A 288,358-nucleotide genomic window follows, 5' to 3' on the forward strand; every position below is an offset into this window, starting at 1 on the left:
TGTAGCTCCTTTGGCTTTATTCATAGCTGACAAAGATGGCTTTCTTTGTTGTGGGGCCTCCTTTCCTTCTCTGCTGTTTTGGAATATGAACCCATGCAGTGCTACCAAACGCTCTAAGATGGTTTATCTTTGGTTTCACACCATAAAACAAATGGAATGGAGTGTCCTGAATCACAGAGTTATACAATCTGTTTTGTACATAACAGGCAGTAGATATTGCCTCTCCCCAATACTTAAAAGATAAATGTGAATCTTTAAGCATGCATTCCATCGCATTTTGCAAGGTGCTGCCCTTTCTTTCAGCAACACCATTTTGCTGAGGGGTATAAGGGTTAGAAATAATTTGTTCTATCCCCTTTTCCACTAGGAACCTTCTGAATTTGTGAGAAAGGTATTCTCCTCCTCTATCAGATTGGAGTGCAGATACAGGCCTAGGGAATTTTCCATTTGCCAATGTCACAAAACCTTTAAATTTCTCAAATGCCTCATCTTTATGTTTTAAGATGTAGATAAATGTGTATCTTGAGAAATCATCAATGATGGTCATTGCATACCTTGCTTGTCCAAGACTTGGAGCAAAAGGACCAATAATGTCAGAGTGTACAATTTCCAAAGGTCTAGTTGTAACTCTGTCACTGTGCTTACTCACAGGAGCTTTTAGTGTTTTGCATTCTTTGCAAACTACACAGTCTAAGTATTTATCACAGGGTTTTATCTTTAGGTCAGCACACAGCTGTGGCATTTGTGCTATATATTTGAAATTAGCATGACCAAATCTCCTGTGCATCAGGTGTACACATTGGTCATGATATGGTGTGTTGCCAACTGCAGCCTTGCAGCTTGGCTTCCTTGCATTTTGCGCAATGTACAAGGAGTCTTTTAACATACCAGTAGCACACAATTTCCCATTTTTTCATATCTCACAACCATTTTTCTTAAATGTTATGACATACCCTGTTGCAGCCAATTGTGCCACAGATAAAAGGTTTGATTGTAAATTTGGCACATACAACACACCTTTTACAGTTTCTCCCAAGCAGGATAAATACAAGTCACCTTGTCCCATAATTTTGGTCACAGACCCATCAGCCAAAGATACACTTTGTCTTTCAGTTTTAGACAGTGACACAAAAGAGCTTTTACAATTACATAAATGACAATTGGCCCCAGAATCTAACACCCATACATCAGAATTACCCTTCTCAGCAACCTGTGCAATTTGGGTTGTCTGAAGAGCCTTCTTCTGTGTTGCCCTTGTGTTCTTCTTCTCTGTCTTTCTACTCTTGGGTCTCAAGGCACAGTCTTTCTGCAAATGTCCAGCTGAACCACAAGTGAAGCATCGCTGGCTGGCTAGCGCTGTGGCCTCAGCTTCTGTTCCCTTCTTTTCCCTTGTTTTCTGGTACTGCAGCTTTCCAGAAGAGATGGTAGGGGATCTTTCCTCTCTCTTCTCCCATTCAGCAAGTAAGCGCTGTGTAATATACGATGGGGTGAGGTCTGCTTCAGGCATAGCCTCCAGGGTACAAATCAGCATGACCCATGTTTCATTCAGTGAGGACAGGAAGATATAGGATTTTGTGAGAGGTGTAAATTCCATTCCTCTCTCCTGCAACTCAACAAACAGCTGCTGAATATGATGCAGGTGCTCGGGAAGGCTATCTCCTTCTGCAAGGTAGGCTTTGTACAGCTTTTGTCAGGGTAACTTTACTCCCTGCTGTTGCCTTTACATACAAGTCTCTCAAAGCGTCCCAAAGTTGCTTTGCAGACTGCATACCTCGCACGTGGACTAGCTGATTGTCCTCAGCTCCCAGGATAATGGTGGCTCTAGCCTGCTCATCCTGTCTCAGCCATTCAGCACTGGGATTTTGGGGGGGTTGCTCACCAATTGGCAGCCAAAGATTCTCTCTGTGAAGATACATCTCCATCTTCAGGGCCCAATTCAAATAGTTGGTCTCTGATAGGCGCTCCAGAGGCATTGCTGAGGGCTGGGAGGTAGCCATGGCTTCTTCCTTCTTTTGCAAGTCACCTCAGCTGGCTTCTTTGTCCTGTAGACCGGCAGTTGCTGGAAAATCTCCAGGTGGCTCCAAGGAAAATCTTCATAGGTCTTTGCTACCTGCCTTTAAATTGTGCATGAGGTGTGGAGCTGATCTCTCTATTCTCTCTGGGTTTTACTGGGCTTCTTAGTGGGTTTACTGGGCTGGTTACTGGGCCCATAACCTGTTAGCAGATTGCTAGGAAAGCCTTTGGCCCAGGAGAAATCAGAAAAGTCACACACCAGGCATTTCTATAAAAATAATTTTATTTACAGAAAGCAAACATATTTACAGGCTCTCGGTGAGAGCTGCTTAACTCTCTACATGCCTACACAGAAGGGAAGCTGAAACTAAAAGAAGAAATTCTTTCAAAGGAAAAAAGAATTTCAGACTTCTCATGAGTGGGTTATGGTGTTCCTGCATTGACTTAATTCCAAGGTAATAATGTGTGTGTGAATGTCTTGCTTTTTATTGTACAGTTTTCACTCCAGCAGTCTGCAATTCCCTGGCCTCCCACATTCCATAATCCTAAGGAAAATCATCAAAAGTAAACTCCTCCTATTTGCTACAGCTTTTTTTTTTCTGAACAAATTCAGGGAATAGTCTAGGGCAGTGTTTCTCAACCTTGTCAATTTGAAGATGTGGATTTCAACTCTCAGAATTCTCCAGCCAGCAAGGGGAGGGAGGCTTCTTTTACATCTGGCTTTTTCAAATATGCTGGAGTACAAAGCTTAGGAGCCAATAGCTCATATAGTCCTCCTGAAGGATACTGACCCTGTTTTCCAGGAAATAAAAGAGAAAGGAAAAGCAAAGATATTTGGGAGTTGAGTGGCATCAAATTCGTATTCTCATCTGAGTCAAAGGTGAATTTGGAATGGCTGTATTACAATGTCTGCTCTGCTTTCAGGAAGGCTTTTACAGCCTTCTAAAGTTTTTCTATAAGCCCAAGATTGACTGACTGACTGACTGACTGACTGACTGACTGATATCTCACCATTCCTCCAGAAGTTCAAAATGGCATACAGTATTCTACCTTCTGGTTTGATTTCCTGTGAATGAGATTGGGCTGAGAAATATTGATTCATCTAAATTATTCAGGGAGTTTCCTTGGCTGAATATTGACATGAACTGGGATATCCCTAAGCCTAGTCCCTAAACATTCTGAGGTAATACTGAAGAAATGTTAAGCAACTTTTTTATGTGTGCAATGGATAGAATTAAGCACCTTTGAGTCTCACCACTGCTGTATGAGTTCTCTGTTTAAAGCTGCCTATGATCCTAGTAGTGGCATATAACCATTGTGACCAGTAGCCACAGATTCCCTTATCTTCTGTGGCACAATCTCTGTTTAAAGCGAAATGATATATGCTCATCTGTGGTAGTAAATTCCATGATTTAACAAGGGTGTGTTTTTTTTGTCTATTTTAACACATTCCTTATTCAGCCAATTCCCAACATGCCTTCTTAGCAAATTTCTTTTCTTCTTCATCAGGAAATAATGCCGATGAATCTATCTAGCACCAGGATCATAAAAATTAAGGTAAAAGGTAAAAACTGGAAACCACAGAGCTTCTATCATTGCCAGGTTCTGAGTATTTTGTTTTCTGATCCTGGCAGATTTCCAGACACACATGATAACAGTGGGAGACATTATATTATTGGCCATCAACTACATGTTATTTTAAAATAGTATGAGACTATGGGGAAGGTAATGGCAACCCACCTCAGTATTCTTGCCGTGAAAACTAAATGGATCAGTACAACCAGAGATATGTCGGTATACCATCGGAAGATGAGACCCCCAGGTCGGAAGATGGTCAAAATGCTACTGGGGAGGAACAGAGGATGAGCTCAACTAGCCCCAGACGTGATGACGCAGCTAGCTCAAAGCCGAAAGGACGGCTAGCGGCCGACGGTGCTGGTGGTGAACGGCGAATCCGATGTTCTAAGGATCAACACACCATCGGAACCTGGAATGTAAGATCTATGAGCCAGGGCAAATTGGATGTGGTTATTGGTGAGATGTCAAGATTAAAGGTAGGCATTTTGGGTGTCAGTGAACTGAAATGGACTGGAATGGGCCACTTCACATCAGATGACCACCAGATCTACTACTGTGGACAAGAGGACCACAGAAGAAATGGAGTAGCCTTCATAATTAATCATAAAGTGGCTAAAGCAGTGCTCGGATACAATCCCAAAAACGATAGAATGATCTCAATATGAAGGCCAAGCCATCTAACATCACAGTGATCCAAATATATGCCCCAGCCACAGATGCTGAAGAAGCTGAAGTAGAGCAGTTCTATGGGGATCTGCAGCACCTACTGGACAACACGCCTAAAAGAGACATCATTTTCATCACAGGAGACTGGAATGCTAAGGTGGGCAGTCAAATGACACCTGGAATTACAGGTAAGCATGGCCTGGGAGAACAAAACGAAGCAGGACATAGGCTGATAGAATTTTGCCAAGACAACTCACTCTGCATAACAAACACTCTCTTCCAACAACCTAAGAGACGGCTTTATACGTGGACTTCACCAGATGGACAACACCGAAATCAGATTGACTACATCCTTTGCAGCCAAAGGTGGCAGACATCTATACAGTCGGTAAAAACAAGACCTGGAGCTGACTGTGGTTCAGTTCACGAGCTTCTTATTGCACGATTTAGGATCAGATCAGCTAGATATGAGCTCACTAATATTCCTAAGGAATATGCAGTGGAGGTGAAGAATAGATTTAAAGGACTGGACTTAGTAGATAGGGTCCCGGAAAAACTATGGACAGAGGTTCGCAACATTGTTCAGGAGGCGGCAACAAAATACATCCCAAAGAAAGAGAAAACCAAGAAGGCAAAATGGCTGTCTGCTGAGACACTAGAAGTAGCCCAGGAAAGAAGGAAAGCAAAAGGCAACAGTGATAGGGGGAGATACGCCCAATTAAATGCAAAATTCCAAAGGTTAGCCAGAAGAGATAAGGAATTATTTTTAAACAAGCAATGCGTGGAGGTGGAAGAAGACAATAGAATAGGAAGGACAAGAGACCTCTTCCAGAAAATTAGAAATATTGGAGGTAAATTCCAGGCAAAAATGGGTATGATCAAAAACAAAGATGGCAAGGACCTAACAGAAGAAGAAGAGATCAAGAAAAGGTGGCAAGAATATACAGAAGAACTGTATAGGAAGGATAACAATATTGGGGATAGCTTTCACGGTGTGGTCAGTGAGCTAGAGCCAGACATCCTGAAGAGTGAGGTTGAATGGGCCTTAAGAAGCATTGCTAATAACAAGGCAGCAGGAGACGATGGCATCCCAGCTGAACTGTTCAAAATCTTGCAAGATGATGCTGTCAAGGTAATGCATGCTATATGCCAGCAAATTTGGAAAACACAAGAATGGCCATCAGATTGGAAAAAATCAACTTATATCTCCATACCAAAAAAGGGAAACACTAAAGAATGTTCAAACTATCAAACAGTGGCACTCATTTCACATGCCAGTAAGGTAATGCTCAAGATCCTGCAAGGTAGACTTCAGCAGTTCATGGAGCGAGAATTGCCAGATGTACAAGCTGGGTTTAGAAAAGGCAGAGGAACTAGAGACCAAATTGCCAATATCCGCTGGATAATGGAAAAAGCCAGGGCGTTTCAGAAAAACATCTCTTTCTGTTTTATTGCCTATTCTAAAGCCTTTGACTGTGTGGACCATAACAAATTGTGGCAAGTTCTTAGTGGTATGGGGATACCAAGTCATCTTGTATGCCTCCTGAAGAATCTGTATAACGACCAAGTAGCAACAGTAAGAACAGACCACAGAACAACGGACTGGTTTAAGATTGGGAAAGGAGTACGGCAGGGCTGTATACTCCCACCCTACCTATTCAACTTGTACGCAGAACACATCATGCGACATGCTGGGCTTGAGGAATCCAAGGCTGGAGTTAAAATCGCTGGAAGAAACATTAACAATCTCAGATATGCAGATGATACCACTTTGATGGCTGAAAGCGAAGAGGAACTGAGGAGCCTTATGATGAAGGTGAAAGAAGAAAGTGCAAAAGCTGGCTTGCAGCTAAACCTCAGAAAAACCAAGATTATGGCAACCAGCTTGATCGGTAACTAGCAAATAGAGGGAGAAAATGTAGAGGCAGTGAAAGACTTTGTATTTCTAGGTGCAAAGATGACTGCAGATGCTGACCACAGTCAGGAAATCAGAAGATGTTTAATCCTTGGGAGAAGAGCAATGACAAATCTTGATAAAATAGTTAAGAGCAGAGACATCACACTGACAACAAAGGTCTGCATACTTGAAGCAATGGTATTCCCCGTAGTAACATATGGCTGTGAGAGCTGGACCATAAGGAAGGCTGAGAGAAGGAAGATCGATGCTTTTGAACTGTGGTGTTGGAGGAATATTCTGAGAGTGCCTTGGACTGCAAGAAGATCAACCAGTCCATACTCCAGGAAATAAAGCCAGACTGCTCACTTGAAGGAATGATATTAAAGGCAAAACTGAAATACTTTGGCCACATAATGAGAAGACAGGACACCCTGGAGAAGATGCTGATGCTAGGGAGAGTGGAAGGCAAAAGGAAGAGGGGCTGACCAAGGGCAAGGTGGATGGATGATATTCTAGAGGTGATGGACCCGTCCCTGGGGGAGCTGGGAGTGTTGACGACCGACAGGTAGCTCTGGCGTGGGCTGGTCCATGAAGTCACGAAGAGTTAGAAGCGACTGAATGAATAAACAACAACAGCACCAAGCTGACCTTGGCTGATCTCAAAATTTTTTTTAAGCATATCAGTCAGTGTACCTCAAGAAAATCCCAGGATTGTAGACTTTACTGGGAAGTAAAAACAAAATGGCAAGAATAAACCAGGTCAATATAGTTCCTAAGAAAGCGATGGACAAATCCATGAAGTAACCAAGAGGTGAATTTAACTTGAGACATTACCTTGTATAGTGGTTATTTTTTGAAGTGCCTGTATAGATTTAATAGGGAAATGTGTACACAATGTTCCTCTTTTGCCTTATTTTTTTTGGGCACATGCCCTCTTTTTTCACAGTGTGTGTATGGCCATCCGATCTTTCACTCCTATCCAATCATCCAACAGGATTTCAGAAATATTGATTCACCGTTTTGTGTTGCTTAAAAAATAAGAACCCCCCCAAACATTGTCCCCCCAAAACCAGTGAACACTAGTAATAAATTATAGCTGCAATCCTGAAATTGCTAGGATGTGGAAGGATTAGCCAGATTCATTTTCTTTAATGTATTCAAGAGAAGGCTTGCTCACATGGCATCCTTTGTACAGCTTATTTAAATCAGCTCTTTCTTTTGTTTCAGGAAATTATTTCCCTTTGGAAATGCTTTGTGATGATCCCATTGATTTTATACATTGCCTTTGACAGAAAGAAGAAGAGCATGAAAACAAAGCTATCATGCAAGACTACATTCTTACTTTTCAAAAGGAATATATATATATATAAGTACATTCCCTTCCTTCTTTAAGTCCTTCTTCATCATTTCGTCCAACTGTAATAATTTTTTGGGTGGGTTGGTAATAAACTAACAGTGAGAGAGAAGAAAATATTTTCGTTCAGTTTTCAGACACATTCCTTCATAAACTATTGATTATTTAGGCTCAGTAGAACAGAATTCCTTCTATCAATTACTGTTGTTTTTTCCAATTGCATTAAAATTGCTTTGTTTCAGAACTCACCCAAATTTCAGTACATCTCTGCAAGACAGTTTTTTAAAAGTTGTTCCATGCTGTAGTCTTCAGATCACCATTATTTAATTATGAAAGTTTAACCATTAATATAGGGTTTTTTGTTGTTTTTTAAAAATACAAGGAACATCTATTTCAGCAGAACTGAACTTTGCCAAATTTTAAACATAATTTCCATACTTACGATGGGATCTTTTAAATTTTGAGAGCGGAAGCTGAAAAATGGAAGGCCATACAAAAATATAAGGTAATAATTGGAATTATTATCAAATAGTTATGTTCTCCCTTTATTCATCTACACCCAATACTCTGTTAAAGATATTAACAATTCCAAGTATAATTTTTTATTAAGAATTTTAATTTCAATAGTAAAAACTAATACAAACAACAGTGGTTTTCTGCAGGTTTGAGCACCGGGAGAGGACGAAATTAGCCATCTTGCTTGCAACCGTGGTGGAGAGTTTTAAAGGACACTAAGTTCACAAAGATCACTTTCTAATCACTTTTGGAAATTGCCTATTAACTATTCTAAAGACACCTTTAGACAGGTCTGAAAAGACTTCATCAGGTGAATTTATCTTCAACTCTAACCAAAAGAAAAAATAATTACAAGCTTAAGAACTTAAAGAATTTGAAATAAACAGCAAAAAGCTAAATAAGATTTTTATCTAAGAAAGTTATAAATGGATTAAGGGTCCAGATAAATTTGGAATATTGACTTTTACTAAGATTTTGGAATTAACTATAAAAAATTAACAACTTCTTGAGGTAAACATACTTATTTTGGTTATCCTGGCAACTGCAAGTCATAACAAAAGGTAAGTGATGATTTTAGAAACTTGACACTAGAGGAGACTAAAGATTTTAAGCAGAAGAAAACAAACCCCAAAGCCTGACGTCAGTTAATACTGGGACTTACAGAATGATACAACACTTTATAAATCAGAAATATTAAAGGAGATCTTTGAAGAATGGAGCCAGAAGTTAGTAACTACAATTTCGACACTCGGTAATAATGTCTGCTTTTATGGATAGACTATGTCTAAAATATGTTAATGAAGGAATGATAGATGTGGAACAAATTTCACCTAATAAGATAGAGAAAGTACAGAATATGGAACTCAAATGACAGGCCAAGAAGATAATTTGGAAAAGGATGCTTTCTGGATATACAAAAGAAACTGGCTGAAGTTTTAAAAATTAAAAAGGAAATACAAATGATAAACAATGAGAATGACCTGGATCCTGTTTTCTTACTGGATCAACAAAAGAGGCTTGTTAAAGCCTTGAAGAAGTCTGTGCAATGGGATAATGAAGAATTGAAGAGAAATCAAATCCTATGACGATATTTGAATGAATGTTAAGACTATTGAAAGTAAAAGGAAGGAATATAAAGTTGGTTTATTTGTTCAAGGTTAAAATAAGACAGTTTGTTGCAATATTCTGGCAACCCTTTATGGACTTCTTGCTGACACCAAGATTGAAAAGTTGATGTTTTATGGATTTGCTTATAGATAAGGAATGGGATATGGGATGAAGAGATACTTGTGATGAAGCTTGGAAGTTAATTCTTTCTATATTTCTTTTATTTTTCTTCTTTCTTTCTTTTTCTCTTTTCTTGTACTTTTTATTCTTTCTTTCCATTATCTTCTCTTTCTCTAAATTTAGTTTGTATTAGTTTTTACTATTGTAATTAAAATTCTTAATAAAAATTATTTTTGAGAGCAATTCCAGAAGTTAACCTGGAATTATCTAAAACATAATTATGGTATTTAGATGTGAGTTTCCTGTTCCTCCATGGCAGGGGTAGAAGATTAAACCATGGTTTGCCTGCAGCCCCCATATCCCAATTTTGAAAGTTCCAGAGCTGCCTTTGATTGTACTGCTAACGTTAAACTGTGCAATTTTCTACTGCTCTCTGGGAGAACAAACCATTATGCATAATGTTTTTGGATAGCTTAGCAGACTTGAGAGAGTCAGGACTCCCCATCTATGTGAAATTGTGATATTATTACCTTCCCCTGTGTTCTCTGTGTTTAACGGCTATTTGACTAAGAAAAGCAACTCCTGCTCATGAAATGGTTCCCATCCCTACTCCAAACCAAGCAGAATGTACTTAAAGTTTTGTATTTTTCCACCTCAGTTTCTTTATTCCATGACAGAAGAATAGTTCCTGGCTTATATAAACCAAAAATTGAGAAACTGTGATTCTATATGATGCATAATGTAGGATCATGTTTTTTACTTCTAGATTTAAGGTCTCACTCAATTCAGTTGTCTGCCTTGTAGATACTGTGTTGCTCTGAAAAGTCCTCAAGGTGATATGTTATGCATTGGCTGTGGTTACTGTCTTGCCTTGGCAGGCCTCATACTAATCATCTTAAGGACTCCCTTAGAGAGATATCATTGAAGGTGGACTGGAGTGTGAGGGGTGTGGATAATGCTGAAAGAAAGACATGGGAGATTCTATTCCTACCTCCGATAGTAGAGGCATATGTTCTATTAGTAAGTAGATGAAAGAGGGAATGGATGAGCACCACTGCCATGGCTTGGGGAATTAAGGAGTAACAGCTTTTTTAAACTCTTCTTAGTCCTGCCTATAAGATGATTTCCTAAAACGATTATGCTAAATAGCTAAATGGAACACTGGACTGATTTCTTTTGCCAGCTTCCTCAATTTGCCAATAAGGCCTATTACATGCATTTTAGTCAAGCTCCTGACTTTGCTTGATTAGTTTGACACTTCCAGCAGTTCTGCACCAACCTTCAAGGCTCAGGCTCACTTAATTAATGAGCTGGAGATGCTAGTTTTGTCAATTTGCTTTCAGCTGATGGCAACATGAAAGAATCTATTTGTGAATTCAGCATGATTCCTTTCATTCTTGGTGCAAATTTGAAACAGGTAAATTTGTGGCAGCAATTTAAGTTTATGTGTTTGTTTGCTAACTGATGTTGTAACAAAAGGAAGGGGAAGAAAGACAGAAAGAACTATTTCTTAGCATTCTTCATCTGTGTGGCCTTGTTTTTATTTTACAGTACTGTAGTGAACTAGGGATGGTAATCATTTACAAACTGTTAGGAAAATAAAGAGCTGGGGAAAAAACTATGCACAGGTCACATCAGCATTGGGTTTTCTCTATATCTTTCTGCCAGCACCACTTCCTGTAATGACTTGAGCATGACATCATGTCATGTTGCACCACACCATCCTTCTCCCAGGACATTTCAAAAAGTGGATTTAATGGAAAAGGTAGAAAGCTGAGTAACACTATGAGCAGCCTGGAGGTTTTTTTAATTAAGAATGAAGGGGAAATGGAAAAACTTCAGTTATGTTATAAAGCTGAGTAAGATAAATGGCAATATCTTCTCTTCTTGAACATCTTAATGACATTGGGACTTCTTCCCAAATGAATCAATAGCAGATAAGCCTGTTTTCTCACAAAGAGAATGTTTTCAGGAAATCAATATGGGAATTTTATTCCAAAAAGTCATCTTCAGCGAAATTATGCGTACTTCTAAGTCTAATCCTATTGCAATTGTCTTTGAAGGCCTCACTTAGCTATGTCTGTTCAGCAGGGTAGATGTCCTCTTGGAACCAGTGAAATCTGTCTTAAACAATGGACAATAAAGAGGAAACTTGTTTTATGTCCTCTCAGTATTTTCCCTACCAATCATATTTCCTGTGAAGTAAAATGTTAGGCAGCTGGAGAACTAGGCTTTATGCTGAAATATTCTTAGCTACCTAAAATGAAGGAATGGATCCACTGCCTGCTGATTGGTTCATGGAAGTGTTGGATGGAAGGAGAGAAATTTAGAAAAGGCTGTAACATGGGGATGGTGACCTGATGCATTGGAAGACGCATGTGTTCTGTCCACAAGTGGCTCTAACATATCCAGAGGAGAAACTGGGAGAATCATGGCTCAGATGGCCCAATGTGGGGAGAAGAAAACGAGGAGACTAAGGCTAAGTTGCAAGGAAAGAGGTGATTAGAAAGAGGTTGTTAGGAAGGCCTGACATGAGGAAAAGAAGAGAGACAGAGTAGTGGGATAGGAAAAAATGTGTCTATTGTATTGAAAGTTCTGTGCTAGTCTTTAAATGCCTTAACAGTTGCGATTATCAATTTCTTTGAAAGGGTTAAGCAGAACAGACTAAGCACTCAGAAATGAAATGAGATTTAACTGTGATGTTTTTGGTTTGAGTATCAGAATGATCATCAAAGCTTCACAGGTGTTTACTTTATGGTCCTCACAGCATCTTTCTAAAACCCAAATGTTCCTTTTAAATCTGAACATGAGAGAATGTTAAGGGTTATATTGGCTTCTTTGCCACCACCAAGCTTTATCCTGATCTGGAAAGGGAAAACAGGACTGGGTGAAATATAGGAAAAATATAGAACAGCGCAGTCACTTTTTTAACATTTTTAAAAGAAATTAAGTTTTATTGTATAATTTAAAATGAGTTGTAAACAGGTACCCTTAAGATTTAGCTTAAATTATTTAGAATATTTTTTATTAGCTTCTCACAGCAAAATGACTTCTAGTAACTCCTAGGTTATATGGCACCTGTAGGCCATCAATCCTTGCCCTCTCTGGCAATAAATATATGTTCCTAAACCTGTCTCTCTGACACTTGGGGAATTTCTTAGAGGAAGAGCCCTTCTCAGACCTGTCTTTCCTTCCTTCCATCCATCCATCCCTGTCCTCTCCATGCCTCCAGAATTTAAACTAGGAGGAAGTACCTATGCCAGCATTCTTTGAGTGACAGTTCTAATTCACATTCATCATAGTCTGAAATGGGTTTGCTCCAACTTTCATTTCATTTAATTTTTGTCTCCTTTTGTTTCATTGTTCCAGTCACAATGATGGGGGAAATTAATAGACAGTTAAATGAGAATGCACAACATAAAGCCCTGTGACAAGAAGGTGGGCCTCAGCAGCAGCTTTACTTTCCAGTTTATGGCTCCTAATGTAGGAACACAAATATTAATTTATTCAGTACCTAAATAATCTAGATGCATGTTTGTAACATACTGGAAATACTAATAGGATATATTAATAAGAGGTGACTGAGGCATAAAGAGCATGTCTAATGTTGATCCATTCTGCTTATTTTGCTTTCATCTGTGCTTTTGAATGGTGCACCATTCATGCAGCTAATAACATAATGTCCCCTAGCTGCTGGCCAGCAAGGATGGGATTCAAATGTGTAATCGCTCCTTCATTTTTATGTATTATTGCTCAATCACTCATTAAAACTTAATTTTGTCATCTTCTGGATTTCTTGTGGGAAAAAGTTTCTTTTTTCTCTTTTAGTAAAATAAATACAAAATAGAGAGATGTTCAAAAAATCAGATATAGGAGGGCAGCCATAGTTAATGGTAGAGAACATTTTTTACATCTTCAGGACAGTAGGATGATGCCCTCAAGGAGTCCATGATATTCCTCAAGGGTCTCTATGGATCTCAACATTTTAAAAAAAATGGCTGGATGATCCTTCTTAAATCTCACAAGAATTCAATATTCTATGAATGTGAGATTTCTGTGAACTTTAGAAAGAAACACTGAAATCCCATGAAATTTTAGGGAAGAATGTATGAGGGATTTCAATTTTCTTACCTGAGGCCATGTAAGGTCTTGGGAATGAGACAGCCAGAAGCTTATAAGATGTGACACCCAGTTTGAGATCCAGAGCCATCACACAAGAGTGTGAATCAAGCTATAGTACCAAAAGCATCTCTCATTCCTGTTGAATAAATGTGACTCTACAGGTCTTTTTTCAAATTGTGACTTATAGTTTTGCACTGTTGGGAGCTGCACCTGCACCTGGGTTTTACAAAAAATTATTTCAAGGAATATTTAAAGAGAAACAATATTATCAGATTTTTTTTATAAATCTGGTTCAGAGAGAATATCAGTTGCACTTTTTCTCATTGCTTTCTTTTTAGAAAAACCATTTAGAACGATTCATACTGAGCTCTTTTTGTAGTATTTCAGAGAAATCATGACTTCTGATGTTAAATTTAAATGCTTATATTATGTATCAAGATAGGATTTATGTTTTAAAACTGATATTGCTAATAGTCACAGTCCCAATCTCAAAGATGAATCTATGCCCATGGAAAGTTATTAAATTATATGTTGACCAAAGGTTTAGTTGATAGTGCTAGAACTTTAGTGGAGTACCCTTCTGCACTATTACTATAAGGTAAAGGTAAAGGTTTCCCTTGACGTAAAGTCCAGTCGTGTCCGACTCTAGGGGGCGGTGCTCATCTCCGTTTCTAAGCCTTGGAGCCGGCGTTGTCATAGACACTTCCGGGTCATGACTCACGGAACGCCGTTACCTTCCCGCCGAAGCGGTACCAATTAATCTACTCACATTTGCATGTTTTCGAACTGCTTGGTGTGCAGGAGCTGGGACTAGCAACGGGAACTCACCCCGTCGCGCGGTTTCGAACTGCCGACCTTTCGATCGACAGCTCAGCGGTTTAAACAGCATAGATTCCATTAAAAGCTTATTAGATTTGTTGTGAAAGTAAGGGGGATAAATTTTGCTCTGGTTGATAGATTAACCACCTTAGGTTTTCAGCTGATTCACCAACATAGTATTAACTGATGTTGTGATTTGTGGGTCTAAACAGGAAGACAGCACTGGGAAGATGTGAAAAACAATGAAGGATTTTATAAAGTAAAAAAATTGTAGGTGGCCTTTCTTTTCAACAGTTACTTGTAGCTTTTGATGATTAAATTGTAAGTTGATCTTTAAATATGTCTACTTATTCTTGTTTAATTGAGGTTTAGAACTAGGATTAAGCTTCCGGTATCAATATCTTAACTCATTTCACTCTTTGGTAATATATTACTTTAATCTGAACCCCTGGTTTTCAAACTTTCCATCTCAGAGTGTAACAACATCTTATCTGAGGAAGTGAAAAAGAAGCAGACCGTGAGAAGCCACAGTCTGTCTTCATTGTTGTGGGGAAGGTACTTTTCTGCCCTTTCACAAAAACACCAATTGCTTTGTGAAGAACAGCAGACGAACCATCTGCTCAGGGCACAGTATCATCTGGGCTCTTAAGCAGAGCATTTCTATTTTAGCCAGCCACTAAAAAGAACCATTAAACATTAAGAATTGATGCTGGATTCTTTTTCCTCCCTGTCCCTTTTTCCTTCTATGTTGTGCCTTTTTAGCTTGTCAACCAAAAAGCAGACTCTCTGGTTTTTAATACACTGCAAATTGCTCTAATAGTGCAGTTCAACATGGGCACTGATTACATCCATTGGCCCAAATCAGCTAAGGGGAAAAAAAGTTTTAGTAACTCCAGTGAGACCTGTTGCTGAATTAATTATGGAATTGTATCGAAGGCTACAAGTAGCAAACATCAGCATGATCTTTTAAGCATTAGAATATCATGTTTGCATCAAATCATATATTTTTATACCGTACTAGTAAGGTGGTGAAAATAAGGGAGTAAGTAAAATTCTCTTCTTAATAAAAGACAACTGCTGGCTATTTCTTTGACTTTCAGTTTGTACTATTATTTGTGACAAAATAGGATAGTGGAAGTTAGAAACTGAGGAAAATAATCAAGTAGAGTCTAGATACTTTTTTCCTCCCTTCATTTGGGTTCCTAAGTCATGCTTACAGTTAGAGAGGTAATTTTTAATTGAAAGTGAAGTATTACATTTCAACTGGCTGAAGGTATTTTGATTGACATTTTAGAAGTTGAATCTAAGCTATCAGATGTAAGTATACCGCTAACTTCCAGGTTACCACACAAAAGAATTACAAACATGCCTATACAGTGAATGGTGGAACTTTGGCAATAGTTTGTTTCTGACTTCTAAACTTGTAACCAAAAAAAGAAAAGCTGTGTGGGGGGGTGGGGTGGGGTGGGGTGGGGAGTTCAATATCTCTCAAAAGTCATAATGGTATGTGGGAATGACTTTGGGATACAGGAGGAAGAGCCGCAGACTAGACAACTGTCATACAAAAATACCCACAGAAGCAAAAAGGGCATGGGAAGCATCTCTGAAGGGATCCTTCCCTGTTTCCTGGAAAGCAGAAGAAAAGAAGGGGGAAAATCCTTTCAGACTTGCAAGATTCTGTTACTTTAACCTTACAGTAAAGTAGTGTTAGTACGCATGATCTGTGCTTCTTGTCTGGACTACCTCCAAAGGCTGACAGAATTAGAGGTAGGCATGTACCCTGCAATTGCTTTCTTCAGCCTCTGTTCCCAGACAAGTGCCAAAAATTGGTGGCACATTTTCTTACCATTTTGAGCTGGCAAATGCCCAAGACCCTAAAAGCAGCTGATATCGTTAAAAGTACAAATAAAATTCCTAAACCCAGATTCAAACCCAGATTAAAAATAGTTTTAGCTCTGCCTGTGCGTACTCCCCCACCCATTTTGCATGATTATCCTCCCCACTGCAGTCTGTTCCATGTTGTGCCACTCAAAGGTTTCCAAATATTTATATCTGTATCCAGTGCTATACACATTGCTGAAATGTGTCCCAGAGAGCTGAAGGTACAGTGTTATCCTCAGAAATTTTGAAGTAGGATCATTGCTTAACTGAAATTTCAGTTATTGTTGGAATTTCCTTCCTGAAAAAAACTTTCCCCCTCCCCCTCCCTCTATCATGTTTGCTGTTTGAGATAATTGGGGCCCTATTAGTGTGAACTTATATTGTAACTGCATAATGTCCCCTGTCAGTTATCTATTTTATATCATGAGTCATGGAAACAAGAAGCCATGAGCTTGAGATCAGTAGGTGGTCTCAGTGACAGCAAGTATAGCACTTTTTCGTAGCCTGTCTTTTAGATCTGTCTGATTTTGCTAATCAGGAAGATGTATCATCCAGCTCAGGTAGAAGATATTTGAATGTGCTTTGTGATTGTTGAAATTTCTTGAACTTGCTCACTGCAGGAAGATCTAAGAGGAAAGAACCCTTAGTCTTGGAAAACAAGTTATTTTCTAGCCTGTCTCTTCCAGTAACAATGGGGATGCTTGTCTTAATTGCCCAGAAGCTTTAGTGGTGCAAAACGCCAGTCCCTGAAAATCCGAACATCCAACTCCACATTGGAACTAGTTACTTTGGCTACTGACATGTTTCCAAACTTAACTCCTACTGGTAGTCTGAACTTAAAAGCTCTGAATACAGAGATGTGCAACTGTTTTCAGGCTGCAGATTGTACTAGGCCTTTGAATGGCATACCAGGAGACACATTCTCAAAAAGTGGTTGGAGCTAGGACTAACTTCAGGATGCACACTCTTCCCTTAATGGTTTGGACTATTAAGGATTTTCTTTCTCTCTACCATCTTATTTATTCAAAAAGATGGCTCATTTCCATTCAAACACCTAAGCCTGGCATGTAGTAGCTGCAGAATCTTTTGTAGCAGTAATCCTAGTTGGCCTAACCATTGCCTCTTCACTTCTGACTTTAGCATAGGTGTTGGAATGAGTCATTCTTCAAAGCTGCCTGAGATTAAGTCCATATGTCCCCAAATAATACATTTAATAACATGCCTGCCTTACTGATGAGATAACCTCTAAGTTGTGTCCTGTTTCTAATTTCAGTTCTTCTCAGTGGAAAAGAATGGCACTTAAAAATGGCTTTCAGGTCTATAAAATACACTTTGTATTTTCCATAAAATCTGGAAATTTCATACACACTTATTCCTTATTGGATGACTACAAGGCAAATGGATAGTTCTGAATGAGGATGATGGTTCGTTATTTCAGCATGTACCCTGCCTTTCTATCCTTATTACACTGAAAAGTAGCTCTAAAGAAAAAAGGAAGAGGGAAAAGAAATGGGTGGTGGTGGTGGGTTTTGTTACAAACCTTCCTAACATTTACTTTCTTGAACATGCTCTTGGTCGCAAAAGCCCATTTCCTAACTGGGCAGAAGAGATTTTTTTCCCTCCTATGTTCACTATGATGATTCCACAGACAATTTTCTTTTTTTTAAAATGGCCAGCAATTTTTGTTTGAAAGGCTAGAAAATGGATTTTTGGCTTCTTAGAAACACCACTGTTATTACTATAAATGAATAGCATAAATAAATTGCGTTCTTTTGTAAATGAAGAATGATGAAGCAGAGACAGACGCAATTGTCCAAATTTTATTGGAGGTGTGTGTGTTCTATAAATGTTGTTGACAAATAATAAATGGTGGACTGATGCCAGGCACTTTGTTGCTGAAAGTGAAAAGTGGGATGGTATTTCCTCCCCGCTCCGTGACTGTCAGTTGGAAACAAACCACATCTCCTCACAACACAGCATCTCTAGGTAATGGAGGGACCAGCCATGGTAATAGACATCTCATCTGTTACAGTTGGCCAAATGGGCATTTCTCCCTCCAGAAGCCACATCTGGATTCCTCAGAGTTCCCTCCTCATTTTTAATGTCTCTTTCTCATTCTTTTAATTAATGTAGATCATACATACTTTTTATGTCCTATAAAATGTGCGAAAAGCTGGAATCCATCCCCAAAAGTGCTGTTTTGATTTTCTGATAAATTACTACAGTGATGAAAATGTTAACCTCCCCAACAGCAAAAGTTACTGTATGGATCATAGATGAGTAACACTTCTCATCTATGTTGTAACAAACCAACATGCAAACGTGTGAGTTTACAAGAACACTTCATTCTGAATGATGGTTGAAAGGCCAAAAAATGACGTGGGGTGGAGTGGGGGTTAAAAATATGGCTGGTATTAAAGTCATGTCTGCAAGCTGGCTACTACAGTCTTACTATAGCCAATTCCCTTTCAATCTGAACTAGTTCTGATACATTATTGGAATGCATTTCTTACTTTGATCTTAGAAGAATATAAGTTTTATGTGGCAAGATCTGGTTAATCCTGGCTAGCTCTTGCTAACATCTTTTTTTAAAGACCTTCATAAAGTTTACCTCTTCAGGGCTTGGGAGGCAAAATGTTTGTCCTGGGGGTGGTGAGGTAGGGAAGCAAAAATGTTTGCACATTACACTGCACAATGTATTAAAGGAACCATGCCTCTGTCTCTGTACTTGATGTCACTAGCCCACTTTTTAAGCAATGGACAAACTTCACGTTGCCTGGAAAACTGGCCATCTTCACTGTATTTGTACTACTCTTTACTACATTAACAGCAGGTGCATAATTTCACTTCTTGCAAATACAGAAAGGTGAGCTCTCTTTTGCTTACTTCACATTATCAGGACTGAACTGATGACTGCCTTTGGGCGAAGGGCTGCTTTTAGCACAGTACTACTTCTGCTGCAGTGGGGGAAGCTGGCAGGGTAGGAGGGAAGATTTTAGGCATGGAAAGGTTGAGTGGAAGAGAGGAAGGAAAGTCCTTCTCTAGCTGATCTTTCAGGCTATAATCCTAAATACACTTAGGAAGCACTGCTCACTGAACATCACATCTCATCTCTTCTAATTGTTATTTGGATTATAGAATGTTAAAAAAATCTTTTTCAAACCCAGGAGACTCATGCAATCTGCTTTTACATCATTTAAACTTAAGTGCATTAAAATACAAAATTGTTCATTGTCCTGAACATTTTTAAAGATTTAAAATATTCATAAGCACAAAAAGGTAAAATAAAATATTAATAAGCAGAATTGCTTTGTAAGGTTCACCATAAACTGACTTTCGGGAGATCTGTCCCCCTTCCAGTTTCAATAGCTCTACAGATTTGTTCAGAGTCTAATAAAATTAATATACATATTTAATAACTGAAAAAAATATCTTTGTACTTTCATTGCTTGTTCATGTTTGCTCAATAGGAAATTCATAAATGCTGTCCCTTATGTGCAATGCACTACTTTTCTCTCTACTTCTTTTTCTTTCTGAACAAATTTCTTCAGTAAGACCTGTACAGAAACCATATATTCCCAGTGTCATTTCTTTTCGTTTGCAGAGCTGGCTACAGTCAGAACTGCTGTGCAGAGCACTGGGAATCAGCAGGAATTTGTACATACTCTTAATCTGCTGGATTTTTTGCCAGGGAAAGTTTGTGTTTGTATGCTAACAACATTGCCTTATAGATTGCTGAAAATGATCCCCTGCTAGGAGAACCTCTCGCCTGCTGCTCAATCTCTGCTTCAGTTGGTTATCTCAAAAACCTTGTGTGAAGGAAACTAGCTCCATGTTTCAACTTGATTCATCTTATTTGGCCAACTCCATAGCTCAAGCATAAACTTCACCCAAGCATTGCAAAGTTAATATGCCTTCCTTTCCCTACCTGCCAACTCTGAACTGATGGTTCTCTTGGGGACAGACAACATTCTTGTTGCCCACCCTTCACTGGCAGTAGCCATGTCTCATGATCACAGTGTTCCTAAGTACCTACATATAGCATGAAGTACTCCCTCTCACATTGGCCATCTCAGCAATAATCCACTAACTATCCTGTGTCGGGTATCAGCCACAGACACCCTGTGGGTAAGAGGGTGGATATAAGAGGGTGGATTCAGCCTCTTGAGGCTGAAAGGCCATTGGGGATATGGCACTGTGATATAAACCTATTTTGGGAAGTATGAGTCACCACTTCCCACCATGTCCTTGGAGTGATGACACCCGTAAAAGATGTGTGTGTTAAAATCAGAAATATGGTGGATGGAATATCACTATGCAGTTCCCAGCCTTTTTGCATGTGTGCCAACATTAGATGCATATTCAAAAGGGCAGGGCTTCCATTACAATGCTCTGTCAACCATTTTGCTGATTTTGATCCCATCTCTTGGACATTTCTCTGCTTATGCGTGAATCTGTCAAGAGCAACATCAGTTTGGTGCCAGAAAGTGTTGGCCAGGGAAGGGATTGAGCCCTTCACAGCACTGAAGAGATCACTGCAAATTTGGTATACAGAATGGGAGGTGTGGTGTGTAGACCACACTATCAGCTTGTGGTCTCTTGGATGTTCCTGTCTTCTAGCTCTAGAAGGATCCTGTAGTTTTTGTCCTTAGGTGCTAAAGTGGCTATCACTAGGTTCATGGCTAGCTGGAACACCCTAATCTTTCTCTTGACTGTAACTGTACAGATCATTGTGCATTAGTAAGCAGGTCTTTTCTGTCCTCTTCGGTGACGTTATCAGCATCCCCAGGTATACAGGGAGAGGTCTTACCCTGGAGGTGAGCTCCAGCAACAGCTTCCTTTTCCATGATCTTCTCTTTGGCTGAGATATAGGAACTTGCAGTGGATGAAAAGGAGGGGCCCTAACATGGTGTCCCTCCTCCTTCCCTGAGTAATCTTGTCTATCTCCCAAGTCCCTCCTTCTCTTAGAAATACAGGACCACTTTTCCTCTTCATTAATGAAGCTTTTGCATTTGCTATGGATTCTAGGCATTGAATGCATCCTGCAGCAGGGCTTCTTGTTCCATCCTCTTTTGAGATGCCCACTGCGTTGGTATATTGTTTTTCTGCTACAGAGATTAAGGTTACTGTGGTAACAAATGATTTTGGCTGGGTGAAGAGGTTGAATTTAATTGTCCTCTTTGCTTGTTACTTAGTTCCTTCTTTTTAGGCTTGCAGAGAGTATGCAGCTGAGAGAGATCTCTCCTCTCAGCACAAAGCCTGTAAATATGTTTTTGTGCTTTCTGTAAATAAATTTATTTTTATAGAAATGCCTGGTGTGTGACTTTTCTGATCTCTCCTGGGCTAAATGCTTTCCAGCACTCTGCCAACACACTGTTCCTTGCTTTTTTATAAAAATGGTGTGTGCTCATGGCGATTAGGAAAGGCATTGCTCCAGAAATGGGTGGCTCCCCTGCTGGGTGCTCTCCTTTTCCCTGTGCTTAGCCCTGACACAAGCACACTCCTAGGGATATTTTGGTTCTCAGGAGCTATAGCTGTTTTTTTTAGTTGTTTTTATTTCTTTACCTTTGGCAATATGTGGGAAAGTGTGATATTGTTTCGGGGACTTAGGCAAAAGAGATCTGTTGACAGTTTTCTCCCATTTGGCTTCGTTACTGGTGATAAATGTTTGCAGGAAGGGTGTCTGCAAGCGGCCTGACGGGTGAGTGATTTGGGTGGCCAATCATTAGTAAAGAAGCATGTTCAGCATCTAGCAGGACTTCTGCAGAATTCAAGATGGCAACTGGGATCTTCCAGCTGCTGTCTCTCTCCAACTCTTTTTTGGGGATGACTACAAATATAAAATGGGCTTGTTCGCTGAGTTAGAGTTTCCCACAGACTAACTAGATATAGTTGTTTACTCTGTGCATGTCATGGGAACTAAGCATGTCATGGGAACTGGGCCAATGAATGTTAAATAATTTTTCAAGTCTATCAGAAAGATTCCCCCTCCTAACCAACTTCGAGAGCCAAGAGGGAGGCATATTCTAGGCCTGTGCCTGTGCCTTCAAAGAGATGCTTCACTTTGATGAAGTCTTTTGGGGACATGGTTTCCCTTGCAAACCAGCACACCTCCATATTCTAAGAGTCTAGTACATGACTCTGCTGTCTTGCCCTAACTTATTTCTGAAGCTCCTTTAGCAATTCCACTAACTGGAAGAGGTTTCTGTGCATGACTAATAGTTTCAGTCTTCAACGAGAAGTACTGCAAGAGACTTCAGTTGTATGCAAAATACCATGTTGAAGGAAATGATGCTGCCATGTTGAAGGAAATGATGCTGCCTTCTCCCCTCAGTATGATCACCTTGAGCTCTTCTAGGGTATATTTTTTGTCAGCTGTCCCAGATTAGCTAGGACAGTCACAATTTGGGAGTAGCCCATATAACCCAAAGAACCTGCCCTGGGAAATCCTTGTTTTTAGTGAGGGAAGGAAACTCTGGAATGCAGGGAGAAACTATTGGGGAGCATAATGTGATGAATAGGTTTAGTATGCAGGAAGCTGTCCTGTTCAGACTATGAGACGGCCAGGCAGAATTACTATTACATTCTTTATTTACAATAACTGTTTAAAATAGTAAAAGTCCTTAGAATAGATCAGGCCATGCAGTTCAGTCAAGTCCACTCAGGTAGTACAGGATGGTCAGGCAAGGCTGCAGGTTCAGACTGTGGCAAAACAATGAGGCAGAACTCAGCTAATTCTCTTATTGAGGCTGCAAGACTCGGTGAAGCTAGAGTGTGTGACAAAGAGGAGGCTTGAGGCATGAGTCTCTGAATGGGTGCAAAGGTTAGACTAGGCTTGACCACAGAGGCTAGACAAGGCTGGACTGGAGCATCTAGACAAGGGTCTGGTCTGGAGACAAGGCTGGATTTGGCTGGAATGTTGAGGCAAAGCTCGGATATGGAGACAAGGCTGAGCTTGGCTAGAATGCCACAACGAGGCTTGAAGCTGGAAGTGAAACTGAAGTGTGCTGGAACAGTGAGACGAGGCTTGGAACTGGATGCAAGACTGCTCAGCTGGGACAGGGCCACAACTAGGGTCTGTGCCACCTGGGGCAAACATGATTCCGCACCCATTTTGGCACCCCCCCAGCACTCATTTTGGCACCCCCCCTGCAGCGCCTGGGGCACATGTCCCGCTTGCCCCACCCAGTTGTGGCCCTGGGCTGGGACGGCAAGAATAGGATCAACTGGAGTGGAGTGTGCAGGAAGCACGTCCACGTTGGCAGGAGGAGCTGGCTTTGATTCCACTCTGGCTACAGGCAAGGCTCCCACCTTCAGTAAGGATTCTTCCACAATTGCTGTGAGCTCAAAGGATCGGTTGTCCCCAGCAGCTTGCTCTTGGTGCACCTGCCTGTTTAAGTGATCCTTTCTGTGCTGTTTTTCCTTTGCAGCCAATCAAAGGATTTTCCTTTGCTTTTTGATTTGCTCGCTTCTCTGCTCTTCTCCCGTGAGTACTGATTGGAGGATTCAAACCTCGCTCTGAAGTTTATCCATTCAGCAGCTCTGATTTCTCCCACTCTGCTGAACCATCCCTGGTTTCTGTTTTTCCAATTTCTTCCTGATAAGTTTCGTTTTCCCCTTAAAAACCTTGATAAGTTTCATTTTCAGAGTCAGATTCAGACTCAAACCTCACAAAAGCAGCCACTAGAGAAGCCACCTCAATAGTATATGGAGAGATAATCTTCATGTGAAAGAGCGGGCACTAGCTGTCTAGATATGCTGCAGTCACATGGGACAATGATATCAGAGAAAAAGATGTGCATGCGGAAGATGTGGTATGATCTAGGGTTATGGTGGCCAGAGAAGGATCTTTAGGAGAGCCCAACTGTCATTGATGCCAGTGAGGGGTTTAATCATCACTCATTTTAATGTCAAAAATTGCTTAATAAACTGTTTTCTCATCTAGAACATCTTGATATTTTATTATCAAGAACTTCTTAAGTCAAGTGTATTTCTTACTAAAACAATGTTTTATTTTTAAAACCGCTTTAGTGTTCAGGTCAGGGACCAGGGTTGTCAAAACCTTATTGTTCCATACCGTGAAACATTTGGTCTGTCAGAGGGTTCAGAGAGGGAAACAGCCAGGAAACATCCATGCAGATGCATAAAAGTCACCCTCTCTACTGCGTTGGAAAAATAGAGCCTTGGGCCACCCAAAAGAAGTTCACAGAGTTCTGCTGATTTTAAAATCCAACCCTTTTCATTGAGCCCAAGTGGCATTTCTGACAAGGATTTTAATCATTGGTTCAGGCAAGTGTTTGGTTTTTGAGAAACATTCCCACAGTTCCAAAAATGGCTTCAGTCCCAATGATTAATGTCTTGTTTGGATGCATCCATTCCTTTGGGTTTGAGAGGCAGAATTCATGCTGGAGAAAGAGAAAGGAAAGGGGGGGAAAAATAGAAAGTGTATTGCACTATGTAAACCAGAATAAAAAGTATGTCCCTGTTCCTGATGCTGACAAGCCAGCCGGTGTGTGTTGCTTTTGTTCAGAGAAACACGTAAGAAAAGGCCTTTTCCCCACTGGAGCCAGACTAGGCTGACCATATTTCCTTGAGACAAAAATGGGACATTGGGATAGCAAAACGGGTCAGGGCTGGGCGACAGGCTGGATTGGCAGGCAGGAACTTCTCCGGTTTTCTCAGGCTGGGCATCTTTGGATTCCTTCATTTGCGAGAGGCAAGGCTGGGCTGGAGAGTCTAGTGAACGGTTGTCCCCAACAAGCTGTTCCTCCTCTGGCTGCGCTTTTACATTCTTTTCTTCCCGCTGTTTCAATCTGCTCGCCTTTGATCACCACCTATCAGTTGATCCTGTCTTTTTCTTTTTAGGTTTCTTGCCGGGTTGAGCTCTGCAGCTTTCTTCCTGCCATTTCTGCTGAGCTCCCCCTCCTTCCACTCAAAGTCAGACTGCATTCTGACAGGTTCGCGGGAACTTTCAAATTTCTAAGTAAAGTTTTTAAGAAAACGGGAAAAAATGGACATTTATATTAAAATGACGGGACAGTCTGAAAATGTTAAAAAAACGGGACTGTCCCATTCAAAATGGGATGTATGGTCAGCCTAAGCCAGAATAAAAACTGCTGAATGACTAGCATATTGAGTCAGGTGCTAGGGCTGGAAGCTGGTGGTGTTCCCTTTAAAAAATTTTTTTTTATTCTTTTCTGTTTTTAAATGTCACTTAAATTCTGATGCTCTCAAATTAATGATGATCATCATACTATTCCTGGAATTGGTCAATACACAACTAGGAGGCTTATTATTTCCCCTGAATGTGGGGGCTGTGTTATTAGGGCTGTTCAAACTGCTGGATAAAAGGTTCAGAAAGCAGCAGTATGATCCTTTATAAATATATAAATATGAGGGCTACAAATGTGGATCGGTTTAATTGATGGCACTGGTCTCCAATGACCAATTACTGGAGGCAAAATTGTAATCATGGAGTTGAAAGTGAACAAAATATTTGAAAAGTCATTTTGGGGGCAGGGGCTTTCTGAAATACACAGTTTTAGTGTCAATATTTTTTCTCAGCAGTGGTCTGATTGTCAAGGGCATAGCTTAGACCATGCTGGCTGGGAAATTCTGGGAGCTGAAGTCCACACATCTTAAAGTTCCCAAGGTTGAGAAACACTGGCTTAGACACATAGGCAGTTGTAGAGAAAAGGGGAGTTTAAATTCCTTAGAATTGCCTGCAAACTGGAGTGTAGGTTTTGAAGGAAAGAAAGAAGTATAAAAGAGGCCAGAGCAGGTAGGCAGAAGATTTTTTGGATGGGGGGGATGCTCTAAGTTTGGCAGGAGATGATGCTGGAGTAAGAGGTGACCAGATGGGACCTGGAGCAGAGGAGGCAGTGGGAGAGCTGGGAGCCAGACAATACACAGCCAGGGAGAAGAACCAGGAAGGTGCCTGAAGGACCTGAAACCAAAGGAGGAATCTGCAAAAAGTACTAGCAGAAAGGAAAATGAAGCCTGGTAGATGGTAGCAGAGCAAACTGCAAGTAGATTGGGTGCTGGGTAACTAGGCAAGTCTGTATTAAGGAGAGAGGTTGTTAGCATTCCTAAGTCTGTTTTGAAAAATAAGTAATTGTGGGAGGAGGAAGTACGTAGCACCTAAGTGTTTTGTATTGTAAAGGAGTAGAAGTTTAAGTCATTTAGTTAAATTCTCTTAGTATACTGTATATTTAGGCTTTATTAGTGTATGTATTTATAGTTGGTCGCTGTAGATAGGTACTGTGTGTATGTGTATATATGTATGTATATACAGTATGTATATGTACATAAACATTTAGTCATTACAATTCTTGCCCATACACTTTGCACTAAGCTTGTTTAGCAACAAACAGCACTGTATGTGCTTATTAGCTGCATGTCTGGCTTCATTCCTATCCATTCCCATCCTCTGACAAGCAGCCATTGCTTGATAGAGCATCTATCCATGAAGAAAAATAGTGTCACTCTTACAAGCCAGTCCCAGCCTACCTCTTGAGATATTGCACCAACGCTGGGGTTTTTTTGTAATGTGGAACATTTTTAAAAAAAATATGGAATGTTTAACTTTTTTTTTAATGTGGAGGAAGGAGAATTTTCTCTAGGAATTCTTTTAACTGAAGAGAGGATTTTAGTTCTTATGCAGTATTCTTGTAATTGTACAAGAGGACACAAGGATGTCAGTGGATATTCTGTTCTGATTTCCATGTTTCTGTTAAATCCTAAAGGAACACAATTCCACCCATGAGGCTTTTTTTAGTCACAGTGCTCCTCACCAGGGCTAAGAGGCTGGTGCTGTCTTTAAGAAATAGTTGGAGAATTCCTTCCTCTCTTGGAGAAATTGTGTACCCCATTCCTCTGCCTACATATCTGATGGAACATTTCAAAAGATTATTTGCATCCAGCTCTTCTTCTTCTCGTTGTTGTTAGTTGCCATCTAGTTGTTTACAACTCATGGCAACCCTATGTATAACAGAACGAAACGCTCTAGTAGGTCTGATATCTGAGATTACTGCATCCATGCACATAGAGCTTCTCCCTTAGAAAGATGGAAGCAGAAGACCAGAAGGGTGAAACTCATTGGCCACACAAAGCAGTAATTTGCTTTGTTGTTTATTCGTTTAGTCGCTTCCGACTCTTTGTGACTTCATGGACCAGCCCAAGCCAGAGCTTCCTGTCGGTCGTCAACACCCCCAGCTCCCCCAGGGATGAGTCCGTCACCTCTAGAATATAACCACATCCAGTTTGCCCTGGCTCATAGATCTTACATTCCAGGTTCCAATGGTGTGTTGATCCTTAGAACATCGGATTCGCCGTTCACCACCAGCATCGTTGGCTGCTAGCCATCCTTTTGGCTTTGAGCTAGCTGCGCCATCACGTCTGGAGCTAGTTGAGCTCATCCTCTGTTCCTCCCCAGTAGCATTTTGACCATCTTCCGACCTGGGGGTCTCATCTTCCGATGGTATACCGACATATCTCTGGTTGTACTGATCCATTTAGTTTTCACGGCAAGTATACTGGGGTGGGTTGCCATTACCTTCCCCAGGGATCGCATTTAGTCTGACCTCTCTGTCATGACCTTCCCGTCTTGGGTGGCCCTTCATGGTTTAGCTCATGGCATCATTGAGGTGCTCAAGCTCCAGCACCACGACAAGGTAACGATCCTTTGCTGAAGAGTAATTTGCTACCAATTACAATATTAATTATGATGATAGTAAGCTGAAACTATTTTTGTATTTTATACAATGAAATGAACAGCTGGGTCACTGAAAGTTGCTTAATCAGAGTGAGAACAGTCTTGTTGTGTCTTATGGCTCATGTTCAAAAGTCCAGTCTAATCTATGTCCAATTCCTAAGGTTATTTTCATTTAATTAAATGCTTGATATCTTGGGGTTTTTTTCCTCTGAGCTAAAAAAATAATTAAATCATGTATTTCTATACCACTTCCCACATCTTTCTGCATGGCCTAAAAAAAAAATATAGTTAGAAAATAAAGTCATCCTTGTGATTTCTAGGTCTTCCTGAGAGACTTGAGTAAAACCAAAGAAAACTAGTATTTATTTTCCAACAAACGGGTTTTTTTGAACTTGTTCCACAATTTTTAGAAGTGTTTCTATTTTAAATCAAAATTTCCATGTTCTCTGGAAATTTGTCAGTTATTTTGAAGAAGGCTCCATAGTAGCTTTGGAAGCTAGACAGACATTTGTATGGATTTCCTTTTTCCTATTAATCTGTTCCCAGTTACACGGGTCCTACCATTACTTATCAAAAGCCACTATGTAGGGATATTGTGTTGTGTGTGTGTGTGTATGTGTTTCTCTTCTGAACTTATAGTCCATGAAGAAAAAAAAATGTTTGTATTCCTTGGCAGAATTCTGTTGATGAGACTGGGTAATTATATAATAGCTTTAGAAACATTAATACTTCAGAAACAACTGACAGTATTGTTAATATCTTCCACATTCCTCAGTGATTTGGCCAATATCTTTTAAGTGGAAAATTTGTTTCAAATAACATGCAGATGTATCTCTACACCAGTTTTTCTTTCTCTAAATCAGTGATAGGATGCATTTGGGAATTGTAGATTCTGTCTTCTGTCACACACCCATAGACAACTTGCTCCCTTCTGTCAAAAGTGGGGGGAAAGTGCTTTAACATGGTCCTTTCTAAATGATCTCTTTCCTGAGAAGAAATGGAAAGACAGATTCTAGGGAGAATTCTGGAGGGGGTGGGGGAGAAAGTGAGATGAGGCTTTAACCAAGCCCTCCAATAACCCTGATTAAGATTGCCATCTATCATAAATTGGCTATGATTTAAAGTCAACCATTTTTCCCTTGCTGACCAGTTGGGCAATGGGAAAAGTGGGCATTTGAGGGCCACCTATATGCTTTGGGGCTACTTAGATGTGTTCTGCTTGTATTGGGATTTCTCTGTCATCAGGGCTATTTGATATGGCCAGGCTATAGTACTGAGACAGTATTGGTTGCACTTCTGGATGACCTTTGGAGAGATCAGGATAGGGGTAGTGTGTCATCCTGGCCCTTCTGGATCTCTTGGTGGCTTTTGATACCATCAACCATGGTATCTTGCTGGACCAGCTCTGGGAATTGGGAGTGGGAGTGTTTTGCAATGGTTCTCCTCCTTTCTCCATGGCCGGTACCAGTCAGTGTTGATGGGGGAGGAGAGGTCCAGCCATAGGCCACTGTTATGTGCGGTGGCTCGGGTCTCTCTCCCTTCCTATTTAATATCTATGTGAAACCACTGGGAGACGTTATCTGGAGGCATGAAGTTCAGTATTATCAGTATGCTGACAATATTTAATTATACATCTCTACCCCATGCAAGTGATGATGCTCAAGTGCTGGCTCAATGCCTAGAGGCTGTAAGAGCTTGGTTGGAGAGAAACTGGCTGTGACTCATACAGAGTGGTTGCAGATCTTTGGTCACCCAGGGTCAGAAGCGTTGACATCTCTGACTCTGGACAAGTGACACTCATCTGGGCAGATTTGGGGTGCAGTTTGGGGGGTCCTCCTGGACTCACAGCTCCTCCTGGAAAAGCAGATGGCAGCCTTTGCACAAATTCATCTTGTATGCCAATTGCACCCATTCCTGGACTGGGAGGACTTGCTCAAAGTCACTCATGCCTTAGTCACCTCCTGTTTGGATTACTGCAATGTGCTCTACATGGGGTCACCCTTTAATACCATCCGGAAGCTGCAACTGGTCCAGAATGCAGTGGCTTGTGCAGTTTTGAGTGCTCCATGGTTCACCTGAGTTATACCACTGCTGTGTGAGCTGCACTGGCTCCTATTTGCTTTATGGATACAATTAAAGGTGCTGGTTGTCAACTTTAAAGCCTTGACACACTTGCGGGACCACTTCTCCCTGAAGGTATCTGCCTGTCCTACTAGGTTAGATAGGCTGGGCATGCTCCAGGTCCCCTTCCTTAAATGTCACCTGATTGGACCTTGGAGGCACGCCTTCTCAGGGGCTGCCACAGTTCTTTGGAACAGCCTCCTACCTAAGATCTGAGGGATCCCTACCCTTTTAGCCTTCCAGAAGGCCATGAAGACCTGGCTCTTCCCCCAAGCATTGGGCTAGGGTTTGAGCTGGGTGGCTGTTTGGTTTGGAGCCTGAGAGGGAAGGGTGTTTTTGTTTTTAATCTCTGTTTTTATTGATTGCTGTGAGCTGCCTAGAATCATGTTATAAGATGGGTGGCCATGTAAGTTCAGTAAATAAATAAGCAAGCAAGCAAGCAAGCCAGATTCACTGATAATTATATAAGAAGAAAATTCAAAGTTGAGAGAGTTGATAAGCAGTAAAGAAAGGAGGGCGTCAGATTCTTTCATCCACCAGTCAAAAGCTAACAAAAGATTATACAAGTAGTCATCATCATCTTGCTCCGCCCCAGTTTCGTGGCAAAGAACACCTGTGCTAACATGACAAACAACTGGTTTAAAAAAAGAATGTTAATAATTTTGTGGATAAATTACTTTTGATAGAAGGAAAATTTCTTAAGGTAAAAGATGCTGATTTCTTAGTGCTGATCAGCTGCAATGCATTGAGTAGTTTCACCTCCACTAACGGGCCAGTCTGCCTGATTAGCCATTCCCACAGCATTGGCTTCTCCTCCTATTTAGTGTGAAACCAACCTTCTATCTGGAAGTTATTCAGTAATATACATTCTCAAGTAGTTAACATGCCATACATATCTGAAAGGTATTACAGCTATTACATCGACCCACCCCACCCAGTCATGCAGGGAGGGCATGTTACGGACCCCATCCGTAAAAGAATTCCATCTAGCAGGGTCTCGGAAGCGTGCCTTCTCTGCTGTGGCTCCCGCCCTTTGGAACATCCCCCAGAGGTCCGACAGGCCCCTTCACTCCTGGACTTCCGAAAAAGACTAAAGACCTGGTTTTGTCAGCAGGCTTGGAATGGGAGGGGGAATAGTTATACCTGGGGATGGCTAGCGCCCTAAGTGATTTTGAGGGGCTTGCTACACTCACGGACTGATTAAAATCTCTTGCCGCTTAGATTTTACTATATTCTTATTTTATTGTATTGTACTGAAATGGTTTTAAGTTTTAACTGCATTTTATTGTAAACCGTCCAGAGTCCCCCATGAGGAGGAGATGGGCGGTGAATAAATTTATTAAAAAATAAAAAAATAAATATATTGGTGGTAAGGGAGCTCATGGAACAAAGCTGTAATTAATCAGCACCTCAGGTGGGTTGAATCTTCATTTATTACCCTTGCTCCATCATCATCATCATAGGCGAATTTGACTGCTACTATTATAGTTTAGAAAATAATACACATCTGGACTTTTGTCTAAAAGAGGTTTTATTTTTTGAAGTTGGGTTGAATCCTGCTTTTTGGTTTTACAGGATTCTTTATGTTCTGCAAATTATATATATATATATATATATATATATATATACACACACACATACATACATACATACATACATACTTTTTTGCCATCTTCATCTTGATTTGTCTCTCAACCAATTGCCCTAAAAACTAGAAAGAATATTCAGTTGGGGAAGTTTCAAAACTGCACTGTATTTTTTTTCTTCAGGGTTATACTAGGACAATTTTTTTTTCCCTGCAGTCTCTCTCTTCCCAAATCCCCTTGCCTCCATGTTTTTTAGTTTTTTTTCTTAGGCTTTTTTTTAACAATTGCAGTGTGTCAGAAAGCTGAAATCATGAAAAGTCGTTTTTAGAGGAGGACTTGATGCCTGAAAAAAAAAATACACAGTGGGTCAAAATCTACTCAGCAACAGTGTATATTTTTAACTTTTGAACCAGAAATATCATATATCTACACCTAAAATCTATGCAAAATAATCCTAGAATCCAGGAATTCTTTGTAGAATGACAGAATCATACTTACATTCAAGAGTAGGAACAACAATAACAATAAAATCACCTATGAGTTGGTTCAAAGCTCTATATCTATCACTTGATCATTAAAGCATTCAAGAATTAGCCTTAATGAATGAATCATTAGAACTCCAGTATTATAGATAGTCCTCAAATAGACATTATTAAGCTCAAGAACAATGTGATGAATATAAACTTAGTCACATTTGAGCATCTCCACTTGATTTCAATGAGTCTATTCTAACTATGACTCATTCTAAATCTAATGCTGTACTTTTTAGAACTTAGATTACTTCAAATGAGTTAGAATAGAGTCAAGCCACTTCCTTTTATTTCTTAAAGAAGATCTATGGGTTTTAATCTTTGTCAATTGCTCTTGATTAGTAAGATGAGTAGGTTAGGTGGATTTTAGATATGAAAAGAGAATGCTGAATCAAGACTTGTTTGCTTAATTTTCTGCAATGCCTTAAAGCAGTGCTAAATCAGAAGCAATGTGGCTAATCTAAATATTGGGCCTTGGCAACTACCAAATCCAACTAAGTAAGCAGGACCAGAGCCCCAGCAACTGCTAGACAATGCTGATGTTAATCCTGCGTGAAACCAATAGCAACTTGTGTTTTTTTCTTGTAAGTATGAATTATAATTGGGATAAGGGAAACACACAATATAATATGTTCAGACTAAACATTTGATGGTAATTTGTGCATGAAATCTTTGACATATAATGAGTAACTTGAGATCTCACATTCTGTTGCTTAGTTTTATCACAACCAATATCTAATATAGCTGTCAGGTTTTGTTCTCTTTATCTCTGCTTTGGGGGCAACTATGGTTGAAAACAGGATTATAAGTAGTGGGGGAAATATATAATTATGGATTTCTTTTTAATTTCTCTTTGTTTTGATTGATTTTGGCTGTCTTGATAACTATATGTTAAAGATAATAAACAACCCATGACATCTTCATGAAAATCATTCTAGAGTCTGATTTCACATTCCTTGCATACTCAAAAGTCCACGGTGGGTGGGTGAGTTATGGGCATTCTCAGACATGATAATCCACTGGTAGTTACAGAGAAAACAATATCATAGACCAGTCCCTTGTATTTATTGTAATTTACCACCCCAAAGAGACGTGCACATAAGATGTATCCTGATCTTCTGAGATTTATTAGACCTGGAAGATGGCCAAGTAAGACCCATAACTGAGGCATGACAGTCCAGCACTATCTCATCAAATATACTTCTGTGCAATCCCACAAAGGAGAACAAACTTCCAGAACATGAATGACTTGGGAACAAGTGTTGGATCAAGTATCATCAGTTTGGCAAGCTGCAGAGTTATAAGTTTATTTTATTCTGACCAGGCACATGCACATGCTTACATGTATAAAGTCATCTTTGAAAGTCTGCGAAGCTACAGAAACCCACAACTGCAATCTAACCATGGATGTAAAAAAAATAAAAATGAATATGTATCTTCTGAGTTACTCATTCACTCACAGTACTTGCTGATTCCTGGGGAAGAAATGGTGGAATAAAAACAGCTCCTCGAAAAACAGAGCCAACAACCACAGCGGAATGAATATCTGGTGAGTGGACCGGCTCTTCGTAATTCTTCTCCAGACAAGGAAAGGACTTGAGATCACTCATAGTACGTGCCATTTTGGAGAGGCGGGGACAGGGAGCTGGCTATCAGGCTGCATATGGTTCAGGTGTGTTCACATTTTAGATCAGTGTTACTCCACTGATGGTAAGTCATTGAGTATATTATGGTCCCAGCAACATAAATGCTAATATCTAAAATGCATGAAGTGTAGGTACAAAATATATAACCTACTTGCAGATAATGGACAATAAACTTTTGCTGGGCTTTATTAGCACTTTGAATCTAGCTAGCTCACAAGAAGTATTGGGCTGCTTATCTGATAAAAAGCAAAAAATATAACAATCCTCTAAGTGTCCAGAAAGAGACAACACAAGAGGTAAAATCAAATTAGTACAGAAAATGCAATATAAGAAAATGCGGCCAATCCTTTCATGCATTTGTTAAAATGGGAGTATTAAATCTATCATTTAACAAAGCATTTGGCAGGGCATTGGAACTTGCCCTGGAAAACGCTTCTTGGCATTTGGATGACGATAAGTAATAGGCTGAGGCCTAGCTGGGATTCCAGGATCTGCAATGTTCAGATATTTTACCCAGCTCATTGGACATACTACATCCGAAATAAACTGCTTAAAACTCTCTTGCTCTGTTACAAAATATAGATAATAGATGCTCTGCTAAAAGACTATATGAGAATAGTTTCTCTAAAATGGCTTTCATTCTGTTTGCCTGATAACTATCAGAAATACTAGACAGTATAATCTAAAAGAATGTATATATAATTTATAATAAGAAATTAAGCATGGACAGTGGACTTTTTGTCATTCATGCATGAGATTGATCATTTGTTGGTAAATGATTAGAGCTTTATAAACATTCTTCACATATATATATACACACACACATACACACACACACAAAACACAACACAGATTAAGATAGGCTGTTCTGATATTAAAGAACTGTGAGGCTGCTCCCATGAGCTTGCTAGTCCAGTTAATCTGGGAGTTCTTCACTCTAGGAGACTCTTCAAAGCTTTCTTAGATGTGCCTATAGAGTGTTAAGTGGAAAGCTCCCAATTGCTGAAATGACTGCTGTCAGGACTCCTCCTGACCTGTCAGCCTTACCAGGTAGGCCAGACAGGAAATATGACCACATAAGCTAATTCTACTTATTGTAAAGCTACATTAAGATAATCTCGCAAGTCTGAAAGTACAATTCTCCTGCTGTCTCCTTTACAGCCAGAGAAACTAGGGAGGGTCCCTTCTCAGCCTCTTGCCCCATCCACTATACAGCTGTGGGCTATGCCACACCTATCTGACCTTTCCCTAGGCAGCATTTCTTCACTCCATCTCCTGAAGTCTTTGCCACATACCATTACATGACCAGAAACTGACTCAAGAGTTTTCAAAACCTTTTGCTGATAAGGAATGTGCTCTAGCCAAGGTGAAATTGGTTGATGCATATAAGGCCAACAGGTATAGTACTTAACCATTTTCTCAGTATGGTTTTATACCCTGAAAAACAAATAAAGAAGGTATTTGTCTCTTCTGAAAAAGAAATGGATGTGGCCAATAGCTAACCAGGAAAAGCTGATAGCAGCCAAGGAGAAAAACCCTACTGTCTTCTGGCCTTTGTTACCAACTCCACTCCAAAACCTGTTTCTGGGTCCAAGAGTTTGCTCATACTTGACAAAAGTGAGTCACTTCCATGAATTAATATAACAGCTAGTGGTAATTTCTGATCTACTCCCTTCTTGACCCACTCTCAGAGACTTGCAAAATGGTAATATGGAACTTGATTCCTGATGAACTTGTAAAATAAAATTCTGAATGGTGAGCATCCTTATTCACTATATGGACTATTTCTTACAGATGCCCATAAAGTGGGGTTCATCTATAAGAATTCCAGTCTTAATAAAGGTAGTAAGTCCAACCCAGCTAACTTCTAGCTGATAAGCTTATTCAGTATGATAAATACATTTATAATACATTTCTCAGTAGGATGATCCAAGAGAAGGTGCTAGCTGAAGAGCAAGCTGACTTCAGTCCTGATTGATTAATTTTTGACAATGCATCACATTAGTTCATTTGGCAGATGCATATTCTGATCACCTGCAAGGAACTCTTCATTGGACTGAAGGCAACTTCTGATTTGAACTTTGTAGAGAAATTATGAGGAAACTAGCAACCATATCTATATGTTGCATGATTATGATGGTATACAAAAACACCTATACTCATGTTAGGAGTATAGGAGTCTTTCTATGCCACTCCCTACTGTAAAGTGTGTTAATGGGATGTATCCTTCTCATCTGCTTTTACTTTTACATTAATTCCATAGTAGAGGATCTCACAAAATGTGTCAGCCCTTCAAGGTAGACCAGACTAGGAAACCAGTACCACATAGGTCAGTACTACTTTTATTGTAAAGCTGTAGTAATAGAATCTTGCAAGTCTGAATGTGCTTCCTCCTCCCTCACTTTATCTTCATGTGAACTAGGAGGAGCTTGTCTGAGATGTTTACTCACATTATATTCTTGCCCTGGGCTCAGGTCCCTTTTATCTGGCCATTGCCTTGGTAGTGGCTATTCCTCCTGTCCTTCAAGGCCATTCCCTCTTTCCTCCACATAATGTGAGTTTCACCCCTAGGTCATAAACTCATCCTCCCTTATGCTGATGATACCATTATTCTTTCCCTGATTCAGGTTGGCCTTCAGTAAAGCATTTGGGTATTAGCAACATTATGCTATGATGAAAAACCAGGAATAAATTACTGTACAATGAAGGTGGCCTTATTCATTGAGAAACATACCAACTGCCACTATAATTGGAAAATCAATGGCATCCCCAATTAAGCAGATTAAGGTTTTCAAATATTTAGGAATCCAGTAACTTCTACAACTTGGAAACAACAAATCTGAAAAATTACAATATGTACCCAAAGACTTCTAATGCTATAATTAGAATCTGTAATTGTAATGGTAATAACTTTGTCTTGGCAGCAGTTAAATTATTTAGAGCAAAGGTATTAAGTGTCCTGCTGTGTTGTGTACAACTTTGCACCTATAAAGATGCAACAGCCTTAAGAGGAATTCATAAGAATTATTCATAATTATTCAGTCATGCTTTGTACCTCAGTCTGTGACAAATGCACTTCTTCAGCTACAAGTGGCTTGTTCTTCTGTATAGTGTACATGAGAATTTCTTGCTTGGAATATGGGCTGAAAGAAATGGGGGCGAGGGTGAGTCCCTGACCCTGTCTGTTCTTGCAAGCATTTATTTCCTCTTAGGAAAAAAAATAAGTAATCTCTGATTTGTCTTCCACTGTGATTGCTGTCAGAAGGTGCTGGGTTTGAATCAAGCTTCAACTTGAATGGTTGGTTATCCTAGTTTAGGAGGTTGAGAAAATTGTAATCTACTGTATATTATTGTCTCCATCTTCCCAGTGTGTTATTTCCTCATCTTTTATATATTTCTTAAATTGTCTGCTTTCTCTTCATTTCTGACCATAAAATTAATAAAAACAAATATGGAACGTTAAAGATCAATGATATTACAAATTGAGAATTTTAGTAATCTTGGCATTTTATTTAACTGGCTTGGCAACATCATTGCAAGCTTTTGAAATACTTCTGAAAACAAAAGCTACTATGACAGCCTTGCTTTCATATTTTTATTCAAAAGGAGGGAGATTTGCCCCTGCAGCAATACCAGGTTTTCATGCATAAATTGCATCTCAAATCTATGGAGCTCCAATTTGAATCACAGTTGTCAATAATAATAATATAATCCAATTGCAGGTAAAATTTTAAAGATCTCTTTTAAATGTCCCAAGTTGTGTTCCAAACTGTATTATTCTCTTGGAAACCACTCAAAACCCTTTGGGCGGGGCGGGGCGGGGGGACAATCCTGGCTAATTACTATTAAGTTTGGTTGCAAATATACATTTTCAAAAACAAGAAGGGATTGCTATGTGAACTCCCAAATGATTCTTAGTAGGTATGAGGTCTGAGTCGGTGACCCAAAAGAAAGGTCAGATTGGCATTAATCCTGATTATTTGTTTTCCAGGGGTATGACATCAGCATTTTATTGGATTAAACAAAAATTATGGGATAACTCAGTACAGGAATTAATGGCAAAGCCAAAGTTCCATGTTCACCTGTGATTTTTGGAATAAATCACAAAAACATTTTTCAGCTCCTTATATATAGTATCTTAGTAGTCTACATTTAAGTAAATACACAATAGCCTTTTCAAAAATCAGATTAAATGTGTTGTCATCAAATATGCTATATAGTAGATTTCAAAAGAACCCCATATCTCAAAGATGTTGTCCCTGTAAAGTTATTGACCTTGAAATGGTGGATCATATTTTATTGCATTGTGAATTTCGCAAGACTTTTTGGCAGGTTATTATCTGGCCTATTTTAAAATCGTGACCAGAAAGAGATTTCTGTAATATGTCAACATTTTACTCACAGATAAAAATCCTAAAATTACAGTGGCAACAGCTAAATTTTTAACTATGGCGATAAAAACCAGGTCTTTAGTAACTCATTAGTGTATGAGTCCTAAAAGTTTTATGTAATATGTATCAATTTATTGTATTTGTTAAACTGTTCTATCTAATGCCAAATTTTAGATTATATTTGTATTTGCTATTTGGGACTTTTGGCTGTAAACAAAAATAAAACTATATACAGTATATATACTGTATGTATGCATGTGTATATATGTGTGTGTGTGTGTATGTGTATGCAGTATATATTAAAAATAAAATACAAATGAATCATGAACAGTCAAACTCTGGTTCAGCCTTCAGCAATACAGCTTATGAGTGAAGGGCTGGATATGCATTTGGGGCCTTAAAAGAAGGCTTTAACAAATCTGGATTTTACCCTCTCAAGGTTGGCAAAACTGGAACATGGCTAAGTTAGGCTTCTGGTTTTGCCATCTATAACTCAATAGCTCTGATACAAAATTAGTTCCTTTTGACTGGAAAAGAAAGAAAATTGAGCTGATAGGGTCATATACCGATATTGATCCAAGCCACCTTATCTCCTACAGTACGGAATACCACACATCAGCATGGTGAAATCTTATTTAAGAGACCATTTGGAAGTACAGATTTTTGTTCTTCCCAAGTATCTGTTAAATACAAAATGACATCATTCACATCAATTAACTTCACTTGCACAATAAAGTCATTGCATAAAAGATGTGATTTGGGAATTTGCTTGAATTCGTGTTTTTTGTATAAAGATCTAATAATGTAAATTGATGCAAATAATGTAATTCACATACTACTTCATATGAAATGGATTTGTCTACTATTTTGAGGGGATATCCAGTTGCAATGCATTGCATCCAAAGTCTACTAAATGGAGGCCCTTTCTGTTGAGGTTTTACTGAATTTAAAACATACTGATCAATACTTTTGCCATTAATATGCCATTTACCCTTGGTATGTTAGTGAAGAGCAGACTGTTTGTCTTTTGATAATTGATTAAAAGGAGAGTAAGGGCACACTATTGATTAAGAGCCCTTAAAGCCAATAGAAAATTACAAGAGTGTGTAATAAGTTGGCAGGCATTTCGTGACTAATTTAGTAGATCCAAATTTTAATCCAATTAATAAATTAATGAAACAGTTAGAAAGTAAAGGTGCTAATAGTAGTTCCGTTTCATCCCTTTCTGTGTTCCAACCAGATTAGAAAGGTTGATAAGGTTTTAGGGTTTTCCCATATGATTTCTTTTTAGATTGAAAAGCAGCTATGAAATCAGCAAAGGCCTAGTAGAGTGAAGTTTTAAGCTTGATGAAATACTATTTGATTAGTTGCTATAATACAAGTTTATTTTCAGCAGTGCATCGACCAACTTTAAATCCAATGATTGTTCCTCCTCTAATATATTTTCCTAATCTACCAATCCTGAAATTTCCATTGAGTTTACCACATTGCTTACTATTCAGGTGACTAATGGGCTGAGATTTAATAGTGTTATCTATCTATCTATCTATCTATCTATCTATCTATCTATCTATCTATCTATCTATCTATCTATCTATCTATCTATTTATTTTTCAAGCTTCTATTACCGCCCATCTCCCCCCAAAAAGGGAGACCCTGGGTGTTACCTCTACTACTATTAGTAGGAATAATAATAGCTATGGCCCAGTCTCTAGAAAAGAGGGAAGTTTTTCAAATTATATACAGTATAGAAAGCAGTAGAGGATAGGTCCCCACCAATCAGCAGTAATCTTTAACTGTTCCTGATGGGATATGGCACAGTTTTCATTTTTATTTCAGAGACAGAGAGGCCAGATAATCTGGTACTGTGAAACAAAAAGTTATGGAGTAACCACCATATTTGTGTTATAATGATTGAAAAATAAGCTTTTTAGGCTCCTACAGGAGTGTGACAGGCCTCTCAAGACATATCTGGGTCAAGGTGACATGGAATCACTTATCAAAAGTGGTTTGGACCTTTTATTTCTTAGCAGATATTATTTGCCTCTATAGACTCTGGATAGCAACCCTAGGTTTTTTGTTTGTTTGTTTGTTTCTTAAGAGAGATTTATGATTTCATTTCAGACCAAGAGGTATGTGAGTAGCATTTTGGGCTGTTTAACTTTATGAATCATAGAATCCTAAGGTTTGAAGGGATCTTGAAGGTCTTCTAGTCCAACCACCTGGTCCTGGATAAAATTAATTCTTACTGATAGAAGTGTCTGAGGGATCATTCATATTGTGTATTTTAATTACAAATTTCTGTAGGTGTTAGAATGAGCAATTGCAAAGCTATCTGAAAAATCCATTCCTGCCAATGTTATCATGGTGCCTATGGTGTGTTGCCATCATCTGAACCAAGCCATTCTGTGATATGAAACCTGAATGTTGCATTTGATATGGGCTGATCCAGCATATCTACCTTATTAGCTTGGTAAATTGGGGGCTGGTCAACTGATGTATCCAAAGTAGTTTAAGTGGGATATGGTGTTTCATAATAAGAATTCAATCTCCATGTTCACCTGCAAGTGCGATGGGCAGACCTGTCACCTTCTGGATCTTCCACACAGTACCTTGTTTGAGCAACTTCAAGAACTGCATGCCTTTGGCAGCCTTCTCAGCATAGCCTAGAGGGCAATGGGCTGGGAAGTATTACTGCATTGATGCTACCAGATTTGCTCATGCAAGATTCTTTGTCCAGATGCCTCCTTTGACTTCCTTCCCTGATTTTTTTTTTCTTCATGAGTCTCCCAATTGTTTATCTAGGTGAATTGTTGCCCCTTCTTTTGTTATCCTCATTTGCTGTGTTGTGAGATGCAAATTTCAATTTTTCCCACCATCGCTGATTTCTTCACTTCTCACTACATTTCTCAAAAGTGAGCAAAGATCTAACCAAGTAGGACAGAAGAACTGGTGGTGTCTTAACCTGGGAAGTTACTCAGAAAAAATGACTTTTGTTTCTGCCCACCTCTTTCTGCTCTTGTTGAACCTTCCTTATTTGGGTGAGTAATGTGGCAGAAGTCACACCTGCCCCCCGCCCCCGACCCACTGTTGATTTACTGTTGCTGCAATGGTAGTTTTGACTTATTGTTGCTAATTTATTGATAAGGAATCTGCAGGACTTCGTGAACTGAGAGTGGAAAATTGTGTAAATATTAATAGCATTAATTGAAATGTTGGGAAGGGGATATACTTTTTTTAAAAAAAATTAAATTACATTAAAAAAAATTAAATACATTTTTAAGATACATTTTAAAAAATTAATTGACAAATCAGGGTCCAGGTAGCAATCTCTGGAATGGTGGAACTGGGGCAAAAATTTCCAAGAAAAAGAGGGAGATAGATAGATTTAAACCTTTCTCTCTGCTTAGATTACATTTCTCTAGGCCTTGTACATGCATAAAGGGTTGACTGGGAAAATATATTTTATCTATGTTAATTGAATTCATTTTATTATAGGTGAGGGAAATAGACTTATTTTTAAAAGTGAAAATTGAAATTGAAATAACTTTATTGCAGTCATTATCCAGCACAAGAAGATCAGAAATAATGATTCCCCACTTCTAAGTTTGGTGAAGGAAATGTTATTACTGTTATTACTGCCAGAATAAGAAACACATTGTTACGGGAAGGAGAGAATGAAAGTATTTAAGAATATATTAGGTACATGCATTGATATATTAACTTTAAGCACTAAAAGCATTAACACTTATTTCCTGTTCTTAAAATTTTACTATAAATTATAGACACACATACTCACATAGACATCCCCAGTGTTGAGGCCCAGATGTTTTGAAAGAATTGCTGGTACAACATGGCATAGCAAAGGTCAAGAACTACTGTTCTAGATCATCTTTGTTTGCAAATGACATATTTTTCAGGTCTAGTGACAGCCTCTAATATTAAGTCACAGGTGTGTGCCTAACACTTAATTACATTCAGTGTAACTCTTGATAGCAATATTTGGCTGATGTTCAAGTATATTTTTGTTCCTTATGATATTACTAAAAGTTGTCATCTTTTGAAGTTGAACTCCATTACCAATGATGAATCAGCCCTTACAACTATACTCTGTCTTATAAAACTATACACTCTAATATCTTAAGGGCTAGAATTCCTATTATTGTTGAACACTTGAATGTCACAGCAGAAATGAAAATAGCATTATAGATGACAAGTCTGTGTGGGGATTATACTGAATACCCTTCAACCGAAAAGCATACATAAGAGGCATAAGGGATTGGATCTCTAGACATACATTTTGTGAATGTGAGACAGCACCTTATTGTGTAATGATGGATGTGCCCAGAGCTCCTCCAGCATCAGGGCTGGCATGTGTGCCACTGGGGACATGACAAGTGAGCAGGAAAGGAGCTGGGTGTGTGTGTCCGTTAGTAACATGTCAGACTGAATGTTTCCCTCTGTTGGAAGAAAAAGTCTTTTGACCACCAGAAGCAGTTCAGCAATCTGAACATGCAGATTTCTTTGTGTCATCATTTGTAAACTAAGCTGATTGCTGTTCCAGGTGGCATTTCTATGACATTGTAACATTGACTCCAGATTTGACTGGGTGGGCTTTGCGATTACAGCCTCTCCCCAGCCTAAACAGTTGCCCTGTAGCTTCACTACAATGTGATGAAAGTACGTTACAGGAAGTCCTCGTTTAGCAACCAGAATTGGGACTGGCAACTTGGTCATTAAGTGAAGCAGTTGCTAAGTGAAACCATAACTGTGCTTATGATCTTACTTCAGCTTTCCTTTACTTTACAAACCTGTGATGGTTGAAAATGTGAGGATTGGTCATAAAGTTACATTTTCATCACTCATAACTGCAAACATTTGCTAAACAAGGCAGTCACTAAATAAGGACTACCTGTACTAAACTGCCAGTAATACTGGACAGAGCGGCCTTTTCCTTAGACTGGGGTAGCCCCTATAGTGTCTCTTGTCTGTTTTCCTGGATACATTTTTACTCTTGCAAAACTAAAGTCTTGATGAATATGTTTAGGAGAAAATGTTCACAGCAATCTGAGGCCATTAGGGCATACAAAAGACCAAACTGTATCTTCAGTGCATCTTGATTGGTCGTTGAGAGCTAGTGAAAGCAGTGAAAATTAGGATGGTCTGCCTCCATATCCTGCATCCATCAAGGAATTGGTCACTGCATTCTGTCATTTCCAAGGACAGCCAAATATGAAGTGTGTTATAGTTACTTAAGTTTGCTATTCCATACTTTCTATTTGCATTAGAAATGTAGGATGCATGTAGCCCCGGTCCCTTTAGTGCTCTTTAGTAGCTCACAAGAGCTCCCCAGGATCACATCAAACCATTTGTGGCATGTTGCCAATTATCAGCAGTATAATCGTTTACTGAATTTGGATTGAAATGCAACCAAATAAGGTGGGCTAAACCTTTGGATAGGGTTTAATTTATCTTAAACTGTAAACCTGAAATAAAACAAAGGCAAAACAAAATCAGTTTTCACTATCTTAAAAAAGAAAATCAGTCCCACTTACTTATCAGATGTCATTGCATTATAATTCTACATACCACCTTATTCCTAAAGATTATGACTCTTGATAATATTTTTAAAAGTGAAATCCTGGTTAATATTGGTTTATCTATTATACCTACTTTAGTACACAATAGGTGAATGCTGCAAATTTGTGGGCTGTGACTTACAACTTAGTTTAAGCTATTATCATGCCATGACAACTTATCACATTATATATTATATTATAATAGCCATCATGCTAACCTTTTCAGTTTTGGTACAGGACAAATGATAGGTTATTAAATTCTGAACTATGAATCTAAGAAGGCATGTGCAAGTCTTTTGCTACAGTTACAAGATCTGGACTGCAAAATTCTGGATAACAACTAGATGGCAACAGAGAGATATTAAAACCCCTCCCTGTTTGCTCCCATTTGGTCCTCTGGATTTATACAGCCCAGATCTGGTATCTTATTTTATGCAGACTTCAGTACTGCACATGAAAAGTCAATGCAGCATTTTCCAGTGGGTGCCCTCAAGACTGTAGACTTCAAATTCCAGAATGATTATCAATGGCCTGAACTGGCTGGAAGTTTTGGGAGTTGAAGTCCATAGATTTGAAGAGCACTCACACTGAAGAAAGTTAGCAAACATGTACAGATGAATCAGGATCAGTTCTCCTGACCTCATCGGCCTTTCAAAGGAAAATGGGGGAGCAATTAAGCATTTTGGATCTAGTTTAATTTTACTATCTGGTCTGGTATTGTCCTATAGTATGTTTCAGAATTTTAAAATTTAATATTTAAAAGAAATATTATTTTTAGCTGTTTTCATGTTTGTTACTTTTGTTAACAAATTTTGTTAATTTTTAAAATGAAATGTACTCTGCTTTGTGACTGCTTTTAATAATGAAATGGGTGAGAAATGTAATCAGTGAATAAATAAATGAAACAATAAATGGAAGTGTTTGCATAATTATTTTAATGACTTCTATTCTTCTTCTGAGTATGCGTGAAGTTCCTGATTTGCCACTCCCATCCCCCAAGCAGTTTAGTGAGGTAGTTTAGACTGAGGTAGCACCTCAGTCAGGGTTATCCCATGATCTTCCTGCTTACACAAGTGTAGATTTTGATTTAGGTCTTCAAGCTTTGGGCCAATATGCCTTATTTATTGATTAAGTAAGGATTGTTGGCTGGAAAAACAAGCTGGGGGAGTGAGTAAATACTGCATGTTCCTTTGCTCTTGTGAAGTGGATCGTCTAATGAGAATGCAATACATTCTGAAATCACTTGTGCCTATTCTTAGAATCTATTCTTTAGGACTATGATTGTGGAAGAAGGCAGGCCAAACGTTAGCAGGTTCTGCCTGTTTTATGATGATTGTGCATTAAAACAAAAATAATAATGCACATTTTAGTGACTTTAGGGCTTTTCTGATATCCCGAGAAAGGACCAGAACTGACGAAGTCTTTAAGTGGCCCTCAAGAGACTTATTTAATGCAGTTCAGTGTGGATTATATATACACCATAGAGCAGTTAGCTTTGTTATTGCATTGCTCTCAGCTTTTATTGCTCTTTTATTGCCCTGGCATGGAGGGTTTTATGCTAGTGCTGCAGATGTAAAGGGGCCATTTCCACCTTTTCAACTATGTTTTTTAATGCAGGTAAATACAATTCAGTACCAAGTTCTACCTAAAATGAGGCTTTGGTATTAGAGGTCAAAAGCCACGGACTTCACTGAAGAAAAGAGTGTATACAGTTAGCACAGCTGGAAACAGACAAGCAAACAAACCACACACACACACACTTCTGTCAAAGTTGTGAATAAGAAAATAAAGTATCTAATAATCATTTCCTTACTTGAATATGTGAAGATAATAGAAGTTACTGTTTACTAGTGTGACTCTAAACTTTAACAGGAGTTGTGGTATTTTTTAGGCCATGCACATCTGAGGTATGAAAATGACCTTTCATTGCAGGACATAAGTCCCAAAGAATGTTAAGTTTATAATCACCAGTTCGGTTTATGAAGCTAGGCAGTTCTGTACAATTTCTTCTCAGAACACATACTGCTGAGGGACCTAACTCTTCTAATTACAGTATTGCAAAGTATAATCAATAAATCTCCAACTCAGTCATCTTATTACTACTCCATCTCTGTGATGATTGCCTTAATCCAAATAAAACTCTCAAACTCAAAATTGCAATTCAGGTTCTGGGTTTATTTAGAAAAGAGTGCAAACAGGTAAAAAGCTGAGAATGAGAAAAGCGTGCCTAAACTCAAACTAAATAGCGTCTTTGCAAACAGCAACCCATCCCCTCCCTCACATACAGTTCGCCCCACATTCCCAGGAGCTCCTAACGAGCTCTGCTGATCAACGGGCAAAAGGACCTTGACATTTCAGAGATAGCCTAAACACATTCCTTCCTGGCACAGTCCAGCACGTCTCCTGTACAAGGCTCTCAGCAGCCCCCTCCCAGCCAGGACACGTATCAGCACCTTGGCAAGCGAACCGTTACGATGTAGACACACCGGAACGGTGAACATGACAATCTCTTACAGAACAAGTAGGATAAACCTCTTTCTCTCAACACTTTCCAATTTCTGCTGACTTGGTCATAGCAGTAACACCTATCAGACCACAGGGAAGAAACTTCATTCTTCTCATTGATGGATTGATGATGGTGGTAAGAATGTACAGAGGAAAAACCAGTCCTCAGTGGTGCAAATTATCCTAAACCCATTTGGGGCAGAAGGATATGTGGTATCTATAGCTCTTTCTGTTATTCTTCCTTTGCTTTTATTACTTCAGCACCATTTGGGGAGGCTCCTTTTTTCCTGCACTGTATAATGCTGTGATTATGACTATACTCCAGTGCCACAAAGCCAATCTTATTTGGCTAAATAATGAGATTGGGACAAGGCAATGAAACAAGTAACAGCATATATTGTGTCTGTAGGTTAGGATGAATGGATGTGTATGGGGTGTGTGAAAGAACAATACAGTCCCACTGCTGCTTGTTAAAACTGCTACCACATAGTGTGGCTAGCCTGGACGTCTCAGCAATGGAGACATTTCCTACAAATATGCCCTTCCAAGGAAGGTTGCTTCCAATATCCACCATACATGAAAATAATTTCTTACCATTTCTGAACAGCTCTACACTTACACCTATAAGGGTTGGGGCATTTTACATAAAATTTGCACTTATAGATTAAACTAATTAAAAACCTTATTATTTCCCTAAATTAACTTTATTTAGCTTCATAATACTGTGAGGCTGCTTCAGTTGGGCAGTAACAATCTGCCTAGCTGAAGGCTTAGAAAATTGTGTCTGAACACAGCATATTATTATCAAAAGTCAATCTGCCATTACTAAAAATTAGCCTTGTGGGAATCAGACAAAGTTTGAATTGAAATATCAATTCAGCATATCAATTGCATTAGATTCAGATACTTGAAATGGGTTGCTGGATTTATTTGGCTTTCTAAAACAATTCAGTATAGGCCATTTTTTTAATGTGCAAAAGTGTCCATTTTGTCTAAATCAATTTGGAGGCATTTAATTCAGTTTGATGAACAGATGCAGTTTTCTAATTCAATTCAGAAGTTGATTTCATTCCCTTAAATCACTTTTGAATCAAATATACATACCGATTTTTTTTTAGGTGTATTCACATTTCCTACAAACTCAAGTATTTCTAGGAAACCACTGAATCCCACTTCCTTTTCTGAAGTCATTTCACTAACTGTTTCATTGCCTTACTCATGGTTTCCAGCCATAGTGTGATTATGTGAAAAGAACATGTGAGTTGAGACTTACAACCACATCCTTTCATGCTGGCTGGGGAATTCTGGGAGTTGAAGCCAGACATCTTAAAGTTGCTAAGGTTGAGAAACACTGGTCTATTCTATTAGGAGCTGAGTATTCAGATTCAAAACTTGTTTATAAATTATATCTGCAACTTGGATTGACATTTATCACAGCTCATTTCCCAGAAGAAAATGATTGAATCATTAACAGTAACAGATCAAGCCAAAAGAGATCCAGAAAAGACAGAAGATCAAAAACTGAATCCAGCAGTAACTCTTCTGCCATAAATCTAATTGATAACTGACACCATGGATCAAATCAAAATATTCTCAGCAAGTGTTAATGGATTTATACCCCATTTAAAAATTCCCAGGGCATTCTGATAATTTTTACTTACATTTTATAAATACATTCTAAATAAAGTTTATTAATAAAGTGTATAAATAAAGTTTATTAATTAATTAAGACCCCATTTAAAAGAAAAAAGATATTTTTGAATTTTTAAAAAAATATTCATTTAAGTCTTCAAAAGACATTTTAAAAAAGATCTTAACCTGCTAGAATGTAAAGGTTTAGGTCAAAAGTTTGTGGCCTCTGGTGGAAAGAAAAAAAATGGAGTAGTTACATTGTCAGCCCTTCAAGATAAGCCAGTTTAAGAAACAGATACCCTAGGAATTCCAGAAATACCACTTTATTGTGATAGGGTATATTAACAGAACCTTAAAAGGCTATCCCAAACCTTCACTGCCCCCTTTTTAAGGACAACAAGATCAAAGTGTGGCTGTTCTGAATCTCCTTCTCACTCTTTCTAATTTTACAGGACTGAGAAATTTAGTCTGCCTGTCTCACCTCCTTCTCAAGGCGAGCTGAATTCACCTACAATCATGGCATTTGGAAAGAGATACAGGATGAAGTAGGAAGATTTTTATTATTACGATTTCAAGCTACACAAGGGAAAATTGTAATTGTTTTAACTAATGCTCAACTTATAATAATAATAAAATGTTATTTAAAAATTTCAGTCACTTGTTGAAATTACAGAGGGAGACTCATCATTCCTAGATACATAAATATCCCCCCCCCCCATCTTGATAGATCTGGTTCATACAAAAAGAATTCAGGTAAACCTCCTAAAAATGTTTCAGACTATATGCCCTTACTTTCTGCCTCAGATCTGTAGAAATATAAATGTCCTTTGGAGGAAAAATAAACCTACTATTCTTCCATTCACAAAACTTACTCAAGAATAGACTTGTGTTGGGATGTCCAGCTCCTTATTAACTAACCTAGTAGGCATGGAAGTTGCAGCACTTGCTTATGGAAATCATAATCCAATAATCATAAGATTGCACAGAGGAGCTTATGGCTCAAAAAGGTTGGGATTTAATGGTTTATTTTTATTGCCAGAAGATATTAAATTAAAATGCCAATGTGAGTTAGAGCTTCTTCCAGAGTAATTTAATTTCTGATGTATCTTTATTCACAGTATGGGATTTCAGTAAAGCATTTATGAGACATTTATTTCTCTGGTACCCAATAGAAAGAAACCAATACTGAAACAAAAGGACATTTTGTTGAATGAACTGAAGCAATTAGAATCAAGACACATGCAGAATCCAATATTGGATCTACAACAAAAAGCTACAGTGATTTGTAATCAACTAGATTTAATGGAAGTAAGTGAAACTTACAAGATGAATTTCATTAAAAAAAGTATTTTGAGAAAGGTAATAAAGGAGACAACTTTTGGAGCTATCAGCTGATAAAAGAACACAAGAAAAGAATTATTACTTTGATTTGGGATTGCAAGAAGTATGTTTCAACTCCAGAAGAGAAGATAAACCAATATGTTAAATATTATTCTCAGCTACATGGAAAACCCATAACAAGTTTGGAGAAAATTATAGAGTATTTAAATACAATAAAGAGTATAAAATAGCTGACAAATAAAAGGAAGCTTCCAATCACAGAAGATGAAAGATAGTGAGGAATATTGAAATTAAAATTGAATACATTCCTAGGACCAGATGATCTTTCTGCAATATAGTATAAGACTTTTGAAACAATTCTGAAATCACTAACCCGTGTAAAGAATGAAATATAACAATGTTAAGTCCTTCTTTATGGCAAGAATTTTTTATTTCTTTGATTTACAAAGAGGCAAATGATTCCGCTTGTCCAGAGTCATATAAGCTATCTCTTTACTGAATGTAGATGATAAGCTTTTCACAAATATATTTGCAAAGAAGTTAAATTGTCTTCCAATTCATCTAATTTATCCTGATAAGAACTGATCTCTTTGGATTTGTCTCAAAGAGTTATGTGAAATATATTACCACATATATCTTGAATTCCACTGATAATATTATTCAGAAATATAAGAAAGGGGTCTGATTTTTCTTAATGTGGCAAAAGCTTTTGATAATTTGGAATGGCCTTTTGCATAACTGTGAAAAAGATGAATTATGACTCAAATTTTCTCAGATAAATGTGTAGTATTTATAATGAGCAAGAAGCCAAGATAATTGTAAATGCATTTTTTATCACAGAAATATAGTATAACAAAAGGAATCAGACAAGGATGTCCCCTCTCTCCTCTATTTTTGTTGGCCTTAGAACCATTGGCAAGGAAGACATTGCAAGAGAATAAAAATTCAGGGATTAAACTGGCAAGCCAGGATCGAAAATTAAAATTACATGTTGATATTATTTGCAAGGTTACTCAGCCAAAGGATGCCTTAAAATCTCTACTGAAACATATATAGCAATATGGTTTGGTATCAGGATATTGGATTAACAAGAACAAGTCTCAAACATTTACATGGAACTTTCTGAAGGGGAAAAGCAATACTTGCAGCAAATAAGAGGGTTTAATATCACTATTAAATTAATTTAAGTATCTGGGAATTTATTTAACAAAATTTAATAAAGATTTATTCAAGAATAACTATTCATAGATATGAAAAAAACATATAATGGCAGATATCTTAAGATGGAAAAAGTTAAACTTGTTCTGTAAGGGAAAATATCAATAGTAAAAATGAATATTGTACCAAGGATCAGTTTTCTGTTTCAAATTGTTTCAATAGGAATTGAAGAAAAGATAATGTATAAGTGGCAAAGAAAACTAACTTCATTTGGTCAATTAAAAGACCAAGGATTAAATTAAGGATTTTGAAAATGTGAAAGCATGAGGTGTACTGCCTATACCAAATCTTATAAGCCAGTTATTTGACTTAAATTACAGATTGGATTATATCACCATATGGCTGGGGTACCTCTACTAAAGGAGCAGGAATCTCAGAAGATTTGCAAAAATATCTTTGATCAAATATAAACAGAAGTGGCTGGCCTACTTGATTTTAAATTGTACATTAGAAATATGTGATAAATATAGAAGAAGAGTAAGTCCAGGAGCCCCTTGATCCAATATTAAAATAAATATTTTCATGAAGGTGAATGTTCTAAAAATAATTGATCAGTAAGAGATTTCATATAGATTACAAGATTTAATTTTGAATAAAACAAAAATGAAATCTCTTAAGACTCTCTCCTTGAATTGGTTAGAAGCACATCATTGGTTCTAATATCTTCAAATAAGTAAAATAGTTCAAAAGGAATTACAAAAATAATATGGAACACTCAGAGGATCTTGTCCTAACAGTAAGAAATCATGCTGAGACGAGGAGTAGGTCTCTAGTGTTTATTACTGCTACATAAAACAATCCTAACAAACTGAAGAAGCATGGGAAAAACCCAGACAGATAAACCCCAAAAGTTAAGGCGGGTCTGATCTGTGTCTCTTTGAATGGCTGCTTAACTCCTCAGTACTATGCATGCGTTTCCCTCCCTGGATAGAGGCCCCCTCCTGCTCACCATCAGTACTCATGACATCACCCTCCCCTCCAGATTCACATTCCATTTCAGCCCCCTCCCTTCCAGAGGTTTGATAAGAGTCTATGTCTCCTAAGCTCCCATGGGAACTGGGCAATGATGGAAAGTCTTCAAAGGAAAACTCCTCCAAGGACGAATCAGTGCTGCTCTCCAGGTTTGATAATGCTTCTGGCCCAGGTGGCTGCCCCTGGAAAATAGCTAGATAATTAGAAGAGTCTTCCCCCTCCCCCCTGGGAAATGCAAGCCGGAGGTGCAGGACTGTGGTTCCCCCCCCTCCTCTGTTACTGGTGTCAAGGCTTCAGGCGGGGGTGGAGGTTGCCAACTTACGAACTCCTCTGCTTGGGATTCCTCTGCTTGCTCAGCCAAGTGAGGAATCTCTGGTAGAGTGCGAGGCTTGGGTTTGTGAGAGAAAAGCTGATGGAATCAATGAACCAGCATTGGTGCATGCACATCTCTGGTATTCTCCCATGTGTGCTCTTCCTCAGGGTACCCTTTCCAGTGTATGAAATATTGGATGCCCTTTCCCCTCCTCCTAGAGTCCAGAATTTCCTTGACTTCGTATTCCTCCTCCCCCTTGACAATTACTGGGGGTGGGAGGGGGGCAGTTGCGATCGAAAGGCACTTGGGGGAGGGTCCTTGGCTAGCAAGGCTCAGTGAAAGACTGGATAGATTTTCATGGATGCTGGCAGCTTTAAGCGATAAGCCACTGGATTTATCTGCTGTACCACAGTGAAAGGGCCCACAAACTTAGAGTCCAACTTCTTGGAGGGTCTGGTAGAGGTCAAAAACTTGGTAGAGAGCCATACTTTGTCTCCTACCGGAATACTGGCCCCTCTTTTCTGTGAGCATCTGCAGCTCTCTTGTAAGCACTCTTTGCCCTGTTCAGCTGCTCCTTTAACAACTCCTGTGTGGCTTGTTGTTCTTTAAGAAAATCAGCCACAGCTGGAAAGTTCCCTGCTGGGAAGAGGTGGGCAACACCCGAGGGTTAACCCCATAGAGTGCTTGGAAAGGAGACATCTTGGTAGAGGACAGTACAGAATTATTATATGTAAATTCTGCCATGGGGAGTAGGGCTGGCCAATTGTCTTGCTGATAAGTGGTGTAACACCTGAGATACTGCTGTAACCATTGGTTAATTTTCTCAGCTTGCCCATTACTAGCTGGATGATGTGATGATGATAGGTGGATCTGGACCCCTAATGACTGGAAAAGGGCCCTCTAGAACCTGGAAGTGAACTGAGGGCCTCTGTCACTCACCAAGTGATTCACCATGCCTCTATACCTAAAAACATGGTCCATGAACAACTGCGCTGTGGCTTGTGCAGATGGGAGGCCCTTGCATGGAATAAAATGCACCATTTTTGTGAAAAGGTCCACTGCCACTAGTATGGAAGTCAGCCCCTGGACCGGGGGTAAATCAGTGATGAAATCCATGGAGATTGTATCCCAAGGCTGACTGGGGGTGGGTAGGCGTTGCAAGAGTCCTGTGGGCTTCCCTGGGAGAGGCTTGGCTCATCTACAGGTATGACAAGAAGCCACGTAGCCCTTTATGTCTGCAGTCATCTTAGGCCACCAGTAGTCTCTCAGAGCTCTATGGAGAGTTTTGAAAACACCTCTGTGGCCTGCCGTTTGATGGTCATGGCAAAGTCTCAGTACTTCTTCCCTCGATGAGGGGGGAATGTATAATCTCCCGCTATGCCAGAGGATTCCTGCCTCCACATTGAATGGTGAGGCAGTGTCTTGTGGGTCCCTCTGGAGGTCATCCATCCTGGCCCTGGCATACGGGTCTTGTGGCTGCTGAGCTCTGACTCTTGTAAATAGGTCCTCTGCTTGTCTGCCTGCTGCTAAAATCTCTGTTTGGTTCCCCCTCATAGACTGATCAAAGTTGTGAGGTTGTAATATAGTAGCCTGTACCTCCTGGTGAGTAGCAGGGGTTGCCTGAATGGATCGAGACAGGGCATCTGCCAAACAGTTTTGTGCCTCAGGAACATAAGAAATAACAAAATTGAAATGGGAGAAAAACTGGTTCCATCTGATTTGGTGTGGGGTGAGGGACTTGGTGTTTTGTAGAAGCTGTAAATTCTTGTGATCAGTGCAAACTTTCACAGGAAAGGCTGCACCTTCTAGCCAGTGCCTCCACTCTTGGAATGCTGCTTTAATTGCTAGCAACTTCTTGTTAAAAACATCATAGTTTCTCTCTGCTGGTGAGAGCATGCATGAAAAAAAGGCACAAGGAAGTAATGTATTCTCGGTTTGTATATTGCAATAACACCGCCCCAATGGCAATATCGGAAGCATCTGAATGCATTATGAATTGCTTCGTGGGATCAGGGTGTTTTAACAGCGGCTGGGATGCAAAGAGTTGCTTGAATTCTCAGAATGCTGCTTGCTCTCTCTCCCCCCAAATGAATTTTGATCCTTTCTTCAAAAGCTGTGTGAGGGGTCTAGCCCTGTCACTAAAATTGTTTATGAACTGCCTATAGAAATTGAAGAATCCTAGAAATCTTTGTACATCTTTAACATTTTGGGGAGGTTGCCAAGAGAGAATTGCCTGGACCTTAGAAGGATCCATGGATATGCCTTCTGTTGATACTTTATAGCCCAGGAAATGTAATTCAGTTAAATAGAACGCACATTTCTCTAGCTTGGCGAACAGCTTGTTCTCTCTCAGTCTTTGTAAGACATTACGTACATGGGTTACATGAGTTGTAGCATCCTCAGAGAAAATTAATATGTCATCTAGATAAATGACCAGATACTTATTTAGTAAATCAGAGAAAATTTGGTTCATAAATCAGGAAAATATGGCTCCTGCATTAGACAAGCCAAAGGGCAAAACAAGGTACTCAAATTTACCAAACCTGGTGTCGAAGGCAGTCAGATATTCATGCCCCTCTTTCATTCGGATCAGATTGTACGCATTCCTGAGGTCCAACCTGGTAAAAATGTGTGCTTTCTGTAAGTGATCCAGCAGATCAGATATTATCAGCAAGGGATAATTTTCTTTTTTTGTGTTTATTGAGGGAACTGAAATCGTGTACCACTCTCATGGGCGCCTTCTGGTTTGTCGGTGCCAACGGGTCAGGCTTCTTTGGTACGAAGAAGGTAGGAGCAGACGCTGGGGAAGTAGATGGTCGGATGAAACCCTTTTGAAGATTAGAATCCAAGTAATCCTTTAAGGTGGCTAGTTCTTTGGGGGACATGGGATATTGTTTCCTTGCTGGAATCTTGGCTCCTGGTATCAACTCAATGGTGCAATCACAGTCCCTATGGGGGGGTAGTGCTGTGGCCTCTTGTTCGCTGAAAACGTCTGCAAAATCTGCATACTTGGCTGGCAACTGGACCCCCCCTGCTTCTGTGACTGCGTTGGTTGCTGGAGAGAGGAGAGCGTCTTGAATCTTGTGGTGCGGCATTCCTTAGCTGGGAAGGAGATTGCTCCCATAGTCCTGTTCAATAATGGGTTGTGGATCTTCAGCCAAGGTGTGCCCAGGACTATAGGCACATTAAGTGATGCCGTAACATAAAGTTGGATCCACTCAGTGTGGTCTTCCGTTGTTAGTTGCACAGGTTCTGTGAACCTTCTAATCGGCCCTGCCTTGAGGGGCTGGCTGTCCATGGTCTCCACTTCTATGGGACATGGCAATTCTATGGTCGGGATGTTGAAGTCTTGTACGGTCTGCACATCAATAAAATTGGTTAAAGCTCCAGAATCCACGAGGGCCTCTAGCCTGACCTGGTGCTCTGGGTTGACGTGCATTATTACTGGTAAGTAGTAAAAGGATTGCCTGGAATCCTTGGAATGAGCCCTTCTTAATTGATTGATGGTCTCCCTGCTGAGCTCTGTGGAGGGAGACTGACGGAGTTTCCCTGGTTGGAAGTAGAGGCGGAGGTGGCTCTTGTTTCAGCTGCTTGCCCTGGGGCTCTTACGGAATTTGCTTGGCTTCTCGCTGGGCAAGCTCTCACTATGTGCCCCTGGACTCCGCAGTAGAAACAGAGGGCTCTCTCTCTCCTTCTCTGTCTCTCAGTCTTGGAAGTAAGCCTCCTGCTCGCCCCGATCTGCATCGGCTCCTCTGGTCCTGAGTAAGGAAGTGTTGTGGAGAGAGCTGGAAATCCTGGAAGTATCCTGAGGCCCCTGCCTCTCCCTGGCTGCATTTGTCTGAGCTCTTCTAGCCTGGCATCTATGACCACAGACAGCTGATATAAACCTTCTAGGGTAGCTGGTGTTCCCTGGCGCACTAATTCATTCTTAATTTCTTCATCCAACCCCTGTTTGAATTGGTCTTTCAAGGCACTCTCATTCCAGTCCAGATCTCCTGCTAACAGCTTGAAATCAGCAATGTAGATTCCCACTCTCTTGTTGCCTTGCTTGAACTTCCGAATTTCCCGGCTGGCAGTGACCTCTCTGATCGGGTCATCAAAGTGTGCTCGGAACCCTGCTGGAAAATTCTGGTAGTCGTTGAGAATTGGGTTGTTGTTCTCCTCCATGGGAATAGCCCATTTGGCTGCTGGTCCCTTTAGCAGACTTAGAATGAAGGTGACTCTGGTTCTGTCTGCGGGGAACTCTGCTGGTCTGCTGTCGAAAAACATTGTGCACTGTGTGAGAAAGGTTCTCAACTGTCCTGCTTCTCCAAACTTCTCTGCTAGACTGCCCTGGGATCTCAAGACTACTGGCGGAGCTACTGCTGGCACCGGTTGTGGGTTAATCGGAGCTGGTTGTTGTAACTGCTGTAGCATGGCAGCTTGTAATGTGTTGACCTGTAGATCTACCTGTTGTTGGTGTTGTTGCAGGGCTGCTGCCAATTGTTGGATGGCGAGCCAAATTTCTTGGTTTTCTGAAGACATTTTCCAAATGTCTCTCCTTTAATTTCTTTGTTCCTCCCTCTTTCAATGGGAGTAGGAGTTTGTTAGGATTGATGCCCTAACAGTCAGAAATCACGCTGAGATGAGGAGTAGGTCTCTAGTGTTTATTGCTGCTACATAAAACAGAATCCTAACAAACTGAAGAAGCGTGGGAAAAACCCAGACAGATAAACCCCAAAAGTTAAGGCGGGTCTGATCTGTTTCTCTTTGAATGGCTGCTTAATTCCTCAGTACTACGCATGCATTTTCCCCCTTGGATAGAGGCCCCTTCCAGCTCACTATCAGTACTCATGACAGATCTGGCCCTATTGGAAAAGCTTATATCACTTGGGACTTAATTCTAAGTTATTGGAAACGGAACAAGTCAAAGATTCTATGTTTAGATGAATGCATTCTAAACCGAATAATTGATGGGCAGTAATGGGAAAAGCATTGGAAGATAAACAGCAAATTTACTGCAAATATCACAATCAGAGAAAATTGGCACCAGATATTTTTCATTGTTGTATTACCAGTGTTGATTGCCAAAACAGACCATCCATATTCAAAAATTGGCCAGAAACACAATGAGGATGGATCACTTTGTAGCAATGTCATCAAGCTCAACAATTCCGGAAGATGATTCATCATAGAATGAAACAATTTTTAAATACAGGTGGTCCTTGGTTAGCAGCTACTTAGTGACGTTAGAACTTACGACAGCACTGAACAAGTGGTTTAAGACCAGTCCTCTAAGGTCTGGCCGCCGCAGCATCCTGCAGTCATGTGATCTCAATTTGTGACCTTCCCTGCTGGCTTCCCACAAGCAAAGTCAGTGGGGAAGCTGGCAGGAAGTTGGAAATTGTCACATGAGGTCTTTGCTTAAAGACCCACAGTGATTTGCTTAACAGCAGTAACCAGGGCCTGCCAGAACTGCTGTCACTAAGTGGCATGGTCATATGCTGTTGCACATTACTACCACATTGTTTAGCAATGGAAATTCCAGTCCTAATTACCATTGTTAAGTGAAAACTTCCTGTATAGACTTTTCTTTCATGCCTGTTTTTCTGTGAGGTGTCATTAAGCCTTATATTCATATCAGGTATATGTAGTTCGCTCTGTATATAATAGCTGCTAGGATACTTCATGCTTCTTACTGGAAATTACATGAAATTCCTTCTATAGAAGAATGGCAGATTAAATTATAAGAGTATATGTCAATATGAAAAACAACTTTGTATTTAAAAAAACAAGTAGGATACTAAATTTAATTGAACTTGAAACCATTTATGAACTGTAAGTTTGCATGTGAACTTGTACCACATCCAAAGTTTGAGTTTTTGTTAATATAAGTCTTTAAAAATATTGGATCTTGCCAGATTTGTGTTAATAAGGACAGGCTTTCTCAGATTATATGGAAACTCATGTTAACTATTCTGATTGATAATTCTTATGTTGGCTGCTTTTGCTAATTATTGAGTATTATTTTGATTTTAATAATGGTTTTAAAGTGCTAAATTTATAGAAGATAATTTTTATATGCAGTACTAATATAATGTTACATATGTAGCATGTAAAAAAGGTAAAGGTTTCCCTTGACCTTAAGTCCAGTTGTGTCCAACTCTAGGGGGTGGCGCTGATCTCCTTTTCAAAGCCGAAGAGCCGGCGTTTGTCCGTAGACACTTCCATGGTCATGTGGCTGGAATGACTAAATGGAACGCTGTAACCTGCCCACCAAAGCGGTACCTATTAATCTACTCACATTTGCATGTTTTCAAACTGCTAGGTTGGCAGGAGCTGGGACTAGCAATGGGAGCTCACCCTGTCACACGGATTTGAACTGCCGACCTTCCGATTGGCAAGCTCAGCAGCTCAGCGGTTTAACCTGCAGCGCCACTGCATCCCTATGTAGCATGTAAATCTCTTCTCTAATCCTCCCTCCCTCCCTCCCTTTCTTTCTTTCTCTGGTTGCACTTTCAAATATCTGTTAAAATAAGATAAAAAAGTAATCACTGATGGCCCCCTCAAGAATGTTGTTGAAGTGCAACTGTTACCATTGTCACTATTGGTCACGTCAGCTAGTACTGAAGGGAGTTAGGAGTTTAACAACAGCTGGAAGACTACACATTGCCTGGACCTGTTATAGATATACGTCAGAAAATCCATTACCTTTTTCCCCAAAATCAATGCAAAAAGTACAACTGCCAGTCTCAAAATCATCTCAAACTATCCTTCCCTGACTCTGACATCACACCAGTTTTATCAGAAAAGAACAGAGCTTTTTTTTAATGTTTGCATTTCTTAAATAGAAAAGGTAGTATGTAACCAAATGAAAAAAAGCCTAGGGCAAAAAAAAAAAAAGACCAAAACAGATAGTAGAAAGTTGACCTTTCTTCATGAGGTCAAGTAACTTTATTGTGATATAACACTACAATACAGTAGATATCCATAAAAAAACCCTCTATGGTGTATATAAATTATTCCTTTCATTCAGCATTTTTTTAAAATGTCCATTACAACTTTGGTACATTGTAATTTTATTATATTTCTTTTAAATACTTTTTGCTTCACAAACTCAACACAAAGTACAAAACTAATCTGAATTAGGGATATTATAATCTACACAGTGGTGTTCAGTGGTAGGAAAAAACCTGCCTCGATGAGTTCATGTCACTAGCTAAGCTGTAAAGGCAAATCTAGCAGACATGACAAAGATATGCACCATTAAACAGCAAACAACTCATTATGTTTTGTTTGTTTTGTTTTATACATATTTCCAGCAGCACAGCTTTTGTACGACCCAAGTGATTACTCTTGTTGCATTCCTCTTTTCATTTGAAGGCCATGAGATAGTTCCCCTTTTAAAAAAATGCACAGCTACCTCTGTGTATCTAAACTAAGGATTCACAGTTTCAGTACTTGACCTGCCATCCAGTATGATTAATATTTGCACAGTTTGTCCTGCAGTTGGCAGAGATGACAGGAACATTATTAGAGGGACAGTGTGGTGCAATCAATCGGAGGTTGTTCTGTGGGGAAGGAGGTATGACGTTACAGTAAACGGGCATTCCAGTGGCTGTAAGTGTTCCTTGACCTGATTGATTAGGTAGCATGATTGGCTGTTGATATGACTGTTGTGGCAGTCCTTGAGACCCCTGGGTCATTGGCACCTAGAAGACAGGGGAGGGGGAAAGCAAATTAAGGTACAAATTGAAATACAAGAGCCTCTCTTCTATCTTGACTTATTTCATTATCAGATCAGAGTATGTGAAGCCATCTTGTATTTATCTGTTCCATTTTTTCAATTTCAATTCTAAAATAATGCATTTGTAAATAAATACCAATATAATGAGAAATGTGGATGTGATGTTACCTTCGATCTTCTTCTCTTTCACCCTCAGAGTCAAGTGCATCTTATTTCAGCAGTAACAGAAACCAGCAACAGCAAAATTTAAGGAATTAATTGGCTTCTGTTAAATATATGGAGAGTCTTTTTTACTATGAATCTCAAACAAATAAGTAGAAGAGGAAAAAGAAAACTAGAAGTACATTAATATACAATCCTCAATAAAGGTGTCTATAATCTTGTTGTAAAAACTTCTGTTTGTACACATGCTGAGTCCAGAAAAGAATGTGGAATAATCTCACTTTTTCCTTCCAAAATAAAGTAATCCAATGCTACCTCCTTAACTTCAGTGGAGATGGAAAAGGAAGAGTGACATATTATAACAATACCTTGGAATTAGAACACTGGGTTTGAATTGGCAGCCAAATCTAATTTTTGTTTTGTGTGCATCAAGTTAGTGAAACAGTGAAATAACTTGTTAGGGTGCAATCCTGATCACTGAATGGCAGCATGAGAATGAGTCACATAAGGAATTATTCTGCTGTCATTAGTTTTAGTAGTAGCAGAGATCAGGAGACTAAGATTCTCAGCCACCATCAGGAGAAAAGCAGATGAATGATTTTGGCTATATTTTGCCACATCTTGGATATTTCCCACCTTTGACTTATGAAAGAATAATGTTATTAAGAGCTGTGCAAAAGGGAAGTTGCTTGAATATGGGATAGCATTCAGCTGGCACTGAAGCACAAAAGCAAAGCTGTAAAGACAGGATAGCATGTACTGTGCTTTACTGAGTCCTCAAACAGACAATCAGAATGACTGTTGAAGTATTTCCATATCAGTTATTTGAACTTCGTATCTGTTAAGTATCCAGTATTTTGAGAATTAAACCAAATTCTGACTTCTGGTATTTAAATGCCAAATAACATCAGAGATCCTAAACAGAGGATGCTACCCATTATCAGATACCTTTGCCTTTCTAATTGGGCATTTAGTTCTTTCTTCCTAATATATAGTGGGAAATAAAAAATGAATTAAAAAAATTAAAAAGCAGCGCTGGAGCTCTGAATCAGAATTTTTATCAAGGGGTACAGTGCATCTATTTTGCTGCATGTTCTTTTCAGGAAGCATTAATTGGTGATAAAGCAAAATGAACATTTCCAATTTAGTTAAAGTGAGTGCAATTCAAAACTGTGCTAAAGATTGTTTTTCTTTTTCAAGAAGTCTGTGAGGCTTGAGAAGCGATTTAGAAATATTTGTTATTTCTTTTAAGTGGCAGTCGTTCACTAACAGCATTTTGTACATGATTTTTTAATAGCTTGTGTTTTTATGCATATTAACTTTATTGGCAGAAAAGAACACAAATGGAATGAATTCCAATTTATTATTTGAAAAAAAACTTTTAGAAAGCTGAAGCATCTCATTTTTACTTTCAAATATTCAGCTTCAGATAACGGATCTAGAAACCCGAAGGAACAGACTTCAGAGTAAATTCTGATCGTCACAGCCAACATTCAGCCTCATGCTGAATATAAAATAAAATTGGCTGAGGAAATAAAATTAATACATTATATTATTGACCATAGTAGCTAGTGTTTCTTGCAAGTAATGAGGCCTTTTCTCACTGCTTTTCCCTGCACTTGTAAGGAAAAATAAGCTATGAAATAGATGTATAGAACTGCATATGTTATTTTAATGTATGAACTATGAGGAAAATGAAAATATCTTTACAAGTAAAGTGCTTTATCTTCTCACATGTTTTCTAATACTTGTAGAGAAAGAGGACTGGGAAGAGACCTAGATGATTTATCAAACTTTGTCTGATTTACAATATCATCATTTTAATCTAGTGATCACTAGCTGATCTTGAAAAGCTAAGCAGGGTAAGACCTACCATTTCAGAGCAGAGTTTGGGAAGTAATAAAAAAATTCTGAAATGCCAAGTAATTTCAATAATTGTTCATAAAACTACCTGGATATTCCCATGAAGTCACTAGGAGTTGAGCTTGACTCAAAGGAGACTTCACCTTTGCATTGTTTGTTCTTGGAATAAATTCTCATTTTAAGTCTGCCATGTATGTCATAACTTGTGGGGGAAGTCTTGTAAGTCACTAAGCTTAGCCTGGAGTAATTAGAAGGAATTAGTCTCTTGTATTTCTTTTGTCTGCTTCAGAGCTCAGCAGCATTAAGATAGCCCCTTTCAGTTCTGACTCAGGAAATAGGAGATAGAGATTTCTGCATGGCTTTCTCAACTCAAATAGACTAACTTTCTCCCTGTGAACCCTAGGAGAAGGAAAGGAACATTAATGAAGTGAGATCATTTTAAACTGTTTTATGAGTTAACTAATATCAAGAAGCTAAAGAGAAGCTACTTAATATTAAGGAACTAAGAGCTAGTTTGGTGCAGTGGTTAAGGCACCACGATAGATACTAAGAGACTGTGAATTCTAGTCCTGCCTTAGGCATAAAGCCAGCTGGGTGACCTTGGGCCAGTCATTCTCTCTCAGCCCTAGGAAGGAGGCCATGGCAAACCACTTCTGAAATCTTGCCAAGAAAACTGCAGGGACTTGGCCTGGCAGTCACCAGGAGTCAAGACTGACTTGAAGGCACCCCCGCCAAAAGAGGAACTGGGGGTTAAAGCATCAATACACTTCTCTGAAGTGTATGTGGAGTTCTTTGTAAGGAAGCATTTAAGCTACAGTTCCTTATCCTCTCACTAAACTTCAACTTCCACAATCCTTTTGGGATGCTACAGCTGTCAACTTCAATTTAAATTTGAAACCCTACTGTGTGTGTGTGTGTGTGTGTGTCTGTCTATCTCCTTCCGTCTCAATCTCTCTTCCTCCTATGACATGGTTGGGCTTGCTTTTTGTTGTTATTGGTGGTGGTGGTAACAGGCACATGTCATATCCAAAATAAGGCACTCCACAGTACTGTTTGGTACCTGATAAGACGACATGGCTGGGTACTGGACCATCATGCCTTGCACCTGATTTCCCTGTTGATTATTTATTAGATTTTGGCTTTGGGGAGACTGTTGCATTCCTAAGAGTCCATGGAATCCTTGCTGTTGATTAGTCAAGACAGATTGGTAACCTGAAAGAAACAAAATACATTTCAGTCAAATGGACTACAGAAAAGCTTTCATATCTCTGTCCCAAGTCCTACCATTGCTGCAGGATTAGAAAGACGTTGTGGTGGATTTCAGTAATGCTGCTGGTTCTCAGGAAGGAGGGAGCACATTCCAAGGAAGATGGCAAGATAAGAGAAAACACAGTCCAGGGATGGAATGTGGGAAGACTAAGAGGTTCAGACTAGCCCCGCCCTAGAGCCTTCCCAGGTTATTTCCTCTTAGGTTAGGTAGAGTAGCTTTACTTTGGCAAGATTCTGTCTATACGGTGTGAGCAAATAAAGAACTGAAGTTTGACTGGATTGAATCTTTATTCTTGGGTTGGGCCTGACAGAAGTAATGTCATCAGTCAAAGAATGCTGATTTTACTTTGCTGTTTAGGTTTCCTCCCTATTACTACAAATATTGTAAACCGCCCAGAGTCACTCTTAGTGAGATGGGTGGTGACAAAATATGAAATAGAAATGAATGAATGAATAAATAAATAAAAGGAATGATGAGACCATCAACCTATAGAACTTAAGTTTCTGCTGTGTAAACCAATACAATGAAGCCCTGCTTTGGTATAGTTACTTCCCTAATACTTTGTTTCTAGATATTTACACCCACAGTTGCTGGTCTCAATCCTATTCCGTAGACAGGATAGGTTATTCATTATTTCAGATAGTGTGTTTTTGAATAATGAAAAGCAAAATTGGACACACAAGCAGATGTGGTTACATTCCTGTTCTGCATGTGGATCGTTTGATAGGACTGTCAATCACGGTAAGGTTATCTGTGTGGAGGGGAAATGATAGTACAATATCAGAAACAGATTTTTAATTTAAATCATGCAGTTCTTGGGGTCAGATGTGCTGGGCTGCATATATGCCAGTTTTCAGAAGAAAGTTATTAGCTCTCAGTAGAATGACATTTGCAATGATGGTGTTTGCTTTCTATTTCTTTGCACAATTGAGATGATGCCTAGCTGATGATTGCTAAATCACGAAGTCTGTTAAACAACAAACTACTCATGAATAGAAATTGAGCAGCCATGATACTTATATTTTTACATGGAAATAATTCAGTCTTGTAGTTTGTACGCACAGAATGTCTGCTCTCCTGAATTAAAAAAAAAATGACATTAAGCAGAAGGATATATGTTCCAGCAGGATAATGTGAATAAGAGACATGCCTAATGTGAGTAACTTCATCGTTTTTTTGTTTGTTTGTTTGTTTTGGCTCATGGCATATGATAACAGAAATGCTAGGAAATTATTCTGCCTGGAAAGTATTCTGACATTAGACAAATATGATGGCGTTCCTTAGCTTCTGGCTTTAAGCTGTATAGGGATTACAAGTCCCAACATTCCCAATCACCATAGCCACAGGTTGTTATACTCCAACACATTTGGAGAGAACTGGATTGTGGAAAACTGCCATATACATGATGTCTGAAGAACCTTTATTTATGACAACTTAACCAGCTGTGATTTTCAGACCCACAGTACTGATGTTCATATAGCAAGTAAACATTTGTTTTAGAACTGAACCAATACTTTTTGCTCTTTCTTTCCCGTCCTCCTATTCTTTATACTTCTGGGCAAACATTCATGAATATTGTGCTGTCCTACCACCAGCCTCACATCCTTTAAGTAAAGGTAAAGGTTTCCCTTGACATTAAGTCCAGTCGTGTCCGACTCTAGGGGGCGGTGCCCATCTCCGTTTCAAAGCCGAAGAGCCAGCGTTTGTCCGTAGACACTTCCATGGTCTTGTGGCCGGCATGACTACACGGAACGCCGTTACCTGCCCGCTGAAGCGGTACCTATCAATCTACTCACATTGGCATGTTTTCGAACTGCTAGGTTGGCAGGAGCTGGGACTAGCAACAGGCGCTCACCCCGTCACGCCCATTCGAACCACCGACCTTCCGATCGGCAAGCTCAGTGGTTTAATCTGCAGCGCCACCGCGTCCCTTTCGCATCCTTTATTCATGCCAAAATTTTCACAAGTCTACTTGCCTTTTCTAATCAGAAGAGGTTTCATTCTTCTATTCATTACTTTGTACCTTTCAACACTAAGCAAATATTTCATAGACTGAGATATGCAACCATTTGTTACTCAGAAAATTGCTACCACATTCCCTTTGATTTTTTGCCACCCCACAGACTAAGATGGCTCCCCTCCTACAATGTCTTCAAGAGGAGTGAGGGTCACAGTAGATGGGGTAATGGTACTGAAGGGAGAAATGCATAATACTGACAGAATTTTTTGTTTCTCCTAGTTTGGGCAATGGAATGGCCTCTGGGATTTTTCTCTTTTTAAACCTTACCCCTACACTCTTCATATATACCTATTTCAGAATACAGGAAATGGCACTACTGGTTCTGGCAGTCATGCCACCATGAAAAACATAGAAATATTGAAGCTAAGGACAGCCAGGTTGCATCACACCCCTCAAAGATGCAGGAAAGTGATTACTGTGGAATTTAGCAGCTTTATCAGTGACTGGAGCAGTGCAAATATCCTTCATGTGTCAGTACAATATTGTTGCTGTTACTGGTGAAATTCAGACCATTTTGAAGTTTATTTATGTATTTATTTAGGAAATGATATGGCTGTCCAACTTCCACGAATGTGGCTCTGGGTCGTGGACAACAACGTAAAACAAATATTCAAGTATAATGAACAAGAACATTATTTCTTCTGAATGTTCAACCCTCAATGTCTTTGTGGCTTTCTTTTGCTAGGCAGCCTGGATTTCCTTTATTGCTACACTCCTGGAAGCATGGGGGAAAAAAAAAACTATTCGAATTGCACACATTTACCAAACACTGATAAAAGGGAAAGGAATTAAAAAGAACTTTCTCTTCATGTTTGTTCTCCTGGTCATTAGCTTCTGTACTATAGACTGTACAATTCCCTGAAAGCCCCTTTACTGTCCCTACAGAACATACATACATGGCTTATTTTCCAATAGCATGATACATCAGATGAACTACCCTATTACTATAAGCTCCAGGACTTTTTTTACTGCAATTATTTCATCTTCCATGTTATCTCTGCTATAAAACCACTTTTTTCAAGTCAGAGCAAACATGGGACACATTATTAAATGTCCAGAGGAAAAAGCTGCGCACAGAATTTCAGTTAAGTGCCTCCAAGGAAAAAAAGGAGCATTGGATATCCAATATAAATGGATGAGGCTGTCATCTTATTGAGGTAATTCTCTGAACTTTTATGATCCGTATCACCATTCAGACAAGTCAGACAATTTAAGCATTCCCAGAAGGAGAGTCATTGTATGAAGTTCCCATCACTGATTTAATTTTTTAATGAGCCTATAGTGCTTAAAAGATAAAGTGCAGTAGTTGTACACCTCTGCAAGTAATGTAACCCAGGAGTGTAACTAAAGTGGGTTTGGCACTGTAACAAACTGAACTTGTTTAAAATAACAAGTTTATTTTGAAGGTTTTATGTTCCAGATTATGTAATGGCAGATATGAATCTTAGACCTCCTGCTCCGCTTTAAGATGAAGAAGATTCAGAAGCCAAATCACAAAGCCTGGAACAGGTAGGTAGGTAGGAAGGAAAGAAAGAGATATTTTAATGTGGATATACAAAACATAATATAGTAAACATAATTGGGCTTAGGGGAAAAAAACTCGTATATGAATCTCATTCTTACCATGGCTTTCAGAAATCCTCTACGTACCAAAGCATTGTTATGTCTCAGATTTCATTCATTTCTATGAGACTTGCCCTGTAAAAGCATCTGGTAGTCACTTCATGCAAATGTATTTCTGATGAATTCAACAACTTTCAAATATATTAATTCCAGTTTCCTTAATAGCAGCTATGGACAGTCTTAAATATATTCCTAGCTCTCATTCCTTGGCACAAGTCTTGAGGACATACCTCAGGATCGACATAACATCAAATTAGCTAAGTAGAGGCACTCCAAACAATATGGCATTGCCTTTGGGCTATTCCCAAGTGTGCGTGCATATGACAGTTCTTTTCCCATATTAGTCACATGGTAAATTCCATTACCCACGTCTAAAATTTCAATAAGGTGAAAGCCTGCATCAGTTACATTTAGTTGAATTTAATTTTTTCTGTGAGCTGCAAGAATGTTGAAAGATAAAAATGCTGTTGCAAAAAAGTCTACAATTTGGATTTTATAACAAAATGTTTCTCCGTTACTACTTATTTATTTTAGACAATTAGCTACTCTGTATTAAAGTAACTAGAGCCAGTTTGGTGTTGTGGTTAAAGGCTCTAGGCTAGAAACCAGGATACTGAGAGTTAAAGCCAGCTGGGTGACCTTAAGCCATTCTCTCTCAATCCTAGGAACAAGGCAATAGAAAACCACTTCCAAAAATGCTGCCAAGAAAACTGCAGGGACCTAAAGAAGGCAGGCACACAAATACACAGTTAAAGTAACAAATTAAAACAGTCCCCACAAACAAACAAACAAATAAAAATTAATGATACATAAGGAAACTACTCTGTTTCCACTCTGTATATTAAGGCTGAGATGAGCCTGAAATTTATCTGTATGCTTATTATCTCAACAGATATGTTCCTTAAAATGATACTGACTGCAGCACAAGACAATGAAACTCCGTCATTAATACAGTAGTATTTATTTATTTATTTATTTATTTATTTATTTATTTTCTATCCCACCTTTATTATTTTTATAAATAACTCAAGGCGGCGAACATACCTAATACTCCTTCCTTCTCCTATTTTCCCCACAACAACCACCCTGTGAAGTGAGTTGGGCTGAGAGAGAGTGACTGGCCCAGAGTCACCCAGCCGGCTTTCATGCCTGAGGCGGGACTAGAACTCTCAGTCTCCTGGTTTCTAGCCCAGCGTCTTAACCCCTAGACCAAACTGGCCTATTTGTTCTATTTGTTCTAAAAGGTAAGTTCATACTCTGAAAAAGTGACAGGCATGACTTAATCCTTGTTATCAATATTTCACTTGCTTATATCGACCTTTCTCCACAACTGTTATCAAAACAATATACAAAGAAGTGTATACATTGACAATACTCAGCTTAGATGATGGTATGTTGATTTGGAAAACAATCTGATTTGCAGATTCACTTACAGATCCTCCAAATCTAAACTTCAGAAGAATAGATTAAAAAATCAAAATCAGTTTAACACTGTTTGTTTTAAAAAAACTTTCTGGTTGATTAGTACCAAAGTGCAACAGGACAGCAATAAATGTAATGGAGCAAAGAATAACAGAGTCAAAGGCAGAAAAAGCCTGGAATTGTTTGTGTACAAACAGGTGCTATGTGCCTCAGGCATTCAAAAGCATCCACATTCCTTAGAATCTAAAGTACTGAACAGCCCTAGTATTTATGATTGGACAGAAATTGTTATAAGCTTTAGATCCAGGAAGATGTTTTTTCAAGAGTGGGCCAAGTACCACCTCTTTTAAGGCCAATTGGGCCACTCTATTACAAAAATATGTGTTCACTACTTTGGAGTTGATGTTTCTGTTCTTGAGAATCAAACTGACAGCAAACATTGAGCTGTAATAGTCCAATGATACATTACTTTAACACGCCTTCTCCAAAGCCCTGTGACTGAAGAGACCAAATAAAAATAATACACTCTGAGCCAGAATTCTCAGTTACAAAACTGGAGCCATTCCACTTTTTCCCAATTCTGAAATTTCCCCTAAGTGGGGAACAATAAATCCATTCTTTGCCAGCAAATTGTTTCTTTAAGTTCTAATAAATATCTGAAATATTACCAAAGCTTCAGAAATGATTGGATTTTGATTCATTAATCTGGCTTTGATTTGGACATCTGTCATGTCAGAATTAGCCCAACTTGGTTAGAGATTCAGTCACATCTGAATCACATGTCTACTATTATTCCCAACGCTTTTCGGTCTATTTGGCAGGCCTGAGAGCCAGTGGGGCCCAAGTTTGCCATACAGCAAGTGCTATCTCAAACACCCACATTCCAGATGGCAAACTATATCAGAGGAGACTTTCAAATGCAGCTTGTGATATGATCTAGTGACCTGTTTTTGTTTTTTAATTAAGTTTTACTGTAATCTAAAGTAGCTTTTTGGAAACAGATGGCATAGAGCGTTGATGTAATCATGTGCATTTGTCACAGCACAATACATCTTAAGATAGTCAATTTGGGAAGTGAAGTGATTTTAAGTTGGCTAAATGAGTTCTCTCACTAGGGAATGAATTTATATGAACATTTTCTAGATTTACACTTAAAGACTAGTTTTTCCATTTGTTCTCTCAACAATCCACTGCTGTAATACACACATTTACTAAAGAAAGGGAGTCTCAAAGGGTTCCACTAGAAAGCTATAGAGAAATGGGGAGGAAGAGAATTTGGCAGTATCATAGTCAAGGAAGAGAAAGAAGGAAGAAGGCATAGCATTTTCCAGAAACTTTCTATTGGACCTGATGTTACCTCATATGCTTAGTAGGACCACTTAAAATTTTATTTATTTTTAAAATTTGTCCCCCGTTTTTCTCTTCTGAAAGAACACTCAGGGCAGCTTACAGTTCAAATAATACATATAGATAGAAAAAGAAAATACAGAGTAAAATTATAATATGGAAGCATGTTTATAGAAGAGTTTGCAATTATTTATTAAAATTGTACATTTTTTTACTTTTCAGAGAAATAGAAGGAATCGATATCCTTAACTTGTTCATACTTCCCTAAAATTATCTAGTCTGAAAATAATTAAAGTTTTTTAAAAATCCACCTTGCACCGATTCTTTTACATAGTTTAGCCATACATGCAGACTTTCCAAAAACAACAATAAAACCCAGACAAGAAGCAAAACTGTAGAGAGATGGTATTACTCAAACATGAAAGCAGACAGGATATCTGTGAAACGTATTGCCATATCCTGTACTTCTATATTAAGTATGATGTTATAGATTTAAATTCATGTGGTACATTTTTATCGATATGCATTGCTGATGCATTCTGCATGCCTTTATTTGACATTGTCAATACACTTTGATTAATAAAAGAAAGGAGGGGAAAAATAATACTAGAGGGAAGGGAGCAAGGAAAGTGATTTCTAGCAATACCTTTGTATTTTCTTACAATTCTAAGTTAACAGTGGAACAAATACAGGAATGTGGACCTAAGGTCCTTTTTCTTGCCTCATTCTGTTAAGTGCTGTTTTGCCTTTTAAGGCCAAGTCCAAGAGTTCTTCTGTGCATTGATCTATGGTGGGGAGGCCAGACTGCTTGCAAAAATATCTTCAGTATGCAGTTTGAGATGTTCTCCTTTGCTTCGAACAGACTGTAACTTCAGGTTTCCATGTCTAAACATCTTCCTAGCTTTAATGAGAAAGTTCACCCCCAGCCATCATTTCTTATATTTTTAAGGAGAAAATTAATCCTACAGGATAAGAGGGATAACTACCTGCATCAGTAGGACTATAGTAACTGCACAGTAAATTGACCCTGCTACATGCCAAAGATTATTTACTTATTTCATTTACATCCCACGCAAGGTGGAATTATAAATATGTAGAGTATTATACCATTTCCCCTTGCTTTCCTAGCAATAATGAAAATAAAATGGTATATATATCTATTAGCTTTAAGGAAAAGCTTTGTAGCTGGACTTATTGATCAAAAGAAAATGCACTTTTTTTGCTCATATATTTGGTGTTTTTAATCACATGCTACTTTCAGTCATTTCTAGGATAGCATGATTTTAATTCAACAGCAGTTTGGGAAATTAATACATGATAAATCAATTTGCCTTCTTACTGCCAAATTCCTACCAATGCAAAAGTCTAAGCCAAAATAGGGCTATGATTAAGTGGCTTCATTATTTGCTTAATAAAAAATGATACAGGGGTATTCTTTTAATTACAGATAAATCTTTGAAACCAAATTTTTAGTTAAAGCAGGTTGGCATTTCATATTTCCTTTTTCTTTTCTCTCCAAGGGAAAAGCACGGTCAGCTCTTTGGCTTATGGAAGAAAAGTGAATGAGAAATGGCTCCTAGTAGATCTGGCATTATTAACAAGAATGCAAAACAGGTCACAGTTGAACAATTTAAAGATAAACTATCACACTTGGATTTTTCTTTTGCCATCAGAATGGAGAGCCCAAGAGAGTTTTCATTTGATACAATTCTATCTGAGCAGGTATTTAAATGGAAAATAAATGAATGGAGGAATGGAGGAGCCACCCAGAGTCCCTCTTTTGGGGGAGATGGGCGGTAATAAAATTCGAAACAAACAAACAAACAAACAAATAAAATACGGATTCAAGCTAGGGAACCACTTCCTCAATGCAAGAAATCACCTTTTCTATTTTTTACATACAAAAAGCATTTTTAAAATACAGTGTTTAGTTTTGAGAATGTTGTGATATTAGTAAATGTAAGGGTGATCCCCAGTCACAAGAAAGTTTGCCCAGTGTTGCTTCAGATGAATGGTGGACAACTGACAGTACATATTCCTCCAAAATTCTACTTTAGCAGTAAATAGAGCACCTATAAAATTTGGCTTCCAAAATCTAGTGAAAAACCTGCTGATTTTGGGTGATGGATTTTCCCTCATTTTTAAGTTTGAAAAGTGCAAAATTGCAGGCTTAGCATACCTGTTTTGCAACTTAAAAATGCCCAGTTTCTCAGGAAATACAAGCCCTTCCATGTAACTGCATCACTAGCATGTCTCCTGCACTCCTTAGAGGCTAAAAATGTTTTAAAAATGGAAATTGAAGACTTTTACTACCCAAAAAAAAAGCCACTCATCCCTACTTTTGACCCTGAACCTATTTTACATTACCTCACTGTAATTTTGCAGACACAAACAATACAACAATTGCTAGGGATTAGGGTAGAGCAAACATTCAGCAAGGTGCTTTTTGATGAAGCACCCCTCCATGGCTTGCTCCTCCAAGCCATGAAGCTGCAGCAACTCTTTAGACGTTCAGTGTGGCTGCTTTGAGATCCTTCTGAGATCTTCTGAGCATGTGTGCATTTTTTGCTGTGCATCACAGCAAAAAGTGACACATAGAGGCCTTAGATACAAAATGAGAATATACTGTATTCTGCTACATAAACAATTTAAGAGGATGCACATTAACACATTAAAATAGGCTTCAACCACTTTCACAGTCAACTAATAAAAATAAAAATAACTAATTACTGCAATAAAACAAACTCTGTGTAAGTGCTTTTTTCCTTCCAAAGACAGCAAACTATCTTAAAATAAAATGATAAAATAAGTCTTCTGAATGTGGTTTGCTTAATTTCATGTTATGATATGTGAGCATTGAACACATAAATATCCCAAAAGACATTCAGCCATGAATGTGGGAAGATAACTTCTTGTCCTGGCAAATGATCAAAATACTAACAGTGACAGCTGTGATTTACTGAGGCAATTCCAATACACTCTGAAAGCGCATTAGCTGTGCTTCTGCCCACAAAGAGAGCATTTCAGCAGGATAGGCCACTCCAGTGACGAATTACCTACCAGAACCTAGTGAAGGTAATTGCCACAGAAGATGCCCAAAGGCCCCAAACGAGTGCAATAATGTGGTTTTCATGATAATGCCTCACATGTGGTGGCTTCCAGAAGATATGGATACAAATCTCTGGTGTGCTTTGAAGGCAGAAAAGGAAGATCACATTATGACAGCAACTCTGCTAGGATAGTCTTATTTTCACATTCACAGTGGTTACAAATGGCCTCCGGAATTAAATCTGACCTCACCGAGTAAGCCCTGTCCTTGGGGGCGCTGGGGTCACCATGACTTAAATGCAAAGAATACTGTTTTCCATTACATGTAAACCACTGTCCTATGAGAACACTTGCATGTTTATTTCTTTATTTACCTCTGCATAATTGTGTAGTCACATCTGTTTAAGCAAATATTAATTTCAGGTTATGCTGGATTTAAACCAACATAACAAAATGAAATCAGAGCCTAGCTAAATCCTATGCCTACAGTTTTTGACTATGGCATTTACTTGTCCCTCTATGTTATCTCACCATCTTTGATTATACATTTTAAATAGCAGTGTAACTACAGGTAGTCCTCACTTACTAATGGTAATTGGGACCAGCAACTCCATTGCTAAGCGATGCGGTCGTAAGGTGCAATATCACGACTGTGTCAACTTAAATTATGGGTTCTGGCAGCCCCAGTTACTGTCATTAGGTGAATCCCACAATCACATGATCACCATTTGCAACCTCCTGCCAGCTTCCCCATTGACTTTGCTTGTCAAGAGCCGTCAGTGAAGGTCACAAATGGTGATCACGTTGCTGTGGGATGCTGCAGTGTTGTAATTGCAGGCCAGCTGCTGAGTGCCTGAATCACAATCATGAGACACAGGGACACTGCGATGGCTGCAGCTATGGGGACCCATCATAAGTACTCCTTGTTCAACGCTGGTGTAACTTTGAATGCTCACTGAACAAGAGGATGTTAAATAAGGACTACCTGTATAGTGTTAATTGTGAGTTATCAAGCATTTTCTACAAACCTATTCCCAATGCTTTTCTGAGAGTTTTACATTCTTCATGCACTTTCCTTCTGTCAGATGTTTTGAAATAGATTCTAATAACACACAGTCCACAAACACATTCTAACTTCAGGTTTTCTTTTCTTTTTTAATCTATTCAGTTGTGTCTGATTCTTGGAGACTGCCTGGACAAGTCCCTGCAGTTTTCTTGGCAAGGTTTTTCAGAAGTGGTTTGCCATTGCCTCCTTCCTAGGGCTGAGAGCAAGTGATTGGCCCAAGGTCACCCAGCTGGCTTTGTGCCTAAGGCAGGACTAGAACTCATTGTCTCCCGGTTTCTAGCCTGATGCTTTAACCACTATACCAAACTGGCTCTCACCTTCAGCTTTACACCTTTTAAATTGATACTATCTCTGTGGAATTGCCATGTATTTTAAAGAAAATATGGATTTGGTTCTTAATACATTATTTTTGTCCCATTACATTTGCAATTTTTAAAGCATTCTTATTTGCATTTGTTCACTATTTTTTAACTTCCTGTTTCTCTCACATTGTGAAATGTTATTACCTATTAAGTAGGGCTATAAAAAGTCAGAAGTGTTTTACAGTTCTTGGGAGCCCAAGTGTAGTTCCTTTTAAAAGTCTTTTCTCAAGGCTTTTGTATGAGCCCAAGAAAAGACATGACTGCTTTAATGAGTCAGTTGTGATGTTTCAGACCCTTTTGTGATCACAGCATTCTGGTACCCATGTTTAAAATCTTTTGGAGCATTTTAAAGTAAAACAAACCTAAGTTACAACATGAATCTAATTGTTGAAAATAGATGAATGTACCACTATGATGTTTGTGTAGTTCTGGAACTTGAGAACCTAAGCATGAAAAGCAACATAACATTGTAATAAACAGATAAAATTAAAATGTTTACACATTGTTATGCTATACCCATACAGGTCAATATAACTGATTTTTATTGCCCAAAGGTTTTATGTGTAAGTGATGTATTCCCCCTTTCATTATATAATTCTTCTTCAATTTATGTCAAAATGTAGCTGCATGTTAAAATATATATAGTTTTTCCCAGAATTGAATCATTTAGAAAAGGTAAATTTACCTCATAAAAAATAAAAGCTACTGTAAACCTGTGTGTTGACAAAGCCTGTTGCTGTTGTTGTAAAGGGCATGGTACATATTGCAAGTTTATTACTGTATAGCCAACATATTCATACAGCAAGCTAATTCACCTTGTTAAAGTATTTTTGAGCAAAATATCCATTATTCTGAGCTCCATTATTATGAGGTATTGATTTACAAAATAGGAATATACTTCTACATACATATTCACATCCCATTGGACATTCTAAACTGTAGCCTGCTCTCATGTTTTAGTAGAGCTACAGTATGTTGCCGCCAACTCTGCATGGAAAAACAGTTGAGTAAAGATGGCCTTGTTTTGCATATCTCTTTCTGTTATTGTTCATTGCTGGTTGCTCAAAATATTTGTGCATTGCAAAACTTAGAGGGGAAAGAGAATGTCTGAGTAGGAGCCAGATTTCAACCAATGCTAAATTTCCCCAGTTCAAAATTCTGTACTTGTTCCAGCGAATTACAGGAAGGGTAGAACACATTAATGATTATCATCAGTGATTTCAGGCTTCTGGTATGGACCTTGTGGTCTTCCAGTTGTTGCTGGACCACTTCTCAACCTGCATGATCTATAATGAGGGAAGCTCAAAGTTGCAGTTCAGCAACAGCTAAAGGCTACAAATCTGCCAAGTGTGCATTAGACTAATGAGATTAGCAAAAATATATAATGTATTATAACAAACTTCTGTACCTTCCAGTAGTTAGTTAATTAATTTATTGATTAGTCAATTGACTGCATCAAGACACAACACAGTGTCACCTAGTGAAAGGATAAAATAGGTATAAATATACACAGTACAGAACACAGTGCATTCAGATATTTACCTTTACATACGACCCTGATCTGTTCTGTATAATGAACTTCCATGGCAGGGCTTTGATTATAAACTTGGCAGTTTTGCTACCTACATATTTATATGGAGGACAATCTGTTGTTGAGATCCCAATAGGTTTGTACCTTCCAGGAAGCATTATCTACCAAGGCCTAGATTTTGACAGCTGCCTGCCCTTGGACACTAAAGAGAAGTATCTGGTTTAGTTTGTTTCACCCTTGGCCCCAGCTGAGGAACACAACACAGATCATGAGTGTAACACTGGTGGTATGGAACAAAAGATTTGTAAGCACCTCTGTAACAAGAACAACAGGGAAGATATATGTTTCATCCTCTTTGAATCCCTATCTTGCAACTTCGTATGGAATTATTGTTAAGTAGATTAGGATGCATCGGAGCTAAATTTGGCAAGGTCAAAAGCAATAGTCTGAGATGAGATTGGTTGTTATAATAACACTTCATGGATGACCACCACTTCTCCCACCCAGAAAACAAATATTCCTCAGCCTGTTACAACACATAGGAGAAAGAGATGTAAAATTTGAACCTTGGATCTCTCTCTCTCTCTTCCCCCTCCCCCTCTCCATACATCCCTCTATCTTGAATTTTACCATTTGCATTCACTGGTTTTCTTCATAATGCAGCATTCTAGAATCTGCAATGAACTTATCAAGAGCTATGTCCTTGAATCTCTACCTATGATTTTCCAGTTCCACTAGTTGAAGCCTGACCTTATGTATGATTAGCAGTCAAAGATCTGACAGAAAGGCCTGTCTGTGTGTCTCACCTATGAAGAAAAAAGAATGGCTGTGACAAGAGAGGGAAATTTCTCAGTAATTAACTTCAAGCTGTGGAATTTTTTTGGCCAATGGGATCAGGGGACCCAATCTTTTATATACCTTTCACTGGTTAGTAAGGATTGTTGTTGTTGTTGTTGTTGTTGTTGTTGTTGTTCAGGCAGATTTGTATGCTTCCGAAAAGCTTTGTTTTGATATGTTTTGCCCGCCTCTACTGCACTTTGCTGCTATTGTTGTTTTATGATGACTTGTGTTTTAATCATTGTGAAATATCCTAAGTAATGCGCATATATGAAAAGCACATGGAATAAATTCTTCTATAAACAGAATATTTCTTCCAACTCCATCAGCTCTTCATCCTACTTGCTCCCCCAGAATAAAGCAAACACTGGTTGATTAATTACAACTTGTCTGGAAAGTGCAGCATATGCCATTTAGCTAGTCAATTAAAAGCATATCTCAGAGGCAAGTTTTTTTCTGAACATGCTCACACCTGTTTCTTCAATAAATCATAGTAATCTATATTTACCCAGTGGATACATTATGATATTAATGAGCAACCTGGTGTTTCAGTGCCACAGGACCTTTGTGTTATAGAAGAATCAAGACTGAATACCCAAAATTTATATGAGAGGAAGTATATAGCTACTTTTGGGTAGATTTTGAATTAAATATAATGAAACAGTACAGAGTTTACTACCATTATGATTTGACTGCCATGCTATGATGTTAAAGAGACACTTTTGTAAATGATAATAATATATATATTTCAGGTTAGAACTATAGGAAGTTGCCATATATATGTCTGTACACCAATCAATCTAGCTCCCTACACAACACCAACTGGCAATAGTTCTCTAGGACTTCTAATGTGTATTTCTATCCCTCCCTGTGCTGTGAACCAAATGATTATGTTTTAATTGAAATACATATTCCAGCCAATTTACATTTGTCCCTGATAAATTATAAGCTTGTAAATGTAAGATAAAGTTCTATTGTAATTGCTACTCCTACTTTTACCCATTTATTTACTGGAGGGGGGGGGTTAAGGGGAGCCTTTCCAATGACAGTAGCAGCTGCCATCATTTGTATTCCTTATAAAACGCTGCATAAAGTAATCCCAGCGGCAATTCTCAATCTCCCTCCCAACCAAAATGGAAATACCCATCATGCTTGCTTTCCCCCCCCTAAAATTCTCTTCCTAATTCAGCTAAATAAGTTTCAGTAGTCTTTTTTTTTTTAAATCTGTTCAATCGTATCCGATTCTCAGAGACTGCCTGGACAAGTCCCTGCAGTTTTCTTGGCAAGGTTTTTCAGAAGTGGTTTGCCATTGCCTCCTTCCTAGGGCTGAAGAAAATGACTGGCTGAAGGCCACCCAGCTGGCTTTGTGCCTAATTCAGGACCACTACTCATGATTTCCCAGCTTCCAGCTTGATGCCTTAACCATTACACCAAACCCTCAGCAGTCTTAGTATAAACCTAATCATCAGATAGGCATTCAAAGTAGAATTTAAGAAGAGCTGTTTTTGTATTAGACTAGGATCCAAAACCTATTATTTTGTAAATTCTGGGTAGGAACAGCATAAGAATCAATCTTCACGAGTTGAGTGTGATAGTGGAAATACTTAATCAGTGGGTAGGATTATTAATGGATTGAATAAAGGTCAACAAATTTATTTTTTAAAAAAAATCTGTTGAGGATAATACAATAGCTATAAACTCTCCTGGATAGAAATAATCTAGACTTCGTTATTCATTTTCTGATAATCTCCAGATTAGACAGGTTGTAATGTTCTTCAAGCAAGTGGCTTCCAGATTTGCTGGTCTGTAAGTCTCATCATTCTTCGGTCAGCAGATCAATAGTCAAGCTAGCCAATGAAGTATGAGCTGTTGTCAAATAGCTTTGGAGACCACCAGACATAGAAGACATAGAAAGCCTGGATTACTGTAATATCCCAGTATTTGACTGTCAGCCTTCAAAACAGCCTGGATACATTATATTGTTCCAGACAGTTGAAGCATGAGTTCCAGATGTTCTTAAAACACTGCAATGGTTACAGTGTATTTTTGGGCAGAGTTAAAATAATAGGCACTTATCTATGAATCTTTATATGACTTGGAAGCTAAAAGATTGTTTATAGAATACTTTCAACTAGGAGGCTTACATTATAGCATCCCTTCAATCCTGGGCTAATAGCATTTTTTAACAGGTGTGCAGTTTTTCAGTACTCGGAGCACATGAAGATGTGTATGTAACATCTAACTCCGAGACCTGAAACTAAAAATTCTCTCTGATCATGCAAGAAATGAGAGATCCTGGGAAAGAGGAAGCACATTTAAGGAGTTACAGATGGTGCTTTATTTACAACCATACATTCCTAAATTACCTTTTCATGTGAAGCACTGCACAGCCCGATCTATTATTTCCTCATGTCTTTTAAAGTGCATAAGCTGCTATTCTGCAGTCTTTTTGAATAGCATTCCTCAACAGAATAGAAATGCTAACAACTAATAATAAAAATCTAGCAGAACTAGGGACAGCTTTTTACCATGGTCACCCTTATACGCATGCTGTTCAAGTAGATCAATGTTAGCTGATTATAGGATTTACCCAAATCTTCCTGGATAGAAACCAATGGGATCCCTTGTAGAGCTACTTCAGTTGTTAAAGATCATAACCTACCACTACTTTGTAGCTTATATATATATACAGTATATACATATACATACATATGCATACACTCACACACATACATACACTCATACACACATACATATATACACACACACATACACATACAGCAATGTGTATACATACACACATATATGTGTGTTTGAAAAAGAGGTGTGTGTGTGTGTATTTACAAATGCCTATTCTCTTTTCTGCATATCACAGAAAAATGTAAATAAAGGTTGATGAAGAAAATACATTCACCATATTCTCTCTGTAGTCTTAGTTTACATTTGCTTTTATATGCGTTATGTAGGTCAATTATAAAGATCTATCTGATATATACATTTTTTTCCTTAACAAAATGAACAACCATTAGGAAGCAATTACTTTCTTTGTATGGACCCTTATTCTAAATGAAGACAGGCCCCATTTTAATATACATACTCTGAAAAGCAACAAGTTTAAAGATAAGACACTTGTCATTGTATTACCAGTGTAAGATAAGAGAATGGAACTTGCTTAATTTAAGCCAGAGTCTATACCTAGGGACCTGTAAGGTATAAATCCAATACCTTAAATATTATTTCATTGTCTTGTCTTTTTCTGTTTTAGACATTAAAAAAAATTCTCTGGAAAAAAAGTGTCATTTGCAACTTTCCCTAAGATACAATGTTTGGTACAATTTTGTAAACAACTTCTTTAAATTCTTATCTTAATGTAGGATATTATTATTGATTCATCTCTATTATAACAATTATTTTTCTTTGTATAACACAATATTTCATACAAGTTTGCTGCATCTACTTTATATAATATATCCCTTTTAAAAGGCACACGACTATAATGTAACTTTTTTTAAATGTAACTTTTCCAAATACACACTTGGTTGGGCAAATTTTTAACAACAGAATGAAGGACGCAAACAGATTCTCTTTACTGCTGCCCATCTGCTCTGTAATGAAATCTATTCTGGCAGATTGCACCATTTTGTTTCTGATGGAACCTATGATTAATTTCTTTTATATTTTTATAACTGCTCTACCTGTCAGAGCTCCTTTTTAAGACATCTATATTACCATGAAAGTTAATGCTTTGGGACATATTTGATGTTTCTTTCCTTTGTCACTGAATAATCAAAATAAGTCCCTGCAGCTGGACTTTGATAGCACAATTTCCAAGTCAGAGAGAATAAATGAAAAAGTTCTCATTGAAAATAAACACTCATGGCTCTACCTAAGTGCACATAGACACAAACTTAGTTTTAATGGTCAACAAAATTGTACTGCACTTTTACGCAGACATGTCAACATTTAAACCAAAGATTTTGTTGTTTGGTTAAATCATTCTAGTTAAGCACATTTACCAACTTTATTAAGGTACATTTGAAAGCTAGTCTCTACAACAGTACAGAGGCAATAATCTTTTCCATGGAATAGTGGTTCTAAATCCTGACAGTATATGATCAAACAGATACACTGTCTTTAATTTGAGAAAGTGTTTGGTATTTGTGGGATATCTGCAAATATGTTTTAAAATAAGTATTTGCTTTAGGTAATTGCAGTCTAGTCACATAGGAGCTATTGTATGCAGTCAATTGTTCTCTGCTCTCAGGGAAAAAGCAGAGATGATTTTAAAAGAAGACAGATAAAGTGTTTGAATAACACAAGCATATTTAAATATGAATAACCTACTTTAAATTTTAGGAACAGTGAAGTGAATGTTAACGCCAGTATTATTTGCTCATAAATTCATAAAATCCAAGTCACTTATTCCATTAAGGTACAAATGCTGCCCAGAAAGTCAAAGCATGATATCCCAAGTTCACTTCTTTGAACATTTTAACTGTTCCAGATTGTAATATATAGGTAGTTCAAGCAACTGAGTACAATATTATTAAATTGTTCTTCCTTCAGCAGACTGTTTTCTAAAGCAGGAGATAATCACATTTTGGATACAGTCCAATCACTATGAACGAGGACAAAGAGAGCTGGTCACTGCATTAGCATACTTCATTGTGGGATGGAGCATCCCAGTACAGTATGTTGAATATGACCTCTTCCCAGAGCCTTCTCCAGTGATGGGATGAGTTCTACAGCCAGTGTGTGGCTACAATTCACAGGTCTGAATCTTAGTCATTTCTGCTGGTACACTGATGCTGAATGGTGAGAAATTTTAAGATTGATCCCAGCATACGAAGAGATATTAGACTGGGGAAGGTGGGGCTAGAGCACGGCCTTAATTCCATCCTCAGAGATGGAAACCAAAGTACAGTTATTACAGAACTCAGTCTTTCATTCATGCAATATCATTTCCCTCTCTTTTGCTCTGTACAAACAAAATCTACTAATTCATTCCTGAAGTAAGTTGGCCCATACTGTAAGCACTACTTCTAACAATCTCAGTTAGGCTTAGCCTTACAATACATTTGTGGAAAAACTGATTCTAGACTCTTTGTAGTCTTTTTCCAGGAAGGCATAAAAACAAATTGTTCCCCGCCACTTCTTTTGTAGCACACATTGCATATACCCCAGTAAAAGTAAAACTGTAAACTGGTACCACCACACTGTGAAGATACTTGAATCAGAGGTCTTAAATGACTCATCTATTTCTAGTTTATGTGTAATATGAACACTGTGACACTTATTGACAATAAATGGGCTTGGAGAGGCTAATGAATTTTGATTCTGAAAACATTCTGAAGACAAATTGTTGTATAGATCGCAAGTGTTTCATCATTTCCCAGATCTGTTTTCATCCAGTTGGGGAACAAATCTATGTGTGTGTATGAAGAGCAAATATTCAGTGTGTTCTGCTGTCTGCTAGGTTGTGGATTGCAGACAATACTATGCTGGTTTGCAAGGCAGTTTCTAGATTAGATATCCTAGCTTCCTTAGAACTGCATAAGAATGCATGGGAAAACTGAGCTTTGGTTATACTTCTAGCACACCAGTCAAAATGTACCAAAGCTGACTTCTACCATCCTTACAATTAGCAGGGATTGCTGCATGTAGACAGGTACAACAAAGACTACTAGACTAGTCTACATCTTTTGTATCTTACTAAAAGGTTTGATTGATCAATTGTTGATTGATTGATTGATTGATTGATGTGTGGTAGAGGTCAGTATTAGTGGGCTCATCTGTTGATGACCACAGCATATAGCACGCTGCAATTTGGAATGTAAGAAGATATATAGTACACAGTATGAATTAATAAATGAAACGGATTTTAAAAAGTAGATAATGTCATGTGTTTGTGAAACTGAGAAAATGGAAGGATGTAATATATATATCAAGGAAAATGGAGTTGATCAATGCATGCAGAGAAGTGAAGGTGTAGGTTTACTTATGAATGAAAGGGTTAAAATATATCTGAAATGATGAAATGAGACTGTCGATTGGCGGGGTCCAGGAAGAAGGCCTTCTCTGCTGTGGCCCCCACCCTGTGGAACACGCTTCCCTCAGAGGTGAGGCAGCCCCCCACTCTCCCGGCCTTCCGGAAAGGAGTGAAAACCTGGCTCTGCCAGCTCACTTGGGGCGGGAAGAGGGGTAATCAATCCTGGGGGTGGTTAGCACCTTGAAGAGGCCCCTGTGAATTATATGAATTTAAATTTTTAACATCCCCATCTTGGATTTTATATTTATATTTATATTGTTATTTAAGAATACTGTTTTTATTGTATTTTAACCTGAATTTATTTTTGTTTTATTGTAAACCACCCAGAGTTGCTGTTTGAGTGAGATGGGCGGTGATGAAACTCAAAATATAAATATATGGTGGGTATGTATGAAAATAGGAATCCATACATATGTGCTAGTGGCATATCACACTCTTATGAATCATTATTCTGCTAGATGACATAAATGGATTAGTGGAAAAGAGCTAGGAGAATACAGAAAAAGTGGGCCAGTTGGAGATCCAAAAATGAATGAGAATGATGAGCATCTGAAAAGAAAAAGGCCCATTTGTTGTGCTGTTTCTGATACATGCTTTAAGCCAGGGTTTCTCATCCAGGATTCTGTGGAACCCTAGGGTTCCACAAGAGGTCACTAGGGGTTCACTGGGAGATTATGATTTATTTAAAAAGTTATTTCAAATTCAGGCTTCACATTAAAGAGGTAAGTTTCATTCTTTATTTTTAGCTTAAGAACACTGTTAATGCATATATTCAGGCCTTCACATGAAATGAATATAATAATTTTGTAACTGCTGGGCTATATTTCAGCTTGAATGTGAAGGGGTTCCCCGAGGCCTGAAAAATATTTCAAGGGTTCCTCCAGGGTCAAAAAGTTGACAAAGGCTGCTTTAAGCATAAGTCTATTTATACATGCACTTGGCCAAGGAATAAATCTATATCTAAAATCGTAATTGGATTGTTTAGGATGAAAGATTGAGAAAATTAGTGAAAGATATGAAACTAAGAAGTTCTGATCACTGGACAGACTTTTTATTAGCATTGAAAGGGGATCTTGGGGAAAACCGGACACGGAAGAAAAGGAAAGCAGTGGGGAAAAATCAGACTGAAAGTAGAACAACTGCTGGAAGGGGATGTACAACTCCTGTATGACAATGTGTAAGATAACAGATTAATCTCCCAACAGAATTAATGGAAAATTGATGTATTAAATGAGAATATGGAAGCTGCTTGGATAGAACAAAAAGATATATATTATCTTTATACTCATAAGGGTCTGGAGTTATGCTAATGGGAAATATGAAAAAGGATGCTTGATGAAATGATGATGTGAAACAGACTATGTATAAAAAAATGCAAGAAAATGGTGGCTGCAGAAAATAAGGATGAAACATACTGTATAATGTGTACATAAACTAAAAGATAATTGTATGTATTCGAAGTGAGGAAAGAACAGTTAAGGTTAAAAGAGGCAAAGAAAATGCAGAATGATTTTAATTAAAATAATAAAAAAATCTGTTTTGGAAGTAGGTGAAGAGAACTAATTGAACAAAGAGCCTCCAACAGAGAAAATGGAATAAAAGTGATTAATTGTTTGGGATAAAACTGAAGGACATGTTGCTTGCTGCTTTTGTCAAAATGACTAGTCAGCATTGTGCTGCAAGATCTGCTTCTTTTGTACATGTGTACAATGTCACAAGCGTGTACAAAAGGGGAGGGGCTTGCATGGTGATGGCACAGCACTTTTAATATTCTGCCCTTCTTCCTGTCTCCTCTGCAGAAATCACTTAACTGAAGTAAGGGAATGCTAGAAGGAATATTTTAAAGATTTGTATAAGAATTGTAGTGCTATGATGAAGAATTGAATTGAAATAAATGCCATACATGGTAGAGTTCAGGAAAAAAAATCATAGAATCATAGATTTGGAAGGGACATAAGAGGTCTTCAAGTCCAGCCCACTGCACACTGCAGGATTCAGTATACCATCCCTGACATATAACTATCCAGTCTCTGTCTGAACACCTCCAGTGAAGGGGAAGAAACCATTCCCTGTGGTAACCTATTCCACTGATTGATTGTTCTGTCAAGAAGTTCTTCCCAATGTCTAATCTGCATCTACAGTCTTGAAGTTTCATAACACTTGTTCTAGTCATACCCTCTGGACCAAGTGAGAATAAGTCCAAATGTTCTACAGTGTGATAGCCCTGCTAATATTTGAAGACAGTTATCATGTTCCCTCTCAACCTTCTCTTCTGAAAGCTAGAAATGCCTAGGTCTTTTAACAGTTTCTTATAGGACATGGTTTCCAGTCCTTTCACTGTCTTGGTGGCCCTTCTCTGGATTTGCTCCTGTTTATCAATGTTGTTTTTTAAACTGGGGTGATTTAAAATGATTTAAAGAAGTCATAAATGTGGTGAAATTGTTGAAAAATAGCAAGGCTAAAGCTGCAGATGGTATAACTGGGGCATGTTAAAATATGAATGTGGTTTGCTTATGGAATTGTTGTGTGACTTGTTTAATGTGTGAGTGAAGATAGCATCTGTCTCTGACAAATGGAAGAATGCTGTAATTATTCTCCTGTCCAAAGGGAAAAGTAGCAAGACGGAACACAAAAATTACAAGGGGATTTGTTTGTTAAGGGAATGAATTTAGCAGAATTTTGAAAGGGTATGAGAGGTACAATAAATCAACTTAGGGTAGTGCAGTGCAGCTTTATGCTGGGCAGGAAACTTATGGACTGGATAGTCACTTTTCATCAAGTCATTGAGAAATGTACGAATGCAAGAAAGAAAGTTGATTGTATAGTTGTTGATATAGAGAGAATGCACGATAAAGTGCATCTTATAGAATGTCTTGTAAAAATTAGTAGTTGAAATGATCTAAGTAAAAGTATGCATGCAAGAGAATAAACAGCATGCTTAGTGAATTGCTCAAGAATGAACAGGGAGGAAGGTAAGAATATATAATAGTCCCTTGGTTGTTTTATGCATTTATAGATAAATGCATAGAAATACCTGTGATGCCTTTAGGGGTTTGTTGGTTAGGAACCTGACTACATTTGTGCTTTTTAATGCAGATGTTATTGGCTGGGAAGCCAAATGATTTGCAGTGAATGTTAGATAGATTGCATGATGCAATTAGAAGACTGGATCTGAAAACTAGTATATTAAAGACCGAATTAGCTGTTTTTGACAGAAAAATGGAGTGAATGATTTCAGGTTACACATAAATGGTTAAAAAATAGAACAAGCAGATGAATTTCTGTAGTTTGGTAGAATGTTCATCACATATAGGATGGGTATGTATGCATGCAATTTGTATGATACAACCTGACAAGAATATGGAAATATTGTTTTTAATTTCCCTGTTCAAGAAAGCTGGCATTGTTTGACACATTTGCTTACGGTACGCTTTAAAGTGGAATAATGCAGAAATATGAGCTAACAAAGTAATCAATAAGCAGAAGAATGGAAATGAATGCCACGGGCAATGGATTATTTCTAAAGATTTAAAAAATAAGTACTACCATAATTGTCACACTGAATGAACCATACCATAATGTTGATCTAGTTAATTAAATCAAGGAAATAAAGACTTTCATCACTCATATTTGATGTTGTCTCATGGTAATTCTAATATTATGTAAAAAGCTTCCCCAATTATGTTTTGAGCCTTGAATGATATATGGAATAGACTTGTATATCCTTTTTCTTTAACTATAAGCTTGTACATCCATTTTTAAAGATTAAAAAAATCAGAAGGTTAAAAACTGATTAAAAAGTGTGATTGATTAAAGAGAAACTTAAAATAGGAGCAGTGAAACCTAAAATATGGCAGAAGGAGCCAATATAAAAAAGAGTAGGAAGGCTCCTCTTGGGTAAAAGTTCCAGACCATGACTGTTCATAACTTAACAACATAAATTTCGTCAGTATGTTTGAAACTTGTTGTGTGAGAACCAGTCAGAAGTAAAGGCACGGCATATACAGTACATATCAGAAATAAATGAAGTAGAGAAAGAATAGTGAGTAGGAAGAACGGTAGATACAACTAGAAATAAAGCCATATTTTAAAAACTTAAAACATGGAGAGGTATGTGTTTAATACTGCACAGGATTTTATCTAGACACAGATTGATTCCATTTTAGCAATGAAAATTAGGGGACACAGATCAGCCAAAATTACACAATCAATCAATCAATCAATCAATCAATCAATCAATTAGATTTTAAAACAACTATTTAAAGTAGTGGTATTATAACATAAATGATTTGTCCTTAGTTCAGAGTCAAGCAGAGACTTCGTTTTATTTGTTTTCCATTGCCAGATGACTACCAGGAACTTCCACTGACTGTTGAAGGCTGACTGTGGGTTTTCTTTCAGTGCTCAGCTTGGATTTTCAGCAGTTTCAGAGAAAGAATTGCAAAGCAGCCTATTCCCAGCCACACATCTCTCACCATTTTAAATTATCAATTATATTTATATATTGTGTAACAAAGCCAGCCATTCTTCTTGGGTAAATAACTTGTACAAGGGGTTTCTATGATACTTTTTCTGTGATGCATAATCTTTTAGAGATGTGTCTCTCTTTCCTTTTTTTCTACTGAGCTGCTGTACTCTTTGAAACATACATAGATGAAGGACTTCCCATTCCTCTTGCAAAAAAGATTTATTGCTGTCAGACTGTAATCTAATTTCAAGTGAGCTCATCTCCGTTCTGCCTTGGAGTCATCTGAACTTCCTATTGCTCTCCATGGGAAAACACACATCCTCAAACACATTAAGGAGATTTTTATTTCTTCAACCAATTGCTGTAGAAGTCATTAATGCTGCTCCACTCAAAAGCACACTTTCCTGGGCAAAACAACCACAACAAAAATTACCTGTATCAGAGCTTGCTCTGGTCTCTGTATACCACAGTGGGTAAACAACATATTCTTACAAACTTTTAAACTAGATTAAAGCTTTGAAGGCATCAACGGGTAGACAAGCTTTTTTTTTCTGAAATACTGTGTGTTTAGGCTGCTAACAATCAATAATTTTTGTTTTATTCATTTGCTATTCTACTGATACACACTGCTTCTATTCCCATGATTTTTGCTATAGTGTTACAGCTTTCACATACATTCCAGTATTCTTTTGTGATAGGCAATGCTATAAATCTTCAAAGAAACTTTAATCAATCTATACTATTTTGCAACTGCCTTGCTTGAATTCTTCAAACTAGTTACAATGCATTTATTTAAGCTTCTGCTTTGCTTCCATTTTGCTTGAAGTTTTTTTTCCCTTGGCAGATATTATTCCTTCATTCCAAAGATTGAAATCTGCTTTCTATATGCCTTTTAGTCAATCAAACATTTTATTCGACAGTTTACAAAACAACTTGCATATAGAGATTGTAGTTGGGGGCTTCAGTTGCTAAGACTGGTTTCTCCAGTGATTGAAATCCTTGCTATGAAGGATGGTGGCTTGGAGTCTTGCTTAGACCTCTAAAAATGGTTTTATTAATGGGTCTTGGAATATTATATATATAACTGCTAAGAAGCACAACAGTTTGAAGGTTGGTTTATCATGCTGAATACAGTGCAGAAACTATTGACAGAAGACACGGTGATTCCTGATATCCAGAGCTCTCAAGTAAGTTCTATGCAAACTGTAAGGCATTTCTTGCTGGCATTTCTGGGATCCATCTAACCACAATGTATGTCAAAAGGCGATAACAAATGTTTCCAAAAGATGATCTTAAAAAAGGAGGACATGTTATTCCCATTACAATATATCATATTAAATGAAATGCCAAATATAGAACAAGCAACTAGAGTTTTTACTCATGATCACTGCATAACTTTTTGAAATTACAGCTTGTAAATAATGAATCATATGTACTTTCTCAATAAAAATTCCACATGATTGATGCATAGTTTAATTAAGAGGTTTGGTATGGATTAGAGATGACATAATAAAAATATACTTTTAATAACATTTTTATTTCCTGCTGAGTTTGAAAGACCTAATGTGAGTCAGAAATTAGAATAATGCTTTTGAAAGAAGGACAAGAAAATGAGATTTTGTTTTTTGAGCAAATGATCATTTCTATTTTTGAGAACTATAAAATATAAACAGTAAGAAAAACAGTATGTTACTAATGCTATTAAATATGGTCACTCAGAGCAGTACAGTGCATGGAAATTATTAAAATAAGAGAAATGTGAGAATCATGATAAATTATTATCATACAAATCAATTATAGACCTTTGGCCAGTTTAACATAGTGATGAAAGAATGTCAGTTCAGTTTCTGTTATATAATATACACATGAAGATGAATGGGATGACCTTTTCAATTCCTGTAGGCTTATAGCACATATTTCTACTTATCAAAGCTCCTTATAGATACAATATTAATTCACTGAAAAGTTAGAAGTTTAGAATTATACTACAACAGCTAGTGAAACTGTTATTTGTTCTAGTGAGTAAAATATTTGGGAGTTAAGGAAAGTGGAAAAATTACAGAACTGATTATTACTCTTGTGCTCCCAAGTTCAGTAATAATGAAATGCAGTGAACATCTAACCAACTAATAGAGATCAACATTAGCAGCTTACTTCCTGTGTCAATCATGGTTATTGGGAGGGATGTGACACAGTAAGAAAAGAGACCGGTTCACTGTGAGACCTGCTACTCACTCTCTTACAGTGTAACGGCCCCCCTTCCAACTGCACATCACTGCCGGGACCTACATCGAGAGACTAACTTAATTCAGAAACAATTATAGGAAGACAGCATAGCATTATCAAGGCATGTGGCACATTTCAGGCAGCTTTCTTGGTATTTTAATATTTTGGGTTTGTGCATTGCTGAAATCTGTGCTTTTTTTTTCATCCCTTACTAATAAGGTTTACAGAACCAAGCACTTCTCAGTGAAATATTAATGATCTGTGGAATTTACAATCTGCCTTCAACATTTAAGGCCTGACAGTTTGCAGTGACATAGCAAAAAGAGGTAAGTATCATTTTGATGTCATTTTGATATTTACTTAGATATTTTGAAATAAAGCAGCTTTGATTTAACACTGGTATAAATTGAAGAAATTATAAATGGAAGAAAAATATTTTTGTAGTTGAAGGATAAATAAGAAGCATCAATTCATTCATGAAAGTAAGAGAATATACTCTCCCAGAGCTATTGTAATTAGAGTACAGGACTTTTCACAGTGGTTCACTTGTCTAGGATTTTTACTGCCATCTCCATTCTCTCTTATCATGCATACACATGTTTACAAATATCTAAATAAAGACTCTATTGTGGCATTTTGTTTTTAGGATCAAACAGGACTTTATGCCAGGGCTTCCGTCAGCTACGAAATTTAAGTGGAGTTGGGATGTAATTATGTAGTAATGTTTTCCTGCCCTAGGACATAGAATTGCATGGTCACGTGCACAAGTTCATCCAGATCCCCAGTGTGAAAGATCTAACTGAAGAATCAAATTATGTAAGCATATACCTGCTTGCTGTGTAGTCTGTGATGTCTGCGGACTTGGTTGTGCACTGTACTGAACTGAGGCCATAGGTCGGTACTGCTGGGTTGCTGAGGTAGGGTATTGACCAGAAGGGTAATAATATACAGGCATCTGCAGAAATAAGAAGAATGTTTTTATAAGCTGTACAAAAAACCCACTCACTCACAAAATATTCAAAATTATTTGTGAAATGAAGACCAAATGAAACAGTGGTACAGAAGCAATAGTAAAAAACGAAAATGCATATATGTCAAATTTTTATGAAGTATGGAAAACATTCTATTAAGTGAAATACCATCAATTTGCAGACATATTAAATCCTTGAATAGATAAAAATATAGCTGTAAGAACTGAAAAACCAACTACTTAAAATATACAACTTGCTAGGTTTTCCATGACTTTGGAATGATATCCTGTAAACCAATGTTCAGAGATATATCAATATTACAGCTAAAATTGCAAGGGCAAAATGCTGTTGGGACAATCACCAAAGGAAGAACTCAAGAAGAATGCTAAGAAGGAGGAATGCATCTCCTGGGGTGATGCATTAAAAAACACGAGAAAGAATAAAAACCCCTTAGAAAGATTGATCTCAATACAAAGAAAAGTGCTACAGGAACAGATAAGCAATGGAAGGAGACAGAGGGTCACACTAAAAGTTCAGGATAAAATGCTGTCCATTTTTTAAAACAATTTTTATCACTTCCTGGTGTGAGCTTTCTTTACCGATACTCATTTATACACTGCTATTAAGTGCAGTAATATATCAGTCACACGTTCAGCATACATCTTGACAAAGTTATAATTAGAGTTAGAAAGGTGCACGAAACTCAAATTAAGCTGTATTTAGAACGTAAAGCCACAAAGTCAGTTTTATTTTATCAGGGAACATTGTAACAATTGATGCCTTAATTGCATAATTTCATAGTCCAGTTGAACTGAAGTAATAGTATTATACAGCAAAATGAATAAATGATTCAAGTCCATATTTGGCAACTTGGTATCTATATATATTTTATCTATACCTTACATATTTTATATGAAGAGCACATTCAAGGCCAGAGCCAAAAAAAAGAGAGGCATAAATAAGAATATTAGATTTTTCTGCTTTCACATTCTCTATGAACAAATTACCATATCTTGGTACTGAAAGAAAAAAACTGTCGGATTACATTTCATAATTAAAATGTACAGTATATTCTTAGAAAATTATAAATTGGTAGCCTACACAGAGCAATTTGTATTTTAAAAAGAACAATGGAAACTTAATTCAATTTATCTCTGTAGAAATTTAATACTATTATCCAGAGTTATCCACAGGGAAATTATTTTTTAAATTGAGTGGAAAAGAATGCATTTGTTGCATGCTTATTTAGTGGTTTATCAGACCAGCCATTGATCATTCTGAAGAATTCTGTTGCTGGATGACGTACTTGGTGAGTAGAAATCCTGTAATCTGAAATGATTAATGGATAACTTTTGACAGTAAACAAGCATTTATAACTTGCCAAGTCTTCAGGTTCCTCCGAAAGGTCAGGAGTGATGGGGTTAACTTCACCTCTAGGGGCAGTGGGTTCCAGAGGGTGGGAGCAACTGCAGAGAAGGCCCGCTTCCTGGACCCCACCAAACAGAATTCTCTTGCAGATGGGGTCTGCAACATGCCCTCTCTGCATGATTGGGTGGGATGTGTTGATGTAATGGGGAAGAGGCGGTCCCTCAGGTAACCTGGACCCATGCCATGTAGGGCTTTAAAGGTGATAATCAACAACTTGAATTGGACCTGGAAGCAAAGTGGTACCCAATGGAGCTCGCGGAATAGGGGAGTTATATGTGCCAATCTATTCAATATTAAACATATTAATATTTATGTTTAGATTTTCAAGTTCAGTGCACTTCTATTTTTTTCCAAAGACAATCCTGTACCAGCTGAACAGTATGAATATAAGCCCCATAAATAAACAAATTAACAAACAAATGAAGTATTACTCATTTTGCAATTTACTATATATGCATGGCATCAAAGGAAAAATATGAAGAATTTTACATATTTATTTTATTTTGAGGGTGATAAAATCATAATATTGATTACATTTATTGTTAACTTAGGCCCTGACATTTTCGGATTATATATTTAGAAGCATTTAGGACACTGATCAAACTCTTTTGGATAAGTTTAAATGCATAAAACTTGACATGGACAAGACGTTTGGTAACGTTCAGCCAAACTTGTGTTAACACTTTGTCCCTCAGGATTTATTATATATAGTAGGAAGAGAATGTTAAACTGACTCCAAGGGGTAGAAATTTGTTGTTAGAAGCAGAATTAAAAAAGAAATTGAACAGTTACAGTATGTCTGTGACCAACCACTCCATCTGGGTAAGATAACGAAATGGTTAGTGGTTGATCAAGTCAGACACATTTGGATTTTGATTTTAGCAATGAAGCTGCCTTGATCCCTAGTGAGATTGGAGATGGGGCAGCATGATCTACCTTGGACCTTCACAGTGGATATAACAGACTACAGTATCCTTCTGAAAAGAATGCATTGGACATAGTTAGAACAACTTTGTAATGGTTCACCTCATAACTGCAGAACCATTTCCAAAAGGTGGATCTAGATGATTTAAGCTCAACCTCTGTGGCATTCTGCAAGTTTCAATTTTATCCCTCATGCTGTTAAAGTCACTGAGTGAGATTATCGAGGACTTGAGAAAAGGTGGTCTGTTTTGCTACTTCATCAGATCTAAGTGAAACAATGAAAATGATGAATCAGTGTGCCAGGCTATGAACTGGCTGATCTCCAACAACTGATGCTCATTCTGGACAATCTGATGCATTAATAATACCTGTCCCATAACTAATAAATGGCTGGAAATTAGTAAATTCTATTAAAGGGAGCAGTGAACCAAGAAGCATAATACTGCATTTATCCAAAGGCAAGATGATACTGAATTTAAGATGTTCCCCTAACCAAAAACAGACTAAACAAACAGCTCTAAATAGACACAATTCTGCAAACTGCCCTATCTTGTTATCTCCCACTAGAACCAATCCTGTTTTTTTATCTCTTATATGAAGGTACACGCGCACACACACACACACACAGAACAGAAGCCACAGTCCAGGAAAGAGAAGGATCAGGACAAATACTCAATTAATATTAATAAATTGAATTAATAACTATTGATTAATATGAATTCTCTCAATTTATAAAATTATTGATTTCCCCTCTGCATTTAAATGCAAAGCCATTCTGTCTCACAAACTTCTCTTTTGTAGGTGTATATTCACACAAATGCACACTGGTACAAGAGGACTCTGTAATAAGTTCTGTAGGAGTCAATGGTCTTACTGCCAAGGAAGTATGTCCAACCTATTGCTGTACTGAGGATGGATCAATTTAATAATCATATAAGATATGGTGGTAATACTGCAAATACAAGGAAACTGAGTGAGCCACATTGACTTTTGTGGCTCTTATTTCCTGGTGAAAATGCTTAGGACTTTTAGTTGTGTTCAGTCAGCATGCTAGTCTCACTTCCTCTGCAACATACTGCTTTCATATGTAGAGAACACTTGTTCTACTAATGGAGAACCTCTCTATGCATGTAAGTGCCACCAATTAAGAAGCCTTATTTTCTACAATCCTCATTAGCACGGAGACATTCCTTGAAAGAAGAAAGCTTTCTACTGGAAGCTCATCCTCTACCTATGAAAAGAGGTGTATGAGTTAGTAGATCCTGATTCCCTCTGAAACACAGGCAGCAGTTCCTCTCCCTCTCATGTCTATTATTAGCTACTTGCTTTCCACCTGTTCATTTGCTTTTAGCTGATGCTAGCTTTAACTGAGTCTCTTTCCACTGCTGTATTCTCAATGAATGTAAGACTACATTCACCCAATTCATGGGTATTCATTTGAGAAAAAAATGATCCTCCTCTTCTATTAAATTTTTTGGAATGGTGAGCATTTGTTGCTAAGTGAATTCTCAGGTTATTTTCATAGTGTGCTGGAAATTGTTACTTTCATTTTGTCAACTCTTTGGTTAATCTGGAAGTGATTTTCCTTATTAATCTTTACATCAATTTTGCTTGGTTGTTAATTCCAATAATTATTGAGGATAACTTTGAAATTGATTTGTATTTACGTTGTGCCCTTATTGGATTTTGGTACAACATCCCATTTGGAATCTGCTTCTTATCTATGTCTCGTGTTCTGAGCATGAAGTTTGCATGCTCAACTTCTCTCTTCTCTCAGAGTCAAAGGAAATGTTGGTTATTATAATTAGAATCAAGGTAGTCAGAAGCTTTTGCATCCTCTTTTGCTCAACAAATAATTTCCTTTTGGCTCATTTTAAGCAAATCACAATTAAATGTAACCACAGTTCATTCACTTGTATGTAATGACCAGCTGTGATTAAGCAACAGCAGAAACGAAAGTTCCTCAACTACTTTTTTCAGACATGTAAAGCAGTGAGAGAGAAAGGCTGAGTTCTGCAGTAGAGCCTTTCAGCCAACACTTTCTCTCATTAATCTGATTTATTGATCACCTCAATCCCAAAAGTCTATAGGCAATATAATGTTTCATCATATTCAATTATACATTTGTATACATGGCAACATCAACCACAAAATTTACTCCCTCAGTTTAAGTGGTCTGGGTGTTCCAGTCACAGAAACCCTTCACACATTCTATCCATCATAAAATGCCACATATACTGCTAGTTGTACTTAAAGCTGCTATACATTTATCTTATAACTTCATAAAACCAAGCTTTTATTTGAAAAAGAAAAAAAAAATATGAACTGCAGGTAGAGTAAAAAAATAAGAATGATTTTGATTTTTTTCTGTTTTAATAGAACACTGAAAAGAATAAAGATTTCCTTGGGACAAGGTCCAATTCTGGTGATTACAGAAAGATATCAAAGTGCTTTAGCAATGCCTTATCTTGGGATGCTTTCCAATGTCCCAGACTAGCTTATAGTCCTGGAATTTTCTCTTAGTGTCCCATCAATTTTCTAACCAGATCTGATCCTGCCGAGCTTCACATACAATCACAGCCAAGGATAGCTAGATGCTCAATTTCTGAGCAACATAACAAACAGTTCTTCAAATCATTTGAAAAGGCTTATACCACAACATAAGTGAAAACTGCTGCTCTTCTATTCATAAGAAATAATTGACAGAAATAAAATCATGGAAAAGACTTGCTTTAACCCATTAGGAAGCAACAATGACTGTGGAAGTTAAAGCAAGTATTAAACCATGCAGAAACTCAAACTACTGTAAAAGAATGTTTTATTTTGAACTTTAGATTTTTAATAAAAATGTATTTGGTAAAATTTATCTAGAAAACATTGCTTTGGTCAATAAACAAGTTCCTTATTCTGTTGCAATGTTCAAGAGGCAGCCTTGGATGTTTGCTGGCAGACAGTAAAGCCTAATCAGTTTTCAGGAAGACAGTACACATTATAGATCCGCCATGCCCTAAGTATTTCAGGTCAGTTAAATATGATTCATGACTATTACTACCACCAGAGGCACTGTGGCAGATTGGTCTCCACACACCAGAAAAAAAGGAACCACAGAGGTACTGTTTACTTTCCTCTGAAATAATATTAATCACGTGCAGATATATCCTGAAGCACAGCAATATATTTCTTGCATTAATTTTAATGGGTGAATTATGCATATACATCATTTGATCTCTCATCACTATATTTAGCAGCTGAACGTATGGATTCCTCTGTTAAGGCAGAAGGTGATTAATCAATTATCAGTCCCTTCACACACACAAATCTATATGTCATGCTAAAAGAATGAGTGATAGCCTATATCCGAAGTGGTGAGAATAATTGCTGGAATAAAAGAGAAAATATAAGAGCAACCTGTACACCTAACTAATGCACTTGTGTCAATAAAGTGACAGACACACAAAGCAATAAGAGGACAGAAGCCGGTCTTCTCATAATAATCTTTATTGGATAGCAGCTGTTTTTCACACAGAAACCTCTACTATCTCATTAACTGGCCTCATGAAAATTTCACTGCTGAGATGTTCCTGCATTAGTGCTATTGCATTTCTAAAATTGTTACTTCACTATTATTTTACTCAAGCTTATTTTGCTAGAATGTTATCAAATTGATTCCCTCCCCCAAAATGGCAACCAAAACAGAGATGGCAAGATACCATCAACAAGGACATGCAAATTGAGGGTCTGCGCCCTGAGGATGTGATCAGGCAAAGTGGCGTTTCAGGATCTGAAAAGCAGACCCTGTGATAACGGGAAAATGCTAGGAAGAAGAAGAAGAAAGACAGAAAATAATTATACATAGATGCTCACCTGAGCAGATGGTGGTTGTTGTACATAACCCTGTGGTGGTGGTGCATGTACTTGAGGGGATACTGGTGGACCTGAACCTGTAAAACCTCCAGCAGGAAGTTGCTGACTTGGGGGTGCAATGACATAACCAGTCTGTGGGGGAGTCTGTTGTATAATAGGTGATGGATAGACAGGACCAGAAGGTGAATCAGGGTTGTCTCCTGATGACTGACGGCTTAAACTCATCTGGCTAAACTGTGTTGTGATGTCGTCTCGCTGTAAGGAAAAGTCAGATGAGAATCATCAACAGAGATCACTGCAGTGGATATTTGGAAAACAAAACAAACAAACGAAAAAAGGGTTCAGACAAGCACCTACAAGAAGCAGAAATATAAGCACACATACTTAGAAAAACAATTCGATGCAGAAAACAAAAAACAAGCCAAATTGAAAATTAAGAAATCTAAACTTCAAGAAACTTAAACAGTGAACATTCTACATTAGCACTGCTAACAACTGGTGGGCCTTTCCTTTTTGGGAATGATCTGATGATACCTATACATCTGCAGACCACCAGAAGCAATTTTCCAGCCATTCAGAAGATAAAAATTTTTTTACAAGTACATCTTATATGAACAAAGGTAGTGCCTAGTATATTCTTGGCATAGCTATACAAAAATCCCACAGAGTCCAATATGTCTGATTACCAGGCAAGACTCCAGGTTTTAAGGGAGTTATCTGTTTCAGTGAGAAAAGTCTATTGGCTCTCCTAAAGAATCCAGAAGAAAGGCTTCATTCAGAAATTACTCGAAGTAATTCTCAAGGAAGTAAAATATTAAAATAATATTGCCAAGAAAATCTTCTATTGTGCCTTACCCATAAATAAATAGAATTCTAAAAAAATGTCCTATTGTATTCTTCATTTTGAACTCTCAAGGGATATTCAGTTTTTCTTCTATTTTTCTTTAAAGACTAGAAAAAAAGATTAATGCTTTGGAAAGCCTATTAAAAGCTAGAAAATGAAGGGAGTGAAGGAAATAAAGAAAGGAAAAAGACCATATGCCATCTTAACAAGTCTATTAAAATGTCAACTACCATGTGTGGTCATTTAATAGTAATCCTCAAACTGAATGTCAAAGCAGTTTTTGGCAGTTTTTCGTATCGGGTCCGATATCACCAGGCTTTAAGTCATGAGAATCCCTTCTGCCACACCGTTTCCCCAACTTCTTCCTCTGCAACATTTACATCCTCTCCCATTTTTCTCTTGAACAACTCCTTGACTAGAGTACCTACGCAAGGCTATAAAAAGCTAGTCAGCTCTGGTCCAATCATACTAGAATTGGAAAAATGAATTTGACAGCAGGCTTATACAGGGATTGCTCCATGTGTTTTTGCTTGTATGTGTATGTACACATGTGTGCAAAGATGTACCACTTAATTCCTGAGGACTGCTTACAATGGTGAGAAATAGTTTTTGTCATCTGTCCTTATCTACATTTCTTCACCTGTCCTCTGGCTTCTGTACAAGAATCAGCAGTCCTGGCTATTAAAATGGGCAGCATTGAGGTCCTTTTGGCTTAAGAAAATTTCAACAGTTGATTGGGATGCAAAACTGTTGAAGAATCCAAGGAGGTGCAATTCCTAAAATTGTGCTGTTTAGGCTAGCAAGGTACTGTATATGTGGATTCTCCTCCATTACTCAAAATTGTGCTTCATGTCTCTATGCCTGCAACATAATATACGATAGTCTTTCTATGCTTTTTGTTTTAAATGGATCCTTAAAAATAATGTTTGTGCTGTGATGCCTCAATGTTAAGGAAATCTTACTGAAACCAGTGGAAACAACAAGGTCTCAATCTATGACTATGTATTCAAAAGACACAAAGAATTGCTCCAAGCAAAGCAAAAAAAGAATTCTAATTGATGAGGAAATTTGATACTTTAGCAGTAATACATCTTTAGAGGGTTTTTTTTTTTTAATATGCCTTCAAGTCATTTTTTACTCTTGGCAACTGCTCCTTGCAGTTTTCTTGACAGCATTTTTTGAAAGTGGTTTGCCATTGCCTTCTTCCTAGGGCTGAGAGAAGTGACTGGGCCAAAGTCACCCAGCTCACTATGTGCCTAAGGGAGAACTAGAACCCACAGTCCCTTGGCTTCTAGCTTGATGCCTTAAGCTTAACCATTACAACAAACCAGCTCTCTTTAGAGCTTTATGTATATTCTAAACATAAATGTAGACTAAGCTGAACTCATAGATTAATTGGAAAAATAAGAGCATTTGCCATCTCAGTGATTAAGCTGAGATGGAACATAAACACATATTGCTTGACATTTTATGCCATTTTCAAAAACACTTTTTGGGCAGACTGTGTGGGTCTAACTGAGGAGCAGTTCCAAGGTTGATGAGTAAGGCAAGAAATGGCACTTATATCCTATTCTCTGGATAACAATGCAATCCAAAGAGGAGGTAGGCCCAAACAATGCAATACAACCATGTAAAAAAGCTATAAAAATCCATAATACCACAGGAAACTGCTGTGTTGGAGAAACTGCTAGAAGATGTTGTGAAGGATAGGAAATGGCTGAATACGGCACTGATTGGGAAGAAGCCTGGAGAGCTGAAATAGGCTGAGGAAACGGAATAGAAAAAAGGAGAGAGATTCAGTTATTGCAGTTAGAGTAAGATACACATTTTTTAATTCGTATCATGCTCAAAACAATAAACTGGAAGTTCAGATGACACATGCCTCTCCTGACAATAAGCCAGATATGTTTGTTTCAAGGCGTCATTTTCCTCTTGCATGCCTGCAGTTTCAATTTTATTAAATCCACTGGCAAAATGCCCACTTGATTTTGACTTTCAGAATGTGTAAAGGAAAAAATAAAGTATTTCTTCAGGAATAATGGTAAAGCTATTATAGCAGAGGGATCTGTAAAGCTATGCTGGAATACAGGTAAAGGCCAGTCAAGTGGACTCTTAATAACATGGATGCAGCCACTGGGTTTGTAAACCAGTCTGGATTTAGTCTTGGGTATATCATTCCTGTATACCAAATTGTTCCCTTTATGGCACAGATTAGAGGAGGAACCACCTGGTATTCTACTTTTCATCTCTATTCTGCTACTCCTATGTACAGAAAGCTGGAATAACCAAAGGCCATTATCTTTGGGATTGTCCATGCTAATCACTCACAGTGTTGCCCCCAGGCTCTGAAAAGTTCTGTGCCTTATATTCATATTATCTATAATTATATAGATAATTATGGATAATATAAATTTTTGTCTAGTGTTTATCTCTCTCTTTCCCTGCCTTTTTGCTTGCTTTTTTGTTCCCTTTTGCCAGTTAACTGTTTCTGATAAACATCAATAATAAACAAACATCAAGCCATATTTTTTTGCAAGTTGAACTTTGTGGTGTATGTGCTTGCTCTGATCTGGTATGGGGGTTGAACAGGAGTGCTAGATACAAACTAAACTGGAAATTTCCCATTTAGTATTGATAAAGCATTTGCTAATGATACATCAAACTTTCATAATCTGGTCTTAGAATAAATGGGCATATATCTCTTGGACAGAGTGTAAACCAGAACACCACTGAACCTTATATTTTCAAAAGGTTCCCAGGATGCCTTGCAAAATATTAAATTTACTTAAGTTCTATAAAAAGGGGCTTGCTCTGGATAAAGGTTAGAACAATTAACAGATGACTCGCTGAGATCACCACAAGCAAAGATCAAATTAATACAATGTTGGTTATTATAACTTTAATCCACATGTAATAACAAAAATGAACAATAATAACCTTTGTTTAGAGGGAATGAATAGATGCATTTTAATGTTTTCTGATCTACTAAGCATCTACTATAACTAGTTCTACAACTTTATTTTTCCACTGACAACATCTTCAGCACACAAATTTACAAGCTGTACCTTTACACTGTTGGCAAAGTAGCAAAGTACCAGCGATGAACATTTTCTTTAATGTGCAATTTCAATATTGTTCTGAAACATTCTACCGCCCCAAGGGAGTGTTCAGCTTTTCTGTTGGAATCACTGGAGGGAACAGTGACCGATACTGGCCCTAACAAAACATGTCCTTTAGAAACTTCTTCTATTGATCATTTGTACCTGTGGGATAAGATGACTTGTCATTTGTTGCTGTGGTTGCTGGGCAGGTTGTTGGGATGAAGATGGTTGCTGAGACTGTCCAACTATCTGGCTTCTAACAGGTTGCTGACCAGTTGGGGGGTGATATATTGCAGGGGTACCATCAGGGTTTACAAATGGTTGACCTGGAAAAAAAATGAGTGTTTAATATCATTTTAAATACAATCTTTAAACACATTAACTCCTAAAAGACAACACAGAACAGCATATTTAGCTCCCTCATGCATTAATGGACATGCTCCATTAAATATAAAAGTATATAAGATACTATTTACTGGCAGCATTCTAATTTAAAGCTAAACAGATAATCCTTTTTCATGTAAGCCTAATGTCTGTTCATCAGTCGTTAGCCAACATTTTTCTTAAGTTATATTTAATCAAAACTAAAACAATTCCCATCCTAGTTCCATCTGAGCATCAACGCAGAGGAACAAACATTATGCAACCACTTCTTGCTTTAGGCAGTAATATAGTCTATTGTATATACAACTTGATAAATAACGTAGTCTGTTCTATGTACAACTTGATAAACAAGCACATTTCAGGTTTTTAATCCTTATGCTCCTGTGAACATCCAAGCAAGGAGAGAGATGGAATAGTACTCAGTAAGAAAGTATTTTTTTTTCATTAGTGAAATAAATAAATTATAGAACCTAAATAACATTTTAAATTCACACTGCTTACACCTCTACAGTATTCATTTATTTACTAAAATGCATTACCTATGTTGCTCCTAAGATTCCAGGCACTTTACATACGTACAATAAAATAATATAAACATCCACATCAATATATCATAGTATAAAGAACATAGCATCAGCAGAAACCCTTTGTGGGATATAAATGACCTGCGCCACCATTCTATTCTTCAAAGCCCTATTAAAAAGCCAGGTCTCTATGATCTTGTGAAATGACAAGAATGTGGAAGCCCTACGAATTACAGGGGGCAGCTTATTCCAAAGGGAGGGAGCTGCTACACAGAGGACTTTCTGTGCCTATCCCTACTCTATAACAAGTTGGGGGAGGGGGTGCAGAACATCCTTTCCTAGAAGGATAAAATGAGACAGGTAGATTCCCTCTACCTATCCTACACCTAAGCTATATGGGGTTTTATAGGTAACAACTAGTACCTTGAATTATACCCAGAAATATGCAGATAGCTAACATAGCGCCTGCAATATTGGTGTTACACTATTAATTTAACTCTTGCATGTCTACATATGCTGTGCTACAAAAATGTCTCCTATGATGATATGTATGGATGAATTAATTAGTCCAGTCATCTGAGTAGTAGTGCAATCCATGGTATGTTTGCTCAGAAATACTGTCAGATTTTTTTGGCTACAGTGCCAACAACATTCATGTTTTCAGTCTCCCCATGCCTTTTTGCTTCCATATTGCTATTCAGGATGATATTGTATGGTTGCCAAAATAAATAATACTTTAGTAAAGATTTACTAATGTGTCAATAATTATACCTATGTTCTCTAATTGGATAATATTAGATTTGCATGAAGGGAATTCTGGGAGCTGTAGTCCAGAGGACAGAAAGTAGTGGAGGCTAGATTATAACATTCAGTTTGAAACACAAGTAATATTTAGGTGTTCCCTTCCAAGAATTAAAACTATTATTACCTATGGGCAATCTCATCCCTGTGTCATTTGCTAATTGTGGGGAAAAGTCTGGAAAAGGAAACTTGCTACATATGTGTCTGTCCACCTCATGATTTGTATTATATTTAGAATCATGGAAAAAGCTACCGCCCCCCTTCCTTTTAATATGTAAATGGATGGGGGTGAGACAGTGGCACACACATATGAAAATGTGGATGAATAGTAACACAAGACCAGCAGTAAAACCCCAGTAAAAGTACAAACACACACAGGTTCGAATTATTTAAATAACCCTGATGAATGCTTTTGCAATGGTTTATGTAGCTCAGACAGCCAAACTATATTGGTCTTCTCTTGAAAGAGGGATGGGACATCTTTCACTCTCCAGATGTTCCTGAATTATGGCTCCTGGCATCCCTTACATGCAGATTAGGGCTACTTAATTAGGGCTACTGGATGGACATGAGTTATCCAGTCCTCTGTAAAAGAGTATGGTCCTGTTTGGATGTTCAAATGGTTCAGGAGAGTGTTCTATAATGCATTTTTGGACATTTATATGTGGATTTTAATTTTTTTTAAATGAATAACAATTAAAAATATTTATTTTAAAGGTTGACTGCACTGATAACTTTGATGCATGCCATACTGGGTATTTCTATAAATGTTTTAACAGTAACTGGTATCCATCACTTGAAAACTGTAATAATTGTCAGTACATTTTTTTAAAGGGCCATGATTTATTAACAGGAAAAATAAGAAAGACTGACCAGGCTGACCTGTGTGTGGATTGAGCAGAATACTTCCTGGCGGTATCCCTGCAGCTTCAAGTGGAAGTATGATATAGCTGGTGCTGCTTGGTACCCCCTGGCTACTTATCCCATTCTCTGTATAGGATAAACTATTTGAAGATGCGGCTGTAACTCCAGGGACAGGCTGATGTGTTCGGGACAGAGATCCTGAGGACCCAGCACTGCTGGAAGACTCTGAACCTGTAAAACAAATTTTCACTTTGTGTTACAAGAAATTATTTTCAGGGCCCTCATGGAGAGAACACAGCCTACAACTTCTACATGATAGATACAGTACACATCCACAGTTCCCTCACCCTCAAATTTTGTGAATGCTGAGCACAGGGTTAAGTGGGGTGGTTTCAGAATTTAACACTTATTAAAACAATTTAGAGAGGTGGTGGTTGTTGGAGTCAGCAGTGCCCATACTTTATCCAGCAGGAGTAAAAACAAAGAAAAGGTAGAACGATGGGTATAACACAGCCCGCCTACACAAGGCGAACAACTAAATAAATAGATACAGATCAGAGCTAACTTTACATCAGTGTCTTGCTGGCTTAGTGTTATATTTTATTTAATCAGTTCATGCTTGAATACATTCCAATTTAACTTGTCCAATGATTTCATTTGGAAGTAGGAATACACTTAGGACTGAAAATGTGTATCAGTTGGATTGTAGGTTAATCAACTAATGTTTTAGTGAGTAATATATTGAAACAAACATTTACTACTTCGATGATTATGAAAAGAATTCCTTTTTTGAGACCAGTTTGTTAATGCTTCTTAAATACATAACATAGCACAAAAATATATATATGAGATTAAGAGTTTTCTTTCTAAGAACAAATATTAATTTTCGTTTTTCAGATTGTAAGATTTCGAACTTCCTTTAATATCTAATACAGGTAGTCCTCACTTACTGATTGCCTCATTTAGCGACCATTCAAAGTTATAATGATGTAAAAAATAAAAAGCGTTGCAACCAATCCTTGCATTTATGACTATCACAACATCCTGCAGTCACATGATCATGATCGCCCTTTATGTGCTTCAAAACTGGCTTGCAACAAGCAGAGTTAATAGAGAAGGTGGAAGTAAAATTGTAAGTTGCATTCACGTGATGTTTCACTTAACGACCAAAGGGGAAGTGAGGTTGTAAGTCTGTCATGGCCATGTGAATTTTCTGCTTAGTGACCGCAGCGCTTACTGATGGAGTTGCCAGTCCAATTGTGGTTGCTAAGTGAGGACTACCTGTAAGCGCTTAATAACTTTTGCTGTGTCTGTGTGTGTGTGTGTGTAATTGTCCTGACTTAAGCAAAAAAACACACTGAGACAAGAAATTAGTCTCTAGTGTTTATTAACTGCTCTAGTAGACAGAAAATCCTACCAAATTGAAGGAGTATGGGAAACCCAGACAGATAAACCCCAAAACTCAAGGCGGTTCTCTTCTGAGGTTTTTTGAAGAATGGTTCAAAGCTTCTAAACTATGCATGTGTTTTCCCTCCTGCATAGAGGCCCCTTCCTGCTCACCGTCCGTACTCATGACAATAATATATAATATATATAATGTAAATAATATAATATAAATATCTACAATATTTATAAATATGTTCTATTTATTAATGGTATTTATATTTTTATATATAGCATTTGTATTTTATATTTACTGTTTTAACTGACTACCCTTGTTGTCCCTCTGGTGGGAGGAGATGGGCGGTGACAAATTTGATATATAAATAAATAAAATAAAAAATAAATATGGAAATACATTTAATAATTGATCTATTAATGTAACAACTAATTAAAAGGAAGGTAATAATTCAAGAAAATTATTGAATTATTGAATTAAATAATTTAATTATAACAATTGCCTCTAAACATTTTTTTACTGTTTATTGCTTTCCCAGGTTTTAATCTCCACATGTTCACACACATAGAGTTAAAAATTAGTACAGATTTTGAAATTCAATTACTGACATGCCTTTTCATCTATGTTAATATACATTCATATTCCTTTCAGTTCAAAGGCTATAATTAAAATGAACAAAACATAAAGATATTCATTATGTTCCACCCTTACTATGTATCTTCCTTCTACTTCTATTGTATCCTGCAAATTCCATTCCATGCAAATTAAAACTTGTTTCATGCTTCTGTGCTGGGTTTGCTTGCTGATGTCATGTCAGGTTCTCTTTTCAGTTCATCAAGAACTATCCTGTGCACTCATATTTGATTTCCGAATATTATCCATTAAAAAATCAACCACAGAAATAACTAGGGCTGTGCAATAGTTTGTGTTTAGATTGGAAGAGGTACTTCAGAAAGTGTAGGAGTGCAAATGCAGCATTTGTCTGCAACTTATTAAAGGATCTCCCTTGTTTTCCAGAATCTATGTTTCCAATTTTTTTTTTTAAAAAACTCTGATACTTTACTACAACAATAGCAATATTAACAGATGGGATACCATTAACAAAGAAATGGAAAATCCCCATTTTGACTTTTCCAAAATGCAAGCACTGTAATTCTATTGGTGCATTACATTACACAATTTTAATTGAACACTTTGATGTTATAAATTATAAGATTGTGGCTCTAGTGATTTGTTAAATTATTAATATTCTTCCAGCCTTAGTACTGATTTACGGTTTTAATAATGTAGCTCTCTATATCCATTATAGTTCATAATGTATATGCAACAGTATGTTACTGGGAGGAGACAAGCTATGCTTTTAAATTAGTTTTTTTTTTCTTTGTTAGAACCATAATATGCTATAAACAGTTAAAAACAATGACAGAATAAGCATTATGTTTAAAATTGTTCAGTTAATCCAGGACTTCTGGTGGAGGAATGATGGACTGAAGATGTCTCTGCAAAAGAGACGACTGCGGCAAAGACCAAGGAATCGGTGAGTAGACCAGTTCCTTGGAACCTCTCAGGACAAGAAGAGGATGGGAGATTGTCCACATGTACTCCAGATGGCTGCTTCCTGTGAGGAGACCACAGAACAGCGGTCTCCCACAGGTGTGAGTGCTGGGAGATGATGGGAATAGACATCTTGTTTGCAACCTTGGTTGATGCCTTTTAAAGGACACTGTTTGCTAACTTCACTTTCTAATCACTTTCAGAAATTGCTTATTAACTACTTTTAAGCTATTAGAGCCTTAGGAACAACAAGTTTGGAAATGCCAGGTGAGTTTGTCCTCAACCCTAGGAAGACAATATTGGCTTATATGTTAAAAATCAAAAGGGAAATACAAATGATAAACCAAGAAAGTGACCTGGATATTTTTTTTTATTGAATTTACAAAAGAGGCTTGTTAAAGATCTGAAAAACTCTATGTGATGGGATAAAGACGAAATGAAGAGAAATCAAATCCTATGACAATATTTGAATGATCTAAAGATTAAGACTGTTAGAAATAAAAGGAAGGAATATAAAGTTGGCTTATTTGATCAAGACTAAAACAACATATGTTGTTACTTCTGGCAACCTTTTATGGATTTTCTGCTGACACCTGGATTGAAAAGCTGATCCTTTATGGATTTGCCTATAGATAAGGGTTGGGATATGGATGAAAAGATAATGTTTGTAACCTTAGAAGGGGTGAAGAGTCACTAAATTTGTTTATACTTGTAATGAAGGTTGGAAGTCACTTCTTTATGTATTTATTTTCTCTTTATTATATTCTTTTCTCTTTCTTCCTTTTTTCCCCTTTTTCCTTGGACTTTTTACTCTTTCTCTTTTCTTCTCTTTCTTTAACTTTAGTTTGTATTAGATTTTACTATTATAATCCAGTACCTTTCAGTGCCTATATATGTTTGGTTATCACAATCATTATGTGGATATATGTACAATCCCTTATTTCCTTGTCAGCTGGAATATAAGTAATGATAACAAATAAATGCATCCTATGTATACAAATACATAGAATGGCAAGGAAAGCTCTTGATGGCTTTAGGCTAACTCTTCTAACTTAGTGCAGTTCAGCCTAGATGCTCTGTGTGCCAAACTGTAATATCTGCTGATTACCATACTAAATTCTAAAGAAAAAATAAGATTTCCCACACTCACTCATCTAATTTCCTAAGAAAGAACTATTGAGGGAGAAGGTTAAAACACATCAAACTGCTCTTGTAAAGGATTTTATTTTTAACATATTGTAAGTCTCTGTAAGACAACTCAGTATGTATAACAAACACTCTCTTCCAACAACCTAAGAGATGGCTTTATACATGGACTTCATCAAATGGACAACACCGAAATCAGATTGACTACATCCTTTGCAGCCAAAGGTGGTGGACATCTATACAGTCGGTAAAAACAAGACCTGGAGCTGACTGTAGTTCAGATCACAAACTTCTTCTTGCACAATTTAGGATCAGACTAAAGAGATTAGGGAAGACCCACAGATCAGCTAGATATGAGCTCAATAATATTCCTAAGGAATATGCAATTGAGGTGAAGAATTGATTTAAGGGACTGGACTTAGTAGATAGGGTCCCGGAAGAACTCTGGACAGAAGTTCGCAACATTGTTCAGGAGGCGGCAACAAAATACATCCCAAAGAAAGAGAAAACCAAGAAGGCAAAGTGGCTGTCTGCTGAGGCACTAGAAGTAGCTCAAGAAAGAAGGAAAGCAAAAGGCAACAGTGATAGGGGGAGATATGCCCAATTAAATGCAAAATTCCAGAGGTTAGCCAGAAGAGATAAGGAATTATTTTTAAACAAGCAATGTGCGGAAGTGGAAGAAGACAATAGAATAGGAAGGACAAGAGACCTCTTCCAGAAAATTAGAAACATCGGAGGTAAATTCCAGGCCAAAATGGGTATGATCAAAAACAAAGATGGCAAGGACCTAACAGAAGAAGAAGAGATCAAGAAAAGGTGGCAAGAATATATGGAAGACCTGTATAGGAAGGATAACAATATCGGGGATAGCTTTGACGGTGTGGTCAGTGAGCTAGAGCCAGACATCCTGAAGAGTGAGGTTGAATGGGCCTTAAGAAGCATTGCTAATAACAAGGCAGCAGGAGACGACGGCATCCCAGCTGAACTGTTCAAAATCTTGCAAGATGATGCTGTCAAGGTAATGCATGCTATATGCCAGCAAATTTGGAAAACACAAGAATGGCCATCAGATTGGAAAAAATTAACTTATATCCCCATATCAAAAAAGGGAAACACTAAAGAATGTTCAAACTATCGAACAGTGGCACTCATTTCACATGCCAGTAAGGTAATGCTCAAAATACGGTAGACTCCAGCAATTCATGGAGCGAGAATTGCCAGATGTACAAGCTGGGTTTAGAAAAGGCAGAGGAACTAGGGACTAAATTGCCAATATCCGAGTTTCAGAAAAACATCTCTGTTTTATTGACTATTCTAAAGCCTTTGACTGTGTGGACCATAACAAATTGTGGCAAGTTCTTGGTAGTATGGGAATACCAAGTCATCTTGTATGCCTCCTGAGGAATCTGTATAATGACCAAGTAGCAATGGTAAGAACAGACCATGGAACAATAGACTGGTTTAAGATTGGGAAAGGAGTACGGCAGGGTTGTATACTCTCACCCTACCTATTCAACTTCTATGCAGGACACATCATGTGACATGCTGGGCTTGAGGAATCCAAGGCTGGAGTTAAAATCGCTGGAAGAAACATTAACAATCTCAGATATGCAGATGATACCACTTTGATGGCTGAAAGCAAAGAGGAACGGAGTTATGATGAAGGTGAAAGAAGAAAGTGCAAAAGCTGGCTTGCAGCTAAACCTCAAAAAAACCAAGATTATGGCAACCAGCTTGATTGATAACTGGCAAATAGAGGGAGAAAATGTAGAGGCAGTGACAGACTTTGCATTTCTAGGTGCAAAGATGGCTGCGGCCAGGAAATTCTGAGAGTGCCTTGGACTGCAAGAAGATCAAACCAGTCCATACTCCAGGAAATAAAGCCAGACTGCTCACTTGATGGAATGATATTAAAGACAAAACTGAAGTACTTTGGCCACAAAATGAGAAGACAGGATACCCTGGAGAAGATCCTGATGCTAGGGAATGTGGAAGGCAAAAGGAAGAGGGGCCGACCAGGGGAAAGATGGATGGATGATATTCTAGAGGTGACAGACTTGATCTTGGGGGAGCTGGGGGTGGCAACGACTGACAGGAAGCTCTGGCGTGGGCTGGTTCATGAAGTCACGAAGAGTCAGAAGTGACTGAACGAATAAACAACAACACAAGTCTCTCCATTTGGAGGCAGATTTTTAAGGCCCCAACTCCAAGTATATACATGGACATCCATCATGTCAGAAATTAGTACACAAGTACATAAGGGTGAGATCTGCATCATGAAATCATGTGACCAAGTTGCCATTTGAACATAATATCCATTTGCTAAAGGTACTCATGGAAGTGTAACCTGGAAAAAACACCTTTATCCAAACTTTCTTGTTAAATATGATTGAATATATCTCTTCTAGGTCAACATCAATTTAAAACTCTAGTATTTTCAAAGACAATTATAGATGAAATTTACTATTTTCCACAGTGTTATTTTGATTAAAAAAACTAATCAAAGAGTTTGATTATCTCATCTTGCTTTGTTTCAAGCAATTTTGAACAGGAAATTTTCAAAATACCTCAAGTACAAGATTACTGTTTTGTGCATCCTGAAAGTGTCGCAATAATGTTTTGATCTCAATACACAAGAATATGCTCCAAACAGCCTATTTTGCATTCAAAACAGCAGTTTCACACTCAAAATGGGATGTTTTGGAAGCCTGATGCTTGAAATAGTTTGAAACACATTGTTTTGCTCTACTGCATAATGATTAGAATTATAAGAAGTATTTATTGAGCATTGTATTCCAAATGCAGATTGGGGCATTTATCATTATTATCTACTTGGATACTGGGAATATTTATATAGGCATTTAAGATTTAATTCTCTATTTTCCTGCAGCAATTCAGTCCTTAATCAGAGAAATCCTTCACTTACAGTCTGATTCTCAGCCACTGGTCACTTACAGCTTTCTGAAAATATCGAACCTTACTCCCATAATAGTATAATGTACTTGATGGATCAGACACAGTCCAGTCTACTCCAGCATTCTTTTTCCAAAAATGGCTAGGATTTGGTATTCGGTGGTTTATTTTCTCTACGCAAGTAAGTTTCATTCAATATTACAGCTATACCTTTCCACCAAGAATCATTTTAACTCCTTTTAGAAAAAAATACAAATTAATATTTCTGAGAAATGATTTAGAGTCTAGAATAGTTCCTATATAATTTGAAAAACACATGTTACCATTTATGGGTTTAATTGGCTTTAGGGGCACTTAAAGTACCAGTTGAAGAGAATGTCTCTTCTAAAAAATTCTTCTGACTAGTTATTCTTATCACCCAACATCTCTGGGATTTTTCTTCAATCAGCCTGACTCATTGACTCCTTTTTCAATCAGCTTGAAAGCTATATGTTTGTTTTGACAAGCAATCTTGCCTCCCCCCAGCCCTGCAAATTTCTACAGCTTTTTTCATTTCCGGAATCTTGACAATCTTTCAAAATTATGGATGAAAAGAGGAAATATACACCCATCTGCCTAAGCTAAAAAGCAAACAGGATATTTTAATTTCACTTCACCAGCTTTAACTATGTCAAGAGAAGCGATCTGAAAATGACTGAAGATTATATGAAGGTATAAAGCAGATATTACTGTATTATTGTAGGCCTCAAAGAAAAATCTGCTGAATTGGTTTTGACATGAACAACGTGCAAGTTTTCTTTGCTTTCAGGTCAATACATCTCAAATTTTGGTTCTAAATTATCATACTTTTAATAATACATTTAGTATACTTTATTAATGGTTTAAAATAATACCTTAAATACTTAAAATTTAATTGCATTTTTAACATAATTAGATTTTAGGTTTTCGATTGTAGCAAATTTTTAATGTTGCTGATTTTTTACAATCCTGAGATTCTTTCAGATAAAGGTGTGCTATATGAAATAGGTACATATTTATTTATTTAGAAAAAAAACGACTGCCTTTTTTTCATTATTATAAATTATTCCAAAGCTTAATTACAAAACAGAATACAAGCAATAGAATCACATGAAATTATAACAAATTAAAAAAAGGATAGTTTGTTATTGTCTGAAGTTTGTACATTAATTTAGCCTTCAGGAAGGAGGTACAATAAAAAGATTTAGTGTGACATGCCTAAACGTCAACTTGTATTTTCATGTATTAATCTTAGATTAAAGGAAATATTTATTAAGTAGGCCATGATTAAATATATATTCATATTTAGTCCAATTCCCCAAACACAGTTTTGCAGCTATATATTTACTGCATTTCTGAAAAAGGTGAGTCCAGATTTCAGTGACCCTAAGGTGAATAGGGATGCTCCTGAAAATCATAGCAAAGTGAATCTTTTAATTGGTTTCAGAAATCATTCAAAGATGTACAGAAGAAGAAAAGGAAAACCCAAACTATATGTAAACTGTTCTGAACTAGTGAAGAGCCAGAAAAAAAAAGGGAGCAGAACTGTTTATATTCTTATATTCTGTTTGTCTTTACTACTTTGTAATACTTTATAAAGTGAACAAGAACATGATCTAATGCTGTATGCATAAGCCTCAGACCTATTCATGTACTCCCTCCTTCGTTTATTTTCTCCCCCATGCACAAATGTATTGATGTAACAATCAAAAGCATCACAATTGTTTGGGTTAATTTGTGTATAAAATAGGACACTACTTGTCAATGAAAACAAAATCCCCTTCATGTAGAATGATTACAGCATCTGAACATGTGAAGCCCTACTACGTAGTAAACATGGAAGTGCATTTATAGATTAAGAAAAAGATGGATTTGGGTGAAAATATAAAGATCTGTAGCTGCTGCAACTGCTGCTAATGCCATTTCCTCCTCTCCACTTTTCCCTTGGCTAATTCCAAGTCAAAATTACAGCTTAAAACACAAGTATGTTTCTTTCTCGGTGTTTACCACTTTTCCCCTTTCCTTTCCTCTTTAAGCTTAGAACAGGTACTCTCCTCACCTTCCCCATTCCCCTCTTCAATGCTCTTTTAAAATATTTCATTCACCACACTGCTGCTTTCTTCCTTTCCTTATTTCACCTCCTTGCAGCTTCAACCCACGGCAACATCACTGCCTTTACCTTCTATAAAGTCATCTTCTGTTTCTACCCTTGCTCTGCTACTCCTGATTCTTGTGGCTTCCAGTTTGCCCCCCTTTCCCCTGGGTAAAATCCTCCTTTCTTGCCTTCCCTTGCAGCCAATTTTCCCTTGGAGCTTCAATCTGCTAATCTCTTTGTTTCCAGCCACTTCTTTCTGTCTAAACTCTTGTTCTGCCTCTGCCAGCATCCCTTTCCTAAGCTTTTACTTTTCAGTTGCCTATGGTCTCCTATTCACTGTTGCTAAAGCCTTTCTTATCCTTTCTTCTGCAATTAACAGAAGCAGGAAACTCTTGATCATTGGAAGTCAATTATTAGAACTAACCCAGAAAGACCTGAGCAGCACATGGAGCAGAGGGGATTTTACTTTTGAAGTGGAAAGTTTGCTCACCAAGGTAAGCTGACTTCATACAGTGTAAGGAAGGAAGCTCAGAGTGAGCAATACTAGACTTTGCATTTCTAAACTCCTTCAGAAAGGAAGAGGTATTTTTTTTCTCCAAGAACCTTTGTTTTGAAGTCTTTACAACCAATAATTCAGACAGTTTGCCTATAAACACCTAACGTGGTTTCTGCTCTGAACTACTGTATTTAAATCGAGTTTATTTTATTCATGAAATTTAAATTGGAAAAAATGCTAGAGAAAATAAAGAGAAAGGCTATTAGCTACAACCTGAGGGGCTATTTTTTTCAGTTTAGCAAAAAGAATAGATGAATGTGGTGGACTTGCTTATCATCACCTAACTATTTATAGGAAAAATGTTGAAGAATGTCTAATTTCCCTTCTTTATAATGTATCCAGCTAATGACACATGATCATTAGATTCCCAGCTTTCATTTTAAAAATACAGTGTTTTACTCAACTATTCATCCTCATGTGGAGGAAGACACAATAGATCTGATCTGTGATCTTTGATAAGGCTGAGAAACCAATCCGGACCTTCTGAATTTCTACCTGCACTATTATTATAGAAGCTGGGATTCTGAGAAAGAACAATGCATTAAGCATAATGTTATTCCAATTGAGGAAAGGAATGCTCTTGAACAGACACTCATGCATGCACATCCCTTCCCAGCCCAAGGCCGAAGAACGAATTCAAATTGTAGATACAGGGATCATGACTTGTAAAACCACCAGAGCATATAAGACCAAACAGTCTTTACAACTTGGATTAAGCAGAATATATGATCTTACTCTTATGTTCCACTTCCCTGGGTTTGAAATGTGAATGGAAATGGAATGATCTTAAGCAAATGTTTTTCAATACTGAATATTTATTATAGATAGGCTCGTGTTCCAAATGCTTATGCTCAGTAGAGAAATATCTGCCAAACCTAATAAATACTAGCTACCTGTTTTAGACAGTTTGCCGGTACTCCTGTTACTTGATGAGCTATCTCCTCTCGTCAGAACAGTTATTCCACCAAAACTCGCTGTCTTTGTTACAGCTGGCTTCAAATTGCGGTTGGAACTGTCTGAGTCCGTGCTGCTCCACGGCCTCTGGTGGTCGGTCCATTTCACTTCATTATCTGTGCTGCTTTGCCGACTACCAGATGTCTTCCCTGTGCTATCTCTGTTACCCCTACAGCATCAAAGAACACAAAGACATTCAAAACCAAACACTTAGATCAACTTTCATTCCTCCTTACCTTAAGCTAAGGAGAATCTCAACTAGATCAACTGAAGCTGGCATGTATGTGCCTGGGGGTGGGGATGAATTACTTAGTTCATGCAGTGCAACAATAAAACGTATTTGCTAGTTTGGCTGAGACAAGTTGTAAAAAATAAGGAAAAAGGATAGGACTTTTTATAAAAAGTACACTCAGTAGTACTTATATTAGAGAAAAATATATGTAACAATTGCTTGCAAAAACTAGAGCATATTTGATGGTAGGGTTTTCCAATCTGGCACTTTTCAAATGTGCGACCATTAGCTTCCAAAATACTCCAGAACGACCATGCTGGTTGGGAAATTCTGGGTGTTAAACTCAACGCATTTACAAGTTGCCTAGGTTGGAAAACACTGCTTTAGAGAGACATGTATAAAAATATGCAAATATGTTATTGTGTTTTTTTTTAAATTAAATGCAAATGGAGTTAAAAAGGACTTGGAATGAGAGAAGTTTGAATTTTGGCAAAAATAAAAAATCACCTACACCTAGTCACAGCCCACTCTACAGGAGTTTAAAATATTATTTATTTAAAATATTAAGTATTTTTGTATTTCTTCTTAAGATTCCATATATGTATATATGTAGGTATGTATGTGTGTGTGTGTGTGCATGATTTGCTTTTGTTTTTCATTCTCCATTTTCAGTATGAATTTGATCTGTTTAAATAACAATAAAAATACAAGTTTTCACAACATAAAACTGTAAATATATATTTAAGGACACTGCATACCTGAAGAGCTGTCTTTTTTTCACAGTTTCATTGCACATGCTATCTTCCAAGATCCTGATGAAAATGAAAAAGGAAATACCTTTTAAAAAAATTAACAATGGATATATACATTGATATTTCTGATATCATAACCACATTTTACAATTATTTTGTAACATGTAGAGAACTACCTTTATTGCAGTGTTCATAAACAGCTTTTGTTTTTTCTTACTTTTCAATAAGCTATTTTTGTATTAGAAACACCATGTTGACTATAAAGACCTTATAAGAGAGTGCATTATTCTGTAATGTGACCTAAGAACACATTCTGATAACATTAAGACATTTATTATTTTTAATAATAAAATCATAAAGGAATCATTGTTTTCTATAAGTAAAGAAATTCTTTGTATCTGAGAAAAGATGGTAAATTTGTTTCTCTCTAATCTTGCATTATGATAAATTTTCTCTAGCTTTTCTTCTGAAATTCAGCATACTCATAGAGATTATCCTATTAAGGAATAAGGTAAAATAACTACCATAGACTGAATATTTAGAGAGAGACTGAGATTAGAATTATGGAAGGCATGCATTTGTGAACTCCTATTCATTTTAGTGGTATTGCCTTACATGTCAAGTTAATAGACCTCCACTGCTATTAAGTGAGATAAATCATTTAGATTTCCAAGTAAAATGCTTGGGTGATGCTTGTATATTCTGTAAAAGATATTTTCCCACTGTTAAAAATTAAAAATAAATATAGCTGCTAAATTTAACATAAAATATGCATGTGTCTACCTGTTATCCACAAAAAGATTTTCTTGAGAGCAAACTGACTGAAAAACAGAAAGAAAAATTGGATTTAATTCTTGGGTTAATACTTAACAGTTCCATACCACCCCCCAATGCAGATCTACTTTCCATATTTAAGCGCTAAGAGCTTGCAGCTCATGCATAACAGACAAGCAATACTGGACATTTGTTAACAAGGACCTGATTAGAACAATTTTTGTGGATTAGCCTATATCAGAATTTTTTTATTTCAGTAGCGATCATATGAATATAAGGTACTTACATATTTATTTAGAAGAAAAGGCAATGACCTACTTGGTATACTGCTCATAATAAGACTGCAAACTACAATAATTAGCTGTGCCTTTTACCTAATTTGAAATCAATACCATAAGTGAATTGCAACAAACATGAGTTTCAAGGAAATTTACAATTTAACTTTCTCTGGATTGGAGCCATGCAGTGGGTTAAAAAAAAAAAAAAAAACCAGAACCAATACTGTATGCAGAACTGGTAAAGCTCAGAGAGAAGCTAAATTGGGGGAAAACATATGATAACTATACAAAAGTTATGTATAAATAGTAGGGGGAAAAAAGAGTTTGTTCTACATAAGAAACATTTGACAAAAAACCCAAACCAAAACAAAACAAAAACCCTCCACTGGCAAGAATATTTCATTCTAGCAATGTTTATATAGAAAAATAAGTTCACTGTTATATGACTAATTCTCATTCCTTTTTACTTTTAGTTTCACATTCATGAAGACTGCAATAGATGATTTTTGGAATTTACTTGCAGTAAATCTGAGCAAAAGGAGAGAGAATGTGTGTAAGAGAGTTAGCATAATGGCATTACCAGGGCATATCAGATTCTAGTGCTATAAAAATCCATTTATTTTGTACAATTCCATTTTTTGACAGGATGAATAGAAAAAGTGTTCATGAAAGAGAAGTGATAAACCACAGGATATATCCATATTTATTTCTAGCGCTCTCTTGTGAAAAACGTATGGTTTGCACATTTGTATAAATGCAAATAACATGACGCTATGACACTTCATCCTAGCAGACCATTAATTAGTAATAAACTATAACGATAGTTTAAACTCACAATGTAATAATATATATGGTATTCCACACAGAGAATGTAACTGGCCTGTTCAAATATTCAGTTGTTATTTCATACTGATGGTACAAACTCTGCATAAAATTTCCCACAGGAGATGAGCTACAGTGGCAGAACTAATAATAGTTTTACTTCAGGGGACTAAAAACAGTGTCTTACATCTAAGCAGTTTACAGCATGAGCAGAACAACAAAAATGTTCAGAGTGGGAACATAAAATAATCCTTGCTCCTCCGAATACTCAACCCAATGTTAACTTATCTTGAGCAGCTTATTCTGTTGAATTAAATTTTATTTCTCTTCTAAGATAAAACACAAGTTTTCTAACTACTCACCTCTTTGATAAAAAACTAATCCTCTACACTGATGGCAGCAATTTTCAAGAAGACCATGCTTTGCTCTTTCATTGTCAATTGTGCTAATTTTTTCTTATGAGCTACATGCTAGATATGGAAATTAAAAGATTTTGCTTCTCTAAGAGACTAGAGAAGTTGATATGTGCATACAAAGGCCAGGGATTGGGGGGAAAGAGCAGAGGAATATTGTTGTTTATGTCAAAAGCATAGGGATAGAAGCACTAAGGAATGATATCTTATTAATAATGTGAGACGTCTGTTACCTCTTCAGTATCTTGAAGGGTATCAGTGTAATCAGCATTACAGCCTCATGGATACATTCAATAATAGCTCCATTCATCTTCCATGCTGCAGAAGCTGGCACAAGGCCATGCCATCTCTTGGAATATCCATTTCTCAGTGCTGATGTGGGTCTCCATGGCACAGAAGACAGACATAATTTATTATATTACCCTTGTTATTTAAAAAAAAAAGAAAGAAAAGAAAGAAAGGGAAAGAGCCAAAAAGCTTTAGGGGAAGCAAGTTAGCTATTATCATGTTGAGATTCACTTTGCTCTTTTATAAGCAATGCTCCATTTGCTTAATGCTCATGCTATCATAGCACAGCAAGTACTAACACTACTTTTACATTTCTCACTTGCTTGCCAGTCACAAATATAAGGGAATGTTGTATAGAAAGCTGAATATATTTATAAATATATAATATTTAACCCTATTAAAGAATTCCCACATATTTAAAACCTTTTCTTTTTCCTTCCCACATTTTGTACATCCATAGATATTGGCAGTCATGTATGTAACTTCTTTTGATTTTTTAAAATCAAAATAGAACCTATATACAATACTTAAATAGTTTAAAAGGAACACAGAAAATAATTGTTTCAGAAGAACATGGGGAAGAAAGTATGATTTGAAAATAAAGTGTTTGCTTTGTACCTAAGTTTCAGTCATGAACCTGATAGTACTGTAAGATCAGAAGAGAGACCCATCAACATTCAAGGAAGAACATAAAAGATACGGCTTGAATTAAGACAGAGCTGTTTTTGGGCCACCTCATATCAGTGGGATTAGTTAAACATGAAAACTCTCACTGATTTCAGTGGATACTAAGTGGAACTTCCTTAGGCTGTATCCGATTAATGGATATATATTATTTTTTAAAAGAAATATGAGACAAGATACATTAGCAAATAGCACGGTCATCTTCACTCAGGAAGCAAGCATTTTTCCATGCAGCCACTGAATCTATTGATTACAAGTGAGTTTCTCAACTATTTCCAAATTTGTAACTTCTCCTAGATTCCCTTGGTATCCAATAACTCTCTACTTCTGCTATCTTTGCTTTAAAACATCATTATCCCAGGCTTATTCCACTTCAATGAACTTTCCTAGTGCTTTCACTAGTGCTTTCAGGCCTGAGCCTGAAGTTGCAATCCTCTCATTTACAGAGCTCATACAAACAACTAACTAATCCATAGTTATTTGTATCATTCCACTATGAAGTAAAAGGATTAAAATCTATTTTTATATTGACTTGGGGAATGCCATAATACGTATTTCCTACCTCAGCCCAGACAGATTATAAAGCAGCTTGGAAGTGAAGTCTAATTTATTCTGAATAAATCTCAATACAGTAAAAGTTCACCCACCCACCCCAGCAGTGCTGACAATAAAACTATTTTTTGTATTGCAAGTAGATAAAGTAGGTTTAGGTCAGCTTGGGTTGACCAATTTTTCCCAGCAGATAATAGCTTTGATTTTTGGACAAGCCTCTTTTTTGCGATTGGTCAAAAGCACAGTCTTCTCTTCAGAGCTGATTGTCTGCCAAACTGTGTAATCAGTTCAAAGTATTCGTTAAAAACCACTAAGGGTGGACTTGGGGCAGACAAATAAGCAATGCACAAAGTGCCCTGTCTGATTAGTCCATTTGTTCATCTAATTCAATACTGTCTGCATTGACTGGCAATGGATCTCTGGGTGTCCCAGTTATCTCTGAATGTGACAATAATTGGACCTGGGATATTGTACATAGAGCATACATACTACCAAGAATTACCTATTTGCTAAACATGTAATCATTATCATGCTGCACCAGTGTATGACTGGTCATTAAACAAAATGCTTGAGTGAAAATAGACTTGAAGCACATACAGTGGGATCCTTACAGGATCAAAACAAAGTAGATATTGTGAATTTAACTATAAAAATGCTCTGACAATTAACCGTGATTGTTAGCCAGATGACTCTTTACTAAAGATAAATCGCTCTTGAACTGAGCAGGACTTCTATGAACACAGTCATGAAGTTTTCTTGCTGGTAGCACTGAAGTCTGGAGTTTTTTGTCTTTCCACTGTAGCCTACAATCATGGTAGTCTTGGTGCAGTCATTTGCCAATTCATTCTTAGCTATTAATAGTACAGTATATCAGTAAAAAAATTCCTGTTTTTCTTAGATAATTGAGAAATATATTTATGTAATAAACTTACATCTTTCAAGAATTGCGTATCAGCGAAAAGGACAGGTAGTTAATGACCACAAATAAATCCTCCATGCATACATTTTCTCACTGCTCATATGTACAGTATGTAAAGACACAAAGTAGTAATAATAATACCATTAATCTTAACTGATGATTATGCCTTTGAATTCCATATTACCCAGTATAAACATATATACAATATACATACACTAACTTAGCTTCTGTCTTTTTAATTGCCCTAATATAAACACAAGGGTTAATTGTCAATGAGGTAGTACAGAAAACTAAACACAGAATATTCTAAAGCTTGGCATTTGTAATTGAGTGATGTCATTGATTATCCGTCCAAGTTGAATCCATGGGTAAGTCTTTTATATGTATGCATGTATGTATGTTGGATCCAGTAGTATCTTTCTTGTAATAATTAATCATTTATTTATTTGATTTAGGCATCACCCAACTCCAGAATGACTCTGGGCAGCTCACTAAATAACAAAATAAGATGGAAATACAGTACAAAATAGATGAACACGATGGGGAATCCAGGCAAACAATACAGGAAGACATACAAAACACATCCAACAGGAGGCTCCATCCTCCCTAAACCAAGGCCTAGAAAAAGAGTCAGGGCTTTAAGGCCTTCCAGAATGCCATCGGGGTGGGAGCCACATGAGTTTCAGGGGACACTTCATTCCAGGGGCAGGTACTGTGACAGAAAAGGCACACTTCCTGGGTCCCAACAGAGTAGATGACAGTGTTTAATAAAACGGATCAAGAGTACACCAGCCTTTCTGGCTTGTATCAGCTGGGCAGAAACCACAGGAAATAGTCATTCAAATTACTGGGCCCTATGCCATGTAGGGCTTTTAGATGATAATCAGCACTTGCCAGCTTACTGCCAGCCAGTGCAGGTCACAAAGCAGAGGTGCCACAAGAACGTAAGAAGCTTGCCATTATTTCAATTAGTTACGTTATTGATGTGTGGCTGAAGTGGGATCATTTATGTTTGTAACAGGTTGTTTATTTCACATAAACAAAAAGAGGAGGAAAAACAAAATATGCATCAGAAAGAAGTATCTGTAATGCTAATCTTGAAAAGTATTTCAGCATAGTCTAAAATAATTTGGAAAGAGCTTTTCAAACCTCATATGAGGACAACATTATCTGCTATTTATTAAAGCAGTCTGTCCTTTTCCAGGTTTCCATGCAAGCCTTTAAAAAGGTATAGCTGCTTTCAGACTCAGCCTGTTAACTTTAATGAATCAAGTCCTTAAATCAGCCACATCTGTTCTACTCTTTTCAATTCAGTGGAATGTTGGAAAGAAATTATGAAAAGGGGCTCAGGACTGTGTCTATCAATTCATACATCAGCAGGATCATTTTTCAAAAAGATGAGCAGAAGTCTCTCACTGCTCTGTTCTAAGCCACCTTCTCTCTTCCGCTCCAGTCATGTGACCTAAAGCAAAGCTGTTTCTCAGTAGTTTAAAATAATTCTAGAAGCCACACTCTGCATGCTTCTCCTAAGTTGTTCAGGATTTGTGCAAAAAGACTGAAAAAGAGAGCCTGCTTGAATGAATTCTTGTTGTTTATTCGTTTAGTCGCTTCCGACTCTTCGTGACTTCATGGACCAGCCCACGCCAGAGCTTCCTGTCGGTCGTCAACACCCCCAGCTCCCCCAGGGACGAGTCCGTCACCTCTAGAATATCATCCATCCACCTTGCCCTTGGTCGGCCCCTCTTCCTTTTGCCGTCCACTCTCCCTAGCATCAGCACCTTCTCCAGGGTGTCCTGTCTTCTCATGATGTGGCCAAAGTATTTCAGTTTTGCATTTAATATCGTTCCCTCAAGTGAGCAGTCTGGCTTTATTTCCTGGAGTATGGATCGGTTTGATCTTCTTGCAGTCCAAGGCACTCTCAGAATTTTCCTCCAACACCACAGTTCAAAAGCATCAATCTTCCTTCTCTCAGCCTTCCTTATGGCCAGCTCTCGCAGCCATATGTTACTACGGGGAACACCATTGCTTTAACTATGCGGACCTTTGTTGTCAGTGTGATGTCTCTGCTCTTAACTATTTTATCGAAATTTGTCATTGCTCTTCTCCCAAGGATTAAACATCTTCTGATTTCCTGACTGCAGTCAGCATCTGCAGTAATCTTTGCACCTAGAAATACAAAGTCTTTCACTGCTTCTACATTTTCTCCCTCTATTTGCCAGTTATCAATCAAGCTGGTTGCCCTAATCTTGGTTTTTTTGAGGTTTAGCTGCAAGCCAGCTTTTGCACTTTCTTCTTTCACCTTCATCATAAGGCTCCTCCGTTCCTCTTCGCTTTCAGCCATCAAAGTGGTATCATCTACATATCTGAGATTGTTAATGTTTCTTCCAGCGATTTTAACTCCAGCCTTGGATTCCTGGGGTGGGTTGCCATTACCTTCCCCAGGGATCGCATTTAGTCTGACCTCTCTGTCATGACCTTCCCGTCTTGGGTGGCCCTTCACGGTTTAGCTCATGGCATCATTGAGGTGCTCAAGCTCCAGCACCATGACAAGGTAACGATCCTTTGCTGAAGGCTTGAATGAATAGCAGAATAAAAGGGTAAGCATGCTGGTGCAAGATCTGAAGAGTTTCCTCAGAATCTTATGATTTGATGTTCATATGATTTAATGAATACAAAATGAATACGTCTACTAGTATTTTTCTTCTCCTAGTTATAGAACCTGAAATGTTCACATTTTTTTCTTTTAAAAAATGAAAATAGATCAAAATTTCAATTGTTTTCACCGTACTTCAGAGAAAGCCCATTGCATTAAGTAGAATTTGTAAAGGATTGCACTGTAAATCACCAATATAGCAGTTCATCTGGAATGAATAAATAGTTCAGAAGCATCTGAGAAGAAACTTGTGTCCGCGATTTACCTGTCAAAACTCAGAAGTGAACACAACTGCAGTGATCAAGTACAGTTTTGTTTTTTCGTTTGCCTCTAACTTCTTCACTGTATGCAGCATATTCCCTTATTTTAGCGACGTCGCCAGGTTCCTTATCTACCTTCTTAATTCTTATAGTTGTAAATGCTCTTTAATCACAGAAAGTTAAATGTGAGTTTCTGAACAATAACATCAGAAAGTCAAAGGAATTATATCCAGTTATTTTTCTCAGTGCTATAGTTTTGCTAGTTATTTTAGAATGTGAGGAAGAGAATAAGACGACATATGACAAGGAAGGAAGAATATTAATCAGCCACATCTCTTGGTCTTTCACTTACTCAAATTGGCATTTTTTTTATGGCTACTTTTCGTTATGAACAAACTTTTGGAGATTTTAACATTTTTCTAGCTTTACTCTCATACAGAGAATGGAACCACTGTTCCGTTAAACGTTAGTTAATTCTTCAGTATGAAAGGTATTGATTTAGAAGTTTTTCTGTAAAAAGGCTTATTGTAAAAATAATCAAATGATTGCTCCATAGAATTTCTTCTATATATCTATAAAAATGGAATATGATCTGTGAAACTTGTATTAATGTTCCTTATATTTGGGTGTACATCTCTGAAAGGAATACATCATCTGAGAAGCAGCCCAGTCTTAACTCTAAATTTTAATAAGCAAATGTAAAGTTATACAAAGATTATGATGATTATATGAGTGGCCTTTTTTGAAATATGTATAGTTGAATAAAATTTCATTAAGTTAATATGGCCCTTTTCATCTTCCAGATGAGGATGAGTTGCAGGTTTTATTCATATCTCCCTGCCACTCAGAACAAGACCTACCTAGTCCCATTCACTGCTAAGCAAGAAACCACTGCTCCAGTGTTTGTTTTCTGCCCTCTCCCATTCCTTTGTTCCGCTGTTAAGATTGTCAGCAGGAAATGTACAGAGCTTAGAAAAAATAGATACAATGCTTTATTAAAGGATTAAATAATAATACTCCCACATGTATATGAAAAATATAATCCAGCTTTTCCTTACTTGATATCCTGCAGATGTATTGGACTACCATTCCTATAATTCACAGCCTGTAAGGCCATTGACTGTGATTTATGGAACTGAACAGTACTTCTGCAGCCTGTGAGACTGTGGAATTCTGCTGCTATTTATCATACTGTAATGCATACAGATAAAGCTAAGCAGTACAACTTAAAACCAGGGCCTTTTTCCTAGAATGGCAAGCCCTCTTCAATACTGGGGTTCACTGTATTCATATTCATCATGGGTAAGATGGGCTGAAGTTCTTTTCCTTCTTTTTAAAAAAAAGTCTGTAGCACTTTTACATGTCTAAAAGTCAGGCACATAAATTAATCTTAATTTAAGCAACAAATATTTTACAGTTGGCAAATGTTTCAAAAGAGAAGGCTCGTATGTTAGAAGACATCAGCCAAACAATGTAGGTGGCAGGCATAGCTCCAGTTTTCTAACCCTAACCCTAACCCTAACCCTAAAAAAAGAGATAAAAAGGAAGAGTCTCATCTGATAACATAGTAAGTACAGTTCTAGGGAATTATTTTTAAACAAGCAATGTGCAGAAGTGGAAGAAGACAATAGAATAGGAAAGACAAGAGACCTCTTCCAGAAAATTAGAAACATCGGAGGTAAATTCCAGGCAAAAATGGGTATGATCAAAAACAACGATGGCAAGGACCTAACAGAAGAAGAAGAGATCAAGAAAAGGTGGCAAGAATATACAGAAGACCTGTATAGGAAAGATAACAATATCGGGGATAGCTTTGACGGTGTGGTCAGTGAGCTAGAGCCAGACATCCTGAAGAGTGAGGTTGAGTGGGCCTTAAGAAGCATTGCTAATAACAAGGCAGTAGGAGACGACGGCATCCCAGCTGAACTGTTCAAAATCTTGCAAGATGATGCTGTCAAGGTAATGCATGCTGTATGCCAGCAAATTTGGAAAACACAAGAATGGCCATCCGATTGGAAAAAATCAACTTATATCCCCATACCAAAAAAGGGAAACACTAAAGAATGTTCAAACTATCGAACAGTGGCACTCATTTCACATGCCAGTAAGGTAATGCTCAAGATCCTGCAAGGTAGACTTCAACAATTCATGGAGCGAGAATTGCCAGATGTACAAGCTGGGTTTAGAAAAGGCAGAGGAACTAGGGACCAAATTGCCAATATCCGCTGAATAATGGAAAAAGCCAGGGAGTTTCAGAAAAACATCTATTTCTGTTTTATTGACTATTCTAAAGCCTCTGACTGTGTGGACCATAACAAATTGTGGCAAGTTCTTAGCGGTATGGGGATACCAAGTCATCTTGTATGCCTCCTGAAGAATCTGTATAACAACCAAGTAGCAACAGTAAGAACAGACCACGGAACAACGGACTGGTTTAAGATTGGGAAAGGAGTACGGCAGGGCTGTATACTCTCACCCTACCTATTCAACTTGTATGCAGAACACATCATGTGATGTGCTGGGCTTGAGGAATCCAAGGCTGGAGTTAAAATCACTGGAAGAAACATTAACAGTCTCAGATATGCAGATGATACCACTTTGATGGCTGAAAGGGAAGAGGAACAGAGGAGCCTTATGATGGTGAAAGAAGAAAGTGCAAAAGCTGGCTTGCAGCTAAACCTCAAAAAAACCAAGATTATGGCAACCAGCTTGATTGATAACTGGCAAATAGAGGGAGAAAATGTAGAAGCAGTGAAAGACTTTGTATTTCTAGGTGCGAAGATTACTGCAGATGCTGACTGCAGTCAGGAAATCAGAAGACGCTTAATCCTTGGGAGAAGAGCAATGACAAATCTCGATAAAATAGTTAAGAGCAGAGACATCACACTGACAACAAAGGTCCGCATAGTTAAAGCAATGGTGTTCCCCGTAGTAACATATGGCTGCGAGAGCTGGAGCATAAGGAAGGCTGAGAGAAGGAAGATCGATGCTTTGGAACTGTGGTGTTGGAGGAAAATTCTGAGAGTGCCTTGGACTGCAAGAAGATCAAACTGGTCCATACTCCAGGAAATAAAGCCAGACTGCTCACTTGAGGGAACAATATTAAATGCAAAACTGAAATACTTTGGCCACATCATGAGAAGACAGGACACCCTGGAGAAGGTGCTGATGCTAGGGAGAGTGGAAGGCAAAAGGAAGTGGGGCCGACCAAGGGAAAGATGGATAGATGATATTCTAGAGGTGACGGACTCGTCCCTGGGGTTGCTGGGGGTGTTGACGACTGACAGGAAGCTCTGGCGTGGGCTGGTCCATGAAGTCACGAAGAGTCGGAAGCGAGTAAATGAATAAACAACAACAACAGTTCTAGAACCAGTACCCTTTCCCCCTACTGGTGCAAAGGTTTTGTTTTCCTTTTTATTGCCCCTTTATTAGTGAATTACCATATTTAAGAAATATGCTATTTTTGCTATTTTTTTCTCATTGTATTGTTGGAAAAATGAGAATAAACAAGTTTAGTTAAAAAAACCATCTTTTTAAAGTGCCCATTGTACTCACACTGGCAACCAGAGCTAATACACCCACTGTTTAGTCTGATAAACCACTTGTGATGAAGAGATTGTGCTATTCTTATTAAATGACCAATACCCAGGTGTTTCGAAGGCAGTAGCAATATTTTTATTATAGCCTTATCTTATAGAAACTATTTGGTGCCTTTAATGAAATATTAACTTTATGGGTTTCTTCCTTTTATACATGTATATACTATACTGTACTGTATATAGTTGATTATTGTCATGAGTAAGGATGGTGAGCAGGGGGCTCCCACCCAGACTGTCAAGCGCATGCGTAGCACTGAGGAACTGTTCAGCCATTCAAAGAGACACAGATCGGGACCGCCTTAACCTTTGGGGTTTATATGGCTGGGTTTTTCCCACGCTTCCTCAGTTTGTTAGGATTCTTGTTAAGTACTACTAATAAATATTAGAGACCAAGTCATTGTCTCAGTGTGTTTCCTGGTAATCAGGACAATTATGCATGTATTAATGGTGTGGTGGATTTTTAAATTGATTTGGTCTTGGACTGTAAATAAATAAATAAAAATAAAAAAATGAACACGTTTCCTTTTAAATCAGGGGTTGCCCATCTGCAGATTATATATAGTCCTCAACTCCATTTTGGTGCTCCCTAAAGCATCCAAGAGCAGAACCATCCCATCAGCAATGACGTATCAAACCAACTGGAGGAAGCCAGTGTATCTGCCTTATTAGACCTAATTTCATATTTCCTACAATCTTCAATTACAGCCTTTTCCAAAAACAAACAAACAAACAACAGCACACAAAACTCCAAGCAAAATTAAGGAGGATTCCTTCTGGTTCAAATCACCTTCCTCCACAGTCTCCTGCCACAAAGTGCAATCTTGCCACAGTGTCAGAGAGGAATGATTCTGGCTGACTCTGATAAAGATATAGCACTGAAGAGGCAATTAAAACAACTACTCACATCTTGTGCAAATATTCTCTCCCTCACCCTCTGATATTCCTCTTCTCTCTCTTCAATTGATTTACTTCGTCTGTCATCTCTAAATGGATGAGTTCTTTTTTGCTGAGCATAAAAAAAAAAACCAGGAGGATTATATAAATTGAGCTGCTAAAAAACTGCACTTAAGTAACTGTCAGCTGAGAAAAATAAATGTTCGCTTAAACAAGCGAAGCATGAAAATGAGAGTGTTGCCTCATTCTGAAGTTGCCTGTGATTCACTGTGTTAGGCCATGAACTCATATCAGACGCCACACAAATACTGTATATCATTATCTTTATATTTATTTGGGGAGGAAAGGAAGGAGGGAGCTGTTTGTGAGTCAATGAAGTTGCCTTATTCTGAGCCAAGTCTTTGGCTCACCTAGCTCAGTAATGTCTGTTCTAGCTGGCAGGAGCTCCATAAGGTTTTTAGTAACCGCTTCCATTTTAACTTCCTGGAACCACTTGCATTCATTTGTACAATTCTTAATATAAAAAATGAACCCTGTTCTCTGGTTGCTCCGTTAAATGGAACTTCCATGAACTGAATCCTGTATTTTCTGTCCATCAATAGTATTTTCAAGCTGTGCACTAAACAATAGTAAGAAGCATAAGCAACTATTTTTTATTCAACTGGCCTTTGTGAATTGTCAGTCTAGGGAATAGAAGTTTGCTTTATACATCCAAGATCCTCCTGACATGGTAGGAGAAGAACTGATGATGATGATGATGGTAATTTATTAAATTTATATGCTGCCCAGCTTCCAGCAACTCTGGGATTTGTTCAGTATTGTTATCTGTAGGAATGACTCTACCTGAATATACTTTTCTAAGTTCTGAATCTGTCAAATAATCCTCTGTAACTACCAGTGGAAAATGTGCATTATATTGTGTCAGGTGAAAGGCTCCTGGTCATTGCATTCTGCTTATAGAATGCCCCACCATAGAGGCTCCATACTTGTTTCATTTCAATATTAAGTAAAATCCTGGCTGCGAAACTTAAGGTCTTGTGGCCTTATTAATTTTTATGTGATTATGTTTTGAATGTTTTAGGGCTGCTCAATTGTTTTACTGTTTTTACTGATTATATATATCCTTAATTCCATCAATATAGGTTGAAGAACTATTTGAAATAAATAAAATAGTTAAAATTCCCCTGTTACTCACTGAAAGAGTCAGTATGGGAGATATAGCTACTAATCAAGTGAAGGAAAAGAAAATTAAAATCAGATGACACAAAAGGCTGAAGCAGCCTCGTCGATGAGGGAGAAAAATGCTTTTGAGAATACTGTGCACAAGAGTTTTAATCATGCTAAGACAACAGTCCTTAAGCTTTTATACTTTTCACTGTAAGCAAGAGAAAATATAAGATTTTCATTGCACTAATGTCCAGAAAGCATTAAATTCTAAATGAGAAAAGAAGCAACCCACAGAAAGCTTCATATTACCAACTACCCTTCACCTGCAGTGCTCCAGATTCTTCACTAACATCATCTCCACCCCACCCCCCCGCATAAGGCCCCCCAATACTACTTTCAAACTGTTTTGGGGTTGTTTCTCATAATCCCTGCTCCCTAAATCCTCCTCTTGCTTTTCTGAAAGCCAGCTCTAACACCTGGGTCTAGGAAAACATTTATGTATTAAACAACAAAATAAGAGAGAAAATAGTATTTGATGTTGAGTGACTCATTAGAATTTACCAAAGTGCTAAAGATCAAATGAGAATATGCCCTTCAGCTTACCTTAAATATTCTTATGAAAGCTGTTCCAGAATCAAAGCCCTTTTTTGAGTTGTTTTGAATTAACTGCATTTTTATTGTATTTAAAATACTCTTTTTAGTAAAACACTTGCTTTTTACAGTTTATTTTCTGTTAATAAAAACCCTTTAAAATACCCAATTCAGGAGACATTTACATAATGTTATACATAATGCTAATATCTATAATGCAGAATTATACAGTAAGCAGCACACAGAGGATAGGTTTCTACCACATACATGCAAAAGCAAGCAAATAAGCTTTATTTGCAATAAAACATGGTGCTGGGGGAATCTGAAATATTAAATATTTTATACCAAATGAAAAATCATGTGTAGATCACTGCAAGATCAATTTGATCTCATTGAATTGCTACCCCCACTTTATGGCTATTGTCTATCCTATTACCTTCAAGCAAGTTGGCAATACTGTAGAACTTGGTGTGTGTGCCCTAGGGTCATAGAAGTAAATGTCAAAATGTAGCTGACAAGTTATCCCATTAGTTTGGGGGCCTTTTAAACATTCCAAATCGCCCCTCAACATGCAGCATTTTTTTGTGCCAAGCAAAACTGCCCATGCAAACTGCCATTGCTAAAACAAACACATTTATGGCTTGATGCTATTCCACTGGGTGCCAAAAAACTGTAGGAGACAGAGAGGGAGATACACAGGAGCATAAAAGCAGTAGCAATAACAAAAGAATGTCAAAAACATCAGTCAGCCCATTTCCAAAGTAACATAAAAAGAAAAAAAAAAGCAACTCTTGAACTAAGAACCAACCTGATTGTCTTCTTTATCAATACTAGAGTTATCTCGCTTCAAGATAAATCGCTTCTGGGATTCTTCACCTTTTTCATCTTTTAAATGTTCAGAAAACCTTTGCTCTGGTCTGCCAGCAAAGTAAAACATATAAATAAAAACCCATTTTGTTTTGCTTTTAATTTTTCAGCACTATTTTTATAAATGGAGGCATTTAGAACATAGCTGTGATTGCTGATGTTCAGTACCAATGTAAGACATCTGCTCTATTAGTCGAAATATTTTCTGTTGTTATGTATGTGGCAAATTGAATTTTAATGATCAACTATTGCAATGTTCAGTCTTGGTTGGCAATGACTGAAGTACAAAAAACAAGCCAATATACAATGTCAATTTGCATCTCCAGTCATAATGACCTTCAAATGCTGCAGTTTAGTAAAGTTTATCTAGATTGATAAGCAACAGTAAAATTGATAGGGGTCTTTTATATAATGTATCATATATTACATTCAGTTGGTAACTGGAGGAGATGAGTTAACTGTTATTTTCTTTAAACAAATAATTATCCAGCTGTTGGAAAACTGGAAAAAAAATCAAAATTGTCATGTTGTATTGATTTAACAATTGATTTATATTCCATCCAGATGGCTATTAAATGGCCAGACATTATGACTTCACAATTTCAAATTCAGAGGCTGAGATGAATTGTTCTGTGTTCTTGACAACCTTGTTCAAAAAAGATGTGGAGAGAAAAGTGTTTCTTTATATAACTGCAGGCTTAGAATTTTTTTTTCTCCAAGACACTGTACACAGTTTATTAACATCCCAGATTTTGCTCTTTCTGCCAAAGCTTCATTAAGCAGCACGTTATTCTGAAAAGTGTAAAATAATATGTTGTCACATAATGTGTACTTTATTAATTCAGAAGCATTTATAAAATGCATGGAAAAGTGTGAACATAAGGGCTCTTTCTCTACTCGGTGCATATGTGTCACTTCCACAGCCATTCACAAGAAACAGACAGGATTGTTAAGGGAAGAACTGAGAATCTGAAGATCATATGGAACACTGTAATGCATTCAGTCTGTGTGCAAATCTCCAGTCAACATGAGCAGTATGACAAAAGTAAAAAAACAAAAAACAAAAGCAGAACCAAACCTTGGGGAAAGCCTTTTCAAAAAATCAAAATGTGAAAACTTAAAATTTCACAGATTTTAAAGAGAACTATTCTTTTACAAACATGCAAATGAATCTTATTTCCAAAAATCACTTGACATAGTATTTTCTATTGTTTTGTTCTTATTTTTCTGTCTGTTCTATTGTTTTCTACTATTTTAGAGTATAAACTTATCAGTGAAATTTAGTAAAGTACATTGTATCCTGTATTAATATTATGTTTATATTACATACAGAACAAAATTGGAATAAAATAAATTATTGTTTGCAAATCAACTGGTGACTATTTTTAATAGCCTGTAGTTAATTAAACAGTTTGATAATGCTACAACCAAATCGTAATATATATCAGTCTACCCAATTACTGCTAATAGCACTTGCTTATATTAGGAATACCTGATGTAGCACTTAAAAGGTAGCTGAAATTTTTGGCATTTGTTTTTAATCTATGTTCATGTATAGTAATTTAATTTATACTTCTTCAGTTTTGTTTTTGTTCAAAGGCTAGTTAATTGCATTTTTATTCCAATACAGATAGATAACTTCAAATATGTTGTCTCTAGTACTTTAATGGTAGCAGTAGGTACACAGTTTCATTCTCTGAAAAATCAAGAACACATTTATTCAGATGCCTATAATACTCCAAAAAAAAATTCAATTCAGTACATTTATTTGTACATTCCTTGTTATCCCTAGAGTTACCCCTAGGTTACCCCTCTAGACAGAACTGCAGTGATTATGAAACAGGAACTCATGCAAGTAAATTTATGCAGCCAACTTAAAATCAGTTCACTGATGACACTGTCGAAGTTTACCATTACCGCTGTTTTTCCCAGTTTCCCTGCTAGTAATAAGTCAAGACAGACAAGTCTCACCATTACAATTCTCTTTCCATCACTTCTTGTAGCGGTGAACAGTGTAGGCATAGTAGTGTATACTAGTCCTCTCACTCTTAACACAATTCTAAAACTGAGTTTTTACTATGCAAACATCTGAAAAGGCTGCTTCCCAAAATGGCGAAGTACCCCTCCTTGAAATATTAAAGCAGCTACGTTCTTGGAAGACTTGCATAGCTTGTCTGAGGCAGTCTGCAACAGTGTTTGCATGCACACAGAGCCATTTTGATTTACTGGAAGTACCGGTGAAAAGTATTGTTTGTATACGCAGAAAACTTGGACAGCCTACAAAGCAGCTATGCAAACCTTTCAAAAGATGTGGCTGCTATAATGCTTTGAAGAGGGATGTTTTGCCAATGGTAACCCTTTGCAAATATTTTTGTTCAGATATCATGCACAGCTCTAATGGCTATCATGACTTTTGAAAAAAAAAATCTCATTAGGAATGTGGTAAGATCCAAATTTAAAAACTAGGCTTAAGAAAAAATTCAAAACACTTGGAAAAACTTGTTGTCTCAGCTCACTTGACTCAGAATCAAATCAGCAGTTCACCAATCAACAGTAGTGAGTTTAATGGACAGGATGTATAATGAGTACAGGAAAACAAAAAAACAGATGAACCAGAAGTTTTATTTCACAGGCTTTGAAACAACAAGCTAGATTGATTTCATATGACATAAATCATTAGTTGACCAAGCAACATTTAATTAAAATGTGCTACCTGGAATAAAGGCAAATCTCTGGGTAAATTGTAATCAATTTGGAATTATATTGCAAATATGCACAGAGAGAATTATCATTCTACTCTTAAACCACTAATCTATAGAACAAGCAAACCACACGAAAGCATCAGTAGTTTAAAATCAATACTGCAACAGTCAACTGGTTAATAATATGAAAACACTCAGCTTTGTTGTGTAAATAATTTACAACATTTGGATTGTTAAAACCAGTTCTAACATTACCTGAAATATATCACCATAAAAAATTGTGCAATAACCAATACCGCTATAAATGCAAATTGTACCATATTGCACCAATTTTAAAGGCTCAGGCTTTGACAGAAATTCTGCTTAGATGTAATTTATGTAATGTACACTAGTTTAAAGAATGCTGGTTTTCCAAAAGTGAAGCAAAAAGATTATATGAGCATCCCTGAGTATAACAATGTATCCGTACCTTTCAGCTGGTAGAACAGGTTACCATTCTGTTCACATTGCTAGACACGCTGAAGATGAAATGCAAGGAAGCAAAAACCTCATCATACAGGGGGACACCATATAACACTGGATGCATATTTACAAAGGATTTTCTGCAGTAAAGTTGCTGTACAGCTTCAGTTTCAGATGTGCAAGTAATCAACTTATTTTATTCACTTTAAGATATTCCCACTTGCCTTTTGATGAAGACACTCTATACAGATTACACAGTAAGGTATAATAAAAAAATACAATAAATTTCTAGTCCTCAAGGAATGAGTTTATCTAAATGAACCTACTCTAACACAAAGCTACAGCAGCCTGTGTTTTGGTGATGGCTGAACATAAGGTGTTCACAAAAAGCAAGTACGAAAAGAAAAAAAGAAGTGTCCTAACTTGTCCTACAGCTTGGATTGAATCCCTCATGAAATGAAGAAAAAGACATTATATGAGTGGCAAAGATAATTAACTTAAATTAACAAATTAACATTTGTTCAAATTTTAAAAAAGAGTATTACATTTAGGATTTTGGAAGATTGAAAGAATCTTAGACTAGCTGTACCATCTCAAACTATATTATCAAGCCAGCTTGAATTATAGGTTGGATCATATCATCATACAGTTGGGTTATTTTCATTGAAGGAGCAGGACTCCCAGAAAACTTGCATAAGTGTCTTTGTTTGGAAACAAACAGAAGTATCCAGCCTATAGAAGATTAGTTCATCATGAATAGTGTACTAAAAGTATGGGATAAATATAGAAGAATTAGTCCAAGCATATCACCCCTTGCTGTAACACTAAATATTTATGAAGGTGAATGATTTGTGAAGAGATAATGATTTGTATAGATTGTAAGATTTAATACAACAAAGATGAAATCTTTCGAGATTCTCTTCTTGGAAAGCTCAGATGTGCCTCATTGGTTCCAGTATCTTCAAATAAGTACCTACAGTAGTATAGTTCAAAAGGAATTACAAAGACATGGCAGGACACTCATAAGATCTGACTACATTTGAAAAACTTATAACAAAATTCAGAATATCTGTTGGCTATTATTTATACATTTATAATGAAATGGGATTCAGAAAAATTCAAAGACTGTATGATTAAATGTATGTATAAATAGGTCAACTGATACACAACAATGGAAATATTCATGTAAGATAAATATCAAATTTACTGTGAATATTATACTCAGAAAAAACAGGTACAGGATGTTTTCATTGGTGTATGTTTCATGTTTCATTGGTATATTACTCCAGTATTGATTGCCACTGGAAATGCAATAATAAAGCTGGATCATTTTTTCACACTTGGTGTCAGTGTCATAAAGCCCAATAGTTTTGAAGATGATTCACTATAGAAAGAAACCAATTTTAAATATTGAGTTTTCCCCCCCCCCCAGTTGTTTTTCTGCTAAGCATTACTGAGCCCTATATTCCTACAATGTATACAGAGTTTGCTCTATATGATACCTGCCATGATACCTCATGCTTCTTAGTGGAAGTTACATGTAATTCCTTCTTTAGAAGAATGTTGGACTAAGCTGTGCAAGTATAAATCACTATCAAAAATAAGTTTGTATTGAAAAAACAAATCTGATACAGAATTTAATTGAACCTGGAAACCATTTATGGATTATACAGTAGTTCTATACATGTTCGTGCAGCATGTCTGAAATTCGGTTTTCTCTTAATGTAAGTCTTTAACCTATTAGACTTTGCCTAATTAATTATGACTTTCTTAAATTAGATTAGACAGACTTTCTTAAATTAGATAAAATTGCTATTGTGTTGTTCTGATTTATGATTTTTACCATACCTTTGGTAATTATTACTGACTTGCTTTTAATAATAGTTATAATTTATATAAGATTATCTTTGTATGTAGTGCTAATCTAATGTTACTCTGAAAAACAGTTTAACTCTGGATAACTTTCTTGTTTCTTTCTTTCCTTTTTTTTCTAGATTATGCTTTTAAATAAGTTAAAATAAAATTTAAAAGGAAGGGTTCCTATGTATTGAAGAAACTTGTACATACTGTACGTTAAAAAATCCTAGTGGGTCAAACTATTGCTCTTTAACAATTATCAAATTAACACTTAAGAACACATAAAAAGAGTATGTGGTGTATCATACTCTGAGGGAAGAAGAGCACTGAATCTGTGAAAGTAGAAAGTTCCATGTCACAATACAAACCATGTGGAAGGATCTTGGCCATGCCAAGATTTCTCAGGGATTTTCACACTAATGCATGAAGCGGTACATACACAACATACAGTACACCCCAAAGGACAGATGGCAGATTTCTTTCTCCCTGAATATAAAGAAATATTAAACTTGCACAGCTTGCATGTTTTCAGGTTTTACCCTGTAGGCTAGTTATCTGTTTCTAGCCTTCTGGCCCAAGTAAAACTTTTGGGATGGAGCAATTCTCAGTACTTCATACTCCAGAATTGGTGCTGTGCAATAAAACGTAGATCTATTTGTGGGAAAGAAAACTGAGCAATTCTGTTTGTTGTCTTTCTTGCGGGGATTGTGGGAAAAATAGCAGCAAGAGAAGGGATAGCACATTTATCCTCCAATAAACCAGATGCATTAAATTATTAAAGTCCCCTGAGTAAATGGGCTTATTTCCATGATCATCTTGCTAGAGTTTAGGTAATTTCCTTCACACTGACAGCTGGATTTAATTGATGGAAGCATGTCTGTTATATTTGTCCATTTTACCTTTTCAACCTTCTCATTCCTTTTTAACTTCAAGAAGAAAAAAAGGCTACTTATTTTATTTAAGGCATATTACCACAGGCATAGAAGAGCTAGTTTGGTGTAGTGGTAGAAAGTGGGAGACTGAGTTATAGTCTGACCTTAGGCACGAAGCCAGCTAGGTGACCTTGAGCCAGTCACACTCTCTCAGCTCTGTCTGTCTGTCTGTCTATCTATCTGATCTTCCCATCCTCATTGTATAATATGTTAAATCTATAATCAATCAACCTTAGTACATACACAGTAAAATCAATGGGGCTTAACTGCTAATCTCCTAGCAACAAACTTAAATGGGTGATGTAGAAGTCATATTAGAAACAGGAAGACAACAATGTAATGCAAAAATATTGTCTCTGATAGTGTTATTAGCTGCTGCTGTCGTCACCATTTCATTCCTATTCTAAGAAGGCTTTCTCTAGTTACAGTAGCTTAAATCCCATTGATTCTAATAGCTGTGCTCTAAGTATATTGTAAAGGAATATTTTTTAAAAAATTGATTTTTTAAAAAAAAAATCTGTTTAATCGTGTCTGATTCTTGACGACTGCTTGGACTAGTCCCTGCAGTTTTCTTGGCAAGGTTTTTCAGAAGTGGTTTGCCATTGCCTTCTTCCTAGGGCTGAGAGAAAGCGACCGGTCCAAGGTCACCCAGCTGGCTTCATGCCTAAAACAAGATTAGAACTCACGGTTTTCTGGTTTCTAGCCTGATGCCTTAACCACTACACCAAACTGACTCTCTAAAAATATTTAAGAAGGCCAAAACAGAAGATGGTACCAATATGGAAGACGACAATCAAAAGTAGCAGCACCAAGGTACCTTATGAAACATACTGCAAAAATTTCAGCTAAATTAAAGAGTAATCTATAATAAAAAGCAACAATGAAAAATAGAATGAAGTAAAAAAAGATATTCTAGGATTAACAGAATATTTAAAAGCAGAATCATTAACAAGATACCAAAAAGATATGTATCAAATGAGCTGAAGTTCAGAATTAAAAAAAAATACATGTAATAAAAGCTAAATAATCGTCACAATTTAAAAAAGAAACAATACAACAGCCAGGGTTAGCTGAATGTTAGAAACAGGCAGCTCTGTAGGTGAAAAAATATACATAACATGTAGTTAAGTTATAAACAAACAGGAGGGGGGACAGTTTGGCATTGGGAAGAGGAAAGAAAATTAGAGAAACAAACAAACAAACATGTATCAGGCATCATGATGCATAAGGGAATGTACATTTATATGAAGCAAACTGAACCATTTATCAATAGCCTTGTCTTTCTATACTGGATATTGTAGAACCAAAGGCAAGCTGATCATATAGAATAGGTATATCATCATACATCATTTGATGCATTTGAGAAATACTTGACTTGTTATGAGGTAAATTAATTTACAGCTAATGACTATCACAAATGGTATAATGCAGTCATTACTTAGAATATGAAGCACTGCAATAGAGCAATTTTAAGATGATGTGGAAAGATTATGCTAGTGTTAAATGACAGTATGAAAGTGAGTTAAATTGGTTTTTGCATTTAATCATGTTGGATAGGTGGACAGATAGGAAAGGAATAAAAGATTGAAGATAAAACTGTGAAACCTTTTTCACAGAGCAGAGAAGAAAGAACGGACCTCAGAAGTGCAAATAAATGCAAATAAATGTAAATAAATATTATTTGCAAGTTATTTGAGTAGCAGCGCTATTGGTTAGAAAGTAAGAGTTAATACTTCGCATTTTCCATGGACGTGCAACATCATAAGAAATCTCAAATATTATAAAAATGGACTTGATTCAAACAGCATGTTATATGCTTTAAATGGAATGCTATGTAGAGGACAATAACCAGAAGCATACTTCTGAAAGGAAACAATCATAGTCCAGTGCAAATGAAAGATGATTAACACACATATCCCCAAACCAAATGCAAATCTAATTATAAAACCAGACCACCAGGAGGCCAATATAGCTGATATATGTTTCTCCCCAGGAGTGAAAAAATGCTGCTACAAAGAGAATTCAAATGAGAATAAGTGTCCTTATGGTTTTCCACTGATTTCATTTATTTATTTATTAATTTTGCCACTGCCCATCTCCCCCCAAAGGAGGGACTCTGGGCGGTTTAAAATAAGAATAAAAGCACTAAATATCATAAACATAAATATCAAATACAATTTAATAACATAAAACGTAAATATAGTATACGATCCAGATGACGATAATAGCTTGTAAATTTTATTTACGTTGCCTACAGTTTGTAAAGAGGTAGAAAAGTTTATCTTTTTTTTTCTTTCATTTGCTTTGCATTTAGAACCAGATGATTTCATCCTTTTAAAAACATTAGTGATCAGAATTTTGTGAAATTCAAATTCATTGCAGCAGTAGCTGAATTTCCTATGAAAATCATGGAATAAATACAGTATGTAGCCAAGCAGAGATGGGAGCTGATATTGTACAGTTTGGGAATGTATTGGCTGGTTCTTAGAAGTGCACTGCGCTTTTCTTGATATGTGTAGAAATCATGTATTGTAACTATAACATTTCCAAGAAAGTGGTATACTACAATTGAGCCATACATTTGAGAAAGGTCAATACTGTTGCGATAATCAATCAAAAAGCAGGGTACTTCCCTATTGCATTTCCATAATTTGGAATAATTTGGAATTCTGAATTGTATGACAACTAAATGTTTCTAAAGTAGATCCAATACATTGTATATACTTCCCACAAGCATCAGTTGCACAATTATTTTTAATTTTCTGTATTCCAGTGTGCTAATCTGATATGATTAGGTGCATGATTTCCTGTACACAGATTTGTTTGTACAATGAGGAAATGTGCATTGAAAATACAAGTGTATTGATAGATATAATATAGTATTAATGCTTTTTAATAAGTTAAATGAGATTAAAAAATTAATGATGCAAAGCAAATGAAAGAAAAGTTGACATACACTGTCCAATTCCACAATTAATTTTAGAGTTTTTTCTAATTAAAATGAAATTAAGGGGAAGAAAAATGTGATGTAGAATGTAGAACAAGAAATATGGGAAATCACCTAACCTTTTTTTTCTTAAAGGGCATTCAGGTAATTAGACATCCTATTAATCATACCCACTCTCTCTTCAAACAAGTTAGGGAAAACATGTAGAACATGGCTTTTGGAATTCTTTCAAAGCCTCTAAAATAAAATGGTGGCATAGTAAATCAAATACAGTAGTTAAATAATATGTCCTAGGTCAAATAATTGGGACGGAGGAGGGAGCAGAATTAGAATGGAACAACCTGCAACTTTTGGAGTCAATGCTCAACTGCGTCTCCCATGGAGATCAACTGTGGGAAATTTTTAGGAATACTTTTCTCCACTATGCCCAGCTGTATCTGGCACATTTTAAAACTTAACATTCCTTTCAGTGAAACTTCTCCCTGCACAAAATGTCATTCCATTCCATTCTGTTTTTGGAGAGTAATCCTTCTGTTGGACTAATGGACAGGCAGAATCCTGAGCTCTTTATACAATTTCACACCAACATTTTATTGGGTTGGAAAGACTGAAAGATGCCTCCATATCCATTTAGAAATTCCTGTAAGATCCATACAATTTAAGAATCATATATGGCAACCTATGAGAGGCAAAATGTTTGGACTATACATGGCTCATATGAATACTTAATTTTGTAGGATGCAATTTTTTGTATTTATATCTTTGTTCCAACAGGTTTTCTGCAAATTTTTAAAAATTGCATGGTGAATTACTTGCATTTTCCTCTGTAATGTGTTTTTCTGAATGTATTTATTAACAAATAGCAATAAAAAGCTAGAGACAACCAAATTAGAAATATGTTCCAGCCATATACTAGTCTAGGGAATGCAGATTAGGTTATTTTAAAAATAATGGATTGACTTAAATTGTTCAGTCAAAAGTGATGCATACTGAGCAATACAATTCTAAGACCAGGTCTCATTTAATCTTTCCCACAGCACATCAGTAGGAAAAAGCTACTGATAAAATGACATATTTTGCTATTTCATAGATATATCCAGAAAAATTTTTAAATGCCTGATGGCTTGCCTACCTTCTACTGGTTACTTTGACTTATAGCCAGTCTCAAGTGTATTTCAACACGCTTTAACAAAGGTGCTAGGGCCATATTTATGCAGCACTTTTTAATTGTTCTCTGACATGCCCACTCTACAATTAATTAATTATTCCATTCTGATATCTCAGTTAAGAAATAGGCTTTTGATACATATTATTTTCTGGGTAAGTTTCTGAGGGCATAAACTGGATGACATAAAAATAATGCAATTGCATAGCAATTTTATTATTTTTAAAGATAACAATGTGAATAATGGCAATGGTGTAAATTCACAGTGATAAGGAAGAGGAAGAAGAATTTTATGATTTGGGGAAAAGGGCAAGGAAAATGCCCAAGAAGATGCTGCTTTATAAGGCAAAAACATTTGCAGAGAGAGAGAGAGACCGAGAGAGAGAATGTGTGTGTTCAAACAATGTCAGATCCTGCTGCAGTAATTACATTAATTCTCATTCTAGATATACTGTATGTATACGCACGCACACACACACACACACACACAACATACTTCCAGTCAGAATTCACTCTGCTAAATAGTACAAAGACTTTACACTCATTTCCTTACCTGATACAATTTACAGTTATACAACTAGCACTAACTTTAGCACACTTCAAGACTTTCCCCATAGCAGTTTTGGAGAGCTGATACAAAAAAGCCCCTTGTCCATAGTGACTGATGAAACTGATGAAAAATTAAAAATCAAAAACAGTGATAAAAATATTTAAAATCATGAAATAATGTCTGGTGAAAACATACTCTTCACAGATTTCCTAAATACCGAGAAAATGGGAACCAAACACAACTCCTAAGGCAAGTGTGTTCAATGGCTTGGAAACAGAGCAGTAGATGGCCTCTCCCATATGTTAATAAGATGCACTTGTGATAGTGGTGGCATCTTCAGAATGGCTTCTCCTGCTGATGTTAACAACTGGATAGACTTGTAATTAGAGAGCTAATCCCTTAGATGTGAAAGTAAAGGTGAAAGGTCCCCTGCACAAGCACTGAGTCATGTCTGACCCTTTGGAGGGATGCCGCTTTCATGACATTTTCTTGGCAGACTATAGAGCGGGGTGGTTTGCCACTGGCTTCCCCAGTCGTCACCTTCCCCAGCAAGCTGGGTGCTCATTTTACCGACCTCAGAAGGATGGAAGGCTGAGTCAACCTGAGCCGGCTAACCGAGAGAGAATCCAGCTTCTGCTGGGATTGAACTCAGGTCGTGGGGAGAGTTTACCACTCTGCACCACAGGAGGCTGTGATCCCTTAGATAGCGAGGGACTATTTAAGAAACCCAGATATTTTAAAAAGTCAATATCAACACCTTAATTTCTGCCTGGGCAGCAGCTGACAGTGCAGAACTTTCAGTATAGGCATCATATGGTTCCCCCTACCTAGCAATTTAGCTGTTGCATTTGTACCAACTCTAACATCTCAACCCTTTTCAAGGTTATATAGAGCACATGCAGCAAACAAAGCACAATGTAATCAAGAAATAGTCAACCATTTTCAAATCTAATAGATACAGCTGCTGCACTACTGGTAATTGTGCAAAGGGGCTCCTCCCAGGTGTGCCACCTGCAAATCCATCAATGTGAACCTGTTCTTTAAATGAACCTAAATTTCTATAGAGGGCAAAGGGAATGGCCTGAAGGACAGGAGAAAGACCTGCTACCAGGGCAATGTTCAGATGAGAGGGCCTTTCTTAGTCTGGTCTACTTTGCTGGGCTGACAATTTCTGAATCTCCAATTTCCTATTTACCAACAGCCCTTCCATTTTGTCTGGATAAATTTCTGTTTGTTCTTTCTTGAATAATCTGCTATTAAACCTTAAGAGTACCAATCGTATTACTGAAATGAGCAGTAGGGAGTAACAGGAATAGGTCTCATCAGCATATTAATGATAGCCCATTCAAAAACTCTAGGTGACTTCTCCAATGGTTTCATGTAGACATTGCAAGTATAAGGGACTAGATGCAACTCTATGGTATACCACAGGTCAATGGCCTAGCTATCAGTCAGAAAGATAAAATAAAGGCAGGACATAGATTTGCCAACAACAGCAACAACACACACACACCACAAATACAGAATAGTGTGTTCAAAAGTTTTGTAGAAATCAATATTTCCTTATACTGGATAAATATCTACAATATTTAAACTGTACCTTAACCCACAAATATTGTTTTACAGCTTAGGATATTACTAATCATTTCTAACATTAATTGTAGTTGCAGTGAGATAACACAGTGAGGTAACACAGTATCTTATTCTCCCTAAGAAAATTAAGTATACCAGTTCTGATTATAGGTGGAGATTTCTTCAATGAATTGTTCTTCAAATAGAATGAAAAATCCCTGCACATAGAAAACTAAATGTTGGCAAGGAAGACTACTATAGATCTGCATATATAATTGTCATTTAAATACAGATTTTAAAAAAAGTTTACTGGAATGTTCTATGGTAAGAGTTTCTCCTTTAGATTTAGGATTTTCAAACTGTATTCCACAGGACCCTATAGCTCCATAACAACATGAATGGGATTTTGAGAGAAAGCAGATATTTTCAGTCAGAGAAGTAAATACTGATTTTGTGATCATACAATGGAAAAATCACTGATATCCCCATGGTTTGGATGCTGCTAAGTCCAAAGAAGTGCTCCAAGTGCTATGCCTGGGATGGTTTACTAAGTTGAATAAGTTTCCAATACCATGTTCTAAGATACTACATTTCCTTTTGTAGTTTTCCACTTACAAAGATCAAAATAGAGATTAATTGTTTTAATTTTATTTATGGCAAGATTATAATTTGAGTTTTGAGGCTATGGTGATTAACAAAGACAGTAATGATTTTAATTAACACTTTATAATAGTTTATTACAATATTTCAGTTCTAAAATCCATGACTTGCTCAATTTCAAACAGATCAGTTTAGAGATTATGTTACAGAAAAAATAATCATAGAGTCATTATATATGGTTCATTTTGCCTACATTTTGTCCTTGGGTGTCACTTTGAGGAGTGAAAAAGCACTATAAAACATTTCAGGGAAAAACTAAGCTTATTGGACTTGTTTCATCATCTTTGACATTTTTATAGAGCCTAAGATATGAAACAATGAAGAACAACAACAACAACAAAAACCATTTATGTAACCAAGACACGTACAAAGAACTGTGACCACAAAAGTTGTTACTGTTGCATTCATAAATAATTAAATGGTAGGTCCTTCCTTTTCCTTTTGCCAAAATATGCATCAACAACTGTTCTTTCCTCATCCTGCTTAGAGTGCCTGGAATACAATTTTGGAAAAGAAGATACTCTTCATAAACATCCTTACCTCAAGCTATTGGATCAATATACTTGTTTCATAATATATCCACAAGATATGAATTTTTCACCATGAGCTAATTTTGTGTATTTGTGTTATAACAGAAATCCACACGGCAAAAACTCCTGGGAGTTCAGCATGTTGGGTTACTTATTACCGTGTTTGTTGTCAGCTTAATTTTGAGCAGTGAATCCCCCACAGTCATACAGTTGGAATCTCTATCAAGTTAATTAAGAAACTGATTACACTGTGGGATTTTAGCAATGTGAATGGCAAAAAAATTTCTGGGGTTGTAATATATTTACAAAATGTAATCACTCTAGCTAATAAGTATAATATTTATGAATTTAAACATTACCTACTAGACATTCAAAGGTAAAAAGTTGATGTGGACCTTGTACCTGTCAGCAATTCTTTAAATCAGATGTGTCTTTTCTTGGAATCACATACAAAATGAAATGTATATACACTGCTAAACTATCTGTACACACAGGACTGCTTTGTTGATTTCACAGAATATTTTTACATTTTAAGGGGAGGAAATGGTAACTGATTACTTGAGCGATAAGGAGTGTGCTTAGATCAGAGTGGCAGAAAGAAGAAAAAAATAACAAGCATAAAGAGGAAAAACAACAGGCTAATAAGAGAGCTGTATTTAAAAAACAAAGGGTTAATATGAAGGTGGAAGGAGGAGATTAACTTTCTTGATTGAATTGACTCTAGCAGCTATTCTTTAGCTTCATAATTCATATATAAAAAGAGTTTCCATTATTTGCTTTTATCCAGCAATTTTCTTACAGAAGCCAGGTACATTCTGTCATTCACAGAGAAATTGTATGGGCTGATCTATCATTTTAATCACTTAATTTAATGAAACCAACAAATTAATCTGCACAGATCCCTTGCCTTCAAGACACACAATGGGACAATCTGTATCTATAGAAGTTTCCTATGCCCAAAATGACTGAAAAACTCTGCACATCAGTCTTGCAGATGTGGCACGTAATCTGAGATTTCACCGTTAGAAACCAGACATTACTAGAGATGTGCAAATTATTTTCCCCTAAGGAACAAATTAGCCTGAGCCAAGTAGATCAAGAACTGAGTGGTAAAAACTGGTGGCATTGTTTCACCATGGGCATGCTTTAAAGGAACTACCCATTTCCATATATCCCTTTCACATAGCTATCTCCATTCACAAGTCTCACTTACATGCACTCACATATATCCCCCATACTTAGATATGCCGCACTGCACTGCAATTAGGATTTAAAAACATTCTTCTTGCTCCAATAGGAACCTTTTTAGAAGCCTCATTGGAACACTGACATGATTTGAGTTGTTGTTGTTTCTTTTCTTTTTTTTAATATTTCCTCTCCTGAGAAAGAGGGCAGATCTTGGATGAAAAAACTACCCAGAGAACTCTCCCAGTGTTCTCCACAGGGCAGAGATTTTCCATTTTTTAATATTAGGTCTTTAACATTTGCCCAGCTATTTTTATTCATATGTGTCTTTAGTGTTTTGAGATATAAAAAGCAAGAGAGACATTATTCAGTCTTGCCTATTTTATGAGACCAAAGAAATTCTTATTTTGTGATGTCTGTGATGTCTGTTTTCCAGATAATCAGATGCCTTAAATTTATTTACTATACAAAGTGGATTAATTCAGGTATAGTTAAAAACTGAGAAGGAGTAGTTACCCAGATGGAAAAAAGGGTTTATACCAGTAAAGAACCCAATGTTGAAAAGGAAAGATCTATTTAAAAAAAAAGGTGGGGGGGAATGGGATGGAAATGCCATATTGTTTTAAAACGTATTCATTAAATGTACCATTACCCATCATAGCTTGCACTACTCCAGGTACAAATCATATTTGCTCCTCTAAAAAAATTATAGTGATAATATGAAAATAAATTTTCATTGTAGAGGCATAATATAAGATAGCTTTCTTATCCACTGACTGATTTGCTTCAAGACATTTCCCATTTTCAGTGTTCTTCCAAAGACAGACACAAGGATTATCCAAGTGAGAATGAATGTGAAAAAGTAAATTACTCAATATAGAAGAAAGAGAATGAAAGGACAAAGAAAACACCTGGATATAAAGAATGAAATGCAGAAGGATTCTTAGGAAAGGGGAGCAGAAAGGAAAGAGAAGCAGCACTTACATTCGCATGTTGCTGGTCTTGTTGATAATGACAGATTTCCCAGTCTGATCCACGTTGTGATCCATGCCAAAGTAAGCGGCCACTCTGTGCACCAGCATTCGCTGATAGGACGACATCTGGGGGAACTTTTTATAATGATTACTGGAACAAAACGTCAAAGGGCTCAATATGATGCAGCCTCTGACATGATGGAACAACAGCAGTCCACTTTTTAAACATTCTTAAAATCATACAATTCATGCTGAATTCTCTAATGCCAGAGATGGACTTGTTACAGATTTTGCTACTTTTGTTCATTTATTTCAACGTCTTTTCCAATCATTCCAACATTTTTTTTATTCCAATTGTTGTGCAGTTTAGGCAGATGGGGATATCATTAAGTTGGTAAACAAAAGGCACCAAAATGAGTGACAGAACTTTTGATTATATTTTGAACAGATCTGGAAATTTGACCTTTGAAATTAATGGCAACCCCATAGAAATGGAAAATGCTTATTTGTTTTTGATAGAATTTATCACGCCATACCTCCAAAGCACTTAATGAAGTGTAAATGCGGTTGTTGCAATGCCACAACAACTACCCTTGGTACGTAGGTAGCTAGTTAGGTAGGCAGGGGCACTGGCCCTGGATCCTTCAGTGATTAAACTGGAAAATTAAAGCCAAATAAAATATAAGGAATTACTTCCTATATCTGTTAGTGAAAGTAGAGAGAGATAAGGGATCCTTGTAATAAAGCCAATCTAAAGCAATTAAGGAATATATAAGGTATTTGTAACATTCCTTTTACTGATGAACGAATATTGATACTGACATTCTCAGGAGTACCATAGAATTGCTTTGAGAATATATTTCTAACACAATTCAAGCAAAAGATGCCATGAAACAAGAAACCAACTTACCTGTCATCACTAATAAAATCAATGATTTCCTGCTCCATTTTTAACAATATCATTCTATCCCTGTTAATAAAAGAAAAAAATATTTCAAACAATTGAAGTTTGAGGGGGGAAAAACAGGCAGCAACATTTGAAATAATTCTGATGCTACATCACTCTCCCTCTCAAAGAAATACAAGGTCTGGGTTCTATTTATGTGTAGCAAAAATATGTTTCAGTTCATCTCCTAATGAAAGAATAGGAGTCATTTCATTTCCCATCCAAAGAAAGGAATTCAAGCTTAGTGTTCTTATGATAAATTGGACATAAGAATATAGATATGTTTCTGTAACAGAGTGAGGTATTTTACACAGATAGCAGTGCATAATCCATCATCTTTGTATTTCAAAAAATGCAGGCACTAATCTTTTTAATAATTATAATTTCTATCAACCCTCTGATTTCAGTATAGCTATAAAAACTGGCATATCCCTTAGGCAGGAAAGAGGGTGGTAGTTGTTTGTTTTGAGATTGTCTTCTACAATTAAGTCCACCATGTTTATGCTCAAGTGTCAGCAATCACAACATGTGAAATCTGGGTTTTGGGATTTTGGCAGTAAAGACATTGCTTCCATTCCACTCCCACAAATTCAGTCCCCAATTGTCAGAAATGTTCATTCCAGCCAAACTGACATCCTTCACTGCAGAATCCAGGCTCAAAAATATTTTGGCAGCTTGGATCCAAGACAACTGTAATATTCATGAACGTTCTGTATCACCTCAGTCAATAAATGTCAGAAGCTTCACTGTCATGAACAGATAAGAATAAAAATAGTAAATATTGTTCTATGAAGTTCTTTTATGGAAATTTGGGCAACAGTTGGCGTTAGAGATCCAAACGGAAAGTTGCTACTCAGCTGGTTAGCCCTGACCTGCTTGATGACAGCAGTACTCTCCATGAAGATTCACTTGGCCCTGAGCATGCTTTCCTTCAGAAAAGATCTACAAAAACAGCTTTTCAAACAGCCAAAAGGCCAGGTTGATTTGTGACCCTGTCTGATGGATGATGGGTAGTGGAACTTATTTGTATTCTTTTCCCTCATGTGCATATCTGTGTATTTCCTTTTTCTATTTATTTTTTAAATGGTGTTTTAAATATGTCCGCTGCTTTGAGTCTTTGGGTTTGGCAGCCGTATACACCCAATGAAAAATAGTATACGATTCCAAGATCACTCTTCCACTAACAAGACCTATTTCATTGAGAAATATGTTCCTCACTTGGCAGACAAGGGTTGCATTGGAGAAATGACCCAAAATCTGGGGAGGTTATTTCTACTCCTGTAAAATTTTACATAAGACTTTCCCCAAAGCTTTATTGCCCAGCAGAATGTATAGGTTAAACCTAGATATTGCTTATATGCTATTATTCATACTGTAACGTAATTCCTGAAATGATGTAAAATTACATTGCTATAAGTTTTATGCTTACTTTCCCATGGAAAGGTATCTTCTGTTTTTTTTTCACAGTTATTTGGACTGAAGCCTTCATGATTCTAGTACATAGCCTTGTTTGAAATGATACACGTGTATAGGCAACTAAGGTGGCAAAACTCTTATTCATTGTCTCCTGCTCTTTCTATGTAAGGGACAGGACGGCATTCTGTTTTATGACCAGCAGACAATTTTCAATGTTCGCTTTTCTGATAATAGCTAATTCTTCTACGAGTGTGAGTGTGAGCTATTCTCACAGCTAGCTATATTTGACAAGCATTGCGTAGTTTTGAGCTACTTTTGTTTTTAGATGCTGTTTTGGAATGCTACGGATGCTGTGTTTGTGTGTGCCTGTCCATGCATGGGTGTGTGTATGTATGCATGAGAATGGCCAAATTTTGATAAAAGCAAGTTACAAGGCTTTATAGTACATACTTATGGGGGAAGGCTTGCTAAAACAACTTTAACATAATCATGGGCATTATTTTCCATACCATGAATACCACATTTTCTAGAAAGAAATGCTCTATAGCTCCCAACAGCTAAGATCATAAGCTAAGCAAAAGAGGGAGGGAGAAACTGAGACTTACCTGGGATTATTCTTTAATGTGTTAACCAGAAATTCATGCAAATCTATGCCTGTTGAGTCTGTATATTCTTGGCTGCAGTCTGAAAAAACATACATTACTAATAGTTTCATTTTTAAAAAGTGAAAATAATCATAGCCATTGTATGGAATAAAGTTTCTTCCTCTCCAGCTGTCTTCTGAAGTGCCTGATTTATGCAGGTTGTGACTTACATTAAGAAGATTATTCTAATGGAACAGGGGAAGTGTATCCATTTAACGATAAGCACCAAACACAACTGTATATTAATATAAAGTGCTGTGCTTTTAAAAAAATTGTAACTGACAAACTGAAAATGTGTGAGTTAAGTAATAGGCATATCTTGAATTTGGACAGATCTGCATTTGCTTGAGCAAATGTAAGAAGCATGGATGAATCAAGCAAAAATAGAAGATAGAATGGCAAACAAAATTAGCTTGGGATTTGGTCATGTTTGCATATCACATTATTCCAAAACTGCTTGTATACACTATTAAATTATTCCTGACCGTGGGGATGGAGAAACAAACCATGGAAGCTCTTTCCATGATTTGTTCACTGGACAGTCAAATCTCTGCTCACCTCCCTCACCCCCAAAAGCAATTAAGAAGCTAGCTATACAGCATGATTCTGACTCCATCTTGCTAGAAAAAGAAGACAAAGCTGTTGGTTTGGCTGCTTCAACAAACAAATCATGGATGAAATTTCTGTGGTTTGTTTACTCACTCCTGCTGATAAGTGGAACCACGTATGAGTGACAGTCATGGGCAGTAGCACACGGCTCACTTCCAGTTAAACTAGAATCCTAGCTTTTTGTCAGTACCGATGCTGTGTGTGTGTGGTACATATGCATGCATTCATGTACATGCACATTTGGTGCCTTTAACTGTGTTTACCTGATTGGATCTAAGATATTTACATCAAGAATAGCTACAGAATTTCAACAAAAGTAGAGTATCTAGAGAAATCAGTAGTTTCTGCTTAGAGAAACATGGTGAACAATGAATATGTCTTAAAATAAAATAAGACTTGTGTATATTTTAAGGTAGGGTTGGAGATAGATAGATAGATAGATAGATAGATAGATAGATAGATAAATACTAATGGATGATAGAGAACTTTGATTCTGTCAATCAAATAGATTGATCTTATTTTCCTGGAATCACCTATGAAGTATGTATCCTTTGAGTGAATCCATAAAGGGCTCCAGAATGTAGCTTATAAACATTATGTTAAAAGAATTACGTAGCTTGTATTCCAGACGTAGTTGTCATGAAAGAAAAACATTTGGGTACCAGTAAGTACCCAAAGCTATAATACCCCAGAAGGCAATAAGGTGCACAAATGTGCAGTAGATGACAAAAATGCATATAGACTCTGAATCAGTTATGGTATAATCACTAGTGTAGAGATTTTCAGTGCATTTATTTAAATCCGACTGTCAGTTCATCAGTGCTAGATTGAAATTAAAACTTCATTCAGGAAGCCTATTACCTTCCTTTGTCAAGACTGGATATCTCCAATAGATAATCTTATTTACTAATAATTTCTATGGCACTTTTCTGCTGAAAGCCATCAAGGTAGTGAAATTAAAACTACCAATAACATCATACAAAATGAAAATATTATAAACATATTTTTTTAAAAAACAATGTGCAGTAAAATATTAAGGATAATTTATAAGGGCAACTGAAAGAGCTGTGTTTTAACAAATTTCCTTTTAACTGCAGCACATTTTAGCTGAGAGGGTGGGAAGCTCTGAATGGAGGATACTCCAAAAATTTGGGACTTACAGAGGAGGAAGTCTTTTCCTGCTTGCATAAAAAGAAGCCACTCCTGTGTATCTTCATCACAATCAATCAAGTTTATTGTAATTAGATTATCTTTTAGATCACTACCCCTACATCATTTTTGCATTTTGCGTATGTGATATTTTTCATAATTATTTATAATTAAGGTGTGTATTATGTATGAATGAAGTCCAAAGTCAAGAGATAAATTCTCAAGAAAAAAGTGACAATGCCTCTGTTAAATGAGGGACGATCCATACACAGCACACTCCGATTGCAGCAATAGGTTTCTATGCTGGAGCATATTCAACAGTGGGTAGAAAAGTCTGCAAGGACAGGGTGTCTCCAAGGAGCAACTCAGTTTGTGTACATAGATCCAGAAATCTACAGGTATAATAGAGAAGTAAGACCTTACAGGGACTCTTTGTTCACCCCACTCCCTCCCCTCCCTGCTTCCACTTCTCTCATGATTATAAATACTACTTATGGATTTCAATATCAAGTTGAAAATATGTAGATAGAATATATAATGCACTGAGTTACGAATGACATTTTCTATCATACTATAGCTAGCACAACTGAGTCATTTGCATATCATTTTTATGAAAAATATTAAATGTGCTTTCAAGTTTCAGTCTTTTGATGCTACAGTACAACTATTTTCTCTCTATGGTGAGAAAGTGGAGGGGGCAGAATGCAAAAGCTGAGGTCCACCATGGCTGATCTCTAAAACCTTTGGGAAAATGAGTGTATTCCCTAGAGCAGAACAGTTGTTCTTCCTCCTTTACATAATTATTTAAGTCTCTTTATATGGGTATACATATTGTCAGAATCATTATGGCTTTGGAAGCTTAATGTATACTTTCAGCACATATTTCAGCCCAGCCAAGTTTTGAGAGTTGTAAAGAGAGTTTGGTTTGTATATCACATTTGTTATATACCAATCATATATGTATTCTACAAATAATATATAAACAAATACATACACCACAAACTCACAAATACAGAATATAAAAAAGTACAAACTAGTTCAAATACAGACAGAAGCAAATACAAACATTCAAAATGTCTTCATGTGACTATAATAAATGACTAAATAATGACTTAAATACTTTTGTTCACCTTTTGATAACATTCTTATCTTGGGTTTTTCACTGTTTCTATCTTTTTCTTTGTTTTTATCCTTCTCTTTTTCTTTCTCAGAGTCATCTTTACTAGATTTATCCTCTTCTTGTAGGCTGGGGAAACTTGAAAGCTGTAGTTGTATTGATTCCTGTTGAAAGAAATATAATAATTTAGGGCCAGATTCAGGAAAATTGGCATGGCTTCCAAAATGCATAACAGAGTGCATGCTTAGAAAAGCTGGAGCCAAACAATATTTGGTACACTTAATCTTAAGAAAAGGATAATGTATTCTTAGGGATAATTTTTGGTTGGTATATATATTTTAGATAATGTATTCACTGAGGATCAGAATTTAGTCCTGAAAAGATTAACATATAAATCCTAATTTGCTTGCAGTATATCCCAATGGATTCACTGAGAACCATTTTAAACAAAATGTCAAACAAAAGCATGAAGTAATAAGGAGCTATGGCTGAAATATTAACTATGAAATTCTTAATATTCAAATTTCACTGAAATCAGCAGAATTCATCTTATTGCAAATTGACTGAAGACATAGACAGTACTAAGTTTCTCTTAAAATACAGTGGGACTTATTTTCAATAAAGTGTACTTAATTTAGGAACTTAACAATTAGAACTTGACAGTATTCAAATGTAGTAGTTAATTTCATATTATACCAGAAATTATTAATGTGTTCTTTCAAGAACAAGACCTATTTTACATCTAAAACCAATGATAAATGAAAAAAAATCTGAATTATGCCTAATTTTATTAATTAAAATGTAAATTAAAATATAACATGAATATCTGCAATGATCCTAAATGTTTCTCAGACATTTACAGTAGCATGCTACTAGTTACATGTACTTTTGAGCAGTGTCACAGAAGCTGTGCTAATTTTATTCATATTAGCAATGTTTGAAGACTTACTTGAAGATAAACTAATTTGAACCCAAATGTGCTTTTTGATAAGTAAATTAACTGATGAGAAGGTCTAATCATTTTTACAAATACCTCCAAATTTAATCCATGCCCAATGCTTTTTTTTACCCTTTGAAAATATTTTTATATTATGTATGTCAGGGGGAAAAGGCTGTTAACTAAATGCTTTTACTGCCTATGAAGACAATCTAGTACATGGCTGTGGGCTAAGTCTCACTGAAAGCACTTCATGGAAAAGGCTTTAATTGGCTTTGAAATCTTCAGTCCTTCATGCCAAAGTCAAAGTGATTGCTAAAGTGCACTTGCTGTTTTACAAAATATGGAGAAAAAGACAGACTTTACAAACAATCTGAAACAGACATATAAGGATACTGTACTGCATATATTCTCTGCCATACATATAACATAACACTTTCTATATATTCTTTGCATTAGAAATAAACACACAGGAATGCTGCAGAGTCGTGAAAAAAATCTGGTGTTTGTTTCTTATATTTGTTTTTTATTGACTTTTTTCAATAGTAAAATTACAACGTTGATAAGTACATTCATACAAGATAAGTGTAGCGAACACGAGATGTTGAATTTGCAGTAATACACTAATAAACCAATATAACAACATTAGAGGCAACATTTCTTTTAAAGTAAGGACAGAATGTGAGATCAGGTAAACTTTTATGATCAAGTAATACAGGTAAACAAGATTTTTCCTACACAGGAAAATCAAGGCAAATTTTCAAATATAATACAAACATCAGGTTTGTAGTACAATCCATACTCTATAGTTCTGGCAATGTACCATACATTCTCTGATAATTTAGACTCTGTGCTTTGTAAACAGTTTAGATGAACTAATAAAGAAAAATCCAACTTAACGTTAAAAATAATCCATTTCCATTGATATAACTCTTCTAGTTTCCTTCAACCAATTAAAAGAAGAGAGCACAGGTCTAGCTTTCCTAGTGCAAAGGTCATCAGCCTTTAAACCAAGTACACTTGTTAACTAATTTATATATGAAGCCAATCCATTCTCAATAAACAGGCTTTGGTAGTAGAGAATATTTAATTCTTGCATCCTCAACTTTATGGTGTGATGGTGAATCAAACAGTGGTAGGGACCATAAGACATGGCATTGGGGCAATGTAGAAGAGAGATCTGCCTCCAAATTTGCTAGTCCCTACAGAATATAACATTCTTTTTTTCATTTGTAGAGAGTACATCAGAAACTATCATGCAACATTTAATACAATCTGATATATTTATATATTTCTCCTTTCAGATTCCATTTGAAATGATAGAAAACACAAATAAAATGCAGAACGAAAGCCATACATTTCTATTGTTGATTGCATCAACAATGCAAGTTGAGCCAAATATCAGAATTGCTTTTCAAAATAACTAATCACAATTGATGAAAGAATCTAATGATTATTATACTGCATAAATGTCATTGTAGAGCAGCAAGAGAATGTATAAAATCCCCACAGCTTAGTAAGATATAGGATCGTGAGTTTTTTGGTCATTCAAAAAACAAACAAACAAACAAGAAAGAAAAAAGATCTCTCCAGGGAAAAGTCCAAAGAGGAGAGCTGAATTTAAGTCATTTCAAGTTAATAAAGGAAACTTTTAGAAAGTACACTTAACTGTGATTTGTTTTTTTGTGCTAACAGAAGTTCAGCATTCATTTTCTATCTCCTCTCCCTCTCTAGGGCTGATCTCATTCTTCAAATAATATCTGAATCTTCAAGTAAAAAAGGTTGAAAAAAATAACTTTCTTTCAAGTAAGAAATAACTTTTTTTGGTTTCTGTTCTTGTTAAATTTGTGTTTTTAAGCAAATGGAAATGTAAGCTTTTTTCAGTAAGTGCTAAAGGAAAATTGACAAGATTCTGAAATATATTTTAAAAATTATACTTGATCCATACAATATTAATACAGACTCATAAAATACATATTTTGCAATACTGGAAGATTGGCTCCAGGAATCAGAAAAATAAACCATGTGGAATACAGTGCACTTTTTTCTAGATAACTATCACTTGGAGGGTCAAAAATTGAGCTGTAACTATAAATTAGTTCATGGGAAGCAATACGAAGATTTTGTATGACTTAGAAGCCAGAGTGATTCAGTACTATATCTGGTGTATCCTTAAAAGAGATAGCCTTAGAGAAAATAACAATTCTAACTTTTTGTTTGATTTTTTTTAAAAAATAATTAATCTGAATTCTTTTGAATTCCTTTCCATTTGTTGAAATTTTCAGGGGCTCTGGAAAAAAAGAGAGCAAATAACACCCTGTGATATACTGTTGAGCTACTCATGTATATCAAAGAAATACACTAAAAAACGTTAAAAATAAAGTATGCTTGTGTGAAAAGCCATTTTGATTTCCCAAAATTAAGAATTTCTTTTACAAATATACACTGTTATCATGCACAGGAAAAGGAAAGTTATCCATGCAGCTTAGGAAACTATTTTAGATACCTGATTGTCAGTGTCCGATTCCAGACGAGGACATGATTCTTCACATACAGCAAGGCTTCGTACCAGTTTCCCCTTCCCTCCTGACTGAAACAGAGAAGTAAAATAATTTCTGAATATGTAATAGCATGTATGTATGTGTATGTTTGTGTGTGTACATGTATGGCGTAATGCATCTAATAAATAAGATGAGACTTAGAAGTAAAAACGTATCAGTAGTAAATCAGTAGTAAAAGTGATACACTGGCATGTAGGAATATCGCTCAGTTGCCCTAAGAATAATAGATGGGTAATTGATATTAGAATATCTGAAAATAAATCAGTACTTTCAAAAACTTGATTTTAAAAAAGGTAATTAAGTGCAGACTTTCACCAAAAATTTGGATCTTCAGAACCATTATATTTAACTGGAACCAATTAATTTATATTTTTAGATGGGTAAAATGAAATGTTCCGATCCTTAAAAGCAGAAAGTATTGTTTAATTGTCTCTTTCCATCTCTGGAAACTAGACATCTGCAGACATGAAGCTTGCCAAGAGTAGGAAGAAGAAATGTATTTTCTTTCTTAAATAACAGAAACACACCAACCAATAGATTAAAAGAGCAGCCAACTGAACTGAGGCAGATTTTTTTAAAAAAAATTAATAGCTGCAGCCATGAATTAAATAAAAGTCATTTACTTTCTACTTATTTAAGTTATTTACTTTCATCAGCAGCCATATGATGCCAATTTTCATCCCAAACCAATTTATCACAATTCTGAAAAAGCAGACAAAAACTCTACCTTGGATCTCTTTTTCTGCTGGTTCTGGTTAACACTTCGTTTCTGTGAAAAGCAAGTGACAAAATATGCAAAACTATTAGTAAAATTATGCATAACAAAAATAATAGCACTTCATGTGGTAACTGTTAAATAATTTGCCTTAATCTCAGTCACTGGTGCTAACAAGCCATGATGGTTTCCATTTCTATGTGTTTGTAATTTTTTTTTACAAAGGTCTAGATTAAAGAGAGTTTCTCCCTCCACTTTCATCCTATTTCCATCTGAATATGTTAACGAATATTAGCAAATCTTCCAGAAGCATGCACTGCATACTAATATTTGAAAATGGACAAAGAGTGCCTAAAATTTTAATAGAATATAACATCGAATAAAATTAAAAATGAGAAAAGGGACACAGCTTTATTAGAAAATATGCTACTTCTTATTACCTGATCTGATTTTCCATTTTCCTCTTTTTCATCTACTTCTGAGCTTTCTGTTTTATTAAGAATGCAATTCTCTGGTTGGGAGAGAGCTGAGTCTAGCTCATTTCCAGCTTCTTCTAGTTTACCTTGCTCAGACATTCTCAGAAATTAAAAGAATAAATTGTGATGACCTAAAATATCAAGATGTAAACAAACAAAATATAGGTAAAAGTTTATATCATTTTATTCCTATTTTTAATATAACCCAACAGAATTCAGTACAATTCAGACAGTAATGGATTAAAGAATTCACCTTCCACCCAGGAGTTGTAAAACCTAAACATGCATAAGGATTCTTTTACCAGGAAGGTAGTGTAACAAATTAATGATAACCTGTACTCATGCTCTTAATTTGGTGGGGCATCAAATATACATTTTTTCTACTAGAACATTCACCTTTTTAAAAGAAAGGGAATTAACACACACCTACCATTCAGTCATCCCCATGTGCACACATATGAAAGAAAGGGGGAAAAAACCTTGAAGAAATAATGGTTCGATATAAACAGTAATTCTCCACTTGACATTAAAGCTCTCATAGTCTTCATTGCTAGGCATCAAACTGACAGCTCCACTATAAAATTCAAAAGCCTTTTCCAAACCCCATCTCATTCTCCAGTACTGTGAAAATCTTCCCAGAAACTCTTGGCAGATGGCTCTGATGAAGATCTTAAAAGCAAGGCTTTGCTCTCATTTCACAATTGTCATTTGTACAGAATCTCAGAATAGCTTTTCAAAATCAAAAATATCCATAAAATACCACTCTGACACCTCCATACTGATTGGTTGTCAAATGTGTCTCATGAATAATTTAGTACTTTTTGTTCTTCCCACCCACTTTTTTAAAAATAAAAAGTCTTAAGGAGGTAAAAATATACCGGAGAAAGACAATTATTTCCAAACAGATTTTACTATTTGCCCTACTCCCAATGTAATGATGATTAGTTGATAGATATAAACTTCATTATCTTTCTTTTATAGATAGCAATTCACACTGAAGAGATGCCTCCAATCTTTGTTTTTTGTTTATTTCAAAAGAAAATACAAAGTACACTGAGTGGTCAGAAATTCAGAAAACTGAGCATGATTTTGTAAAGGAACTGAGGACTAAGAATAATCTTCCTTTTAAGCTTACATTTTCTGTATTTCTCTTTGCATGAACAGTGGGGCAAAACAGCAATGATTTAAAGTGTAAATTCCTAACAATCAACAAGTAGTCATTTTTATTAGCACAGATTTTTTTGGGGGGTGGGGCGGAAATAATGTCTCTTTTTAACTGGGAAACATTTATATCTGTAAATGAATACATACTTGCTGACCATTTTAAATATAACTAGCATGAATTCTATTAATCTTATTTATTTGGTATCTACTCCAGCGATTAAATACATGCAAAATCCAGCGTGGATACTGTATCGGTACAAGTGCACACATAGACAAAATCTACTGCCATTAGGTAGGTAACGAAGATATAATCATTTACCTTCAGTGCTGTAATAACTCTTGATATCTTTCTATCAGTTTCTGTTGCTCCTCACAGGTTAAATCCAAACAAGTGATCAATGACAATGTGAATCCCATGACCCCATTAACAGTTCAGGATGCCAGTTTCCATGCTGTTCCTTTATAGAATTTGACAGATCACTGTCATCAACCTGGCAGGGAGGGAAAAAAAAAAGACAAAAAGTAAATACCAATAATAATAGTTATAATCATAGTAAGATTAAAAGATAAAATAAAGAGACCAGATTTCTAACACTAATGACCAGCTTCAAGCAAATCACTTTCACAGCTTGATCCAGCTCCACCTGTCTCAAAAACTGTGTGCTTCTTCTCTAATGAAGGCTAGAGCCGGCTGTTCAAGTCATAACAGCTCCTACGCACAGAGCTAAAATTAACAATTGCATATTATGTGCCAAAGATTACTCACTTCAAATTTAACCTTTTTAGTGAATTCTAACACTTTGCATTAAAAAAAGTATTTTCTGTTTGCTTCAATGGAAATCAATATTGTCCTTAAAGAAAAAAAACGATGCTGTCTGCTCTGTAAGTAAAGCTCCAATCTCAAATTTGACAATACAATTTTAAAAAACAAGAACAACAAACAGTGATCTCAATAGTATAAATTGATGATTTAATAAGCTCAAGACACTGAAACAGCTCAGCAGGAATTAATAGGTCTACAATAGAAATTAGAAAGAATTTATATGGATGTAAAAGAAAAATATTACTGCGGGAGAGATGGGAACATTCTGGGCATTTGGCTAAAAAGAAGTGAGAGATTTAAAGAAAAGTAGAAACATCCATAAAGTACCAAAATATCATTATTATATTTTAGAGAGCTAAGTTTGGCAGTTGACTATTAACCAGAGATGTGCAAGTCCTCTGGCACATATGAAAGCATGAATGTAGCACCTTAAACCAAATGTATCTTTTCCAGGATCATTTGGCAACAACTAATCTCAGGAAAACAGGCAGCTGCTTTAAGGAGTTGCAGACAGGTGCTATGTTCACTTCTGCTTGTACTCAAAACAGTATTTGTTACCACTGAATCTGAAGTATTTCCCAGTCCTACTATTAGCGACTGAAATTGCCATTCTATCCTTGAAAAAATACATGCTGTATATCTATCCAATGCCATGGTATTACTAGTTGTAACTTACACTGGACTTAAATTGTGAACTGTAGCATCCACTGTAAGATGCCTCAGGTATATTCAGTATATAATATATTCTAACTTCCCCTTATTCTTAGACCCAGTGAAGCATAGCATATTTCAGAAGTCAATCGCTGGAGATAATTGTGTTTCTTTCATGTTCTACTGTTTCATATGCAACAACACTATAAGTGTTATCTCCTCACTTTGAATTTCATATTAGTTTAAACTTATTAGTAGCAACTCAGTATTCATTATCTCAAAAATATTCTTAATGCAAAGCCTATACAAACAATGGGAATAGTCAAAACATCTTAAGAAGAAACCAATTATACTCAGATTAACTAAACATGAGTTATGTATTCAGATAAAAACTATCTAAAAACAATGGATTGTATATATGCTAACCTTCAAAGAGAACAAAATAAAATTGTCATTAGTTTATGTTCTCTAACAGAAAATATAATGAGTGGAGAACAATCACTATAAGAAGTATATTAATGGATTTCTATATTAATTCAGTGATATTTGTTTAAAAACCTTACCACCAATTAGTAATCCATTATGAAGCCTGAATTTCTAGATGTTCTGCTTGAAAACAGTGCAAATGTTTGGGCAAGATTATGATTTTTTTAAAAAATCCTGGTTAGGATTGAAATAAATTTAACAAAACCCATAGTTGAATGTGTATTGAATCATCCAGTAGACATCGAGCATCATTAAATGATGCATATAAACTTTTTTACTTTCTCACTCTAGTTTGTTCAAATGCAAATAAAACGTAGGCATGTTAAAATGTACGGAATCCAGATGTTTTTCCTTATGACAGCATTTTTGCTTCAGAGTAATTCCACTTTCCCAGTGACCATGTTGCTAAATAGTGTCATCAAGAAAATGCTATTGTTTCTCCAGTGGGCAATTTTCCTCTGATTATACAGCAACAACTACCACTCAGAATGCATGTAGCTGCCTGTCATTATGGGGCCTTGCAGTCATAAGTACCCATGAAGGCTTATCCAATCCATGTTTATTGGAAGAGGGGACTCCAATCAAGGTAAGCTCCATCAAGACAGGATTCGGGGATTCATTTCCTGGCCCTACTTCACAGAATGAGTGCAAGGGTCATTCTTGCCGATTTACCACATTTTAAATTCAGTTACATAAAATATATTACCTCCTAATAGGTCCCCTTGTAAGATTGCTAAATCCAACTATGCTTACTTTAAAGTAAGGTGCAGCAGATTACAGACTTACTTGAATCTACATTCCATTCTGTTAAAATCAACAAATTTTCTTCTAGGCAATGCACTTAAACCAGGATATTAAATTCTGATGTCAACACTATATACATATATGCACAAAAATAAATGTAAACCAAATCAAAATATGGTCTTTTTGAATTAATTTAATCAATTATTATATTTGTAAAGCTACCTACAGTAAATCTAATTTTTCTCTTGCAAACTGTTTTTATGACACTCAATTATAGCTTCATTGTATACAAGCAACCATACCCTTTCCCTCCATTTTTTCCAGATGTGCAACACTATCTCAATGTAATTTTGAATCTATTATGAAGGTCAAAATCCAAACTCAACTTTGTATAAATAGTTCCACATTATTTTATTATTTTTGATAACACTAATATTATACTTAATTATTTCTATATATTGTAGTTAAATACTGCTATGCATTATCTTCAATTTAAGTTTAGATCCTTCTTAAAATAAAGCACATACTAAGTAGTACAGTAGAGAGCTAGTTTGGTCTAGTAGTCAAGGCATCAGGCTAAAAACCAGGAGACTGTGAGTTCTAGTCCTGCCTTAGGCACAAAGCCAGCTGGGTGACCCTGGGCCAGTTACTCTCTCCCAGCCCTAGGAAGGAGGCAATGACAAACCACCTCTGAAATCTTGCCAAGAAAACTGCAGGGACTAGTCCAGGCAGTCACCAAGAATTGGACATGATTCAACAGCAAAAAAAGAAGTAATACAATAATAAAACACATTAAAACTATAGACTTTATACAATTTGAATAGATATTCTATTTTTAAAATATGTTTTAAACATGGTATCTTGCTTATTTTTATTTAACAAGGGCACAATCCTATACAAACTATTTACTTGGAATCATATTCCACTGAAATTAATTAAGCTTACTTTTAAGTAGACAGATACAGGTGTCTACTATTAGTCCCACTAAACCTAAAAATGCTTATGGAGACAATCACAAACATCAGGGAGTTATTAGTCTATAAAATAATATCAGATAGCACTTACATGGATCAAGAAATGTAAATATCATAGTTCTTACGCTCAGTCTGCATGTACATGTATGTGTCTATCACAGCAGGCAGAAGCATTTGGCCAATTTTGTTGAGTAAGGTCATGCCTGCTTAGTATTTGCATGGGAGATGAGGGAATATAAAGACTGAAGGCTAAACTGGGAATTAAAAAAAATCCTGGAAGATTGCAATTTGAAATCAACATACTATTGCCAAAAGCTTGTATAGCTGTATCCATATATTTGCTAAGAGTTAAAAGCAAATTGAGGACATCTTTATCTTTATACATAGTCACAAACATACATATAAAGAAATTAGTCCAAATTTCTCATTTAAATAGAAAAGTGAAATTATTCGAATATTTGAAGAGCCTAGTCAATTTGAATTTCTAATTCATATAATCAAATTGAATTAAATTATGTGGGAATTAAATCAATTCCTCTGATTAATCCACAAAAACCAATGTATAGTGGTGGAATAACTTGAGAGCAGAAATGGTAAATCATTCTAACAGACATTTGTACTCAACAGGTAAACCCCAAAATTAGCCATACATTACAAGGAAACATAAAGGTGACTCAAATCACTAATAGTACCTTCTCTGAAGAAATTATTGCATGTATCTTACTATCAAAGATTTTTTAAAAAAAGTCTATTCAACACATCACAGAAAAGATACTAAATTATGAGCAAATTCTAGATGTTACAGCTTTTCCTGTCCTTTTTCTCCCCTCACTGCTAATATAATGGTTATCTTCATGACGTTTTACAGCAGAAATTTAATCCAAGTTTTAGAAATTTAGCTCATTTCCTTAAAATTGAAGTAAGATTAAACATAGTTTAGGTCCAGGACATAATAATCAAATCAAAAGCTTCCAGTTTCTTCCATTTGATTGAAAAGAACCACGAATGCATGACATAAAGCAGAAATTCAGCTCTACTCTGTATCAATGCCAGGTATCTCTGAGGAAGATTATGATAAATTCAGATGTAACCCTGTACCATGAAATTACTGTTCAAATTTAAGACATTTACACTGTACAAATTTAAGACAGTTCTACCTGAAAGACATGTGAAAAAAGGTTAAACAGCTAATTTATTAATTTACAGATTCAATTTAGAAGGCTGCCCAACTAACAAAGGTTAAAACAATAAACATCACCATCATATTATTTACAATAAATACAGATGATCCTGCAGAATTTATTACATGATTTTTATTCTAAAGAAAATCAAATTACACTTTATTTTTTCTACCACAAATTGTACTGTTATCAAGCTTGAATTTGTGGGCCTTGGATCAAAATCAAATGCTTAGTGCTACGAAAATGGGATGCTTAAACTTACAGATATTTAAGTTCATTTGATAAAAGTTAACTCAGCTTCTAACCAGGCTTCTATAAATGTACACTAGCCTTCTTCACTGTGATGCTCTTTGGATGCCCTTTGGATGTCTACAATCTCCCCATGTCTACACTGGTTTGCCAATTATTAAACTGTTGACCAAAACGGAGAAACTAAGCTAAGAATATAAACAAGGAAGTTCGTTTTGTTTGGATTCTTTAAATACAGCTATAAAAGTTAGTGTTGTTATGAGTAAGATTTAAGTAGATTCTCAAAGGAATTCTTCAACACCACTTTCTAAAACTACTTGGGACAAAATTTACTGCTGTTGTCAAGCTGACTCAGACTTGCAAGCAGGTATTTTTCCCATAAAGCTGCAGCGGTACTATTTTAATCTGTTCGATATCTTTTTTTATATTCATATTAAACAAGAGTGATATTCTTTTAGGCACACCATATCTGAAAACATTTTAAAATAAAGCCAAATTTTGATGGGTCTGTAAGTATCTGAAACAAAAGGTAATTTCTTTGTAATGAATTTGATACAAAAGTATCTTCATTACTTCCAGTATCTATTTCAGTGTACATATGACATTGATAATATTAGTCAAGGCAAAATCTAAAATAACCCCTAATGGAATAGAAAAAAGCATTTTCTTGATAAGATAGCTAACCATTTTGAGAAATACACTGGAATTCTGCAAACAGAAATTCCTGAATGGAAGTATTACTATTTATATGCTTGAGATGGTATTGTGTAACTTGAAAAGCCATGATCATTTCAACAAATTATAAGCTATTTTCAGTTTGGTAGTAGTATACAGATATATATTCTTAGGCAATGGAAAAATTAAGACCAATCCACTTTCAAAAGATAGAGGATAAAGGGAATAGTTACAAATCCTCAATACACCTCTCTCAATAAAACAGAACTACCTGGCAACAGTTATTTGCGACTATCTTATCTTTAATATACTGTTGCAATGCACTCTATATACAACTACCTCTAAATTTTTTAAGGTTTTCACTGGTTACATAGTACAGTCATTGATTTGCTAATAAGTGATAAAATGCTGAGACCACAGTTCTTCAATCTCCTTTTTGGCAATCTCTATTAGAGGATCACAAATTTTTATACTGATGCATATAACGTATACTTCCTGTCTTCTGTTCTGGAGTAAATTACAAAACTAGACAGAGTCACTACTTTAATGATGGACATGTACACTGAGTTCCAGCTCTTAAGAACCCAAAGAATGATGCCTACTGAAATCCCATTTCCACAAATTAAAGGAAGTTGAACCACTTCCTAGAGATAAGTATGCAGTTCCTTCTCCTGAAGAGTCAATCATGTTCAGACTGTCTATCTCTTAGAAAATTTTAAGAAGTTCACTGTCTTTTAGAGCAGGTTTGAATATCAGTTAAATAGCCTTGGTTTTACCCATTCTCTTAATGTTTTTATTGGATCTAGGAAATAAATCTATTTTTCTAAATAAGAAAACTTGATATGAAAGTCTGGAATAATTAATAGATTGCCTCTACAGAATGTTTTATGAGATTTATTTATGTTATGTCCTGAAAGTGGAAACAGTGAAGATTAAATACAGTTCCTGAGGTATGCTAGTCTTTGACCAAAATAAAAATGACTGACTGACACAGTTCTGGGGGTGGGGGGAAGAGACATTTCTTCATTAATACTGATGAAGTCCTCTACCATTTGCCCAAGAAGTGGATCTCAAAAACTGAGGGTTTCTTTAGGAGAATCTGTCCTGCTGAACTGAACTATTAAGGAGGTTTAGCCTGAGAAAGGTAGCGCCTTATATATTTGGACCCTGAAATTATGGAAACAAATGTCTACTAGCACACATTTTTCAACATTGGCATAATATAGTGGCAATCTCATGCAACAGCCAGTAGCCTAGTTGATTTATTTTTCATGAACCAAAGATTCTGGAAAATTCTCAAGGACCATTTTACATATATGCAATGCATTACTCAAGTTGGGAAGTAATCAAAGTATGAATCACCATCACCTAATCCAACCAGTTCTGGAAATGGCTGCCGCTAACACACTAGCATAATTTGGCAAATACACACTTTCTACCTGGGCATATACAGACAGCTGTAATCAAGTAGCATATAGGCCTGCTTATTCAGGGAGAGTGCAGACCTGTTCAAAATAGCTTGAACCTCAATCCCATAGCTTGGTTTTCTACTGCTGTTGTCCAAAGGCATCTCCGTATTATCTGGGTTTAGTTTCAGTTTGTTCTTTCTTATCTATAATCAACAGTTTCCCTAGAATTAAATGGCAATGAGAAATAAAACTGTGCAATAGTACTATCCTGATGGCACCTCACTCAAAGCTCAATGCGATCTCTTCCAGTGGTTTCATGTAGATACTTAATAGCAAATGGGACAAATTGGAGCTTGGAGCCCTGAGGGACATCAAGGTGCAATGGCCTGCCTATTGAACATAGTCACCCAGTACCACCTTCTAGAGAGAGCACAACAGATGAGACTGTAAAATGTCACTACACCAATTTATCATTTGACAAGACCAGAAGAATTTTGGAATACAACTGCTAGTGAAATGATAAAGTTTATTTTTAACTGAGATGGAATTTGCTCTCGGAAATCATTTCTCAAAATATAGTACAGTCCTGGAAGATAACTGGCAGCCAACACAGCGACATAAAAACACATGCAGGTACTTATATCACAGCTGGACATAATAATAAAGTAGTTAGTTAACTTTATTATTATGGTCAGCAACCAAAGTTGAGTATAATTTTTAGACAATTACAATAAAATACAATGAAGCAATATAAAAACTAAAATAATATTTTAAAAATCTATAAGACACAGAACTAATTTCCTAAATTGCTAGAATATTAAAAAAAACAGTATTAAAAATTAGAGCAATAACAATACTTAAATTGATGTCAACTATGGTAGTTACTTAATACTGTAAAATCATAAAATGACAGGTTTAAAAATATGCCCTGAGGTTCCATAAGAAACATGGAAAACTAAACAATTTCTTGTTGAATAGCAATGGCAATTGAGCAGAATTTAGTTAGTCTCTTGGAGGTCATCTCTGAAACGTCTGCTAAGGGGAAAGAATAAGATCAGCATCTGTTTTGCTGTGCCTGATTGCTAAAAGAGGTATAATTACACTTTATACCAATTTAAATAAAAGAGGGCAGCAAAAAGAGATGTTCTATTTATTAAACTACATGGGCATAAATGATTTTATTTAAGGATAATGTAGAATCTCCCATCCAAAAGAGTTAAAGGTAAGACATCAAGATGAGCTAATGTAAAAATTATTCTCTGCACTGGACAGTTTCTGATTAAATATCAGTCTTTTAGGTTGAGAATCCATTGCTTAATTTCCAACCCTTTTTTTCTCATAGCCAATTGAGAACATCTGGAAAATCTACAGTCATAAAGTTACCTTGTAAAATCAGAGAAACTAGAGGGTTTCCAAAGAAGGCTAGTTTGAGCCAATATCTTAGATGGCCGTCAGATTTAGGCTTGCTTCAAAACTTACCAAAGAATTGGTGACACATCTGGGCATGTAAAATAGGGCCTAGAATTGCATATAGCAACAGCTGCAAATCTGTGCCCCATGGAGTGGATAACTCACTATTTTAGTTCTGAAGAGTTTAATTGCATCCATGACATGCCAAGTGCCATTGTGGGTAGAGAATTGAAATGTGTGTGTATATAGACTGTACGTGTGTGTGTGTGTGTGTGTGTATGGGTAATTTAGTAAATTATATAGATAAGAACAAAATGCAATGTATTTAGGATTACAGCTCAAATCCTGGCTCATGAAATTAACCAGCCTTCCCCAATCCAACTTCAACTACTATACAACACAGGTCCAGATACTGTTGCAGCTGCTGGTACTGATTTTCATAATTGTAATGTTAGCATGGGAGAGGGAAAATGTGCATTTTCTAGGAATTGATGTGACTCTCATAGCCTTCATGGCAGAGTGTGTTGCAGCATGTGAACCAAATCCTGATATTTCCAAAATTGTAATGATGGAGAGTGCACAAGTAATAGCATTTGTACAAAAATCTTAAATACTCATTTAAAGTGTTCAGTTAAATGTATTTAATTTCTTTTTGTTTTTATTCTTGATATTTTGATTCATCAATAAAAGAAACAACAAAGAAAAACAAAACACTAAGCATACATAGAACAAAGGCCATAGATTCATATGGCCAATGTCTGCAATCTATTTACAGATTAAGAATGCCCTGTTTACAGATGACCCATAGTTCAGAACGGAGCCTACTGTAGCAAAATTCAAGTTAAATACACAATTATTTGAGTTAAATACACGATGGTTTGAGTTAATTACCCAATACTACTTATACAGTACTACACAATAACACTGTTTGGGCTTACAAACAAATTTGAGTTAAGGATAGACCTCGGGGTCAGAACTTGTTCTTAAACTGGGGACTACCTATAGGCTATATTGATCTATACATATGAAAATTCTACATTAAAGGTATCTTGCCCATGAGCTATACAGAATGTCTACCCTGCTTGTATTTTGCAAGATTGTGAAAACTTCCTTGTTCTGATGGGTTTTGTTGTGGAAAGTGGACCTGACCTGCATTAATAATTATTTAAAAAATAGGGGTTTTTTAGTTATGTAAGCCATCTTCAAAAGAAAAGCAGTATAAAAATGAATACTTATAAAGACATAGATAAAATTAGTAATTACTGTAATTTAAGCAGAAAACTGCTTACCATGTAGGATAAAGCAGCGTCTAAAGGATCTGTACGCCTACCAGTGGTATAGATAAGCAGTAACTAGCATACGCAATGTCGTTCTTTCCCTACAGGGAGCTTTCCTTGCCTACCCACATGATCCAGAATTTTCACTGCCTCTAACCACTACACCAAGCTAGGACTCTTTTTTACTTATTTTACTTTTTACTTCCTCAATGTTACATTTGGAATAATGTCTTGTAAAGGATGCTATTTCTTGATAAATCACATTAATTGTGTCTGGAAACCTTAGAATATGAATAAAAATGTTGTCATTCTATCAAGCTATCAATAGGAAGCAAAGCTATGCCATCATTCTCACAATCCAGTAGCAAATTAATAGTACATACATTCCAAAGCATACATATGATGAAGACACTTTACTGCAAATGGTTTTATAAAACATCTGTTCATGCAACACTATTAATCCCACTGTATTTCATGCTCCTGAAAGGTATAATTTCAAACAAATTAACATATAGAGGGTTATAGTCGTAATTAGTATTTTCTTGACTAAAGAAAGTCTCTTAAACTATCTCAGTAAAGAGTAAGCGAATGCTAAAATTTATGTCTTCTTGAGCTGTAATGCTGAAATCTCTTACAGCCAACAGCATACCTGTTATAAAGGCTTGAAACCTTTGCAAACAATCTAGGTGCTAATGAACAGAGCTGCTAGTGTTTTTTCAACCTAATTTCTCTGAGAAAGAAGTTGACAAATTTGACTAAGATTATATCTTTACATAGCCTGAAAATAATTCCCTTAAGGTCCTGACAGAGAACTGGAAAAAGGGGTTTTTTTTGTTTGTATTTTTGAGACAGGAAAACTTGAAGGAAGAATATGGAGTTCAGGAGTGAGTTAATTACACACACACACACACATACACAAATAGGGAAGTAGGACAGATTTATATTCATTACAGGTCAGAGCAAGTAATGTTACTTTAGATCACTGCTCACAAATATACATATATCAACATATTATCTATAAAAAGGTCATGGTATCTCCTACTGAGTTATTGCACATGATTAATATTCAGATACAATTTGTGTAATAGAACTACTTGAGCTTTTTAGTTGTTAAAACAGTTTTTCCATTTTCTAAGTCAAATCCCATAAAATGTTTACCAAATGAAATAATGTTTGACATTTTCATCTATTTTCTTTTTTTAAACTAATGATCAAATATCTGAGACACTACTGCAGCATGGATATAGAACATAATATTAGCAAACAGAAATCAAATCATATCCTATGAAGCTTTACTTCTATCTAGGCCTCTGATAATTTAACACAGAGAACTATCTGAAAAGTGTAATGAAAATAAAGGCATTTTAATAAAGTTTTAACTACTACTATCTGAACCAAATATCTAAAGTTTAGATATATTTTTAAAATATGGTTTACTTTATCTGAAAAAAAGTGTTATTTTCAAAGCAGCCAGAATACTAAAGCATAAAAAAAAACATATAGGAAAAGGAAGTTAAATAATCCATGAACATTTTATTCCTATTCAAAATGAATACATATTCAACTTTTTATTGATGTTTCAAGTATATCAGGGCATGCATCAATAAAAGTAAAAAGTATACCTTAACAATGGCATCCATGGGGCTGTGGAGTCGGGGGGGGATATAAAAAGTCAAGACAGTGGTTTGGGCAGCATCATCAAAGCCACACCCCTTTGTGTCTGTATGTTATGTCAACACATGTATAAAGGAGATGGGGCTTTGATTACACTGCCACAACTGCTTATCTTGATTTCTTTGAACTTAGTGCTGATACGTGAGGAGTTTAAAGGCAATATAGGAAACAATATAAGGTCATAGTAAAAGAAAGTTTGTCTGAAGAAAGGTATGGAAGCTTTGTGAATGGTGTTGGCATGGAATAGTTTTAGTTCAGCTTCCAACATCTTTAGTTTATTATTACTAACATTTTTTTCTTACGCTGAGGAGACTTGAAGAGAATAGCCTAATAGATATGCATGGATGTATGTAACTGCACTTCTGCAAAACCTCAAAAACATTTGCTGTTAATACGCTGTAGGCAAAGCTCAAGGAAAAATAGTTGCCTTGTAGCAAGTCAAGCAAAACAAAGAGTAGCAAGGTATATACCATCCGTTACTGGCACAATATACCTATGTTTTGTATTTAGAGGTCTGAGGAACTAGTCAAAGATACCCATCCATACTGAGGTGGGTATTACAGCTAACTCCACCACTTCAAAAACAATGTTATACTGACTTTCTGATGAAGAGAACCACATGGCCATCTAGGATTCTGCATCTTTTCTTGGAATTAAAAAGCAGATAAAGGAGGAAGGGAAGGTTAAAAAATTCTTTTCTCTTCATTTTTTTCCTTTACTGCGTTGCTATTGTCCTCATTCAGATACAAAAGCTAAGTAAAAAAATATTTGTGAGTACGTTCAAAGAAAAGGGTAGTGGGTAGTATAAGTTACAGATTGGTAATATATACCACACATACACACACACTTCTGCACATTTGTACCAAAATATACCCAAAACAACTGACTAGTATTTTTAATGCTTGCATCTCAGATGAAATTAGGGTATTAACAACTTCTCAAAACAAGGACATTAAAAGCTTCACAAATTAATGCAAATGAAACTTGGTGTTTTCATGCATGGTCTTCTTCCTTTTTCCTTTGTGCTAGCAAGCAAAAGGTTTAAAATGTTCTATCACATTTTAAAGCATCTCAGTATTCAAAATATGGTATTAGTATAATGTTGGGTCTTTTGTGACACTTTTGTGATGTTTGATGAGAATTCTTCTGTTATCTGATTTCACGTATCCACTCTGAAAAATGTTATAACTCAGCTACATATATTAAGTATAAAACAATCGTTTTCTTAGCATCAGTTTGGCAGATTTTATTTCATTCCACTTTGTACTTAAGAGAGTTTCAGAGCAGATCACTTCTCTCTCCACTCTCCCATATGCACACAGGCATGCAGACATGCTGAAGAAAGCTGGGAAAAACCCCAGTTGCTGTGGAAATGATGAAGAATTTCAAACACTTTATCAGGTTCATCTCAATTACAAAGGTTCAGACTGGGAAAGTAGTAGTTTCATTGTTGCTTGAATGTCTTTATGTACAGTATGTTATATATCCAGCTGAATGTATGTGAGTTGCTTCAAAGCTTGCACAATGAGATTATTTTTATTACTATATTTTATGATGACAGCATGGAGAAAACTTTGCGTATCCAGCTGCTAGAATGTTTTCTCCCTGATTAAAATTAAATTAAGGTAGAAGCAAACAGACAAGGAAAAAAATTACAGGTAGCTCTCGCTTAGCAACAATTGGGACCGGCAACTCTGTTGCTAAGTAAAACAGTTGTTAAGCAAAGCATTGCATGACCTTGCCAGACTTACAACATCATTTCCCATTTGATCATTAAGCGTGTCACCAGGGGTCGTTAAGTAAGACATCACGCGACCACAATTTGCGATTTTACTGCCGGCTTCTCCATTGACTGCTTGTTGGAAGCTGGTTGTGAAGTCCACAAATGGCGATCAGTGATGGTGATCATGGTTATCATGATGGTGATCATGGTGATTATGCTGCAACAATTGTAAATGCCTGCTGGTTGCAAAACTCCCAAGTTTCGATCATGTGAATGCTGAGACGCTGCAACTTTCATAAATGCAATGACTGGTCGTAAAGTGACTTTTTCAGTGCCATCATTACTTTGAATGGTTGCTAGGTAAACAGGGCAGTCATTAAGCGAGGTCTACCTGTGCAGTGTTCCTGTCAGAAATCAATTCTGTGTAATGTCTTTAGACACAAATACTCTCTATAAGTGAAGGTTCTCTTTCTTTCATTTCAACCACATGTGTCCTTACGCAAGATTACATACTGTAATTAAGGAGATAGGAGGTAGACAAAAGGCTCTCATCGCCTTTTAGTTTTCCTCTTTTATCTTTTTCTATCTTTTGTATTTTTATAATTTTTAATGACTTTTTATTTGTAAGCCACCCAGAGTCACTTTTATAGTGAGATGGGTGGTATATAAATTTAATGAATGAAAGAATGAATGAATGAATGATTTAATTAAAGTACTTGCATTAAAAAAAAAGATGTTACCTGCTTTATACAAGGTAACATAGTTTGACCAAGATTCAAAATTCACTAGAATTACAGTCTTGAATTAATTCAAATTATTGAATTACAACATTTTCATTTGGAATGTGAATTTAATAGACATCCATACTTTGTTGTCATGATCATGTTAATTTGGGGGCAAAGTGTAATGGAGCTACAGTGCAAAAGCATCCAGGGCAGACTGTGGTACAAGAGCATCAACAAGAGTATAATGAGGCTTTAGCTCAGAATGGCAGAAAATAAATCAATCCAAACTGTGAGGAACCCATTCCTAATGAAACACAGGAAAACCTGTCCTCCGCTTGCATTTAGGGATGTATAGTTTTTCCCTGTTCCATTCTTCCTCTATTAAAGTTCTCTGAAATAATTCTTGTAATAAGAGAATTCTTGATTTGCCAAAACTTTCTATTATACATTTCTAATGTAGAAACTTCAGAAGAGGTAAATACTGAAGGCATCCACTTTTTTTTTGCTTTGCACTATATTATAAAAATGATTAAAAAGAACACTTTTGTAAATTGCTGTGATAAAATTGCTAAGCCAAAGGCTTAATATTTCACAGCTCATTCTAGAAGCCCTACATGGCACTATTGTTTGTACCATGAATAAAGCAGCACAACACATAAATTAATAACAATACGATATATAAAGCATATCCTGGATACTTATATTAGGATAAACACGATAAATTTTATCAATCTACAATCCATAATAGCCTATTAAAACCAAGTGGTCTGTTGCATTTTATACTTCTGGGGAATTAAATTACTGAAGAGAAGTTCATAACAATAGAGATGGTCTTGCAAAGAATCAGGCCTTGAATCTTGTCATTTCAAAGGTAATTGTATTGAAGGCTCCATGCCAGAAGTATGCAAGGTGGCCTAATCCTGGAATACAGCCTTTAAAACAGCCTTTATCTCATTTTTCTAAAGCTGCATATATTACTATGCACAATTTATGGAAACATACATACAAATCTCAACGCAGTCATGGTTCCCCAGGTAGAAGGAAATGCTCTTATTTCCTATCACCAATTGAACAGATGTTACAATATTTCCTTACCTGAGAAATTTAGAGATCCTCTCTCTCTCTCTTTCTCCCTCTCTCTCCCTCTCTCCCTCTCCCGCTCCTTCCTTCTCCCCCTCCCCGCTCTCTCAGAGCTACTCTGCTAAACACTACGAACTCCACTAAAGAACTACCTTTTTTAAAAAGTCTTCATTTTTACTAATGGAGCAGAAGGTAATTTTTCCAACAGGTCATTACAAACTTTGCGGAGGAAAATGCACTCTTCCTGGCAACAATATGTAAGTGACTTTGGATAGTCCAATTCCAACTAGGGAGAGCAGAGTGGTAAATTTACAAATACTTGTAAACATGTTCTGAAAGGACATGTACAGAATATTAGGACACACTAAGCTTCATATTCCATTCATTCAGATTTTTCTGTATGTGCAAGCATGAAAGTAGTACCTGTCAGCATCAAATCAGCCACACTCATTTCCACACTGTAGCTGCATAATGCTGGAAAAAGATGTGGCTGCTTTAAAATGAGCAGTTGACCGTGCTGCACTCCCACTTCCACATGCTACAAAGCACCTTTTAGAAAATGAATCTGAAGCTCAGAACACCCTCATAAAGTACTACTTTTACTGTTGCAGCACTTGCTTCTGCTTCTACAGTAGGGGAAATAATGGAAGATATCTGGATATTTTAAAATACTTTTTGTGCATCAAGAGCTTTTTTCCCTTCTTAATAAAGAAGATTTAATAGATCACATATTCTTAGTTTCCATAAGAAAAAAATATAGGGGGAGAAGTTGGAATGGTGCATTTTCTCACCGCAGTCCTTAAAATACTTCGCAACAGACAGCTGAATAGATTTTAGATTTTAGATAATAAAAAACAGTGCAGTGGTAATTTACCCCAAGGAATTTCTAGATAATCTGTCAGTGAACAGTAGCAAATTACAAACTGAGATTTCAGAAGAAGATAGAATGCTGAGACTGATCTAAAATGGGAAGGTATAGAAACTCAGAGCAGTGACGCTTTTATTCTGTACTTTCAGACTTGCAAGATTCTGTTAATGTAACCTTACAATAGAGATAGAGATAGTGCTCCTGGCTGTGCTTCTTGTCTGGACTACCTTGCAAGGCTAACAACAGTCTTGCAAGTCTGCAAGTACCCCTCCCTTCCTTCACTTTTACTCTCCCCAAAACTAGGAAGATGCTTCTGAGATGCTTTTGTCACCCCTCTCCCTTTGGACTCAAATTTTGTTTATCAGACTGTTGTTTAGGCTGTGGCTGTTCCTCCTGTCTCCTAAGGTCATTCCCACATACCATTACATATTCAAAGAAAGCACTGAGATGAAAAGAGGTTAATAGTACTGGAGATTGCTTAGTTAGCTTAGACACTAATTTTACCTTGGCAGGGTATCTGGAAAAAAATGATAATTATATCGTGAACATTAACTTGAGTAAAAAGTATAAGTCATCACTCATGAACTTCCACAATTGAAACCTCTTTCCATATATATTGTCTGATTTATTTAATTATTTAATTATATTTATAAGATTTGTATGGACACCTATCTTAAAACACAACTGGGTGCCTCACAACAACAATAAAACCCAGAACTATAAAATAATAAAAATATAAAACCATAAAAACAAAACAAAACCCAGCACTCAGTCCTCCCCTTGGGATGCCCACAATCAACTCCAGATATTCTTATTCTACCCCAGCGCCTGGGTAAAAAGCCAGGTCTTAATGGTCTTCCAAAAGGCTAAAAGGATGGGGACCTGCCAAATCACTGAGGAGAGAGGGTTCCATAAGACAGGAGCAGACACAGAAACGACACAGTTCCAAGGTCCCACTAAGTGGCAAGGCCTCTCAGTCCTGGAAAGGGTGCAATTAGCACACAAGATGGATTTGTGCAAAGGCCTCCTAGTAGGAGGTGTGAGTCCAGGAGGACCCCCAAAGTGCACACCAGCTTAGTCTGGGGAAGTGCAACCACTCCAGAGACAAAGATGACAGAGCATCAGACCCTGGGGGCAAAAACTCCAAAGCCAATCCTTCTTGCCTGTGTTGAATCAGAGTTGGTTCCTCCCATCCAGACCCTCACTTCTATATTAGGTGATGAAGATTCATATTAATTTGTTTTGTTTTGTTTTCTATACTGCCCTAATATGTTTCCAAGAATAATTGCAATGAGATTGCTTAATTTTCTTTTTCTGATCAGAAAGTCTTAAAACTGATCAATTTACTAAGGGTACAAAAATACTTTGTATCAAATATTAATATTGACTTTAGGTTTTCTTTTTTTTTTTCATTTCTTGGCTCACTGCATCATTTATATTGCTTTATTAAGCACATACTTACCAAACATAGCATCAACTAATTCATTGATACAGTCACGTTCTGGGGCATACAACTGCACAGGGAAGGTTTTGTGAGGTATATAATTAGACAAGAAACTTTTGTCTGAACAAGTTATTTTCACGAGATCAATTGCAGCAACTTCATTTTCTGTTTCCTAAAACTATCTAATAGTTACAGCTATAGTGACCACATTAAAATGCTATTTATTACAAATAGACACCAAGTGCTACATATTATGTTAATTACCCCTGGGCTACTCTTCAACAAACTACATGTTTTGCACTGTTAATATTTTATCTCTGCTTAATATATATAATAATGTTGATACTGTGCAAGTTTACATATCTCAGGGTACAAATGAAAGCGCATGTATCATAATTTTATTTAAATCAAATCAGTTAATTAGAAGTTGGAGGCATATTTGTTAGTTCAATGATACCTCTGAACATTTCCATTTTATACACACACTTTTAAATATTTTTATAAGGCCACTGATAAAAATCTCCAGATTTAGAATGTCATAAGAATGTTCATGTTATCAAACATGATTTCTTGTCAAGTCAATTGCCTAAACCAGTGCATACAACACAGTGATGGCTGGGTAATATCCAGTACATAAACAACCAATCCCCAAAAGATATCTAATTTAGGAGGGTAGTTCAATGTGACTCATGCAGACCTTCACACATATATAGATCAGGTGTGCAGCTGAAGATGCTCCTAGGTCCTGCTTTATCAGTAAGCTCAGCACTCTAAAGCATGAGCTAGATGTCAACCACAACTTCTTCTTGAGAAGAACTTGTCCATGATTACTCCTGCTATGGTAACAAGTCATCTGGACTAGTACAATATAATTTATACTTTTGAAGATCGTTCAGAAGCTGCCTTACTCCCCACCCCCACCCCAATATAGTGATCTGTGCTAACTGGGGATACAGGGTTGAGACCATGTATCATCAATAATAGAGTATTATTATGCTAGTCCAGTTTAAGGTATTGCTCTTTTTCCAACACCCTGAAAAGGAAACTAAGTCATTAGGTTTTTTGTTTGTCAAGTCTCTTAGATACACTGATTTATTTTAACAGTGCTCTATATTGTTATTTTATTATAGCTATACTGATGTTTTCATATATTACATTTTTATGCAACTGTAAGCTTTCTAAAATTAATTCATCCATACATATAATACTCACAATATAAAATGTGAGTAATAGGTAAGCTTGCAAAATCTGTGACCAACCAAGATCCAGCCACTTGTTCCTTTCTTTTCCTGCCTGTCGGCCTGAAATTTCAAAAGCACAAGGGCTGCCAAACCCCTGGCAGGACAAACAGGCTGCATTCATCTTGATGGGCAGAAGGTGTGTAGGAGTGATGTAGCAGATCCTTGCCAGTAGACTGGGAGATACGTTTTTCGTATTGCGATCAGTCATAGTATTTTACATAATATTAATATTAATTAAAGAACCCAATTGTCATAACAAAACACGAACCTTCTGCTCCTTTGCAACTAGCCATTATATGTACAGGATTTCATCATCTTAATACAAGAGTCTATATAATCCTTCCATGAGAATGCATAGTTTTCTTGGTATGTTCCGTTTGCAATGAAATCCTCTCTAGAATAATTAATCTCCAAACAACAGGAGGCAATAGCAGCAATATGAGCTTCTATAAGGATTTTATGCTTGTCAAAGGTATCAGCTTGAAATTTGATGTGTCCATTTCTATTCCATTCAGTTTATCCTTTTTCCAAATATAAGCTTAGTTTAGCCATTTACACATTAGTCTGCATTCTAAAACTTTTACACAAAATTTATAGATCTTTTGTGTGCATTGTCCCTCTATACATTTGTGTGTACTTTTCCTAACATGTTTATTTTTCTAGGCAAGTTTCCCAATATAATGAGGAAACAGGCTTAAATGCATGCAGCTAGACTGCAGAAATACCTATCATTCATAGTAAGAAACAGCACAAGATTTCAAATATCCTTCTTCCAATCTACTTTTTTCTTTATATGAAATCAACTTACTAACCTGACATGCCCAACTGCTAATTCTCTATTCTACTGAAATAGTCTATGTAGATATTAATTTATATGCAACTGATCCCATGAATGTATTCACATACATTCTTGCAGGTTTAAGCAATCCATCTGCAGTCAAGAGCTATTTTCTACCCTTAAAACTTAGGGAGAAGTTTTGCACACTCATTAAATAATATCTGAGAACAATATCTCTAGAAGTTGTGGAAAATCATAAATAATATTAAATGTCCAAAATGTTTAAAGAATCTTGTAACTGACAAAATTGCTGAAGTATTTTTAAAAATACAGTACAATGAAAGTACAAAAAAAAAAAGAAGTTAAACTGCAAAAAGCTGTTGAACAGATTTCTAAAATACTAATAGATTTTTCATCATGGTATGTTTAAAATATGCATCATTCTTACCAGTAGTGCTATGAAGACCAACTGTTTACTAAAATAGGATTATTTACCATATTTGTGAAAGGAATGAGATTCACCCACAACTGAAACAATACAGATGCTGTATATCAGAGTTGTTCCAAACACTGCAGCTATAGTGAAAGTTATACCAAAGTCAAAACACAAAAAGACCTATCACAATAATAATAATAATAAAAATAAAAATAAAAATAAAAATAAATAAATAAATAAATAAGGCTTGTTCTAGGAACTTGGGAAGACTACCTCTGTCTATCCATGCTGACCTTGCTAAAAGTGAGGGAAGATACTTTTAAATGCTCCAATGTATAAAAATAATAGTCTCTGCAAATAGTATTAGTATATCATGGAGAAAGATTCTAATCCAGTTGTTTTTCTCTTGAATGTTTTTAAACCCTCCCCATCCCCCAAACAGGGGACCTTTGAAAAATAGGATTCTCCAATCTGAAACAGTATCTCTGCATTTTACTATTTCACTGTGTTGAATATATAGACCACATCAAAGTCCTGATGAAAATAATATTGAAAATAATACAATCATGAAGCAAAGATTTCACTAATTTCAGTAAAGTTTTCACTTAAGACACATATGTTCCAAGAGTGACTGAATAGGGTTCTGATTGCCTAGTAATTTTAATTGCTATCTTTGTGTATTTTTTTCTCCTTGTTTACCCAAAATCATAAATGTTCAACCTGGGCAGCAATATACATTTCTTAAACAAACAAACAATTAGGATATGATCAAATTTTCAGCTTGATTTAATACACTGACTTGATCCAAAGCTGATATTTATAACTTTCCATTTTGGTTCATAAAAGAAACTGTTTGATTTTTTTCTGATATGACTGCTTAAGAATAAAAGAAGCAAGGAGGCTCCTTGTTTAATTTAAATTAATTAAATTAATTAAAAATTGGAGATATAACTTCCAATTATAACAATTTAAATTACTGTTATAATTGGAAGTTATATCTCCCTTCCCATTAAACTACTCCAGCTTTGGAAACATATCAATACATAACAGTAAAACAAATATAGCGCCTTCTGCAGAATCTTAAAGCAGCTGTGTCTTTTCCTGGGATTTCATGGCAGCCGTGTGATTCTGTTAAAAGGCACAATTTTTTAAGGTATTACAGATAGGTGTCATGTTTGTACTCCTGCACACTCTGAAGCATCTTTTGGAGACTGAATCCAAAGTGCTGCACAGTCCTAATGATGACTCTTCCTTTTTCACATACACGCTATACGCTTTTGCCCCAAATACATAATCAAACATTCCCTGGATGCACAAAACACACACACACACACAAAACAGCAGGTCAAGGTACACATTTTTAAAATAGTAACTTCAGCACATCTGTAAGTGGCTCATATATAAAGAGAGTAGTATAGTAATTAAAATGTAATAATAAAGCAACAGATAAAAGAGCAATGTGAGTGAAAAGGGTTTTAAAGCTAAGGCAAATAAATTCTTCTTCCTGATTCTTGACATTGAAAGAAACATCATAATAGTTCCAGGTGAGCTTATGCACTTCAAAAGCAGAAAGCATCACAACTTAAAATGGATGCTTCCCTTGGTAGTCTTATCTGGCTTCAGAAGAAAGGATTATCTAACAAAAAGCTTTCAATTTGCTGATGTGTCACTAGGCAGATTGTAATGGTGAATTCAATGGAGATACTATGAGGAATTAAACATGTAATTCCAACTCGTCTCAAGAAGATTTGTCTGACAAACTCACTTTCTATCATTTTTATAACAATCAAAAACATTCCTTTCTATCACCCCCTTTAGCTTCTATCTAATTTTATATAATTTATTTTTCCTAAATTCTTCTAAATGTAGCTGTAAGCCAAACAGAGTCATTAAGGAGTTGGGCAACCTCGGAATTGAAATAAATACATAAATAAATAAATACACATATTTTGTTACACTCTTAGAGTCACTTGATTACTGTCAATTTCTCTATACGGTTCTGCTTTTTTTCTCCTTGTTCTGTAAAGAGTTCTGAGTGACCTATTTCAGAAAGTTGGTACAGAATTTCTAAAATAGATAAAATAAAGGCAGAGCAAAATCACATATAACGATGTGATTCGTTCCTTCCTCGCTCCCTCCCTTTTATATGAGTTATAAAGCAAAGCAGATTCATCAGGACAGAACTCAGATCCACTGGCCAAAGGAGAATGCATAGTCTGTCTGTCTGTCTGTCCATCCATCCATCCATCCATCATCCATCCATCCATCCATCCATCCATCCATCCAGTTTTTCTACTGCTTACCTGTATTTACTTGTTAGATTTGTATCTCATCTTTTTTCTGGGAGCTCAAGGAAGCATATTTAGCCCTACACTTCAATATTGTTCAATAACCCTGTGAGATATTTTGCGCTGAAAGAGGATGACTGGCTCAAAGTCATTCATGGCTGAGGGATTTGCATCTGAACTCCCTGATCCTAGTCCAAAATCTGATTCAAGATACTCAAGACAAATATATTTCAGGATAAGAATGCTTTCAGGTAAACAGGAAATCAAACTGTAACAGAAAAGGGAGTGTAAATTCCTCATATTTATATTGATATTGTATGATAGAATGTGGGGAATATTTTTCTATTCTTCAATCTCTTTATGAATAATCAGATAAAAATGGGATATAAGCAGTCACTACTTGTATTTCCTCTAATTCTTGAACACAAGAATTTCTAGAACTAGAAAAAATATTTTATCTTGGCAATAAGGAAGCAATTAAATTGGAAATCCTATTCCATTCACATTTCTGTTGTAGGTGAAGCCAAATAAATATTATAAATACACTGCTTCTGAGGTGATTAGGCATAAAAGAAGTTCCAAATGCCTTTTGAGTTAGCCACTTAAGCCTAAGAAGATATATATTAAAGGGACATATGGAAAGGAAGACTGTGTGTGTGCTTGTGTGTGTGTGTGTGTATGAGAGAGAGAGAAACACAGAGAGACAGAAAGAGTCAAAGAAAATAATTAAGATTCTAGCCACTACATTAGTATGGAGAACTTACTCAAGGAGTTGACTTGAAGAGCACCACAACACAGCTAGATGTCCAAGTGCAATGAAATGTCTTAGATAATACCCATGAACTTTCATCAATCCAAGAAGTAAAAAAAGAAAAAAAAAAACCCTGTCTGACTTTTACAGTGATTAAGTGTACTTCTACACCATACCTCAAGCCCTTAGAAACACTTAGAGTTGATCCATTATTGATTTCTTCTGCCAACTTGCAACGTTGCCAAGGACTGAAAATCACCATCTGACTCAAGCTGTTGTGGGTCCTGCAACAATAAAATCCTTCACTTCCACCTTATATTAAAAAAAAAAAGGGGGGGGCACCCAGTAGCCTGACACTTTGCATACAGAATCCAGCCAATCTGCTCACAGTACCATTTCCTCATAGGACCAGGAGCTCAGACCAGGAGGAAGGCTGAAACAGTTCATTCCAAAGGGAAAAGGGAGTCACAGCTTTTGTTGTTCTTGTTATTTTAAATCCTTTGGAACAGTTTCAACTGCCCCTCAGCTGAGCCAGAAGTAAATCAGCTTTGCTCTCTGACATTACTAAAACTTGGGAATACAGGGCTCTGGAGCTGTAGTTAAACAGGTTTAGAAGATAACTAATTTCTTAATTTTATTTTTTCACTAAGAAAGAATGTCAGAATAATGCTTGAGCAGTATTTTTGTCTACAGGGACACTTATTTCTGTTGTTGTTGTTGTTGTTGTTGTTGAGCATGTTTACGAGCAAGCTAGGAATAGCTAATCTCTATGCTTTCTTTTAACTGCTCAGGACAAAAACATTTTTCTCTTTTTTCTACTCAATACTGAATGTAATTTCAGAATCACAGAACTCTCATAGTCTCTGTTTAAAATTTGGAAATTGTCCTTGATCTTGGGCACCAGTTCTCTGCATTTTTATATTACATTTGAAGGATTCGCTCCCACTCCTCACCCAGCTCTATATCTGGACTGGGTTTCACTTAACCTCCAAGATAGTTGTTTGTGATCCCTGCCAAATACATTCCCTGGGATGCTCTGGTGCCAATGCTCAATTGTCAGGCTAAACTCCTCTGTCCAAACATCACATTTATCTCCTATTCTTCAGCCTGGATCTACATCTGATGTGGCTTTAGCTGTCAGGTCAATTTGAGCTGATAGAACCACATCCTTCACACAAGCTGATAGATATCAGACAAATGTGTCTGAAACTAAGCATTATGATTTAGTCATCTTTAGCAATATTTACATCAAGTTTAATCTGAGATCTCTAGTAACAGTTAAACCTTTGTTTCATCACTGGCTCAACTTACATAAGTAATTGATTGGCTAACCCTTCCTTTGTGCAATTTCATAACGAAATCATGTTATGGAGATCTTATATGGGTATAGAGATGATATCTGGCTATAGATAGATCATAGAAATATCTATTGGGACTTGATGGCTTCATGCTGTCTTCTGAATCAAAGATGGCATACCTTATTACCAGATGTGAGCAACAGTGGAAAAGAAGTATTGTCTTTCTGTCCTGCTTAGGACTACCTGCATATAACTGGATGCTTATTGTGGAATATCTTTGGCCTGATCCAGCCAGATCATTTACTCTTTATAAAAAATATAGTTTTGAAAAGAAAAAAGTTTGACATCTTTTATCTAGTTAAATCTAATCCTAAAAACATAATACAGACTTCTGCCACCCATCATTTTTAAACAACATTTTGATTTTTTTCATTAATGTGGAAAAACCAACAAATGGAAAAGACCACTAAACCTTTTGTCTTTATCTTAAATTTGATGGAATACAAAAAAGAGATATTTTGTCAAATAGCAAAGCCAGAGTTTGAAACAAATGCATCTGAACTTTTAGGGTTCAAATGCATTTGTTTTAGGGGTTGTGTTTGGATGTGTATTGTGCCTTCTTTTTAAAGTTCTTCACTTTTTAAAAAATTATTTTGTTATACTGCTTTTACTGTTTTAATCATCTTACTGTAAGGAGGAGGTGTAAGCCAGTTAAAGTTGCACTGGACTGGAGCAGCATACAAGCTTACAGAGATAGATAGACAGATAGACAGATAGATAGATAGGATTAATTTGAGTGTAATTTTGCTTAGAATTTCAACCAGTCAACCTGTTCTCAAGATAAGAACCATACTTTGCAACTGCAAATGACTGCCATGAAAAGAAGCATTTGCTTTCCCTGTAACACCTGTCAGTAAAAATATACCGTTCTTGTTCAATTTCATTGGCTGCTTTGAAGAGACAGGGAAACATTTCCCTTCACAAATTTCATTATTGTAGGTATTAGTCAAGGGGATTAGAAGAGATAGGACTATTTCTTTTTGAAGCAGTCATGCATGCTCTTTAATTTCTATTTTTTCCTTAAAATGTGGCTTACTCACAATTCTGCAGAATCCAACTGTCATGTTACAGAGTTATATTCTCACAGAGTTCCAGGTTTATACAAAGTCACAAAAATTTAGAAACATACTGTTCCAGCCATAATTTAATGCACATTTACTAAACAAATTCCATTTACCTCAGTGAGACTTATTTTCAGAAACAGTGGAGTTCAAATTGTAGTATCAAAAGTTATACAACCTGATGTTTTTATTGTTAAGAGTTCAAGCAGTTAATCACTTTCCTTGAATATTAGTAATTTCAAACATCTATTTTTAAGACAAAGATGTGGGGGAAAAACAGTAATTGCAGAATGGCTGCATAAAAATATAATTTAGTCATAATTACATACTACTGATTTTCCATCCATATTACAAAACTATTCATACAGTATGTATTTGTTACAATTTATCAGGAAAACATTATTGATAATAATTTACAAAGGACATGGTGAAATCATTTTATTTTATTGTATTTATTTAGTTTTAGATCACAACTAAGCATGGTAGGGTTATGTAACAAATAACTTCTTTCCTTTGTTGCAAAACGGAAGCATGGCATTATCAAAGCTTTGTTGCCATCATGTTTTCTTGGACTTCAGGCATTCTGAGATGTCTTCTCAGAAATGTTTTGTGTATTTTATGTTTTTTTCTATAGTGCAATAAGACAAAATTTCAATACAGTTTTGGCATAATAAGTGCTGAACTTGAAAGAAGATTATGGTGAATTTCATTTTATCCTCTCAGCATTCAAGCTATTTCATTCTGAAACATCAGGGGAAATTATCATTTGTATATTTGAGTTTGTTCTTGTCTTCTGTGGCAGACAATGTTTCTACATCACAGAAACATTGCTCTGTCTTTACAGATGATATGCGTAATTCACTTGTTCTTAGAGCGTTTTAGTTTTACTACATTCACTCTCGCCTAGACATGCATTAAAGGTGAAATGTGCTACCTAATAACTTAGATGCAAAAGAATCTCCAGCTATTTTCAGAAGCAGTATGAAATTCAGGAAAGAAAGGTACCCTTTAAGATGTGAAGAAAAGAGTGTTGTCAAGATTTCTCTTAATTTGAGTTGTCTTTTATATCAAGCTTTTTTCTTTTGAACTCTATGGCAGGATACCTGCTAGCAAAAATGACCCTTAAGTCAGATCTCCTCAATTCCCTGACTTTTAGAGAAACACATATTCTTTGAAGACTTTACGGAGCTACAAGGTAGCTATGCCTATTGCTTTTAAGGTTTTCATGTAATTCAATATATTTCTTCTTCCAGACATTCAGAGATAGCCTCTTTGGAAATACTACTTTTTTCTTTAACACAGTATATCTTCCTTTAAATAAAAAAGAGAGGTCATCATTGTTTCTCCAACTAACTCAAGCAGAAGGCTTTGATCATCCCCACATATAAATTCTGCCACTCCTATAATATTCTAAATCATACAGAATAAGAGACAGGAAACAGCTTCATAAATAATGGTTCATGCAGATAGCTATCATCTTTTATTTAAGAACAAACAAATGCTTTTTAAGGCACTAAAGCATTTAAGCCTTAGCAGGAAGTAACAGATTCAGCAAACTTACAAGGAATGCTGCAGTGAACACTTGTCAACATCATGGTATCCATTATGTGGGCAGACTCTCTCTTTCATATTCTATTGACTGTATGAGTTGTCAATTTTTTAAAAAATCTGCTTCAAATTGATTTTGGCTTATTAAGTAGCATACTTGCCAATCTTTGTTCTCAACATTAATTTACGTTCTCCTTTTTTCAGGAAATTGTACATGCTAGTTTGATGCATCAGTAGCATGTTCCAGGAGTGAGTAAGTAGAAATCCAATCATACCCAGCCACTACAGTTTCCATGCTAACTGGAAATGATTAGAATTGTATTCTAATATATCAAGGGCATGCCAAGATGGGAAAAATGTTGCAACCTTATTGAAACAGAAAGCATGATGGACAAAACAAGAGTTTTTCACACTAGCAATCAGATTTTTTTCATTCATCAATAAGCAATTGTCCTTTTATCTAAAGATGTTTATTGTCCAACAGTGAAGCGTTGGAATAAAATAGATTTGGAATTATAATGAAACTAGGCAAAAGAAGTGCAAATTTAGATTTGTTTGATGACTTGTTTCTGAAATCCTATAAAATTCTATTCTGTGAAATCCCAAAGTTAATGGGACCATGGAATTTCACAGAATAAATTTTCCTACATCATTTTTGTATAGGTATTGAATTAATAGCTGACAATGACTTGGATTCTATATGGGTATTATGCAGAAAAGCATGTGGATATTTCAAAGCTGAAAATATTTGCAGCATAATGATTAGATAAATATGCTGTGGCAGACAAACAAGAATTGTAGAAAATATTATCTCAAATATATACCAATTAATATCGGAAACAAAAATTGTTCATTGGTCTTGATGCTGAGTTCTTCTAGAAGTAAAAGACAACCTGTTCAGATGTAGAAGTACTATTATTCATATTTATTTATTTATTTATTTATTTATTTCTCATATTTAGCCACCGCCCATCTCCCCCAGAAGAGGGACTCTGGGTAGTTTACAATGAAATTCCCCATAAAACATAAACATTAAAATCACATAAAACAATTATAATAAAACCCAATAAATAAATAAAATCCAAGAGAAATGTAAAATCCAGGCTGGTGGGAGGGACTCCAGTGTGCGAGCCATCCCCAAGAATGGTTATTCCCTTTCCCACCCCAGGCAAGATGGCAAAACCAGGTCTTCAGGGCCGTCCGGAAGGTCAGGAGAGAAGAGGCCTGCCTCACCTCCTGGGGCAAGATATTCCAGACAGCGGGGGCCACCACAGAGAAGGCCCACTTCCTGGACCCTGCCAGATGAAATTCTCTTATGGACGGGGTCCGTAACATGCCCTCTCTGGATGATCAGGTGGGGTGGGCCGATGTAATGGGGATGAGATGGTCCCTCGGGTAACCTGGCCCCGTGCCATGTAGGGCTTTAAAGGTAATAACCAACACCTTGAATTGGACCCGGAAGCAAACTGGCACCCAGTGCAGCTTGCGCAGCAACGGTGTTATATGTGCCCACCTATAGCCCGCGCGGGTGCATTTTGGACCAGCTGAAGCTTCTGGATACTCTTCAGGGGTAGCCCCATGTAGAGTGCATTGCAATAGTCTATATGGGAGATAACCAGGGCGTGAGTGACTGTTCGGAGGGCTTCACGATCCAGGAATGGGCGTAACTGGTGCACAACCCGAAGTTGCGCAAAGGCCCTCCTGGCCACGACTACCACCTGCTCTTCGAGCAGGAGTCGTGAGTCCAGGAGAACCCCCAGATTATGCACTGAGTCTGTCTGGGGCAGTGCCACCCCATCCAGAACTAAAGATGACAGTTTCCCGGAAGATGAAGCCCCATCAACCCACAGCCACTCCATCTTACCAGAGTTCAGTTGAAGCCTGTTGTTCCCCATCCAGACCCCCATAGCCCCCAGGTACCGAGAAAGGGCAGTCACTGCATCACTTACCTCACCCGGGATAGAGATGTATAATTGGGTATCATCGGCATACTGATGATAGCTCAACCCGTGGTGACGGATGATCTCACCCAGTGGTTTCATGTAGATGTTAAACAAGAGAGGAGAGAGAACCGAACCCTGCGGCACCCCACAATGGAGGGGTCGAGGGCTGGATCTCTCCTCTCCTATCACCACTGACTGGGACTGGCCCTGGAGGAAGGAAGTGAACCAGCGCAGAACTACGCTGCCCACCCCCAACTCCCTGAGCTGTCCCAAAAGGATACCATGGTCGATGGTATCGAAAGCCGCTGAGAGGTCAAGGAGAGCAAGGATGGATGCACTGCCTCCATCCCGCTCCCACCAGAGATCATCCATAAATGCGACCAATGCAGTTTCTGTCCCATATCCTGGCCTGAAACCTGACTGAAAGGGGTCCAGATAATCCGTTTCCTCAGGGACCCTCTGGAGTTGTAATGCCACCACCTTCCCAACCACCTTCCCTAAAAAGGGGAGGTGGGAGACTGGACGAAAATTGTCCAGCACAGTTGGGTCCAGAGATGGCTTCTTGAGGAGGGGGCGCACCAGTGCCTCCTTAAAGGCAACTGGAACACCCCCTCCCTCAAGGATGTACTTACCATCGCTTGGACCCAACCACACGTCACCTCCCGAGCTGCCTTCACCAGCCAGGAGGGGCATGGATCTAAATAACAGGTGGTGGCATTCACAATCCAGAGGATCCTGTCCACTTCCTCGGGTCCAACCGGATCAAACTGCTCCCAGATAACAAGGCTAAAACGTTCCCTTGGTATCTCCACAGACCCTGCTTCATGCATGGAGTCCAACTTAGACTGGATCCAAGTGATTTTATCCTGCAGATGCTCAGAAAACAGTTCTGCACAGCCCTGTAGGTGGGTCACTGGGCCCACCTTCCCCAAAAGGGTACGTGTGATCTTAAACAGGACCGTTGGATGGCAATCTGTGGATGCAATAAGAGTGGAGAAATACTGCCATTTCGCCGCTCTTACCGCCACAAGGTAGGCCTTAATAGCGGCCCTAGCTTGTGTTTGGTCGGATTTGGTCTTTGTCTTCCTTCAGCGGCGCTCTAGGCGTCTCTTAAGCCTCTTCAAAGCTCTCAGCTCCTCCGTGAACCACGGGGGGTGTCGGGTTGGATGAGGCAAGAGAGGCCTCACAGGTGCGATCCTGTCCAAGGCCCCGGCCACTTCCCTGTTCCAGTCAGCAGCCAGGGCCTCCGCTGAACCGTGTAGCAGATCCCTGGGCACCTCCACCAGCTCCCTCTGAAACCTCACTGAGTCCATCAGTTCCCGGGGGCGGGCCAATTGAATGGGTCCTGCCTCCCTGCAGAGGGGAGTGGCATAAGAGAATCTCAGGGCCACCAGGGCATGATCTGACCATGACAATGGGGATCTCCCCTCAGATCACGTTGCCACTGCTCCGACAAGAAGACCAAGTCCGGAGTGAGACCACTGTCTCGAGTCGGGTCCCGAATGATCTGGGACAGGCCCACAGCTGCCATGGTAGCCATGAACTCCCGAGCTGCCTCTGAGGCACGCCCCAGGGAAGGCAGATTGAAGTCCCCCAGAACCATAAGTTTGGGGAGCTCCACCGCCAATCCCAAGACGGCCTCCAGCAGCTCAGGCAGGGAAGTTGCTACTCAGCAGGGGGGCTGGTACAGTAGCAATAGCTGTTCTCGAGAACCCAACTTGAAGAACAGGGTCTCACACCCGGCAACTTGTGGGGCAGGGCCCCTGAAGGCCACAAGAGACTCTTGGATGACAACAGCCACCCCTCCTCCCCTACCCTGGTATCTCGGCTGGTGCCACACCCGAAACCCAGCTGGGCACATTTCCAAGAGGGCTACCCCCCCTTCTGAGCCCAGCCAGGTTTCAGTGATACACGCCAGGTCTGCCCCCTCCTCTGCAATCAAATTGCATATGTGGGGCCTTTGTTGTTGACTGACCTGGTGTTAAGCAGCGAGAGCCGGAGACCAGGGCCCTCAAGGGTCTGCTGTCCAGGGCCCAGGTCTGAACTCGGAGGGCCGGAACATGCCACCGGTAACAAACACCGGGGGCATCTTCCCCGAAGATGGCCCGCCCTCCGGTTCCCATCATAGCATCCCCGACTCGTCACCACCTTGATGATATACCCCACTCTTTAGCCCCCAGAATTGCCAGGCCTGGTTGCCTCCACTCCCAGACCTCCAGAAACCCTGGGTGGAAATAAGGGTCTCCTCCCCCATTCACCCATTCTCACGAATCAATCAATAGCCGGGCAATGGCCAGCTCCACAGCGCACCAGCTCATGCTCTCGGTGCTGCGGGAGTCTAGCCAGAGCTCCGCACACCTACCCTGTGCCCCCCTCAGCCTCTCTCACTGGTCGATAGGGGAGCACCCACCCATTCCTGCCCCCCCCCCCATCTCTCACACAGGGGTTTTTCAGGGTTTTTATTATACCTGGTTATGGTTTCTAGCTTTGTGCTTTTACCCTTTGCCCTACCCCTACGTCATTTTCTTATATATTTTTATACTGTTCTTCATTCTCAAGAAGACAGAACAAGAAAGGAGCCCAGAACAAGAATATAATTTAATAAAACAATAATAAAATCACCCAAATCCTTTAATAACAATAACATTGTTTTAAATAAATTTCATTTTCAGAAGAAAACTGGTCCAGGCAGTTGTTATTCTATATATGCCTGAAAAAGAGTTGTTCTTTTAGTTGTTTTAAAAAAGACATGATAGAGGCGGGCTTACTTTCTGCTGGTAGAGAGATCCATAATTGTGGCACTGAAGCAGACAAATTGCTCTCCACATCACTATGAACTGAACCTACTGATTGTATCATGAGGAAAGCCTTCCCAACTGATCTTAATATGTGGGTTGGGTGGTACTGGTAGGCAATATTTTAAGGTGCTGGGTTGTAAGCCATCACAACTTGGGTTCTATGCTTCAGAGAGTAGTATCAGCACATACAACTGGGCCAGTAGCTCACAGCCAAGCAGAGTAGCACTTTTAAGACCAATGTCACATGGTACTATTTGTCCATTCACTTAACAACTTACCCATCTGCAGCTTATGGACGATCTTAAAGGATAATCCCACAAATTATATATTGCATTTATGCAATCATTACACTGTTAAGTCATGGAATAATACCCCCAATTTATGTACCTATGCTACCTTGTCCAAAGCAGGCCACTTTCCTAATTTCTGGGCCTGGGAATTGTCTGCCCATAGTGCCCCCAGCCGTCCACAGGGGTGGGGTGTGTGGTGGAGATGGTACAAGCAATGTCACAATGCAAAGCCCATGATATATGTACTTGCATCTGACTTTGGTGGTGAGATTTGCACTGTAATATCATAGAATATACTACCTTTTTTTTTTTTGGTCACTGTAGCTACCTGCAGATGACTATGTTTTTATATTATAGCTAACTGTGTGTATGGAGATAAATATGCCTCTAAATGTCTGCAATGTTTGACTATCTTTTTAATTATTTTCCCCCCAATTTGGGTGTACTAAACTGTATATTAAACTGTCCCCTAAAAAATTCCCATTATTCTACATCAAAAAAAATAAGTTTTTAGCATTTGTTTTTCCACTTGCTGTTATTAAATTCCATGACAGTTCTGGAACTTTTCTTTTCTAGCTACTGAAATCTCTATCACTATGAATTACAATTAAAATTACTAGTTTTACAAAGTTTGCTGTGTATTTCTCAAGAGTTAACATTTGTTCTTTATAAAGTTTGATACCACATTAGTTTATATTTATTTGTTCCTTCCAGCTTTACAGGGTTATTTACATTAATGAAATAAATCTATGTAAATTGATACAAACTTTAAATGTTGAAAAGATTTCTTAAAATCCAAGACAATTAAACCAGTTACCTAATACGAATAACTTCCCTATAACTTCAATAAATCATCTTGCTAAAATTATTTCACAAAATGTTTATCTTTGGTATTGCTTTTGAATTTAGTAGATTTATCTCATATCCTCCTCCTCCTCCCACAAATATATTAGTAATAGTAAAACTAATGATATAAATTCCTGTAAAAGTTAGATAGTTCATTACATATGCCACAACCATATACTAGGTTTGTTTGCTCATTTGTTTCAAGAGAAATGTTGACAGTAACTTCCAATTCAGTTTGCGGTTATAAAACAGAAAGACTATTTTCAAAGAGATGAATAGCTGAATTGATGGATGGCCAGTAGGATAGCCAGTCAGGCTGGCAGACACTTTAACCAGCAATGCAAAGAAAATGTTACAATCCCAGATGTCTAGTAATTCCTGAAGGAAACTGTTGCTGTTCCAAAGTGCATATAAACCTTTTACAACATTACATCCTTTTTTATTCATGCTCTCTGTGTTTGCCTCCCTGATCCAGCAAGGCTCCATATCTACATTTCAGTATAAGAACGTAATCTGCATAACAGGATGCCTCCCTGCCCAAAGTCCTATGTTTGAATAATCAAGAATAAACTGCAAAAAGTAGTTGTGCTTTCACAGCACTTGCTGTAATTGCTATATATAAATGGTAATAAGTATCGTAATACTGTTTTATCAATACAGTTCAAACATTCTTTTTTTAAAAAAATTATCAGAAGAATTTGTGCTTTCAGCATGCATACCTGCTGAACAGATCTATTTGGTTGCCAATACAAAATAATTGCCAAATGATAGCATTTGCAAGGTCATAAGCTTTGCTCTTTTATCCATAAAGTGACTGAATAGTATGCTCTGCATGCTCCTCTATTAAATCTATTCACTTTTTTCCTCTTGAGTGAGTAAACAAATAGAGGACTAACTTTATATTATGCCCTAGCATACTTTTATGATTAACAACACTCAAAGATAGCATAATTTTCGAATTTGCTTTGAACTGGTTGATTTTCAAATCATAGTTGGCTGTTTAGAAGTATATACAAATAATATAAAGCCAACTAAAAAGTTGAGGCAAATTAGTTGTATACCTAGCACATTGTTCATTCACATGGTATAAACTTGGAGTCCTTGTTTACCATTGTATAAAAGGAAACAGTGTATACACATTGTAAGTTGGCCAGAAATTGTCAGCCCTTCAAGGTAGACAGGACTAGCAAACCAAAGTTATGAATGCTAATACTACTTTTATTATAATGTTTCAGTAACAGAATCTTGCAAGTCTGAATAAACTTTCCCCCTCCCTCCCTTTATCTTCATGAGAACTAGGGAGGGTTATGTCTGAGATGCTTTCTCAAATTACATTTCGGCAACAGGCTCAGATTTCTTTTATCTGACCATTGCCTTGATTGGGGCTCTTCCTCCTGTTCCTTACAATTATTCCTTCTGCCCATTACAGAAATGTATGTGTTCTCCAAAAATACAGATGCACAGTTTGTGCTATCTAAATACTGCTTCTGCCTGCTTCATATACACATTGCTTTACCGTTCAGCTTGATTTGAACTGGCTTAGTAGAAAAGCACTATGATTGAGATGTTTCCCAGTAAAATACATGTTCTGACATATCAAATCAAATCATTATTAAGGTCAAATATCAGCATAAGGAGGGTGGGGTACAGTCATTAAAAAGCATAAAGGAGTAGAGGGTAAAAATAAAAATAAAAAAATTGTAAAAACCTAGAAGATATAAATTAAAAACTAAAAGTATATATAAAAAGCAAGAATCTAAAAGAAGGGGTAGAACCATTAGATGGGCATAAGGGAACATAAAAAGTTAGTATGTGGAGGAGTATACCAAGTTACAAAGCACTGTAATATGGTGAACTAAGCATTCATTAAATCTAGTTTATAAAGTTAAGCCCCAAGCACAGGTTATCATCCAACAAATTTTGAGCACGGCTGCATAGAATCTGGCAACACTGTATGATGTAGCAGGGTTGATATCTGAAAGCAACAGGGTGGTATAAAATTGTCCTGTGCGCTCTTGGGTATTTATGCAGCAATGGTGAGCTGAGGCTAGTACGAATGTCTCTATAGTACAGGCACTGGAGAAGCACATGCTCTGTTGTTCTGTTGTTTCTGTGTGGCTCTGACATATGCAAAAAGCTCCCATTGCTTCTAAAAATTATCAGTTGGACAGTTATGGCTGTAAATACCTTTATTGGCACTAAAAATTTCAGTGGTGGCTTTATGAAATCTCCCCTTAATGGATGAACAACACACCTAAGCTGATATCATTTTAGGTAAGTCAGGAAAATATTCAAATGATTTGTTTCTAGCTCTTATTTTGTTAATAGTTTTGATTTTTAGTTTTTAACTGAATTAATGATAAGTTGCTATTGTATGTTCCCTTGTTGAAGAGGAAACTTAAATATTTGTATATGCATGTATATGTGGGTGCATGTATGCCCATGGGGTATGATTATATTTGATGGTTCAGTCACACATGCAAGTTGCATATGATGATTTAGTCATACATATTAAAGGATTACTGGGCGTAAACCAGTTTTTAGTTATTTACTTTTTATTGTTTGGTAGTAGATTACTATTGATTAATAGCATCCAGTAATCCCATAAATGTCCCCTACTAGCTTTGCTTTTTTTAAAAAAAAAGTTAAAATCTTTTTTGCAAAAAATTTATTATTCTATATACATACAATTTTAATATGATGTACACTAAGTTATTATTTGTACAGGTTACTTTATCTGATTTGTGTTAGTAATTTCTATTCTTTCAGTTTCCTGTTCTTCAGCCAACAGAATTCAAGAATATTATATTTTACCAATTAATATATGAGAGAAAAAATGAACATTTTGATTCAGTAAAATTGTATGTAACCTGAATGACATAACTATAACCACTTGCAAAAGTGACAGTTTTTCTTATTCAGCCCTGCAGGTTGATTTTCCTAGTTCTATGAACAAAGGAAGTTGAAATATATCTAAGATCTCCATAGAATATTTCATTGAAAATAAAAGGCATGCACATATAAGGCTTCAATTAATTGGCACATAAAATTAGTTATATCTCCAAGTATTCTGGTTAAACATACTTGGGAACCTCATTTAGATAACTAGCATCCTCAGTTTTTAAGCCTGAATATTTCTTATTGCTGAGTGGTAATTCTTTTATCACACATCGTTAAGATTCTAGTGAATGCTGTCTTTTAGTTCAAGGAACCTGTTTGAACAGAAGGATGGTGATTTTCACAAATCCCCTATCCTAATTAGCCCTCTAGATTTGCCTATGTCTGTTGTGCAGGGTTGAGTACCTTTTGAACATGGTGTACTTGATTGGAATGGACACCACATCATGAAATGAAATGAAATGAAATGAAATGAAATGGCCTTCTAACCTTCCGGTCACATGCTGGTATTGGACCTAAAAGCTATCTATAATTGGTGGAATACCACAGCATACAGGATACAACGTTAAGGAGTAGAAAACAGACTCCTGTTAATAATTCAACAAGAGTCCAGACTGGAGAACAATCCATTCTCAGAAGGCAATCCATACAGAATTGGAGATTAGGACGCCTGTATTGAAAAAAGCCCCAAGCATCAGTAAGAGTCAGGGACTTCTGGATCTTTAGATTGAATTTCTTTAATATTGGCTGTGATAAAATTTGTCTTTAATTCATCTTTGTCTCAGCTTCAAAATACTAGCCATTCAAATTATGACAGAATAATTATTAAAAATGAAAACATCAGGAAATACTAAAACTTGCTGTTCAGTAATGTCCTTTGCTTGTTTAATGGTACCATTTTCAATCCACTGCATCTCTAGTTAGAAAAAGAGACTACCCTGAAACTCCAGAGAATAAACCAGGTATACCAAATGCCTGATTTGGTATGAGTTGGCTTCCTATATTATTAGGAACCCTTCTGAAATGTGATAATATTTTGTAGGTTTTGCTTTTTAGTCTTACTGCAGAAACAACTGTATTATTCCTTTAGATTAATCATCTAGCAGAGGAGTATTTTGCACATACACGTGTTATCAGAAACTTGAACATTTACATGAATCTACTGTATAGCTCTTTATTCGCTTGCAAATCAGAAAAAAAGAACATGGCTAAATATACACTTTTGGGTTGCAGCTAGTTTTTTAAATTAGGAAAAGTACAGTATGTCAGAGACAAGAAAGAGCTAAGCAGACTGAAGTATACACGCTTAAGGTATTTTGTGCTTTGAGAGATTTCGCAGAAGTTCATTAAAGTTTGTTCATTAGGTTTCCTTACTCCAAAAGAATTTAACGCTCAAAAAGATATCCACGCTGTTGTAAGATATTCATGAAATTGTTCTAATGTACTCGCATTTGAATTACAGCTTTTCCTTGTGCTTTTAAAAGGAAAAGGAAAACAAAATTGTGAGTCATGCAGCAAAAGCAATCGAGTACATACAGTCCCTTTGTAGAGATCTGTGTATTGACAGACAACACAGTAATGTTTTTTATCATGTTAAAGATGGGAACACAATAATTTAACATTATTGTTCTACGATTATACATTACCGTGTTTTATTTTGATGGGTAAGTATTGTAACCATTATGTTGGATCCATACTAAATTAACTGAACCTGGATCCTATTAAATAACCTGGACAAAAGAGCTATGATGGGTCTAATACATGTCAATGAGGAAAACCTTCAAATTAATTTGTATTTGATTTATTGCCTTGGTATAGGAGATTTATTTATATTCCACTTTTTAAAAAATATGGACTATACATTCAAAACAAAAATATTACAGTTATGTTGGTAAACACATAAGGTTTGCTATTCAAATCATTTTGGTTGACTGAAAAAATATTGCAGAAAAGAACCCTATCATTTTTTAATTTAGATTCACATAGACTTTATTTAAAAAAAAAAAAGCCCACCAGAAGAAACAAATCCAAAGGCATTGTATGGAAATGCTAAACGTGGTAACATAGCACTGAAAAAAACAAGTGCACATTAACACTGACACAATATATAACCTAACCTGCCTATAAGTGCGGGCTAATTAAACCAAAAATTAACCCATCTCCTCTTAAACAATTCAGCTGAGAAAAGAATTAATGCTAGAGGAAGAGGCTGTAGTCCATCTACCTAAAGTAGTTTATCTCCAGTTTGGTCAAACTGTTTCACACATATTTTAGTTTAATTTTGTTTCTTAAAGTTAAAGAAAAATATATTTTGACTATAATCTCAAGAAAGATGAGTTTTACAGGAAGGAGCCTAAATAGAGTTAAGTGCTTGCAGTCTATCGATTGTACCTTACTGTACTAAAAAAAAAAAATCACTTTCAATTATGCATATACAAAGCCATTATAATCTATCTATGACTCATATTTCCCGCACATAAAATATGGGCAAGCTTGTACTTACAGCATGGCAATGATTAATTCATTGATGGTAAAAAATTGGAAGTAATTGAGCAACTGAAAATTGCATAATGTGAAAATATATAAATTAAAAGATACAAATATAATGGTTTCTATAGAAGTTATCATTTATTTATCATTTATACGCATTCCCCAAATTGCTGTATTATTTTAAAAAGTACAGTAACAGAATTTCAGTATGAAAACCTTCAACTAATTAATAATACGAGCAGACTTTTTTCCTAGTTCATGGTACTCACCCACCACGTCATTTTTTTTCAGAAGGGGTTTAAATTAATGCAATATTTCATAAAACATTAATAATTTCTTGTAATGCACTTCTTTCCAACAACTTAAAATATTTTCAGAAGTAAATGATACTTAAAAAGCACATTTGCTGCAAAGGTTCCCACTCAAAAACTCTTATTTCTTTTAGGAAGTTGGTTTTCTTTATTATTCCACTCACTTCATTATTTCTTTTACTACAAATATTCCAACCATTTTAACTGGGGCCAATGAAAAATGGTAAAATCCATTTATATAAAGTGAACCAGATCTGTTTGTACACATAGAATCTTAACTTCTAGATGCATGAATTTGTCATTTTAAATCTTTAAATCATTATAATTTCATGTTTAATATTTTATAGTTACCTATTAAAAATTATATGCATACCAAAGAATATATGCTATTACAAGTAATGTGTCTCACTGAGTAAAATAATTACAAGAACCAATGACTTATGGGATCTTATAATTATTTACAGTGATAGTGTCTACATAAGTCATGATAGTTAAATGGTTTCATAAACTGTTTAAGAAATAACTGGCTAGTATTACTATAGAAAATTCCATTAGGATGTTCTGAATCTGATCCATCAATATTTCTCATATATTATATAGATTTTTATTTTAGAACGTTCACTCCTTTGGCATGTAAATATTGCATGATCCCATGTTAAAAAAAGAATACTCTTTTTCTGCAAAATATTTCTAAGACTGTTCCTTATTAAACTAAGCTTTTGGCCTAGATAGCTGATGAGCAATGGAAAATACACAATTTGATACATTCAGCTAGGTCACAGGAGATCAGGTTCTCTAGTCAATGAGAAAAACTGCTGAAGTTCCACTTGACGACTGAATTTTTCATTTATTGTTTGAAAATGTGTTTAGTGTTTTCATATATATACAATATACAGCAAGTAAAATGGTATTTGCAGGGTCAATTAACCATTGGATACATTCTGTCACATATCACATATCACCAGCTACCCATTTTCTTGGATCTTTTGATACTTAGACTTTGATGAGATTTGGGTTCCAAACTCAGAATGTCCATGTTTTATTTTTGATTTCTGACTGTTTGTCCTCCACTGATATAAATGTAACTTTGTTTACTTCAGTTAACACTGGGACATTTCTGGAACTTTATATGATTACATTTTTTCCCCATGGATGCGAGAGTCCATAGACAAAAATAACCAATTCCTTACATAATTCTGTTCAAAATGGCAAATTCTTTTAAATATATATTCATATGTCAACAGAAATGTGAACACATGTTAACATGCTAGTTAAAAATACTGTGGCTTTTTTTTTTTTTTGCTACCTAGGGAAAATAACCATTTCAAAAGATAATTTGGGAAGAATAAATTCCACTATTTGCTTTAAATGGTATTTCTTTGATCAGCTTCAGCAGGTCATATCTATATATCTGTATATTCAGAGTTCAGAACAAGTTTGTAACATGCACAATACCACACTTGTGCATACACAAACACGAAATAACGTATTTCTATGCCAAAGACTTACTTTCAAGTATATGTAACTGGAACCTGAAAAATTTGCTTGTGTAATGAAATCTTATTTGGATCTCTCAGGTTAATTTTCATTAATGAAACAAATACATACAGAAATCAAGATACACATACACACTGTTCCAATCTATTAAAATGTTAAGCATTTTGCAGAATATTTGTAAGACAAACTTTTCCAAATTCTTGACATGTATGCTTTATATTTATGCAGCTTTCATAAACAAATCCATACCGAAGAATTTTATGTTCACACATAATGAATTTTTAATAAATCTATAGGCATGTAATTTTACCCATTAATATCACTAGGGGTTGTCCACTGTTTATTTTCTGCAAACACCAAAATAAAGATGCTGAATTATGTGAACTGAATGAACTTCTAAAACCTACATAGGCATAACATGAAAATACAACATTCATGTTTTTTTAATTAAATATCATGCATTTCTTTCACACTTAAAACAGCAACAATTCATAAATATGCTTATTTTATTATTTAATAGAGCTATTTTACAATATTTTATTAGTTAACACTCAGGAAATAAACATTACATTTTACAATTTAAATTGTTTTATACTGTCAAAAGTCAAACTGATTTACCTCTTGAAGAAGACTCAGACTTTTATCTATATTTTGTTTTCTCACAAGTTCTAAACATCTTTCATCTAGTTCTTATCTACTGTCCCTGCCCCCAGCAAAGCTTTACTTGAAACACATGTAAAATACCCAGCCGTTATTTTAATACTGCATAGCGTAGTATCACACACAGAATTTGAATAATGATACACCATGTTCCACAGTCAGCTTTTACCTTTGCTTTTTTTTTCCAGCAGCCATAGCCAATCATCGCTTCCCTTGTCCATTATGCTTCTTTATGGCAGACTGAGATGCTTCTTCATTAAGTAGCATTACAAAGGGAACACACCCGAAATCACAAGTGGAGCATGCTCTAACAGTGCTAATGCTACAGTTCTCAAGGTAACCAGGCTCATTTGAAAACAGAGAGCAAAGTCAATGTAAAATTAGTAATTTGCAAGCCTAATGGTGTACAGTAGCTTGCCTTTAAAAACAGTGTATAGTTTATTGTTTTGAATGGCAGTTAGAAAGTGATCTGAACCAAACAAAATTTAAAACACCAGTGTTATCATTGTTACAGTCTATCAGTGTTGTGTTTTTTAATGGATGAGCAATAGATAAGCTGTTCTAAATGAACACAAAGCAACATATTTCCCCTCCTGCTTTAATAAAGAAAATGGATAGTAGTAACACTGATGGATTTACAGCAAATGAAACAGTAAAAGCATTCAGTGAAGGAAATACTGCTTAACTTGTAACAGTTAGCTTAGCTTCATTGGATGGAATGGTACTTTTCCAAAAAGTTCTCAGCATGAACTTAGATATACAGGAGGTGACAAAATGAACCCATGCTTTATTTGTATCTAAACAAAGCATCTGACACAATCTGGACTCTCAGAATAAATGTACAGCATGATAGCAATGAAGTAATTGCAAGCAATGAACACTGCAGACAGCCTGCCAATGATTTCAGATACTTATATGAGATACAGTAAGCTTCACAGCCATCAGGCAATTTCTTCCATGACATCATAAGGATGCTAACCCAAATACACTACTTCTTACCAAATCAAAACACAGCTGTTTAGCACTAGGAATATCTGACAAACAATATGTGTTGTTTTACTAGACTTCTGTCAATCTTAAGTAAATGCTTCACTGACTTTTTTGGCATTTTAACTGGCATCTAGAAGCAGTGAGGGCAAATGAAATAACCACCACAATAATCACAATAACAAATATATGTTACCATTTTAATTTTAAATTAAAGGAACTATTTGAAGTTTCCCTACCACATGAAATCTAAGTCCAGAAGTTGTGGTGAAAAAGAGTATCAAATTTAACTTACTTATGTTAAAGAAGAAACACACCACTGCTATACATTAATATACTCTGAATCTTAACTGCAAGCAAATCAATGCTTCTCAGGCTGAAAACCACTTATCTCCAGAAAACTTGCCTGCCTGCCAGACAGCTTGAATGTTATTCCTAAATTATCTACCTTCTATTATTTACAAAACAATGAGTACAGATGCGTGAACTACCTTACATGCAGGATAGGGGTCTGGCACCTATAAAGCCTGGAGAAATGTGGCAAAGATCTTTAGCTCAGTTGGAAAACTTTTTACCTATGTTTGTCCTTAAAAAATAACTCAGTTTTTAAACACACGCATATATGAACCAAAAGTCATCTAAATTGTAAGCACATCTTTCCGAATATAACACCGAAGAACTCTGAACATTATCCGCCTACTAGTTATCTCAAGGAACAGCAATATACTGCTATTTCAAAGCCCCTCGGATATATGAGATGCTAAAACGCTCAGTGCGTCAGCCAGACTCCGATTCACTTAATAAGCCCCTTTTCCCTCCTCATGTGTCAGACCCACCCTGAGCTGATCAAATCGAGACACGCAGAGACACAGCAAATGGCTTCAAAGACAGAACAAGAAAGCATAGGCTGCTACAAATGGTATAGAAACATAACACGCGGCAGACACGTAGAAATGGGTAGTTGGGGGCGGGAGGTGTCTTGGTTTTACCTTGAATGAACACACTGGATATGCCCCCCAGCGTCTTGATGTAATTTGGGGCTGCTTTGGCTGCAGACGAGGATGCTCTTACAATACGCCCGTTTTCCTGCAAGGCATGGTCTACTCCGCCTCCTCTTCCCCTCCTGGGCTGGAGAGCTGTTACTACGGGCACTTCGCGCTCTTTCTCCGGGGCTGCTGCCTGACTGCGCTTCTTTGTACCCGTCTGCGCTCTTCACTTCTTCCGCTGCATGGCTCTGATTCGGATCGTTATGGAGATTATTCTTTCCCTCTGCCTTCCTCAGACTTCTCTCGAGGTAGCGCTTATTGTCTCTTCCTAGATCCCGCCGTGCCGCCCCGTTCCTCTGTCCCCCCTCAGAGCCTTTCTTAATCCTCTGCCTTGGCTTCTCGGATCCCCGCAAAGTCTCCCCTCCGCTTCTGTCTCCACCCGGTTTCCTCGCCCCTCTCCTTTGCCTCTAGTCCTGTTCGCTTCCCACCCTCTGGCCCAACCCTTTGGCAGTGCGTGGCTGGCTGGGTCTCGCTTCCCTTCCGCCGCCCTGTCTCCTCACTTCACTACTGCCTGCTTGCGAGCCCCGGTTCTGCTTCTTCTTCTTCCTCCTCTCCCTCAGCCTCGCCTCTCCCCGCCCACACGGCGGACCAGAGGCAACGTGCTTGTCGCTCTCCCACCTCGCCGGCCCGGCGCTCTTTGCTCTCAGCGCCTCTTCCGCGCCCGCTCATTCTGCCGGAGCAGCGGCGACAGGAACAGGAGCGTGCCAGCTGCTGACTCCGCCGCTGTCGGGACGGACGGACGGCCTCCTTTTCTGTTAACTCCACAACCGGAGGTACACATGGCAAGGCTAGCTCCTGCCTGCCTGCCCGCCTCATAAATGTGTGTGTGTGTTTTTGGCGGCACGTTGTGTCATGCATTCGTCGTGCCCCCCTCCCGCCCCGCACACGCGCCCGCCCATCCTCAGCCTGAAGCTGAGACACAAAACGTATGAACAACACTAATCAGAAGAAGGTCCATTAATCTCTGCAGTTCCTTCTGCACTTCTAAGGCTCCGTCCTCTCTTCCTCGTCCATCCCACAAATCTTGAAATCCTTCTACAACCGAAACATTAAAGCAGAATGTTTGTTTTAAATGTATTGTTTCCTCTTCCTCTTCCTCTTGTCCAAATAAAATTTCATTGTATTTCCTTCGATTCAGCTGAATTTTAAGCAAGTGTGGTGGGGGAGGGGAGGACAGTCACCATCCTTTTTCATTGGGAGAGATTATATTTTCTAAATGTTTCCTATTTAAAATGCAGAATTATGTTTTAAAAGGTAGCAGCCCACAGATTAAAACCCTTGAGTTCCATGGTGTTGCTTGTATGTGAACCTGAGAGATGCAAGATCCTTAGGTTCATTAGTGTGTAATCTCTTTTAAATGATAAATAAACATCAAATAGAATATGTGGAATACTGATCTAGGGGAAATTTAAGAGCTACCAAACAGCAGTGCAATTCTACAGCACATTTAGTTCTTAAGTTTGGTCTTGCAATTTGATCTAATCAGTCTTTTCACGCTCTGACCTAGGAGCAACTTGTATTAATCTTGTTTCTTTAAGTGTTTTGCAGTGCACTAAATTTGCTAAACAAACAATATAGAAAAATGATAACTGATGATCATGTTTTTAATACATAAATGCATCATTCTTTTGCCCAACTGAATAATCTGGGAGTGCTTATTCTGTAGCCAGCCAAGGGAAGGGCATTCACCTCTTTTTGCTAGGTAGATATTAATATGTAACAAAATTATAGCTGTGCAGCCCCAGTTCTAATTGCTATGGATCATTTACAGAAAGCCCAGCAAGCCAGCTGCTGGAAGAACACATGTTTAAGTGAATGCCTTGTCACACCATCACACCCCACTACAGCAATCTGAAAGGAGATAGAAATAATAACTGCGGTCATTGGCATTCAATGATTTTATCATGTGAGTGATAAATAGAAAGCAAGCATAAAGTATGAACACATTTTTCTTCTCTTTTGATGAGATGATTACTTAAAAGTAATAATACAGTGTAGCATATTAAGTAAATTGTGTGCGTTCATGTATATGGTATGGAGGATCATAGTTTCTCAGAACTGACATAAGTCAACTACTTTATACAGTCTTTTTTTTAAAAAAAGAACCCTAGAATATCCCTGGGGGATCCTTAGAAATCAACACCTGCTTTTTAGGCAGATTTCTGAAATCATGACCCCCAATCGGTTGTGCATTAGCAGATCCTTGGTATACACCTCTAGTGATTGGAGGCATTCAGCCAGTAATACCAAAAGCTGCCAGCATTAATGTACCTCCTGAAAGGGTTTGTTCTTATTAGTGTTTGGCAACAAAGAAGCAGCCATAAATAAGACTTGCCTATATTGAATTGCTCTTTATTATATGGAGTGTTACTCTTTTAGTTTTATTACAAAATAGTCTTATTTTATTTTTAAATTTCATTTCTACCACCTGTTTTCAGTGCCAATGTGATAGTTGCAGTGTGCAGAATAATATTAAACGAGGCAGCAAGAGCAGAAAGTGTATTTTTCTCACCAGTGGTTCCTACTATGAGCAGTATGAAAAAGCTTCCACAGCAGAAGGAGTAGTTTATAGCTCCCTCAAGTGCTGGTATTTTAATCTAAAAAATTAACCTGACCTGAGACAATGCATCGGCAATAGAAATTCTCAGATTTAATTCCTGGCATCTCCACTTCAGGATGGAAAAGTTCCTGACAGGGACTACTATTCAAGCAGATAATTTTAGACTACAAGAACCAATGATATGACTCAATATAAGGCAGTTTCCTATATCCTTAGATATTGAATTCAGCCATATGAAAGATAGAGGACTCATGGAGACACCAATTTGTATGAAGGATAGTTGTGAGTTCCTTCAAGCTATTTCAAGAGGAACACATAGTAGTTGAAGATAAAGACCATAGTCAATTGTTTTATGTTCCAAAAGAATATGAACAGCGCTCAGAAATAGCCTCAGAAACAGAACTGCGTAACAGTTTAACATTTTATTAGCAACTTGGCAAAGCTACAAGTTACACAGTGAGATTTATTTATTTTTAATTTACTCAAGGAACTGGTATTTCACCAGGCATATATATATGCTCTCTCTCACACACAACTTTTCCTAATCTAAATCACCCAAGCTATTATTATATGTCTATGTTTCCCTTCTTCAAGGAAGGGATAAAAAAGCACAGGAAAACGATTTGCCACCTCCTTGCTTGATCAAATTACCAAGGTTTTTCCTCTCTGCAGATGAAGAAGATCAAGCTCAGATCTTCAAGCAGAAAATATAGTTGAGCTACCAGCTCATAAGGTTTCCTTGGTAGAAATTCACCATTAGAGTGAATTTCTTGGTAGAAATTCCTTGGTAGAAATTCACCATTAGAGTCAAGTTACTAATTAGACAAAACTAATTGAAAATATTCAAGAAGCAAGTTACAAATCTCTGGAAATATAGAGAAATTCAAGTCTATAGTCTGTAATAATTCATCCAAAATAAATAAATATTTAAGAGAAAATCTTAGGGTTATAGTATTGTAATTATAATTTTAAAATTCAAAATAATTACAAATCATAACATGTATCAGAAGATTAAGTATGGGAGTACCTATAGTCTTGCACCACCATAAGGAATTATCATAAAACCTGATAAAGCAACCTTTTTAGCTTCACCCAGAAAAGACTGATGTTTTTAGTGTAACCTGAGGTGGTACTGTTTGACTTTGGTGTTATTTAAATTAGGAAAAGAACTAGTGAAGAGAAAGAGAATGGAAGGGCTCTAAAATGATGAAAGGGTCAAACACAGTTACAGGATGGGAAAGGGTGAAAATATGAAATTGAAAAAGCTAATAGGGCAATTTCACTGTGAAAATGCAAATTTATGTGTTTTAGATTGAATGTTAAAAAGTTGCTCACCGTTCATGACTGTAATATATAGCAAATATATAGCAAACCATGATGATGATAAAATGACAACCCAAGCATGATGGTAGGTAAAGGTAAAGGTTTCCCTTGACATTAGGTCCAGTCGTGTCCGACTCTAGGGGGCGGTGCTCATCTCCGTTTCAAAGCCGAAGAGCTGGCGTTTGTCCGTAGACACTTCCGTGGTCATGTGGCCGGCATGACTACACGGAACGCCGCTACCTGCCCGCCGAAGTGGTACCTATTAATCTACTCACATTTGCATGTTTTTGAACTGCTAGGTTGGCAGGAGCTGGGACTAGCAACGGGAGCTCATCCCGTCACACGGATTTGAACCGCCGACCTTCCGATCGGCAAGCTCAGCAGCCCAGTGGTTTAACCCACAGCGCCACCACGCCCAGCATGATGGTATAATCATGCAAATGCCATGATTATGAACTTGTGACAGGACATCATAAGTCATTGGCATGTGTGTGATTATGATATAATTCATGTATTGTCATTTGCTCTTGTACCCTCTGTGAATGCCCATGATTATGTTCATGTACAATATACAAATAGTATAAAGTGAGTCATGGTGAGATATCCTGGAACTGGAATTCTGCAGTCTAAAACCTGTAATCGGAGCTTATATAGTATTTTTGTAGATTTTTATACAAAAGTGAGTTTGGGTTAACTCTTATTATTTCATTGTACAGTTTTGTGCTACTTCATCTGTTAAATAAAGCCATTTATTTTATTTTTATTGACCTTTCTGACTTAAATCATCTTGGGAACTTAATCTAGCTTAGAATCTTGAGCCAACCAACCAGCCAACATGCCAATAAACCAAACAATACATTTTAAAAAAAATCTAATTACAATGTAAACCATTGACAAGGTTGCTTCTTTAAAATTTGGTCCAGACAAGATTTTACTGTGTTACTAGAAAATGTCCAGGGACCCAAAGAAGGAGTAATTTAAAGCTACTGAAAGGACATACACCATAAATTATTTTTGTTTCACTATTATTTAAAAATGACTTTGATATCTGATGAAGTAAACTGCTGCCCATACAAGCATCTGTCACAATACATTTCTTAATATTTGCTGATTGATTTGTAAAACCACCTTTATCCATCCTCTTCTACCCCAATAGAGTGCACAATAGAGTGGCTTACAGCCAACAATAAAGAACTCAGATCAGAATATAATAACATAAATAGCTCAAGCTCTACCCCAAACCAGCTGAGAAACTCATTTGTAACTAAGGAAGAATATATTATTGAATAATAACTCTATGTACAGTATATCTCTAGACAGACACATGTAAGGCTGTTCCAGATGTTATGGGAAAGTACTATCCACCGGAAAAGAATGCCAGAATAAATTGTAGTGCCCCCTTTGCCTATTCTTGAAATACAACAGTAATGGGGCTGGTAAGCAATGCTAGCCTTATGCACTTAATACAGCCAAGTTAAGAAAGGTTTTGTGGATTTCTCTGGCTACGTTTACTCTTCCCCGTTCTAGTGGGAAAACAGCCAACAATAATCTTTTCTAACATGGAATGGAGAAGAATTGGGCAAGTGTAGGCAAATGCTTAGAACAGAGGGGTTGATTACCTATCAGGTTGCCTGACTAACAGGTTGCAGTTGTGGAGGGGTAAAGCAAGAGAGACCGTCCCCAATGCACAACATCTCCCCTGAGCCTGGGACCTGTCACTTTGGCTATTTCTGCATATAGATCTAGTGTTCTTCTGTAAGCAGTAAATCCATGTTCAAAAATACCCCAGGTATTGCATAAGAGCATCAAGCTTTTGCTTAAAATGTTTAATGTAAAAATATAGCACTATATTTTTACATTAAACATTTTAGCACTAAGTTTTGTTTATAAAGTACAGGCATAGGGCTGGAAAAGCACTATGGAAAGTGTTGGTCGAGCATTATGTTAGCAGGTGTTGTAGAAGACAGGTGTCCAGTATCTCCTGCAGTCAAAATAGGTCTGGAGGGCAGTTCCAGCAAGTGAAGGGGAAGAGATGTGCCCACTGCAGCCAAAAGTGGTGGCTCGGCAGATCCTAATCCCTAAGTGTGGCAGCAATTACATTCTTGGTGAAATACACCAGGTCGAAGGCCAAAACTGTGTTGGGAGACAAGGGGAAATACTAAAATTCTCTGGAACAGCCAACAATTTGTTTGTTTGTTTGTTAATTTATATCACTGCCCATCTTCCCCAACAGGGGACTCTGGGCGGTTTACAATAAATAAATTACTTTAAGTTGCCTCAGCTCTGAGCTGGAGATGAGATAGAGGCAATGTCATGAGGATATGGTAGAAAAAAGCAGTTACCATGCCATGTTCATGCTGCAATTAGGGGAATGTAAGGAACAGCCTATGGTGTGGGCATATCACTGGTTTCATATTTTGGATACAAAATAATATGATGTGTTGATACTGGCTTTATATATTGTAGCTAATAAAGGATGCATAACTGTGGGGAAAGTCTCAAGTCTGCAATATGGGAAGCAATTATAATTTGCACACAGAGAGGGTACGGAATCAACTGTGTCGTATTATGTGACGGAAATACACTCTGGTGGTCTTTAGAATGTACTGGATTATTCTGGCAAGAAAATACCATTTGCATAAATATGAGAACTCCACATGAGTTGTCAGGGAAACAGTCCCATGCTTTCGAACAGAACCATGGTGAACCATCTAGTTCAATAATGTCTTCAAAGCAGCTTTACAGTGTTTATCTGTTTGCTTATTTATTTATGTAACCATTTTCAGCACAGCCAATTTGAATGACTCTAAGCAGCACACAATCTACAATATCGATAGAAAACATAAATAACTAATACCCTTCAAGTTCCCACAAGTAGCAACCCAATCAACCCCCATATAAAAATATAATCCTCAACAGCCATCCAATCACTGCTGGATTATGTGTCAGACATCTACTTATAGTAAAGGTCTTTTCTGCTTTCTGGAATGTGAGCAAAGTTTCAGGGTGCACTGCAAGGCTGTCATAGACCTCTTCTCCCCATCTCAAGTCAAGTTAACACAAAACCAGATTATCATGCAAATCTGGAATAACAGTCTCTTACCAATCATCCTGCTTTTTTGGAGTATGCAAATAGCAACAATGGAGCTTTTCTTTATGCACTGACATAAAGAATTGAAAAGATAGTTTTAAAAAACATTTGGAAACTCAGAAAAACCAGCAATTCATTAGAATAATATCAGAGTTTAAAAGATGAAAAGGATTTGACTTTTGCTACTACTTTTTATTTTTGCTAGACCTAATTAGTCACTGCTACACAAAAGCCTGGGACTCTTGATTCTTACTGTGTTTATGGGTCAGCAATTATTTCTCACTACAGAAGATTATGAAAGTTTCCTACTTTCTGAAAAAAACAAAGATATCCTTCTCTAGTATGTATATAGTGTACAGTATGTATGTATGTATGTATGTATGTATGTATGTATGTCAATCATTCCTAGACTAAAAATGCTAAAAAGCAAGAAAAAGCCTTTCTTATAAAATGGAGAAAATAATGTATCTCCACTTTATGTATGGGGTATATGTTTAGCCCCATACTTTAGCTCCTGGAACGACTAGAGACGGAGACTCTTTTTTTAAAATAGAGATAGAATTTTTAAATTCAGAGATAGGAATCAAAGAATTTTGGGTCATAGCGGGGCCAATGGCTCCTTTGACCATGAACAGGTATAGTCATGCATATTTTATGTCTTAATATAGTAAATGAACTTAGCCAGTTGTGATTTAGACAAAAGCCATGGTTAAACAAACCAAGGCTCAGTTTAGTTAGTGAACCAGGTTCTCATGGTATAATTCAGAAAGATTCCTGCTGAAACAGCATCACATATTATTTTTATTCATTTTATTCAAGCAAGTGAATAGTTGGCCCTCCCCAAAATTATCAGAATATCCCAGCCACACATCTACAGCCTCTGCAACTTACATTGTGGAGAATCACCAAAACAAGTGAATTTTTAAGATTCCGTAAGTCTGTTTGCTATTGCATTGCTATTTAGGGCTAGCATGCCTACTTTTCTAACGTGTATGATTTGATTCTGCTTTATGTGAACAAAGCGTAGTTCATCTCTAAACTGTCAAGTATGGAAATGAGTTTTCCATTTGGATTGCTTTAGAGCATAGCAGCAAAGATTTTACAACATCTCAGGATTTAGCTTCCAAAGAGATTTAAATATTGCAGTTTGGGATAACTATATAAATAAGTAATTATAACATTTACCAGCCAATCTCATTATCAGATAGTCAATTTAGAGAAAGTGAAGCTGTACAGAAAAATTTCATCCTTATGTTTCCTTTTACTGGTGAAAAGTCAGGTACAGATTTAGATACATTGTATGACTGAAAGACTGAAAGAGAAATACAAATGTACGTTTTCTCTCTCTCTCTGATACACACAGAGAGAAAGAGAGAAAATAATTCTGGGCTTAATCACAAATCAGAATCTTGTACTGAATCTAGATTTAAATAATTACACCTAGGTTATGTGAAATGTTAGTATTATTTTTTTCTTTTTTAATCCATTCAGTTGTGTCCGATTCTCAGAGACAGCCCGGACAAGTCCCTGCAGTTTTTTGGCAAGGTTTCTCAGAAGCGGTTTGCTATGGCCTTCTTCCCAGAGCTGAGAGAAAGTGGCTGGCCCAAGGTCACCCAGCTGGCTTTGTCTGTTCTATTTATTATCTTACAGGGTGATGCTAATAATTATTCAAATATTCACTGATAAATTCTCTGACAATGTACATGCTATTTTTTTTTCTTGCCATTTACTCATGTCCAATTCTTGGCGACTGCCTGGACTAGTCCCTGCGGCTTTCTTGGCAAGATTTCAGGAGTGGTTTGCCATTGCCTCCTTCCTAGGGCTGAGAGAGAGTAACTGGCCCAGGGTCACCTGGCTGGCTTTGTCCCTGAGGAGGGACTAGAATTCATGGTCTCCCAGTTTCTAGATCTAAACAAGCTTACCCAATACCCTTAGTTGAAAAGATGGAATATATTAAATAATTTGATGGGATTATGTATCACATGTAGTTTGCTCCCAAATTTGCTTAATGATACTTTTTTGTTAAGATCCATGGAGATTTTTTTTAAAATAATAGTTTATTGATTAATTAAAAATACCCTATTACCCTAGTAATACCCCAAGGGCATTGGGTAGGCTTGTTTAGATATTCTTCCTGTTGTGCTCAATGTCTCACAAATATACTGTATATGTATGAAACTGATTTGACAACCCCTCCCATGGAGTTCTAGATGGCTGTTAATGTTAGACTACCACTCTCATCAGATTTTGAAAAGTTATTTTATTTTAAAGAAGAAAATGACACAAGGGGTAAAATTCTCGGATGCTACTTACCATCTAAATACCAATAAAAAGGTAGACATTTTAAGGATGATCAAATATTTTCTCATTCATAAAACCACTATTTCTTAGACTCAATTTGACAGCAACAATCTATGAAAACCTTTGAGTGCTATAAACAATATATAACTAAGAAGTGTACTACCTTATCTTCAAATCAGAGTCTACCAATCATTTTACACTTAATCTAAGATGAAGTGTGAACTCTTAAAAATTCATTACTCATATAATGATACATTCAACTCAACGCATTAAATTAAACATGATCCATTATTGGTCCATTTGTTTAGCAAAATGTCAAACAAACATACTCATCATTGCAATTCTTGAACAAGTCAAAATCTATTCATTAAAGGCAGAGAGGAAAGGGACTAATGTATTTTCCCCAACTGTACTAATGTACTACTGAAATATCTTTGTTGTTTGCTCCTTAAGGTATTATTAACTATTATTGCAAAAAATAGCATTGAGTTTTGTCCAAAGAGCTGTAACATCTTGGTATAAAACCTATACTTATGCTTTCTAAAACTATCAATGTATAAGACACTAGAGGAATGGGACATGTATGCATTGTGCTAGAGAATGTTTATCGCTTGTAGTTGCCTACATTATTGTACTGATAAAGATGCTACTAAACAGGGTTTGGGTCTACAGCACCCTCAACTTTTAGTCCTTTTCTCAGTAATCAGCTAAAGGATCATCTGATTGGCACTCTTCTGTGAAAGGGAAGTAGGGAAATCCCTAGTCTGATCTTCAGTGACTCATCTAAAGTACCACCCTAACCTATCTGACCCTTTCATTGCTCAGAAGCCATTCTTGCTTGCTGGTGCTTTTCTCTAAGAAGCATATTATCCCAGTGGATAGCTTGGATGTACCTTCAAGGAATGAAAAGAATCTTGAAATAAATAGAAAAAAAAAATGAACATGACAAGAATATTGGACTAAATGCTTTCCTGAGTGCTATGAAATATGATTAAAAGTTTATCCTGTATATTCATCACTATATACTAATAATCATAGCATCATGTACCATTATAAACATGTGAATGGACTATCCCAGATTAACAGAAGTATTTCATCTTATGTCATACACCATACTTTCAAAACCAAGTCATTCCTGTGGATGCTTGCTAATCACCAAATGTGTTCAAGTGGTATGTAAAGAGAACAAAAAAAAATGCAAACATAACTAACCATTGATTGACACAGATAATTCATTTTTAAGACTGAGGTTGTATAATATCTATTTGGGTCCAGAAATGGACTCACTTCTTTTAGGAAGAAATGAAGTTATCCTATTCTTTAGGTAGCCATTCAAGAGATTCAGTGTACCAGATGTGCCATGTCACTAGGTCCTATAGATCCCAACAAAAGATAGATTTGATTAGGATATTTTCAGCTGTTCCTACTGTTTCCCTTATACAAGTTGCCACAAGATCATGTTGATGTTAGTCTATTGCAGGGGAGTTCCCACAAGAATGAACCATTCCTAATCTCAAAATTGGATCTGTTCAAGACAAAATGACAGTGGAAGAAAGGCACAATACTGTACATTAAAGACAGTGCACAGAGGGAGTAATATTTAGCTTCTGCTGCTATTGGGCTCTCCAACTTTATTGCCAAGCAACCTTGTTTATCACTCAGTGCCCTCACAATAACACATTTCCTTTATCTTTAATTGCCTCAAAATTTTCTCCAGCTGTCGCCTCCCTCACCCAACTTTGTCTTTGCTATCTGACATATTTAAATTTTCCCTTTGTTTTGTAATCTACATTTTTTCACACCCTAAAATTACAGCCCTTTCAAGGCTCAAGTCCTTCCATTCAAATAGCAGAACATGGTACAATTTTAGCATCATATAATTTCCTCTGTAATTGCTAAATCATTTTCTTCCTCTTCCTCCCACCCTATTTAATAGGAAGAGAGAGAGAGAGAGAAATAGGAAGGAAGAAAGAAACATTAGAAGAATCAAAACTGATTCTTTAGGAGATTTAATAAGGTAAAGATGGACCTGCCTAGTTTTTGATTATGACACAGAATCACAGAACTATAAAACTATCCCAGTTATGTATACAATTTCAATCTACTCTTCCCATTTAGTAAATCTTAAATTTGCTAGACTTACAGATCATTGTAAATTCCTAAGTGCAAAACTATTTCATGTGCATCAATGAAATTCTCAAATAAAATGCAACAAAAATAGCAATATGAAACCATTTAGGGCATTTTTAAAAATTCACTAATTGTGACTTTGGGGATAAGGGTGGGTAGAAACTGACGTTTATCAAACGACAACTAACAAATTTTCAGTCTTTTGCACTGCAAATGTTTTGTCATAATGGATTTTCATCTTAATGCTCCAATTTCATTTGTAACATTCTTTCAAACTGAATAACACTAATGACTTCCAGTATTATTTACATGCTTCCTTAATTATAAGGTTCTGCATCTCACTCATAACATGTACTCCCTCCCTCTCCTTCTCTCAGTGTTGGTTTAGATTCAAGGCAAATTTATTTTAGCTTTCTGTTATGTAAAAGCTCATGATGAATTAGCCCAGATTAACACCTCTTTATAATGCACATGCAGTCTGAGTCTCAAACAGAGTTGTAAATTAAGGAAAGGGAGAAGTAAAAATGGGTACCTTTTTCCTGAAAAAAGTTGGGGTGTGTGACAAGCAAATACAGAGATAAATCAAGTATCTTTAAAACTGTATATGTGCAAATTTCATTGGGAACAAATATATAGCAAATAGCTTCTTAAGAAAATTAGAATTTTTTAATTTTTATTTTATTTTAATCCCAACTTATTTTTTTTTAATAAATAACTCAAAGCAGTGAACATACCTAAGACTCCTTCCTCCTCCTATTTTCCCCGCAACAGCAACCCTGTGAGGTGAGTTGGGCTGAGAGAGAAAGACTAAGGCAGGACCAGAACTTTCAGTCTCCTGGTTTCTAGCCTGTTGCCTTAACCACTAGACCAAACTGGCTCTTTTTTGGCAATATCTGAAATTATCTCTTTTAATTTTGTCCTGAGAGTTTTCTTAAGAATGATTGTTAGCTATTTAGATATGGTAACAAAAAAAACCCCCAACAAGTTTTTGGTGAATTGAGAATAATCCTTGCATTCAAAGTCTCATTGGACATTCATGTCAGCTCAGACTCTTGTTCATATTTAGAGGGATCACTGCACACCCTCCAAAAACATACCATTGGTATTAAAACCAGCTTTGTTCTAGGGAGCTAGGAAAAGAGAGATGTTTTAAAGACCATATTGCAGCAAAAAATGTAAGATGGATAGTTAATTGAAGTATGTAATAATTTTTGATACAGTTTGGATCTATATTGAATTATGGGTGCTTCTTCAGAAAAAAAACCTTCTTATAAAATGAACAAACCAAATGCCTACTCATTTGCATAAAGCAATTTAATATGAAAAAATATTCCCTTTATAGAAGGGACTGTGTTGACTCTACCTATAGCTATTAAAGATAAGAAGCCTGTAAAGGGAGGGAGAGAGAGGTGGAAATACTATCTTGTCATTCCAAACATGGTTGGATTTTTTTTCCCTTTAAGATGTGGCACCTACTTTTTGGAACATCATTCCCCAGAGACTAGATTGGACTCAACCTTGTTGACCTTTCATAAGACCTTAAAGACATGGTTTTGTCACTTGGCCTGGGGAATATGGATGTGTGTCAGAGCCCAGGCAATGCTTAAGTTGATCTGTTGTTGGTGTTTATATTTTTATCAATGCTGTGGATTACATATGTATTTTTGGTTTTATTGTTTTATGAAATTTTTTAATGTTGCTTTAATTACTGCTAGCCACCCAGAGTCATGCATCTGACTTGGGTGGACACATAAATTGAGATAATAAAAGACAATAAAGATTTCATTCAGAATAGACAATTCTCTCACTTTTGCCTTTTCCCACTTTCACTTTCACACACTTCAAGTTTTCAAATGTTTCATGTCCTCTTTTATTAAGATGTATGTGAATACTGGCAAGTTAAAAAAATTAAATTGTTACCCATTTTAGCCAAGGTAGATGAGACTGGTCTAGAGTCTTGTGAAAGTGGCACTTGCTCTGGTACTTCCAGATGGTGAAAATTCTTCAGGGAGCCAAAAAGCCTGAACTTGGTACACATGTAGCTTCAAAACCCGAGTCACCATTGAGACATGAAATTTACCTCAGAAGAAAGGCCAGCAATTACATAGGAACTAACGCAAGCTGCACCGGGTTTGCTTTGGGGGAAGCTGATTACTTCAAGCAGCATCCAAAGCATTGATTTACATTTGCAGGATTGCAAGCTTCATTACCTTAATATACAATATTGCACTGCCTTCAGGAATATTTTGCTATGTTGCATTGTTTACATTTCATCAAGAAATGTTACACTATAAAATATTTGTCCTTCTGAAAATATATCCCCAAAGGTGGATTCATTCAATTATAATTGAGCCCTATGAGAACACTTAATGAGAAACAGCAATAACAAAAAGACATATTGGATAATAAAAGAAAGGAAAACACCTATTCTAAGAAAGCTACAAACTTTCAAGAAAGCCTATATCCTATTCTGTAAGTGCCTACTGACACCATTAGAGAAGGGAAAAAAATCATCTCAGTATTATCCATAATGTCCACAAAAGAGGAATTCCTTGTTTTGTCAGTGTATTATATCTGCCCCACCCATATTCGATCAAGGCATGTTTACAGGCATAAATAGGCTCATAAATAGGCTAACAGGCCTTCTTGAACCTCCTATACCTTCATGTAGCCTTCCATTCAGGTTCAGTGTAAAATCCTTCAGCTCAAATAACCAGGTTGGATAAATGCAACAATGGGCTCAGGGACTCATGGTATCCATCTCATGATGTCCATTCATGGAACACATGCATAAATCTATTCTGTTAAAAGAAAACTAATGCATGCAACTACAAGAACACTATACACATTTTTACTTTTATTGTATTTTTTTGCTACATAATTTAGTGGAAATCAATTTCTGTGCTTTATTCCTGGAAGCAATACTTCGTGCACGGTAGAAATCAGCTAACATACAAATACAAGTTTTCATTTATCATTTCATCATTTATGGCATAGAAAAGTTATATGTGAATAGATGCAATGCAAACATTCAATGGATAATGGAAAAGGCAAGAATTTCAAGAAAACATTAATTTTGACTATATTGATTGAACTAACAATTTCGACTGCATAGACCATAACAAATTGGGTGTCCCAGACCACTTAATCTGTATGCTGAAGAATTTGTATGTTGACCTGGTATATAATTCTTCCATCCCTTGACATACAGTGCCCCCCACGACATGCACGCGCACATGCATACACGCACACACTGCTGACAAGAAAAGAGGAGTGAGAAAAGAAGAGAAATTTTTACCCGTATAGGCAGGGCAGCTTGGAGATATTTTTCATCCTGAGGGAGAGTAGCAAATTTCTCTCACCTCTGATTCCCCACTAGATAATCCTTGGCCAATCACTACCTTTGAGTCCAAGCTGATTATTGTGAAGTGAAAAATGGAGTGTGGGGAAGCTTTTGCTCCTGAAGTAAAAGGAAAATGTAATGAAAGTTTTTTTTAAAGAAACAAAAGAAAAAGTAACTGTCATATTCTATATTGTATTAACATGTAAAATAGCCAGCTGTACTTTGTGGCCATTAAGTTTGTACAGTCACTGATGTGAACGTGTGCTAGGAAATAGATACACTCAGTAACCACTTGGACTTCATCTGATAAAGATCCTGGGTGTAAGCACCTTCCTGTAGACTGACACAAACTCCTATATTTTATTTATTTATTTATTTATTTATTTATTTATTTATTTATTTATTTATTTATTTATTTATTTATTTATTTATTTAACAGATTTATAAGACCGCCCAACTCACACATGGTGACTCCGGGTGGCTTATAGAATTAAAAACCATAAAAACACAATAGATACCTATAACACTTACCTGTGTTTGTATGAATCACAAACCATCCAAATACATTTTAGGTGAGCATGTTGTGTGAACTCAACTCATGTAGTTATGGTTCAATGTGTATTGCAAACTCAGAAAATGAAGTTAATTGAGTAAATGGTTCAGTTAGCGACTGGTAAAGTTAATTGAATATATGGTTCAGTTCACTGCTGTTAATCTGTTGTGTAAAAGCAAGAATACTAAAAATGCAAATTTTCAGAAAAGGCAATCTTCTCTTTTCATTTATTCCATTCAGAATGTCCACATGGTCATCAACATACATAATACCTATATATCTAATCTGGTGTTCTGTAGGTATGTTGGGACTGTAGCTTCCTAGCTATTCCACCATACCTGGATAGCACCATAATGAGAAAGGCAGATATACATACAGAAAGTCAATATAAATATTGACACAGAACCAAGCAACACTATTAAATTCAGTGGGACTGATCCCTAGGAAAGTGCTAGATAGCATTATAATCCAGAGAGGGCATGCTACGGACCCCTTCTGTTAAAGAGTTCCATCTGACGGAGTCACGGAAGCGTGCCTTCTCCACAGTAGCCCTGCACTTTGGGACACTCTCCCCCCAGAGGTGAGACAGACCCCTTCACTCCTGGACTTCCACAAAAAACTAAAGACCTGGTTTTGTCACCATGCCTGGGGCAGGAGGGAGAATAGTCACTCCTGGGGATGGCTAGCTCCCTAGAATGGCCCTGTTTTGCTTGCGGGTTTATACAGAACTGTTAGCCATCTGGTTTCCATCATATTTATATTTTATTATGTATTTATTCTATAGTTTTATATTGCATTGTTTTAATTGTGTCTTATTGTAAACCACCCAGAGTCCCTCCTTGGGGGGGGATGGGCAGTAATAAATTTGATTAATAATAATAACAACAACAACCTTTCAGCACAATCATATGCCCATCTAGCTGGGTAAACTGTCCCATTCAATAAAACTCAGTTTCAGTTGCAGAATAAATCTTCCTTCTTCTGGTTGCTGTGCCCTCATGAACATGAACATCAGGATCCTTCAAGTCTATTTCATTTAAAAACGCACATTCATACCAGTGGCCAGGATGTTAATATTGGATTAGTACACTACTGTGGGAGGGCCATGCATTATACTTCTGCACCCACAGCAATATCAGCTATATTCTGTGATTGGTTTTTTTTTAATTGAAAGCTTGGAATCTGAGTTAGACAATAAAACCCCTAAGAAGATAGACTGGAACCTGCAACTAATATTCTGCAACTGCATGTAACTTGTATGACACAGAGTAGATATGGCTACAGATATAGATGTGGAGAAAAACATGTACAGGCTGTCATTAGCATTTATTCAGGAAATTTAAAAAAAAAGCAGATTGATTCACTGGAATATGGACCGGTAGATTCTTAGGGTCCTTGGATATGCTCTGCCAGTTTAAAATTAGGTCCAGGCCTCCATGATCCCACCAACCTTGGCTAACCTCAGTTGCTAAGTCAGTTTAATACAAACCACACACATACCAAAAATACCCAAAACCCAACAACAGCAACAACTCCAAAACAATATATATTTTTGGGGTGGCGAAGCTCATAGGCTAGAGGGCAATCAGTTTCTTCATTGGAGGGAACTCTTAACACCCCTCTCAACAACTGAGTTTCAGCTGTCTTACTAGTCCTTTAAGAGGAATGTTGGTTTGAAAAGAGGATTTTTCCTTCCCTTCTGCTCTCAAGGCAGGAACAAGCACACAAAGTTATAGTCTGGGTTTTTACATTCCCTTTCCCCCCCCCCTTTCATATGGAGTGGAGGATGAAGGGATTTAGTTACCACAATGGAGTGCAAGTTGTGTGGTGTGGAAATGCTCTTACCATTAATTCCATTCCTGCATTCTGAAAATTATGCATTGCATATCCTAAAAAGTATGATTCAGCGTACAATCATAAGTAGAGGTGCAGAGGAAAGTACCTGGTTAAAAAAATGGTGACATATTATGCCAGTTTCCCAGCTCATAACTGGATTTTTAATACAGGAGAAATGGTGGCTTGATAGCCCTGCAACTTCACATTAAAAATGATCAGATCTTTTTCTCCTCTCCTCTCCTCTCCTCTCCTCTCCTCTCCTCTCCTCTCCTCTCCTCCCCTCCCCTCCCCTCCCCTCCCCTCCCCTCTCTCTTTCTCTCTGTCTCTCTTTTTTACAAACAATAAAATGCACATAACATGTACTGAAAACATGGATGGCAGAGGAGATGTGAGCAATTTATTTAATTTTTGGATATTTGAATACCAATTTTCTTGTACTGGTTAATGACCGCAATAAAGTTGTTTATACTGTATATTTAATTAATTTCCTTTTTGTCTGGAGTTGAAGAGAGATACATTTTTGTTGCTTTAGGATTGGCAGTAACTTGATGTGGCCCTGACTAAATAATGATGATGATAGTAATAATACTCTCTCATGGACCACCATTTTGCCATGGCACAGGGCCTGTTTGTCTCAATGATGAAGCATGTCCAAACATAATTCATTTTCAGTGGTGAACATACAAAGAATTCCATATGAGATCTGTCATTGGGGATCAACAAGAATGGCATCTGTGCTATGGATCCTGGCCACGAGTCAAATTGTGCCACAGGGCACAACAGGTAGGCAACCAGGGGGAGCAATTGCAAAGTGACTAGAAGAACCAGCAAAGCAAAATAAATGGTCAATTGAAGAAAATTAGCAATCATGAAATGCTATTTCAAGTCAAATTATAAAACTCGGGGATTTCAAAAGAGATTGTTTGATATTGGAAGCATAAATACCCTGACTCAGAAAGTGATGAACAGTGATTAATGGATCAACAAAGATTTATCCTTAGCACAAAGAGTTTTTATGAAAATTAAATTGCAAGAATTGGAAACTAGCCAAGAATGCTAATAGTATTAGTAACAACAAATGAATGAAAGTTTTGAAAAGCAATGTCAAAGTTTATTAACTCCTGAGACAGATAACAGTGATGATGAAAGACATGAAAACAGCAGAAGTATGATGAACATGAGCTGTCTGACAGACAGAACTGAAAGGAAAAATATTGGACATATGAAAGATTCAAACTACAGGGAAAGGCTTCCACCATTGATGAAGATGAATAGACAAGAACTATCAAAAATTCTGAAAGGTGCAAATTTGGTAGTAGAAAACATTGAAACAAACACATTGAAGGAAACTAATCAACTAATTTATAGCACAGCACCAGTGATAACATCAGATTGTGATAGAATGCTGTAAATAAAAAACAACAAAATCAATTGCCAAAAAGGAAAATTCGACTAGAAAGAAAGTTCAATAAATTACAAGTGATATAAGCAATCTGAAGAAATTAAAGAGAAAAAAATGAAAAATGAGAAGATCAAGGAAAGTTTACAGAAAGATAGAATATTGGTGCTAAGATGATTAAAGAAGTCTCAGAAGAAATAAAACAATGATTTATAGCTATTTCAAAGAAAATTGAATAATATGAAGGTAGAATGAATCAGTTTTTACAAAATCAGCAATTTTGAACAAATGTGTTTTATAAAGCTTTACTGGGAATGACTACAAACATAGATGCTTCCCTAATAAAGATAAGACGTTAAAATTTTTGAGTGACCTCTGGGATAATCCAGAAGAATATAATAAAAATGCAAAACGGATAAAAGAAATTGAGAAGAACATTGGCTCAGTCAAAATGGATGAAACAGTCATAACATCAGAAATAATTTAAAAAAACAAGCAAATAAGGTTAAGATTGACTGAAGTGCACCAGGAAAAGATGAAATACAGTACATGGATTCTGGTTTAAACATCTGATGATTCTCCAGGAAAGACTAGCTACTCAATCTTATTAAATATTAGAAATGGGAAAAGCTGAAGTATGCATCATGACTAAGAATATTCTTGATAATAAAAGATAGAGGCAAGGGTGAAATTGCAAGCAATTACAGACCAGTTACTTGTTTTCCAACAGTGTTTAGACTATATTAGCAAATGTGATTTTGAGTTACATATTCAAAAATTCTTTGTATACAGGTAACTGCCAAAATTCATAAAATTCAATCAGCAAAAGTTGCTGATTGATAAAATGCCACCAAAAAACTTCAAAAGGGAAAAAATGCCAACTTACAAATAGCTTGGACTGCCTATAAAAAGATGTCAGATTATTTCCTACATAGCTGGACAAGGAAATGTTTAGAAATATTTGGCGTTAGTGCAAACATCCAGAATTTTGCAAATGAAACTATGAAAAAATGGAAAACAACTCTGATGGTAAATCCATTGCTTTTTACCATGTCAGTGATACTCCTCATTCATATGTTGTACAGAATAAAACTTTCATAGGAACTATCAAAGCCAAGTGAAAAAAATACTCTACCCGTTAAAAATGGATGATTTCAAGCTCTTTGGATAAATCAAACAATGAAACACCCTCAGATGCTCTTTGGATAATTTTATTGCTTTATCTATCAATATTTGTTTGCATTTTATATTACTACTTTAAAGTTTATACTACTTGAATTGCTAATTTTAATCACTTTTCACTTTTGATGCACATGGGTAGTTTGAGCAAGCACCTTAGCATTTTTTGTTTTGTTTTTAGTGTTGTTTTTAGCTAAAATTCTTTGTATGCATTTCTCCTAACTACTCTGACATTGTCAATTTAATTTTGGATATTTGCATACTGATTTCCTTGTGCTGGTTAATGACTGCAAAAAAGTTTTTCATTTCATTTCAAAAATGAAATTGAATCTTTAACCCTTAGTACTATAAGGATATACTGTATACTGAGGATATCAAAATGGAGTTTAGGCAAGTATGTGGTGCTCAGCATAAAGAAAGGGGGGAAAATGAAGAAACGAATGGGTACAGTTCAAAAATTAGAATCTCATAAAATCTTTAGAATTGTAAAAATAAATAACATATTGCCTGGTGAAGTTAAAAACAAGGCCAGTTCAGAATACTTAAAATGATTGCAAAAGATTCTAAATTCAATATTAAGTGGTGAAAGACATAAACATGGGAGATATTAATAACAAGATTCACTGTTGGTATAGTAGACTGGACACAGTTTTAAATGGATAATTTAGATTGGAAAACCCCAAAACAGATTGTATTGCATGCACAAAATGATATGGATCAACTATACTTAGCATTAAAAAAAATGGAAGCCATGGTTTAACAGGTAAAACAGGAAACTGAAGAAGAAAAACATGGATTAAATGATTACAGTAAGACAAGCAAAGAGAAAATACTCATCAGAGTTTGGAAAGAAAACATCCTGAAAGTAGCAGCAGAAAAAAAGGGTTATAAAAGTAAACACTAGAAAACCATTTAAAAATTGGGGAACTAAATCATTACATGGCTAATATGTAAAAGAAACTGAAAACGAAGTAGCTAGATCAGGAATTGGCAGTGGTTACAAGCTGACACCATCCAGAATGATGCATGTTTTTTTTCAGTTCAAGAACAAGCATTACAAAATAATGTGATGAAAGCAAGGATTGAACATGTATCAAACAGCAGCAAATGCAGACTTTATAAAGCAAATAATAAAACTCTGGATCACAGCACAGCAACATTGTTCAGACTGACTATAAACAACTTCATGACAGAGCAGCCACTATGATCCATTGGCATCACTGCAAAAAACGTAGTTTCCAAATTGCATGAATGTGGCATGATCACAAAATTGAGAAAGTTGTTGCAAATGTCAAAACTTTATGGGATTTTCACATACACACTATCACCATTTTGGATACAATACACAAGATACAACGATACCTGAAAAGAAAAGAGTATTTTTTGTAGATATAGCAATATCCAGGGATAGCAAATTGAGGAAAAAGTATTGGAAAAAAATATAAAATATAGAGACTTAATGACTGAAATAGGTAGATTATAGAAAAGATCTTGCAAACTCATCCCTATGGTTTTTGGCACATTAAATGGAATAAAAACAGATTAAACACATTTTTACAACTATGGTTATTATCAACTCTATCTATCTATCTAACTATCTATCTATCAGTTACATGTTATATCTTACAAAATTACTAGGATAAGTTCTAGGTTCTTTGGTGAACTTGAATTTTCAAATTACACTAGTCAAAGATGTGATTCTTTTGTTTGTTTTTTTGTACTATATTATTCCTTGATGAATATCAACAAATAATAATAATTTGCAGGTTCCACTTGTTGAGCTGAGTGGGCTCTAGTTCTCATTGTCTACTTAACATTCAAAGGTTAGTAGAAGTGAAGATGATTGACAGGTCTACTTCAAATTTCTTTGAAGAAATAGGGGAGCAGGAACAGTGCTTTTTAGTGGCCCATACACAAAGCCAGCAGCAATCAGTCAGAGTTATCAGTTCTGAGTACAGTACTGACACCTTCCTGTTATACCTGTGTGAATAACTTCTACAGTTCAGCAATTGTGCTAGCCATGTTTTGTCCCATATAACTATATACTGTATATCATGTCAGCCACATGTACAGATCTTGTCTCTGCAGAGAAAATGTTGAAGCAACTTTGGTTGAAATCCTCCAGTTTGTTTACTAGTGTCAGTGTTCAGCAAAGCATAGAGAAGAACAAGTTATTAAGAACATCTAAAGACAGATGTTTAAGTAACATGCCAACATAAAGCCTGCATGTCTGACTTTTCCATCCTTGTGGTAGAGGAAGAGAAAAAGGAAGTATTCTGTTCTTCCTGACAGAATCAGGCTGAAGGAAAAAGCCTAAAAATATCAGTCTTCCAATCAGGAGAAAGTAGAGCAGAGAGAAAGGTCATGTTCACATTTTCCCCCACTATGACAAATACTTTGGGAACATTTATTTTCTCTTTGCCCCCATGACATTGCCTTCATCTTGTCCTTGGCCCATTTGAGAAACAGCCTTAATTTGTTGGTAACTATATCAATATTAAAAATAATATCCCCCCACTCTTTCTGACCCATCTAAAGACAGCCTTGAGGTTTGTAAACTCTGTTAAGCTTTATCACCCATTACCTTGGAGGGATGTCAGGGGATTGGCAACAGAGGCAATAAAGTAAGGATTGACAAGATGAATAGGCTCAATTACAGCAGTGATGGGTGTACCTTTGGAAGACCTGAAGGATCAGGTTGGGGATAGATTTTCCTGAAGACAATCTATCTGTGAGGTGACTAAGAGTTGACATTGACTTGATAGCACATAATCAAATGAAAAGGATTGCTAATAGGGACAACAAATGCCATGCCATTATAGTTTTCTGCTGACTCAAGAAGAACAATAAGGGAGCTCCTTGTTCTGTATCTTTACTCATAATGACCCAAGCAGTCAAAAGGATAAAAAGGGGCAAAAACTCCAGACATACCTCTGGAGTTGCATCCCCATCATGTCTGAAGATGCTGGATCTCCCAGAAGGTAAATTCCTTTCAGTGTTGCCTGACTGTGAGACCAGCACTGTCTCTATTATACTCTGAAAACACTTGTGTTAAGGCTTGTTTTGTAACGAAACATATACCAGCCTTCTCTAACTAGACATACCCAGAAATGTTGGACCTGTAACTCCCACAATTCACAGGTTGAGAAAAGCTGCCATATGCATTTGTTTCACCAGTTGGTGAAATTGTACTATGTATCTAGTTTTTGTATTGCAGCTTATACATTCTGTATACAAGACTGGCATGGGAGCAAGCACAGTTGTGCTGTGCTGATGCCTGCCTTAGGTCCTCTGTATTAAGAAACTTGGAGTTCCCATTTTACTTTGCCACAATGCAGCAGAGTAAATCCAAGGAAACTCACTAATAAAGGCAGAATATATATGGGGGTGCTTTTCCAAGACTATCTTGAAACCCAGGGCTGGCTAAGATTATCATTTGTGCCACTTACATTTCTTAAGCAGAAATCATTTTTAAAAATGTGAGAAATTATGCTTCATTTTTTAATTTCCTTTCATTTTTGTAGTTTTCCTTCAAGATACACAAAATGCTCATTTATTCAGTGCTGGGGAAAAAGAAAATTGTGGTATAAAACTTCCTAATTCTTGAAAGATGACTAAAACATTTGCATTAATATTACAATTTCTTTTTATAAACCATGAAATTGTATAAACAAAAGGAAAAAATCATATTACATATATTCTAGAACGTTAATTTCAACTGGCACAAACCTAGCATCCTTCATGCCACAATTATTAGATGAGCAATATTTATGCAGCAGCTCTTCCCTTTACATCTCAGGAGAAGATATATTGGCATGGAAAAAATATTAGCTCTCTAAAATGAAAAGCTTTTCCCCACCCCAAAGCTAATACCCTGCAGTACAGCAGCTATCCTTTGTTTTACAATTGATTGTATGAAAAAAAAAAAAAATCTACTTGGAAGAGAGTGCAGTTAACAGTAAGATGATTGATAGATAGATAGATGATAGATAGATAGATAGTTAGATAGATGATAGATAGTTATAAAAACAAGAGCCAGTGTGGTATACTGGGTCAGGTGTTGGACTAGGAACAGAGAGACCTAGGATCTAGTTCTCCCTTCAGTAGTGAAACTCTGGACCAATTACTCCTTCAGCCCTAGACCCTGGAAACTTGCAAAACATAACAAAGAGGCTTTCATCCTTCATAATTGATTCCTAATAATAATAACAACAACAACAACAGCAATAATATCATCAGCTTTGGATGACTGGAAAAATGTATGTGTATGTATATGTGTGTACATAAATATATGGATAAACATTGATATGAATGTAAAAGATTTCACCTAAAGTTACTGCAATTGGCTACTATATGTGTTTGTGCACACACATCTGTGCATGCATGCATTACCTCTCAAAGAGGCAGTTTATCATGTAGCACAGTAGTTTTAATCAATATAATCCCTTTTATTATGCAATTAATACCATGAAATTTTGAAACCAAAGTATGTATGGTGATTTGCAAAAGTAGTATAAAATAAATGCAAGTGGAAGCATAATACAGATTATGTAAATTGCCCTGAGGTCTTGAAGAAGATGCAAGATATAAATCTACATAAAATAATACCTTCTAAAAATGCTGTCCAGTCCAACTCTCTAAAACGGAATCTGCTTGCTTGCACATCATCATGATATCTGCATCCTAGTCCAAAAAATCTTTAACATGTGCCTTTCCTTTTAGCATCATAGACACTGCCTGCCCTGCTTTAAGGTTAAAGTATGAAGCTTTTAAATAATTAGTGAAACATTGGTATATTATTGTCTAGATTTATAGTTTGCCTTCACAGTTTGGACATCCAGTTTTTCAAGGACACCCTTGAAAAACTTGGCTAATCCAAGCCTGTAAGAGTCTTGTCATTTGCAAGGCTTCTGCAGATGCTTCAGAAACTGCTGCTGGCAGTCGCTGTTTGCATCTGCAGGCACACCACTTCACTTTGCTAAAAAGTGGTTATAATCCTTATTCTTCATTATGAGTGAAGGAAAGTGGCTGGATGTGTGGAAACAGTTTGGAGCAACGTCCAAAGCAGCTACCTAAGGTTGCAAATGATGTGGTAGCTTGGAATGGGAAATTTTGTACTTTTTTGTATATCTCTTCCAGACACACCAGCAGATATACTTCATGTTCACTGCAACAATGTTGATTTTGCTTAAACCATTAAACTCGAAAGAAAGAAAGAAAGAAAAACCCCATGATCATTCCATTTCAGATAGAGTTTTCAATTCTCAATGTAAAACAAACTAAACATGGCTTTATTATTAATCAAATGCATATTTATTATTTATCAGTGCAGCAGAGGATTGAAGGTACAAGTACGCAGTGTGAATTAATTTCACACATTCTTGCAATGGATTGACTTGGGTGTGAGTGTGAGTGAGTGTGAGTAAGTGAGAGAGAAAGAGAGAGAAACTGCTTGTGTTTTATCATGCATTTGCTACATAATCATTTCTAAACCATTGGTAGAAACTAAAATGATACTTTAACTTAAATTAAAAGAAAACCATTAATGGTCATGTAAATAGAAAATCCCATTACCTTACTATTGAGTAACCAACTTGCTAAGGGGCTAAAGATATATACAGTATTTAAGTATATCTTAATGCTAACATGTACCACTACTAATCTGCTTAAAAGCTACAGGGAAAAGGAGGGGTGAAGAAAGGACAAAAGGAGAAGATGTGGTTCATTAGCTGGATAAATAAATAATGGTTTGGATCCAAAGACTTCCAGGTATAGATATCCTTCTATCATGAATAGTTTCCCAATGTTCATGGGTAATATGAGAGGACAATAAAAGCCTATTGAGAGAAAGAAGAATTATAGAGTCATAAAGCATAAGTGTTGGAAACTAACTCAGAGATCATCTAATCAAAACCCATTACAGCATTCCCAACAGATGGCCATCTAGTCACTGCTTAAACACCTTCAGAAAGTCCATCACTTCCTAAGGCAGATGAATAGCTCTTACCATTCCTGATGTCCAAACAAAATCTATTTCCTTGTAATTTAGATCTATTGGGATTTTTTTTCTCCTTTCTTCTGGAACAATTCTGTCCAATCTTTTTCATGACAGCTGTGCAGTTTTGCCATTTTCATTCTCACAGTTCATATAAATACTTTTTTCCCCAGTTTTATCCCACAGGCTTTATCAAATGCTTTACTGAAGTCAAGATATACTATTTCTATCACATCCTAACTAAATTGATCACTTTATCACTGAAAGCAGATTGGGTTGATTTGGCATAATTAATATAAAGCTACTCTTCCACAATTACTTGTTTTGTATAAATTATACCTTTCAGTTCTTACATTCCACTAATGTGTTTCACCCATTTAATTTTCAGTAATGCCTACTAAATTACATTTTTCTTCCTCCATTAAAGCTTTTAGTACTTCCTATTTGTTCCCCATACTTTGTGCATTTCTACAGAGACACAGAGAGACTACAGAATCTCCAGTTTCTGTAATAGTTCAAATATAGCCCTTTTGATCCCATCTGTTTTGTTCAAAAAGTTGTAAGGGTATGTAAAAACATAGCTGCAAGATGTTTATCGAGCTGCAAGAGATCCATGTGCTGTTTTGATCACTAGACTAATGCACACATTGCTGCCAAATGTGGAAAACTGATTTTTATTTGTCATTTCCCACTTCCTCTTCCCTAAATTGTTAAGGAATCAAAAATAATCACCCTGATCTTTAATTCTACTCTAAGGGACAGACTCTAGTGGAAGCTGTGCCTCACATCTATTATCAATGGCTACTCTTCTTAATTAGGATGCTGTAAGAAAATACAGTCATTCAGGTTAGATATGATAGACCTTACTGCAGAAGTTCCAATCCATCGAGGAGTGGAGCAGGGTTCTGTTCTAGCTCCCCTGTGGTTTAATATTTGTGTGAATTCAGTGGTAGCAGCCTTAACTGAAAGGAATTCCACCCTTCTAAACTTAGTGACAAGCATTTGGCAGTACTGCTGAAAGCTGATGATACAACAATTCTTTTGCTTACACATGTGGGCCTCCAGAGAAGTCTGAGGCCCTTAGCAGATTTCTGTAAGGAGGACAGGCTTGCAATCAATCTCTCTTTGAAAAAAATTATGGTTTTCTCCTTCATCTCATCACAAACACAAATAGCAAATTGGAAATAATAACACTGAACAAGTTCCATCTTTCAAACACTTTGGTGTAATTTTTCAAGCTGGCAGAGCCTGGCAGAAATCAATTAGAGTCCTTTCTTCCAAAGCCAACAATCGCACCAAGGCGGTTTTGGGCTTTTTTCATTCCAGAGGGGCAGATGCATACCTGTTGCCATCAAGCTTCTCAAAGCTACAGCTACAGCTATATTTCAAGGGCTTTCTTGGGTTCATTTCAACTCCTTATCCTCAGCAGAACTGAGGAAGGGAGGTACAATAGGTCTCCATTCACTGAGAGATGCTGTTCTTGTGGTCAGAATTAACCTGAGACATGTATTTTTGCATGTATGTATATTCCTTCATGTATTTATCCACTACCCTCTCTACATTAATTTACCTTTACCATCTCCTGACAAAACCCATTCTTTAATGAGGGAAAAGTGGTCCATTTCCTACATGCAAGAGTAGGAAAAGTTTCTGTCTGTAATGATTTCCCTAAGAAAGCATAAGATGTCCTAATCTTGATGAAGTTGAAATGAAGTTTTTCCTCTCTTTTATTTTGCTTCCCTCCAGTTTTACTCAATTTCTATTTTATCTTATCTCCAGTACTATTTTACTGTATTTTATTCAATTCTTCTCTTTTTCTGCTTGTTCTGGTTTCTAAGTCTTAATTTTTAAGTTTTATATGACTGTTATATTGTCTTCGTTGTGTTTGGCCATTGTTTATGAGGGTTGTTATTTTTAACTTTGCTGGTCATTAATCATAATTAAATAAATTTGAATTTGTGTATCAGTGTAGCGTGTAGCAAATAGGAATTTTTGGTCCAGGAACACAACATGTTATCTTCTTAATAAGGTATAATGCTGATGAAATATATACTTTAGCATAGCTACCAGAATGAAGCAATATAACAATAGGAAAATATTTTTGTAAGAACATCTCAAGCTGGACTGTTCTTGGGGGCAAAAAAAGCTTATTCCAGATAGGATAAGGATCAATCATGTTATTTAAAAGGATTTCCAGATGAATGACAAGTCATTAATTGGATCTGCTAAGTAAATAAATTGGCCAATGCAAGGCCTAAAAAATAGAATATTGGAATGTCAAGCAAATGGGGTAAACTGAGGTTTTTAAATCATTGAACCAAACTGAAATATCGAAAAATAAAGAGCCCCTTCGCTCTTGGACTTTCGCAAAAGATTAAAGATCTGGTTTTGTCTGCAGGCTTGGAATGGGAGGGGGAATAATTACACCTGGGGATGGCTAGTGCCATAAAGTGATTCTGAGGGGCCTATTACACTCAAGGACTGATTAAGATCTTTTCGCCATGTAGATTTTATTATATTTGTATTTTTATTGTATTTTGTAATGTAATGGTTTTATATCTTAATTCTGTTTTATTGTAAGCCGCCCAGAGTCCCTCCGTAGGGGAGAGATGGGTGGTGAATAAATTTATAAAATAAATAAATAAAATAAATTTTGCTTTCTTCTGAACATGCAAAGATTCAGTCTGCATGTATGAAGAATAAGATGGTTTACATTTTTTGATAACAGATTTTAATCTTCATAAATAATAATTTCAGTTCCTTTAGGTTCCATCTTTTGGCTCAATACCAGAAAGCTAACAAGAGAAGGGAGATTTCCTTTTTATTTTTTTTGCAGAGAATGTAAAATGCATGCCTTTCAGTCTGTTGAGCACAAGTTTGTGTTTGGAGCAATATGCTCCTGGGTCTCAGGGAACAACTCATTCTCTGGCAGGAAAGGAATGCAGAGGAATTCTTTTGGAATATGAGGTTTGCCCCACTCTCAGGATGATACCTCCTTTGTTGTCAGGGAGAATGACGGTCTTCAGAAAGGAGAATATCATTTTGTGAATAAGGGAGGTGTTCCAATGGGAGAGATCTAATCCTTGAGCAATGAACCATTTTCTCTCATACCCAGAATAAACTTCTGAGGGGTGGAAGGTTTGGGTTGTGGGCAATTTGATAATTAGAAAAATGGAGATATAAATGTGTGTGATTGTGTACATTGCATTGTGACTTGCATTGGCTAGTGCAAAGGTCACACTGTCCAAATGAGCTTCAGGATATTTCTGGGAAGATGCACTAGTCATTAGATGCACTGCCACAAATGCCATTGGGAAATGTAGTTGGCCAGTCCTAGAAACCAAATTTGGGCTGCTAGATAGCAGATTGAAGCCTAGGATTGCCAGGGTAATATTCTCAGAAATGTTACATGTTCCTGACTGGAAAATGAATTTATGATTTATGGTTTTATGATGATTAGATAGGATAGATTTTAGAAAGAGGAGAATCATGATGTAACTGTAGAGAAACAGATAAATTTATAATTGTACTTACAACTACTGTAAAGAAGATTGGAAGCTTTCTTTCTTTCTTTCTTTCTTTCTTTCTTTCTTTCTTTCTTTCTTTCTTTCTTTTCTTTCTTTCTTTCTTTCTCTTTTAGCTTTGTATTGGATTTCTTTTTCTTTTTTCTCCCTTTATTTTAGTTTGCATTGTTTTTTACCTTTGTCTTTAAAACTTTTAATAAAATTATTTTTTTAAAAAAGGAATGCTATCTGTTCCATAATCAGGACTGTTCCACCTCAGGGCCAGCTAGGCAACGCTCAGGAATCTCAATGTGCAAAGATACGGTGGTGCCAGGCAGAGGAATTTAGTTTTGTAGTGAGGGACAAGTTGAATCTGCACCAGAAAGATGTTCTCCATTTGTACTGAAATGAAACTGCTGGAGTGTAACATAAAAAAAATAAATGATAAAGCAGATTTTGGAGTCCCTGTTGCTCTCTAAGCCTGGTTGTTTGCTTGCAGACATTTCATTATATGTGGGTAATGCAGGTAACATCATACGTGCATTACCTAGTTGGGTAAGCAAGCAAACAACCAAGCTCAGAGAGCACCAGGGACTCCAAAATTCAACCTGAACTACACATACTCTCTTCTATTGAAAACAGATTTTAAACTGATCCTAAGGAAAACCTAAGATACTGGGCAACAATTGGTTTGGGACAATGTATATGTTTTACACAATATTATAGCAGGGGTAACTATGGAAGTGGGTGAATCATGGACATGATAGTCATGAGATGAAAAGGAGCCAAATAGCTATAAAAAGAACTCATGGCAACAGCATTTGAAAAAGGATGTGGTATACAGGTGTTTCTATGACAGTGCTAAAACCCTCTGAGCAAAGATGGGGAATTAGAGCTCGGTTGTGACAGAAAATACAGTTATAGAATCAGTGAGCTACTATAATTCCTAAATACAAATAAAGGGAATAGTGCACGTAGGAAGATGTTGCTCTTTATATTAAAGACGGGTATAAACTCCAATATTAGAAAACACCAGAAGACTGGATTTCTCCACAGAATCACAATGGATGGCACTATCTGGCCACAACTGTAAATTCGATCCAGAGATATGCCCATCTGATCAAAATGGTGAGGGTGAACCTGAAGAAGAAATCAGAGACACACAAAGCAGTACCAGTTATAATAATGGAGAACTCCATATTTAATCAGCGTTCTATAGAGACTACTTGCTCAGTAGCAAGTGTGCCATTGCTGTGCACCTAGAAAAGAGGCAGAACTTGCATCACAATGCCATTGTGTTGCTTGCATCACTCTGACCACCTCCTTGCCCCTCCTCATGCATGCTACTGATACCCTTTAACCTATCTGGCCAAACCTTTGCAGGACTGAAAGGATTTACCTAATCCTTTCTGGTATTTTATCCCATGTTGCAAAATAAAGTAAATAAGCAGTTGCAGAGTTTTTAGCATTCTAACAGGTATAATAAAATATTCAACTTTTATTGAATCAAATCTCAGATATTGAATTGGTTCACATCAAATTTTGTTCCCTTTGAATTCTGAAACTGAATCATATCTTGACTGATTCACATACCTCAAGGGTAGAAACAGTGTTTCTCCTCACCCATTTGACCCATTTTTAAGGTTATTCCTTAAAATAGATTTCAGTTGCATTCAGTGTTTTGAGTTCAGTTTTCTATTGCTTTTCTGTGCTACACTGCAATAATTTATTATTACAATGTTGTATTTCACTGTTTCATCTCACTATTCACTATTCTTTGTACTATGCAAGTCTCTGTTGTATGTACTGTTCTGTGTGAATCTTTTACATTCACAAACACACTGCAATGAGCTAATGTGCACAAGCATTCATAGTTTATGATGTGTACTTTAATTTTTAATACATTATTATTTATCAGTGTGAAAACCATTTTAGATAGTAGTACTCCTAGGCGGAGAAGCAGAGTAGATAGGCAAACCTATGTTTGCAGATAGAGCAATATAGTGAAATCTCAATTTACTGGACTTTGATAGGACAGACCTTGCATATTCTGTACCCAGCTTCTGTGATGATATGTGTCATTTGCATAATGATGCAATTATGCAAATTACATCATTTGCATAAATTTACTTTATGATGTCACCATGAAAATGACATAAAATGACATGATTTGCATCATTTGCATCATGCAAATGATTTAAATCTATGTGATGGCATATTCTCCAATGTAATGGACAGCTGGAATAATGGGTACCTCCTCCTCCCATTGGGCTATTAATTCAACCTGTACTTTGTAACAGACTGTCATATGCCTGGTGAAGAATCATCCTCACCAAAACAAGACAATCGGACCATCAGACACAGAGATTCTCAGCCCAAACAGCTACAGTCATGTATCCTTATGAGTCACCACTTTTGGTCCTTGTGATTTGGATCTCATCTTACAGGAATGCTGTTGTTTCCACATGAAGAATCAGCAAATAAAGTAGCAAAGCAATATCTGATTCAGGAGGTCAACGGTGGAGCAGCCTGGTGATGGAAATCATGATTGATCAGTGCCAGCTATGTTCAGAGCATACTTGAAGAGGGCAAGTGATGAAATATGCATCATACATCTTGATGCAAACTCCATCCCTTATTACTGTGTGCAAGTATGAAAGGGTAGAGCTTGCCTCTGCTCTCACAATGTATCTTTTGTCATTACTTTAGTTAGCTGTGGGTGCCTCTGACAGAAATAGCAGTTTCATCCCAGTTTTAAAGCTGCCACTACTGGGAACATTGCAGCTATGCACTGGAAGTGGCCAGGAGATAGCTGAAATGATAGCAAGGGGTGAAAGAGGCAGAGGAAAACACTTTTTAAGACACCAAGAAGGTGGACTCACTGGCAAACAATGGGATTTCTTTTGTAATCCTAATAATTTCCTTGGGGGAAGAAGAAGCCTGAATGACAGCATCTGCCCTCTCTAATCTCCATCCTACTCTTTTGCAATGGAGGAGATAAAAATTGGCATTACTTTAGTATGAGGCTATAAATGAATAATACCTTTCTTATTTAATTCAGATTTTTAAAGACCTTAACATTTAACTTTGCACATATTGTTCTGAAATCTGGCATTTTTCAACAGCACCTGTACTGCCTGCATTTTTATCCAGTTCAGTCAAAAAAGAGTTTATTGTCACTTGTGGATTTCCCATGATAGCCCATGAAAAAATGAAGTAAAGTTTCTCGAAACCATTTTTTGGTGTTAGCCCTGAGTTGAACTGAATTGTTTTCTGAATCACCTAATCAGAATCCACTTGGGATCTTCTGGTCACTGCATATCCATGTGACCTTATAGCAAAGAGTTTGGTAGCAGACTATTCAAAGACTAAAAGCAGAGAAATCTTGTGTGATCATAATTTAGGCTACAGAATATTTAGCCTCAATTGATACATTTACATATGCTTCATTTCCCTAGTTGCTCCAGAAAGACAAGTTATCCTTCTCTTTGCCTGAGCAGCTTCTTGCACTGCTTGCTGTGGCTCCCTATTTAGCACTTAAGTCACAACAGTGGCAAGGTGCTTGAATGCTCTGGTGACCTTAATGTTCTCTAGGAAGCTATTGCATTGGTGAATAATCAATCCACATATTGTTTGACTAATCATGTCAGGCTGAAATGACATGATATTTAGTTGAAAATGTGTGATGTAATGTCATTACATTAGCACGCAGCTTGCCCCTTGCTGCTCCGCATCATTGGTTGTCATTTACAGGATCAAGAAAGTATGTCACTGATGTAATTTATCATTTGGGATATACAGTATGTCCTTCCCTCAATTACATTATTTTCTGGGAAAATGCAGATCTGTAGTGTCCATGTTTTTCCCCTTAGCAAATTGTCTGCATGTCAAGATGTTCCAATACAAAGGCCTCATTCCTGTTTCAAGGTACCTGGCCAATGTAGCCTTGCATCAAGCAATAGATGAAGCAGAATGAGGTTGGGGCTGAACAATCTAAATGCCCAGTATTATCACCATTTGCCATGGCTCATTATGCATGACTATACTTGATTATCTCAATAACCATTTCACTTTATTTTATAAATGATGGTTGTGAGCCCTGCAAGACTTTAGGAGGAAATTTGTCTTGAACACAATATTCTTCTCAGGACTAATCAAGATCCTCTTTCATTTGAGGTTTGTTCAACAGCTGTATCACTGATGGTATCATTAGGCACATATATAGTGAGAAGTTCATATATCCTCAGCAATGTCATCATGTAATGAGATCTAATTTCTATTTGGTATTATGATGTCATTATGTTCACTATGTAGTCCCTGACCGGCTATGAATATACTGTATAACAGAGCTATTTCACCATTATTGTTTTTAATTATCCCCAAAATTGTAAGACAGGAGAGATGTGACTGAGAACAAGAAAAAAAAAAAAGAACGAAGTAGAAGAAAAGTTGTCAAGGCACATTTTATTCCTGTTCTCTGACTTAGGACCTTTCATACTGAAAATTAAACCCCACAAAAATGCCAGCCATAAACAGATGCTGATTGTGCACTAAACTAACAATGGGAGATGCAGTTCTGAATTCAAATTTTGCCTTAGTAATGAAGCTGCTAGATATCTTTTGCCATGAGACCTTTTTTATGCCTTCAATATGCCATATCAGGAGAGTAATTTTACCTGACCTAAGTGGGCTGCCCTAATATTAATAGAAATATAGTATTTGAAGTTCTAAAGTGATGGGTTAAGACCACTCTGAAAAGATACCGCAAGGGCAATTTGGCTCGCTTCTAAAACTGTAAGTTACACTCATTGATAGGCCCCTTTCTACAGAGGTGGGAAATGTAACCATTCTTCAGTATAAGACAAAACAGATTGCAGTGTCTCTGTCATACAGTTCTAGGCAAATACTGTCTGCTTTTAATTAGGGATTACACTCTTTTGTATTTATTTGATCTTGTCAGTTTCAAATCTGTCTCTTAATACTTGGTTGGCAGTTATTAATTGCTCATCAAATGCCTATTCTGAAACTTTTAGAATAACTATTAACTGTTCACAATGGATAGACATTTCACAATAAGTTGTTGCAGTTACAATTGATAGCTGTAAAGATGTACTTCTTTGCCATTGGTAACAGTCAGTCCTTGTCAATTTTGCTATGGTTCCTGATAAAATTGCTAAGATTTGCATGCCTATTTCTACATGTAATCTGAACCAATCCATCTCCCTCCCTATCATTTATTATTTACTATGTTTCTATCTTACCAAACTGAGGCAACTAATAAGTGCCATGTAGCTATTAAACCTCACTAAGATTTGGCATGGGTGGATCCCCATTGGTGGGACTGGCTGCCTCATTCTGCTTCCTGGTTCTTTGCTTTCGCACTCCATACTGAGGTTCAGGTGCCTTGGTGTCTTACTGTCATTTTCCCTCTCATTTTAAAGCAAGCAGTGAGGCAATTTACCTGACCCCCAAGTGATAGCCCAGGTTTGCTGAAATCAATGAGAGAACTAAAGCCAAGTAGAGCATGGCATTTTGTGATGCCAATTTCTGTGGTCCTTCGCGGGTCAGTTAGAGGGAGTGCTTGTCTACTTATAAAATACGATGATGATACTACTAATATAAATAATATTTTAGATGACTAAAATAATATCAAAATTATTTCCTTGATAATAATATATCAAATAAATAAGATCTCTTTGGATTGAAAATGGTGGTGGTGGAGACACTGCAGGGTGATTGTGAAGATTTGAGGTAGGGGAAACACATCTGTGAAAGTGCCTATAAAGAGTTTAAGAAATGGAGATTTTCTTGTTCCACGAAAGAAATCTCTAAAATGACATAAACAATTCTGCATATAAGTTGTAGTCTAAAGCATTTTTTGCCCTTGTAGTGAGCTTATTAAATTCTTAGGATCTGAACATTGCTTGGGGCAATTCCCCTGGCCCATCTCTACTATATTTCTCCAGAAGGTGCCCTAAGCATTTGGTAAGAAGGAAGAAATGGAAAATTTATTTTCTTGAACTACTGGTCTTAATACAAAACCACAATATGTAGAAACAAGGAGGAGGAATCACGTCACCTATAAAGGACAGTAATGCTTATATAAATGGTACAGACGCTAACACAAAACTCTTTAGTCAAGTGGATTTGGAAACAGACGAGATAACATGGAAAATTTACTGAAATTTTTTTGACCTTAATCAAAACACTATCATCATTATCATCATCATCAACATCATCATCATCAATTTGACATCGTAATAATTACTCTTATTAGTAGTTTTATTTATGTATTGCTCTCTTAAAACAACCTACAGCATTGGGGTTCTTTGAAATTCCTCAAGTATTTCTGAACTCAGACCTACTGTATATACCTGCACTAAATAACACTGTAGGTAAATTATGCAAGGCTGTCCTCAAATTCTGCTCAAAACAAATTGAAAGGAATTTAGAATGAAATATTTGAAAAGAAAACCCTGAAATAACAGAGCTGCTATAAACTATTTTGACTTCTACGTAAAACTCAGCTCTTTCACAAGGTCGGAATTCATTGTAATCTCCCCTCTGCCTTCCAGAAACATTTTAAGTGTGTCACTATTAACCACTCTGCTTGGTATTATTGTTTCTGTCTCTGCTGATTTCTGGGCATTATTTTATTCATTGATTGCTTCTTTCTCCTTGTTTTGGATTAGTCACTGGGGATGGGGTAGTGAATGGAACAGAGCCCAGCATTACAGAGAATACCCAATCAGATCTGATTATGGGGACATCCAGATGAGGGCTTAGATCTGCTCACAGAGCCAAATGACACCCTATCTGTTAATTCTGGGTTTTTGCTGGGGGTCTGCAATTGCACCAAGTCATGACCAACCGTTGTTTCACTGCTCAGCAGTTGACCAAGAAGGACACATTTATACTGGCTGTCAGTTCTCTTTGAGTGCCATATACTTGTAATATAGAGGCGGTCATTATGTCCTGGGATCATTAATAGTAAACAGTCAGAACAGGCCAGTCATGCCTGTTCCATTTTAAATGTGGAATGAAAAGATTTAAAAAATGAAAAGACAGAAAGCCTTAACATGTGGAATTGTCCAAAGCAAAATCTCTGTGATTGAGAATACTGTAAACATATGAATATCTGAGCACGGAATGCCAAAGAAATCATGGACCAGTGGGTCATGTTAAATGCTCTTAAAAGTCATCATCAGAGCTGTGTGCTTTGCTTCTATTCTAATTTCAATGCTTAATAATATTCTGTGAAGATAGAAGCTGGCCTAAGAAGCTATCTGTCTCTAGGTTATGGTACATACAGTTCCCATATTTGTAAGAGGAAGTGAGAGGAACCTATATTTTGTTTGCTTGATACTTCCCCCTTCCAAATAATGCTGAGTCATTCACTTTTGCTACAAGAATCTATTAATGATGAAACTACTATGGGAGGAAAAAACCCTCCCAGGATTAAGACACCATTTATTTTCATGAGAACTGCATTGATTTGAAGCAACTAGCAACTTCCTTTGTTGTAGGCTTTTAGTATAGAGTAAACTACTTGTCACATATTGTGCATTGTAGTCTTTGTGAGTGTTTAATAATGCATTTGAATTTCCTTGATCCTTCCCACACATAAAACAGAAACCAGAAAGTGGACCCAGAGAACAGGCAATGGGTGATGAATGCTAATAAACACAGCTGGCTGTCTCTAGGGTAAGAAAATGCTGTTGAGAAACCTAGATGAGCTTTACATTATCTTGTGAAAACTAATTATCGCTACACAGCAGTTTTAAACTGGTAGGTGTAATCAAATAACTACACAATGAACTCTTACGTTATAGTAAACTAAAATCATTTTTATACCCTCCCCCGCCGTGTATCTTTCTCTATATGTAGCACATCAGTTCCCTTCCCCATGCCCCACCATGTGAAATTATACAGCCCATTTTAAAAAAAGACTATCCTGTTTGTTTACCAGAGCATAAGCCAACCAAATGTGGGCTCTGTTTGCTGCCATCTAATTGTCATCTGGACTGGGGCCTAGCTATTATTGTCCCTATTTATAAAAAGGGCACTCGAGACCTGCCTGCTAACTACAGGCCCATTAGCTTGTTAAGTATAATAAGTAAGGTCTATGCCAGACACTTATACAATAAGCTAGTTGACTGGATTGACTCAGACAACATATTGGCAGATGAGCAAGCAGGTTTTAGGTCCGGACATTCTATTTATGGACATGCCCTTATACTTCAACATCTGGCTGAAAAATATACATCTAAAACAGGCTCGACATTATATACCGCTTTTATTGATTTTAGGTCTGCATTTGATCTGGTTCCCAGAGCAAGGCCTTAGTCTAAGCTTATCCATACTACAATTGATAGAAGGCTACTGCTGATCATGCATAATCTTTATAAGAACTCCAGAATCAAAGTTCGATGCAGTACACAAGGCCATCACACAAGTGAGATTCCAACTCACAGAGGAGTGAGGCAGGGTTGTATTTTAGCTCCTCTGCTGTTTAATCTGTAAATAAATTCACTTGTGCCAAAATGAATCAATTAGAATACCACCCTCCAAAACTGGCAGACAGGCATATCGTAACTTTGTTGTATGCAGATGACATAGTACTCCTATCACAAACACGAATTGGACTCAAACGAGCCATGAGCGCTCTGGCCAGTTACTGCTCTGAAGAAGCTTTCGAAATCAACTATAGCAAGACTAAAATTTTGGTCTTTGCAAAGAGACCTAAACTGCACATCTGGAGGATAAATGGCCAGAACATTGAACAAGTTAAATCCTTTAAATATCTGGGCATGGTTTTTCATAGCTCCACTAAATGCAGTGTGCACCAAAGCTATGTTATACAAAATGCTCAAAAAACACTGGCAGCAATCCAATCCTTTTATTTTACCAAGGGAGCACAGCACATTCCAGCAGCACTGAAGTTATACTCAGCTAAGGCCCGTACACAATTACTCTCCGGTGCTCAGCTAGGATCCTATCCTTCTTTCACACCATTGGAAAGGGTTCAATCCAAATTCTTAAAGGCCATATTTCAGGTACCTCCCTGTACCCCAAATGTAGTATTAAGGAGGGAAGCAGGGTTGCCTAAAGTTGAAACAGGTGCATGGACTTGCATTATAGCACATTGGCTGAAACTACGGTTTTTCCCTACAGGTTTGGGTTCTTTCCTTTCTAAGGATAATTATAAATCAGTATGGTTCAGGACCATCTCAAAAAAACTACATCTCGGCTTTTCTAGTGAGGCACTCCAAATGATGGGCTATGAGCATGCTCTTAGAAAATTCAAGCAGCATATCAAGCGCCTGGAAATCCAGCAGGACCAGTCAGCTTTGCCTAAGAGTGTTTTTTTGGGCAATCAAACCTTTTCTTATAAGCCAGCGAGATACCTAAATCATATAACTGTCTCCAAATTTCGGAGGGCACTTACTTTGGCACACTGTAATGTGCTTCCCTTAGCAGTTTTGGAGGGCCGCTACAAAAAAGTCCCATACAAGTTGAGACTGTGCCCCTGTGGACAAGGGCCTATTGAAACTATAGAACATGTCCTGCTATACCGTATTCCTTATAAGGATTCATGAATCCATTTAATAACCCCTCATTTGATAAAATATCCAGGAAATTCTGATCTCTTTTATGTTCAGTTGTTGCTATCTGATCAGAATGACTTAGTTTCCCTGAACGTAGCTAAATTTTGCTATACTGTCTGCAGATTAGGCAGACCTTGACTGCCCATTGACGACTCTATTAATCTGTAAACATATTATCATGTTTTGTTCATTTAATGTATTTTTAATGTATTTTAACGTATTTCAATGTATTTCTTTCTTTCTTTCTTTTTTTAATTTGTAATTCTGGTCTGTGACCATATTAAAGATTGATTGATTGTCATCTGGATTTTGGCAGCCCAGATCTAGTTGTACTGCCAAAGCATGTAAACAGGTGAGAATGAGGGATATTAATGACATAAACAGGGTGGTGTGTGTGTGTGTGTTTTATCTTAGCAAAAAGCAGTTTGCTGCTAGATCTAGACTACAAAAATCTGAATGCCCATTAGATGGCAGTGAAGAGATATGAAAACCTCTTAATATGTTGCTGTTGTTTGTTTTTTGCAGTCTAGATCTAGTAACTCTAGGCAGGGAAGGTAAAATTCTTATGCACTTAATTATTTATTAGATTTATATCTTGCCCTTCATTCAAGAGCTTAAGGTGGCTTACCTAGTGTTCTCTCCTACTTTCCTTCACTCTGAGAAGGAGACTGGGCTAAGAGTGGCCAATAAAAAAATCCCAGATTCAATTTATGGCATCTGTAAAGACCCATGGAAAAGCCAATGTCTGACACATAATAAGGTGTTCTCAGTCAATGTAGATCAGCCTTTTCCTTCAAATGTGCTAGAGGTACAATTTCAAGAAAGTTCAGATAAATCATGAAAAGTGGCTCAGGTGAAGCAAGATGGACAATTTTTAAAAAATTGGACCAACAGATTGTTGAGGTCTGGGATGGCTCACTGCTATTTCATTCTGCCTCAAAATGAGTTCTAGGGACTTGGAGAAAGGAAAATGGAAAAGTGGGGGAAAGCCCTTTGCAAACACCTTTTGAGATTTTTGTGAATATCTAAACCAAATGCTAAAAAAAAAATAAAAGAGGCTGAACTTCTGTGAATATTCAGTTAGAAGCTTGGAAACTCCCATCCCAAAGAATAGCATGAAGCAGCACTACCCACCCCAGCTGGCTTTTCAAAATTTCTGAAATGATTTATTGGCAGTATAAAAAGAGGCTCCGAATGGAATGGGGGATTTGGAATCCTGGCCCTTACGGTTTTCAGCTACTTTTCTCCCCAAATAACTACTTTAAGAGCACATAATGTTGGCATTGTTTTGGCTTTTACATGTGTTAAGCATGTCTGAAGAAATAATTTGTTATGTCCAATAATATATTTTCAATGCCTACTACTAAATTTATCCAGAAAAATACATATTTTTGATAAGTCATTGTCAGTTCTATGATAGGTACTTTTAACTGAAACAAACTGAAGATTTCAGAAGACTAGGAAAAAGCAACAAATCTATAGAAATGAATGTCACAAAAGAAAGCGTAGCAATAACATAACTTGTTATGTGATACATACATCACAATGAAAAAGAGTTCCAAACTCATCAGTTACTGTATTCTGTCTTGCATCCCATTTATATTATGTTCTGCATTCCAAATAATGGAACACATTTCCATTCAGACTTTAAAACTTATCTATTGTAAAGCCCTGCTGCAAAACAAACAAAACAAAACAAAACAAAACTTTTAGACAGTGTCATTCAGATGGATTACTCAGAAGTAAATTTCACTGTTTCCAGTGACATATACTCACAAATAAATGTGTATTAGACTTCAGCCTGATATCCAGTATACATTTATTTAGAGACAAGAATACATGAATTTCAGTGGGATTTTCTTTCAGGTATGGCACATGCCATATGGGTGTTAGGTTAGGATTACAGTATGGCTATGTTAGTCTTCCATTAGATACATCTTGGTTATTTGATAGTGATAAAATGGTAACACATGCAATTTTATAATAATACTAATAGTAATAATAATAGTGGACAGGATTAGTAGTCAGAGCAGTTGTCGTCGTCATCATCATCATGTTTTAGGAATTGTCTTGCAATATCTCTGCTCAGCATTGTATTTTCACTGTGTACCCTATATAACCTGAAACATGTTAAACATAAGCTTGCCCCCTGGTGATTTCAAGGACATGCTCATATTATTTTCTTGTCAATCATATGAAAGTAATATGCTGTTTCCTCCTAGAATGACTTTCTCTCTTTTTTAGTTCCCAATCTAGCCAATATCCTTGGCATTTCTTGATCCTCTCCCATTCACATAGCAATTCTACTTTTACTTAGCTTTCTGAGATCAGCCAAGGGCTGCAAGATACTGTTGCTTGCTCAGACTGTAGCACATTAAATCTACTGAATGGCTATTTTGGCTATCTGGCAATATTTTCCCATCACCAGCTCATAGGTTCCCACATCAAATCATTGTAAACCATCTGAGGTGGAAAGAGGAGCTTCCGGTGCTCATTAAGCAAATATTGTCCTACATAGTAAAAAGTATTTTAAAGAATGATAATTAGGCTAATTATGAAAAACTGGATCTATCATTTTATTAAATCCCATAGTCCTCTAGATCAAGGTTCTTACCTGCTGATTATTCTCATCCAGAAGACTGGCAAAATCTGATCATGTTTGTCTTACTGTTACAAACAATTTGCTACATCTTAGTAAAGAGACATAAATATAAAAGCCAGGCACAGGTAAACTATAGATTTATTTATTTATTTATTTATTAGATTTAGACTGTGCCTTTCACTGAGGGGCTCAAGGCTTTCTACATAGTGTTTCCTTCTTCTATTTTGCCCCACAGTCACTCTCTGAGGTATGTTGGGCTATAAAAGAAGGACCGGCCCCAGAATCACCCAATGAGCTTCTATAGTTGAGGATGGACTAGAACCAGGGTTACTCAAGCAGGTTCTTGCTACATGTTTTGAAAGGTAACTCTCAGCAGGGCTAACTGGCAGAGATAACAGGTAGAGAAATCCACAGGATCTGAAGTTGTTGCCAGAATGAGGTTAGATTGGCTCCAAACCTTCTAGCAAGCGCTTAGGACCTGGCCATTTGTTCAACTATGGAGTCAGGAAGTTAGTGAGGCCAGAGTAGTTTGTCATTATTTGAGGTTTGTGTGTGTGTGTGTGTGTGTGTGTGTTTAATTCTTGGCTGCCATTTCTTTTTCTTGGAATATATGTTGTGCATTTTTTACAGTTATGTATATTGTTGGTTTGATCTAAAATTCTGCTCACCATCCAGACTTGCTTTGACGAGAGAAGCAGCCATATAAAGCAAAACAAACAAACACGTAAATAAAATGACAGAATAGCATCTCGCCATTGCAACACAAGCTCTGCCTCCTTTATGTGTGAACGTGACATTACAAAGTACATAAAAAGAGGCAGAACTGGCATCATGACAGGGCAATGTTGCTTTGTTAGTGCTAAAGCAGGGCTTCTCTATGGGTCTGAGAAAGCCAAACATAAACAGATAATCACTTTTTATTCTGACTATAATGTCTGTATGGGCTATCAGGATTTGCTGGAAGGTAGAATTAGGGATGTTTGAATTTGGGTGAGGCTGCCCCTTGTGGTAAACTCTAATTATCACAGCAGGTTGGAACACCTCCCAGAGTGAAATTATTTAGATTTCAGCCAGGCTAAACTCACCTAGGCTGGCAGAAACCATACTTACCTTCCCTGAATCTGTATCAACATCCTAATTATATTCAAAGTTTCTAACATTCTGGTTAAATCTTTAAATCTGGTTTAAATCTTTAAACAGACATCCCAAACAAACAAGTAAACAGGTATAGCATGGTATTGATACCTTCTTAACTTAAATGCATACTTTCCTGGGATTGCAAGGCTACCACATGAGCTTGGAAAAATATTTCTTTAAGGAGGTGCTGACAGGTATGTACCAACATCCATTCCAAAGCACCTTGTCAACTTCAGATACAAAGTGCAGCACATCCCTAGTTTAGGGCATCTATACCTATTCTGCCTAAACTGTGGTTCTTTTCTGCCTGGTAAGCAGCTTCCCAAGGCTTTGCCAGATAAGCTCAGTGATCTCATGGATTCTATGCTTCCAGGGCTTAAGAATGTCTCTGAGCTGTGCTGGGGGTAGGGGGAACCTACACCGTTCCAAATATTATTGAACCACAACTTCAGCAGCCTCAGCTACCATAGTGAGCAATTTCTGGAATGTCACAGGTCTCCACCATTGTCCGGTGTGCTACCTCAGGACTGGTACAGTTTTATGGAGACTTAGCAAAGCAATCCTATACAGGCATGATTTACTGAAGGTTGCTGCTGACTTCAATACAGTCTGAAGAGAATTCCAGAGAATCCAGAGAATTCATACTCCCCTGCTACTGCCTAGGACTTCGGAGTAAAAGAGAGTGAAATGTCAAAGGGGTAGTGAAAAGTGCAAAAAAAAAACAAAAACCCAGAGGCTTTATGCAAAAAAAAGTAAACCCATCATAAGAAAAAAATCTTAGATCACATGCTCACTATTTTGAAAGGCCACAAATGAAAATGGCAATTCCAAGACAGAAAATCAAGAACGAACTTTTAAAATGCATTTCCTGTCTTGCTTTTTCTGTCATGTTCTCATAATTGCTTGCTTTTTGCAACATCTTTTAAGAGCAAATTATCACATTTTCTGTTTTCTTGCTCTCCCAAAGTCTCATTACGTTTAGAATTATACATATAGAAAAATGCTGACTTTCTTCCTCTTCCAGATGTTCCTCTTCATAAGCTACTTCTATAAAGGTATGAGACTCTGCTCTTTCCTTTTGTATTTTATTTATAATGCATGCTCACGTGTCAATTTACACTCTGCTCTGTTTCCCTTAAAAACAGCTGAACAATATAACTATAAAGGATTTTTCCTTGCTTGCTTGCTTTTTTTTAGAAAAAAAAAAATCACATTTGCAATGAATTAAAAAAACAGATGTCCAGAATATGACAACCCTGCAATTACCATCAATGCATGTACCTTTTAATATAGGATACAAATGAACAAAGCAGAGACTCCACATCTAAACAAATAATGTAGAGAATATGGAGAACAAAAACATTACAGCTGTTAACAATTTTACCTTTAGTTTTACATCCATTTCAGTATTTCTGAAAATGGAGCACATTGTTATAACCAATCTCTACTGGGGGTAAAAAACCCTGCTTCCTGGGTGATGTTTAAGGAAATTGTATAGAATCATGTTATGGCCACATTTAGAAAGCTTATATAAAATTAGTTTTGCCAAATGTCAGATTACAATCCTATCATCCCTGAATGTGCAACCTGGAACTGATGGACTTCGTACATAACATTTTGACAGCTACAGATTCCTCATTTCCTATGCAGGGGATATAGAAAAGAAAGGAAAAGAACTATACACACTTTGCTGCCATCTAGTAGTCATCTGGCATTCTACAGACCAGATCTGGTAGCCTTAATTATACTAATGTTGCTGGCTGGCTTTGTTCATTATATTAAACACATACTGACTATCATAAATGGCAAAGTGCACTTATCTCCCCATGTTTCTTCTATTATTTCTATTAAAACTTACTTCAAATAATTGATGTCCTGCCAGTACAGAATGTAATTGATTTTGGGGTACAAAAATATGGGAGAGTTAGATTCTTATAGACCTTTTCTGCTAAATCAGGAATGTGCAGCCCCTGACGTGTAAGCTCATTTATCCAGTTTAGATTGACTGCAGAGATTATATGTGCTGTATTTGTCAGCAATCCACCATGATTTTCTATCTTTTAAAAATAAAAGGGAAAAGGGAAAAAAATCTCAGCCCCTTTGCTTGCTATATCATTTTATAGCAAGGTCATGCTTACTGAGACCTTTTGCTATCAAATTTCCCTGTCCCCTCCCCCCCCAAAGCTGCTTGTGCCTATGGTAGAAAATGAAAACAAGATCTAATGTGCAGTCACTCTTTTATGTAATTTCTACTCAACTATCACCTGTACCTATTCAATTGAGTCTGGAAGGAGTAGTTGAATCATTCTAGGTTCTCTAACTTTGTTACATGAACATACAGCAGTTGAATGGCATACTCAGATTTCAATTTCACTTGCAATCACTGGGGCTGCTTTGAATAATGGCAGTTATCATGAGCAGCACATCACTGCAGACCAAGAAATGGAAACAGTGATAATGTTTAACGTACAGTACATGAAATGGGGAATTCTATTCTGCCCACCCACCATAAGGAAAAAAAAAGTAAGAGGAAGCAAGACTTTCCAATAAATAATAATAAAAACTAGCTGAACAGAAGTTTTCTTATACAATAAAGAAGAATCAAGGTCCAAATTAAGATGAAAGGTGCCTTGGAGTTCTCTTGAAAGATAGAAGACTTGTAATTTAGGGAAAAGTCTGCAGTCCTTGCATGAAAAAAAAAAATCTGGGAACCACCAATTACATAAACAGAAGACATGAGGGTTTTTGCTAAATATAGGTCTTTCAGCATGTCTTTAACAGCCTGTGTCATTTGCAAAGCTCCCAGATGGCACAATAATTAGGACTTCTGACTTGATGCAATTCAACAGAGTTGCAAGTTTATAGCGGGCATTACATTATGTAAAAGATTATAAATTTGCTTCCATTTCCTGAGCTGCTAGCCTTTGCAATCTTACCAGTGCATTGGGGAAGTGGTAAGAGGAAAGATTATTCAATTTTCATACTGAACATCAGATTGGTTATCCTTTTAGGTAAGGGGAAAAGGTTTAAATTAATTGAGGTTAGCTGACTAAAGTTCTTTTGCATCAATGTCTACAAAATTTGCTAAGCTTCATACCAACATCAAGTGTCTAACTTTCCTGCACGTTTCATTTTGTTCTGATAAACAAAGTTAGATACATTATAACCTGTGTGTGTGTGTGTATGTGTGTGTACTAGGTAATAGGTGTATGGAATTTTATTTTTGCCATTTCACATTCCATAACTAGGAATATATAGCTATGGGCTATCCCCTGGATAAGATGAGCTGGACAGCTTTCAGCGGTAAAGATCTACTGTAGCTGTGAGGCAGGTTGAGTGGCCCTTACACAGTCCTGTAAAGTAGCCAATATAAACTCATTAAAATTGGATATTATTCATTGTGCCACCACTATCACTAGGCAAAGTGAGTAAATAAGCCAAAGAAAAGCAGCCAACCAAAAATTATTTAATTCTTACTATATTCCTTGGAATGGGAATGGGGTGCTTGTGGGTAGGAAGCATCACTGACTAGCTGGAGAGGAAGTACAAGTAGTTGTTCCTTAAGTTAAATCAATAACATCAACAATCAAGCAAGCAAATAAACAAAACAATTACTTTGGACCATTTTAACAGTTGGAAGTAGGTTTCAGATCAATACTACGGCCCATGCCATCTTCCTGCCAAATATTACCTCTTTTGCAGAAAGTGATTTTTTGCAGCAAACAGGACCTTTGGGGATAAATAGCACAAGCATTTTTGGTAGGAAACAGATCGTGGCCTGATCCAAAAGGAAATCTCATTCAGATTGAGGGTTCTTTGTAAATGATTGTTGAACATAAAGCAGTTTATGCATAACATGCAGTTAAATGCTTTTAGAAAAATGTATTTATTTTATCTTGCCCTTAAGGAGAACCTGTGTGAGATAAATAGTCTATATTTGTTATATGGCTTTTACCGCATTAAGAAATGGTATCCTTATATAGAAATCCTTGTTCTACAGGAGGAATTTATTCATTCATTCATTTATACAGCCATTTATCTTCCACATTTCAGAGACTGTAGCTGCAGTTGTCTCAGAATACCTTTCTTAAATATTTTCTTCGTTATTGTTTATGATGCCATAACCAAAGGTTCCACTGCCCCCCTCCCTCCTCAGAATCTTTCCTATTCTTCAGAGAAAGAGTGTTTTCAGGAAAGTTAATGAGACTTGTGACAACATGATGGAATAAACCTTATCAATTTGTCTTGCTTTACCAATCAAATAAAACACTTCATTTAGAGTTTCCATTTGCCTCATAAAGCTAATAATGCATTTCATCCTCATATTCACCACCATTAACTTCTGTTATAGTACTATGCCAAAACAGTCTGTCCACATTTTCCAGGTTAATGACAAATTAGTATTAATTCTCCTTTAAATACAATATTTGTAAAATCGTAATACAGGGAGTGTTTACCTGCATTCTACATGTAGGGAAATGAGGCAAAATGATAGCAGACAGTGTCTGCCTGGTACTATATAACATTAAAATCTGTTGCCTGAATTTTCTAATTTTTGCTTTCTCTCCATTCTTCTGAGTTATGATTTCTTTAGACTGTGTGCATTACAGCAGAGATTGTTTCCTTTTATTAATCTTTTAATTATTCTGACAGCCTTTCCATTTGAAAGACAGAATACAAAGAATTTAAATAAATAATACATACTGTAAATATATTGCCAGCTAAATGAGGACAGTTGTAACATTACTGATTAAGAATCTTACAAAGTTCCCAGTGAGATTATGGAATTGTTTCAGTGGCAATTGCTTTGAGTTTAACTCCTTCACTACTTCTGTGCTACTCATAACAGGATTACAGTTACTCATGCCCTGGTCACCTCATGACTACTGCAATGTGCTCCATATGGGACTGCCCTTGAAGACCATCCAGAAGTTATAGTTGGTACAAAATGCAGTGGCTTGAGCAGTAACTGTAGAGGATATAGGACTTGAAAAACAGGAGGAACAACTGCTCCTGAGGCAGCAGGCAGTTAAGTGGGGCTTGAGCCCAGGCCAAGAAACTAATTTGAGGAAACGTCTCAGACAAGCCACTTCCTAGTTCACATAAAGGTAAAGGGAGGGAGGGAGGGAGAGGGTAATCATATTAAGACTTGGAAGATTCTGTTACTATAGCTGTTACAATAAAAGTAGTCCTGACCTGTATGGCATTGGTTTCTTAGTCAGGTCTACCTTGTAGGGCTGACAGTAACAGGCACTTCATGTTATACCCATGCTGCTACATGAGCTACATTGGTTGCCAATAGGCTCTGGGTACAATTCAAGCTGCTGGTTGCCACCTACAAAGCCCTTCATGGCATAGGGCCTGATTATCTGAGAGACCACCTATCTCTGATTGTTTCTGCCCACATGGTTTGTTCAGGCAGGTCCCCTTTATTAAATACTGTCATCCTATGGGACCTCAGAAGTGTGCCTTCTCTGTCTTAGCCCCTGGCTCTGGAGCAGCAGCCCCCTAGAGATATGGATAGCTACCACTCTCCGGTTCTGGAAAGCCTGAGGCCTGGAGTTAAAGTGGTTATGTAATGGTGGGGCCCTGTCATATTTTTGTGCTGTTTATTGTTCTAGATGTTTTAGTATGGGCTGCCTGTTTATGTGGGTTTAAACTGTTTAAACTGTTTTTACTGATGTTTTTTGGATTTTGTAAGCCACCCAGAGCCTTCTGGAGTGGGTAACAGCGCCACAACTGGGGGTGGGCAAGTGGAACATGAGCCCCAGGCGCTGCACTGGGGGGGGTGTGCCAAAATGGGTGCGGAATCCATGTTTGCCCTGGGTGACACAGACCCTAGTTGCTGGCCTGGTAGGTAACAAATCTAAAAATCAAATCAAATCAGATCAAATCAATTTTACAGCTAATGTCTTCGTAACCAAGCATCTTGTTTCATAAAATTACTTATTTATTAGAATCAGATTATTCTAGAAAATCCAAAAGAGGGCTTGATGGCAATACCCATCTAACAGTGCACTTCATTGTAACTGATATTCAGTCCAGTAGTCATCTGGACTATTGTTATAGATATATTGTCCACACTTTTCCCTAAGGTAAAATAATGGCTTTATTTTAAAGTGATAATTGTAAATTAAGCATAGGCTGTATGATTAAGTGCTGATTTTAATCAGTTGTGAATAGCCTGATGATCTTTTTTCAAGATAACTCTGAATACTATCTTTAAACTACCTTTAAACAAGTGAGGAAAAAATGACTTTCAGTCCCAGATGCTTGCAGTCCTAGGTTGAGCCATAGGAAACTCCTCCCACCAGCTGAAATCTTAGCAGATCATAACACCTGATAAAATTTGGGCGCATATTTCTGAAATGATGAAATTTGGAGAGATCTCATGTGAAAGCACCAAAATCTCATGACAGGTTGGTATTCTTGCTTAAGATCTTGCAAGGTCTCAGATGAGATGCGGAAATCTCACAGGAATTGGTGTTTCTCATGGATTACTATGATTTTAGTTATTAGATTGATTTTAATCTGATTGTATTATATAAATATAATTAACAGAGGAAAGAGTAAACATACCAAAGTACTAACAATAAAATGCAAATTCAGAATTAACAATCAGAACAATTAAAAAGTTTTTAAAAGGAAATTCATGTTATAAACAGAACTCCCAAAATTTAGCATGTTGTACAGAAATCCTGCCTTGTCCTTTCTGGGGAAAAATGTGTATGTATGTATGTATGTATGTAAACACACACACACAATCTATCGCTGCAAATCAGATGTAGATTTTCTCCTTCCAGTACTGTATCATTCTTTTAAGCAGATCCCATGCCCACAATATCCACAATTCTTGTTCTCTTGATAGATTCCAAATACAAATACCCTTGAAGACTATCCAGAAACTACAGCTGCTGCAGAATGTGGCCATGCAAGCAGTTTTAGGAGCCCCAAAGAAGGCACATATAACACTGTTGCTGCGCAAGCGGCACCGGGTGCCAGTTTGCTTCTGCGTCCAATTCAAGGTGTTGGTTATCACCATTAAAGCCCTATATGACATGGGTCTAGGTTACCTGAGGGACCGTCTCATCCCCATAACATCGACCCATCCCACCCAGTTGAGCAGAGAGGGCATGTTACGGACCCGGTCCATGAGAGACTTTGATTGGCGGGGTCCAGGAGGAGGGCCTTCTCTACCGTGGCCCCTGCCCTGTGGAACAAGTTACCCCCAGAGGTGAGGCAGGCCCCCACTCTCCTGGCTTTCCAAAAGGGGGTGAAAACCCCCTTGTTGTGCCACCTCACTTGGGGTGGGAGGGGGGATAGTCAATCATGGGGGTGGTTGGCACCTTGATGGGGCCAATGATAACACCTTATTCAGCATCTTGGACTATACATTTTATATTTTGCATGTTATATTTATGTATTTATATTTATATTGTATTTATTCTATTGATATTTTAATTTTTAATTTTTAATTGTTTGTAAACTGCCCAGAGTCATTGTAATACAAGATGGGTGGGGTAGAAATATGATAAATAAATAAATAAATAAATAAGTAGCCAAGAAGAACATACACATCTTTAACAGATAGCAATAGATTCAAAATCATATTAACAATCCTGCTGATTTCAGCACAAAATCTGCAGCAATAGGACAAGTGCAAACCACATGAGTAAATGATCTGTCTCCTGAACTTCATCTTCCATAGCAAGGTGACTGCAACCCATTCTCAGTAAACATATTCTGAGGTGTCCAGAAAGATTTAGAAATTTATTGTAGTAGTAATCTCATTTTAAGATCACAGGAAACTAAATTCATGCTATTTAAATCAACTATTCACTGCTTTAACAGACAAGACATTCAAGTTTATCATCAAGAAATCATGTAAATCAACTCCATCAACTTTCTATAAAAGAAGAGTTACTGTCTTAGGAACCGGAGGTAATTCTTCCATATGATCTCTAGGCAGTGTGTAACTTCAGAAGGAGCAATAGCATCTGAATCAGATAGATCAAATAACACACACTTCAGCTGAAGAAAATGCCAAGTAGCATTCTGAGATCAATCCAACTTATTTTTTAAAATTTTGTGAAATGTTGAAAAATGTCTTTCTCAGCCAAGGCCCAATAATGGATACCAACCAATTACCATTTTCAAATAACAATTAGTCTAACTTAATCTTTCCTGGTCTCCATGTAAGCAACATTTGTTGGTTTTTCTGTGTACCACAATACATAGGTATGCCCATTTTTCCCCTTTCCAATATCTCCAGGTACTCAGCATGCAGCAGCATTTCACCTTCAAAAAAGAAGGATGCAGTATAATGCGTTTTGATTTAAATTATTACTTCCCTGCACCAATTCTTTGAGCTGCTATTTTCCCTGCCTGTTCTGACTGTTGAACACAATTGCTACAGCTGAATTATTAAAGAGATTCTAAAAACAGCTCAATGAAAGTCTGTCAGCAAATTCAAGTCATTTGAACACCACCAGATTTAAAAGCCTGCGTAACTTTTAAATCTTTTTCTGTTTTTTTCAAATGTCCCATAATAAATTGCAATAAAAAACTGTTCAAAAACAATAGCAAGTGCTCTCCCTCCCTCCCTCCCTCCCTCTCTCCCTCTCTCTCTCTCTCATTTCCTTGAAGCCCTAGGAATTTGCAGTCAGTTCTAGGCACTTTAGTGAGTATTAATTGCATATTCATCCTTGTCATGTTCACTAATGTCTCACTTTGGGAAGGCTGGGACATTGTAAATACTGGAAGTTAGTGCAGACTTTGTCAGTTCACTTTCCAGTTCTTGAATTTTGGTGCCAGTTCACTCTTCAATTTTTTTAGTTTGGGTAAAATATATAGTTAAACATTTGCATGGTGAAAATACACACCTCATCCTCCATAGACAATGAAGTATAGATTTAGAATGACTAGGTTATCTCACAATGTACAGATAATTTTATCAGCATAAGGGATTGTGCGAGATGCAAGCCGTGTTAAAAAAGAAAAGGACTTTGAAAACAATTCAGGATTATTTCAGTGCCAATCTGTGTGTTCCAGATTCCTGTCAGATACAGCTTCTTTCTGAATATGCCCAGTGTAATCAATACAATTTTGGGCAAAGGCAAAACAATCATTTGGAAATACAGTTGTGAATGGAGAACTTCTACCACATGTGACTGGAAAAATGGTAAAATGCTGTACCCTTGGACTTATAAATAAACAAATAAATAAAACTCAGGGGGAAAACTAGCTACCCAGGAAAAGAAAAAAAAATTAAAAAAATCTGCTGTATATAGATACAGAATCAAAGACTGTAAACACCATGCTGTTTCAACGGTGCTGATAAAGGAACAATAAACATTGATGGAGTTGAAGAGGTGGTCCTTCCTCTGCAAAATAGCCAGTGAGGTACTGGGGTTAGTCTGAACAAACTGAGGCACTCTATCCAAAATGGACTAGAGTGCACAAAGTGACTTAACATGGAAGAATAAAAGTGGTATAGAAAAATGTGCCCTGAAGTCACTTTGTGAGTGGAAGTTTAATAAGGGCAACAATATAGATTTCTGCAGTTTCCTTCCCTGGTGATGGGGCAACAGGGCAGTGCAGGTAAGCCCTCAAAAAGAGAAGCACTTTCTATTTATTCTTTTTAGTTTGTATTAATTTTTTATCATTTTAATTGTAATGTTTAATAAAATTACTATTAAAAAAAGATTACTTCTGTGGCTATTAAACACTAGCAGTGCAAACTTCTACATATTTTTTCAGGTAATAATATGATCAGGTTAATGAGAATAGCAGAGATATACAACTTGAGGCCATAAGCAGTCCCCCAAAGTTACCAAGTTATAACTGTTAATGTCAGGGAAAATGGTTAAATAAATGAATATTGACAATCTTTAATTTAAATTTGTCCAGGACCTTCCAATGACATTTTGAAGTGTACCCCGGCATGCCACTCACAGGTTAAATGTGACACATGCCATGGCTATCAAAACTGGACTGCAAAAATCTGGATATGCTCTAGATGGCAAAGTAGGGTTGCCTGCCTCTCTATACTGTCTGGATTTCTGCAGCCCAGTTCTGGTAGCCTTGGCTCAGAAAATATTGTGACTGTAACTGAGCTTGATACAGCTGGCAAGGAAATTCCATCAAGCACAGGAATGATATATACTTCTGTTTCCTCCTATTCTGGTTTATCCTGCTGAATTGTCTTAGTTTTGCATAGGCTTAGCAGGAGAATGTTCACAAGAATGCTTGTGAAAAATGAAAATGTTTCATCTGCCAGAAAAAAAAAAGCATTTCATCATATATAAGAAAAGGATTTTTTTTAAAATGAACTGATCAATGGCTAATGCAATAAAGTACTTCAATTAAGTAAATATTCACTACTTACTCTCCTTGATTAAAATGAAATTGATTAAAACAAAGTATACAAACACAGGAAAAAACTTTGTTTATTCATATAGACTATAACTAGATGCTTTTATATGCCAAGGTATGTTCTTTCCCCAATACTGCTACTGTATAATTGATTTTCTTTGTTTTACTTGTTCCCTTCTTTCATTCATGGAAAGTGTTAATATATTTGGAGTTGTTCACATATTAAAGAGGATAATTCACCTAATCAAGTATTGGTTGAATTATATAACCTGTAGCCAAAGTTCACGGAACAATATATATCAATGTCCAATAAAGCATGATAAAATCCATGAAAATACAATAAAAAAGACTAGTTGTCAATGCCATTTAAAGGACCAAAAACTAAACTGTCCAAATTACACATTCTTAAAAGGGATTTTTAAAAAAATCAGGAGTCTGGTAGCAACTTTTCTAACCCATTTTTTTAAAAAGTCATAAGCTTTCATGAGCTACATCTCACTTCATCAGATGCATAGGGTGGCTAGACTAATATAGGATTCAAACTGAGACAAGATAGGGGAAGGGAGACTCTAAATGTTTAGAGTATAACTTATAACTTATATTGTATATTGAGTTTGACCTTTATAAGCAGTCTCTTATAAATTGTTCTAGTTCTTTATTTATTTATATGATAATTTCTTCATTGCCCTATACTGAACATTCCCAGGCCAATTACAGTAAGGTCAGTAGCATCAAAATAAGATAAAAACAGTCACAAAACAAACATTACAATGATAGACATAGGTCCACCATGTATTTGGAACAAGATGGTCTTGACTGCTTTGCAAAAAGCAAGCAAGGTGGGACCTCAAGAGGCAAGAAATTCCATAGTGTGGGTCCACCACAAAGAAGATGCACCTTTAAGTCTATACTCTTTTCACTTGAGATAGAAATATAAATAATTCTGTTTTCCTCTACACAGGATGATGATTGCATATACTGGAAATTCTTCCACAAAATAGAAGTGTGATGTCTTCCTTTTTTTTCCCTATTGGGTTGCATTCCATGTGGAGTAATATGTTGGAGGCTCCATAATGGGTGGGCAGAGGATAGGAATGGAGCCAAAGATGAGTACAGACATCCATTCTTTCTCCTATAGTCTCCTTTTTATTATTATTTCTGATACCATTTTCTCTCTGTCCTGAGCAGCAGCCCACAAGGATTAAACAAATAGCAGAACTGATCTCTTGCATGGGAGTCAGAAATTAGGCTGAAGGCACATAAAATGAGCTTAAGGGATACATGTTAATATGGTCACAGATAGTTCATACTGTCATACAGATGGTGGCCATTTGATGATGAATCCTGATTTGCTAAAATTACAAGGAGAACCTCCATTGACAGAAGAAGCTTTCTGTTGCATGGCTGTCTTCTCTGCAATGGAAGATGAGAACAATTATGCAGAGAAATATGAAACTAGGGTGCTCCTTTGGGTATCCAGCAATCACAGTGATTTTTAAATCAGTGAAATGTCTGAAGAAGTCCTCTGGGTAATGAATTAGATGTCCATTATTTTATATTAAATTATTTGTTTTATAAAGTTATATAGAATGCTGCATCCTTACAATACCTCCTTTTCCCATTAACTATTGAAAGAAAAACTATTTTTTTCTAAGCCATGTGAGATTGAAAACACCTTTTAATATATCAGCTTGAAAAAAGGTTTCTTTCTTTCTCTTTCTTTCTTTCTTTCTTTCTTTCTTTCTTTCACCAGAAATTTTGCTGCATCATTCTGAAAAGGTCAGCAATGGTATTGGTCAAATCAGATATCTTTTCATCAAAACATGCAGAATTTTCTCATAATCTGATCATCCCTGGAACTTGACCCACTCTTTTTCTAGTAGATCAAACCTAGTAGAAAAACTAATTGGTTTCGAATTAAACTAACAGATTTGAACTATAGATTACTGGTTTCCAGTGATTAGATTGCTATTGTGGCTTTCAAACAATCAGCAAAACTGAAAATCTATGAAAATATGAGGAATGTGAAACCAAGCTAGTATTGTATTTCATTGTGGTGCCTCCTGAAAGAAAGAGAGATGAGCTGAAAGAGAGATGAAGCACAGGCCCATCATCATCAGTGCTGCCTCAAGATTAACATTGGTCTATGGGATTTTTTTTTTTTTTTTGCTGTAGCTCTCCTCTGACACCTGGTACAAGCTATTCCATCAAGCTGAAGCAGAGAAGTAAGACATAGGCTTCGCCCTCATTTGAATGAGAAAAAACTCCATTTGCCTATTTCTCACCAGGAATTGCTTCCATTCCAGTTTGTCAATTATGGAATCTGTTCAAGGTACAATAGTAAGAGAATGATCTAGTTCAGAGATGAGATCCAGACCTGGGATCCAGGGCTTGACATACTCCAGGTCATTTTGGAGTTATCTGATTTGACTAAGTATCTCAAGTATAATTCCAAAAATACGAAGCTCTAGATGTATATTTTATCAATAAAATGCAAATAAATAGTGTCCAGTGGTCTAGCATGGGAAAATGCAAAGTTATGTAACTTTTGTTTTTCAACAGAATAGGATGATATTTGCAGGCAAAGGATGATCCAAATTTTACAGAAAGTGCTACAGGAGGATCTGAATTATATTTTGTTTTGTTTTTAAATCTAGGTCTTGTTTAAGTGTCCAGAACCAAACTGTGTGGAAGAAAGTATCATGAAACAGCAGCAAAAATAGACCTTTTTATAAGCAATATACTGCTAAATTTCTGACAAAAATATTGATCAGAGATTTGTGTAAAGGAAATATGACATGATAAAACCTCTCCCTGAATACAGTGCAATTGATTTAAGTAAGCAGTCATTATAATTATCATTTTTATCATTCTTTCAATAGAAATTTAAGATCATGGCTCTGTTAATAGCTATCACCAATCTCAGCAAGGTAGTATTTCCATGTTCATGATGCTTTATGTCTGCCTATCTAGAATTTCCAGATGAGGTAAGCCATGATAAAACCAAATAAATATTTATAATTAATAAGTGGAAGATTTATTTATGAACTACGTGTACTACTGTCTAACCAATGTTAGAAATTTGGTCAAATGCTGCAAGGCATTAGTTATATTCTTGAGTTTACAATCCTGTATTTAATAACCTTGAACTAACCTGTATTATGTTTACATTTCAGTAGACCTGTATAGGATTGCATCCCTGTGTGGCTTTCCTCGGGAAAGCAGAAAAAAATCCTTTTTCAGAGTTTTTTTTCTCTCATTATTTTTATTTTAAGCATGGCATGACAAAGTACTTTTGACACACTGCAATGTAAAACTCTGATTGTAGTTCCTTTGAGATGTGATTCTTTTCACAGTGATTAAAGAGCTGATTGGCTATGTCCTTCCAATCCTTTCATTATCATAAGATCAAATCAATCAGCATGGGGCATTTACAAATTAGGTGGATGATTGGCAAGCTTCTGATTGTAGGATTGTCCAGGGGTTGCATCTGCTGAGACTTCTAAGAGAAAATAACCTCATGTCTTTGGTGAGAGATACTGAGGAAATAAATAAAACAAATGGACCTGCTTCTTCTCAGCAACTGTTTTTAAAGCCCAGTTTTAGTTCAGAACTGATGCCCAACCTGCTGTTATGGCACCTGTTGTGACATAAACTAGCAACCTTCTTGTTGGGGGGAAAGTATATACAACTGAGGGAAACCATTCCATTAACTGTGACAAAATGGGTATAGACATTACCTAACATATTCACCACCTTCTAACTCTGACTTAGCACTTCTCCAGGCTTGATCCCTAGCCCTGGTTCCTCTGCTATGTCAGAAGAGAGGAAAAAGGAAAAGTTCCATGAGAGACAGAAGGTCTTCCCTGTCTGCAATCAGGCTTGTAAATGCTTCCATTAGTAACAATTGATGTTTTTAAAAGGCTATTGGTTATATATGAAGTATTTTTAGAATTGCTGTTGGGGAAGGCAGAGCTATCCACCCCTCTTTAAATGCTGTGACCCCTCACCTGAGAAAAGACCTTTGTGCTGCAATCATGTTTTTTTTTTAAAAAAAACTTTCATGCTACCACTCTTTTCAATGAAACAGCCACCCCCCTTAGAACAGTTTTTATAAACTTATAGATAAATCAATTTTCTTGAAGAAAATTTGTTAAACTGTTCTTCCAAGAAGCAAGATATTCTTAGGTTTTATTATTTTTTGTATATAATTTTATTAAAGATTTTTAAAAAGGAAAATAAAAGCTAATAAAAAGTAATAAAAAGAAAAGAGAAAGAGGGAGAGAGAGAGAGAGAAGGAAATTAAAGAGAAAGCTAAAAGTGCAAGAAATGGAGAAAAAGTCAAAGAAAAAGAAAGGAAAGAAAAAAGATACAAAGAAATGGCTTCCGTCTTCTTACAGCAGTTATAATCTATGTTTAATCATCAAAACCATAAATCATAAGTTCATTTTTTTCTGTTTCACTCAAAAAGTCTATAAGGGGTTTCCAGTCAGCAACAAATATAGATATTGTCCTTTCTCTAATCAAAGAAGTCAATTTAGTCATCTCAGCAAGTTCCATCATCTTCACCAACCATTCCTCCATTGTGGGTAGTGCTCTTAAGTTTTAGATTTCTAGGGTGGTTTTGGCAAAAGAGGTTATGTTCAGAAATAGTCTGGGCCAGTAAAGAGGCTATCAGATTGGGGCTACAATAAACCAGGTGACCATAAACAGGTAACATAGAGTTTTCTGTAGCCTTTTGCTGCTATCTAATCACCATCTGGATTTAAGCAACCCAGGCTGCGTAGTTCTAACAATTAATATGTCCATAAAAGGTAAAAACGTTGCATCCTCCCCATGCAGGTAGTACCTCTAGAGAATTTTCCTGTCCAACAAAGTGATGGTAGATGACTTGCTGTCAATTTTACTATGGTAGTTGAAGGCAAGTTTAAGTTAGTTCCTTAACACTGTTTTTTTTTTAAACATCTTTATCATTGTGCTGATGGAATGCAAAGAGAAGAAAGTCTCAATTTTCATGCTGTCAGATGTAAGATAATTCAAGAACTTTTAAGTATCTGGCTTTTGATCAGTATTTTGTTAAAATGAAAACAATGATCTTAAACTTCAGCAAATATATGTCTAAGTATCCAGAAAAAATCTGATATAATCTTGAGGCTTCGCGTTCTGTAAATTGTCCATTATTTCAAAGTGAAATATAAATGTTTTATGCATTCAAGTACACGAAAAGTTGTCTCAAAAACAGCACTGACTTAAAAATAGAACCTAGAAGTGCTAACATGATCTGTCATAGAGATTTAATATTTATGACAAAATGAAAGCATGCCCCATATGATGGTAAATCAGACTCTTTCTGTTTATTCTCATTTGATTTAAAATCTTTGGTTGAGTTGCACAGCAAGAGAGAAGGGATATGAATGACTTATTTCCCAGGATAGGATATAGTATTTATTTATTTAGAAAAGCTACTTGCCACCTACTCATCACTTGCATACCACATTCTGTCCAAGCAGCAATTTCTGTTCATTCTTCAAAGACTGCCCTACAAATTGTTTTGTTATAATCCAACCTGGAGGTTATAGCATGAATTACCCATGCCAGGTCCTCTCCTCCAGGAAGCAGTGCAGCTTGTTTATCAGCCAACACTGATGAAAGAAAGACCCACCCACTCCTGCCACCATTGTCTTTTGTGAAACTCCATATTTAATAAATAGCTTGGTAGTTCAGAGTACCAGATGGTAAGGAGGAGCTGCATGTCTGAAAGAGTGAAAGGATCTATTTTGGGGTGCTTTCTAGAATAAGAAAATGCCATGGGAGGGAGAGGAAGAATAACATGGGATTCTGCCAAATCTACCGTTAAAACAGGTTTAACTTTGCAATCATGCCATCAGATTCCAGTAACTGGGGTGGATCAGAATTTAACCCATTCTGAGAGAAGAGAAGGGAAGGGAAGGGAAGGGAAGGGAAGGCAGGAGGGGAGGGGAGGGGACAGGTGGGGAGGGGAGGGGGATCACCATTTATTTATGTTCTTCCCATGCTAAATAACCAGAGAGTGGTTTTCCAACTTTTCCAGTTCAAAAGCTAACATTTTGACAAGATGGGATGATCTACCCTCCAGGCAGTCCTGTAGCTAGAGCAACTAGGCTTTCTAACTTCCTTTAGGACCCTACCACACAGTGATCTCTCCATATTACAGTACTGGTACCAAAGGAGCGATTCTCTGCTGCTTCTCTGCCTGGCTTCTCCAGCCCAGATTGGCAGGGGGGGGGGGGAGGGAGTGGGGGGGAGGAAAGCAACTATTCAATCACATTGTGGAGGGAGTATGTCTTTTTGGTGCTGGAATATTCTTACTGAATGCAACTGTTTCTCCTCTTTCTCTTCCCATTTCTTCTGCCACTCATGAGTTGTCAAGAAAAGTGGGGGAGTGGCTTTTTGGCAGAGTGGGAAAGCCCTGATTCTCCTACTGTCAAAGGTAAATGGCTCTGAAAATCGGGTGGGTGGGTGGGTGTTCTCACAGTGGAGTCAGGTGTCCAGTTGGAGCAGGGCAGGTCCCTGCCCCTAGACGTACCTCAGAATAATTTGCTGCAGATTGGTTGGTACAGAAGTCAGAGAATATCATATTTGAAGCTGAGCAAGAAAAATAAGCAGGGACTGTCTACTTGGTGGGACAGGTTAGGTCAGAATAACATTGTGCACTCATGTCAACAAACATTGGGCTGTGTTTGTTGGGCAAACAGGCATGCGGACAAGCCTTAAAATATGGATATCATTTTATCTGCAAAGAAAGGAGAACCAGGAGTCAAGACACTAGAGGAAGTATTTTAATGTAAATAAATCAATATTTTTTGTTGTTTTGGGTTGAGAAAAAGGGATTGGTGGCAGGGATGTGAGTGGGAATCAGTCAGCAGAGAAAGAGTAGTACAGTGTGTATGTATATATTTCAATATTTATATAACACCTTCAATTCCCAGACTCTAAGTGGTTAATTAAAAAATTACGACATCAGATAAACCCATAGAACTCAGAATCCATTCCAAGATTCCACAATATATAATTTTAAAAAGCCAAAAAATAAACTCCAAAATATGACAACCAGCTCAGTGTCTTTACCATCTTCCCAAATACGCTGTGTCAGAAACATCTAGGTCTCTCAAGGCAAGCTATCCCATAAGGATGGTGCAGCCCCTGAAGCAGCCTGTTTCTAGCATTCCCTTTTCTTAAACCCATAGGACAGGCCAATTCTCTTCAGAGAAGATAGTCCTGAAGGTGTCAGAATCCACAATCAAAGAATTGTTAGATTGTTTGATCGTGTTCTCTGCCAGTTGAGTCAACAAGTGTCAAGCACCAGAAAGGAGGGGGAGATTTAATGAGAGGGAGAAAGAATAGTGTTCAGTGGAATGGTGGAATCCAAGGTTGTATCAGCTGGAGACGTTTGGAAGTGGAATGCCGGACTGCTGGTGCAAAGAGGGAAGGAATGTGGAGGGGGGTCTGGCTTGCCTGTTTGTTTTTAATTAGGTAGTGTGAGTGGGATCTTTAGTCATGGCTTTTTCCTTTATTCTGTACATATTCAGTAAATCTGAAATCTGCATTTTAAATGGATGCATGAGTCAGGTCATTATTGAGACAATTGTGCCAGATTCTTACTGAAGGTAATTAGGAGCCAAGTTATGTAGAACTTTGTATTGGACCTTGAAACCTACTGACAACCAATGCAGTACCCACAAAATAGGTTTCGTATTGCTGGAATAGCTCTTTCCTGCCAGCAAGTAGGTAGCCACATTTTGTACCAACTGCAGTTTCTGAGTAGTTTTCAAGGACAGTCCCAGGTAGATTGACTGACTGACTGACTGACTGACTGATTGGATTAATACAACTGCCCATCTGACTCTAGGTGGCTTACAACATTGCTGCTGTTGTTTGGTCTTTGAGTCATCCAATCAGCAATCACTCAAGCGGTGATCCAGTTGATTAAAGGCGTCTCAGGCACTTTCTTCCAGTTTATCCTTTTTGCTACAAGGTAGCCAAGGTATGAATTAATGCTACAAACCACAAATGCTTAAATTCACAGAGGTTTGCTTTACGTTGAGGTTTTGCACAGCTATTAAGAGCTGTAAAATTTTCTAGGTGGCTATAGAAAAAAAAGTATTTTCCAGCTCTGCAATCTATACTACTCCATCTGTGATATACTGACCTGCCTTTAAAAGGCTTAATGCTATATTATTCTTATTTAGTGCAGGTCACCAATTTATTACTGTCCTCACCATCATGTCTATAAAGCAAATTTTCTTTACTGGAAATAAATCTAAAATAACTTATATAAGAGGCAACGTAGTGACACCTTTACCAGATAAAGACAACACTCAGTCTAACCTTCTATCTACCAGCAGTATGCCTTGTGTAACAGAAAAATATTTTTTTCCATGAGAATGGGAAACTGCTTCTTCCAAAGCCATGCCACTGGATTTAGGTGACTCAAAACTTCCACAGCCTTTTCTGTCATATCCAGGGACTACAGCATCAGATTACACTTGAAAGTAGCTCTGTTCCTGATTCCAATCATGGGAGTAGCTGGAATATATTTGCAAATGTAAATTTTGTTTTATTTGTAGAAAATTTCCTGCTACAAACTATGATCAATCATTTATTAAGTTCAGGATACATTGACTGAAAACATGCAATAGACAAGGGTGAAGGATTTTCAAGCATCCACAGTCACAAAGCCATAATTCTGCTTTGTACATTCTTCAAATACTGTAGAGTAACAGAAAAACTGAGGTTGTAGTAGAGAAAACAAAAACAAATTTTATGTGTATTGGTGAAGTATTCAATTTTTGGTTATCTTTCAATTCTCTTTCAAGGGTGACTCAAGCTATGAACAAGAAAGGCTAATAAAAATGGATTCTTTCATAGGTATTTGAACTTGCTGTTATAATTTTTTTTTAAAAAAATGCATGCAATTGCAAAAGACGATTATTGCTAATGCTAAATATGCTGGTTTGAAATCCCAAATGAAATAATCCACACCATAGCAAATAGGTTATACAAAGATTATGTAACAGTTCAACAAAACCACTTGTGTGGCTTGTTGGCTGATGAGACAAGGCTTTTGGGGGAGATGGGCGGTGGCAGAAGTTTGAAATATAAAAATAAATAAATAAATTCAGGATATAGCAATTGTTCTCCAGCACCTTAGAGACATAAAGCCAACAGGAAACCGCATTTCTATTTTAGAGCATCATTTATGAAGTGCACAAAATATAACAACGGAATGATGAGAACACTGATTGGCTTGCAGTTTAATTTTTACCAGTTAATTCTCAATCCTATGATAGAACATCTGTCATGAAAAACAGATTTGGTAGTGTACAAACTTTAATGTCTCAAAAACTCAAACCAAAATATTTTTTCTTCATTTTTTAAATCACCAACTCCATTTAATAATTATTCATGCAGTAAGGCATGAAGTGAAGGAATATTTTGATTTGTTGCTCAGGTTATGAAGGTAAGTAACACACAGACATACACATAATAGTCATATCAATGTATTAGAAATGTATATGCATTTGAATAATATTTACATTATATGTGTGTGTGTGTGTGTGTGTATGTATGTATGTATATGTATATGTGTGTGTGTGTGTGTGTGTGTGTGTGTGTGTATATATATATATATATATATATATATATATATATAAATAAAACAATACACTATGTTTTTTACTTTTGTTATATTTCTTCACTTTTCTGTAATAGCACTTTTTAATGTTTTTTTGGACAATGTATGTTTCTTAATGAAGGGACGTGGTGGTGCTGCGGGTTAAACCGCTGAGCTGCTGAGCTTGCCGATCGGAAGGTCGGCGGTTCGAATCCGTGTGACGGGGTGAGCTCCCGTTGCTAGTCCCAGCTCCTGCCAACCTAGCAGTTTGAAAACATGCAAATGTGAGTAGATTAATAGGTACCGCTTCGGCGGGCAGGTAACGGCATTCTCTTTAGTCATGCTGGCCACATGACCACGGAAGTGTCTACGGACAAACGCCGGCTCTTCGGCTTTGAAACGGAGATGAGCACCGCCCCCTAGAGTCAGACACGACTGGACTTAATGTCAAGGGAAACCTTTACCTTTACCTTTTGTTTCTTAATATTATTATTTTTGTGTTTTGTTTTTTCTGTTATTAATTAAAAAGCAATAAATATTAATTAAAAAAAACATTGTTTACAGCAGAAGAATTTGGATAGCAACATTACTACCAATTGCTGTTGCAGGAAATGCAAAATGATTAAGTTTTAGTAGCACTTTTGAAATTGCCAAGAAAGTATATGACTCTAGTAGTTGTGAAATACAATCAAAACATTTTCATAATTTCCTCAAAAGGTTCTGGGTATAGAAATGAAGTGGATTTAAATCTGTTTTGTGAAACCATGTACATTTTCCTGACTTTTGTAAAAAAAAATTAGAAAACTTAAGTACAGAAGTTAAGTAGGCTAAATCCCTCGTAAAAGGCAAACATAATTGGTGTAGATTTCAGTGACTTCACAAGATAAAGATCTGCATTTCCAGGAATTAATCTTTCAGCTAAAGCAACATTAATAATTTCAAATAGTACTGTAACAGCTAGAAAAAGAGGAAGTTAAAAAGTAATAAAAATTCACCTGGATTTTTAAAGCCTTGATATGGTAGCCCTACATGTCTGAAGAAAAACCTTTGTTTTGGAGTGTACTGGAGTAATTTGAGTAATATTCCATGTGGGTTTTGTAAAATGAAGCATAGAACATAGGGCACGCTGCTAAAAATAATAGTAATCTGCTAAGCAAATAATAGTAGGAGAAGTTGCCACCACAGTAATACAGGTGCAACAGCTATCCATACCCATGGCTGTTAAATAATAAAAGCCTTAAAGAGCCATCAATAACTCATCCCACCCAGTCCCCAACAAATTACAGGGAGATTTGCTGAGATGAACTCTTTTCATTTCAAGATGGATATGTTTCTGACGCCTCCCAATAGTAAAAGCTCAACTAGCTTAGCAATATTAGATATCTGCTTTTGGAAATTGTAAAAGAATAGTAACACCACATAGAGGCAAAAAAAAAACCCACCTCTTTTTAAAAGGAAAACACTTTCCTCTGTATTTTTTGAGCCAAGAAACAAACCAGCAGAATAAGAACACAAGCTTATGAGAGACTCAGAGACTCAGCACCAGATATGTAACTTTGAACTGTAGCTTTAAACTTTGTGCAACCAACATAAAATTCTGGTTGTTACAGGAATTCTGTGAATTATCATTCAGTGGTCAGCCTCCCAGGCAGGGCGCTCATTATATGGGGAGCTCATTATTAATACAATACTTCATCAGAAGAATTCACATATCCTTTTACCTCTAGCAGATGGTTAAACATCTGTCTTCATTGTTTTAATGATGCATTTGGGTTACCATAGGGTGACCTGCTTAACCTCAGGTTACCCTTTATATAGATGAAACGCCCTTTTAAGAATTTAACATAAGATGAACCATGATAGATTAAACTAAAGCTCTATCTAGTACAGCATTCTGCTTTCAGTTTGGCCTGCTGGTTGTCTTGGAAAGCCCACACAAACAAAGACAGCAGCAGGTGATACTGAGAAGCCTTGTGCCTCTGATATTAGAGGTAAATTCATAGTCAGCCTGATGAAAAGCTTTTCATCGCTTCATTCTCCATCAATCTGCCTGTTCCCTTGTTATCTCTTATTTCCCAAAAGAAGATTAATAATTCAGTTGGTGTGAGAAACCAGTTCTAGCAGCTAGTTATTACTGTATGTATCTTATGGTATTTACTAAAAAGCTGTGATTCTTTATTAGCTAAGCTTGTAAGCCATTTTGGTTATAAAAGCCTCTGAGCAGCATACTTACCAATTAATCCCATCAATCAGATTAAAAACAGATATATTAACACATATATAAATCCAATATGCCCCAGCACCATTAACAGCAAATCACATTTACCTGTGGCCCTACAATGAGAATCAACAATATATGAAGCCTACATCTATCTCTGTCTCTCTATCTACCTACCAATCCTCACTGGACCAGTGTAGTAGATTACTACACTGTAACTATTACTATAACTTCCTGGAATGGATTGATTCAGGGTAATCATCATCATCATCATCCCCTCCATGGATACCTCCTTGTTTTGGGTAGGGTCTTGTGATTCTCTGATGAGGTTGAGAGCTATGCTGGTGATAGTATATTCTGCCAGAAGGGTCACCCATGCCAGACAGTCTTAGCAGAAGAACCAAAGTGTATCCATCAACTCGTTCACTATGGTTAGAAAACATTACAAAAATCCTATACCAGATTGGTCATGGTATGACCAATACCAGGTCAACAAGGACCGCCTCAGATGTTAGAGTTCCTGGGCATCTGTCAACAAGTGGGCAACGGAACTCAGGAGTTATGGCAACCAGGGCTTAGCCCTGTAGGATTACTGGAATAACAACAACCACAGACAAAAGTTCGATTTATATAACATACTGTGTTTGAAAATTGCACCATTATGCCCTGCTATTATAAATCGAACCAACAAAGTGGGGATACTTAAAGGAAATGTTTGAACTGTGGAAAAGAAGTTATCCAGACTCAAGTATCACTGAACAACAATTAGCAGATCAAAGGAGATTCATTACCAGATTCAGAAATATTGCAAAAATGGAAGACGCAAAAACAATAGAATAGTAGAAGAAACTCAGATAACAACAATTGGAAATACAGAGGAAACAGCTGATATGAACTGCAGAAATGGTAACTTAGAAGAAGCAACTAGAACAGACCCAGTTCAGGCCAGTACAGAACCAGCTATGAGCTTACCCCCAACAAGAATTAAAAGAGAAAATCATGGCATATGTGGAATTACCAGTAGAAAGATAAATATTGTCAGCACTGAAAGTAGTGTCCAAAAAAGACCTGGCACCTATAATGAAGGATGTGAATAAGGTGCTCACAAAGATTAAGATGACATCTCTCGAACAGACCAATCAGCTTGCCTACAGTACAGCAGTAATGGTTACAGAAAAACTGGGTATCGAAATTAGAAAACCAAAAGCAAAATCATATTCAATCCCAAAGTGGAAGATCAGACTGGAGGCCAAGATAAAGAGATTAAGATCAGTTGCAAGTAATTTAAAGAACACAAAAGAGCAAAAATTGAAGAATTTTAGGATCAAGACAAGCCTAATTAAAAAATATTGGATTAGCACCAGAAAAATTGAAGAGGCTTTGGAAATCATAAAACAACAAGTAACAGCAGTGGCTGGGAAAATTGAATGCTATGAGGCACAAATCATCCAATTTAAGCAAAATCAGCTATTTCAGTCACACCAGAGGTGATTCTACCAAAGTACAAATGGCAATAGAAATTTTGAAAATGGAGAACCAAAAAAAAAAAAGAGGAAACAATCCAGTTTTAGAAAGATCTATGGGAGACTATAATAAAAATGCTGGATGGATAAAAGAATTTGAAGATGAATTTAGTAAAAATCAAATGGAAGAACTAATAATAGCAGCAGAAATGGTTAAAAAATGAGTGAAAAGGAATAAAAACTGACATCTCCTGGAAATGATCGATTGCATGGCTTTTGGCTCAAATATCTGACTAGCTTACATCCAATTATAGCTAAACAGATTAATGAAGTATTGCATAAAGGAAACATCAGCGACTGGTTAATAACTGGCATAACTTATCTGACTCAGACCCAGTGAAAGCGACAACTCCAGGAAACTCTAGGCTGATGACATGCTTGCCTACAATGTTTAAATTACTCACAGGCGTAATAATGGACAACATCCAAGATTATTTAGAAGAAAATAATATCTTTTCAGTACATCTTTTACTTAAAATAACATCTTTTTATTTCCTTTCTGAAAGGAAATAAAAAGAAAAGCAGAGGTACAAAAGATCAACTTCTGATTTTATAAAATGGTTTTGGAGAATTGTAAAAGCCAAAAAACCGATTTACATGTGGTCTGGATTGATTATAAAAAGGCGTTTGATTCATTACCACATAGTTGGATCATCAAATGTTTGGAAACAACTGGTGTCAGTAGAAACATTACAATGTTTATTGAAAAAAGTAATGAAGCAATGGAAGGCAGAATGGGGGTTGGAAATGAAAAATATGGGCTTGTCGACATTAGGAGAGACATCTTCCAGGTGATCACTGTCACTATCACCCTTATTATTTGCTATGATCCCACTTTCTGTGATTTTGAAGAAAACAAATCTTCAAACAGCAAAAAATGCTAATAAAATCTTCAGTTTGCTTTATATGGATGATCTGAAGCTTTATGGAAAATCAGAAATTGAAATCCAGTCATTGACAAATACTATAAGAATTTTTAGCACAGATATAGCAATGTAATTTGGCCTAGAGAAATGTGCTTATAGCAATACATTGGGCTAAAATCATGAACAGTAATGGAATTGAAACGTTGAATGGCCAAACTGTCAGGAGCCATCAAAATGAAACCTATAAGTATCTGGGCATTTTACAGTTGGATAACATCAAGCATGGACAAGTTAAAAATGTGATTAGTAAAGAATACATCCAAAGAGTGAGAAAACTGCTAAAGACAAAATTGAACAGTGGAAACACCATCAAAACCATCAACACCTGGGCTGTACTGTTATACAATACACTGCTGGAATTATTAACTGGAGATAAACTGAACTGGACAGTTTGGACCGAAAAACAAGGAAACTTGTGACTATTCACTATGCTTTACATCCCTGTAGTGATATTGATAGATTATACCTGCCCTGCAGAAATGGAGGCAGAGGTTTACTTCAATTCAAACAAACTGTTGAAGAAGAAAGCATGCATTGGCTGATTATGTAAAAGACAGCCAAGAACAAGCAGCGATACAAGTTAAAAATTGGGACTCACTGAATGTACAGGAAACAAAACTTGAATATCAGAATAATGTAATAAAAACAAGAACAGGATGCTGGCCAGGAAAAGCATTACATGGTCAATTTCTACAAAAGATAGAGGGGAAAGGGGATAAAGGTAAAACCTGGAAGTGGCTTACAACTGGAACATTAAAGACACTGAAGGCTTAATACTGGCTACTCAAGAACAAGCTATTTGAACGAATGCGATCAAGGCCGGAATTGAAAAATCATCAAATGATTCAAAGTGCAGATTGTGCAAAGAAGCAGAAGAAACAGCAGATCATATACTCAGCTCATGCAAGAAGATTGCACAAACCGACCATAAACAACGACATAACACAGTAGCATAAATGATTCCCTGGAACATCTGTAAAAATTATCATGTGCCAGTTACAAAAAATTGGTAGAACATATAGTTGAAAAAGTAGTCGAAAATGAGCAGGTTAAAATATTGTGGGATTTCTGAATACAAACTGATAAAATCTTGGCACACAGCACACCAGATTTAACTGTGGTTGAAAAGAAGAAAGTGTGGATAGTTGATGTGGCAATACCATGGAATAATAGAATAGAAGACAAAGAATTAGAGAAGATCACAAAGGATCAAGATTGGAAAATTGAAACTGAAAGATTATGGCATATAATCACCAGCAGTGGTGTTCCCAGAGATTATCAGCACATTGGGTGCCATTCCGAAAAACCTTGGACTGCACATAGAAAATCTACTCATTGACAAAATTTCCATCTCTCAATTACAAAGGCCACACTGCTTGGATCCCAACAGATACTATGCGATACATTATGACATCCTATGTCCTTGGGAAAACTTTATGTGAATGAAGGCCAACACCAGCTAAAGAACAGGCAGCTATGATTTCATGTTATTGTTGTGAATAATAATAATAATAATAATTTATATGTATTATATAGATATTATGTTGATATTATAATATAAATATATACATAATAAGTTATATATTATAAGGATATATTATTATGCTAAGGAGTTCTGTGAGGATCTGCAGCACCTACTGGACAACATGCCTAAAAGAGATGTTATTTTCATCACAGGAGACTGGAATGCTAAGGTGGGCAGTCAAATGACACCTGGAATTACAGGTAAGCATGGCCTGGGAGAACAAAATGAAGCAGGACATAGGCTGATAGAATTTTGCCAAGGCAACTCACTCTGCATAACAAACACTCTCTTCCAACAACCTAAGAGACAGCTTTATACATGGACTTCACCAGATGGACAACACCGAAATCAGATTGACTACATCCTTTGCAGCCAAAGGTGGCAGACATCTATACAGTCGGTAAAAACAAGACCTGGAGCTGACCGTAGTTCAGATCACAAACTTCTTCTTGCACAACTTAGGATCAGACTAAAGAGATTAGGGAAGACCCACAGATCAGCTAGATATGAGCTCACTAATATTCCTAAGGAATATGCAGTGGAGGTGAAGAATAGATTTAAGGGACTGGACTTAGTAGATAGGGTCCCGGAAGAACTATGGACAGAAGTTCGCAACATTGTTCAGGAGGCGGCAACAAAATACATCCCAAAGAAAGAGAAAACCAAGAAGGCAAAATGGCTGTCTGCTGAGACACTAGAAGTAGCCCAAGAAAGAAGGAAAGCAAAAGGCAACAATGATAGGGGGAGATATGCCCAATGAAATGCAAAATTCCAGAGGTTAGCCAGAAGAGATAAGGAATTATTTTTAAACAAGCAATGTGCGGAAGTGGAAGAAGACAATAGAATAGGAAGGACAAGAGACCTCTTCCAGAAAATTAGAAACATTGGAGGTAAATTCCAGGCCAAAATGGATATGATCAAAAACAAAGATGGCAAGGACCTAACAGAAGAAGAAGAGATCAAGAAAAGGTGGCAAGAATATACAGAAGACCTGTATAGGAAGGATAACAATATTGGGGATAGCTTTGACGGTCAGTGAGCTAGAGCCAGACATCCTGAAGAGTGAGGTTGAATGGGCCTTAAGAAGCATTGCTAATAACAAGGCAGCAGGAGACGACGGCATCCCAGCTGAACTGTTCAAAATCTTGCAAGATGATGCTGTCAAGGTAATGCATGCTATATGCCAGCAAATTTGGAAAACACAAGAATGGCCATCAGACTGGAAAAAATCAACTTATATCCCCATACCAAAAAAGGGAAACACTAAAGAATGTTCAAACTATCGAACAGTGGCACTCATTTCACATGCCAGTAAGGTAATGCTCAAGATCCTGCAAGGTAGACTTCAGCAATTCATGGAGCAAGAATTGCCAGATGTACAAGCTGGGTTTAGAAAAGGCAGAGGAACTAGGGACCAAATTGCCAATATCTGCTGGATAATGGAAAAAGCCAGGGAGTTTCAGAAAAACATCTATTTCTGTTTTATTGACTATTCTAAAGCCTTTGACTGTGTGGACCATAACAAATTGTGGCAAGTTCTTAGCAGTATGGGAATACCAAGTCATCTTGTATGCCTCTTGAGAAATCTGTATAACGACCAAGTAGCAACAGTAAGAACAGACCATAGTTTAAGATTGGGAAAGGAATACAGCAGGGCTGTATACTCTCATCCTACCTATTCAACTAGTATGCAGAACACATCATGTGACATGCTGGGCTTGAGGAATCCAAGGCTGGAGTTAAAATTGCTGGAAGAAGCATTAACAATCTCAGATATGCAGATGATACCACTTTGATGGCTGAAAGCGAAGAGGAACTGAGGAGCATTATGATGAAGGTGAAAGAAGGAAGTGCAAAAGCTGGCTTGCAGCTAAACCGGAAAAATCCAAGATTATGGCAACCAGCTTGATTGATCACTGGCAAATAGAGGGAGAAAACGTAGAGGCAGTGAAAGACTTTGAATTTCTAGGTTCAAGGATTACTGCAGTTCCCCACTGCAGTCAGGAAATCAGAAGACATTTAATCCTTGGGAGAAGAGCAATGACAAATCTCAATAAAATAGTCAAGAGCAGAGACATCACACTGACAACAAAGATCTGCATAGTTAAAGCAATGGTATTCCCAGTAGTAACATATGGCTGCGAGAGCTGGACCATAAGGAAGGCTGAGAGAAGGAAGATAGATGCTTTGGAAAATTCTGAGAGAGCCTTGGACTGCAAGAAGATCAAACCAGTCCATACTCCAGGAAATAAAGCCAGACTGCTCACTTGAGGGAATGATATTAAAGGCAAAACTGAAATACTTTGGCCACATAATGAGAAGACAGGACACCCTGGAGAAGACGCTGATGCTAGGGAGAGTGGAGGGCAAAAGGAAGAGGGGCTGACCAAGGGCAAGATGGATGACATTCTACAGGTGACGGACTCGTCCCTGGGGGAGCTGGGGGTGTTGACGACCAACAGGAAACTCTAGTGTGGGCTGGTCCATGAAGTCACGAAGAGTCGGAAGCAACTGAATGAATAAACAACAAACAACAAAGGATATATCTATCTGTATGGCTATAATATTTATTTAACTGATCGGGCACATTACTTTTAATTTAAGACTCTTTGGCCACATACTACTTTATTCAACAAACAATGCAATTCATAGTATTTTCATAACTCTATCGTAACAGTCTTCTACCACTCAGTAGTTAATGAAGACAAACTGGTAACTAACCTGCAAGTTTCCTGTAATTTATTTTAAGATATTTAAAATGTAAGTGATTTCTAAGAATATTGTAAATTTCTATAACCATTTAATCTGAAGTCATATATCAAGAGCATCATCATACCTGGTCCTAATCAAAATGCCCAAAATATTATGATTGTATGTATACACAATACAAATTGCAGTACATAGACTTCACTTGCATGTATATTATTTGCTTATTTATTTATTTATTTATTTATTTATTTATTTATTTATTTATTTATTTATTTGTCTGATTTGTCCCTGCCCATCTCCTCCCGTCGGGGGACCCTGGGTGGTTTACAACAATCGATTAAAAACAATAACCATAAAATACACAGAATAAAATACAATAATAAATAATATAAATAAAGGTAAAAAATTTATAAATAAAATAATTTAAAACATATATAGAAAATTAATTTGAATATTTAAAAGCAATAACTTTAATTAGTTGGATGTTTTGCATACTATCATTATTTAAATCTGTAATAGGTACAGATGTGTCACAAATCCTGATAAATCAGCCAGAATGAGTTCAGACTATTTCCTGTGCATTTCCTAAATTATTTTGATAATGATTAGAGTAATGAGCTTATATTTTGTTTCACAAAGCAAGCTGGATTTCATCTGTTTACTTCCTCAGTCTGTCTCCACTTGTGCCATTAACAATGTGATACAAGTGCTGTGAGAAAATAAAACAATGTTTTATGAGAGAAAAATATCTGAATCCCTATTCAGGAACCAAATTAACAAAAGGACTTTCTTATCTCTGCAACACCAATCAACCACAATCAAGAAGAAAAGAATACCCTAATCAGGGAACTACCAAGGACCCCCACCACACTGGCAGGGGAAGCTACTGCATATAAACAGGGAGCAAACCCCACACTCACTAGCACTGATGATGTTACCTAGTTGGATTATCAAACGACTGCAAGCAAACAACCAAGCTCAGAGAGCACCAAGGACTCTGCAGTCAAACTACTGTACTGCAGATTCTTCCTTTGTAAGAATGCATTATCTTTTTTCAGGCAAGAAGCCACAATTGGCTTTGAATTGGCAGATGAGAGCCATGCTTCAAAAAGTGAGTGGGCCAGGACAAAAAATAATGTATACATTTTTTGTGGGGTGGGCGGGGGGTTGAAAACAAGAAGCTGTACCCAAGTACTTTTTGAAAATAAATATATTAATAAAGCTGATTGCAAATGAAAAAAAATTACATTTTATTAATTATTACATTTTATTTACATTTAATTAATTAAATATATTTCACATGATGACAGTATTTCATAAGTTAAAAAGTACATTCAATTAAAAATGATAATAGAGTGTCAATGTTTTGTGGGGCTCTTGGGAAGGCAGTCCCATTGAAGGCTTCGGGAGGTCAAATATACTCCTGGCACTGCAAGTTATTCACATCTATTCTATTGTTTTGGCATCTTTGGAGGCTTTAATATCTTTTAAACTCCTATACTGAATGAAAGCTTTAAGGAGAAACCAGCTGGGGAAATTTTAAATCCCAGACTCCCTTGATCTACTTTGATCTCTCAGCAGCTGGTCATGATATTCTCCTAGATTGCCTCAATGTGGTAAAGGCACTTGTTCTATAGTGGTTCTTCTCCTACTTGTGGGGATAGTTTCAGAGTGACTGAACTTCTATACGCTGATAGCCACGCTGCATGTCGCCACAAAGCACTATTTTGCTTGTACGATTGTTAATTCTATTTGAAGACATTGAGGACAATCATCAGGGATTTGAGGTGTGATGTCCTCTAATTTCTGGTGATATTCAGCCCAACTTTTCTGTAACATTGTAACATTTGAATAAAGAGAGGCTGTATATGTTCTGAATGTCTCCAAAGGATCAATGATGGGATAGATGAGGGCAAGAAACTGAAATGGAGGAATGGCACGATCAAGAAGGTGTGAATGAGTGACTCCCAGATGCAGGAACTAGGGACTCTACCTGTCCTGCACTCCCTGGAAAAAGAGTGGCTAGCTTGGGGTGGTTCTAGAGTAATTACTGGCACAGGGGGCACAACCTATCTTTTTGCCTAGGAATGACTATTGGTTAAGTGTAGTGTAGTCGTAGGGATTGGGGATTGGTGGCATAGATTCAAGTCTACCCTCACCTATGGAAGCTCACTGGGTGATTCAGAGCCAGTCAACTTCTCTTAGCCCAACTTACTTCACAGGGTGATTGGGAGAAGACATGGAAGGACAAAGAACTCCTGGGAAAAAAAGGTCAGATATAAATCTCATATATAAATGAACAAATAAATAAATATAACTTCAGTTGGTAAACTAAGTATGCCTTTCCTGGACACTGTAAACCTAGTTTACAGTGGTTCATTCACCATACTGTACTGGACTACTCTACTATGCTTTACATGGACCTGCCCTTGTGCTCAGTTCATAAGCTACAGCTGGCTAACAATGTAGTGACCAAACGGTCCCCCAGCCATGTACATGGGACTACACTGATGAAACAATAGAGTCGATTGCCAATTAGCTACTCAGCTATGTTCAAGATTTTGCTCTTGAAATATACAGTCATAAGGAACTTGGGACCAGGATATTTGATAGTTCTCCTTTTCTGCAGTAGAACCAGCTGATTTCCAAGAACTTCTGGAAAAACTTCTTTGTACATGCCAAGTGCTATCTTGCCATAACTAGCCGATAGGCGTTTTCAGAGATGGTACCTTCAGTCTGGAATGACTGAATTCCATTCTAAAATCCATGAGCCTCTTGCCATGTCATATTTTAGGCATTTCTTAAAGAACTAGAAAAAGGAGCAATATCTTTATGCTATTTACTTAACTCAAAGTGTTGTGTGTTGTGTCCATGGAAAATAATTAGGAAAGGTGGAGTGATGAGCTTTAAGGGAGTTTAGGATACAACACATTTTCAGCTTTATACCTAGGGGTCTAGAAATTTCACCACCACAAAGAAAAAAAACGATGTTATGCCTAATGGTTAAGGTGCCAGGTTAGAAACCAGGAGGCTGTGAGTTCTAGCCCCGCCTTAGGCATGAAAGCCAGCTTGGGCCAGTGCCCTTGGGCCAGTCACTCCTTCTCAGCCCAACTCACCTCACAGGGTTGCTGTTGTGAGGAAAATAGGAGGAGGAAGGAGTATTAGGTATGTTCACTGCCTTGAGTTATTTATAAAAATAATAAAGGCAGGATAAACATTAAATAAATAAAATAAATAAATAATTAGTCTTCAGAAACCAAACCTGGCATTGAGAATACATGAATACTAGACTGCCTTCCTTCTTTCTTAATTCTTCTGTTGATGTTACTGAGTAGGAATTTTCATATAGGAATTATCCTTTTGCAGATTCACACAGACTGAAAAACAGTTACATGTTTAGCATCAGGGCAGCAGAAGCAAACTATATTCCTGTAGTGACAGAGTTGCTGTGATTTAAGTGAATACAAAAATGTTAAACAGGACATGCTCTGAAAGGACTACTCTTTTCAAAAACTGGGGCAGGCTGTTTGTTTCTTTGCAGGCAGGCATGTGTGTGTGTTTGTTCAGGACCTGGTATCTCAGGAATATTAACATAAAGTATGCAGTGATGGTGATAAGGGAGGAAACTATTCATTGTACATTCCATAACTGAAGATGATTTAGCTGTCTAAAGGTCCTATGTAAGATCGTAAGTCCAGGTCTAAAATTATTCAGTTCCACAACTGACTAGGTATGCCTGGTATTTGATGAAATCACTGCACAATTATCTTGAAGAATAGAATATAGCATCTTCACTTCTCAAAAAGTTCCAGGTTAATGATCCAACCAATTACTGCCTCCCCTTCTCCCTATCCTGTATGGATCTCATTTTCTTTCTAGATCATCATTCTTTATTTTATGGTTATTAAACAAAGTCTTTGCTATGTATATAGCAAGAAAGAGAAGAAAACTTGCAGAAACCTGTCCATCCAGCCAACTATTTTGAGATCATATTACAAATTCTGATGATGATGTAATTCCTCATGTTATTGCCAAAGAGTTAAAAATTAGTTGTGCACAATAAAATGCCAGCAAAGGCTTTTAAAAGATATATCCTAAGCAAGGAGTTGGTACTTGTTTTCAGCAGCAAGTAGCTTTGCACAATTTTATGAGATGACACAAGGACCAAAGATAACTTTATAATAAGATTGTTAAGTTTGCCAAGTTGCTGACATTTTGGGGAAGGTTCCATGGTCTGGTGAATTGTCAGCCATTTGTGTATCTGTGTGTGTGTGTGTGTGTGTGCATGTGCGTATGTGTAGACAGGCACTCTGCAATTTATGTAAACATTCAGTCCTAAAAATTTTTCCATAAGTTGGAACTGGACAACTTTTCCCAAGCATGTAATAGAAGTTCATGTGTGATGGAAGACAGGATTTCCTCCTACATAGGTTTTTTTTATTAATAATTTTTGTTGTTTTCATTGTCTGTAGGAAGTCACTGCAGCAAGTTTATTATAAACCACCACCAGAGACTTTTAAAAATAAAAATAAAATAAGAACCTGCTTTGTGTTCTCATGTATTTTTATTTATGTATTCATTTTATCCATTTTTGAGGCTGTCCAACTCCTTGATGACTCTGGGTGGCTTACACATAAAAAACAATACATATAAGAAAAAAGCACAACCAACCAGAAGAGCAGAACTCCAACTGGAAACCACCCATAACAGAAGGCGGCTCGGTAGTCACCCTGTCCCCAAGACCTGGGAGAACAGCTAGGACTTCAACAACTTCCCAAACAACACTTATCCATGAACAAGACTACCTTGTGACTACCTCCCTGTAATGTACATTTTCTGCAGCTGAAAATTTTAGATGCAGCTTATAGAAACATTCATGCCAAGTCTCCCTAGGTTACAAGGTCAGGCTACTTGTAACCTAGGGAACATCTCAGTATAGGTTCTATTGGTGCCATTTATCAATGTTGCAGGCACTCAACATCCTGCAGATTATGCATTGCCAGTCCCTCTCCTAAACATATATACATACATACCAAAATTGTTATCATATTTTTTCCAAGTTTAAAAATATTTTGTTCAGTAACATTGATATTATCTTAATTCATCTGGCTTTAAAGCTGATGTGGCATGCTAGTTGCTCTTTGTTAGATGCATGTTTCACTTATGTATATAATTTATTCATAATATATTTAGTAATATCAGAGTCTGCTTGAAAGGCAGAGCTTTATAACTCCTACCAGCATGTCCTCAGAGTCTGATTACTATATACAGAATACTTAGGTCCAGTTTTTGGTAAAAATCTGAGAAGGCGTATTAAGATAAGAAGAAAGGAATCAAATCAAACAGCTCTAAGCCAAAAACAAAACAAAGCAGAACAAATGGAATGCTTGCGTCTGAAGGTGAAAACAACCCGACACATACAGAACTAAAAACAGATTTGAACAACTTACTAGTGAATGAGGATACTAAAGAATTTCAGAGAGATGGATAGCATACAGGAGGATAAGGAGGATAAAGGGAAAAGTGAAATTTAAAGGAAATGAATAATGCTTTAAACTCTCTGTTTCAAGGGGAAAAAGTACCCAGATATCCACCATTGCCGCAATACTAGAAAACATATTTTGGCAATTAGAAGATCTTGGGTCCAACTTGGAGCTGCTCTGAACAACTTAAAGGGAGAACAGAGAACTGGCTCCTAAAAAATTTAAAAGGCTATCTTATTCTAGAAGAAGGAAAGTGACACTGTATGTCAGAAACATTCGATATTACAGTCAACATTAAAAGGGCTGACAATAGGTATATCAAATTTTAAGTGAAGGAATAAGTATGATAAAATCAGGAAGCAACTGAGTAACATACTATACTTAACTGTAAGTGTGATAACTTGGCAGAACTTTATATCCTGACTTCAAATAACAAAGTGACCACTTTTCTATAAGTTTTGATTTTTTTCTCAGAATATGCTACCATCTCATTAATGGATAAAAATGTAAATTGAAGAAAATAAAGATATGGCCAATAATAGTTTTCAAAAAATCAAGACATAATCCCTTTATTTGCGACTCCTCCAGATAACCCAAAATAATAGCAAGTTTTAAGAAAAACGTAAGAATTGGTGAAAGCCAGGTGGATAGGTTACAAAAAACTGATCAAGCACCATCTTGCCAAAATTCCAAGACCCCAAAGAGTGGATTTTTTAAATTCCCCCAAAGAATGCCAGAATGATTATCTTCATATTTTAGAGATCAGAAGGAAATCTCTCTTCTACAAAAATTCAGACAGTTAAATCAATCCAGCCAAAAAGAGATGATCTACCTGTAAGTTCTTAGGGACTTACTTATTAGGAGAGAAAAATCTTATAATCAAGAGGGAGAACAATACTTTTTTGAGTGAGCAGAGTAATAATAGCTGCCATCACTTAAGAAAGTAGGTAAAACACTAGAAAGCCCAGCATGCAAACCTGCATGGGAGACATGGATAGCAGAATCAAAATGACGATAGGAAGCCCATTAGGTTCAGCCTCAGTTTTACAACATGAGCCACCAGTATATCTGGACGGCCTTCAAGTGAGATGCAATGCCTCTTTTTCCCATTCAAAAGATTCAAAGGTAGCTGGACAATTAGGGTGAATCATTCTAAAGATCTTGGCTATAAAGAGAGTTTTCAGATTGGTATTACAAAGTTCAAACAAAGCATCACTCCTCAGAGTCCAGAGATAAAGCTGACAGCTAAATCATATGACTTGATTGAACCCCTGCAAGCAAAACCTTCATGTCTCTTATCACAAAGTAAGATAAATCAATATTTGATATTAGAGAAAGAGAAGTTTTGGGAGATATGATTAAAGATTTTAATTTAGAAATGTCTTGGGATCCCCTTGCCAGCCAGTACATAAGGCCAGGTCCAGACAAAGAAAACTATAGAGAATGACAGTGAGGGACCCCAGCAAATTAATACCAAAACTTAGGATGTTAGTTCCTAGCAGCTATTTTCCCATAAACTGTATTTCATCTGAGTCTGAGCAATTTACACAATCTCTAAAAGTGAACAATATCTGTAGAAATAATTACAAAAAACAGGATTAAGATGTTTTGCTTTTTACTTTTTGGGGTCAGAATAATTAGAAGATTGTGAGGTCCCTATTTTGGAATTAAATAAGACCCATTACTGGCCATTGAAGCATCCTATTGGATTTGAAAAGAAAATTAGATCAAATTATATATGACTATTTAGTCTGAGTACTAAAAGCAGGTTGGAGGAACACATTTTATAACAAGATAGATAGATAGATAGATAGATAGATAGATAGATAGATAGATAGATAGATAGATAGATCTTACAAAAGACTTGGGTGGGTATTAATGATTTTGATTTACCAGGATATGAGACCTATGTTGTTCTAACAATGATGTCAAAGATAGGCCCAAGTGTGCCTTTTTTATTCTAATACCAATAGAACTCAGGGTATCATTTTCTTGGCATTCCAATCACCTTATAATAATGTATAGATGGCTCAAATTCAGGCTCTATTTTCTAGGCTTTTGTTCTGTATTAAATCTATATTCTCCTCTTCCCCCAGCTCCCTCTCCCACCATAACTCTAGACTTATACATCCATCAGAAGGCAGAAAATTGATATGGATAAAATTCCCAGACTCTGTTCTTATTATCTTTGGGCACTTTGAGGCCAGAATAAGCTGTTCAGAATAGGCTTTTGCAGCCCCTCAGGGCAATTAGTAAGAATTATTAAACTACTTCCCCACATGGTGCTCTCAAAATAGTAATTTAAAAAAAAGAATAAAGCTAGAATATACTTAATAAAATTTGTGGTCCGTGTTCATCTCCTAAGTGCGTGAACAAATCTGGATCAATCTGCAGAGTCATATACATTTATTGCAAACAGATAGAAGTGCTAGTGCATTATATTATATTTGGTTCTCATCCCAATTATCATAGCACTTCATTTTCTTTAATGTAGAGGAAAGTATTCAGCAAGGGATAAAATCCCAAGAAATACTAGAGGACTTAATTAAAAGTTGATCTGATTATAAAAAAAAATGACAAAATTAAAGAAGAGGGAATTTGCTGAATTACAATGGAGGAAACTTTATTGCACTGTAAGAGATAAGAAAAGAGACCCATTTGGGGAAATTGGTTTCAAATGGAATAGGTAGTTACAGATCTCTGACTGAAGCAAAAATTCATTCAGAGGTATGGGGACTATATTTCAGTAGGATCTTTATAACAGCCTTTAGCAGTCGGTGGACCACTAAGTGATGATGCAGGGATCTCTTTGGAATCAATGTGATTCTTAGCCACCAGGTTCTGGTGAAAAAAAGTGTCAAAATTTATTCCTTCATTGGCCCCAGATGAAGACAGGATCCCTGCAGAAGTATATAAATGCTATGCCAATTGATGTGTACTTTTGCTGTCTACTATATTTACTTATGTTAACAAAACAGGCACTTAACCAGAAGGCCAAAGGCTATATATAAAAAAGGGGACAAACAAAATTCCAATAATTATTGACCAATCAGTCTTCTGAATATTTCTGCTAAAGCTAATGTCAAACACTATTAGATGAACTAGAAGATTGTATAGAGATTGATTAGATTATTTATAGTGCACATAGAGGTTTTAGGATGGGTCAGAGCAAGCCTGACCATTGCCAGGTTTTAGCTTATCGCAGCTTTAAATAATACAGTACTACATACATAGAAAACATTGATTCAGCTGCTGCCTTTGACTCAGTAGAGAAAAATATTTGATACTGATATAGATATGCATATACTGCATTTAATGCAACAGTTATATTCTGACATACTGTATTTACCAGAGTAAATGTAGATTTCTCCAAATTGCACACAGAAGCAGTAGTTCTCAGAAAGTACTAGTGCTAGTATATACTGATGACATGGTTCTTCTCTCAATAACAAAAGTTGAGTTGAAAAGAATATCTAAAAAGTTAGGATATCTAGTACTGAGTAACTTCTAGATTATTATGCTAAAACCAAAGTAATGTCTTTTGGGAAATAGCCCAAAATGTTTAAATGGTTTGCTAGAAAGCCACTATTGAACAGTATAAGCAATTTAAATATTTAGAAATATTATTCAAGTATTCCTGTCTTGGAAGTCTCATGTAGAACATATTCAAATAGTAACAACTAAGACAATTGGGACAATCATGAAATTTTACCATACAAAAAAAGGCAGAATAGTACTATCATTATAATTGTTTGGTGGAAAAATTATCCTCCAAATGCTTGGGGAGGGGGGTGCCCATTGCAAAACATCTTTACAAACCATACATAATCAGTTCTACCAAAGATTACTGGGGCTTCTCATAGGAACCACTGTTTATCTTATATGAGTTTGCAATCATCTTGCTAAAATAATTGAGATTCTCAGTTATGTACAGTAGATCTGTTAATTCAGTAAGATTATAAGACTGGAAATCTGCCTTATATGAATTGTTGGGTAAATATTCATGCTCAATACCAGTAATTCCTTTGGACTCTAAGGAGCAGTAAGAGGTGATATATAATTTGATTCTAGGGCAGATAAGAACCTTACAGACAGTTGGGTTCTTGCTTGGTATGTCAGACTGAAAGCAGACCATAAAAGAGCTAACCAAGTATTCAATATAACCTTCTCTAAAACTATCTAGCTATTTACAGGTTTAAGATTACAATTACAGCAGTGATTGAGGGTAGATGTAACCCTATTGTGTAAGCTGCCCAAAGTGACTTCATGATTGAGTGGCATACAACTGGATAAATAACAAACAAACAAATAAATAAAAATAAGCAAATCCCTGTTGAACAAAGTCTATGCCTGTGTGGTCATTCTCAGAAGGAGGATTTACCACATTATCTTTATATTGCCTGTTATATTTATCAGTCTGTGAGAAATATATTGAAAACAAGTAGCTAATCTCTCAGTTCATCTGAAGAAAACATTTGCTTCTCTTAACTCATTTTAATGAAGTTGCATCATAGAGTGTAGCTCCATTTACACTTAGCACACAGTATATTTGTCTATGTGTTTGCAAAATCTATTTGTCTATGTCATGTAGAAACAGTAGAAAGTGTAGGCCAAGTATTAAATTAAGATCTCCTTCTCCTTTAATTTTATCATTTACTGTTTCTATTTCACATTAGGCAATGTTATTGAGTGTGTGTAATAGCCAACGGTGACACACATTTAATTTTTATTTATTGCTTTATGATTGGAGACAAAAGAAGTACATTTAATAAACTTCAATAACATCCAAGTTATACTAGTACTTGCTTCATTTTATTACTTCAGCAGTAACAGTACATATTACAACTGAAATAAACTACCCTTTTCATAGAATGATATAGAATCACAGAACTGTGAAATTGGAAGGGACCACAACAATTCTCTAGTCCAGTGTTTCTCAACCTCAGCAACTTTAAGAAGTGTGGACTTCAACTTCTAGAATTTCTCAGCCAGTCCACACATCTTAAAGTTAACGATGTCGAGAAACAATGCTCTAGTTCAACCCTCTGCAATGTGTAGGAAAACCAAATGCGTCATTCTCGAGCGATGGCAGACCAGACTCTTCCTGAAAACTTAAGAGAGATGGATAACTCACAATCTCCATTTATTTATTTATTTATTTATTTATTCATTCATTCATTCATTCATTCATTCATTCATTCATTCATTCATTAATCAATCAAATTTATCACCGCCCATCTCCCAAAAGGGACTCTGGGTGGCTTACAATAAAAGATAGATAAACATATGAAACTATATGTTTTATATATAAATATATAGAACTCACAATCTCCATATACAGACCACTTATATTCAAGTAAAATCTAAGTGGTTGCAAAATGTACTCATTATTTCTGTTCCTACTTTTTGTGCCAATGGAAAACAGTTCCTGACGTCTTCCTGACAGTGTCCTGTCATGTCTCTGAGCAAGGATATCATGCCTCCCTTCAGTCATTTATCCAGACTGAACATCCCAACGGTGTCTATCATGTTTGTTGTCCTGTTCTGGATCTGTTCTAACCTGTCAATATTCTTTTGGAAATTTGTTGCCCCCACCACAAACCGGGTGTGATCTCACTAGTGCAGAATAGAAGGCAATAGGACTGCATGTGTCTTTGCTACAACACTTCTTCTAATGCATCCCAGAATTGTCTTAGCTATCTCATACTGCTGGCTCTGGGTCAGACTGTTGATAATTCACAACACCCAAGTGCTTCTCCAATGTAGTACTTGCAGGCCATTAATACCCCATCTTGCATGTGTGCCCACACAAATACTATATTGTAGCTTTACAGTCTTTTTCATTTTTTCTTTTTAAAGAATGCTTTGGATTGTAAGCAGCATGTTGACTTGTGAGAAACAGCAGCAAGACAAGACTACAGTCCTCTTGTCATCTGATTAGCCGCTGAGCAAAACCCAAAGTGTAATACGTAGGTTTGAAGACAAGGATCACTCTAGAACCTGTTGTGATGTCTCAGACTGTTTAATTTGGTTTAGAACAGTCTGGTGAACTTCCCTATTTGGCTGTAGTGAAAAAAATCACAATGGTTATTATTGTTCCTCTCATTTATGTATGTGTTTTTGGTTTACTTATTTAAATGGAAAAGAAGGAAGATGTGGCACAAAAGCTCTCATAGTTCTTCAGGTTTCAATCAGAGATTGGAGTTCAGTAAAGGTGGAGCTTGTTGTTGTTTATTTGTTCAGTCGCTTCCGACTCTTCGTGACTTCATGGACCAGCCCCCGCCAGAGCTTCCTGTCGGTCGTCAACACCCCCAGCTCCCCCAGGGACGAGTCCGATACCTCTAGAATATCATCCATCCATCTTGCCCTTGGGCGGCCCGTCTTCCTTTTGCCTTCCACTCTCCCTAGCATCAGCATCTTCTCCAGGGTGTCCTGTCTTCTCATTATGTGGCCAAAGTATTTCAGTTTTGCCTTTAATATCATTCCCTCAAGTGAGCAGTCTGGCTTAATTTCCTGGAGGATGGACTGGTTTGATCTTCTTGCAGTCTGAGGCACTCTCAGAATTTTTCTCCAACACCACAGTTCAAGGAATCTATCTTCCTTCTCTCAGCCTTCCTTATGGTCCAGCTCTCGCAGCCGTATGTTACTATGGGGAACACCATTGCTTTAACTATGCGGACCTTTGTTGTCAGTAAAGGTGGAGCTACCTTAAAGAATTTCTTCTTGAAGGTGAAAGAAGTGCAAAATACGTATGTTGCTCAATATTAAAGAAACCTTCAGATTATAAACAGGAGATTTGAACCTACTGCAAACAGGCAGTGAAGAAGTTGAAATACTCCAGACTTTATTTTCATGAATAAATTAAATCCGCAGAGATGATAACTCTAGCTATGAAAAGAAAACAGCATCTGCTACATGGGAGAACAGCATTCCATGACCGTCATGCTGGCCACATGACTTCGGAAGTGTCTTTGGACAACGCTGGCTCTTCAGCCATGAAACAGAGATGAGCACCACACCCTAGTGTCAGACACAACTAAACAGGAACCTTTACCTTTACCTTACATGGGAGAAAGACCATGACAGAGCTAGACAATATGTTAAACTGCAGAGACATCACCTGACAGCAAAGGTACATATTGTCAAGTTTATTATTTTTGTAGTTGTATCATAGAACTATGAAAAGTTGGACCATCAGCAAACCTGAACAAAGAAATACCTTTATTGATGCTTTTGATTTGTGGTGCTGGTGGAATTCATTGACAGATTTGTTGGACTGTTTAAATCATTTCTGGAAGTGAAGGCAAGAATTATTGGAAAAGACCCATATACTTGGAAAAATGAAAGGCAATTGAAAAAGGTGGGAAAGATGCTATCAATGGTGATACGAGCATGAGCTTATAAGAACTCAAGATGCAGTAATGTACAGATAATACTGGCAAAACTATGTCCATCAGTCAGCAAGAGGTGGAAGTTAACTGAATGATTGAACAACAATATAAGTTTCTTTGCTAGAGGCACCAAAGTTCACAATTCAATATGGGTGTTGGTCTTTCTTTACTCTCTATGTATGCATATACTTTAATTTTTCTTATCCATATTCTGCTATATGCTGAACAATATATAGTCTGATAAGATGCTTTATGAATCATATTATTCTAGTCATCCCTCTATTGCTATGTCAACATGTTTTTATGTCCCCCACGGTGTCTAGATAAATAATGTTACACTGTAGGTAACCTTAATTGCAAACAATATTGGAATTAGCTTGACTACAGCAATTATATGATCATTATATGCATTGGACTCCAAAGAATAAGAATATAATGAGCTTGGAAATATAATATAAAACTGCAAAAACATATCCCAGATATAAGGTCATATATTTCAGTGGTCTGAAAAACTAAAATAGAATTGAATGACTAATCGTAAAATCCACTTTCATACAACCTGATTCAATGCTAAGACCTCACATATGAAGAATTGGGGGTAGAAAGAAGCTATAAGAATTTGAATAATGCTTTCTCTCTCTTTCTCTTGGCTCTTTGTATTGTAATTCATTTTTTTTCCATATGTATATGAACTCTTAAATGTATGTCATTAGCACTCTCATCCTGAAAGGAAGAGCCATATATAAGGTATGTATCTGCTCCATTTTTTTTTATATTTTATGGATTGTAATTATTTATTATATACATTTCCATGGCAACTAATATGCATAAAATAAACTAATAAACATAAAATTCAAATCAACAATCAACAGAAGAAAAGAGAAAATAATGGTATGAACAAATCAGAACAAGTAGTTTGAAAAAGTCTGAAGAAACATATAGTTTCTATCTTGTATTGAAAATAACTAGAGGGTACCAAGTGAGACTCTCTGGAGAAACTAGTAAAAAGCAGGGCACATGGAGATTGAACTCCAAAAATGAACTTTTAAGTATATAGAATGCAGAAAGAGATCTGTTGAACTGGCTTTCTATATCCAGGGCCTGAAGATATAATATGTAGGGCAGAATTTGGACCATAAAGTTCAATTCAGAGAGAGTGAGTGGAGGAAGAGACAGAGGGAGAGAGAGAGAGAGAGACTGGAGTATATATTTATGTAGACGTACTCTAAATTGTGACTTTAATTTAGTCAGTTCAAAGGGAATTAAGTCTCTGCTTAATGTATCATTATAGTCAACAGAAGAAGAATTAACTCGAATGATTGAGGGTTGTCAGCGGGGAGGAACCGTTCCTGGTAACAACAAAAGGGAGTAAAGAAGATAATCATCTTTCTCTTTGAAATCCTTGTGTCTTGTTAAAATGGTGTATATAGTGCCTTAAGTTCTGCAACAATAGCTGTTGGAGTCCCTTCCTATGTGTAGGAGGTGATGTCCTCCAGGAAGGAGGATGCTTAAGGTTTATTGAGTGGCTGATAGATAGCTTAGCCTCCATCTAAGTGCTTCTGTTGTTTTCTGTCTCCACCCATTTCAAATTAATGACCCAAGGTCCTTTTATCTCTCCTGGACCCAGAAACAACAATGTTTAATTCCAATTTTGCTTCACTTTCCTCCATTCCAACCGCTATTGGCATCTGTAGCCAATGGCATCCATGTGAGGGGAGGGGGCAAAAAGTCAAAATGGCAGGTGTGAATGTATGCTCAAAGCTCCATATAAAAAAAGGGCTAAGCCCTGATCATGCAGTTGTGCCCATCATCTTGACTTTTTTATATATATATCTACTCTGCTGATGCTTCTGTCTCTGGCTTTTTAATATAAATATAAATGTAAATAATTTTTATTAAGATTTTGATTATAATAATAAAATCTAATGCAAACTAAACTTAAAGAAAAAGAATAGAAAGAAGTAAAAAGTGCAAGAGAAAAGAAAAAAGAGAAAGACAAGAAAGAGAAAGAGAAAAGTAAGAATATAATAATGAAAGAGAAAAGAAATATATAAAGAAGTGACTTCCAACCTTCATTACAAGTATAAACAAATTTAGTGACTCTTTACCCCTTCTAAGGTTATAAACATTTATTTCTTCACCTCACATCCCATTTCTTATCTATAAACAAATCCATAAAACATCATCTTTTCAGTCCTGGTTTTAGCAGAAAGTCTGTAAAGGGTTGCCAGAGGTAACAATATATCTTGTTTTAACCTTGATCCAATAAACCAACTTTATATTCCTTCCTTTTACTTCTAACAGTCTTAATCTTTAGTTCATTCAAATATTGTCATAGGATTTGATTTCTCTTCATTTCTTCTTTGTCCCATTGCATCCAGTTCTTCAAGGCTCTTTTGTAAATGCAGTAGGAAAAAAATATCCAGGTCACCTTCTTGATTTGTCATTTGTATTTCCCTTTTAAATTTTAAAGCCTCAGCCAATCTGTTTTGTAGATCCAGTGAAATATCCTTTTCTAAGTCCTTCTCTGGGCCTGTCAGTTATAAATCCACCTTCGATTCCATTTCTATCTTACAAGCTAAAATTTGTTCTATATCTGTCATTTCTTCAATAACATCTGTTGGATGTAGTCTGTCCATAGGAGCAGACATCATTACTGACATTATTGATTTGTGGCTACTATTTTATGATTCCATTCTTCAAAAATCTCCTTCAATGTTTTCATTATTAGAATGCTTTGCAACATTTTGCAGGTTTGTAAATCTTTCCTCTGAGAGCCAGTTTGGTGTAGTGGTCTAGAAACTTGGAGACCATGAGTTCTAGCCCTGCCTTAGGCACAAAGCCAGCTGGGTGACCTTGAGCCACTCACTTTCTCTCAGCCCTAGGAAAAAGGCAATGGCAAACCACTTCTGAAAAACCTGCCAAGAAAACTGCAAGGACTTGTTCAGGCATTCTCTGAGAATCCGATACAATTGAACAGATTAAAAAAAATCCTCTTCCTAAAAACTTTAATCCCCTGAAGTGTTCAGTTTTTGAAATCATCTTAGTCTCATAAAAACCAAAACAGAATCTATTTCCCACGAGGAGCTGTTTGTTCTTTATAATTAATTCCAAAATCTTATTGTAAAAGTTTCAGTATTCCAATTTTATTTGGACCCTTAGTCCATTTAAACTTTCTAAGATCAAAATCTTATTTAGCTTTTGGCTGTTTATTTCAGATTCTTTAACTTCTTAAGCTTATAATTAAAAAATTCTTTCATTCAGGATGAAGGCAGACTCATCCAGCATTTTCAAACTTGTTGAATGTTGAACCGTGGAACACTCCTATGTAGAATTTCATCCAGTTTTTCCAGGATACCCATTCCCACCTCTGATTTGACTATCTATTTTTCCTATCAAAAGTTAGTTAATTTGCTATAGTCATTGCTCCATCCACATTATCTCCCCCACCCCCTTGTGTTTTTTTTTTCATTTACTAAAAGTTTTGGGGGGTTGCTGCTCTACTTCTGCAAGTTTTTAGGTTCTTCAATATCTGTTAATATTTCTGTCTTATGTATGGATGGTGCTATATTGATCCCTATTCAAAAATAATATAGGATCTCAGAATCACTTGAGGAAAATGAGTAAGCTCCATTTGTATTATTAAATCATTTGTTAGTACTTCTTCCTCCAATTTATACAGCTGTAGCTCTGTGAAACAGACTAGTCACTGTCTCACAACTCAAAGTCATTTGGATCTGAGTCCCCTTGATCCAACACTGTACCCACTATACAAACCTAGCTCTCAGCCGTCAATAAGAAGTATATATAGCATACTGAATGATGTCGTGCAAACTGTTTTGGAAGGTTTGCTGAAAAGCAGCATAATTAGGAAATTACTTCAAGAATAGATTACATTAATAAACAAATTTTAAAAGGGGACATCTCTGTTTTTATAAGAACAGCAATATATTAATAACATTACTGTATAATAAAAGATGTGTATATGAAGGGAGCCCGGTGATTAGAAAAAGAAGAAAAGGATCCCAGTGAATGTTTGGATTTTCCAACATTTTGCAGTGGACTAGGGTCTATGTTTCTTTATGGTATTACTTAAACTGATTTGCATGTAGTTTATTTCTTGTATGATGCAAGTGGCATTTTAATGTGCGTATAAAGTTCCATCTCAGTTCTTCCTATGTAACTGCTTCCTCAATAGAACAGTCCTTTCAGAGAGGATGCATAATTATGCATCACTAGAAAACAGAAAATGCTTCAGCTCCCCTGAAAGAACACAGATACTTTTTTGTGTAGTGGCATAAACTTATGTATGTTTACAGTACATGGAAAAAATTACTAAATATACATATCATAGTTGTAAGGTTCATGGTCAAAACAGGTAGTCCTGGTTTGAGACACTAATTGGGACCAGAAACTCTAGTGACATGATCATAAGTTGAAAAACCATGTGACCATGACGCTTATCAACAGCAGTTTTGGTAGTGCTGGTTGCCATCATTAAATGAGTACCACATGGGTGATTAAGCAAGGACCTCACATGACTGTTACTTCTGACTTCCTGTCAGCTTCCCCATTGTCTTTGCTCGTGGGAAGCCAGTGGGGAAGGTTACAAATCGTGATTCATGTGACTGTGGGATGCTGTGATGGCTGTTAAGTATGAGGACTGGCCATAACTACCTCTTATTCAGTGCTGTCATAAGTTTGAATGGTTGCTGAATCAGTGGTCATTGAATGAGGACAACTTGTAATGTGTCTGCCCAGCTTCTTAGTTTCTAGGTACTAACAGTTGAGTCATTTAGCCATCCTATGGTTTTATCTTTAACCAACCTTGAGCAGAGAATGCTTTCAGTCAATGCTGTCCTCTGTAATTTATTTATTTAATTTATTTAATTTCCATGGCAGCCCATCTCAACAAGTGACTCTGATAATGTAGGGTACGTGGCCACTTCATGTATATATGATAACTCAGAATGGGAAAATACAGAAATCAATTAAAATCCACACGTTAACAATAAAAAGAGTATTCAGTTTTGGATGAACCTGCCTTAATAAATGATGTAATGGAGATCCTTAAATCATTTTAAGGATTGAGAGGCCTTCCATTTTCTGACTTTCAACTTTTGTTTTGCTTCTGCATTTGAATCGTTTTCAAGTTTATATTTAATCTCAGTTACAAAACAAAGAGAGATCACATAACAAGCAAAAATAAAAATACTGAAATAATTAATTAAACAAATAATTTAGATTTCAGAATGTTGAGTTTTCTTGGGACAGAAGTTGAACTATTTTAAAGAAAGTTTCCCCAACATTTGTTTTTCTGCATCATAGCCAAACATGGCATCAACATACAGTCTCCTTGTGAATTTAATCAGCAGCTGCTGT

General features: G+C 36.7%; 1 protein-coding gene across 5 annotated transcripts; it reads right to left on the reverse strand.

The window, feature by feature from the left end:
• Positions 1-58,517: 58,517 nt before the first annotated feature.
• Positions 58,518-199,239, reverse strand: ARPP21 (cAMP regulated phosphoprotein 21). 5 transcript variants are annotated; one of them, XM_063304099.1, is made up of 21 exons: positions 198,559-199,239; positions 156,315-156,486; positions 154,796-154,962; positions 154,368-154,409; positions 153,586-153,669; positions 150,156-150,306; positions 147,229-147,307; positions 145,172-145,231; positions 144,272-144,412; positions 128,667-128,775; positions 126,111-126,212; positions 114,748-114,785; positions 113,971-114,024; positions 112,920-113,149; positions 102,364-102,576; positions 99,935-100,098; positions 98,330-98,434; positions 95,828-96,082; positions 89,469-89,595; positions 62,432-62,583; positions 58,518-59,311 (listed from the first exon to the last, which is right to left on the reverse strand). In XM_063304099.1, exons 3-21 carry the CDS (start codon positions 154,928-154,930, stop codon positions 59,054-59,056), a joined length of 2,499 nt encoding a protein of 832 aa, XP_063160169.1. In that variant the 5' UTR covers positions 154,931-154,962; positions 156,315-156,486; positions 198,559-199,239; the 3' UTR covers positions 58,518-59,053. The 5 variants fall into 5 exon arrangements, with proteins under 5 accessions (XP_063160169.1, XP_063160166.1, XP_063160165.1 ...); XM_063304096.1 differs by lacking the exon at positions 126,111-126,212 and having other exon boundaries at positions 102,355-102,576; XM_063304095.1 differs by lacking the exon at positions 126,111-126,212 and having other exon boundaries at positions 102,355-102,576; positions 112,917-113,149.
• Between the last annotated feature and the right edge of the window lie 89,119 nt (positions 199,240-288,358).

Source organism: Candoia aspera, chromosome 4 (genome assembly GCF_035149785.1).
Source record: "Candoia aspera isolate rCanAsp1 chromosome 4, rCanAsp1.hap2, whole genome shotgun sequence".
Classification (NCBI taxonomy): Eukaryota; Metazoa; Chordata; class Lepidosauria; order Squamata; family Boidae; genus Candoia; species Candoia aspera.

Bases quoted from the DNA above. Each gene is read 5' to 3' on its own strand.
- ARPP21 (XM_063304099.1), bottom strand. From the start codon at position 154,930: ATGTCTGAGCAAGGTAAACTAGAAGAAGCTGGAAATGAGCTAGACTCA. The intron at 154,410-154,795 runs GTAATAAGAAGT...TGCTTTTCACAG, and splicing joins AAAATGGAAAATCAGATCAG to AAACGAAGTGTTAACCAGAA. The intron at 145,232-147,228 runs GTAAGTCTCAGT...TTTTATTAACAG, and splicing joins ACATTAAAGAATAATCCCAG to GGATAGAATGATATTGTTAA.